Source organism: Pavona decussata, unplaced genomic scaffold (assembly GCF_977016875.1).
Source record: "Pavona decussata unplaced genomic scaffold, jaPavDecu1.1 SCAFFOLD_244, whole genome shotgun sequence".
In the NCBI taxonomy this organism is placed as follows: Eukaryota; Metazoa; Cnidaria; class Anthozoa; order Scleractinia; family Agariciidae; genus Pavona; species Pavona decussata.
Genome location: NW_028145649.1, coordinates 1,972,501 through 2,258,477, shown reverse-complemented (window position 1 = coordinate 2,258,477; position 285,977 = coordinate 1,972,501). Strand labels below are relative to the sequence as shown.

The window sequence follows — 285,977 nt, the reverse complement described above, 5'->3', positions numbered from 1 at the left end:
TCCCTGAAGACTTGAGACATTTGGAGGCCATTCTTGCTGGTCACTAAAGTGGTCTTTGACTGATTGCCGCACCTTTGTAATGAACGGAGTAACTTCTTTCTCCAGGTTAAAGCAAATCAGGGCAAACCACTACCTTGTTGGATTCTGTTTGAATCATGTGTAATGTGTCTTTAAGTTCGTTTTCTAACTTTCGTGGGAGGTGTTTGCTAGTAGATGGCTCTCATTCCTTGATTCCGCTATCTAACATGAATGCCTTAATTAAGTTTTGAAAGCTCCATGATACTCTAATTAAGAAACATATCATTTCTGATATAATTGAACAATTTGACCAAGGCCGCTGCCTCAGCATTACCATAGGGTTCATCAATTGTATTTTCATTTTGTTTGGAAACTTCAGCACTGGTGCTTCTGACATTCGTAATGAACCTCAGCCGCTGTTAGTTCAAGGGACAGAAGAGCTAATACACGTGAATCCATCTTGAGCTCTGCTGAATTTCTTACTGATATATCTGTTCTATGCTGTCTACCTTGTGTTAAGTTCTCTCTGGTCTTAGACCCCTTTTTGCATTTGTCTTTCTTTTCGCAAAACATGCAGATCTTTTCATAAACCCTCGAGGTACTCAGCTGACCTTTTGTGGATACCCTTCGCTGGCCTTCGCCATCGGTAGTCAGCTCCGTATCTTTCTTGCTCTCCCTTTTTTCATCAGAAACGATTTTTTCGAGATCTCTTTTCATAGTGAAAATGCTTCTACACTTTCTATGATAATAGACTTTAAGAATTTCATCTGGTGAATTAACCAGTATTCCAAGAATATCCTCGTGATGTCTCAATTCTGCAGCCCGTCTCTGTGTTCTCCATGATTCTACAGAATTCGCGCTTACGGGCGCTCCGTCACCGTCACTACAGCGAATCAAGCAATGCATTTCCCTTCTTGCATGCTTCTTTGGAATTTCTGAGTCCTCAGACATGCCTGACAGCCCGTTTAACTCTTTTGAAATGTAATAGAATCCACTTCTAGTCAAGCTGTAAACACCGTTTACGTGAAACAAGATGGCGGCTACCCTAGTAGCAGTCTTCCCGGCCATACCACTACGGGAGAAATAATTAAAACAAAAATGCCAACGCTCCTGGTGTGAAGGTATGCGTTGTTTTTATCATTTTTTCAAGACGCCAACTTACATACCTTTCCAGACTTTTACCGAAAAAAATAGGGTAAAGATATATAGTGAAAACGCTACGGAGCAATTTCCCACAGGATACTCAACTTGAACCAATCTCGTCCAGAAATTATTCTAGGCTTAAAATTCAATTAATGAAAGTAAACAGCTAAATAGTACATATTGTCAGCAAGTTTTTTTTATTTTATTTTTTATCTCTCTACATAAAATAGATCTTTTAGTTATATGTAATGGAAGAGTTTTACCACGGTAGCATGACACATGTCACGCTTCGTACCTGCAAAAACCTCACAATGTTTTCGCAAAGGAAAAACTCTAACGGGAAATAAACTTGCTTTATATCTTGATTTTCAATTTTATTTGACTTTCATTAAGAACAAACAAGTCTGCGGTGGTAAAAAAATCAGATTTCTCAGTGAGCAAAAAATAGGCCCTCGATTCTCATTATGCTACGTGCGTTACATTCAAGGTCACGTAACAGCTTTAAGCTACCAGTACAGACTTGCTATCATATATTTTTGGATTCTACTCATGATAAGCTTTAATTTGATATATGATAGCCTCTGCCACCTCAGGTGGTACCGATCCGCCCTTTTTAGCCACTTGGCTAGGGTCGAAAGTAATTTTACGTTTCCTTTGGTGTCGCTTTACTTCGCTCTGTCATTGGCCGGCAAAACACGTACTAATCAGCAGCAAAATCAACCCAAGTATGCCTTGCTCGCACGCTTCGCAAATTCGGATTGGTTCATTGCACTTTTTGCGTCAGTTGTGATTGGCCAGAGTAATAACTTTGGTTTTGGTTTTACGACACTCAAATGAAAACCACTCTAATTAAACACTACTTTGTGTCTAGAGAAGTGCTTTTATTAACGCCGTGAATTTAAAGGCTTTCTTTGGGTATTAAAGTTACCGTATACCTTCAGAGGTGTCTCGGACGCGCTACATCGCTTGGACTCGAGACACCTCTGAAGGTATGCGGTAACCTTGAGGGCCTAATGTGAACAGGGTAGGAAAAATTAAACACTTTGGTTTGAAGGAAGTTAACGGTTTAATGAAGTGCGCTACATACGCCAACCCAATTTCTGTGGATCCCCCTCCCCCCTTTTCCCCTCGCAGGATAGCATGCAATCAAAACGACAAACTGCACCGTGCAAAATCTGCATGCCCTCTATGGTTTAAAAGTAGACTCGTCTGGCCGAGATGCATCTAGCCTGAAGGAATTCACAGTTCCGTAAAGTGTGGATGGCTTTGGTGAATGGTGTTCAAAATTAATGTTAAGAGCGAGTCGTTTGAAAGGGGATGAACGAATTGAACTCGTGTTTGTTTTGAGATACCAATCTCTTAAAAATCTGGCTGACATTTCCAGGTCTATTACAGTCGACTTCAATCTTGACTTGCTCCGCTTCTAGCGCTCAAAACTGCACATGCCATCTTACTAGTGCTTCTCAACAAACTCTCAACAAAGTTCGACTATTCTCAACTAACTAGAATTTTGAATGCTTATCAGTTGTTGCGGCCACATTCCTTTTTTACGAACTCCTTTGTTTTCAAACATTTTTGGCGTCACGCTTGTATGTCATTTTTTTCAATTATTTTTCTGTTAGTTTTTTTCTGCATAGCTTTGTCTTTTGTTCCGTAGTTCATTAGTATAAATTCGCGTCTTTGCTTTTTCTTCATTCTCCTTTTGTGCTTTGGGGAATAGAGGTTTTTTTTTTGGGGGGGGGGGGGGGGGAGGTGGTGTGGGGTCTTCTACATCGTCTCGTTTGTCCGTTTTAAAGGACATATAACATTTTTAAGTATTACTTTAGCTTAGTCTTCGTTTCTGCTTATTCTGTTATTTCTATGTTCATATCTATTTTGTTTGTTCGCCCTCTTGCTGTAGTAACTTGTGTTTTCTTTGTTCAATTTTCTAGCAACCGTATCGATTATTGCATTCGCATCGATTATCGCAACGTTCACCGCATCGCTTGTTTTCTTTAATCTACGGATATTTGACATTAAAGAAGAAGTTAAGTAACGCGTTGGAGCAATGGTTTTTAGCCCCTTCATTTATAATGATTTAGAAATCTTTGGGTTAAACGATCGAACTAAACCTAAATATGCTTACACGGTCATACAATCCAATAACGGGTATCCGATGAAAACTCGAAAGAGCAACAATTTTAGAAAACAGAATGTTTAAATACAAGGATGCAAACCAATGTGTCGGCAAAGACCTAAATAACAAACCATGCAGACGACAACCTACAAAACGTTTATGTAGGATAACCTGTACTTTGAATTAAAGGGGAAGTATCATGGGATTTTTTTACCTCTTTTGTTAAAAATGGTAAAATAAGACCTTCACATAGCTACAAAATAATTCTAGAACAACGAGAGGAGAGAAATCAAGTCAATTCTTGAAAGGAACAACTCGTACTCTGCTCTAGCGCATTTTGGAAACAAAGATACGAAAACTTGAAAAACATTAGCCTAATATTTTTCAAGTTTTAATCCATTCCTACCTACTCTGTCTCTGGCCAGAGGCACTAATCGGCAGTTTTATTGCACTGGGGTAATAATTTTTTTTAACAAAACTAAACAATTATTTTTTTGTTTCTGTTGTCAGACAAACATTTTTGGGTTTTGAAATGACATCAAATTTTCGTGATACTTCCCCTTTAAGTCCACCCAATGGTTCATTTCGGTCGATATCTGTTCGAAAGCGGTCTTAATCGCTTTAGAAATTGAGATTTAGTCGTAAAGAAATGAAATACACGATTTTCGTATCGATGGTAAACTAATTCCTTTGGTTTTCCAAGGGGCAAATATGTCGTTAAAAATACGAAAAAAGGGTTTGCCTGGACATTTTCGTAAAACAAACAACAGCAAATAAATTTTAGGAATAAGATTGAGTTTCGTAAGTTACGCTCTTCAACTTAAATTTTCATCCTCGGAACAAATCAATCTCGATTCCAATTACACAAGTATGTCTTTAAAAGGCCAGAAAGCGACCTGGGAACACAGGAAAAATTAGACGTGTTTTTGTTGAATTAATGTCAGTTCTCGTTCGGCTCCCCTGCATGTTCGGATCACAAGATCAACATGACGGTCACAAGCTCTTACATCACACTACTAAAATAACTCAACGAAATAAGGGAATTGTTTTTCCTATCTATAGTTACAGTGGACATTGAGTTAATCTCGTACCCAGATCTTCTCATTCTTCGGTAAAGAGCATCTGGTAAATTCCGTTTTCATGTGTCGTCAGGAATGTGACACAGCACAACTGCATATGCTTAACATTTGAAGCTCAAACACTTCGCCAAAGAATTGCCTTAGATGGATTTTCAATATGAATTTATTGCTATTAATTTCGGTAATATTTCAACTACCGTATTAAAAAAAAGATCAACTATTTTAAGTTTCCGGGAAAGAACAAGGGCGCCGCTTCAATTTTGTTGACAATGGTGGACAAAGTGCGTGCGCTATATTGCCAAACAAGAATTTTCGTTAGACTTTTAACAGAGAGACAACACTCTCTGGCTTTCGGCAAATCTTTTTACTTAAGTTTGACCTCTTCTTCTGTCCGGGGAAATATCACCTAATTTTAGTGTCGCTTTGAACAGCCAAAAACACATATTTGTACAGACGTAAACGTCAAAACAATGTTTCTGTTTTGTTAACAATAACCTTACTAGCGCACAGAAACTGGTATAATTCGTCCTTGGCTGCAGATGGTTAGGATGGAAACGGATTGCAACCAGTCTTTTTACGTTCCTCCTACGTATCTTGGAAAAATGGCTAAAGCTTTTTCATATATAGTTTATTCTTTTCCAGATAATTTCAATCCATATTTTTTCCCCGCTGCTCCAAGAGCGACTTCGTTTCTGGGAAACGGTCCAAAGTCAAAATATTCGATAAAAGTGTCCCTTCTTGCCCAGACAATTCAATCCATATATTTTCCCTGCTGCTCCAAGAGCGACTTCGTTTCTGGGAAAGGGTCCAAAGTCAAAATATTCGACCAAAGTGTCCCTTTGAAGACGCTCTGGCAAATTAAGCTAGTGTTAGGTATTGTATATTTCCTTTACCTTTGTCCTCAGTTGATTCAGAATGCTCCTCCATCGCTTGGACTGGGGCGTTGTCCTGCGCAAAAGAAATATTGAAAATTTTATTAGAGGTAAATGCTTTGTAGCGAGAAGAGAACATGAAAGTTGTTTCTTTAAACAGAGGAGACTTAAATATTTAAACGTATTTACTTTGACAAAAAATATTTACCTCGCCTGTCATAGACATTGTAGTACAGCGCACGACTCTAGAGAAAACGGCAGTGTTGGTCAGTTAACTGTTTCAAGCTGTACACTACTGCCTAAACTTGAAATGAAGCAAGAAAATTTATTTACAAGTATCTGTACAGTAGTGAGATCAAATTTCGTGTTATTTTTCATGTCATGAGACAAACTGTATCACAATTGTTTTGCTTGTGGTGTTGTGATCAGTCCGGTCTATTTCACATGTCCAGAGCATGATCACAGTTTCTTTTAAATCGACCCAAATTAATTAAGTATTTAGCATTATGTGATCAATTACAAACAAACGTCTTTTACATTCAAACTAAAATGCATCAGGTGCAAATCTGATGAAATCGCCAAGAAATGTGTTGTAAGGATACAAGAAAATCTTGAAACTTTTTTTGAAAGGCACTTTTGCTCTTTTAAGGAAAAAAAGAACAGTTTGCAAGCTCCTACACCAGTTTTGAGGAAGGTTCTGTCTCTAAATTTCGTATTGTTTATCCCGTCATGAAACTTTCGCTGTCCATTTCACGTTAATCTTATGACTCAGGACAATCATAAAAATCTTATAAATAACAAAGGTTTGTAGCCGTCGTGAGGTCTAATATTTCGACTGATTTATATGTAAATCATTTCATTAAATTAGTTTTAATTTTGCAACGGAATAAATACAATGAAAAGTACATTATCCGGCTTCTGATGCAAGTTTTTATCGCCGCCTATCTAGATGAGACGTATTGTAAACATTTTGCATGTTGTTGACTGAGATTGGACTTGATTCAGCACTAGAAAACACTGCAAATTGATGTAGAATAGAGTGTTGGGTCGCAAATTCCTGTGATCATATCCCTGACCATAAATTATCACCAGATATTGCGTGTTAGTCGCCTTCCGGACCTAATTTGTAGTGTTGAGTTGATAAATCTTGAATTTCCAACGACTTGATGTCATTCCTATGAAAAGAAAAGGCCACGTGTGTTTCTCAAAAAATATTAAAGCCCGAGTAGTTTTGGGGAAATGGTGTCCAAACGGCACTCAAAGGGCAGGTTGTAGTCTAATCACAAACGCCGTATTTGAAAATTTCAAACCTGAAATTTCAAAAGTAGTCCCAGTTCTGCCTCTTAGAATAAGTAAATGGTTCAGTTTTCCCTGGATTTTTGGTAGAAACAACTAAATTTAAGAGTGTATAGGCTTTTTCAAAAACTCGGTTAGAAATCGTTGCAAATTAGGAGATTCAAGATGGCGGCTTCTCTTGCGCGGTCTCCCACTAATCAAGCGTATTGACAAGTTGTACTTAATCAGCCACTCACGTTGCACGGTTTAATGTAGCGGTTGTGTAAAAGAAATTTCTGAAAATTTCAACATCGCCATGATTACTGATAGCTAAGTGACTCGTGCATAATCGTATTTGATTGTGGCACGCAAGCCTGATAGCCAGCCACATAAATCAATCGAGAGTCTTTCATAGTGCGAAATGAGACTGTTGAATTGGGTGGAAAAAAAGTTCAAATCATTTTCATCAGCCAAGATGAATTTACAACAATTTAAAATATTTTCATTTCTGGGTTTGGCAGGTAAGTGGGTATTAGGTAGTCGAGGAATACGAGGTAGGCAAGATTGATTTCAACTGGAATGCTTACTATAGGGAAATTCAATGTATCGTCACAAATCTATTTTGAAAATCGCGCATAAAGGCTCGCCTAAAAGGTGAAGACCTTGCCAAACTAATAATAATAATATAATAATATATAATTAAGCATTACACTAAGTCTCAATGCTTTACAACTCTATAAAAAATGCCAATTACAAATGTGAGAAAAATACATATATATAAAAGAAACTTCATAGTCACATTAAAAAACCTACTCTAATTGATAAAATTTACGAAATAAATATGTCTTAACTGAAGATTTAAAAGAGTTCAATGTCTCAGACTTCTTTATTTGAAGCGGCAAGGAGTTCCAAGCATTGGCAGCATAGACAGAGAAGGCTCTCGCTCCATATGTCTTGGTGTTATAGCGAGGAGTAGCTAAGAGCCTTTGGTCAGCAGATCTTAATGGGCGTGATGGTAGATATGGGCAAAAGAGTTCAGATATGTAAATCTGGAGCCAGATTATTAAGCGCTTTGTATGTAAGAACTAGGATTTTGAAATCAATTCTGGCCTTGACTGGAAGCCAGTGCAGTCTTTGAAGAACCGGAGTTATATGTTCACATTTCTTAGACCTATTAACTAATCTAGCAGCAGTGTTCTGAACAGACTTTAATTTGGACAATTCGGAATCAGGGAGACCAGCAAGTAAGCTGTTACACGAGTCCAATTTAGATGTAATAAAAGCATGGACAAGTTTTTCCGTGGTAGACTGGTCAAGGTACTTTCGAAGTCGGCCAATATTTCGAATGGACAAAAAAGCGTTCTTGCATATGTTATTGACATGCTTAGTCATCTGCAGGTGCGAGTCAATGATAACTCCTAGGTCACGGGCATCAGGGGTAGGCTGGATGGTAAAACCATTGAAAAACATAGTAGTGAGGTCAAAAATTGTTCATCGTAGAAAGGCTGAGCGCGAATGATATAAAATTGGTCAAATTGAATCATAGCTCCTGACATACAAGAGAGGCACTGTATGTCAGAATGTGATCTTCTAACTGCGTTCATTCTATCGCGCTTCGGTTCCACAGCAGTTGACTTTTTAATTGTTTCTAAGTTGCGAGTTTTCTCTTTTTTTATTTTGGGTTGATTTATAATAATTAAATATTGATCTACCTCGAGCAATGAGTCTCTGGTTCCATTTCTGTTTTATCATCACTTCTTATGTAAGTCTTTCAAAATTTCTACTTAACTTCCAACACAATTTAAACGGAATCTGGATGATTCTAACTGGCTCAACTATAATTAATTGCGGGCTAAGTAAAGGGATACTTTCTATGTGCAACTTGAGTTCGAAAGCGGGTTCATCCATTTGCTGTCAGTAAAGTTCAAGCAAGAAATTAAAAACGTACGTTAAGTCTTCTTGTGGTGTTCTTTCTTTTATTACTAGTAAGGGTTATATCAGCCGGTACCTTATGTAAAAATTAACTTTCAGTAAATATGAACTACTACCAAGCTTTAAACACTTTTATTTTTACGCATGCAGGCAATGTAATGACAGAGATCCAAATAAAATAGTTGTACGATTATCCGATCAGCTTGTTTCCTAGATTCGCTTGTTTTCATGACATCACGACTTAAAAAAGAGTAATTTCGATGAGATATACTGACTTATTTTACTGGAAGATTCAATGGATTATAAATTCTTATAGGGCAGTCATAATTTTATGTTAATCAGCAGTGGCTTCTGTCATTTCCGTGTTATCCGTAAAACCAGTGAACGAATAGCATCTCAACTTATCGGGCACCTTCTCCAGCATCGCAAATGCAACAGGTAAATTTTCCTGGATGTTTGAAGGCATTGGCAGTGGGCCTGAAGAAAGCAAAAAGATGGAGAGTGATCATGAGTGTGCTGCATTAATTTTTCAATTTAAATGTCATGATGTTCAACTCCAGGTTCTAAGATTACCAAAAATGCATCTCAACAAACTTTCAGCTAACTCCGACCATGCTCAACTGACTAGAATCTTGAATGTTTACAATGGTTTAAAAATCTTTGATTTAAACGATCGAAGTGAGCCTAAATATGCTTACACGGTCGTACAATATAATAACGAGTATCTAATAAAAAACGCGGACAGAACAACAGTTTTTAAAAATGGGTCGGCAAAGAACCACATGATGCAGACGACAACCTACAAAACGTTTATGTAGGATAACCTAGACTTTGATTTAAGTGCACCCAATGGTTCATTTCGGTCGATATCTGTTCGGAAGCGGCCTTAATCGTCTCAGAAATTGGGATTAAGTCGTAAAGAAATAAAAAATACACAATTTTGTTCGGTAAAATGCTTGTTCGAAAATTCGTGTCGATGGTAAACTAATTTCTTTGGCTTTTGAAGGGGCAAATGTGTCGTTAAAAATGCGAAAAAGGGTTAGCCTAGACATTTTCGTAAAACAAACACCATTTAATAAATATGGGGAATGAAACTGAGTTGCGAAAGTTACTCTCGTCAACTTAAATTTTTAGCCTCGAAACTAATCAATCTCGATTTCAATTACACAAATATGTCTTTAAAAGACAAGGAGGCAACAAGAGAACAAACGACAAATTTGACGTATTTTCAGAATTAATTAATGTAACCCCTGCATGTCTGACTCACAAGATCATCATGACGATCAGAAGCTGTTACGTCACACCACTAAAATAACTCAACCAAATAAGGAAATTCTATTTCCTATCTATAGTTACAGTGGGCATTCAGTTAATCTCGTACCCAGATCTTCTCATTCTTCGGTAGAGAGCATCTGGTTAAATCCGTTTTCATGTGTCAGGAATGTGACAAAGCACAACTGCATATGCTCAACATTTGAAGCAAAAAAAACTTTGCCCAAGAATTGCCTTAGATAGATTTTCAAGATCAGTTTATTGCTATAAATTTCGGTAATATTTCACCTACCGTGTAAAAAAAAAAAACGATCAACTATTTTAAGTTTCCGGCTAAGAACAAAGGCGCCGCTTCAGTTTTGTTGACAATGGTGGCCAAAGTTCGTGTGCTATTATTTCATTAAACGTTTAACAGAGAGACAACACTCTTTGGCTTTCGGCAAATCTTTTTACTTTAAATTTGAATTCTTGCTCTGTCCGGGGCAGTGTCACCTAATTTTAGTGTCACTTTGAATAGCCAAAAACACATATTTGTACAGACGGAAACGTCAAAACAATGGTTCAGTTTTGTTCACAATAAACCCTACTAGTGCACAGAAACTAGTATCATTCGTCCTTGGCTGCAGATGGTTAGGATGGAAACGGATTGCAACCAGTCTTTTCATGGGTCAAGTTCCTCCTACGTATTTTGGAAAAATGGCTAAAGCTTTTTTATATATATTTTATTCTTGCCTAGACAGTTCAATCCATATTGTTTCCCGGTTGCTCCAAGAGCGTTTTCGCTTCTGGGAAACGGTCCAAAGTCAAAATATTCGATAAAAGTGTCCCTTTGAAGACGCTCTGGCAAATTAAGCTAGTGTTAGGTATTGTATATTTCCTTTACCTTTGTCCTCAGTTGATTCGGAATGCTCCTCCATCACTTGGACTTGGGAGTTGAACTGCGCAAAGAAATATTGAAAATGTTATTAGAGGTAAATGCTTTCTAACGAGAAAAGAACATGAAAGTTGTTTCTTAACAGAGGAGACTTAAATATTTAAACGTATTTACATTGACAAAAAATATGTACCTCGCCTGTCATAGACATTGTAGCACAGCGCACGACTCTAGAGAAAACGGCAGTGTTGGTCAGTTAACTGTTTCAAGCTGAACACTACTGCCTGAACTTTAAATGAAGCAAGAAAATTTATTTAGAAGTATCTGAACAGTATTGAGATCAAATTTCGTGTTATGTTATCTGTCATATCATGACACTCACTGCTGTGTCACAATTGCTTTGCTTGTGATGTTGTGATAAGTACGTCTATTTCAAATGTCCAGAGCATGATCACAGCTTCTTTTAAATCTACCTAAATTAATTAAGTATTTAGCATTATTGTGTTATCAATTACAAACAAACGTCTTTTACATTCAAACTAAACTGCATCAGGAAAACAAAAACACGAAATCGCCGAGAAATGTGTTGTAAGGATACAAGAAAATCTTGAAATGCACTTTTGCTCTCTTTTCTGAAAAAAAAAAAAGAAAAAAAGAACAGTTTGCAAGCTCCTACACCAGTTTTGAGGAAGGTTCTGTCTTTAAATTTCGTATTGTTTATCCCGTCATGAAACTTTCACTGTCCATTTCACGTTAATCTTATGACTCAGGATAGTCATAAAAATCTTATATATAACAACGGTTTGTAGCCGTCGTGAGGTCTAATATTTTGACTGATTTATATGTAAATCATTTTAGTAAATCAGTTTTAATTTTGCAACGGAACAAAAACAATGAAAAGTACATTATCCGGCTTCTGATGCAAGTTTTTTCACCGCCTATCTGGATGAGACGTATTGTGAACATTTTGCATGTTGTTGACTGAGATTGGACTTGATTCAGCACTAGAAAACACTGCAAATTGATGTAGAATAGAGTGTTGGGTCGCAAATTCCTGTGATCATATCCCTGACTATAAATTTTCACCAAATGTTGCGTGTTAGTCGCCTTCCGGACCTAATTTGTAGTGTTGAGTTGATGGATCTTGAATTTCCAACGACTTGATGTCATTTCTATGAAAAGAAAAGGGCACGTGTGTTTCTCAAAATATATATAAGTCCGAGTAGTTTTAAAATCGTATTTGAAAATTACGACCCTGAAATTTCAAAAGTAGTCCCAGTTCTCCCTCTTAGAATAAGTAAATGGTTCAGTTTTGCCTGGATTTTTGGCAGAAACAACAAAATTTTAGAGCGTATAGGCTTTTTCAAAAACTCGGTTAGAAATCGTTGAAAATTAGGAGATTCAAGATGGCGGCTTCTCTTGTGCGGTCTCCCACTAATCAAGCGTATTGACAAGTTGTACTTAATCAGCCACTCACGTTGCACGGTTTAATAGCGGTTGGGTAAAAGAAATTTCTGAAAATTTCAACATCGCCATGATTACTGAAAGCTTTGACTCGTGCATAATCGTATTTGATTGTGGCACGCAAGCCTGATAGCCAGCCACATAAATCAATCGAGAGTCTTTCATAGTGCGAAATGAGACTGCTGAATTAGGTGGAACAAGAGTTCAGATCATTTTCATCAGCTACGATGAATTTACAACAATTTGAAATTTTTTCATTACTGGGTTTGGCAGGTAAGTGGGTATTAGGTAGTCGAGGAATAGGAGCAGTTTAACTGAAGTTAAAAAAGCTCTGGGCAAGATTGATTTCAACTTGAATGCTAACTATAGAGAAATCAGTTCAATGTATCGTCACAAATCTATTTTAAACATCGCAAATCAGTTAAGGCTCGCCTAAAAAGTGAAGACCTTGCCAAACTGTACTTAGTAGTGAGGTCAAAAAATTATTCATCATAGAAAGCCGTTAAGGCTGAGCGCAAATGATATAAAATTGGTCATAAAATGGAGGCTACCGCGTTCATCCTATCGCGCTTTGGTTCTACAGCAGTTGACTTTTTAATTGTTTCTTAGTTGCGAGTTTCCTTTTTTTTATTTTGGGTTGATTGATAATAATTAAACATTGATCTACCTCGAGCAATGTATCCCTGATTCCAGGGCCTTCTTTGACGCCTCTTGGCAGCAAGCAAAGTTTTGTTAGAGGCGTTATAAGAAAGAAAACTTACCAGGGAAGCGAATGTGGTCAATTCTTTAGTGATATTTGTTATTTATCGACTGTTAACAATATCGACAATTTCAACTGTGTATGGTGAAGGCAATCGCCTTCTAAATATGGAAAATGTAGCACCAAAAAACAAACAAACAATAAACTACACAATTCCTCGATCTGTTCGTAATTTATAGTCAGTAGCTTTGTCTTCGTATAAAATGTCGGCCCGTTGAAAAATTATGCCGGTCTAGTAAGTTATATTCGCGAATACTGAAATGTTAAGCTTTTAAGCTCAAAAGGGTTTTGACAAAATCAATTTACATTTATTCCAAAATTATAATAGCAAAGTTTAGATTGATGTTAAGATAAGACAATGCCGGTGTAGTTATAGTTCGCGAATACTGATCTGAATTAAACTTAAAAATAAGCCTCTTGAAAAAATATAAATAAAGTAATTAAGCATTTTGAATTTGGTTTTTATTTCAAAATCCTCCATGATAGCAAATTTAGATGGGTGCTTATAAAACAATACTAAATTTGAAACGACATTATATCTAGACTTTTTATATGTATTTGACAAGAATTGTTTTTATTGACAATTTGAAGTATCTTTTCTTCGAGAAAAGGTAATATATGATAAGGATCGACTGGTTAATTATTTTCCAACCACCTTTTGCAATGAATCTAAGAATCAATTTTCTGAAATTGGATGTTTTGTCGGACTACAAATTACCAAGTCATTATTCTCGAGGGTGAAGCCGAATTAATTCCTTTTAAAGAAAGACAGTTTTCGATAAGCGGTTACTCCAGATTCAATTACCGTTCAGGAGTAAATTTTTGTCAAATAAAACAAATTTATATCACTGCCATAAAAACGTCATGTTCGACTCGAATATAAGTGAATCGAGCCTGAATAAATACTAATAGCTATTTTGTTTGAATTTTGCCTAAATTTTCAAATCATTCTTCGTCGGGAGGTGTTTCAAACATGCAAAAGCAATGCAGCTCTTAATCTGGGCATATTAATTAATTGACACTCAAAAATAAAGAGATAAAATTCTGTTTTTCGAAATTGGAAGATCTATATGTTCACAACGGGACGTTGTAGGTCAAGGGAGATAACAAATCTAGCATCGGTAAGAAATTCAAATAATTGGAGAGTCGACTTCTCAGTCAGTTCAGTTAGTGATCACTAATCAGACAAGATTACAATAAGGCCGAATGCATAAGGTAGCTTTTGAGACTTATAATTTCTAAGCTTCATTTTACAGAATAACCTCAGTGAGAACCAGCGGCAGAATTGACATGTATTCAGAAGTATCTAAAATACAATCCATTTTTGACAATTGTTACCGGTTTAAAAACACGGCCTGTCCACACTAAACGCCCATTTAAACGGTTTCAATATTTCCCTCAACATGCGTTCAACACAGTTGTTGAACCAAATGTCGGGGGCGTTTGAACAGGTCATTTAACATTGCTGAAAATGTTGAAAGCCTGTTGAATCAAACTTAAATTAGTTGAACTTTCATTCAACATCTTTTCAACCTTTCCTTTGTTCTTAAAAATGTTTAATGGCGTTGAAACCGTTTGATCACTCCGTTCATCCAACGTTTGCCCAACATCCGTTCAACTTTTGTTGAACAATATTGTTGGGCGAATGTGAAACCGTTTAAACGTGCCCGCTTTGGCCTTCAGTCCACACTTATAAACGCCGCACAAAAAAGCTCCGAAAACGGAAGTTCCAAAATCGCTGCCCGAGGGCGAATTTTTGAAAACGGGGATTTGTCGTTTCATCTAACATTCATATGCAAACAAAACTAATTTCCACATGAAAAGCTTTGCATCAAGCCTCGCTTTCATAACGAGGTTCACAAAACGAACACTCTTAAAATCGGGGTTTCTCTATTCCTTAGTTAATTTATTTTGAGCATTGCACAATCCCACTCATATTTTCTGCTGATGCACACGAAAAACAACTGAGGAATAGAAAAATCGCGAGACCAGCTTTTTGTATTGACGTCACAGTCATTCTCTCCCCAGACTTGCGCGATATTGCACCCAACCGCAAACAAGGGAAGAAAAATTGAGAGGCAGTTTTTTTTAATTTTCATGCAAGAACAACGTGAGGATTTGATCAAGCCAATAAAATAATAACCCTCCGTTATATGCACTTAAAAACATTCTTGTCTTATTTTGTTGTTTTGTAGCATTAATGGCGACTTTTCAAGAGGCCCTTTCCAGTATCGGGATGTGTAGTTTTCACATGTATTTATACAAGACGCGAGTGTCTTGTGAAATACCTTTCTATCAAGGACTCATGCTTGGTTACAGCAACTGCAGGTTCGTATAGCAAGTGAAGCAATTTCAGAATAGCTAACCCGCTTGCCACAGCACAAGTCAATAGAGCCTTCTACAAAATTGCGGCCGAAACTTCAAATAAGTTAAAATTAAAAACGTTTACCAGCACTAGAAAGAGCACTTTCACTTTAGTAACCCTGCAAAGTTTCAGCATATCAGGTGTAATGTCAGCTGAGAAAATGTAACTTGAAAAATGAAAAATTTACAGACGTTATGTGTGACTGGCAGGTATGACGTATACCCCCAGTCATACAAACGTCTGTAAATATGTCAAAAAAGTTCATCTTTCATTTCCTAACCTGACATAACAAGTACTATGCTGAAACTTTGCAAGGTTACTAAAGTAAAGGTGTTCTTTCCAGTGCTGGTATCAGTTTTTCTTTCAGTTTAATTTTAACACATTCAAATCTGTTCCCGCTATTTTGGAGAAGGGTCTATTGCTCCTGCAGTCCCGCTGTCGTGGAATATTTTATTTAGTACAAAAGCTAGCACCCCGCAGTCCTTAATTCCTGTAGTCAACGTAGGTACGCTCCCGCAGTAGTCCTGTAGATCTGTATAGTCAATGAATAATTAAGATTGAGTGTGTAGCCACTCGCGTTCCTGAAGTCGCGTTGTCCCAAAGCCCATTAAGTCGATAAATAAGTGTATTTTGTCTCCTTGGCCGGTCACACGCTTTAAGGGGCACTATCACGGAGATTTTGCTGAATGTTTGTCAAGAGTGCCCAAATATTTGACTAAGAACCTCTTTCCTAACGTGAAATTGCTCTTAGAGCCGGGAAGAAGATACGAAACAATTTCTCTAGCAAGAATAAACCAAAATTACGTTTTATTATTATATGGCAAGGTAGTCTTGAGGTAAATCCGCGCGTTCTGATTGGCTCTTTCTTGGTCGGGATTTTACCATACGGACCGTTTCCATGGAAATGGTCATAAGCCGTGTATTTTTATGACAAGCGGCAAATTTGAAAATTTGCAGCTAAAATTGCGAAAAGAAAACCTGAAAATACTTTTATTCTTCGCAAAGAAACTACCCAAAAGACTGATTCCAACATGGACGAAGAAGAATATCATTTACAAAGCAAATTTTACTATCCCGAAGATCTAGAAACCTCTGAAGCAGGCATCTGCGAAAGCCGAGGAAGCCATTGAGGATTTTATAAACAAACAGAAAAGTGAAAACACAAAAGGAAGAAGTCTACTGACATGAACACTCTACTCCGTTTTATTGAAGCTGAATGGCTTGAATAGTCAAACAATTGAAAGCCTACCTTCGTCCAAGCTTGATCACCTTTTGTCAATTTCTTTTTTTTTATGAACGTACGCAGTAAAAATGGTGAATACGAGCCAGCAACATTTTCCAGTTTTCAGCGCAATATATACAGCGATACTTCTCTGAGAAGAAATATCCATTCAACATACTCAAGGAGAATGATTTTAAAAATCGAGAAGAGTTCTAGCTGCGAAGCACAAGTCACTAGTTCGCGAGCACGACAGAAGAAACGAGCTGCAAGCCGCTCGGGCGATTGACGAAAACGAAGAAGATGCTCTTTTTGAGGCAGCAGAATTCGGCAACTCCAATCCAGTTGCACTCCAAAGAACTGTGTGGTGGTTTTTATCCCTACACTTGGGTTTCCGAGCCAGAGATGAGAGCGAGGAGGACAATTGACTTAATTCTGCTTCTTTTAAAGTTGAAAATGATTTTCACAGCAACCTTTTCTTGATCCGTACTTTGTGATGCGCTAGTAAATTTTCTGGGATCGAAGAAACCCTTTTGTGAGTTTCAAAAACAAACCGCAGCTGTTAAGATTTTCGTCAAATTCCGCTACAAATCGTTCTTGAAGTCTTTTCTATAAACATGTAAACGTTCAGTAAATTTGTTTTCATGTTATCCTCGTGGAACCGTAGCTTGTTCTTTTTGGGTTGCTCGCGTCATCAAAAACACGTCACGACGGAAACCCTTTGAATTCAAGTGACCGGAAGTGCGTTTTTTAAAATAAACAAGTTTGCTGCGGGTGCCATATAATAAACTACTTACTAACCTAGCTTGCTCGAGCCGTACAGGGGAATATTGGCCCTCGGTCGTTTTTGTACGGACCTCGCTGCGCTCGGTCCGTACTGCCACGACCTCGGGCCAATATTCCCCAGTACGGCCCTCGCGCTCGGTTAGTAAGAGGTTAATATTTTTCCAAAATTCGTTGGAGGAACTTGAAGAAGTTGGCCAATTTTTTCAAGTTGCAATCCTTTTCCATCCTAACCATCTACACCCAAGGATGAATGATACTAGTTTCTGTGCACTAGTAGGGGTATTGTTAACAAAACTGAAACATTATTTTGACGTTTGAATCCATTCAAATATGTTTTTTGGCTGCTCAAAACGACACTTAAGGTAAGTGACACTGCCCATTAAAACAACGAGGAATAGTCTTATTGACCAGTTAACAGTTTAATTTGTCTGCAAGTACCACTGAGCTGCCTCTTTATCGTTAAATTTGCCCTGAAACTTTGGTGACCGCCGGACTGCGGAAGCAGGTTTTTAAGGACGGTACCTACATTGTTGCTGCGCATACGTTCTCCTCATCTCGAGATACTCGGGTTTCCTATGGGTGGTACCTACTTATACAGAAATATTTATGCGAGGTTTTAAAACTATACGGAGAAAGCAGAACTTAGCAAAATTAGTGCTTTTGGTATCTCAAAAGAAAATTGGGGGTAACCATGCATTTTTCAGAAATAATTAAACTTCAATTTAGGAAAAAAATGCCATACATTGCTTTATATTTTGGCGCCTTTTAGAGATATTATTGCTTAGTTATCTCTGAACAAACACCTGGTTCCTTCCAATTTTCTTTTGGGATTCCAATAGGCCTTGCTAAGATCTGCTTTTCCCGCTGAGTCATAAACCACATAAAAATACTTCTGTATTGGTACGCACCGTCCTTAAGTTGAACAAACGTTGAACAAATGTTAAAATAATAGTTTAGTTTTGTTTACAATCACAATACCAGCGTACAGAAATCAGTATTAATTACCTTTGGCTTCGGATGGTTAGGATGGAACTGGACGGTGCAACTTGATAAAATTGGCCAATTTTTGAAGTTCTTCCCGAGTACTTTAGAGAATCAGCTAAAACCTGGTTATATTTTGTTCTTCCAAGGCCGATATTTTCCTTAACATTTTCCCCACGTGGTGCTCTAAGAGCAATTTTATGTAAGAATAGGTTCTATGTCACACATTTGAGCAGTTTTAACCACAATAAAGAGAAATGACCGTGACATTTCCCCTTTAAATGTAACCTGCATTCAGTGGAATAGCTTCTCATCTTGGGATGGAGAGGGCTGGGTGAAGTAGAAGTTCACGTACCAAGAATTAAGAAAACTTGGTTTCAGCCCAGACATCTGTGGAGACGTTTGATCAGTCAAAAAACTTTTTTACTTTTTAGGTAAGTGGACAAAACTGCTGTACTCAAACAGGACCCACCAAACCACAAAATAGATGGTGGTCTCTGCATGGAACCCCCCCCCCCCCCCCTTCACTCCCCGCCCCCCAACCTCAATAGATTATGTTTTTATTGCATTGCCACCCCTCCATCCAGCAGTAAAAAATGACAGTGAGATTCAAACCTCACTTTTCTTATTTATCTAGCAACGCTGACTCTTTTTAGCAGAATATTTATGTGTCAGCTCAGAATTTAAAGCCAATAAATTTTGGTAATTTTCATGAGATAGCTGGTATCTTCGATAACTCCCCTTACCCCATACAAGGGGGATCCTTTTCCAACAAAATTGTTATGACTAGTTCCTTTATATCCCTTTACCTTGCAGTGATCAATTTGAAACACTTATCAGCTGCATCAAGAACGTGACCCGTGTTTGTGAGCACAGCTGGCGAAGCGACGCTTGGATCGACTTGGATGTGAGGCTAAAGTTCAGGAAGCAGTTTTACTGCCAAAATGGCGCCTTGATTCTTCCCATGGCTCTTTGCGGCAAGAAGTACTACGAGAGAGGTCCGTGGTGCGTGCGAAGCTTTCGTAGGAAGTTTCGAAATAACATCACTGATCCGTCACTTTGCAAGTGAGTAGGCACCTTTCTTATTTAAGAAACTCCAGGGGCCAGCTTCAGGAAGCACTCCTGGGTTAAGATGAATCCTTACAAGTATTTGTTGACAAAAGCCTATTGATAGAATAATAATAGCTTATTGTAAAGGAACAATACTTTAAAATATAGACTAAGGGGGGGGGGGGGGGGGACTTAACCTCAATTTGAATGAAATTTGAAGAGGTTTTAAGAAGGGATAAAAGGAAGAAAATGATTTTTGGAACACCAACAGATCGTTGATACCCACGCAAGAGCATCCCAGGTTGCTAGTGGACTAACTTGATTTCCGTCTATTCATTGTTAACTACAAATTCTAATTTTAAAACTTTACTAAATCTTCAATATTTCTTATTTCTCTTAATTTTACCAATTCTTCTAGAAAAACTATCTCCTCCCAGATATAACCAGAAATCACCCCACAACATAGATTCACGGGATAAGCAGAGGGTTTTTGGATTGCTTGAAACATGAATGATATTCCCATTAAACCAATTTTAAGCGGCGTGTAAGTGGCTTTCAGGTTTTCCCCCACGCCTTAAGATGTATCCTTGTAAGTATTGTTTGTTGACGTCAAAAGCCTATTCTTGGAATAACAATAGCTTATTGTAAAGAACAATACTTTAAAAGATAGACCTCAAGAGGGCTTCCTTAATTTGGCCCCTTGGGAATAGGAACATTTCAGCTATTATGTTGTGTACAGCGAATAAAACATATCCTTTTTGAACAAATTTCTTTAGCCAAATTACCTCTGCAACTTGATGTATCGAAATCAAATCCAATGTGAGTAAGTCGATCCACCTTTTTCGAATCCTCCCTACCCTTGTCAGTCATAAATCGATTAAATTGTTGCTTCTTGTTCATGTCGACCGATCCGACTTGGTAGTACGTAGTATAGGCGCAATTTGCGTATGAAGAAAGTGATTGGACACCCATTTAGGACGATGTCTCCTTCAATAAGTCCACGTATTTTGAATGGTCCGGGAAATACGGGTTTTATATAACGACGGTACCTCATAACAAAGAGTTATTTTTCGGTTCTGTTTATAACTATGCGGGAAAGCCATGTTAGCACTGAACGTTACTGGAGTTCAAAAAGAAAATAAGGGGCCGGCGACCACGCATTTTTTGGAAACAATGAAGGCGTTCTATTCGGAATTAGTATAAATCTACTGGTGTTCTATCACGAATGCCGTTCTCGGATTGGCTACGCCACTCGCTATCTATTCTGTGATAGGTAGTGAGTAGCGGTTTTCAACAAAATGGCGGCCGCTTCGCTGCGAAGGATATAGATAATTTACTTGTTTAGTTTTGAACGACTAGTAGATTTATACTAAAACAATTAGATTATTCGCTCTCGAGCTCATAATCTGATTGTTAAATATGGCATACATTGTTTTGTATTGTAAACCTTTTAGAATTATTGTTGCTGAATTGTCTCTGAAAAATACACTGTAAGCCCCAATTTTCTTGTTGGGTTCTAATAGTCCTTGCTAAGATCTGCATATCTGCTTTTCTAAAATAGTTATAAACGGCCTAAAAATGCCATTTTATTTTTATATGTTCTTGACGACAAATTGTTTGCGGGTAACAAGGACGTTGCATACTAATACAAAAGTATTTTTGCACCGTTTAAAACTGTTCGGGGAAAGCAGAACTTAGCAATTGCTATTGGAATCCATAAAGAAATAACGCATAACCACGCATTTTTTTTTTTAGAGAAAATTAAGAAACAATTACTCTAAAAAGCAGTAAAATACAAAGCAATGTATGGCGTTTTTCTTTCCAAATTGCAGCTTCATTATCTCTAAAAAATGCATGGTTATCCCCAATTTTCTTTTTGGATACCAAAAGCACTTCCTACGTTCTGCTTTCCCCGAATAGTTTTAAACCGCGCAAAAATATCCCTGTATTAGTAAGCACAACCCACAGGAAACCCGAGTATCTCGAGATGCGCAGAAAGTATGCGCAGTAACAATTATAGTAGGCACCATCCTTAAGTCCGGATTGACCGGGCGCTGGTATGAGTGTTGCGTATTGTGTGCACTGGAAAGAATATGATGCCGTGAAAGCCCAGTGTTCTAAGCCCTAGGATTATGCAATTTCGTAAAGGGGTTTTAGCGGGGAATAAAAAAAAAATGGTTGGAAACAAGTTGATAACAAAACATACTTTATTTCACTTAGAGGACCAAATTCGAAAATCTAACTTTATCTCTAACCGGAACGTAACAAAACAAGATGAGACTTTGATCTTTGCTCTACTTCACAAAGTTAATAAAGGCTTTTCTCTTCATTTTCGTCTTGTTTATCCTCGTCAATGTCATGTACCTTTAAGCGTAACCGGGATTTTACGGTATTTTTGCATATCGCTTTTTTTATTATTTTCTTATTGCAGAGAGTTTTCAAAAGCAAAGACCTGCATTAAAGAACTTTTTGAAGAAGAGTGCCCAGCAAAGAAGAATTCACGCTCGCTTTATTTGAATGTTTTATTTGACGGCTATAACCCGTTCTGCGAAAATAATCACTACCAGCCTCCAACTACGGTGACCACGCTATCCGTGAGAAAAATTGGATCAACAGGAAGCAGTTTGCCAAGTGAATCAAGCAAAGCTACTGTCGGTACAGATTTTATTGCTATGAGAAGTACGTGTTGTGACAAACTCTCCCAAGGCGCAATGTTTAAACTTTTAATTGCTTTGCTGTGCTTACGGTTAATTTAAATTAAAAGCCTTGAAGAATAATCTGAACAATGGAGACGTTTGAAATAAAGGACACTTTTGTGGACAATATTTCGACTGGTAGAGGTACAGTCAACTCTTGTCTTGCAGACACCTCGCAATTACGGACACCCCGATAATACGAACAGCAACTAAATCCCCGGGAAAAAATTAATTACAGACGTTTGACTGAAACAAATTTCCGCTATAACGGACCCTCGCTATTAAGGACACTAATTGGAGGTCCTAGAGGTGTCCGCAATAAAGGGAGTTGACTGTAGCTCTTCCAGTTTCAGTTCGATTGAAGTTTCAACAGCTCAAATTTAGAGTACTTCTTTTACAATCCTTTTTATCTTTGTAAAGCGCAATTGATCATGTCCATGTAATTTGCGCTATATAAATTTTAACTATTATTAATTATGGTTATTATTATGTCTTATGCACATGTGTCACTTTTAGTTCAACTGTTGTTATCTGCGTGACTTTAAGGCACGGAATTAGTCACGCAAATCCCTTGCCGTATCACTTGACGCTTTCGTTTAGAGTCGCAAGAAAGCTTATTTGACAAGCAGTAGGATTATCTTTTGAATTCTCGGTTGGAATCTCACTCGACCTTGAAGACTGGAAGGAAAACTGGGCCTTTCTTATGGTCTATTTGGTAAGGTTACTTGCGTGACATTTAAGTCACGCAATCAGTGATGCAATCACTTGCCATATCACCGTTTTCGTTTAGAGTCGAAAGAATGCTAACTGGAGAAGCTGGAGAGGCAGGAGGAATATCTCTTGAATATTCGGTTGGAACCCCACTCGACCTTGAAATACTCAAACGGAAACTGGAGGGTCTTTTCCAAAGTCTTCTTGGCAATGCTAGTACTTCCGATCTGAAGTCTTTGAAAAAGGTGATAAAAATAAAAGGGTTGCATACACAGTTAGTGTATGTGAACAGCCAGCAGATGATCTTAATGGTGTTTAACTGAAAGTGCCTCTGTCCACCTCCAAAATCGATCCACAACCACACTATTTGATTAGGAAGCATGAAAATGGCGAAAATCACAACGATAGCGATGAACATTTTTGTCACGCGTACGTTGGACTCCAGTTCGCAACCGTGCCTCATGTTGTAAGCTACTCGTGAACTCAGACGACGAATCCGCGTTCCTCTGCTAGATCCCGAAGAGTCGTTGGTCGCCTCGACGGTAAATTGAGAACTCATAGAGATTTTCCGAAAAACCACCGAAGCATTCCGAGAGTTAGCGGAAATTGTACGAGAACTCGCGGAAACCTTCCGAGAGTGTTGGGATTCTACGATCCGCATTTGAGTCGCGTTGCTCGTGACCTTGTAAAGTTTAATCAAGGCGAGAGCGTACATGCTTGACATAAACAAAAGAGGTAGTGCATACTGCGCCATGAATAACACCAATGTGTAAGCTTGTCTGTATCCCAGCTTAGGCCATTTTTCCAGGCACTCGTGGTCCTGGAGTTTTAAGAAATTGACGTAAGGTACCATTATAGACAAAGAGGTCAGGTGTATGCTGATTATGATGAATTTGATTTGTGGTTTCGTGAGTCTTGGCGTGAACGGATGCATGAGTAGACGGAATCTGCAAAAAGAAACAATTGTGTAAAATGAAAAGTTTGCAAAAACGCATCAATTAAAAAAGACTTAATATAATGCACAAATGTCTGGACATTTAATAGAGTGGTTTTGAATTGAGTGTTGCTTTTCTACGCCTGTTTTGGCGGACAACATTCGCCCCACTTTGTCAACCAGTGACCATTAGTGACTTGCACCACTCGTTTTCCCGCGCTTTGCTTCGATTCTGATTGGCTCATTGCACTGTTTGTGTCTGTTGTGATTGGCCAGAGTGGTAACTTTGGATTTGGTTTTGCGACACTCAATTGAAAACTGTTCTACCACAGGAAAGTAGAGTTTAGTAGATCTCAGCTGGTTTCAGTTACACGATCGCGCTTTAGAGTTTCTAGCCATATTTCTTGATGCAAAATGAAATGTAAGTTAATTTGCGCCACTATGCGACTGGTAGAAGAGGAGAGGGTATTGCACCCAAAATCCCAGCTGTTTGACGTTTTCTTGCGCTTGCCGCCCGGGAAACTATCCCGGCACCCCGAGGGACGTGGTCTCCGCAGGGCAAAAGCCGAATTGTTTCCTTATACCTCTCAAATTCAGGAGAAATCCTACATGTATCTGAGAAGAGCTTTTTCATAAATTAAGTTAAGTTTAATTGTTTCAATTAATTAAGAAATTAAATTGGCACATTTAAAGTAGTTATTTAACACAAGGTCAAATAACTTAAGATAACATCTCAAGATTTGGAAGGCAGTGCGTAACTCAAATCCAGAGAAATCTCAACTGCGTGAAAACTGTTTCCATTAACTCAAAAAGATAACATTCACTTTGGGTAATGAGCTTTACGAAATAGGATCAAACCCTCTTAACCCGATGACCTAGCTGATCCGATTGAGGCGTTAAGAGACGTGTTCTTGATTGTGTTTGTTGCCTTGTTTGCTTGCTTGCGTTTTTGTGTTTTGTTTGTTTGTTGTAGTTGTTGTTTTTTCAGCTAAGCTCACCCCTCATACAATCTTTCACTCTGTGTAATGAGGTCACAATTCTTCTCGGGATGCTAGAGGGTTTTTCTTCTTCCGGGAGCGCGGCAGTAAAAAGAAAAATCCCCGGCACCCAGGGGGAGTATCACAATTCAGGATTTAATTCAATCAAAGACGTAAAGTCACAATTTGCAGGATAATAAACAGGGGCGAGAATATGAGGTAAATAAAGCTTTTTTCACGTGTATACTACATGTGCATTTTTTTATTGGAAGTCTGGTCACATCCAATTTTTACTCTCATTAAGATCAGTTCTCTGGAAAATCTTGTTAACTTACTTAACTTACTAAATGCTTCTATTAATTTGTAGATCGATGTTAAATGAGACGGTCCCGCAGTTGTACATTTCGTTTGAAATTTTAAAACTGTTTAGAAATCTCATTAGTTGAATGACAAATACAAACGAAAAACAAAAAACCAGTCCGCCATCAACCCTAATTATCAAACCCTGGTCAACGTATTGTTCTTGCGTGGTGCCAGAAAGTCTAGTTGTGCACGGCATGTGTGCTCAATTCTTATCCTTCGCATATCAGTTGCGTTTCTATATCACATCTTGTTTCTTGAAAATTCGCTCAGAATGCCCCCTTAACCAGGCCGTACATAGCGGGTGGCAAGGGGGCAGCTGCCCCCGCCAGGAAAACTGATCTTTTTTTCTGACATTGTGCTTGAGTTTGCTGAGCTATTGCTTGCAGCTATATTGGTTCGAACTCACAGGAAAATCGACTAATTGACTGGAAAAAAAAACCTCTCTTCAATGTGAATTCAGTGTGATTTGTTTTCTTTAAAGGTCTTAGAGGCAACTTTCAATGTATGGGTGAAAACAAAAACGTCCAACTAGAAACCCTGTCTGTATACGGGAAACCACTGTGAGGGGTGTGCGGGGTTTGCCCCCCTCCCCCGACATAAAATCCTAAGTACGGCCCCGCTTAACATATGGGTCATATGACTTTCGTGGCGTGCACACTTTTAGACCAAGGAGGTTAGGCGACAACGACGGCGACGGCAACGACAACGCCGCGAAACAATAGGTTTTACATTGTGGTACATTTTTTGCCGTCCTCCGCAAAACAACAACGTGGAATGACCACATTTAAGGTTTTGTGGAGACGGAACGTGAACGCACGACGGTGAATTTTTCATTTTCCTTCTCAACTTTTACGCCACTTCTACAAATTCGGTTCCTGGAAAGTTAGCTATTTTTGTAAAAGTTGAGCGAGTTGAAATAATCGCGAAGTAGCAGAAGTGAAATTCAGGTGACGTTTTCATTGCCTTTGCTGTCGTCGTTGCCAACAGTATTTCCTGCGCACTGCTCTAACGTTAGAGGACGCAAGAGCGAGCTGCATTAGACGTTTGTCCAGCTTCAGGTTGTATCAAGTGTAATTTTTAGGCGTAAAATAATAATAATAATAATAATAATAATAATAATAATAATAATAATAATAATAATAATAATAATAATAATAATAATAATAATAATAATAATAATAAGTTTAGCTGACTAACATGTTTTTACGTGCTAAAAATCCCACAAAAGAAAACTGGATTGTCTAATCCACAAGATGCTACTAATTTAACAAAGAAGCCTGACTGACTCTGACATACATTCGGACTCATGCGATCAATTCGCGCCTAAGTTTTCAGGTAATATTCTGCGCGGTCAATTCTTGACACCTTGAATGCTTTAATATATTACAGTGGAAAACAGATTTTTCGAACTTCCCAAGAAAACTGAATTTGAAACAAAGACCGGAAATATTTATACTTAGTGAAACAGTCATACTTTCACTTAGGATCACTGTAAGAACTTAGCTGTTATATATCAAAGAACAAAGTAGGTTTACGTGTAAAAGCAAGATAAACTGAATTTGGTTCGAAATATCGCCATTTCCAAACTTCGGGGCTAAAATGTAAGAGCAAATCCAAGGGAACAAGTTTTGGTGCCCGATTTTCGACAAATCGACGGTTCGAATACTTGAGAGTTCCACTATATTTCTTCCAGCAAAATTACTTCACCACCTCTCATTTTTTTTTAACGGGCCTTGAAAATGAAATCATGACGACTCCAAAACGTCGGTTTACTCGCTTATTTTCATTATTAATTGTGTTTCCGTGAATGAATGGAAAATCTCTCAAATGCGCGTGATTGTAATAATACACTTGAAAGTAAAAATTTAATTAATCTTAACAAATTGCCTTTAAAGACTTCCGGATTAGTTTCGAGAATAACTGTCTGTCCGTCGACCGATCACGCGATTATACTAGTACATTTGCACTGGCACAGAAACGAGCTCAAGATTTGTCCAAAGTGAGGAAGTGATGTCTTCAACCATTTATCTGTAAAATTGTTTAGCATTTACGCAACTCCCCAAATCAGTGGAATTTCAGAGATCCAACCTCAATTCGCATCACAATCTTCATGAATGTTTAGCTACCGAAAAGGATACCGGTATACTCTGTACCGATACTGGTATTGAGAATAATGTATTATTCTAGAAAGTGACACAGGCATACTCGGCAAAAAGAAATCCGAGTGCCCCTATCAGGAGCACGCAGAGATCTTCGTAAAGACGCCAATTTCGGTAAACAGTGGAAGTTTGCAAGCTGCATTCGTTGTGATGCGAATTGAGGTTGGATCTCTGAAATTCCACTGATGTGGGGGGTTGCGAAAATGTTAAACAATTTTACAGATAAATGCTTGAAAACATCAAAATCCTCACTTTGGACAAATCTTGAGCTCGATTCTGTTCTAGTGCAAATGTACTAGTATAATCGCGACTCGGATTTCTTTTTTCCGAGTATGCCTGTGTCACTTTCCACTGAATCGTACATCATTCTCATTCATTCACCAGACTGGAAATAGACCATCACATTTATTTCAAATACTAGTATTTAATTTTCGCGCACTCAAAGTAACTGTTACATATTCAACCCAGTCTTGACAAATTTAGTAAAATCTAACGCGCACGAAACCACTTCCTCCACCTTTCAGATTTCCAATTTGCTTGAACTCGCCGAGGAAGAAAGCAAATATCTAAAAGTGCTAAATGAGCTATTCAACGCCGCTTAAAGCTATCATTTCTATGATTCTTGTAAACAAGTCATCAGTTCGGATACCACTGCTACAATACTAGAAACTGATATAATTCATCGGTCGTCGAGGGTCATCAGCTCAAAAAATTTAAGGTGTATCAGGTGTGCATGGATTGAAAGAGTCTGGTGCGGATTTGAACTCTTGCGTAGGTAAACTAAACTTGAAAAACAAATTTTTAGTTAACTTTCGTTTAGATACTGAACGAAAAACAAAAACAAACAGCATCACTTATTAAAAAGTGACTATCTACTAGATTTCTTATTATAACACTTTTTTGCCGGAATTCATCCGCAAGGGTTTGAACTACCTTGTTGAACTACCTTGTACATGACAGCAAAGTATTGATCAGTATCACTGATCCATTTATTGCGAACTAACACTCACAGACATAAAGGTTAGTGGAAACCACTTATAGCCGACAACCTAATTGTCGGTGCAAAGTTCAGGGGAATCATCTGAGAAATGAATACATGATACTGGCGGTTTTGTGGAGAACTGATAGCTGGGGAAGATTGGCCCTATTCACTGATTGAAGGGAACATCCGGCAAAAGTTTGCTTGCTGCACTTAGCTTATACGAGAAAACAGAGATTCCTGTAAAAACGAACTACACGTTCGTTTTTCAGTCACAAACACGATCTGAGGTCCGATTTTACTAGCTCTTAAGGGACACGTTTTTTCAACCATAAATTCCTCATTGGAGTATGTTTCAGTATACCGGATGTTCAGTTTGTCTACTGTTTTATTGCCTGAGGCAAATGTTGAAATATGTATCACTGTTTTATTAATTGATAGTTGACTCTGTTTAAAACTGCTTGTTTTTTGACAGTTTGTGGGTGAGGCCAGTCGTGGAAGCTAAATTCCAGTAGATACTTTATTGCCGATCTGAAACGGCAGTAGTTTTATAAAGGCTTACTAGATGTAGTGAGTCATTTTAATGGAATTAAAGGTGACTGTAAAACTTATACTACTTATCTACGCCGCTTGCTTTTGTGCCTTTTTTTCTTCTTGGTGTTTTGCATGAATGCAATGTCACTCTGTTCAACGTTCATGGTAAATTTACAAAACGAAATTTTGACCTTTTTCTTATTCAAACCAATCTGGGACATGTACAGGGATTCAGTTAATTAAGATATATCCCGAATTCGCCCGAATTCTATCATTTAGTTACGTAAGAGCCAAATGCTCCTACACACCTAATATGCGTGGGTGTTTACGTGTGTTTATCTCTCACCGCCCCAACCAAACCTTAGAAACCGTACAACGGTGACCATTCACTGAGAACCATTGAGAACTTCTTTGTAATAAGTGTTTTATGTTCTTCATTACACTAGGAGTAGCTACACTCTCTTAAAAGGAATTTCCATCACGATAAAAAATGCAATCATTAGGGGCTCAACTAACCGACTCACCTGTCCAAGGAGATGGCTGCCAAAGTTAGCGCTGAAGCCGTTGCAGTTAGCGTAGACACAGGCCACAGAACGCGACACATAAACGCACCGTACGGCCAAACGTATCCTCGTTCCTCAAGAACCAGATCGAATGGTATGCTAAGGAGAGGGGTTAGTAGATCACAGGCGCTTAGATTTAGCAACAGCGTGTTTGAGGACACTTGCCGGAGACGACGATTGCAAGAGATCAAGTAGAATACCAAGCCATTACCAACCGAGCTGAACGTTAAGATAACAAAATAAAGAATCAGCTTTATGGTTTTGAATTCCGTCGACTCGCTGGATAAAGTGTCCGAGGATGGGTTTGAATCGATGAGAGATGTTCCACGAGTTGATGAAGATGAATTAGTTTCAAGAGAAAGTCCCTCCTGGGTTAAGCTTGTGTTGAAGTCCATTTTTGAGCTTGCCGGTTACCCACTTACTGCAGCTCTAGGCAGGGTCACGTACCAAAGAGGACACAAGTGTGAAAATTTGTGAAATGTTTCGTAGGTCTGGTTCAATGGCATTTACATGTTAATGCTTCATATTGATTTGACTGATAAGCCGAAGAAAGAATGATTTCTTCTTTTGATTGCCCGAGGTCAGAAATCACAGTCACATATGCAAACAATTAAATGATAGTCGGCTATGTACTGAAGCAAACATGTTCTTATCCAAGCTTTATATCCAGGGTAGGGTGGGTGGGGAAATTAGCTTGGCTTCCAGCATGTAAGTTAGTTCCCCTCCGTGGATGCAAACTAATTTCAGTCGTGCCTACAAAGCAAACTTTTAGCCCGACGTTTAGAAGTTCCTTTTAAGGGGGCAATACACCAATCCTAAGATTTTTCTCACCTTAAACCCTTAATACTTATTATCTTGTTAAGTTCTCTTCCGGCACAATTCAAAGTACCATCGTTGGCTTGTCAGTTAAAGGAATACGGTTTCAAAAATTAAGCATCACACAGAGTTTTCGGGTTATTTTTAGAGCGTTTGCAAAAAAGAAGAAAGGGGTGTAAAGATTAAGTATTTTTTAGAGAAATCGAGAAAACTGATTTTTATATTGAAAATGAAATTTGCATTTTGGACTGATGAAGGACAGCGCCTCGGTTAATGCCAGAAGTATTTTTGCACAGTACAATGATTATGACTTTGCGGGTAAAGCAGATCACATCTTAGCAAGAGCTATTGAAATCCGTAAAGAAAATTAAGGGTAACCCCGCATACTTCTCAGATAATATAATTAGACGCTTTCAAGTATGTAACCATACAATGCGTGGCAACTCGCTCGGGTTCTGATAAAAGGGTAATAGAATTAAGAATCTTTCAGTTCCTTGTTACCAAACTGTTCTTTATTGCTATCTCTTTCTTATGTCTGAATTACCACCTCTTCAACAAGCTCTTGACAAGCTTACTATTTTGTTTGTTTTTTGTTTTTTTTGTTTTTTTTCGTTCTGCAGACTATCTCAACAACAATTTAATACCTCTCCAAGCCGGAAACGGCGAAGTAATTAATTAAGCATTGTTATTTTGTCAGGACAATCTAAATGCCATATCGTTTAGACTGCCTTTAATTAAAATTTAGTGAAAAAAATGCTGTTGACCTTCGGCTAAAAAGAATATTCAATACACATAAGTGATTTTCAAGGGCAAAAGGTTGTGAAAATAAAATGTTGTTAAACAGATATCAAGTGAATTCCGACATGATTCGATTTCAAGGTTAATTTAGCTCACTCATTTATCTGATATAGAAAATATTAATTCAGGTCCATATAACTAGTTAAGCTATAATCTTGAACAGATCAAATGAAAAATTAAGACCACTCCTTTCCCCCCCCCCCCCCCCCCCATTTCACTGATGGAAAAATGGCGCATTTTGCTTTGCGCGCGAATTCATCATTGATTTTCTTTTTTGCGGGGGGGAGGGATTAATTTCTCATTTTAATCTGTCCAAGATTGTAGTTTTAACGCTTTTCATTTATTCGACTGTCACAATTTTGAATTTCATCCTCAGACGGTAAGTACTCAGTAGAATCAACTACTCTACTAGCAGTCATTTAATTTTACTCTGATCGGGCAAAATTAACCGGGTCACGTGGTACGTGCAAAATCGGGCGCCGAACTGTTGTATATAATCCAATCACAGTGTAATAAAATCTAGACTACTAGTTAGGTTACGTGCATTCATTTGCTTGCAAACATGTCGTGGCCATCGCTTCCTTACTGTCTTTTCTACAGTGATTTAATAAAGCGCCTATGTTTTTCAGAAATTTACTCGGAGGGTTATAAGAAAAATAAACCACTTTGCGGTTTATTGGTAAATTTGGTTATATGTCGAGTGATGATGCCCTCTTCAAAATTTCACAGTTTCCTCCAAAACTTCGCTTCTCGGTCATATGTTCATTTCCCTGACAAGCTTTCAGCCTTGGGCATTATCTTCCAAAAGATCAAAACCATTCGCCTGAAGGGATACAGTTTATTAATTTATTTACTAAATATCAATTTTATTATTTTTAACTTGCGCAAATTTTAGATATTTCCCCTAACTAGTAAACCGTCTTTATGGTGTTGGCTCTAAATTTTAAATCTGCGGATACGAATTTGCGCTGAGTGTTATCATTTAAGGGGGTACTGCAACAGAGATTTTGCGGTATGTTGGCCAGAACAGGTCAAATATTCATACAAGGAACCCCTTTTTTAACGTGAAATTGCTCTTAGAAAGGGAAATATGAAATGATTTCTCCGGGGAAGAATAAACTAGAATCAGTTTTTAGCAATTTCTCGCAAATTCACAGCCGGAGGAACTTGAAAAAATTGGCCAAGTCATCCGCAGACAAACATGTTTTTTCTAGTTTCTGCATGTGCCCTGGTAGGGTTATTTTTAACAAAATTGAACCATTATTTTAATGTCCCCATTGATACAATTATAACAGAATGAGGAGAGCCATATTGAACGCCCAGTTGAAATGTGCAATGGATTGGAAGATTGACATTCCAAAGGCGGAATGTCAATTTACAATGAATTGACATATTTTCTGTAAGTTTCTGTTGAAAAAAAAAATATTGAACTGAGAACAACAACTGCAGCATAGAATATGTATGTTATTTAAGAACATTTATGTCATTTTTAAAAAACGGGTACTGCCACCTATTTTCAGTGTGGATAGCCCCGAGGGTATCAGTAGGGTACAAGGTTATTTTTTGTGTTTCTTATTGCCGTCTCTCTCAGCACTTTAAATAGTTAATTTAACAAATAATTCACTAGTCTCAGCAAGTTTGTCAACATGGTATTATCATCTTTCACCCGCAGCGAATTCCGCAGTATTCTTATCTGATTATACAGCCGTTTTTCTTTAGGTCGAATGCCAAGATAGCACAAACAACAAATTCGACAAATTTTCTACGTTTTTGTTTTAGCAAATTATGTAAAGTTCTTGATCCACTGACTTCAAGCTAAATTCTATTTAAAAGGCGATTCTTTCTCAGAAATACCCCAGGACACATCCCATAGTCTCAAAAAGTAAACGCTATATAGTCCATATACTCTTGTCCCTTGTGCAGCTGTCAGTTTCTGTCTTCTCGTCACGCAATGCTTCCCAGAGGAGCGTTGCGTGACGACACAAAGAACGGCTCCGCGGTTTTATGCTGCATCTTTCTGGGCCCAAGTTATAATGATATTACATGTCATATAATTACCCTGATAACGGAAATAGTTTATGCCGACAATTTAGCCATATCAATGACTACAGCACGAAAACATTTATTGTCTCCCACATGCATTCAGTACTGATTGGTAAAAACAACCTTCCTCCTCACAGGGAGGGTATCCCTCACGGGGGAGAAGACAATTATTAAACTAGTTTGTTATATAATGCTGCCGTTCAATTCGAACCTTCAACATTCCTCCGGCCCAGGCATACGTGCATACTCGGAAATTTGGCCATTTTCAATGCCCAGGGAGTAGGGCATTCATTAACGTCGCGAAATTTAAAATCCTGAAACACGCTTATTATCAAATATAAAAATAAAATAAAATAAAATAAAACAAGAATAATAAAAAAACCCCGCAAGATCGCAGGTTACTCCGCGGCCCGTGACACGGACCGTGACATGTCTGTGGGGATTGCGTTATCTCAAGAACATGATCAGCGCATGTTTCTTGAAGTTTTTCCGCATTCTCGAAAGCTTCGCAGCAAAATGGCGAGCCTTGTTGTTTTGGCTTTGGCAGCTGTGGTTTTGCTTTTATTTCTTCGTATCCTAAATCTGACAGATTCTTCCCGTGTTCCAAAGATTTTCACATCCAAGAGTCCATTAACAAACGCAGTCTTAAAGTCATGTCCCATACTTTTCGAAAAGTAAGTTGACGTAATTACGACTTTAATTTAGCTACAGGACGCAATTTTAATTACGTTTACAGAATTTTATCATGTAATGTTCTTTGTCTCCTTTCGATGTTTAAAAATTTGTTTTAGTTTCCTGGAGAAATCTCAATACAGCATTTTCGGGACTTCGTAGATGGCATAGCCTTTTGCTGTCCAGACTATTTTCGATTGTAATTTGACAAATATATGCTTTTAAAACCGGGTCAAGATGTTTGAGGCATTTAAAAATTAATGTGAGCTTAGTTAAGCAGCTAATATTCTTTGCCAGAACTAAAAACGTACCTCGTTTTCAAGGATAGGGCTTACAGAAAAACAGAGTAGTTTCGTACTACAGCCCCGCTGCGCAGTACCTAACACCACTAAAAAATTTTTAAATATTTTTAAATGCGTTTACGAAAAGAATCATTATTATATATTCTTCTGTTTTGGAATCAAATTAAAATAATTAACAGGGGTTTCTTGTTGCATTGTGGGGACTTTTAAAAATATCTTTATCTTTGTCCCCAGTGAGATAATTTCTAAACAAATTTAAAGGTAGCTCAATTGGGTTTTTCATCTTCATTTACGGAAAAATTAACACAATTTTTTGATATCTCTCTGGCATAATTATTCAAGGACTTTTTGATGGCATCTGCTCCAGGTGGCTAATAAAAATACTAGAATTTTAAAATGTGCAGAGAGTAGTGGTGACTTTTAACTCAGGGCTCTTCTTACAATATAATTATTTAATCAAAAGCGCAGTCCATAAAATTAAAGGAAATGATCATGCAGTGTTCAGTCAAAAAGTCTCAAGTGATGTTTAAACAAATTCTCCCAGATAGTGCCATAAAAACTAAGTAGGGAATAGTTAGGAGAAGATGAATGATAATGTTGAAGCTTAAAGGGATTTACATTTAGATTATGGGAATTTCACATTGAACTTCAGCAGGTGTCACAAAGTCGCCAGACACTAATAGAAAAAAAATAATGGATGTTTATGCTGCTACATACAGCACTAGTGACACAAGTGATGCATAAGAGAATTAACTCTACAGTGTATGCTGAAGTGCTAAAATGAACCCATAAATTTCCCACTGTTCATTGTCCCTAGTGAGGAAATGGGAAATAACACAAGGCAAAGAAAAAAGTGTAACCTTTAAGTGGGAAATTGGAACCCACAACTGGATTTGATCAACCATTGCTCTACCAACTAAGCTATGAAGCCAGATGGAGCAAGTCGTGGGTAGTATGGTGGTACAGTACACTGTAATTGCAGCAATGTGCAGTGACCATATAAGGGAGGGCGACCTCAGGTAAAAAAAAAAAAAAAATGAGAAGAAGGCTTCTTGACCCAACAAAATGAATAGTAAACGTAGGAAGATTTGGAGAGAACTACTCCAATTGACCCCTTAAAATTCTTCATTGGCACTTGAAGCTTTGAAAGTTATCTGGAACAGTAGTGTAAATGTGAAGAGTACAAATAAATGCTGGGCCTTTAGCACTAATGACAGAAATCATGGATCAGAGAATTAACTCTGCATGCATTAATTGCATGTTAAAGTGCTAAAATGAATAAAAGCCTGATAGAAAACATTTTCTCAGGTAGCAGGTCAGCCTTGTAGTAAAAATACTGTTTACTGATTCACAGATATTATCCACCATTGATTTGGGGTAAAAGTGGTCATTTTCAGACTCTTGTAGCAGCCTGCTTTGGTCGCAGATCATGCCCAATATTGAAGGGAACTTTACACAGCACTCAACTGGCTGATGGTACCGTAGTCACCTATGAAATTTTTGAACCTGCCAAGAGTTCCTTGTCAGTTGAAAATCAGGTATGGAACATTTGATTATGCTTGCTTCCAGCTAGCCTTAATTCTCCTCTCTAGCAGTCTTGTACCCACCGCCAGCGGTTAGTTGCCTGGAGTCAGTCTCTGAGGTGGTGGAATTTTTTACATGGGATTTTTGCATTAAAACAGTACAAGTGAAAGATATCGAGCTGTCACAGGGCAGCCAATCAACCCAGAATATCTCTAATGGTGACTGCCTGCTGGGTACAACATTTTTCATCTCTGCAGTTGCTTGTAGGACTCTAGCAGCTGGCTCTTCAGAATTGGAGGGGCTTCTGCTTGAAACTGTGCAAAGTGGAAATTTTTTCCTTAAAATTCAAATCGCTGCAAATAAGTTATGGTTTGAGAATCATGTAAGAATCATTATTCAGTATTGATTTTTTTTATCAGGGATGGGGTGCTAGTCCATCACAGGATACCCAGCATAAAGTGACTTAGAGTTCTGTACTACCACTACCCCCTCGATGGGATACCAGATCATCTCTTAAATTAAAAGCTTACCTTTTGAAAAATAAAACTCTCTAGCATTTTGTTACTAGGTTTCCCCAGTCTGGTTGGGCGACCTGCACCATTTGCAATGTCTTAAATGTGCATGTGGTTGGTCAAGAGAACAAAAGAATGAACAACAGAACCATGCTCCCAACCCTAAAAACAGTGTCTGCAGGTTATCAGGTTCCAGTGAAAATAGAGCTTTTGAAAGCCGGGTGCAGGTCTGGTGAACTTGCCAGTACCAATTTTTTTTTTTTGAATAATGTAAAATATTGCTTTGTTTATAATGGGGTGTATTTAGCTAATAATCGAAATTCAGCAGAGCAGATTTAAAAATCCCAAATGGCAGGAGGCAGACCAGTTGGCTATTTACAAGTTCAGCTGAGGAGTTGAACTCGTGGCTACTGAGAAACAACTCCGACCAGTAAGTGGCTAGAGCAGGAGTTGAACCTGAAACCTCCAGTTAACAAGTCTTGCGCCCTTAAGCAGTCGGCCACTCCACCTCCCCTTAAAATGTGGTACAAATTTACTGTATGCATTGATAGAGGAGGGCAATGTGTGGTCTTAGGAATTATAACATGACAATTAATGAAGAGACCAAGCTACAGCCTTGAAACAACCAGCTGATCAGAATAATATCCAATGCACCATATGCAATCAAAATAATTATTAGTCTAACATCTGTCATCTCACACAAATTTAACCCAAGACACGGTTCATTAGCATTGCAGAATTTACTTTTGCCACAATTTAATTTGGAGTGGTGCTAACAACTGAATATCCAGGTTTATAAGATCTAGAGTCAAGGATCCATCTCTGCTGTTGTTAATGAGAAAGTTTCTCTTTTTTCAAAGTATGAAGATTTTATTTTGTTATTCATGCCAATTCCATATTGCTTTAAGCTAACTTTGAGGAAATTCTTTATTCAGGAGCTGCTCACGATTGTCATTGTTCCTGGCATTGCCAACTGCACAGAGACAAAGTATGTCCGTACATTTTCTGATTATGCCATGCATCAAGGTTTTAGAGTTGCTGTTCTTAATCACCTGGGCGCAAAGAAAAAGGAAGGCTTGTCTACACCTAGGATATTTATATATGGTAAGTTAAACTGAATTACATTTGATCTCATTGAATTATTTCACATTACAGAGGAAAAATACATGTAGACGTATTGGTCAATATAAATGCCTATTTCATTTTACTCTTTCAATGACTTACACGTACTTGACTTATTTCTGAGACCCCATTGGGAGAAATGGACCGGGAATTCTTCTTTGCCATGCTACACAGTCACATGTAACCACTTCTGCTTCACTCCAAGATTTAAAACCCAAGGATGTCCTTTCTTTCTCTGCAGTTCTTTGCCAGGTCTCTCTTGGTCTGCCTCGACTTCTCTTTCCCTCTGGAGCCCAGGTTAATGCTCTCTTGGGGTATTGGTTGGCATCCATTCTGAGAATGTGGCCAATGAACCTCCAGCGCCGCCGGTAGATTTGCTCACAGATGACGCTGATGTTAGCCCACTTATGGATCTCCTCAGTGGTTACTATCAGTGGCCAATAGATCTTTATTAGCCTTCCAGCTTGGTCGCGTCGTTCTTAGTCATTACGCCACGTTTCACACTCATGTAGTAGAACATCAATAACATTTGACATAAAGATCTTCAGCTTAGTAGTCAGTTTCAGTTGGCTGCTCTTCCATACATGTATGTTTCCAGGCTTATTGAATGCTGTTCTGGCTTTTCCAAGTTGGCTTTTGATGTCTTCTTCTGAATCTCCTTTCTGAACCTCTCTCAATAATCTAATACAATTGTGTTGCATGAAGTATGTGATTCCTGGTGGCTTGGCCAGACAAAGTTTCTTTAGGATACATGTAGGTAGTGCCAGTCCATGTTTACTACCAGGCGCGTAGCTAAGGTTTCGGTAGGGGTGTTCGTTGAGCCCCAAATCTTGCTGAGCCCCAGAGGTGCTCTTACTAGGGAATCCGCCGGCGGGCATGCTCCCCCGGAAATTTTTGAAAATCTAGGTTCCCAGAAACCTCATTTCCTGCATTTTGAGACCCATTTTAGGGAAAGCACAACTTTGTTTTACAGCAAGCAGCTTTTTAAGCTATATACGTCATTTCGACAGCATAATTGTTTCAACTTACTGTAAATAAGAAAGTTCAATGTACATTCCGCGCCCTGTCAAGTTCTGATAGCTATTCAATCTGCTGATAGTCATACACCAAGCTGGTAAACTGCATCGTTCTCGGGTGTAGGCCTTCGAACAAATTGACTATCTCGTCAAGATTGACAGGCATATCATATTTGATATGCATTAGAGCCAGGGCGGACAGCCTACTCTCTCCCATGGTACACCTCATGTAGTTGTTCAACCTCCTCTTTGCGCTCATGGAACGTTCATATTCACAAGTGAATGTTCTCAGGCGAACTTGTACGTAATTGCGCATGAAACGCACTAAGGTTTGAACTATTAAGTTTGAAGTGAATCTCCTTCCAGAACAATGCCGCATTCAGAGAACAAAATGTATCACAAAGCATGCTTTTCTATGGCTTTTTCGGGCGGATGCGGTTTTACTGCAAAAATGAAACGTCATTAAAATTAATCTCGAAGGGTTCTTGACAATTTTTATTTTTACTAAGGATAAGACATAAAGCTAAAGAACGGGTTTATATCTATTTTCTTTGGTTGATGTATTTCGACCACAGGAACTTTATTTAAAAGCCGGTTTTCTTCCGCCATTATTGATCTTCAAAGAAGGTCCGTTCGAACCCCTCGAACCCCCCCTCCTACGCACCTGACTACCCATATGTCTATTTGTAAGGGAACTGGTCATAACAAGTTTGTTGGGTTATCGAAGACACCACCTATCTAGTGGCATTGCAGACAAAATTTTATTGGCTTTAAAATTTGAGTTGACACAGAAATATTCAGCTAGCAAGAGTCAGCATTGCTAGATACACAAGAAAAGTGAGGTTTGAATCTCACTGTCATTTTTAACTCGTGAATGCGCGCATGCGCAATGAACGAGTTATAGCGATAGCTGACTCTCGACTTGGTCGATCAGTCGATCAGTCGATCAGTCGATCAGTCGATCAGTCGGTTTTGTCGTTAACTTTCGGGCGTGCGCAGTGATTGAGTTTTAAATTCAATTAGTGGAAAAAAACACGCGAACATTTGTTGTTCATGGCGCATCAGGAAATTCTTATTCAATATGTAGAGAATAATTTGACGATCATTTAGTGCAAGAATGGCGATTTTTCGTTCAATCTGAGCAAAGTTTCAAGTTTTTTCAGTTTTTCAGAAAGTCCAGGGTCGTAAACTCAATTAGTGAAAAAAAAAAAAAACGTGAAAATTTGTTTCACGACGCGTCAGAATTCTCTCATTCATTATGTAGAGAATAATTTGACAATCATTTTAGTGTAAGTATGGGGATTTTTCGTTGAATCTGAGCAAAGTTATAGGATTTTTTCGTTTTTTTCTACGAAGTGCGGTTTCTTTCAAGAATTAAAAATAATTTAATTTAAAAATAATTTAATTAAAAAATAATTTAATTTGTCAGTTTTCACGCGAAAGCGGAACGTGCCATGTCACGCATCATTGACGTCGTAAACAAAATTATGCAAATTTCTGGTGAAATGAACACTTTTAAGATCTTGTCAGCTTTCATAGAGGTTTCAAAGGGAAAAAATGTTTCATTTTCGAAATTTACAACTGGTAATTTATGGGAAAGCAAAAGGACGCGGTCGATAAATAATTCTTATTTAGCAAGAGCTTGTCATAGTTCATTATTTTTACTTGATGATTGCGTGGACTGAACTCCAAAGGAAAAATTTCATGCATTTATGTCGGGCATGAATCGTAATGCGATACTTTGTTGAACATATTTCCCTTTGTGAGATCGGCTTGCCCTACAGTAATTTTGTAATTTTAATTCCCAAAAAAACTTCACTTGCCCATCGGGCAAGTGATGGTTAGAATCCACTAGCCCGATCGCGAAATCCAGTAGCCGCGGACTATCACACGAATTTGCATGACGTAGCTGCACATGGCGTGCTCCTATAAACTTTGAATAAAAAAAACACGTGATATTTTTTAATCGGCGCATCAGAATAATCGGCTTATTCAATCTGTACAGAATAATTTGACAATCATTTTAATAGTACAAGAATGGTCATTTTTCGTTACATAATCGGGCAAAGATATAATTTCTTTTAGCTTTTGAGGAAGTTTCCGTAGCCGTCTAAATTGCAATTACTATGTGTCATCTGCATTCACGAGTTGGCTCACAGGAGCCTTTGATTTACTGCTGGATTAAAAGGGGTGGCTATGCAAAAAAGACACCATCTTTTGAGGTTGAGGAAGGTGGGAGTGGGGTGTGCGCAGGCAGAGGCCACCATCTATTTCATGGTTTGGTGGGTCCTGTTCGAGTATAGTAGTTTTGACCACTTCCTTAAGTGAAACTTGGATTTTACTCAGTGTTGTAATAGACCAATTTAGATAATTATATTAAAATCCTAGCTTGGCTGCAAGGCTTAGGGGAATAAAACAACAGAAATCACATTGAGGTTCAAAGATGAATAATTAATTTCTATTGTTTTATTCCCCTGTGGTTGCGTCCGATTGACCGTATTCCAGAGTAAGAATAAGTGGAATACTGTACAGTACCTGCTGGATTTCCCTTTTTCAGTAAATTTGAGAAGACATTTCTGCAACATTTCGCTGACATGGCGACTTTGTACTCCAGTAACTACAAAACCTTCCATAAGGGATTTCTTGTCATCATTGTATGTATTCCTATTCCAGAATAGGGTCAATCGAACGCACCCTAAGCCTCATGGCAAAGCTAGAATTTAAATATATCGAAATTGGTCTATGCCCATGTGTTAAGTCTGGTAACCTAAATAAATGCAATCTTAAGGTCCTGAATGTACAGTAAGTTGTTAAATTTCCCTCTGCAGGTGGAACAGAAGAGCTTGCAGCTGTAGTGAACCATCTTACCTCTGTTCTAAACCACAAGCGTCTTATTGGCCTTGGGTTTTCAATGGGAGCAAACATTCTGATGAAATACCTCGGTGAAGAGCCATCCAGACAAGAATTGTTTGAGTGTGGGATTTCTGTTTGCCAGGGTTATGACATTTTAAGGTAACAGATTGCCAGCATCGATAAATTTTCTAGTCTTGTACATGACCATTTGAAAATAATTTATAAATGGTATTTATAATAACCTGCTGTAAGAGCTCACCTGGCTTCATCTCAACCTCGATGTCATAACCAATAAGGAACTCAATCTTAGCCACCACATCACTTTGACGTGCAAGAGAGGTACATTGTCACTATGATCAATTGCTCTCCTGAGGTACCTGTCTAGAGACCACCTGAAAATGCTGATTAATGCATGTGTTGTGTCACGTTTGAATTACATGTACTGTAATCTATACTGTGCCTTACCAAGGCGTGTGACTGGCCCGGTTGGTTAAAAGCCGATTAACGCTAATCCCCGATTAAAAACTAACCGAGGTTTTCATCTCGCTTATTGAAAAGTTTTCAAAAGCTAACTTCAAGCTAATAGTAAAGAAAAGTCTTAAGTCAAAACTAAAGGATAAAAATCTTTTAGAAGAATCTTATTGATTAGCCATTAAACTTGAATCAAAGTTTATGTTAACCCAGGATTAGCTTAATCGGGCTTTAACAACTGGGTCCAGAATTCGACAGCACGCCTGTTGTTGGGGATAAGCACGATCTGATCATATGACTCCTGTCTTGAGAGATCTTCAGTGGCTTCCGGTTAAAGCACGCATTATTTCTAAAGTACCGCTCTTAAATTATAAAATTCGTTATCAACAAGCTCTCTCTCTTATTCTCTGACTACATACACGTATTAACCAACCCGTATGCTGCGCTAATCCCGTCTTTCTCTGCTTCAATCGTGGTTCAAGGAAAATGACTCTGCACAGTAAGTGCATTTTAAAGTGAACCCATGGACTTCTCACTGAGTGTTAGGCCTAGTAACGAAATGGAAGATCGCACGAGGCGGGGAAAAATCTTTAACCTAAGCGGGAATCTAACCCACGACCTTCGGATTTGATCGTCCGTTGCTGTACCGACTGAGTTACAAGCCCAGATGGGATCAAATCGTGGGTGATTATGGTCGTAATTGCAGCAATGTGAATGTGAAGGGTACAAATGAATGTTATGCCTCTAGCAGCCTCTAGCATTAAGGACACAAATTATTGATAAGAGAATCAACTCTGCACTGTATGTTTAAGTGCTATAGAGTGAACGCATGAAATTCTTACAAGGCACTGTTCAGCCCAAGTAATGAAATGGGAGACACACACAAGGAAAGGAAAAAAAATCTCGGCCACCTCGTTAACGTTTTTTTTTTTTTTACCTGCACAGGGCAAAAACGCTTCTTCATCAGTGGGACGGCCTTCGGCGCTTTTACAACTGGGGCATCACACAGACTATGAAGGGCGTCATTGATCGCCATGTGCGGGTGTTATTTCAAGGCCCAAACTTTACCTCGCCCTGGCACAAATCATCCATTCATCACGTGCGTTCGTCTTCCTCACTTGTAGAACTTGATGAAGTTTATACCAAGTAAGTCGAGATATGACAATGTCTCAGTCAGTTCCAGGTGCGATCACCCCACCCCACCCCACTCCCCCTCAGGCAACTCCCGCGCATTTTACTTACGTTGAGCGCCACATAGCGGGGCACTTCAGCCCTCCCCCTCCCCCCATAGGCTGAAGTGAATATGCTTTCTAGGAGAACTTCCCCAACTAGTAACCTTAAGCAATCTCAGGGTCAGTTATTAAAAGAGAGTTCAGACGGTGTTTAACAAAACCACGTTCTAAGTCATTTTCAATTTTGCCAACAATCGTATTTAAATATTGTCTACTGCCGACGGTAACAAGAAGGCTTGCATCCCAGACTAGTAAACTATTTATCTACTTAAAATAAACCACTTATAAACAGAGTTGGAGGCCCACTGATTGTCTTAAGCTGTGGCCTAGGCCTAAGTTAGACTCTGTTGAAATAACTGGCTCCAATTATCTTTTTCCTCATTATTACAATTTTTAGAAAAATGGCAGGATTTCATCATTTGGATGAATTTTATGCAGTCAACAGTTCTTGTAATTACATTAACCAGGTAAGTGATCAATTCAGGTCCGCTGAAGAAGATGCATTTTTCAGTCCCTGCGAGACAATAGTCCACTTCCGAGTTGCTGTGAACCTCTTTATGAAAACAAGGATCATATCAAAGCAACTTAGGAATTGTAGATCCGGATGTTTGCTGTTAACGAAATCGAGTTGTCTAACGTAGGGCAGAATTCACTTCGCCATGAAATTTAGAAAATGTACACTTTTTTCCTTTTGTAAGAACGTCCAACTTTTTCGGACGAGGCTGAACAAAAACTGAATGTTTTTTTGTTGGTTTGTTTGTTTGTTTTGAACCTGAAATGTTCTTTTTTAGTATTTTTGGTATATTTTAAGTTACGTGGTATAGAATTTTTCAAAACCGATATGAGCGTGACCAGGAAATTTCTTTGACATACACCTGTACGTGCATGCCGTTACTACGTGTTCTTACAATCTGGGTCAATTTCTGCCTCATCTTCTTATTAAAGGGTTCTGAAACCCAAGGAGCATCAGTGGACAAAGGACGTGTTCCACAACTGTTCCAGCACCCTGTTAAATTGAGAACTTTACTTTGTTTTGTTGATGTTTATTTAGGTTAGAATTCCCGTTCTTCTCTTAAATACCTTGGACGACCCACTTGTCCCCGAAGAGTTGTATGGCCAAATTCCAGCACCTAATACCTATTCTAGCACCCTGTTCAATCGAGAACTTTACTTTTTTGTTTTGTTCATGTTTATGTAGGTTAAAATCCCCGTTCTTCTCTTAAATGCCTTGGACGACCCGCTTGTCCCTGAAGAGTTGTTTGAGACTCCACATAACCATGTCAGTAAGTATCGACTCTACTTCAATGTTTGCAAGCTACACACTCACGGGTTACCGGTTCGCCCACAGCATCCTCGCCCAGCTGCACACTTAAGGGTTACCGGTCAATTCGCCCACAACATCCTCGCCCAGCTACACACTTATGGGTTTCCGGTTAATTCGCCCACAACATCCTTGCCCAGCTACACACTTAAGGGTTACCGGGTAATTCGCCCACAACATCCTTGCCCAGCGACACACTTAAGGGTTACCGGGTAATTCGCCCACAACATCTTCACCCAGCTACACACTTAAGGGTTCCGGGTAATTCGCCCACAACATCCTTGCCCAGCTACTCACTCTAGTGTTACCAGTTAATTCGCTCAGCTACACAGTTAAGGGTTGCCGGTTAATTCACCCACAACATCCTCGCCCAGCTACACAGTTAAAGGTTACCGGTTAATTTGCCCACGACAGCCTCGCCCAAATCACAGTAACCGGAAAATTAACCACGTGATAAAGAGACAACATAACATAAAACTTTCATTCAATTTATTACCCTGCGAGCAGAGGCCCCTTCGATCTTCCTAGATAAGTCAGGAAGAGGAAGGGACCTCTGCGAGCCGCCTCGACTTTCTTTGACTTATCAAGGAAGATCGAAGGGCCTCTGCTCGCAGGGTATCAATTTATCAGAATCTTGCCAAAAAAAAAAAAAAAAAAAAAATCTGAGCCCATATTTGTTCAGAGGGTGCTTTGAACAGCAAGGCCCAGGTTAGTATTTTGGCCTCACTCAAACCCGTGATGTCCCGCTACGCAGTTCTATCAACTCACCTACATAGTCTCTCGTTTAGGGCTAGTCACACAGCCACCTATACAAACGTGGAGGCAGAAATTCAAGAGGTTGTGTACAATGATACATTAACTGAATTCTCTGATCCTTTCCAATTGTCCGTGGTTAAATACTTTCCAATTTGAATTTATTTGTCAGAATGCAACGAATCAGCAATATTTGTCGTTACTCATCACGGCGGCCATCTTGGATTTTTCGAAGGCGGACTTCTCACCGTTGCCCCTCTGACTTGGCTGGACAAAGCTTTAATGCAGTACGTTATAGCAGTTACAAAAGCAAATCATGGTAAGGATGATTCATCCTTATGAAACTGTCCTTTACATGTAAATCTCATTAACTACCAGCATCTAAGTTCTCCATTTTTATAATTTTTTTAATAATGACAATGCTCACTCCTCACTGGTCTCAAACTGGTGAAGAAAGCTAGCAATGAGTTCGCTCCTTTCCAATCTCAAATTCGTCAAAATACCCAGATATCGAGGAATAACTTCACTCCATAAGTTCTGGTCTCAAATTCGTGAAAATAGCCAAAACTCAAGCAGGTTAAGGCCTGGGTTTAGGGCGAGATAACTTTAACAAATTGAATGACACTGAACTGAAATTTGGCAGGTGAAAATGTCTTATCATCCTTAACATTTCTAAGTACTACATAAAATATGAGCGGGAGATCTGTAATGGCGTTTACGTTGTAAAGCCCATACAGATCGGACACGAATATTTTATCGTACTTGTGAAATGAAACAGTAAATTAAACGTATTGTGTTTTGCATTTTAATCAGTAGAAATCTGTATCAAAAGTCAATGTTTCTACTGTTTAATAATTCATTGATTTGCATTGGGGTTTACAGAGGTGTACACCTGACTTAATTCTACCTATTGATTGGTCAGAACTTTGATGAATAATTAATGAACAATACTTGCAATACTCACAATGGAGTAAGGTTATTGACAGAAAATGTAAAATAGAAAAAAACAAATAATAATACTAATACAGTCGAGGGAAGAATAATTTAAAGAGGAGCACATTTTGCCATTCGCAAATGTAATAATATTTTTTTCTGAAATTCCAAAATGTTCACGTGGAGTTCACAAGAGTGAAGAAAGTGATCAGTGTTATAAAGATGAAATGTCTTGATGCTGAAAGAAATTCTCCGAACTAGAACCCTAAGAAATATATAGAGCTAAAGTAGGAGAATATCGATGTTGATCGGCACTCTGTTCGGCTCGCAGGTCATTCGTCTCTCAAAGTAAAGCTTATTACTCATTTGTCCTTTGGAGCTGTTTTCAATTGAGTGTCGAAAGTAATTGCTTTGGCTTTACTTTACCACACTCTGTGATTGGTTAGCAAAACTCGTGCCTCTTTCTCAACTTATGAGAAACAATGCTACCCTTTCGCACGCGTTTTCCCGCGCAACAACCGTAATTCTGTTTTAATCTGCCGAAGCCTCATGGTATATATTAACAAAACTCACATCGAGGTTGACAGCATGATTTCGAGGCTTCATGACTAATTAATATCATTACTGTAAACAACAACTGGGCCGGGTTGTTCGAAAGCCGAATTAACGCTAATCCACGATTAGAAGTTAATCGAGGTTTTCATTTCGCTGGTTAAAAATGGTTTTAAAGGTTAATTTCGAGCTAAAGGTAAGGGAAAGTCGAAGTGAAAACTGAGGGCCAAAAATCTTTTGAAAGAATTTTTATTGATTAGCATTTTAACTCTAGTCAAAGTTTGCGTTAATCCAGGATTAGCTTAATCAGGCTTTGAACAACTGGGCCCTGGGCCCAGTTGCTCGAAGCATGGTTAGCGCTAACCCGGGTTAAATATCATGACAACCTATAGGTTTTAATACCTCTTAACCAATGGTTAGCGCTAACCATGCTTCGAGCAACTCAGCCCTGATCTACATAGAATTTGAATCATACTGGACGCGAATAACAGGCCATGCATAAGCTGGGCCTCACCAAAATATATCGTTGTAAAAGTGGGCGATAACAATTTGAATTGCAATGTAGTTTTGAAATATTGTGAGCCTTAACTTCTTTATTCTACATAAAATTTGTACATTCTAAATCAATAGATATTTTAAATCATCAGCCAGTATTTTCAATATACTTTCATATGCTAATTGAACTAATTCAATATTAATAGATTTTCAAAGTAACTATTTTTGTAACTATTTACAGTATCTTTGGCAAATTAAAGGTAAAAATAAATAATATGAAATTTAGATAAGAATGCCATCGCTTTCAGACAATCTTGCCTACACGAATTTATTAGATCTCAGTTTAAATTTATAACCTGATAAAAAAGAGAATTCAATGAACTGATATTTACGTCTGAAGAAATTTGACCCTTTGAATTAGAGTAATGTAGTTTGCTACAGTTTACGCAAAGAGTTGTGAATCCCCGGCCAAGGCGAACACGAATTCACGAGGCATAGAGTTCACATGTAGCAACGAGAGAAATCGCGTGTTGTACATACTGCAGGAATTTGGAGCAAGGCGAAAATCATGGCGTCTGCACACGAGAAAGTGTTCGGGGACATTTCCCAAGGGTATCCTTTATACGCTTTGCATCACGAATTTTGGGGGAAAATTGCTACCCGTGACATGTTGCACGAAGTTCAACTTGAACTTCATGGGACATGCCGCGGGAGAAAACTTTGCAGATATACCATGCTACTTGACACAAGAACACGTGAGAGAGTTTCAGATCAAGGCTTTTATGGGAGAGAAGGGGTTTGAAATCTTGCCTCGGAAACCCTTGTTCTCGCTTGGCCCAGAGGAAGATTTGTGATTTGCCAATGCATCGCTCACGGGATGTGTTAACTTTTTTTAATATCTTCCTTGTATTTGTAATGTTTTCTTGTGTATTGCACCAGCTTAAATTGTGAATTGTAAGTATCGACACTGAATTTTTCTTTATTCATCATCTTTACAACATTGTTACTGTACATTTATTTAATTATTTTCCTTTTATTTGAACTTGCGGTTTATTTAACATAGCAACGAATAGTGAAAATGTAAAATTGGCTATTGCATACATGGAAGGGATTAATTTACAATGTAAGGGTAGTTCTTCTAGCTATACGTGATTACATTAAAAAGTATTTTTGCAATAATCTTCGCAGTCGTTTTAATGTTAGTGATAGGCTCTGTTCGATATGTCAACTTGACAAATTTTTGAAAAAAATTCTGGCCTGATTACGAGGTGTACATCAACACGAAAAACCATGTGTTGGCAAATTCCCGATTTATTGACGTCTAAAAACCCAACAATAGGAAATATTCGCCCTGGCGCTTTCTTGAGCAAATATTGGTCCACATAGCCGGCGTGGTTAGTATGATAGGGAAGAGGACAGGGAAACAATAAAAGTCAGAGAATGTACGTCTGAAAATCGGTGGGCTGGAAACAGTGGCGGCCTCCCTCTCCCTTCTTCCCAGTGAACCATTTTTTTCCCCATTTTCTCGCTCCCATACCCCATCTTCAATTACGTTCGCTACCCAGGTTATTTTCAAAGCCATCAGTGAATTAGGAGATAAGCTGTTGCAAAAACTGGTTTCTGAGGCCAAGTTAGTTGTCCTCGGGCAACAGATAACCCACATTGATAGATGTTAAACCGTTTTTTGTGTTATCCACATGTTTACTTCATTGAACAAACTAAAACATTTAGTGGCAGTTGCGAGAGGTTCGTTTTCTAAAAAAGTGAAACGATTGCACCGTTACTAGACGGATAAACTGGAAGGAAACTCATGCCCGGCCACAGCCTTGTTTCCAGTGCTTTTCCGTTGTAAATTGGGAGCGAAAGCCCTGGGAACGAGGTTGCATCGTCACACATTAACACGTGAGCATATATCTTGAGAAAAGTGCACATTATCACAACCTTAACAAAACCTTTTTTGTTTTCTTAATCTTAAGTCGGTTTTTTTAAGAAAAATTTCGAGTTTCGCCTGGTGTAAGAGCCCTTCTGCTTTCAGTCGTTTCAGTCAGCAGAAAGCCCAATATTTATTCCAGCTTTGGTAGAGGTGAAATTACCGCTGTGGATTTCCGATGCAATCCCCATCGTTCGCGAGTAAAAACTGTAAAGAAAGAAGGGAATAAAGGTATAGTAATCTTGTAAACCTTGAGAAAGAAAGAAAGAAAGAAAGAAAGAAAGAAAGAAAGAAAGAAAGAAAGAAAGAAAGAAAGAAAGAAAGAGAGAAAGACAGAAAGACAGACAGACAGACAGACAGACAGACAGACAGACAGACAGACAGAAAGAAAGAAAGAAAGAAAGAAAGAAAGAAAGAAAGAAAGAAAGAAAGAAAGAAAGAAAGAAAGAAAGAAAGAAAGAAAGAAAGAAAGAAAGAAAGAAAGAAAGGAAGAAAGAAAGAAAGAAAGAAAGAAAGAAAAAGAAAGAAAAAAAGAAAGAAGGAGAAAAAATACCATACAATGCCCGTAGAGTGTTCCAGGTAACATTTAAAGTCAGGCTGTCAGTGTCACTAAAGAATTTGAGAGGTCAATATATAGCTCTGGGTCTCTCCAAATCTCCAAAGTGTACCACATTCAATTTGTCGGGTCACTAGCGAAAGAAGCTTTCTCGGGTTCTTGACCTGAGACTCCTCTGTTACTTGGAACACTGCTATGTCGGCAGGATTTTTCTAACATATTGTGATGTTTTTTTTTGCTGTTGTTGTTTATGTTTTGCTTTTTGTTTGTTCGTTGTTGTTGTTGTTGTTGTTTTGTTTTTTCGTTTGGTGAACTCCATCCGCCTCCTCGGAGACCCAGGGTTAGCTAGTCGCGTGGAAGGGATTTTCTTCGCCCATGAAAATCCCTTCCACCCGACTACCTGCCCCTGGGTCTCCGAGGATAGGTGAACTCTTTGGGGTTGGGTGTGGGAGGGGGAGGTGGGGGGAGTTGGGTAAAAGGAAATGGCGGGAATGACTACAGCATAGAGGAAACTAGAAGGCTTGGGAGCGTGATGTCCAAAGTGGCCGAGGGTGCGGAGAATTGGAAATAGAAAACGTGTATAAGAGGGAGGGTACACAATCTTCGTTCCAACTTTTAAAATGGCGCACAGTGCACTCCCGCGATCTTGGTTTTCACCGCCCGAAAGAGGGTACGAAGTTAGCGGTAACCATAGAAAAAGTGGATTAAACTGCAAATAGAAAGTATGGCACGGGGGAAAGGCAGGAAATCATTATGAGGGGAGGGGTTACTTTCGTAAATTAACTGATAGTTGTGTTGAAAAAATAAAACCCTAGTCGAAATGAGATCCAAAATTGTCTTTGCACTTTTGCACTTCACAGTTTTTCACAATTTTTTCGGTATCCCAGTGAAGGTATAGGGAGAGCAGGAGCCTATTACGCGATCGACACGTGAGCAAGAAATTACCTTTCTCATGAACGCCCGAGTAAAAAGGCTTTTCTGCCTATCATGTTCAGATGGAATTTCACGTAAGATATCACATTTTCGATTGTAATAATTGAATCCTTCGCACCGCGGATTCCTCAAGCACAGGTCCTCGCAATGGAGCTTGGATACCACGGGCCACGTGACCAAAACATCACCTGTCAGTTGTTCTTCCAGGTAAGGAATATCGATTGTAGACGTGATCTCAGTACATCCGGTGTCGCTTCTTTTTCCTAAATAATAGAAGGTTTATTCGGTACTATCGCAAAGTGAATTAGAGTATTTTGCAATCATGCATAAAATAGATCTATATATATATAACATTATAATGCTAAAGGATGAGTGTTAGGTTTGTGGGTACAACATTTGCCAGTAAGGGCCAGTTAAATAGTTAAGGTAAAAGAACTTAGATTAAAGGAAATAGGGCTATATCAGCTATTATATATATCTGAGCACATTGCTGGGAATGTGCTATTAATTTTTGAACTGTATTCCAATAGACCTAAAGTGGCTTGCGCTACGCAGCATTATGTTGTAAGTTTTACACTTTTTTTTTGTAAGAATATTGTTTTTCGGCCCAGACTGAATATTCTTATTTTTCTGCTGATGTTAGGCTGAAAATAATCTTGGGGATATTCTTAAGTTATAGGGTATGACTTTTTTTATTTAGAATATATTGGAGTATCAATTACAAATGTTTGGTGTCCAGATCTGTATCGGGTTGCGTTGTACACGTGCTCCATCGCTGTAACCATAGAGATGAATGACATATACCGTTTATCAAGCTGTCATTAGCATCGAGCATTTGGTTAGTGCAAGTTTTTATCTTTTTATTGGCTAGTTTTGCCGTTTAGAGAATGGAAGAATTTTATGCGGTTTAGTTAAAAACATATAATTGTACTGTATTTACAAAGTCAACACACAAAATTATATTCTTTTCAAAATCTCAGCCTTGGGTTTATTCTTAAAATATTGTTTAAATTTCGCAGACTTCAGCCTCGATAGTCTTATAAAATGATATCTTATATAAAAAAGAGTGTTTGCGTAAGACCACTTTTAGTGTTTCTTATTATCTTTTATCTCCTGTTTCTGCTCTTAATTTTTTATTTCGTAATCATCGATCAACGATCTTTCGGAAAAACACTTCGGTGAGAGCGTCTCCTGGTTTCATTTTTATTATTATTATTATTATTATTATTATTATTAGTATTATTGGTATTATTGGTATTATTATTATTATTATTATTATTATTATTATTATTATTATTATTATTATTATTATTATCAGTTATTATTATTATTTATTGCTCAACCCTCCGACCAAACATTGAGCACTCGTGCCATATTCCTTTCTTGGGCATTATTAACCGTATGTCTCGTTGTATAATTTGATGTAATACAATGAGTAAGACCCTGTATTTTTCGAAGTTAGCCTCAACAGGTTCTTATATAAATAGTGCTTAACAGAAATGTAGGCTATATAGGTTCATAAACAGTTTCTTATTTTCTAGATAACAAAATAAATGTTTTCTCCAGTACAGTGAGAGAACAACATATGGCAATTTGAATAGTCCAGCCTCAACTGACGCAGTATTGTTATACAGTATAGTATTTAATTGTTTCACCTAATTATAAATAAGTCAGATATTTTTGGATTTACCATAACTAATTAGAGGATATGAAATGTTGGCCTTTTCCTATACCTGAGAGCTTCTTTTATTTTAATTATAAATCCTAAGTCTTAGAACCTGATTTAGATTTAAGGCTCAACAGATTCTTATTAATAAGCGCTCGGCTTCTTCAAGATTTCCCCGCCTCAAGATATTTTCCAAACTGACTTGTTACTTCTCGTTTAATTGTATTTATCACTTTTTTGTGTAAATTGTAATAAGTGACAAATGAATAAAATAAAAAATGAAACTGTGAATACAGTAAAAACCCGCGAGTACGGCCCTGTATTTTTCCAAGTTAGCCTCAACAGATTCTTGATAACAAAATAATCTAGTGACTGGGAGAATCTAGTGGTACTCTCTAATGTGTATAGTACTGCCATCGAGTGTGCACTGTAAATTGCCTTCTTTATTGCCATCAAAACAAAGAGATGTATTTATAAAATGTTGGTCTTTTCCTATGCCTGAGTCTTAAAAGTCAATTTTATATAATAAGAACCTTATTTAGATTTAAGGCTTAACAGGTTCTAATTTAAAGGGTACCTAACTCAGAAATTTTAGCCTAACAGGTTCTTAAATTTAAGGTTCTTCAGTACTCGCGGGTTTTTTCAGGTTATTTAGCTCTTCCTCATTGATTATTTTGAAGCTGAGAAGATAAAAGATTAAAACTCAGACGAGCTCACCTGTTCCCACTACGAAGGCAATTACAAGGACCAAAGCCAATTGATGCATTGTCAACGTCGTTACAAGCATCGCTGAAACAAATCAAGTATTACAAATGGCTGGTTATTCTCAGCTGAAAGGAATGAAATAACACAAAGGGCCGGTCGAATGAGTCATAAATGGCCGGTCATCAATTTATTTAGTTATAGGTTTTGAAGTCGTTATACTTAGACAGAACAAGTGATCAGTCGTTGATAGCTTGATGTTTTCGTTTGTAACAAGCCGCCGTTACCATGGTTATAACGAAAACATTTTCCCAGTTGCCTAGCGCTTTTTGTTCCAGTGTTCCATTGTATACAGCTATTTCAATTAACATTGTCGGGTCAAAGCTCAAAGCTTAAAGCTTAAATACATCTTCAAAGAGGCTGCCACCTCACCCATTTGATATCCTAACATTTCTTTCATCCAAATGGCTCGCCATAGTATAAGATATACGATGGACGGACGAGGCAAAGCTCCACAGAATCTTGAGGTCTTGTCTTATAGCTTTAAACTTTCATGCGTCAACGTTTATCGAAATAGCTGTATGCAAAATGAGCAACGCACAGAGTAAAATTAGTCTTTTGATTGGTCTACAGGAGCTTGCGATTAACGTATCGAGGCACAAATGACGGCATGAGCCCCAGAAAAGTTTAGGAGTTCTCCTTCGTAATTTCTTTTTTTTTTTTTTTTTTTTGTCGAGACGACATTGAGGTTTCTGAGCAAAATAAATAAATAAAATGGATGAAAGTTACGAAACGCATTTCCGGACTGGTCCAATGTGCGGCTAAATCTACACTGTGCTGAAGCATCAAACGGAATTTGAAAGTGAATGAAAAGTCGTTTTGCCCGTTTAAGAAAAGTTGTCAGTGGACAAACAAAAGAAATTGTCCAGATATGAATAGATGGATGAACCGATCCAGACAATTCAATGCATATGTGTAAAAAATTGTATAAAAAGTTGGCCTCTTCTCGTCAGCCGCCCTCCATGTTAGGAGGCCTGCCTAGCTAACTGTATGGCACTGATAAATTTTAGAAAAGGGTTTTTTTCTGTCGCACTTTGTAATAATCATTGCACTTTGTCATAAGACTGTCACACTTTGTAATACCTGTCACACTTTGTAATAAAACTGTCACACTTTGTAATACCTGTCACACTTTCTAATAACACTTGTCGCACTTTGTAATAAAATAGCTGTCACACTTTGTAATAACAGGTTGTCGCACTTTGTAATAAATTAAGCTGTCGCACTTTGTAATATGTAATGTAATCAGGTTTTAGCGTTTTCTCTACAATACACAGGAAGAACTTGAAAAACATGGCGAATTTTTTCAAGTTGCTATCCATTTCCATGCAAGATAACTAATAGAAGTCTCGGTGCACAAATAGGGTTGTTGTTAACAAAACTGAAACATTATTTTGACCATTCCGTCGATTCAAATATGTATTTTGGCTATTCAAAGTGACACAAAAATAGGTGAGAGGGCCCCTTTAATTTCACCATTTTAGACTCCGTCGCCTCCCGGTTTCACGAAATAAAGCCGGACCGAGCCACTTGAACAAGTAAATCTATATATTTCTTTCCTAGTAAGTTATTGTTATTGCCTTTCGTCTCCGCCTTAAATTATCGTTTCTTCTTGCAGGTTGCTCTAAGAATATAGTAACCACTGCAATCGAAACATGTTTTATTCTTTCCTTGTACATAGTTTGAAAATTCAAATTGTAACGAATGAATATTTGCAGCTGAAAATAACATAACTATGTCGGAACACGTCTTCTAACCGTTAAAAAGGCTAATATATCTTTGTATTGCTATTTCTCTGCAGTGTTTTCACGACTGTTTGGAACACACGACTAAAATCTGTATTGGTCGAACAACGGTAATTAGGAACTGAAAGGACGCAAGGCCCAATTCAGTATTCAATCGCTCATCACGTGCATAAAGGGAAAAATACAAATTTATACCAACCTTGTAGTCGACTGGATGGTCCAAAAATAGAAAGGCCTTATTATTAACACTCGCGCGAATATACTCTGTACGCCGTCTCTGTAGAAACGTTGTTGGCCTATACCCAAGTACTTGCAGATGGCAAATGCTAATTACATATTAAGCGACACTATGATTACCACAGCTGTGAAAATAACTTGACGGGTTTAAGATTTATTGGCAAATAATCGGCAGTTTTGATGTCGAAATTAGCTGAAATGTTTTGTACAAAATGGAACATTATTATTAAGCATAAAACTAGAGCTGAGCGATACTGGAAATGAAACAATTGCTGGAAAGCTCAGAAGATCATTACGCAGAAGATAGAATATTCACTGGTGATTAAAAGTTAACACCTGGTAAAAACCAGCATTATAATTTTAAATCACACAGAGAAGATTAAATTTTTGTTGCGTTTTTTACCTTAATAATAATATCAACACATACGTGTGTTACTTGTTTGTTCTCTGGTAACAGAACAAATGTTTAGTTTGGCGTGAATTGGACTTTATTAATTTAGCCTTTTCCAGTCCTCCAATCCATCAATGTTGAGAAGCCAAATTCGTGCACCTTGCATTGTGCTTCAGGGGCGTAGCCAGGATTTCTAGGAGGGGGGGTTCCAAACTTGGTTCCAACGGAAACGGTACGTACAAGACTTTGGCGTTTACGCTACGCAAAAAGAAGACGCCTTGGTTGCCGTTGAGCGATCGTGTTTATCACTTTCTCGATATTTATGTCGCGGTGATAATTGATGTTCATCAACGCCAGCTCAGACTCTCGCTCGCTTGACATGGTCGACCTCAGGTATGTTTTTAACCTTCTTAGTGTACTGAATGAGCGCTCACATTCAGCTGACGTTATCGGCAACGTGCACAAAATGCGGACCAGGTGTGGATGTTAGGAAAGAACTCTCGATCGCATGCTGTGAGTGTCTGAACTGCACTGGTGGGAAGGTCGGCATCCTCAGTGCTGCACCACTTTCTCTTCCATCGCAGGAGCTCAACATCAACCACATGAGGAGAAAGAAGGTCGTTCTCATAAAACTCCAGCGCTGCTTCAATGTCAGGATTTCTGTCTCCGACGGCTACCAGCTAAGGAAGAAGATTAAAGAGGCTTCACAAGACAGCACCATTAGTAGGAAAACCACCAGCTCGAACAACACCAATGGATCGTCTACTAATTTCGCGGGCATTTCTGTTATGCACACGTGCATCTTGTTACACAGGAATCCCAGCTCTGCTCATGTCTCCGAAAATGCAAGTGAAACGCAAATAGATACCACAATGACGTTCACTGTACTTACTGCCCCCGCTTCTGGACCAAAACCCGTGGAGGCACCCTAGGACTCCCCGCGTTTATACATATAAGGAATTTAAAAATGTAAGAAAGTAAGTACTGTAAGTAAATTTGTTAGTATGCGAAAAAAATCTCGATTTGATCAAACTAGGCGCGCACGGTGGTCTCGGGTAATATTTCAGCAAGCGGGCAAGGTGCTGTCGGGTAGCTGTCATTCTGCAACCACGAGGTCTTTGAGCAGCGTTTGACGGTCTTGCGAGCAAGAGTTTGCGTTTCGTCGTCTTCTAGAAGCATTTCGAGTTCTCTCTAGCAGTGTTTCAAGGTCTTGCAACCTTGAGTTCGCATTTCGCCATCATTTAGCTGCATTTCAACCACGAGTTTGCGTTTTGCCATCTTCTAGCAGAGTGACTGTCAAGGTCTTGCAACCACGAAGTCACGTTTCGCCATCTTCTGCATCTTCAGCAGTCTTTCAAACCACATAATTATACATACAATACGTTGTTGTTTCACAAAACAAAACTGTATGACTGTAATAGATTTCAATGTGAAATTTACAGAGAAATATGCTAACCAGCTACTTGGATGTTAACTTCAATAAATATTCAATCGTTTCTTTTTTAACATTCGTATGCACAGTATTTATATCCAGTAAAAACCATATACAGGGGTTAAACAGATCTTCAAAAGCGGGGCCAGCAGTGAAAACTATTACCAGTTGTAAGGATAGAACAAAACGAGGAATTTCAGGAATCGCGAGTCCATTGCACTCTTGCTGGGATAAAATCGCTGTACAAATAGGAGAGGGGGGTTTCCTTGACGCGAGAGGGGGGGTTCCGGAACCCCTGGAACCCTCCCCTGGCTACGCCCCTGTGCTTTTCAAAAGTGTGTTCGCTAATCTTCCTCTATTTCCGCCATATTAAAAGTGTTAGTTCCCAGGGCCTCTTCTCTTAGCTGACTTTCGGTCACTTCTATTTCCGCTTTGTTATCTTTTAGTTTTATCAGAACATCTTTTAGTTGCATACGGTCACGCATTAATGATTCAGGAAAGCGATGTAAGCTCCACAACATCGATGTATGACATCCAAAATCGATGTATCCCAGACGAAATTGATTTATTTTATTTTACAACTTGTATTATAACGCATAACAATAACGTAATTGAACAAAACATTGATGTATCCATGTTCGCAAAAAAAAAAAAAAACCCAAATACGTCCTTAAATATTTGAGTTGATTGTCCTGTTAAACTAGTTTTACATTTCGTTTTCCTTTATTTATACAACTCACAAAAAACAAACAAACAAACAAATGACCACACTAAAGACTCTCAGCCTGGGCATATTCTTAGTGTGTACTTCTTCTTTAGTTCTGGTTAATCTCAGCCTGAACGTCCTTATAAAAAAGGTTCTTATAAAAAGGGTGTATATACCATCGGCCTTTGATCGAAAACAATGCAAGGTTTGTAAAGACCTTTTCTGGTGAGCCAAACTCACACAAAAGCGACATCACCCACTTTATTTCTCTTGTGTATGTCTTGCCTGCTATGTGGTTTTTCGGGCGATTTAGCGCGATTCCAGTGAGTTTTAGTTCCATCGCTCTCTCTCTATTACTAAAACTCACTGGAATCGCGCTAAATCGCCCGAAAAACCACATATCAGGCAAGACATACACAAGAGAAATAAAGTGGGTGATTTTTATTTAAAAATTCGTTCATATTTTTAGCCTCTAAAATAAACCGTTTTTCTCCCATACAAATCCTTATATTTTTCAACCGTTGCGTAACTAGCGCTCATATTTCGAGCTTGGGCTACCTGTGCGCGCACGCGACGCGAGAACAACTAAAGCGACTGTTGCGTGACATTATAGTGTAGATTATTTAAACGTTACTTAAAACTATTGTCATGTCGAAATTTGCATCGGGAGGCCGTTTATCGTCCACGTCGTTTCACAGAGTAAATGAATACGAGTTTCTTGTGGAAAGCAAGTTTATTAGAAAGCTTCGTTTCTCAGGTAAGAATTTGAACTGCTTAATTATAAAGCAGTGTTTTATTTTAACAATGAGAACGTGTCCACATATACGCGTTGTTGTCGTGTAACCTCTAGCATGTTTCACTGTTTCTGTTTTGGGATTTTAGTCTTGCAACGCCCAATGAATCTATCTTCCATTTGTGTTAGAAGCTAAGAATGTGTTTTTCATCGATTCACTTTAGAGCATGGCTATTTAGCTGCAACAACGACAACAGCGACAACGAAATAAATTTTACTACATAAACATTAACATTTAATATAAAACCACATGGAAGCCACACGCGACTACACATGCAAATTTATTTAATGTCTTGAATGGTTCCCTGATATCTATACACTAATACAGAGTTCGTTTTCGATTTAATTCGTTCAACAGATAACCTGCAATTTAAAATCAAATGAATGAATGCACTGTAGTTTGAGAAAACTCGCGCTTTCTTTCGGCATACCGGCCTTGACCTATACATTTCAGCCGCTGTAGTTGCTTTGAACTCCGCAAAAGGTATCGTGTACTGTCTCAGACGCTTCAGGAATTGGCGTTGGTTTTTTTGTGAATTTACCACGCTCCTTGGCTTTAAAAATATACCCTAAAGTGAGTAGCTGAAGTACCGTAAGTAGCACCCTTGTAAAAGTAGCGAGACATCGAGGGAAAATTTTGATGTTTCAACATTTTGATGCTTTGTCTCAACAGGCAATAATTTAATCCGCGAATTGTCATAGTTGTCATAGAAATTCTTCCGTTAATGCTGTATTTGTATATTCATACCTTGCCCTGCCTTGCTCAAACATGAATTGTTTCTAGAGATAAAATGATGGACCTTTCTTGGAAAGAAACAACGCCTCAATAGTTCAATAGTTACGGGTGTTACTTTTCAGAGTAACATAGTGACGAGTAACGTAGTTATGAGTAAGTGCAAAAAAATCCACAAGTTAAAAAAAATAAAATAAAGAGAAAACGAGTAACGAGAACTAAAATTAAGAAAAAAAATGAGTGACACACTCGGACACCAACCTAAGGCCTGGTCAGTACCTAACGCATGCGCACAGCCATATCACCCAGGCAGTGGCAGCCATGGACAGCTGTTTCGTCCTTATTAGGCCTCATCAGCATGGAAAACCCGTCGGGTCAAAGAGTGGGGTTATCCCGCGTATCAGAGCCCCTTTACTACCGAGGCGGGTGTAAAACTCTCCTTTAAGCGACAGCTCCACAGCACACATGTGGTGACTGTTGGCTGGGAACCGCACGGCAGTTCTCTCAAAGAGCGGGGGTTAACCCGCGTATCAGAGCCCCTTTACTACCGAGGCGGGTGTAAAACACCCCTTTAAGCGACAGCTCCACAGCACACATGTGGTGACTGTTGGCTGGGAACCGCACGGCAGTTCTCTCAAAGAACGGGGGTTAACCCGCGTATCAGAGACCCTTTACTGCCGAGGCGGGTGTAAAACACCCCTTTAAGCGACAGCTCCACAGCACACATGTGGTAGCTGTTGGCAGGGAACCGCACGGCAGTTCTCCCACGGCATGCGCTGATGAGGCCTAACAAGGCCGAAACAGCTGTCCATGGCTGCCACTGCCCAGGTGATATGGCTGTGCGCATGCGTTAGGTACTGGCCAGGCCGTGGGTTGGTGTCCGTGTTTGTCACTTGCTTAAATTGATTGTCTTAAACATTGTTATGCATTTTACAGCGGTTACCAACAACACGCGACCTACGGCATTCAAAAGAGTCGGATAAAGTTGCGTTTTGGTGGACGTCAATCAAAGAAAAGCCCGTTGAAATTATTTTGAATTTTAACAAGATTTCCTAGGTAACCCGGAGAGAGACTAAGAATTTTACCTCGCTAAGATCTCTGATACGCGGGTTAAATTTATTCTCGAGCCAGATCAAGCGCAAATAAAAGGTATTTTTGAATTAAAAATTTCAATTTTTACTGCATGTGATAATTTACTCACTTGCACGCATCGCTGATTTTTTATCAGGTGTAGCGATTTCAAATGTTTTATAAAAAAATACGGCTTCGTCTAAACAATGCCCATTTTTTTTAGATAATCTGGCTTGGAAATTAACTTTCATAAAGTTTACCATCCGTCAGCAGATAAAACTGTCAATTTCTTGGTTCTGTTGGGTCTCAGAATTCAAAATAATTTCAACGGCTTTTCTATGATTGACGTCCACCGAAACGCAACTTTATCGGAGTCTTTTGAAGGCGATAGGTCGCGTGTCATTGGTAACCGCTGTTAAGTCTTTTAGAAGTGTTGCTGCTTAGTTATTTCTGAAAAATACGTGGTTGCCTCCAATTTTCTTTTTGGATAACTATAGTCCTAAGGTGCTAAGATCTGCTTGTACCCCATTGTCATAAACTACGCAAAAATATCTCTGTATTAGGAAGTACATTGAAATTTGTAAATGTAAGTATTGTAAGAAGTGTAGTAATTGTAGTGTAGCATACGTCTTCGCTTTCTGTGTGGTAGTAGTAGTAATAATGATAATAATAATAATAATAATAATAATAATAATAATAATAATAATAATAATAAGAATAATAACTTAATCAAAATGGGTTTTCTCATACAAATTACAATAAAATCTAATATAAACAATTGAAATCTAAAATTCAACACTTAAAAGTGATAAAACATTACCATATTGTTTAAAAGCTTAAAATACGTATAATCACACCTATTAAGGTGAGGCTTTACCTGAATTTGAGTGAAATTTGAAGAGGTTTTAAGAATGGATAGAAGAAAGAAATGATTTTTGGAACACTAACAGATAGTCGATAACCACGCAAGAGCACCCCAGGTTGCCAGTGGACTAACTTGGTATCCGTCTATTAATTATTAACCACAAATTCTAATTTTAAAACTTCACTAAATCTTCAACATTTTTTATTTCTTTTAATTTTACCAACCCTTCAAGAAAAATTATTTCCTTCCAAATATACCTAAAAATCACCCAAAAATTCATAAAACACCCCAAATCATTGATTTGTGTTATGATTGGAGGGTTTTTGTGTTGCTTGAAATGCAAACAAGATATTTCCATTTGACCGATTTTAAGCGGCGTGAAAACGGCTTTCAGGTGTACCCCCACCTTAAGTGTCAATGGCTTACGAATTCGTCTCGGGCACGTCCTTTAATTGCGTTCTTAAAAACATCAAATGATTCTATGTTTGCTAAACTCTCTGGAAGGTCATTCCAGAGCTGAGCAGCCCTGTATGAAAAAGATCGCTGACCTGTTGCTTATCTAAAATATTGTATATTAAGGCGGGGGCACACCTGAAAGCCGTTTTCACGCCGCCTAAAATCGGTTCAACGGAAATATCTCGTTCACGTTTCAAGCAATACAAAAACCCTATGCTCATTACACAAATCAATGTTTTGGGGTGTTTTGTAAATTTTTGGGTGATTTTTAGGTATATTTGAGAGGAGATAGTTTTTCTCAAAAGAGTAGTAAAATTAAGGGAAATAAGAAATATTGAAGATTTAGTGAAGTTTTAAAATTAGAATTTGTGGTTAATAATTAATAGACGGATACCAAGTTAGTCCACTAGAAACCCGGGGTGCTCTTGCGTGGGTATCAACTGTCTGTTAGTGTTCAAAAATCATTTTCTTTCTTCTATCCATTCTTAAAACCTCTTCAAATTTCACTCAAATTCGGGTGTACCCCCGCCTTAAGCTTACCTTTATTCCTAGTATTTCTTGTATGCACCTGGCTTCTTGTCGTGAACTTATTACACAAGGATGGTGATGGTGGGGCTAATCCCTTGATGCATGTAAAAGCCTTTTGTATGTGTTGGAATGATTACTTCGCAGATTTTATTAATTTCATTTATGTTTTAGAGTGTTAGACATAGCCGGGCTTCTGTTTTAACTCGTTCTTTTCACTTTCTTTAAACTCTTAGGTACACCGTATAAAATGTACCACGGTTATGTTGGATAGCACAAATCAAGACGTAGCTGAACGGAGTTTAAAAATTAATTCAGCTATATCACACAATGAAAAGAACTGTCGTTGCAGTTTTTACAACGGTAGTGTTTGTTGAAGTAATTGTGGTGTTGATCTTTTACATGCATTCAAGCAACATCAAAAGGAACTTTACTTTGAAAAGAACACAGCGAAGCCAAGGAAATTTGACAGGTAATATCACTTCAATACCGCACATAGACAGGACGGTTACTCTGAAAGAAAATTCATCCGAACTTGCATCGTTAAAGAATATTCGCACCCAGTGCTCTCAGCTTACGTTTACTTTTGTTTCTCACATCACTCAACCACGCTTTGAAGAAACAGGCACGAATCCACTACTATTAGTATTAATTCCATCGGGAGTTGATAGATGGTACTGGACACGAAGAAACGCTATTCGGAATACTTGGGGCAGTGGTCATCGCACGTCGACAGTTTGGACGCAAGTATTCGTCTTGGGTAAAACAGTCGATTCTCAACTTGAAGGTGAAATAAGGAACGAAGTAACCGAGTTTAATGATATCCTTGTGCTCGACATTGAAGATAATTATGACAATTTAGTTATCAAGACTTTCTCTGGGTTTCTATGGGGATTAGTTCAGGTAAATCCCCGTTATATTCTAAAAGCAGACGATGATGTTTACGTGCGCGTTCCTTATCTGATGACATGGTTGGAGCATTACGCACCTGGTCTACTTTATGGAGGTAGTGTGGTACCAGATGGAGCTGATGTGAGGCGGGCAGCTAACATGAAGAACCGTGTTTCACGCGATTGCCTGGCTCAAGATCATTACCCCCCATACTGCTCCGGACCTTTTTACGTCGTGTCTTCAAGTGCTCTTTCTTTGATATTCCAGAGCATGCGTAAATGGAAGGCTATTCTAGCAGAAGATGCATACATTGGATTACTGGCCCACGAAAGCGGCTTAAAACCCGTTAAGATACCTGGTTTTGAGTTTAGAAGCCTTCAAGATTACGGAAGGTGCAACTGGGCTTCCGCAGTAGCTCTAGGGCATAATTATGATTTTTTAGAATACACTTATATACGAAACAAATTAGAAGAACACAGTGATCTTCCCAGGTATTACTTCCAGTGTTTAGTCATAGAATGGGCATTCTTTATATTGCTTTTTGTCATCCCAACTTTTGTGCTTGTTTTTCTATACTTTGTTAGAAAAGTTAGATCCTTGCAAAGAAACCGTTCGCGATGAAGCTTGCGTTTAACATTTTACGAACACAGTTATAGTCTAGGCATAGGATTGGGAATGAAGGAAAGAATTCGAAAACGGGACGTTCTATTTCACAATATTTTCTTTTTTTTTTTTTTTTTCCATCACCACACACGTTACCAAAAAAATTGAGCGGAGGAAGGAATATCACAGACAGTGGTGAGGAAGCCTTAGGAGAAACTGTAGGGCTTATATAATGTTTAAAGACTGTGAGCAGTTGATACAATTACAGTTGAGACAATCACAAAGCGAATAGACGGAAAAGTATCAAAAAACGTTTGAGAAAAAAGTAAAATGAATAAAATAATAATAATAATAATAATAATAATAATAATAACAATTTTTTTTATATTTAAAAATACTGTAATTAAAAATACTGTATTAGTAGAAAAACAAACAACAAATACAGAAAGGCGATAAAAGTATCAGTATCGGAAGAAAAAGAAAAACGCTTCTTAATTCTGCAGTTCATGCTAAGAATATCCGTACAAAAACTTTTCGAAGACGTTGTTCGATCAATAATAATCTTAATTATCTCAATAATAATAATAATAATAATAATAATAACAATGATAATACTTTATTAGTAGAAAAACAAACAACAAAAGAAAGAAAGGTGATTTATAATAATAATAATAATAATAATAATAATAATAATAATAATAAACAAGAGACTATGAGGTAAGAGAGCGAATCCCTGTGCCCCATGATAATTATTTTCAATCTTTTTTTTTTTTTCGCGCCATGCTATTTTGGGAAATTATAATCTGCCATTGAGTTTAAAAATAAATGACGTCACTCTAACTGACCAATAAGACGTCGACATTAAAATAGCAACGCAAACAAAAATAGATTGAAAAAAATTTTTATAGGAAGAGGGGCATGTATGGGGGATTCGCTCTCTTACCTCATCGTCTCTTGTAATAATTAACAATTATTCCATGAGCGCGCGTTGGATATGAGATGGTAAATAGCCAACGAGTCGCGAAGCGCCGAGTTGGCTATAACTAATCTCATATCCAACAAGCGCGAATGGAACAATTGTTTTATTAAATTCTCCGCGTTTGGATATTGCTGTTGAAGTTTACTGAATTTTATTTTAAGTACAAATTTCTTTCAAATTAAAACGACAGGATGTTGAGGCAACTTCCGACCAAAGCGCGCGAAACCTAATGATCACATGACACGCGCAGCTCTTTGCAAACGGAGTTGATGAAAAATCGAAATCGAAGAAGATCGGACACAGTCGGACATCTCAAATTCAAGAAACGTTTTGTTTTAAATGTACGAGTTACCAAACTCGTCAATAGGTAGTCTGGATTGTCAGCCATGTCCTTCCCCTAACCCACAAGGAGGAGACGGCTGACATTTCAGACTGGTCAATAGGATAATTGCACGTGACGTCATGGCGGCCATGTTGGTGGTATGGAACAATAAGATTTTTCTCCTCTGGGAGTTAACTTCTATTTTTAAACAAACTATGTGAATAAATTTGGGCACAAAATGGAAGTACTGCTAATTGAGGTAATAGCTAAGGCAACAAGTCAAAACCACCGAAGGAGGATGACGGTTATCCTTTCCACGTTGACGAGTTGAATGAAAACTCCGCAGTTGTCCACAAAAGGGAGTGAAGGCATACAAGCAAAACATGCAGCATTTATGCAGCAGAGACTTCCTAGATTTAATGTCAATACTTTGCAACTCTCTTTCAACCTAGAGATCGACAACTTCAAACTGGAAGAGCCTGTTTAGACCTCAAAAAGAACTAACAACGGGCTTGGTTCCAACAGTAGTTTATTTCTTCGAGATGTGATCAAATTGCTCTTACAACTTTCAGCACCTGACTTCGCTTGGCTTGCATGTATAACGTTTACTCAACTCAACTCAAGTTATGTTAACAAGTTATGTAATTAAAATATATAACTGGATCATATAATACCAGCAAACTTTGGTATGTAAATGACGCAGCCTCTTTTTTCTGAAGTTCCCCTTTACTTTTTAGGCCACTTCTCTATGTCAGGTTAAGGTAGCTATTGTTGTTGGAAAGTTACAGTGTTTGTACATCACTCAATTCCAGCACGATGCGCCCCATTCCCGGGGGTTAAGAGCTTATTTTTCCATTTTCCGCCCTCGGGGTCGAGAATTAACCGTACTCCGGCCGTATTTGAGTGACGGCCTCACGATTCTGACCTCATTATATATTTCGCTGTCATTTCATTTCAACGATACGTTGTTCGACAAAATACGATAATTTTGGGATTTTCTATGTCTAACGTGACTGGACGAAAATGAAATACTTGGTCCTCAGAATGAACGTTTACTGGAGCACTTACAGGCCAGAATTAATCCCAAAGAGTATAGAATGTACGCTCTGAAACAAAGAAATCAGCTGTACCGTGGGGTAGCCTTATCGAAACAGCTTGTTTGTTCCAGCCGTGGGGCATTGGCCGGTTCGTTTTTAAAACCTCCTGATGCTTGGTGGTCAGCCGGGAGGATGAGAGGGAGAAATGGGAAATACTGGAAATGAATGATGCATTGGAATGAAGCAAAGTGAGCAATAGGTATAGCTCCGTTGTTAAGGAAGAAGACCATACTGTTGGCTTTTGAGGAAGTTAAAATTCTTAATGTTATTTTACTAATACGGGTAATAATAAAAGTCGCCAAAAATGAATAAATACTCTCGCAACATTTAACTTAACATTCAGTCAGTTCGTTTTGATGATCAATATTCTCATTATTTGAACAAAGTTCGGGTGTCCGTGGTCAAATAGCTTTATAACCTTACTGTTACGCCATGTCTTTATATAGTCAATAATTGAAGTGTAGCTGATATATCCATGTTCCAATGGTAAAATAGCTTCATAATAGGAACTTGCAAGCGATAGTGACCATAAACGGAGTCTCGAAGACCTACGCAAACGAATACATCCCCTCCCCCCGCCCACGAATGGAGACTTCCAATGACATTGAAGAATCCCTCGACCTCCAACGATGAAGAAACACTAGGGAACGTCCGGGCAGGGCTGTTTACTTACTTTTATGGAGAAGAGACGGGGTATGGATTTCAATTTCAAGTTCACGCTCAACTCATGCCATCCGAGAAAAAACTTTCGATAACCTTCTATGCGCTGGAAGTGAGTGTTAAATCGATTTATCAATCAAATATTCTTGGAAACCTAGACATGCCTCTTACCTTGCCTTATTGTTGCTGTCGTGGAAATGAAATAATTTGAATGGAAAAGAATAATAAAGCCGTTACAGAAATACAGAGGCAATTTAACAGCACTCGATGTTGGGAGACAAATTTTGGCCCCCCGGCAAACGAAATGAAATGGAGTATAGCTAGAGGCCAAAACAAACACGCAAAACACACACGCACAACAATGTCCTTATAGTGTAGTGGAGCTTAGAGAATTGTTTCAGGCTTGTCTTATGCCCCATTCACACCAAGGCTTAAACACGTTTAAAAGTTGTTTAGTTCAGTAAGCACAGTTTAAAATTGTTTCCTTCATAAAAGCCGCTTTCGGTTTTTTGTCGACTACAGATTTAACACAAATGAAAGCATAACTTAAAGTTTACTCGAATCCTATGTCAAAGCCGATGATTCAGCTTTCTGCTACCAATTTTCATTTTAATAAACCTGGTTTAATTAAAAATGTTTTGTTGGTGTGAATGGGCTTTATAGTCTCGAGGGTAACTCACCGTTGTCTGAGCAGTTCGCACAGTTGATGATTTGCCATTTACACCTATACTGGCAATCAAGACCTACTCCTCGCTTCCAGAGCCTTTTTGTATATTTTGTTCAAAATAACAAATTATTTTCGTCCCATTTGTTTGCAAAAGATCTAGATATCCAACAAGCAGCCCTGTCTCTTTCTGGTCCCTTCCATGCTTTCCTCTCTTTAGGAAATATCGTTTTAACTTCACATTTTCCTTGTGGGAGCCTTCATTTTCGTAGGGGATATCGCTTTTTAGAGGTCGTCGTTTCCCCAGGTCCTCGAGACTTCGTTTTCGTCACTTCAAGCCAGCGACACACCTGGTGATTTATATGCCGTTTGCGGCGAATTTGACCGCCAGCGAAAATCGTCAGCGATTTTCGCCACTGATTGATGCGGATACACTCGGCGATTTTTTTAACCGATAGCAGCGTTGTGGCAGTTTTGAAAAGTGATGTGATAAAATCGCTCAACCTGATGGGTTAGCTTCACTGGCGATTCGCAGCAATGACCGTAGAAAATCGCGGGAACGGGCACACTCGGGCGAATGCCGGCGATTTTATACTTTTATACGCCGGCCGATCGCAGCGATCGGCGAAACTCGCAATCGCTGCACCGGGCACACCAGGCACTTTTTTTTATAAAATAGCCAAGCTACTCGTATTGAAGTTGGGCGTATAGGGAATAGCGTCTTTTATTTCAAAAAGAAATACAACTCATGAGGAGAAACACTGATGATATACATATGTGTATATATATGGGTAATTAGTTAAACACACGTTGTTACATGTTTTTTGGGTTGATTTCCATCTTATCCATTAGAATTGCCCATTTTCACTTGCGGAGAAGCTTGCCTGGGTTCTGGCTAAAAAGAGTAGCCAGCTTCACATTGTAGGCGTTGACTTTGGCATTCAACTTTTCTAAACAGCTCTGAGAGAATGTGAATCTCCTCAAATTTGGAAACATGGCTTCATGGCACCCGAACTCTTTCAAAAAGTCCCGAACATTCTCCATCTCGTCGTTCGTAAAGACGGTCTTCCCTTCTTTTTTGTATCGCAGCCACATCTTCATTATGAATTGAGGGTCACAGGGTCTTAAGCTCACCGTATCAAGTTCCCTTGGAAGACGAAATCGGAGTAATGTCATCGCGTCTAGCACCCTCCACATGTACTTACTCATCTTCATGAGGCACTCCACAAGATAGTCACCTTCGCAGTGTTTGTACTCTTTGTTTGCCTCTCCCCAGTTTTCAATCATGGATACCCAGAGGTCATTAGTTGAAAGTGACGTCTTAAGATTTTCGTCTATCCATTTTATTTGAATGGCGCCCACCACATGTCTGATGGCACCACGAGTGTGATACGCCTCCGCTGCGTATATCAGGGCCTTAGAGAGAGAATCTGGGGAACAAAATAATAACGTTTACCTGGCTTAAAGGAAGTGTATACCTCTATCTGAAACACGGCCACGTCAAATTCAAGAGTGCTAATGCGCACTCTGATAACACACAGATGCACAGATGACGTCAAAACGTGGTAAGAACAAAGAAGTAGGCTACGAGCCGCAGGCGGCTTCTGCGACTAATATTACAACATTTTTGACGTCCCCGGTGCGTTGCACAACCACCACCAAATTAGAATTTGTTGTTTTATGGATTGATTCAGGCTATGTATTTTCTGACACAAAATTACAAATGGTTTCAAGCATTTTGTTGGAGTTCGAAAATTATTACGCAAATTATGATATATTGAACGAAAAAAAAAACGCGCCTATTAAATGAGGGGTATCGTATGGTCCCATTTAATTTAAAAGTGCTTGCAAAATTTGGCCGTTGCTCGAATTGCTCCCAAAAATTACACGGGTGCTCGCTTGCTCGGGCTCGTAAAATTTTTGCAACTGCTCGCATGCTCGCATTGTCGTCAACATGTGCTCGATTGCTCGAAATTTCGTTAATCCTCCTTTGTAGTTATTTTTTATACGTATATAAACGATAAATCAGTTATGACAGGGTTAAAACAAAAAGGTTCAAACATCCTTACCTCTGGTTCAGTCTTTCTTCAACAGTTCAGCTTGTAACTGTTGTTCTGTTTTGGAGGTGTCAGCCAGATTATTAGCTATTACTTGGCGCAAAACATTTATCCTATTAATAAAAGAGAGATTTCGGCTAGCGGAAAATTTACGAAGTACTCAAAGTGCTCGCTGCTCGTCATCTGCACGTATTTTCCTTATGTGCTCGCTGCTCGCCATCTGTATTTTTCTCAAGTGCTCGCTTCTCGCAAGAAAAATTTCACAACTGCTGGTGCTCGCAAAAATAAACACACTGCTCGCAAAGACCATTCGATACCCCTTAAATGCAGACCAACAAGAATCGTGATTGGTTAATAATCTGTCACCCTAACTTGTGTAAGTTCGAATTCACGAGGGAGTATTACGAGACCTTTCTGTAGCTCATGGCACTTCGTATGTCGGTAGTTGAACTGCAAACTCCAGTCCAGTTTAATGAAAACAAGGTTTTTATACAGTCCTTTGTATAAATATCCGTAATTACCTAGAAATTGTGGCTGATATGGCGTTGGCTTTGTCTCTGACATTGCTTCCACGATCCCTTGGTACACCTCATTATGGACTTTCCTCAGTGATTGTGGTCTATTGAGGTAGTACGCAGATCTTATCGGCACATCGTGATCCAGTTTTTCGTAGACGCCCATCCAATGACGCAGCAGCTCCCTCTTTCGTGGGTCCACCTTCATTGCGTCGCTAGCTCCTTTCTCCAACTTTCTAAAGAATCCGTCGTTGTACTTGAAGACTTTGTAGTAAGCGCTGGCTAATTCCTGCATTTTGTAATTGTCCGTTTTCTCATCGTCTGTTACCTGGGGTTGGAAATTCCATGGAAGGTTTCTAAACATTGATGGTATAGCGAATTCCAGTGTGAAGGCGTAGACATTTGTGTCAAAGACAAGCTCTGAGGGTTTCGTAAACGTACTTTGGAAATATATGTTAAAGCGCTTTGTAAGAGACCCAGATTCCGGTCCAATGAGCCCGACATCGTAGTCCGACTTATAAGAGGCCGACCCGTAAGGCGCTGGATAGCACACTCCATTCAGAGGGATCACGTATTTTCCGTCCTGTCTCAAACAAGGAATCAGTTTCGGAGAGCTGCTTTCTGTGTAAAGAATGCTAGTTACTAGTAGATATCTAGCAGCCGTGATCATCAGGAGTTTAGATTTGAAATCTTGTTTGAAAATACGTTTGAACTCCTCTTTTGTGCTTTCCCAATCGTCGTAAGCCCGAAAGAACTTCTGGACTTCCCCTGCCCTTCTTTTGAAGTCAAGCGTTCTCAGGACATCTTTAAAATCGGGTTGACTGGTCCACTCATTTTCATTCTCGTTCGCCTTAAACTTGTATTCGTCCACAATGCATTTTGTTATCCAGTCGACAGCACCGGCTTGGGAAATGGATCTAGAGCAGTCTATGTTCGAAACTCTGTAGAGAAGCGAGATAACGACCGTAAGTTGTTTTAAAGCCAACTGCTCTTTATATAGGTAACGTTCTTTCGTAAGCAAAGCTCTAATCACCTTAATTTATTATATGGCTGGCTCCGCGAGCGGGCAAGATGAGTCAAATTCTGCGCTGTGATTGGCTACCCGAGCGGGCAAGATGGAGCTATCTTGCCCGCTTGGGATTACCCGTTGCCCGTCCGCTTGGCATCGAAAGTTTAATCCCAACAACAATGCGGGTTTTCTTCGATTTTCTCGTTGTTTTGGGGGAAAACTCTCACTAAAAAGTTCGGTAAACTTTCTCAACATTTACCTAAAGGAAAGGAAAGAGAATGGAATCGTCCTGGTGTAGTGAAAACTTCGTTTCAGCTGCAATGAATGTGAGTTGAACCGGTGAGTTGCTCTGCGTGTAGTATTTTAGATAAAATTGATTTTGAAAAACTTATCGTCTCAAGTCGAGTGCCAAATTGATAAGTTCTCTAGGTTTGCAATGACTGTATTTAAATCATGGCGTAGTGGAAGTTGCGGTTAGTGTTTAGAGCAGTTCAGAAAAGTATTTTTTTAAGTTCGCCGAAGACGCTCACGTTTTTAATTCAGCCGCGTCTTGCTTGTTGTAAACAACAAAATCTTGTCAAAGTTTCGCCCAGTTTTCTGATTTACCTGCTCTTTTTTTCGGCTTATGTTTGCATATAATCTCAAAATCTATTGTTTCATTCAAGAATTAATGATTGGAAGCCGAGAACTGTGTAAAAAAAATTTATTATTTACGCCACAGCGCGATCGCCTGAAAATGGCGAGTTTGCCGGATTCTATTCAAATCTTCCCGCTCTTGCGAAAATCTAAATTTTTCGTTCTCGATAATTGTGCACTTCCTTTAAGCCATTATAAAGTTAGAGCCCTAAGATAATTTAGGATTCCTTGTTTTCCACGATTACATTCTAATCCAAAGGTGCACTGAAATAAAATCTTGCACCGGCCGGCTATGAAGAATTTCTTTCCGAGTAGAGCAGTTTCATGTCGTGTTTTGTTTTGTTATTGTAGTTTTAACTTGATGGTGAAGCCATATAATAAATCCTTTATTGACCAAGCTTGTTCGGTCAAGATGGCTGGATATTGGCCTCGTTCTTTTTTTGCGTTTTTATGGACCTCGACTTATAATCTGTTTTCATGTATGATCTAAGGGAACTGGTAATAAGAAGTTCGTTTTAAGAGAGCGCACCTTGTCAGGGGTGTGTGTGAGGGGGGGAAGGGGAGAATTCGAAGACACCACCTATCTCATGAAAAGTAACAACAAAAAATTTTACTGGCTTAAAAATCTTAGTTGACACGAAATATTCAGTTAGCAAGAGTCAGCGTTGCTTGATAAACAAGAAAAGTGAGTTTGAATCTCACTGTAATTTTTACTGCTGGATAGAGGGGTGGCTATGCAAAAAGACACCATCTTTTGAGGTTGAGGGAAGGGGGGGAGGAGGGGTCAGGCAGGGACCAACGTAGTGTTTTCCAGGGCCGGGTTGTTGGAATGCCGATTAACGCTAATCCATGATTAAAAGTTAACCGAGGTTTTCAACTTGCTCATTAAAGATGATTTGAAAGGCTCATTTTAATCTAATGGTAAAGAAAAGTCTAAGGCAAAACTGAAGGACAAAAATATTTTGGAGAAATCCTACCGGATTAATAAATATACTCCAATTAAAGTTTACGTTAACCCAAGAATTAGGTTAATCGGGCTTTGAACAACTCGGCCTAGGAGTGTATTCTAGACGGCAGACTCTGCTTTCCGTTAAAGTCAAGGGCGGCTAGAAGAAAACAGAAAAAAGTAAAAAAAGAGGATTTCAGCTTGGGAGTGATATCTTGAAAAAAATGATCCCACTAATGATACTGGTAACACAATACAATAACTAATGCCTCAGCGTTAAAAAATTATACTACAGTCGAACCTGTATATAATTTTTTATATTTTTATATAAAGGCCCTGTATTAAGCGGCCACCCTCTATTAAGCGGCCAGTTTTTAAAGTCCCGATTTGTCGCTCATACAAAAGCTGTATTTGTTACCTGTAGTAGGCGGCCACCTCTACTAAGCGGCCGCGGCCACCCTGTAGCAGTCTTATGTTTGTCTTTCTTTGTTATTTTTACCTGTATTAAGCGGTCACCCTTGAATGGAAACTAGCCATATGTTATTCTATGCGGTATTTTATTGTGTTTAAAATGCGATTCAGCATCACTATAAAGAAATAACATGTACAAAGCTACTGTAAGCTGATACTCGGCCGTTTAATATAGTTAACGCTTTTCAGATGTCCGCAATGTGCTGAAGTACAGTACCATATCACGAACGCTAAAAAGAAGTTTGTTTTGAATATGCTTCACTCTTTAGCAAAAAATTCCTTTTTAATTAACTTGTTCTTCAGCCATGTGACATTGAACATTGAGCGTAACAACTATGAAATGACGGAATGAGATATTTTGTTGTGAACTGTAAGTCATAGAAATAGAGCACTGTATACAGTAGGAGAGTAGAGGACAATTTATTGCATAGTACTTTTACACAACGTTACCGTTAAGTTAAAAGTTGGCACTGAACTTTGTTTAAAGCATTGATCACTTGAAAGATTGTTGATTGTCCTATTGTTTCCTTGCATGAGGTGTTTTTGTATGATACGCCATTAAAATTGACATTAGACCACGCCCAGTGAGTATTTTTACTGATCCTGTATTGAGCGGCCACGTGTATTAAGCGGCCAGTTACTCAAGTCCCGAGGGTGGCCGTTATATACAGGTTCAACTGTAAAAGCTTGGAGAATTTGTGCATTCGTGGCGCTACCATATATAGTAAACGTTTGCTCTTAATTGGCTTTAGTTAATAATACTGATAGATCTGCTTTAACGAATTATAATATTTAAATGAAAAAACGTTTAGCCGGGCTAGAGTGTCCTATATGTACAAAATTATCAGATCCCGTTGCAACATTTGGAAACCGGTCCCATTGTGATAAAAAAGGCTCTCTTTACCAGGAGCCCATTAATGGGTTTCTGTCTTTACCTATAATCTATAGGCTATCAGGTAACTTAGTTCATCGCCTGTTTCGCAATATTTCGATTTGTGAGAAAGAAAGCCGAAGAACCGTAAAATTGATAAGAGAACGTGCACTGAAGAAAACAAGTCAACATCTAGACGAAGGTAAAATGCAGACATGCTTTCCCATAAAATCACCAATGCCGCCAGCCAGTGCTTATTTACCCCTAGAAGTAACCCCAGACTGGCCCCGCAGGACAAGCTTTATTTTTTTTTATGTATTTTACTGGAAAGCACGAGATGAACACACACTACGAGACACCCGCGACAGGATGGTGTGAGAAAAAAGGATATATAGACCTCTAGCCGGCTCCATCATATTAAAGCTGCTATGTTTCAAGAAACTGGTTAGGGTGGGACACCTGACAGTCTTGTGGAAGAAATATTTCCATGTTATTTTAGACCGCATATGGTGAGTGCATTCTGATCGATACAAATTAAGCGCTGACAAATTGCATTGGTGATTTTATGTCCGAGCAGACCGAATAAGGTGGATTTCCACCATTCTATCTAATAGTTAAACATAAGTGTTGTGTTGCTGCTTAAGCGTTTTGATATTATTTCTATGTTACATGCACCAGACCATGTCTAGGTGTGTCAAATTTTGGAAATACACGCATTGTGTTCGAGTAATGAGAGACAAGAGGTTACCTAATCAGATCAGTGTTCACGAGATATTCATCCCGCGTGACAGAGGGATAGCCGTATCAGTCGTTAAGATGTTGAAATAAATACATTCAAAAGAACCCCTCACAAGCATCTCCTCGGAAATACTTGATAGCTTGGAAACGTCTGCAGTCCCCAGAAATACTCCGTTGAATTTTAGATTGGTCTAGATTCTGGAAACTTGCTTTCGACCGCTGCATTCTCACACTGATCGAGCACCAAAACCATGAGAAAAAAACCTTATGTCTCGCACATGGAGGGAAACCAACTGACTCAGGAATAGTTAACACCGGCGACTTTTAGAAAACGAACTGAAAAGATTCTGGGTTTGCAGGTAGGGCGAGAGCGAAAATTAATTTATTCTGGCGCGTGCAAGCGGATAGAAAATGATCCTTGAAGCATGAGCGATGACAAGATACCGGGCTCTCTGTTGACATCTTAACACCTATACGGAAACCGCAACTTTTAATTATCTCCTTAGGAAATTAGGTACCTACTGTTGTGGCCGTGGTCTTCTGGATTTCACTTGAGGTTCAGTGTGGTCTCTTGCATGCCACTCAGATTGATTGACGAAAAAGCCTTTGAGTAGTGATATTGGGTAGACTTCGTCACATACCTAAAATGTAGCAAAAATAATGACTGTTTTAGAACTCACCATCGTCTTAAACAACTCTTGAAAAAAAAAATGGATGGAGCGGGGCTGAATTCCGGAATATTCATTACTTCATTAATATATATAAAAACAAATTCCACTTTTGAAAATGTATGTTGACTGGTATACGAAACGTCAAGTTTATATAAAATGCGCAAGTTTATAATGTTTATATCCGATGTTTGTGTTTATTTCTGATCAAGATACGATGACCCAAGGACAAACTTGGTTAACTTACTAATTCTTGCGCTGTTGGAGTTCATTTTTTCATACGACACAATTTGAGCAATGTGTAAACCAGGGCCCAGTCCCTTTGAACTTCGGAGCGGGCAATTTTGGAAAGTGTTTGGTACATATTATACACCTTTTGCTGTCGAAACCTCAGCGGCCTTAAAGCTACGAATTCGAAAGGGAAGGGGTCACAAAGAGCCACCCTCTAACTCCCTTAGGCTAAACCACTAAATCAATACCAGGCTGAATATAAACCTTACAGCCATACTGCAAAGTAAAACAACGCCTTATTTGACCGCCCGAACAATGGCTGACAGTTGCCTTTACTGAAGGTTGAGGTGCATTCTCACGCGATGTTCCTGAGCCAGGACCATTTTGGTCTTATGTTCATTCTTTTACTGTGAAACTAGAGAAAACCCTGAACGCTAGGAATGATTCCTGGAATGTTTATTGTTCTGTGGCCAATCCAAGGCGAAATCAAACCACGAGAAAAATACGCAAACCACTAAACTGGTCACTGTTAAAGCTTGAAGCTTTTTTATCGCTAGAATTCTATTCAGTGTTTAAGAATCATTTAATGAATCCGCAAATTGCACAATTAGGCCGCGTGGATTGTTTTCAAATTCAACGGTTCCACAACTCGAGAACAATTTTACTTAATAAATATAAGAACCTAAGATTCTGACTCACTTACCGCACGTCCTTGGACTAACATGAACACCAAGACACTGATAATGGTCATCATCTTGGAAGCACCTGTAAAAATTTACACCCGAAATATAGGAGTAAACAATTGATAAAGGTTATGGTGAGAAATTAAATTAATTTTCTTCACTTAAAAAGGGGGTATTCCTTCTTTTCAACCGTTCGTAGAACGGGGGATTTTTCCCGCGGCGAATTTGAACTTAAATAACGTTCTTAAAATTTGAGCAAACGCCCTAAATATTTTTTCAGAAATTTATCTGGAAAAAATTTGGTGTGGTCGGTTAATGCTGATTGGCGTTGATGTTGCGATGGCAACCAATTTTTTGACAGGCATTTTTCATTTTTTTTTTTCAGAAAATAGAAAATGCCCTTTTCAAACGAAGAAAAATTACTTTTCTTCCTGTAACTTTGGGTTCTTAGCTCAAATTAGTGTTCCTGTATTGGTTTTCATTACTTTTCGCTTAATTCGGTGCCTTCCTGGACTTTTGAAAACACAGAAATCCAAGATGACGGATCCAAGATGGCCGCCATTTTGGCAATCATGACGTTAATAACACGTCATATGACGCCATCACTTCCCGTTGCGGACATCAAAGGATACATCTTTGGACGTACTATCTATCTTACAAACCCCATTGGCGTAGCGCTTATAGCTGTTAGGTTATGGAGGGGGGAGGGGCGGAATCCCCTTTCCCGGTCCGAAAAGACAAAACTGAAGCCCCTTCTAGATAGGGTTGAAGACACCCATGTCAAGATTTGTTTGCAATGGCAACATTGAGTGACATGAAATTTGACCTGCCACACCACATCGTTCCCAGGTAGATGTCCCAAAAAGTGACGAAGTTTTTGAAGGGGTCTGTTCAAATATTATGTGTTGATAATTAAAACTGAAGGTTCTCGATCAAGTTCCACATTATTAACTCGTGAATGCGCGCATGCGCAAAGAACGATTTATCTTTGTGTGGGCAAATTGTTACTCGCTCGCTCGCTCGAACAGTCGTAAACTTGTAAACTTAAGATTAAATAGAACAAAGATCCTCGCATTTAGTACACAACTTAAGCAGCTGCGAAAAAAAAAACCTTAAAAAATTCAGGCTTGAACGGGATTCGAACCAATGACCTCTGCGATGCCAGTGCAGTGCTCCACCAACTGAGCTATCAAACCAACAGGGAGCAGGGAGCCAACTTTACTTCCCGGGATAATATTTCATTCCCAGAATTGACAATTGGTTATTGGCGAATTCTTGCCAACCTTACTTCGTATTTAATTCAGTTAACAACATACTTGACCATCCCAAAAACGAACGGATTTAGTTTTATAGAGGGTGACTAAATTTTGAGTGGAAATTATGCCCAAGAAAACTTCAGCTGTTTTTACAACTAAATCCGAATTTCCGAGGCGATAAAGCCCTTTTGGACAGATGAATGAAAAAATGAAAAAAATGAAGCTCTGGGTTGCTATGACGAATAGACATGACACACGTAAAAGGTGGACTGTTGCAAAACAATCTTAAATCTATCTTGACGAAGAAACTTTTTAAAGAAACGGAAAAGCTCCCTCGTCAGGCAACAGCCTTACTTCAGATAAACCTTAGCACCGGATGTTTCTAAACGTAGATTTTCCTTTATAACTAATTTTAAAGAGCCCACGTGCCTCCTAAAGCCGACTTGTTTAAGAACCAAGTTCAATTTAAGTTCGGTCACGATGTTAGTTCTTTGTCTGACAGTTAAATGAACTTCCAACTAAACAAAAAGTTAATTTGCGGGTTTTTGAGGGCTAAGACAGACCGGCCACAAGTTGGGTGGTGTTTAAATTATGATCTAATTGATATGCCATCCATTAGTGCAACAACCCCCTTAAAAGAAATATATTATATATATAATTGTCATGAGTTAATGCAAACGAGACAGTTTATGGCAAACTAAGGTAGATTTGCCCATAGATGACAATTAACAAATTATCAGATGCCACTACGACCTCTGTAACTCATGCAAGAGAACATTCTACAAAATATTAAAATATTGCCTCCTGTGCCTCCAGATAGTTTTTATGGCCTTTTAAAGGCGTATTTATAAAATCTAATACAGTTTGATCTATCCAGATGCCTTGGCTGAAAATTCAAGTTGCAAAAAGTTTTAGGGAATGATATCTTACTCCCGGAATTTACAAGGCAGCTTTATATTGGTGAATTCTTGCCGACCTTATTTCAGAGTTAATTCAGTTAACCACATATTTGTCCCTTCGAAAACGAAAGGAGTTAGTTTTAGAGGGTGACCAAATTTTGAGCGGACATTTTTCCTAAGAAATTTTAAGATGATTTTACAACTCAATCCGAAAATTCCGTGGCGATTTAGCCTTCCGAACAGATATCCAACAAAATGTACCACGTTGTTCCACTTGGCGAATAGGCATGACACGCCTGGTAGGCAGACTGTTGTAAAGCATGAAACGTTTCAAAGTAAAAACTCACCCACTGGCATTAGCTAACAGCCCCACTTCAGAAAAACCCCAGCACGCGATATTTGTCAAAGCATATATTACCTTATAAAGAGCCCACGCACCTTCTGAAGCGAACCCGTTTAAGCTGGAACAAGATCAAGTCGAGTGCGATCACGATCTTAATTCTTCGTCTGACAGTTCCAACTCGACAGTTAGAGTTAATTTGCTGGTTTTTGAGGACTAAGACAGACCGGCCACAAGTTGAGTGGTGTTTAAATAATATGATCTAATAGATATGTCATGCATTAGTGCGATAGCCCTCTTACAAGAGAATCTTAACTGTGCAAATATCCTTCTACTCGCAGAATGTAGAAATGATTATACTACTACTAATAATAATATTAAGAATAGTAGAAGAAAAACAAGTAGTAAAAGCATTGTTCAGTTTTTTTGCCTTTGTCTGATGTTTTTACTAAGACGGAAAACTCAGGTAAAAGTTTTAGACACTGGCATTACGTTACGGTGATAATCATTGTTTTAATTTATGATGACCTGACAAATAATTGAGTCCACGGTTTAAGCAACCGAGCGTCAGACGAAACATCTTTAAAATTCAGACTTAAAGGGGAAGTATCACGAAAATCTGATTTCGTTTCAAAACCCAAAAACGTTTGTCTGACAAGAGAAACAAAAAAGAATTGTCTAGTTTTGTTATAAATTATCACCCCAGCACAATAAAACTGTCGATTAGTGCCTCTGGCCAGAGACAGAGTAGGCCGGTATGGATTGAAACTTGAAAAATGTTAGGCTAATATTTTTCAAGTTCTCGCATTTTTGTTTCCAAAATGCGCTAGAACAGAGTACGAGTTGTTCCTGCCAAGAATTGAGTTGATTTCTCTCCTCTCGTTGTTCCAGAATTATTTTGTAGCAAAGTGAAGGTCTTATTTCACCATTTTTAACAAAAAAGGTCAAAAACCCCATGATACTGCCCCTTTAAATTGTTTACGCTCTCAGAACAAAGCAAAAACGTTAAATTCGAGCTCAGCAGAATTAAATCCACTTTTCTTGTTTATAGTAATTTTGTTGCTTTTTTGTTTGTGATTTACAGTCGAGTCTGGTTAGGATTTCAGCCCAAGATAGAGGCCGTAGTTAGTTTCCCCCAAAAAGGTAAACTTGCCGTTGATGACTTAAAGCAAATTGTCAGACCACCACAAAGACCTCACGCAAGTTTAAAAACTTAAAAAGCTAACATATAGTGGCCACAAGTTGAGTGACAATTTTCATGATGGCCTAATAAATAATTGCCCTGGGTTAATGAAACCAGGCGCTTTACACCTTATCTCAAAAAAGACCCAAATTCTCTACGTGATCCACAAAAAGCCAAATTACTCTCCTCCCTTTAGTAATTTTGTAGCTGACTTTTCACTGTGATTCATAGTTGAGATAGTTCCATCTTGCCAGACTTTCTACTCAACAAAGAGTTGGTAGTTTTCCCAAACAAAGGTGAACTTAACACATGCGAGCCGGACATTTCGCAAATTATCAGACTCCACTAAGACCTCCACGAAATTCAAAGTTTCAACACTCACAAAACTAAGCTGATCACAAGTCGAGTGATTTTTCTATGTAGGCCCGATAAATAATTGTTATGAGTTAATGCAGCCGAGCATTTTACGAGGTACCTTTAAAAGGCCCAGATTATTTACAAGTTCCATAAAAAAGTCACTTTACTCGTGTAAAGCAATTTTGTTTCTGTTTTGTCTGTGATTTATAGTTCGTTTTCAGATGACGTTTGTCCCAGCAAACAAAGGTAGATTTGTCCACAGATGACTCAGTTCAGCAAATTATCAGACGCCACTAAGACGTGAGAGACATTGAGCCACATATCCTGGAATCATGGGAAGCCATGCAAGAAACCATTTTCCCCAAAATATTTAAGCTGACGTCTTCCGTGTTCCCAGATAGTTTACTGGCCTTTTTAAAGACGTCTTTGAAAAAGCTAATACAGTTTGGTCTGTTCAGATGCCTTAGCTGAAAATTCAAGTTGCAGAAATTTTTAGGGAATGGCATCTTTCTCTTACATCTTACATGATGGCCCGATGAATAATTGTCATGGGTTGATGAAAACGAGCATTTTACGAGATACCTTTAAAACGCCCAGATTGTGTAAAAGTTTCATAAAAAACACATTTCTCGTGTATAGAATTTTGTTTCTGTTTTGTCTGTGATTTATAGTTCGTTTTGTTAAGAATTTCCCCCTTACAAACAAAGGAAGATTGGCCCACAGATGACAGTTAACAAATTATCAGACGCCACTACGACCTCAGTCACCCATGCCATGCAAGAGAACATATCCGCATAATGTTAAATTCAAGTCTCCTGTGCTTCCAGATAGTTTTCTGGCCATTTAAAGGCGTACTTGCAAAAGCTAATGAAGTTTTTTGATCTGTTGATGATTTAGCTGAAAATTGAAGTTGCAGAATGTCTCAGGGAATGGTATCTTCAACCCTGAACGGGAGTGACAAGCGGCTATTGGCGAATTCTTGCCAACCTTTTTCTACTTTTTACCCAGTTAACAACATATTTGACCCTTTAAAAACGAAAGGAGTTAGTTTAGAGCGTCACGAAATTTTGAGTTTAAATTATGCCCAAGAAAACATAAGGGTTTTTTTTTAACTAAATCCGAATTTCCGAGATGATTAAGACCTTCCGGAAAGATATCCAGCAAAATGAAGCTCTTGGTACCTATGGTGAATAGGGATGACACATAAAAAGCGGACTAAAAAAACAAAACAAAACAAAATCTTAAATCCATTTTGACGAGGAAACTTTTCAGTGGAAAAGCTCACCCTTCAAGGAACAGCCCCACTTCAGAAAAATCATAGCACAGGATATTTCTGAAAGCAGATTTTCCTTTATAACTGACTAGAAAGAGCCCACGTACCTTCTAAAGCCGACTTGTTTAAGGAGCAAGTCTAGTTCGAGTGCAGTCACGATGTTTGTTCTCTGTCCGGACAGTTAAATGAACTTCCAACTCGACAAAGAGTTAATTTGCCGGTATCCGAGCGAAGACAGACCGGCCACAAGTTGAGTGGTGTTTAAATTATGATCTAATTGATATATCATCCATCAGTGCAAGGACCCACTTGAAAATTCTTAACTGAGCAAATAATCTTCTAAACGCAGAATGCAATAGAGAAAAAACACACAAGTAATAAAAGCATAATTAATTTTTTTGCCTTTTTCTGATGTTTTTTACTAAGACGAAAAAACTCACGTAAACGTTGTAGACACTGGCACCACGTTAAGTGATTATTTGAATTTATGATGACCAGATAAATATTTGCGTCAAGGTTTTGATCAACCGAGCGTTAGACACAACATCTTTAATATTCAGACTAAAATTCTTTGCGCTCAGCCGTAATCACAGAACAAAGCAAAAATGTCAATTTCGCGCTCTGTAAAATCCCACTGTTATCGTGTTAAGTAATATTGTTGCTGTTTTCAGCGACTATTTTATGATGTCCCGAGAAATAATTGTTCTGGGTAAATGCAACCAAGTACTTTATGAATTATCTCGAAAAAAAAAAAAACCAAACTCTTGACGTGATCCTCAAAAACACATTTTACTCGTTAGCAATTTTGTTGCTGCCTTTTGTCTGTGATTTACAGTTCCATCTAGTCAGACTTTCAGCCCAACAAAGGGCTTGGTGGTTTTTTCAAACAAAGGTAGACCACTTCAAAGACCTCACGCGAACTTTGAAATCTCACTGTAGACTCTATGGAAATGTGGCTGACATTTGTTTGACATTAAAATTAGCCCTGCTAATCTCGTGCTTGAGTTCAAAAAATCAAAAGAATACTTTTCCTTGAGCGAGGCAGACGAAAGAATATCAAAATGTCAGATATTTTTGCATAAGGTCTATGAAAGTGAATAATTTTCTTGATTCAAGACTTTGATTCTGTTTCTTTAATTCATTTCCATTTGGTGGTTTTTGTTTATGGCTTTTAAAGTTTAGGTTATTTGTCTGTTGAAAACTATGCTGTTGTCACAAGAAATAGCGGCGCTATCATTTTTCTGAGAGATTTTTCGCACACAAACTATAGAGCACAACGGGGCGAGCAGCGTACAGGCCAGACAAATGAGTCTGAAACGCGGGAAAGGAATTTTTTTTGGAAAAAATTCGTTTAAGTTGTTGTCTGACGAAGAAATTTTAAAAGACAGGTTCACCCATCAAACAATTGCTCTTCTTAAGTAAAGTCTCACCAAATATAGATTTTCACTATACAAATCCCCAGGCCTTTAAAAGCAAACCTAGTTTGCCTTAACATTGCTGTGATATATACGTGCATTTAGAAAGAGTTCATTGACGTACCTTCTGAAGCCGACTTGTATAAGGAATACGAATAATTCCCGATCAGTTCGATCACGACGTTCTGTTCTTTGTCTGAAAGTTAAATGAATTTCCCACTCGAGAAAGATCTAGACTTAATTTGATGCTTTTTCAACTTTAAGATTAGTCCGGCCACAAGTTGAGGCGGTGGTGTTCGAATTGTGATCTAATCAAAATTAGGTCATCCATTAGTGCAAGAGTTCTCTTACAAGATATGCGTAAGTGGTCAAAGAACTTCTAAACGTAGGATGCAATGACCATAAACAAGTTGAGTGGTGTTTTTTGTCATCAATAACTTTAAGAGCGCTCGTACAAGGTATTCGTAAGAGGGCAAATAACTTTTAAACGCAGTTCTTATGCAATTAAAAAACTCCTTTAATTTCAGTTTGTTTGCCTGCTTCTGATTTCCTCAATAGTTTACTAAGACTGGTCACTCAAATCATAGACGAAGGTGGCCCTTCAAAGCTAAAATACACTGTCCACAAGTGATTACTTTAATAGGGTGACCCTGCACTTTACAAGTTATCTTCAAAAGACAGAAATTCTTTACAATAATAATAGTAGAAAACTAGTTTACTCGATAGCTCGTGCATAGTAATTTTTGTTTCTGTTATCTCTGCGATTTCGGTTCCGTCAACGTGTAGTAATACTTTCTGCCCAACAAATTAAGAGTAGGTGGTTTTTCCAAACAAAGGTAGACTTAAGGCAAGTGACATTTCGCAAATTATCAGACGCCACCAAGACCTCACGCGAACTTCAAAGATTCAACACTAACAAAACTAACACATAGTAATCACAAGTGAATTGATTTTTCTATGATGGCCCGATGAATAATTCTCATGCGTTAATGCAAACGAGCATTTTACGAGATACCTTTAACAGACCCAGATTCTTTAAAAGTTTCATAAAAAAAAAACACTTTTCTCGTGTATAGCAATTCCGTTTCTGTTTTGTCTGTGATGTATAGTTCGTTTTGTTAAGACATTCGGCCTTACAAACAAAGGTGGATTTGCCCACAGATGACAGTTAACAAATTATGAGACGCCGCTACGGCCTCAGACACCAAAACAAGAGAACATTTACTCAAAATATTAAAATGACCTCTCCTGTGCTTCCAGGTAGTTTTTCTGCCCTTTTAAAGGCGTAATTATTAAAACTAATAATATTGTTTTATGTGTTCAGATGCCTTAGCTGAAAATTCAAGTTGCAGAAAGTTTTAGGGAATGGCATCTTACACCCGTAATTTACAAGGCAGCTTTATATTGGCGAATTCTTGCCGATCTTATTTCGGATTTACTTCAGTTAACCACATATTTGTCCCTTCGAAAACGAAAGGAGTTAGTTTTAGAGGGTGATCAAACTTGAGCTGACATTTTGCCTAAGAAAACGTAGGATGATTTTACAACTGAATCCGAATTTCTGTGGCGATTAAGCCTTCCGAACAGATATCCAACAAAATGAACCACTTTGTTCCACTTGGCGAATAGACATGACACGCGTGAAAGGCAGACTGTTGCAAATCATGAAACTTTTGAAATGAAAGGCTTACCCGTTGGCTGACAGCCCCACTTCAGAAAAATCCCAGCACAGGATGTTTGTCAAAGCATATGTTACTTTATAAAGAGCCCACGTACCTTTTGAAGCCGAGTTGTTTAAGCTGGAACAAGCCGGTTTAAGTCGAGTTTGATTGCGATGTTAGATTTTTGTCTAACAGTTCCAACTCGACAGTCAGAGTTAATTTGCTGGTTTTTCAGGGTAAAGACAGACCGGCCACAAGTTGAGTGCTGTTTCAATTATATCTAATTGATACATCATCCATCAGTGCAAGGACCCACTTAAAAAATTCTTAACTGGGCAATCAATCTTCTAAACCGGCAGAATGCAATACCAAAAAAAAAACACAAATATTAAAAACTTAATTCAGTCTTTTTGCCTTTGTCTGATGTTTTTTACTAAGACGGAAAACTCGTGTAAAAGATGTAGACACTGTCACCACGTAAGTCATTATTTAAATTTATGATGACCTGATAAATATTTGCGTCAAGGTTTTGATCAACCGAGCGTTAGACGCAACATCTTTAATATTCAGACTCAAATTCTTTGCGCTAAGCCGTGATCACAAAACAAAGCAATAATATGTCAATTTCGTGCTCTGTAAAATCTCACTTTTCTCGTATAAAGTAACTTTGTTGCTGTTTTCAGCTACTATTTTATGATGTCCCGATAAATAATTGTTCCGGGTAAATGCAACCAAGTACTTTATGAATTATCTCGAGAAAAAAAACCCCAAACTCTTGAGCACACATGATCCACAAAAACACATTTTACTCGTCAGCAATTTTGTTGCTGCCTTTTGTCTGTGATTTATAGTTCCATCTAGTCAGACTTTCAGCCCAACAAAGGGCTTGGTGGTTTTTCCAAACAAAGGTAGACCACTTCAAAGACCTCACGCGAACTTTGAAATCTCACTGTAGACTCTATGGAAATATGGCTGACATTTGTTTGACATCGAAATTAGCCCTGCTAATCTCGTGCTTGAGTTCAAAAATAAAAAGAATACTTTTCCTTGAGCGAGGCAGACAAAAGAAAATCAAAATGTCAGATATTTTTGCATAAGGTCTATTAAAGTGAATAATTTTCTTGATTCAAGACTTTGATTCTGTTTCTATAATTCATTTCCATTTGGCGGTTTTTGTTTATGGCTTTTAAAGTTTAGGTTCTTTGTCTGTTGAAAACTATGCTGTTGTCACAAGAAATAGCGGCCTATCATTTTTCTGAAAAGATTTTTCACACACAAACTAAGGAGCAAAACGGGACAAGCAACTTACAGGCCAGACAAATGGGTCTGAAACGCTTGAAAGGAAATATTTTAGAAAAGGTTCGTTTAAATTGTTGTCTGACGAAGAATTTTTAAAAACTTTCACACATCAATCAATAGATCAACTTCAATAAAATCTCAGCAAAGATAGATTTCCACCACAAAAACACCCAGGCCTGAATAAGCAAATCTAGTTTGTCTTAACATTGCTATGATATACACGTGCATTTAGAAAGAGTTTATTGACGTACCTTCTGAAGCCGACTTGTATAAGGCATACGCTTAATTCCCGACCAGTTCGATCCCGACGTTCTGTTCTTTGTCTGAAAGTGAGATGAACTTCCCACTCGACAAATATCTAGACTTAATTTGATGGTTTTTCAACTTTAAGATTAGTCCGGCCACAAGTTGAGGCAGTGGTGTTCGAATTGTGATCTAATCAATAGGTCATCCATTAGAACAAGACTTCTCTTAAAAGATATTCGTAAGTGGCCAAAGAACTCCTAAACGTAGAATGCAATGACCATAAACAAGTTGAGTGGTGTTTGGTGTCATCAATAACTTTATTTAAGGGCGCTCGTACAAGGTATTCGTAAGAGGGCAAATAACTTTTAAACGCAGTTCTTATGCGATTAAAAAATTCCTTTAATTTGCAGTTTGTTTGCCTGCTTCTGATTTCCTCAATAGTTTACTAAGACTGATCACTCAAATCATAGATGTAGCTGGCCCTTCAAAGTTAAAATACACTGTTCACAAGTGATTACTTTAATAGGGTGACCCAGCGCTTTACAAGTTATCTTCAAAAGACGGAAATTCTTTACGATAATAGTAGAAAACTACTATTAATTGGTAGTTCGTGCATAGTAATTTTTGTTTCTGTTATCTCTGCGATTTCGGTTCCGTCAACGTGTAGTAAGACGTGTAGTAATTTTGTTGCTGCCTTTTGTCTGTGATTTATAGTTCCATCTAGTTAGAGTTTCAGCCCAACAAAGGGGTTGGTGGTTTTTCCAGACAAAGGTAGACCACTTCAAAGACCTCACGCGAACTTTGAAATCTCACTGTAGACTCTATGGAAATATGGCTGACATTTGTTTGACATCGAAATTAGCTCTGCTAACCACGTGCTTGAGTTCAAAAATCAAAAGAATACTTTTCCTTGAGCGAGGCAGACAAAAGAATATCAAGATGTCAGACATTTTTCCATAAGGTATATTAAAGCGAATAATTTTCTTGATTCAAAACTTTGTTTCTGTTTCTTTAATTCATCTGCATTTGGTGGTTTTTGTTTATGACTTTAAAAGTTTAGGTTGTGTCTGTTGCAAACTATGTTGTTGTCACAAGAAATAGTGGCGCTATCATTTTTCTGAGAGATGTTTCGCACACAAACTATAGAGCACAACGAGGCAAGCAGCGTACAGGCCAGACAAATGAGTCTGAAAAGCTTGAAAGGAATTTTTTTTGGAAAAGATTCTTTTAAGACGTTGTCTGACAAAGAAATTTTAAAAGACAGGTTCACCCATAAGACAATAGCTCTACTTCAGTAAAATCTCAGCAAAGATAGATTGTCACTGTACAAACCCCCAGGCCTCAATAAGCAAATCTAGTTTTCCAATTCCTGTGATATATACGTGCATTTAGAAAGAGTTCATTGACGTACCTTCTGAAGCCGACTTGTATAAGGAACACGCTTAAGTCCCGACCAGTTCGAGCACAACGTTTTGTTCTTTGTCTGAAAGTGAGATGAACTTCCCACTCGAGAGTCATCTAGACTTAATTTGATGGTTTTTCAACTCAAAGATTAGACTGGCCACAAGTTAATTGAGGCGCTGGTGTTGGTATTGTGATCTAATCAATAGGTCATCCATTAGTGCAAGAGTTCTCTTACAAGATATTCGTAAGTGGCCAAAGAACTTCTAAACGTAGAATGCAATGACCATAAACAAGTTGAGTGGTGTTTGGTGTCATCAATAACTTTAAGAGCGCTCGTACAAGGTATTCGTAAGAGGGCAAATAACTTTTAAACGTAGTTCTTATGCAATTAAAAAATTCCTTTAATTTGCAGTTTGTTTGCCTGCTTCTGATTTCCTCAATAGTTTACTAAGACTGGTCACTCAAATCATAGACGTAGCTGGCCCTTTAAAGTTAAAATATACTGTCCACAAGTGATTACTTTAATAGGGTGACCCAGCGCTTAACAAGTTATCTTCAAAAGACCGAAATTCTTTACGATAATAGTAGAAAACTAGTTTACTCGATAGCTCGTGCATAGTAATTTTTGTTTCTGTTATCTCTGCGATTTCGGTTCCGTCAACGTGTAGTAAGACTTTCTGCCCAACAAATTAACAGTTGGTGGTTTTCCCAAACAAAGGTAGACTTAACGCAAGTGACATTTCGCAAATTATCAGACGCCACCAAGACCTCACGCGAACTTCAAAGATTCAACACTAGCAAAACTAACATATAGTGATCACAAGTGGATTGATTTTTCTATGAAGGCCCGATGAATAATTCTCATGCGCTAATGCAAACGAGCATTTTACGAGATACCTCAAAAAGACGCAGATTCTTTAAAAGTTTCTTTAAAAAAAACACTTTTTTCGTGTATACCAACTCCGTTTCTGTTTTGTCTGTGATTTATAGTTCGTTTTGTTAAGACATTCGGCCTTACAAACAAAGGTGGATTTGCCCACAGATGACAGTTAACAGATTATCAGACGCCACTACGACCTCAGACACCAAAACAATTGAACATTTACTCAAAATATTAAAATGACGTCTCCTGTGCTTCCAGATAGTTTTTCTGCCCTTTTAAAGGCGTAATTATTAAAACTAATAATACAGTTTCATGTGTTCAGATGCCTTAGCTGAAAATTCAAGTTGCAGAAAGTTTTAGGGAATGGCATCTTACACCCGTAATTTACAAGGCAGCTTTATATTGGCGAATTCTTGCCGATCTTATTTCGGATTTACTTCAGTTAACCACATATTTGTCCCTTCGAAAACGAAAAAAGTTAGTTTTAGAGGGTGATCAAACTTGAGCTGACATTTTGCCTAAGAAAACGTAGGATGATTTTACAACTGAATCCGAATTTCTGTGGCGATTAAGCCTTCCAAACAGATATCCAAAAAAATGAACCACTTTGTTCCACTTAGCGAAAAGGCATGACACGCGTGAAAGGCAGACTTGCAAAACATGAAACTTTTGAAAGGAAAGGCTTATCCGTTAGCCAACAGCCCCGCTTAAGAAAAACCCCAGCAAAGGATATTTCCTGTCAAAGCATATGTTAATTTATAAAGAGCCCACGTACCTTCTGAAGCCGACTCGTTTAAGCTGGAACAAGCCGGTTTAAGTCGAGTTTGATCGCGATGTTAGATCTTTGTCTGACAGTTCCAACTCGACAGTCAGAGTTAATTTGCTGGTTTTTCAGGGTAAAGACAGACCGGCCACAAGTTGAGTGGTATTTAAATTAATATATCTAATTGATATAGCATCCATCAGTGCAAGGACCCACTTAAAAAAATTCTTAACTGGGCAAACAATCTTCTAAACCGGCAGAATACAATAGCGAAAAAAAAAACCACAAATATTAAAAACTTAATTCAGTCTTTTTGCCTTTGTTTGATGTTTTTTACTAAGACGGAAAACTTGTGTAAAAGATGTAGACAATGTCACCACGTAAGTGATTATTTGAATTTATGATGACCTGATAAATATTTGCGTCAAGGTTTTGATCAACCGAGCGTTAGACGCAACATTTTTAATATTCAAACTAAAATTCTTAGCGCTCAGCCGTGATCACAAAACAAAGCAATAATGTCAATTTCGTGCTCTGTAAAATCCCACTTTTTTCGAATAAAGTAATTTTGTTGCTGTTTTCAGCAAACCAAGTACTTTATGAATTATTTCGAAAAAAGACCCAAACTCTTGACGTGATCCACAAAAACACATTTGCTCGTTTGTAATTTTGTTGCTGCCTTTTGTATGTGATTTATAGTACCATCTAGTTAGACTTTCAGCCCAACAAAGGAATTGGTGGTTTTTCCGGACAAACGTAGACCGCTGCAAAGACCTCACGCAAACTTTGAATTCTCACTGTAGACTCTATGGAAATATGACTGACATTTGTTTGCATCGAAATTAGCCCTGCTAATCTCGTGCTTGAGTTCAAAAATCAAAAGAATACTTTTCCTTGAGCAAGGCAGACAAATGACTATCAAAATGTCAGACATTTTTGCATAAGGTATATTAAACTGAATAATTTTCTTGATTCAAAACTTTGATTCTGTTTCCTCAATTCATCTGCACTTGCTGTTTTTTGTTTCTGACTTTAAAAGTTTAGGTTATGATCTGTTGCAAACGATGCTGTTGTCACAAGAAATAGCGGCCCTATCATTTTTCTAAAAAGATTTTTCACACACAAATTATTTGCAGTTTTTTCAACTGTTTTGTAAAGTAGCGGACATACCTCTGAAAGCACCGGACGTGAATGTTTTCTTGGCGCCATAAGTCGCCTCGCGAGCGCCAAAGGTGCAAGCACCTAGGGGGTCTGGGGGCATGCTCCCTCAGGACATTTTTAAAATAAAACACTCAGAAACGCCATTTCCAGCGTTTCTGGAACCAAGGAAACAATATCCTAGGCAATGCTGAAGAGAAGATGAAGAGGGGAAGCCACTAAAATATCTCGCCGCTCAATAAGCAAAGAAAAAAGAGTTATATGGCCGTTTTGAAGAATGTAATTGATTTTTCTGTTATCCTCTAGTCAGTATGTTCATGAGATGCCTTAGTAAGAAAAATATATAATACAGTAGTAAAAAAATCTCCAATATTGATCTAAAAGTGTCGGACGTGGAATGGCAAACGACCGGACGAAACGTCCGGCCTCCGGCCTCAAATGAAAACCCTGCACAAACTACTGATAGAGCACAACGGGACAAGCAACGTACAGGCCAGACAAATTGGTCTGAAACGCGGGAAAGGAAATTTTTTGGAAAAAATTCTTTTAAGTTGTTGTCTGACTAAGAAATTTTAAAAGACTGGTTCACCCATAAGACAATAGGTCTACTTCACTAAAATCTCACCAAATATAGATTTTCACTATACAAACCCCCAGGCTTCAATAAGCAAATCTAGTTTGCCTTAACATTGCTGTGATATATACGTGCATTTAGAAAGAGTTTATTGACGTACCTTCTGAAGCCGACTTGTATATGGAATACGCTTAATTCCCGACCAGTTCGATCACGACGTTCTGTTCTTTGTCTGAACGTGAGATGAACTTCCCACTCGACAAACATCTAGACTTAATTTGATGGTTTTTCAACTTTAAGATTAGTCCGGCCACAAGTTGAGGCGGTGGTGTTCGAATTGTGATCTAATCAATAGGTTATCCATTAGTGCAAGAGTTCTCTTACAAGATATTCGTAAGTGGCTAAAGAACTTCTAAACGTAGAAAGCAATGACAATAAACAAGTAACTTTTTAACGCAGTTTCTATGCGATTAAAAATTCCCTTATTTTTCAGTTTGTTTTCCTGCGTCTGATTTCCTCAATATTTTTCTAAGACTTGTCTCTCAAATCATAGATGTAGCTGACCTTTCAAAGTTAAAATACACTGCTTTGGGCCAGCAGTTTACAAGTTATCTAAGACCCAAATTCTTTACGATAATAGTAGAAAGCTTGTTTATTCGTGCTAGTAATTTTGTTTCTGTTATCTCTGCGATTTACAGTTCCGTCACCGTGTAGTAAGACTTTCGGCCCAACAAAGATTTGGTGATTTTCCCAAGCAAAGGTAGACTTAATGCAGGTGAAATTTCGCTAATTATCAGATGCCATCATTAGACCACTCACGCGAAGTGTGAGGTTTCAGAACTTTCAACGGTAAGATATACTTGCCGCGAGTTGAGTGATTATTTTCTCTTGTATAGTAATTTTGTTTCTGTTTTGTCTTCGATTTATAGTTCGGCCTCGGAAGTTTTATGGCCCAACAGTGTTAGTGTTTTCCTCAAACAATGAAAAGTAGATTTACCACAGGTTATACTAAGAGGTAATTATCAGACGCCACAGAGACCTCACGCGATCTTAAAAGTTTCAAAACTTGCAAGTAGCTTTTGCACTTTACGCTTCTTTTACCAGTTCTTTGCTGTAAGACAAAAATATATAACACCAAAGCAAATAAAAAGAAAAAACACAAAGCTGTAATGAAATATATAGCTGTCTAAGAACTCCACACTCTCTTGTGTCATCGCCCCATTATCACTTCGTTTTTTTATCGTGTTCTACTGGTTTTAATTCGCTGTTATGTTGTCTGGCTCGTTAGAAAATAACAAAACGTTGAATGAAACGTTTGATCGATGAGATTTCACAACACTCGTGTAAAGCGATTTTTGTTGTTTTCTGTGTGCAGTACCCGAAAAAGAGTGATGGGGTTTTTTTATCCGGGGTCACAATAAGATAGGCAAGCCACAAGCCAGCCTGTTTTAACAAACGCATGACCAACGAAATTTTCACGGGAACTTTGTGTGTTATGCTTCTATGGATTTCATTGGTAGCAAAACTGTTTCTGGCTTTATAAAATAGAAAACAAGATATTATGTAATGAAAGGAAAACTAGAGAAAATAAATGACAATTGCAAGTTGTCATTTGATTCCAGTGAAGCCAAGTCGTACGAATGTAAAGGTCGGGAAAAAATGAATCGAGAAAATGGGTTTTGAAACAGGGGAATTAAAAATCACAAAATCACTAAATAAATTTTTCGTTATTGTGAGAAGAACTCATGATCATTTGCCGGATCAGTTTTTCTATGTTAAGCTGTATCTTTGCCATAACGTTCACGCCTGCATACCCGTTTGTAACCAAACAAACTAGTTTCGAATGATCACAGTTTTGATGCAGTTTACGCTATCGATCGAGACCGGAGGACCACATTCTTTCCGTAGGGAGTTTGAACCTTAACGACTTTCTTAATATTTGAGCAATCGCCACGAAACTTCGTGACTTCTTCAAAACTATATCTGGAAATATTTTGATCTGGTTGGTAAGTATTCATTGAATTTGATGCTATCATGGCAACCATGTTTTGGCAGGTGGTTGTTTCAGATATGGAATATTTCTCTTTTAAATCATGAGAAATTTTTACTTTTCTTACAGTAACTTGTCATTTTAGCTCATATTACTGTTCCTCTGTTAATTTTGATGTTTCGTTCAATTTTGGTGGTTTACAGAAGTTAGGGGAAAATCCAGAAATCCAAGATGGCTACCGTGTGGCAGTCTTGACGTAATTACCATGTTGTATTACGTAGCTCAGTCGGCAGAGCATCCGTGTTCACAATCTGGAGGAGTGGGTTCGAATCAAACCGAGGTCCCCGCAATAGCATCGCGAAACGACGATATATACACATACAGATTATTTTTAGCAAAATTCATTCATCATTCTTATTTATTCACCAGGCTTAACATATTCCATCACATTATTTCTATTGCGCATATGCCACACGTTGACATTCCAATACTAGCATTATGCAGGATGTTTGTCCCATGAACCTAGTTTAATGGCCTAATCTCCCACGAGACTCCTGTAGCTCAGTGGTAGAGCATCCGAACTAGCAATCGGAAGGTCTTAGGTTCGACTCCTGATAGGAGAACTTGGATCTTTTTCCTAGTATGCCTGTGTCATTTACTGTAAAACATCGTTCTCAAAAGTGAAATTGAACTGTTATTTTTATTACATTAACCGATATTATAGCGGAACTCCATGTTTAAAGCTAATAAATAAATAGTTCGGTTTAAAATATTCATCTTTTGTCAGTCTCCAAAATGTTAATCGCCATTTCAAAAATAACAAATCAAATCAACAAGAAGTAAACATGTAAAGCAGCGACAGGAAAACGATGTTGGAAAAACGTTTTGAAATTCAATCAAGTGTTTTACACCGTGCATTCTTTGTGCAAAATTTTTAATGATGTTTTGAAATCCGTTTGAAGTTCTGCTTTCTGCCACGAAAAGCGTTTGCAGAGTGAATTGAAATAATTATTGCTTTTAGCTTCTTATTTTCGTTGCCACTGTTAACCCTATTTATTTAAAAATAATTAGCCTGTGGGGTTAGATGGGGGGACGGGGGTGGGGAGAGGGGGAGGGGCACGAAGTGTGGTTAATTTTTGTAATGTAAAAGTAACCACCACCAAATTTTGTGGCTTTTCCCTAACCTTATTTGGCAATAACTCTGGTATAACATTTGACTGCTCACGTGACCTGATGTTTCCGTGGCAACAAGATTTTGACAGCCTTTCTTTTCTTACCTTATTTGATTTTTCTCTTCTTATCACAAACCTTATGCTTATTGTTGTACGTTTTAAATTTTGCACTATTTTTTTCTTAACATCTTGATAAACCTTGAACAAACTTGGACGGTTTTCTGAGATTTGGGAGATATCGAGAAATCCAAGATTGCGGATCCAAGATGGCGGCTGTGAAGAACAAATGACGTTACATTTACGTCATGTGGCGTCATCGGGTCCACTTTCCGAACCTCAAGGGAAATAGTTTAGGACATACTGTACACCTTAACTATAAAGTCAAATAGGCCATTTCCGAGTTGCTTTGAACCTTGTTATGAAAGCGAGGCTAAGTGCAAAGTTTTGTTATGAAAATTAGTTTTCATCCATATGCAAACAAAACTCATTTTCATACGAAAAGTTTTGCACTTAGCCTCGCTTTCATAGTGAGGTTCACAGCAACTCGGAAATGGCCTATTGCCGTGACGTCAATAGCTCAGCATCAGGAGCGAGGCTGAATAGGGATAATGAAAAAAAAAATTGAAAATTAGATTCAAGTGGTGACACTATGATATTCTTAAAAGAAAGCCTTTAATATACTATTCATTAATTAGATTGGTTGTGTAACGTTCAGTTTTTCCTTGACATAGAATCTCACGTTTCACCAAGGCAAGATCCAAGAAGAACCTGCAAAAAATTATTGCGAATTTTATTAACATAAAATAATCAAAGATTAAGGAAATACATAAATTTGCAAATACCACTTCAATGAAACGTAAATTACATTGTTAGTTAGCGTTGGCACAACGCGGGGCTGGTTACTAATGACAGCGATCTCAAATTTTTCCCTTGAAAGGGGAGAAGTACGCGTAAACAAGAGTCAACAACATTCTTCAGATCAATCCGGATGAGCACTGCCATTTTAAGTGAGCCTCTCTTTCCAACCACACCACGCACTAAGGTTTCTTTTGAAATAAAGCAAAACTTCCTGCAACCTCGTTCCCAGGGGGAATTTTCTTTCAGAGACCCTAGGAACGAGGTTGACCTTCCCGTGGATAATTTTTTGTATCATATTTTAAACTAGAGCTGAGCTTGACACTACCAAATAATTGGATTTCCCTTCATATACTCTGTAATATTTGACTTTCAATTCTCTACCAACCTGCTGCTTATTAGAACTTGCATTCTAAAAAAAAGCGGTTTACAAAGATGGTAAAGGCTGATTCAATTTCGATCGATAATAGTATTCCCAATGTTGATCCAGGATTCATGAGAAGACTGGATGGTTTACGTGTCGCACAAAAACACAAATAACACAAAAAGAGTAACCACTCTAATAATTATACCGATTTGATTCATGTAAATTAAATGGAAATTATTTTAATTTAAGTACGCGTTAATCCGAATTTTGATTCACATTTTTAGAGATCTTTTACATATATGTATGTTGACAGTACAGCTATTCAATTAACGTTGCTGGAAAGAGGGTGCTGGAAAGCCTACGCGACACGACCGCAACATGACATTGGTAATAGGCCATTTTACAGTTGTGTGGTTAGTGCCCTGGAGCGAGGCTGGAGGTGACCTTGTTTTGATACAGACCTCACTGCTTTTCATATGTAGATCATACTGTTCTTATGCTAACTACAATCCTGGCCAAAAATAATGGGACGATTTGCAAAATTAATCACGAACTGTTCCCCCCCCCCCCCCCCACCCCCAAGCAATGTTGTTACGATGCTGCGTTTATCTACAGTCCGAATGATTCCAGTTGCGCTCAACATTGTTTGGGGGGAGGGGGGCTTTCCAAAAATTGCAAAGACAGCTTAATAAAAATGTTGAAGACGGGCTTAAGATATAGAGAATGAAAATGTTCACTGACAATGCTATTTTGTGTTCCTGTCCCGGGAATTTTTGGCCAGGATTGTAGTTCGCGTTTACATATGAAAAGCAGTGAGGTTTTTATCAAAACAAGGTCACACCAGCCTCGCTTCAAATCCAAGGCCAGTTTACTAGGCACACAACTGTAAAATGGCTTATTTATCAAACTCAGCTGCAGTTCACCCTTACGTAAAATAGATCACAAAGGCAAATGTTTACGGTATTTTTTCCCGTCCTATCCGCACCGAAAACCGTGAGCTGAATTACCTCATGAGTTGAATGACAAATACTAGTGACATCTACCCATACTAACTTTCGGTCTTGTTAAATTGCGTAAGATCGAGTCTAGAAAAACCAACAACGTTAATTAAAATAGCTGCATATAACCCATGCCCTGAGATCTCATGTATTTACCTGGGTTGGCATGAAGGGCAGAGGAGATGAGTGGGGGGGGGGGGGGGGGAGGGGAGGGGTTAAAGCAGTAAGTACCCGCGATGGCTTTGAATATTTCTGCAATATGCCTGTGGAATTAACGTATACGTTTTCTGCTATTTAGCTAAATATGAGCCTCCAACCTCTCTTTATTTCGATTCATTTGAAGGTTTTACCTCCTTTTCCCCGTTAGTTTCCTTTATTTGAAACTAAATTTTCCTTTTGATTCGTGTTAAAAACACCTCAATAATACGCTTCTTTCGAACTATTAAAATTCAACTTGATATCAAGGTCCAGAGGACACAAAAACAACAGAAATGAACAAATGTGATTACATGTATTCAGTTTCCTTTCAGTTGTGTACTCTTGGTCTCATTTTAAAGCTGAATTTTAAAATATCGAAAAGGGAGTATTAAACACAAGCTTTTAACTTCCATAACAAGGCAGACAATATCATGGTCGTTCCGAACTCAGCATTCAATCAGACAAACAAAATGGTTAGCTGTTACTCACACTAAGGGCTCTCTGTCTTTCAAACAATCGAAAACAATATCCTGGCGTGTTCTTAATGTCTACCACTTCGTTCATTAGCTCACAAGTCTTCTGTTCCTTTTCCGCTGAATAGTGATAATTGTAAGCCAAACATCCGGGAACTCGAAGGCACAAATCCTCGCACTGAAGTTCGGAGAGAGCGAACTGTTTCCAAATCACATGACCCAGCAGCTTTTGGTCCTGGAATTTTTCTTGGCTTATTGGTAAATTCAAACTCTGGCCGAAGCACTTTGGTTTTGGAGGCGTTGTGGGAAGGGTTATCTGGGATAATCCAGTTGTCGCTGGAATCACTGAAAGCAGACAAGCAATTGCAGCTAAGAAACACTGTATTGCAGCCTTTGCAAAGCCTTGCAGCTTTTTATAAGCTGCAGGGTGAACCCCCCTTGAACCCCCCCCCCCCCTCCCCTCCTTTAATTTGCCTTGCAGGGTGAGATGCATGAAGCCCTTTTAAGGGTAATTGGGTATAAAATGCTTAAAACTATTGCTTTTTTAATCTGGATTATCTCTGAACCCTTTTGTTATTTCATATCCTTATTAACTCTTATTTCTGAAACCATTTTTTGACTTACCGTGTAGCATGAAACTTTTATTTCCCACAGAAAAAAAAAACGCAAAGTATAACGCCGTAAAAATTAACTCCCTTCAGTCAAATTAAAAACTCCGCTTGTACACCGACTTGTGCCACTGGGGCGATATACATTGGCCCATTAACATTATTTTCTATTGGAAAAAGCAGCCTAGCTTAGATGCATACGGTGGTCTGTATCGCAAACAAAACAGTGTGTAACTGAAGCACAGAAAATGTCAAGTGTACGGCAATTCAGTACATTAGATTGGCACGAATGGGTCATCTGAAGGAACACCATAGACCTCTTTCATAATGGAGGGCATAATTAGTATTCTTTTATGTGCATGCAAATAAGCCTTCTTGACCTCGCTTTTGAGTGAAAATACTTTTGTTTTTACACATGCTAGCGAGGCCAGGAAGGCTAATTTAAATGCATACAAAAGAATAACAATTAAGCCCTCGATCCATTTATGAAAGAGGTCTATTTGCTAGGCCGTAGTTTTAGTTTGCATTTTAGCAGTTAGCGGTTGGTTAGGTCTCAAAATTGTATACTACATCTTTCCTTTCGGCAAAAGCCCCTCTGTATGCCTAGAAAGATTTTAGCTACGGTAATTCAAACATTCATACTGCTTTCTTGTAAAATAATATACGGTAATACCGGTCGTGATAAACCATATTAATGAAATAGTGTTTTGTTGTGCATGGTATTGGGTAGGCTTTTTGTTTTGTTCTTGTTCAGTCCCTTTGCGCAGTGAGGTATTACAGAATGTCTCTAATATGTAAGTAGAGTGAATTTTGACTCAACACACCGTACAATAAAAGTTTCGTCCACTTAAACGTTCTGCTGCTTGAATAGAGAATCTCAAAAATTAGTTCCCAGCAGAAATTTCAGTCATCTCGAAAAGCAAAAATTTGTTTCCACAAACCACAAAAAATCGTCAATCCGCAAAATTTCGTGCTGCACGCTATTCCTGATCGTTAAAACCCCTTAGGTAAGCTCCAACAGCAATTAGAGGACACAAAAGGTCTGTACGTTGGAGAGGCAAGGGGGATCCTTTCTCGAGCCCCAAACATTACACTCTTAAGCCAATTGCTCCTGTAGTTACTCAGGAAATCAAACTCTACTATCAAACTTACGGAGAAATGGGAGACTGACTATGCTTTCCCACTGTCTGTATATTTTTTGGTGGTTTTGATGTAATATATCAAACACGTGCAATAAGAGCAAAGTTCATCCGATTTGAAACACCGAGAAGTAGGTTGAAAAAACTAGGTGCAGCCAAGATTTTTTTAACCAACTTCGCCGGAGTTTTGGAAATCCGACGAAGTACTCTTTCGTATAATTGATATAGCTTCTCAAACCTTGCCAATAACTATTGTAGAAACTCAAAGCAAAATTTCTCCAAATTTTATAATAACTAAGATCACATTTGCAAACCTCCTTCATGGTAGTGATTTTCTTTCTTTTGTCCTGACGAATTATTTATGAGTTCGAGATCGTATTTTCCACTGTTTACCTGTGGGTACGGGGCAAAAGTTGCAGGTCTTCTTGCACTTGTTTACCGCATAATCTGAACTTTCTACGCATCTTCCGGTATTTTTATGAATCCAGCAAAACCAACCTGCATCCTGGCAGGACGCTGCTAAAAATGACAAGCAAACAGCGTTACAGGTTCATACGTCGGGAAAATCTCGGACGATCAGGGATTTTACTTTTTCAGTCCGACCGTCCCAGATTTTGCCAAGATATCGGGAAATCGCCAGACGTCTGTCCCAGATTTGAGGTGTCCATCGATGACAGACGTCAATTTTATTTGTCGGGGTGGGATTGGGGGGGGGGGGGGGGTGAGTGGGAAACTGAACAGGAAAGAAGCAATTTAGAGGAAGACCCCGACGTCCCCGACAGTACAAATTTGAGTTTTCATATGTCGGGAATGATCGCCAACCATAGCAGAAATCTGGGACGCGTCTTGAAAATGGAGACACTCCTTATTTTCCCAATTTGTCTGCGACCATCCCAGACAATCGGGGATGTCTACGATTTCCAGTTTTCATTAGTCGGGAAAGTCAGAGGCGGTGGGAAAACAGAGAAATCCTTGGTCGTCCGGGATTTTCCCGATATATAAAACGGAACTTAAGCAGCGACGACGGAAGGTGAAAACACCTATTTTCATTCAATAATGGTGTCATATCTCGTAACCTTAGCAACTGGCTCTCACCAATCTTTGACAAAATGTGTGCTGGCACTAACAAAAAAATCATCTAGAAAAATTCTACCGGAGAAAAATTTTAGAGTGAAAATTAACCTTTTCTCACCTTCCCCCAAACCAAACCCCACCCCAAGGGCTTAAAGCTTTAATAAAGAATGATTTATTTTTATAGAGATCTGCTTATGATAGTCAGAGATCCGCATTATCGCATGAACAAACAGAATCTAATCTTTGATTTCTGACAGGAATTTTGTTAAACAAGCTTGCTGTTTAGAAGAAGGGATACTTGTTCATTCGTACCTGCTAATGACACACTGGTGAACCATAGATTCAAACAAAGAACTGAAACAAAACAGCAAACCATTACTGAAAGCAGTGAATTGAGTCCTGTGAGTTCGTGCAACTCAACTGATTGACTTACTGACTGTCTGTCTGTCTGTCTGTCTGTCTGTCTGATTGACTAAATAACGGTACGAGTGACTGACTGACTGACTGACTGACTGACTAACTGACTGATTGGCTGCCGGCTAACTGACTGATTGATTGACTGACTGACTGACTGACTGACTGACTGACTGACTGACTGACTGACTGACTGACTGACTGACTGACGGCTGGCTGACAGACTGACTGACTGACTGACTGAATGAATGAATGAATGAATGAATGAATGAATGAATGAATGAATGAATGAATGAATGAATGAATGAATGAATGAATGAATGAAGGAATGAATGAATGACGGTTAACTGACTGATTGACTGGCTGACTGACTGACTGACTGACTGACTGACTGACTGACTGACTGACTGACTGACTGACTGACTGACTGAGAGTGTGGCTCTTACCAAACAGTGACTAACGGTGACAGATGAACTCAAAGAGGTCGCCGATGGGATTAAGATAGATTCGACAAAAGGACATTACCTAGCTCGAGGAGCAAGTGGAGAAACTACGGTTGTGACAAAAATTTAACAATGCAATTTAACAATAACTAGATTTTTTTCGATCAGAAATCGATGGAACTAAAAATAATGGTGATAACCTAAGCCTAAGCTAACAAATCTCTTGGTGTCCGGCTGCCTGCTCATTTGTGATACTGTTATTGAACATGAAATGTTTTTGCAGCTGTTGTGTTTGATGCTGCTGGTAAAACTAAGCTTTTGTAGTTATATCGAAAGGCCAACAGCCTTTAATAGGTGTTGTTTGTCTACCCATTTGCGGCAGGATCGCTTGATTAAAAATGATAAAATCTCCAGACGTTTTTGAAGCCGTTTGTTCGAAAAATGAGGAATAAATTATCTAAGTGGAAGGATTATATGCATTTCAACTATGCGTGGGATCGTTATCCAATTTTCATAGAAATTTTCAAATTCGAAAATTTAATATTGCAAACTAATTTAACCAAAAGCGAACGGCACCATATTAACAAAGTCCGACTGCGCAGTAGCTTTCATCTGAAACGAATGGTCGTTTCGTTCCGCACACAGACTCAAAAGTTTGAACCTTAAGCTCGTGTCCAACAGCTCAACGTTGTCATTAATGGCACACGGCAAAGTGATAAATTCAACTCTGAAGCTTTCTTTTGAATTTTCGTACTTGAGAATTTCGTTCACAGGCTAAAATGTTTACCCAACTACCTTTGACGGCATAATAACCAACACCACCGAAAATTTAATCGCTTAGAAGCTTTTGACGGAATGGTCAAACTTGAAGATTTCATCCATCTTGTTCAGCATAATATTTAAACAGCACCGTAACTTTCACTGGAATTAATGCCCAGACTGCGTCAATGAAGATTTCGTCCCCAAGCGACAATGTTAAAACCACCTTGAATATTACAATAAACTCCAGCGCAATGACGCGCATTGCTCAGTAGCTTTCATTTGAATTGTTACAACTACAAAAAAAACCTTTATCTACAATTTTGTATAGCTATTAATTCAATGCTTGAATATGAATTCTCAATTGACTCCAAGAGCTAGAAGTTGGAAGATATCTTATTTTTATCGTCTCCAGCCGTCTTTCCGAGATATTTCTTGAAAGGTCTCGAGTCTTCCACAGAGATTTCTCAAATTCGACACAAATTAATGTGTTTTAATGTGTTTTTATCACATAGCGTTAAATGCATGCAACTTGAAGAGCGAAAAAATATTTTAATTTCTAAGCACAAGACCTCAGTCTTAAATCCTGACTATGCGCGATACGAGATATATTCTTTATTTTAGTGTGACACCCTTAAGAAGCGCGATTTTCAACATATTGCTTTGGCTTAAGCTTGTGATTACCAAAATCTCGAAAAGTTGATTTTTGTTTTTTCAGTAACTCGGATACGATGAATCGACGTTGTTGCTATATCCCTGTCATTTGTTGAAGCAAAACATTGCCATCTTATACATACAATACATTCTCTTACCTGCACGGTTTAGCCATGTCATTTTCCTTAACTACGTCGTTCCGTGCAAACGCTTTTAAAAGCGCTTAAGTGCGTTGTAAGTGTGTATTGCCTGTCCGTGAGCTGAATTTGAATGAATTAACTGCAAAAATAGTGTCATTTAATGTAGCCATTATTTAAGTAAGCAGACAACCTTAATAGTGTAGTAGAACAAAACACAGCCTTCAGATTTGAAAGCAAATAGTACCTGTCAAACTTTTCATTAATTTTTCATGCAATTTTTACAAATACAGTCAACTCTCGCCTTGCGGACACCTCGCTGTATTATCGGACGCCCCGATAATACGGACAGCAGCTAAATCCCCGGCCAAAAAAATTACACACGTTTGACTGAAATAAATTCTCGCTATTACGGACTCTCGCTATTAAGGATACTAACTCACGATCCCGAGGGTGCAGTCGCAATTAAAGGGAGTTGACTGGATATATTGATGTGTCGATTTTCTTGAATTAATAAACCATTATTATATTAGGTTAGGTCTGCGCAATAAATCGGAAATTGAATTGCTTATCTAATTTAAAAGCTGTCTTCTTATCGTAAACCAGTAAGAAAAAAAATATATTAATAACGCTTTCGGTGTACAAAACCTTCTAGTCCTGACAATGGCAAAATGAGATTTTAAAACATAGCAGTAACTCAATTGTCTAAAATATTAAAACAAAAAAAACAAAAACAAAACGCCATCGAAAAGTACTGCTCAGTCAACTTTGATTGGAACGACACTTCGTGTTTCCGTCTAAAGTTTTCATTCAAGCTATAATCAAAGAAATGTCGGCTGAGATATTTAATGCTGGTGAACTGGCCGAATTTCAGTAACATTTCGTCTTTATAATGACAGTTAATTTATAAATTTTATGGTGAAACACATCAGTTAATTTTTACGCCGTCACAATTAAGAACCGCGTATCCGTGGCAACAGATATCAACTGCACCCCTTTTTTGTTCGTTTTGCATTAACAACTTTCTTCCATTACTAAAATTACTAAAGAATTAACGACCGAATTTCAGTAAAATTTTGTCTTCATAATGACTCATTTAATAAATTTTATGGTGAAAGACATCTTTAATTTTTCCGCCATCGCAATTAACACCCAATTAAGAACCGTGCATCAATGATGACACATATAAACAGACCCGTTTTCAGTGTTCGTTTTGCACTAATAGTATTGTGCTGTTATTAGAATTACTAAAGGTTCGGGAAAAGGATTAACGACTTAAGATGATTCCGCTGAAAAAGAAAGAGTATTTAAAATTGTCTAAGACTTGGTCCAGTTCATGACTATGTTATAAGCATTACAAAAATGCAATAAAAAATGGGGGTCACCGTGCTCGTTTTTGTGCAACCTGGATGGCTATTATAGTAAATAGATGACCCACGGGGTTTATATTGGGAACGCTAGTAATCAGAAATAGGGAACTATCTTTCTAGAAAAATTAATTTCTTGCATTAAAATATCGAAGCAGTTCAACAAAATTTACTTTAGTCTTACACAACAAACTATTTTCATTGAACAGGAATTAAGATTATGAAAGAAATTAAAGATTTTGCTGCGTGTCCACGTAAGCAGCACTACCTAAATACGTGATTTTTAAAGCATTCAAATAAAAATATCTCAAAGTAGAGTATTAAACTTTTCTTTAAATCGCGATATGTAGTGGTCAACCGTATGACATTTAAATTGATGCATTAAAAAATGGGGGTCACCGTGCTCGTTTAGAAGAAAAAGACCATTTATTTTCCTGCCGAGCTTAACCTCAAGGAAATCCCGTAATGTTGTGCGCGCGCGCTAAATGACGCAAAAAACTATGCGCAGCAAGGATGCGCAATGCAATTCGATGGAATCACCTTAAACAACAACAACAACAACAACAACAACAAAAATGCAATTTAATAGTTCATGATATTTTTGAGCTGTACTGTCATTCTCAGAGACCCAGGCCAGGGGCAATCAGTCGGGGGATGGCGAATGGCGCGAAGTAAAGTTTTCAAAACTTTTTTCGCGCCATTTTATTTTCTTCCTTTTACATTCAATCCCTAATATATCAGACTCGTACCCAGTCGCTATTGGATGCGAGGATGGATTGAGGCGCGTGGGGTGTCATGGGAAGAGGCGAAGGAAAAATAGCGACTGGCAGATTTTGATTCAATATGGCGTTCGTCCGAAGAGTGATTTCTTTTTTGTTGGCTTGTAATGTCGTGCTGTCGTAATGGCTTTATCGCGGGAATATTCGCGGGAAGACGAAATATGACTGTGATACTAACCCTCGATCCACAATTCACTGAAAGAACTGTCTAAATCACCCACATCGTCTTCCCGCGAATGTTCCCGCGAAGAAGCCATTACGGTTGCGGGACATTACAAGTCAACAAAAAAGAAATCAGTCATCCGACGAACACTTTAGCTCGTTAAATACCAAAATAAAACCCGCAGTGAATTTTGACTGCAAGAAATGTCTAAAATTACTCCGTTTTCTTGAAAAAGAGCACTGCACGGCGCGGTTCCACGCACGATTGCACGAGCTGTCAAACGAAATCTGCCAGTCGCTATTTTGCCTTCGCCTCTTCCCATTACACCCTGCGTGCCTCAATCCATCCTCGTATCCAATTTTCTCACCCCACAAAACACGAAAATAGCGACTGGGTACGAGTCTGCTAATATATAATGACGAATAATTAAAAGTTCTTCCATGAGCGCGCGTTGAATCTGGGTGGCCCGATGACAAGCTTTGCCACAAGAAAAAATGCCTTTATTCTCTTCATCAATTTTAAATTCTTAGCACATCAAAATGAAACAACTTTAATTCATGAAGGTTCTAAATCAGGGATCAACTATTTGTATGTGCAATGAAACTACAGTGCTTGTATTTTGTAAAGTTTTCCAATACGTAATTTACAATACTCCGTAAAATGAACTAGAAAAGATTGATGACGTTCATGTTGTCGATGGAGCCATTTTGAACAACTGCTCGTATCACTAAGAAGTTTCTTGGCTTTGCACACTAAAGGAAAACAGCCTGAATCATTTTCCTTGCTGGACGCACGTCATTCTTGACATGAAGACACGCGTGTATATAAAGCACAGTAAAATACATCAAATAGATAAGTATTTCAACCGCTAGCTAAGTCTCTGACATCCCTTTAAAGCGTCAGGCACACATCTCCGTCATTTACAAACGGTGTCCATTGATTTAGGCGTAAGGGTTATAAGGAACAGACGGAGCCCAGCCATATTTCTGCATCATCTGGTCTTCCAGTTTTCTCATCTCCATGATGGAGTTGTGTTTGGACGTGAATATCCCGTGAATTGATACTCCCAGCAACCCCAGAGAGGTGGCCAAAAACGCCAACACCAATACTTCTCCAAAAATCATGTTTTCTTCACAGACCTAGAGAGAAGTGAGTACTTTAATTTAGCGAGACTCGATTATCAGCCGCTCTTCCGGGAACTGACCAGCGCACTCCCTCTCAGAACGTACTCTTTTGTCGGGGAGGAGGCCCCGGACACACTGAGAGAGCGGCGGAAAATCGAAATTGCAATAGCCAAATTTCGATATATTAAAATTCAACCTGAAACAATAACCATTGCTGCAAGGCTCCGGGGATAAACCCATATAAACTCTACAATTAATTTATTTCCCGGCGCCTCGAAGTGATGTTATAGTTTCAGACTGAATTTTAATAGATCGAAATTAGGCTGTTTAGTAGGAAAGTGAAAAATGGAACCTCGTTTTCAATTTACAAAGGAAAAGCCCTAGGAACGAGGCTGTGAAGAACGTTTTATCGACGCACACCTAGGGTGGGCCGATACCAGTTTCTCAAATCGATCCGTTACGGGTACGATATTAACCGATACTTGGCATTTTGTCGATATCGATAATCGATACCAATACTGTGACGTCATCATCCAAGACTTTTCTGTGAAAACACTCTTTGTGGTCCGTAAACATTGAACAAACCGCCCTAGTAACAGTGTTTCAACTTTAATTTTGTGATACTTCCTTCAAGCTCGGGCACTAAAACAGCTTCAAATAGTCAAGTAAGTGGTCACGTGAACAGTATCGAAAGGGATCGAAAAAGTCGATATTTCTCACAGGTATCGATATTTTGCAAGAAATCTGAATATTGATGTCATCGAGTATTTAGTATCGACCCACGCTCAAAGCACACTCAAATTGTCTCGGAGTTGTCAAAATAAAACTGTAAACCCTTTGCTTAATGCAAGGGCTCCCAACGAGAACATTTAAACAAAGTATTTAAAATGTTGTTCTAGAGAGCTCCCAGATCATTTTGTGCTCTTTTGGAGGCAAATTATGTAAGCGAATACATACCTCTTAAACCGGCGACACACCTGCCGATTTTATACGCTGATCCCCTTGATCGGGGAAAATCGTCAGGTGTGCTCGGTGCAGCGATTGCGATTTTCGACGGTCGCCGCGATCGGCGTATAAAATCGCCGATATCTGGCATGTCAGAAATCGGCGATTAAATTCGCCAAGTGGGCCCGTTCCCGCGTTTTCTACGCTCATCGCTGCGAATCGCCAGTAAAGTCAACTAATCAGGTTGGGCGATTTTATCACATGGCTTTTCAAAACTTGCTCCTCGATGGAGCCCGGGAACAAGATTAAAGTGCCACATCGTCGCGATCGGCGAAAAAAATCGCCAGGTGTGTTGGCGATGAAATTCGCCGCGAAATTCACCGAGTTCGAGGCCCGTACTGTAAGTTACGGACAAAGATTTTTCCCGTTAATTTATGGGCCGTATACCTCTGAGGTTAATCGGGCGCGCAGGAAAAGTTTTCAAATTTAGCAGGCCGTACAGTGACTGAAAACGGATCGTAAAATTGACCAATCACACCTTGCGTACTTACTGGGAGAGTGCGAAATTTCCACGTTACCGTTAATAATTTCACATGTTAAATTGCAAAATTCAAAAACTCAAATCAAAAACTCACGATTGTGAGCGGAATTTGCCACCCGCAGAGTCACCCGTGTTATTAACTAAAAGGTAATCATATGGTATACTCGTGAAATTAGAAAATAATTTCACTTGCAATTTGTCAAAAGTCTAATAATTTAGAATTTTGCTGACAAAATGCGTCAGTGTGAAATTATTTCCTAATTTCACTCGTCACCATTTGAGGTTCCCACACAAATAAACCATTGGATGCACCCATTCAGTTGGTACCTCTGTGATTTAATTAAATGCAGAGAACAAACAAATTATCTAAAATAGTTTTTAAAAAAGCAGCTTAAGCAAATCCCACAAGACGTCGATATTTGAAATTAAAAGTATCTCAAACCGCGCAAATGAAAACCTTTGGCAATTACTATACCGAGAAACGAATTGAACTTCGCACTTCCAAAGGAGCAGTTACACAGCACTTAGATGCGTTTGGTTTTAAATGCAGAACTTAATTGATCTTTTCGCGCTCTCGCGAGTTCGCGGATGTGTGCATGTTTACGTACATGAAGCACGGAGTGGAGCACTGGTTTTGAAAGGTGAAAAAAAAAAACGCTGGTTAAACACACCGACTTGTAAATAATTAGATCAGTCGGATGTTCTTGTGATAAGCAGACAAATCGGTAAAGTGCTGCGACAACGATCTTTGATGTGTCAACAGCGTAAACAACACGCATGGGCTATTTTCATGCAAGTAATATGGAAATTATCTGGGAAATTTCAAAACGAACGAATTCACGATACTGCTCGAAGACTTTTTATCCCATGAGATGCTTGTGCTCGAGTCAAGACGGACAGTCAAATAAGGCTTGCCTTAGTATGCCCACACAACCGAAAAATGATTGACCAATATCAGGTACTACGCACAAAGCTAGCCTTCAATGTTCACAGTGCAGAAAAAAATACGCTAGCGTTAGCCGAATTTAGTGAGCCTAGCAATAACACAACAGTTACAGAGACAGTGTACAAGAACAAGCAACGAAAAAGTTTCGTTCTTTGATCATACCTTCCTTTCTTTGTTGCATGTAAAACCACGATGCGCACCTCGTCTGCCGAACAACCTTTGTTTTGATCAGTATTTGTCTCTTCAAATTTGCATATTTATTGACAGTACTCTAAAAAAACACGAACAGCCTGCTAAATATTCATGCCACGAAAAAGACGTGCTCAAATGTAGGCAAACAAATTTCCCATGCCCAGCCCAGAACAAAATACGTCATTTTCCTATATTTCAGCCTCGGAAATAACACGGTCTGAATGACACGTGCAGTTATTTTTAAATTAAAACAACCATTTTAGCCGTTTTTACGGGTGAATGCAATGAAACAAGTATACTAACTTGGTCGGTTGGCTGTCAACCCCCAGGAGACTTGAACCGCTTACCGAATTGTGTTATTGATAAATGAAAGAGGTGGGCGACTTATGCTCGATAGTGCCCTAAGAGCTCACACTATTCGTTGGTCGGAAAATGGACTCGTATCGTTTGTTTTGAGGGACTTCGGTGGTTCAAGCTTCTCACCTGGGCTTTGCAACCTACACACAGCCAAGCTTAAGGTGGCTTACTACAGTTTATGGGGTCACCAGATGCTTTCAATGATGCGATCACTGGTGCTTATTGTAAGGGAACAAACATCAAATGCAAAGTAAAAACCATCATACAAGACAATGGATGTTTGTTATTTTACAATGCTCTTGCTAAAAGTGGCTCAAAACAAGTGTGTGTCTCAGTGCTGATGAGTGTTGTTTACAATTTATTTTGAGCACACAGGTCTGTAAGTGATCCCATCCCCATACGCATTGCCGTGGGAGAACTGTTTTGCGGTTCCCAACCAACAGCTACCACTTGCCTACGGTGGAGCTGGCGCTTAAAGGAGTGCTATGCACTCACCTTGGCACTAAAGGGTCTCGATGCGCGGGTTTACTCCCGCTTCTTGACCCGGCGGCTATGTCATGCTGATGAGCCCCAACAAGGGCGAAACAGCTGTCCATGGCTGCCACTGCCCGGGTGATATGGTTGTGCGCATGCGTACGGTATTGGCCATACCACAGGGATGGTACGTGTGTCTCAGTGCTGATAAGTGTTGTTTTCAAAACAAGTGGCCGTCAGAGTACTGGGCTATAATTCTTTGAAAACGTTTTACTCAAAATCTACCATTACGACCCTTCCTCAAACTCTTAACTCAAAATCATTTGATCAAAATAAACGCTCTTACAAGTTACAAACTCTGTAAGAAAATGAAACGAAAATGTCAAAAATGGGAATTTTGAAAAAAAAAAAAGTCTGAATATTGATGTATATAAAATAAAAATATCAAAAATTGAGCTTAAGTCGCACGGCTAGATTTCGAGAAATTTACGATAAAAAAAACCGTTTCGTACGGCCTCCATTTTGAGCATGCGCACTTCTGCACACACTTCGTGGAAAACCCATCCTCGTCCCCAGAGCCTACGATCTTTTGGTCAGCGGTTGGACAATTTTAAAATCCATGGGGGCTCTGGGTACGAAAATGGGGAAAACCCACTCACTTGTGCGCTGTAAGAACTGCTTGCTTGTTCACATTTTCGACCCCAGAGCCGCTCGGCTTTGACTACGTCATATGCGCAAAAGGGAAGAGCTCTGGAGTCGTGAATGGCTTGTTCATAAATACTTTTGTTCTTGGGCCATCGTAGCTTGATCTGAAATAAAATACAAACATTGGTGATAAACGTAAGAAACTTGAGCATTTTATATAACTTGTATGACGTTTCGTATGCTAGTCTAATCACCTACAACGTTAACGATGTTCTTAACAAAAACAGAAACAAGCCAAACAGCCCTGGCTGTCTCCACGGTTCCTAAAAAAGAAATCACTATCCTGTTACCTTATTTAGATCTACAGAGCGACCAAATCTCTAAAGCCTGAAATCCTGTGCATATAAGTTCTACTCTTTTGTCAATGAGCCTTAAGACAATTTTTCAAAACCCTCACTGGATCATGAATCTTTCTTTCCTTAAAAGGACAGCTTGAATCGTTCTCAACAATCTAGTATCATTTACAAAGCCGGTTGCTGGGACTGCAATTATTTTTACATCGGAAAAACAAAGCGACGACTTCATGACAGCCGGAAAACTGAACACTTTAAGGCCCTCGCTAAAAATGACAGGGCGTCAACCATAATGCTGACACATCCACCGGACACAATATCAAGTGGGATCATTTTGATATTTTAGCGTCGGGCAAAAGTGATTCAAAATCAAAGAAACTTTGTTTACTACGTACTGTACTACTTTAATCATAGATTCATTGTTAAGATTGTTCCAGACACCTTATCACCATTTTATATATAGTTGTATGCTGACCAGCACACGAAACGTCCTTATATAAAATGCACAAGTTTTTTGATGTTTATCACCGCTGCTTGCTTGTTTTCCTTGATCATTTAGATGTGTTTGCTCGCGCGTAATTGCTTCGGCGTTACACCCGCGCGTAAAGAAATTTATTGTTACTCAAATCTGAAGTAAGTTAAGTACTCGTTCAAAAGCGAAGGGTCTGTCAGGGTGAGCCAGGTTCCAGATGGTTTGATTGTGGGGACCTAATGGGTGAGGTGTGGTAGGAGGGGGGGGGGGGGAGTTAGGGTGGGGGAACGAAAGAACCCTCAAGGAGCCCTCTCTCCTTAAAGATAGTTGTCCCTCGGTTGCCTGTGATCATAAAGGAGTCGGACGACCTCAGTGACGGCCCAGTTTGCTGCGCTTTCCCATTACGCTTGCCTTATTTCCCACTAAAGAGCAGGTTAACAAGCTATCTGCTGATCGCCATCCTTCCTTCCATCGTTTCGGCTCCCCATACACAGTGTCAATGCTTAGAACATGTTTCATACCCAACCTGTAAAATGTCTAAGGACGGTGCCTACTAATAGGGAAGTATTTTCGTGTGGTTTATGACTATACGGGGAAAGCAGATCTTAGCAAGGGCTATTGAAATCCAAAAAGAAAATTGGGGGTAACCACGCAATTTTTTTTTTTAGAAATAATGAAGCAACAGTTCTTCTAGAAAACAGTAAAATACAAAGCAATGTATGGCGTCCCCCCCCCCCCCCCCCCCAATTGAAGCCTTCGTATCTCTAAAAAATGCATGGTTACCCCAAATTTCTTTTTGGATACCAAGAGCACTTGCTAAGTTCTGCTTTCTCCGCATAGAAAATAAAAATATCCCTGTATTAGTAGGCACCATCCATAGGAAACCCAAGTATCTCGAGATGCGCAGTAACAAAACTAAGCACCATCCTTAAGTCGACTGAAGGCGACAGAATTGTATCCAACCTCGTTCCCAGTGTCCTTTGGAACGAGGTCGAACAGGCCATGCATTTTACAGTTCTGTGCCTAGTGACCTGGCCTTGCATTAAAAGCGAGGCCTGGGGTGACCTTGTTTTGATATAACCTCACTGTTTTTCACATGTAAATGCTAACTAGTTAGCATAAGGACAGCATGGTCTACCTATGAAAAGCAGCGAGGTTTGCATCAAAACAAGGTAACCCCCAGCCTCGCTTCCAATCCAACGCCAGGTCACTTAGGACAGAACTGCAAAATAGGCTATTGCCGTAAAAAGAGGAAAATAAGCGCTAGGGTGAGAGCTTATGAGCGCCCAGAATTTGCGTCTCAAATGGGTTTGGCCTAGCCTGCGTAGCAGTCGTTTCCATTTCCTTTTAGCCAGGCGGGGCAAGCGCGCGAGGGCATTGGGCAAAATTTTTGCTCTCTTTTGCCCAATGCCCTCGCGCGTCTTTTCGTGCTCAAAGGAAACGGAAACGACTGCTACGCAGGCTAGGTTTGGCCTAACATTAACATCAGTCAGAGTCTGTATATTGAAGTTTTTGTATGTGACGTCATGGCGGTCATGTTGGTGGGCAGGAACAATTAGATTTTTCTCCCCAGGGAGTTACCTGCCATTTTTATGCAAACTTAGTGAACAAATTAATTTTCTTTTGTTTTGTCCACCAACATGGCGGTAATGCAAACCATCTATTGGCACACCAAAGGAAAACGCAAAAAAACCAAGGCTCTTGATCATGATACCGCATTTACTGTCTCGCGACGCCGTATTGCATTGACCAGCTGGTGATACAGCATTTATTAACTGTTGATGCCTTGCTTATTATGGACTTGTGATATCTATTGTGCTTCATAAGTGGTCATTTGTAAATTAAATTAAAGAATTATGATACATATCGCGAAGAAGACTGATTCCACCTACAACAAGTACGGAGTAAAATGAATAAAATTAATTACAAATCTCTTTGAAAACGTGTTTAGCCTAACTACCACTCTACAATCTTTTCACTGCTATATCGAACATGATAAACAATCTATCACTTAAAAAGAATTTCCAAAACAAAACTTTGTACAATTCTACAATTTGTCATTTCTACAATTGATTCGAGCATCGGGTACCTTAGCCTCCAACGCAGGGGTTCTTAGGCTCGTCACGTCACACAGGCGTGCGTGACGTGACAGGAGTGCGTGACGCGACAAGGCAAACAATCTCTGAGTAGGAGACTACGGATACCTCAATACTTTTATACTCCTGACAGCAGAGAAGAAAATCTTCAAACTGTCTTTTATACATTTGATAGTCTTAGCCCAATCAAATAACTGGCAAAGTAAAGAAATTGAAAAGGAAAAAAATACATATAAAATTATAAAGCTCGCGGATTCTGGACGTTTCGGTCTGTGTCAAGAACAATTGTGAATAGGCCATTTCCGAGTTGCTTTGAACCTCATTATGAAAGCGAGGCTAAGTTTTTTTTTTCATATGCTCACAAAACTAATTTTCATATGAAAAGCCTTGCACCTAGCCTCGCTTTCATAATAAGATTCACATGAACTCAAAAACGGCCTATTAAATTATGTCGTGAATTTCCCATCATTCCCAAAAACATTTATAAAAAACAGTTTTTCTGTCTACTAAAACCGTAACCTTGCACAGTATAAATTGACTCTTAGGTTGCTTTTCTGAAAAATCATTCACACGGCGAGCTGAGGTAAGTTTGCAAACTCTTGTTAGCAAATACTGGAACGTTTGGCAATTGTCCCCCCCCCCCCCCCCCCCACCCTTGTAAACTTTAGCTCTCCTTGTGAAGGCCTCCTTAAACTACAAACGTGAAGGACGAACATAAAAGCTCAAGACGGCCTAGCCTGTCTAGAGAGCAAACATGTACACCAAAAACTGTCAAAATTGTCTAAGACCCTGTTGAGACTAGGGGTGCTTACCATTTACATGGAAAACCCGGAAATTCCAGTTGGAAAATCAAATAGTACGCATCATTCCATTTGGAGTACTTCTGAAATTATGGTCTTCAGGTCAAAGTGATGCCTTTTTATTACTCCTTTTGGGATTTACAGCTGATGTTCATACATTTTGCATGTTATCCATCTTCTGTTAAGACAAGCTAAATCATTCCGTATTCATGCCGAAAATTTCCATCCGGGTGGTTTGCGTAAATGGTAAGCACCCTTGGTGCACGTGCCAAGGCCCTGTCTCACTGACAAGGAAGTTGTTCAGACTCCTTCATGCCAAAGGAGCAATCGTGTTCTCGGTCGTCAATTTAGCGCCAGTCATTTTGTTTACTGTCTCGCAGGGAGGCTTTAGAAAAAGCGCGGGAACTGACAACATCCTGTTCACACCAGTATCCGAACGGTGCCCGAGTACAGTAGTACAGTACTACCCTTGGAGGTACTGCATGTGCGCTGCACGTGCACGGGCACAGTCAACCTCGTTCCCAGGGAGCGAGTGGGACGTGAAGAGGAGAGACACTGGGAACGAGGTTAGGGTACTGTGCCCAGATTTTTGCTCAAGCACCGACAAAAAGCTTTGTTCAGACAAATGGCCGTGTCCAAGAACCGGGCACGAGCACCTAGTCTGAACGATGCTGAATCTAACCAACACCTTCATGCACTCTCGCGTCTGAAAATCGTGCTTCCAATTAACAATAAATTAAAATGCCTGCCTCTTAGTCAGTGACTACAGTCAACTCTCGCCTTGCAGATACCTCGCTATTACGGATATCCCGATAATATGACCAGCAGTTAAATCCCCGTTTGACTGATATAGATTCTCGCTTTTATGAAATGTCGCTATTAAGGACACTAGGGAGCTTAACCAACGACGACGGCAACGGCAATGAAAACGTCACCTGAAAATATATCTTTATTTCATGTGTGCTTCTTCGCGATTATTTCAACTTGCTCAACTTTTACAAAAATGGCGAACTATCCAGGAACCAAATTGGTAGGAGTAGCATACAAGTTAAAAAAGAAAATGTAAAATTCACCGTCGTGTGTTCACGTTCTCCAAAAACACCTTAAATGTGGTCATTTCTCATTGTTGTTTTGCAGAGGACGGCTTTTTGCGGCGTTGTCGTTGCCGTTGCTGCCGTCCTTACTTAAGCTCCCTACTAACGCGCGGTCCCCAGTGTGTCCGCAATAAAGGGAGATGACTGTAAAAATATTAAAAGTAGAGGATATGTTCTTGGTAAGAATTTTCTTTTTCATATAAAACTAATCAAACGCAGCTTCTACGAGTAACTACGACAAATGCCATTGCACAGCTTTCCACGTCCGTTGTCATGGGTAACCAGCCCCAAGACACACTGACAGTACCAGACTCCGCGCGAAAACGTCTATGCACGTCTTCTTGTGGACGAAGTACAGTAGCGACTAGAATAACATACTTTGCCGCCGTCGAGTAGGACCTGCTGAAAAGAAAACAAGTTTACTGTTAATGACATCCCAAAGTCTGCAAATTCAAATGAAAGGTAAAACTCTCCTGCGGTGATGTTTATCACAGTGCACACAAGCTGTTCAAAATACTTTACATCGTTACTCTTAGTTGTATTATATATACATCTTGTAAATTAATTCTGAAAACCCCTCAGGGAGAATTAATAATAAAGTATTGTATCGTATTCTATCTTTCAAAAACTCATTTATAATTCATAAGCCCATTGACCAATCAAATGGTCAATAAAACATCACGTGCAGTGGTTTTACAACCCGTTAAAACCTCCTCCTTATTAGTATGCGGTGTTTAATGTTTTTCTCGTATGCTAATTTCCAACGTTAACAAAAGCGTCATTGTTATGAACTCTCTTGACACACGCTTTTCCAGGAATGTTTTTGAAGCCGTTCAAAAAATTCGCAGCACGTGTTTTATCGGGTCTAAAACCACTCGGCGCGATAAAACACTGCTGCTCGTATTCTAAACATTACTTAAAAATGTGTTCATTCAAATGAAAGCTACTGAGTACTTCTTTGATGTGGTGCTGTTTGCTGTTCGTGAGCCCGTGGATGGAATGCCGAACTTTTCAAGGTAGTGAAAGTGCTTGATGTTGAACACTAGCAACAATAACAATTTCTTTACTTTAAAGAAAGTCATTTTTTTTTCTTTTCAAGTTTTTCATTCGAGTGGACAACAACACCAATCACAAAAAACAACAACAACAACTGACTCACCCAAATTCGATCTTCCAACATGTCTATACCCGGGATCTTTTGTCAACCTTATGTCATCTATACCAAAGACTGACTCGACTAAAACAACAAACAAAACAGATGACTCGTTAGTTCCCCTTAGAGCAAAGCCAGTCAACATAACATGTAACAACGAGAGTGAACTCACCATTTTTTAATTCTCGAACAGATTTGCCCAGGGAGAAGAAATAGTCATGCTTCATGGCGTCAGTGGCTGATATTCTGTCCTTAACAACAAACTAAAATGGATGGACATAAAAAGGATGACAACAGTTAGCATCTTAATTCTCCTCACAGCAGTCAATTCCAGCAGTGTTCAGCCCTCCCCTCCCCTCCCCCCCCTCCCGTCTCACCCATCCCTACCTAAGTTGGCCCCTGTGAATGGGCAATTCCAGAAAATATCCATACCCAACCACGGACGGCTTCCATGTTTTAACCCCCCCTTGCCTTCGGAAATTCCAAAATGAGTTACCCCCCCCCATGCCCTCAGAATTCCATAATCGTGAACCCCCCCTCCCCTTCAGAATTTCCGGTTTTTCTGGGAAGTACATTTTCGATTTTAGCAACGCCTATATGAACAAACGAACATGAATTTATGCCTCCTCAGGGCTGCGATCTAGCGGCGCTAGGCGACAAGCTTTACTCTTCAGCAACAAGAAAAACCTACCGCTAGTGGCCAGGCCGTGAAATGTTCTTTTCAAGTCCGAATTTGGCTATAATAATAAACACCATTTACGGCAGTTTTACTCCTCTTTGTTTTCTTGTGCCATTCAACTCCTTTAGGAAAAGTAGGAGACTAGAACAACGCATTGGATGAAAACAAAAATTATTTCTTTTCACCCCTTGTTTTATACCCGCACAAAATCCATGCTTCAGTCGGCTTCAGTTTCTGAACCAAAAATTCAATTAAATAAAATTGTATCTGTGATTCCAGGCGCTATCAAGAGAAAACTTGTGGTTTCAATTACCACATTACGAATACCTAGTATTAACTATTTCAAACGCTTTTAGCGAGGAAGAAGAAAATTACCGATTGTCAACTACATTGAAAACAACTTTATGCAAATTTATCAGTGATATGTGATGCGCGTCTTGAATGTTCGATTCCACGTGCCCGAGTCCCTCACGAGTAACATACATCGTTGCTGTTTTCTAATTATCTACTTTATTTACAAAATGTTACTGAAAAAAGTAGCAGTCATTAACCCTCATACAAGAGCAGCCTTCCAATCGATCGACTCTTACGCCGGAGCACGTGGACAAGATTGCGGCTTTTTCGCGGAATGTAACACGATCGCTTCTGAAATATCTTCGCTGCGCAAGCAGTACGCTGTGCAAGATTATACTTGATTGTACTTGAATCTTTCGAATGAAAACTTCGGAAAAAGCATTTCCTTTTTTAAAAACGTACAACGTCTACGGTAAAATTCGGCAAGGAACCGGGGAAACTTCAACGTGGCCGCTCGCTTGCCTTTGAGCAGACTTTGTTTACATCTTTGGCGTAGCGTTACAAATTTGCATAAATATTTAATATCGAGATCATCGAATCTCAAAAGGCGATGTCACGTTTTCTTCATTTCAAATCGTAACCGTGTCTTCCTCTCAAAGATGACTACCTGTCCACTTAACCCAGTAATAAACAGTGAAGGAAGCGATATTAAAGGATTGCACCTTTTTCGGCCGCTGTTTCGCAAGCTGAGAATGGAAACACGCGCGATCGCTACCAGTACGCTGCACATAATTATGCTTGATTGTACTTTAATCTTTCGAATCAAAACTTCGAAAACAGCATTTCCTTGATTAAAAAACGAGCAAAGGCCCCCCCATGCCCTCAGAATTCCATAATCGTGAACTCCCCCTCCCCTTCGGAATTCCATAATCGTGAACCCCCCCTCCCCTTCGGAAATCCTAAAAGCCGTCCGTGGTATGGTATGGATATTTTCTGGAATCGCCCAATAAGTGTTTTGGGGAAACAAACTGACAGTCAGAGCGGTTTTCAATTGAGTGTCAAAAGTAATGGTTGTGCATTACTAAGGTCTGTGATTGGTTAACAAAACTCACGCCACTTCATTAACCAATGGGAATCCAAACCAAAACCAATCGTGTTTTGGCTGCACGCGTTTTCCCGCGCTTGGCGCCAGTTACATGTATTTGCTTCGAATTCTGATTGGCTTGTTGTGTTGTTTACATCTGTTACGATTGGCCACACTTTCAATTGGTTTTATGCTATGTCGTTACACAGCATTTCCCGTACAACAAATTTACACTGTCTAAATCGAACCTTTGAATTAATAAATAGCTCACCTCAACAAATCTTTCAAGTAAGTCCAGTCCAGAATTATCAAGTCTACAAAAAAAATCAAGAAGTAACAAGCAGTTGGTTATTATGCCTCCCTCTTTAAATAAAGGTTATTGTATTGCATTGTATAATATTGTCAATCTTACGACAGAGAGTCAGCTCAAGGTTCAGACTCTTTGAATTTTAGTTTTAGTAGTTTTAATATCTGTACCTTGGACAGTGATTTATAATATGTTCCCTTGGGTAATAAGGGAATCTTCCTGTAAGGAAAACAAACAAAGAAATGAAGTCAGATGTGTTGCGATTTCTATGAAATCAAATGTAAAATGAAGAATTTTAAAAAATTACCTGAAAGAAACACTTCGTTGGTTGAGATCCCAGGCCACGTTTCCTCTGTTGGGGTGCCTAGAATCTGGAAAAAAGGGAAACAAGGAAGAAAGGAAGGAATTAACTATCAAATTAACAAACAAATGAATAATCAAATGACTGAATATCAAGGAAATGGTTGAATGAACGAACGAACGAACGAACGAACGAACGAACGAACGAACGAACGAACGAACGAACGAACGAATGATGAATGAGTGAGTGAGTGAGTGAGTGAGTGAGTGAGTGAGCGAGCGAGCGAACGAACGAACGAACGAACGAACGAACGAATCAACTAACCAACCAACAAACAAGGAAGTGAACAAGCAAGTGAATGATAAAAAATGAACTACGTGTAACGATTAAATGGATAAACAAATGGACGCATGAGTAAACGAATGATCAAAGACCAAAAAAAACAAATGTGTAAATTTGTATAGCTCATACATGTAATTCCATGAAGAGATGATCAAATGCGCTTTATACATGTAGTATGGGAACACTCTCCAGATCGAGTTGGAATTCGGAAATGTTGGTCTTTGAGAGTACCCGGAGAAAAACCTCTCAGAGCAAGGTCGAGAACAAACAAAAGACTCAACCCACTTATGGCACTGGTCAAGTAGGGGAATCAAACCTGGGCCACACTGGTGGGAGGTGAGTGCTCTCACCACTGCGCCATCCCTGCTCCCACGAAGGAGAAGGGTATACAACATTGTTTACATACCTGTAGCTAGGCCAAATTTCACTCACCTTAAAAATTAGATGGAGTTGATCTTCAACTGTGGATCCTGGGAAAAAAGGTCTGCCTGTTGCCATCTCAAAGAATATACATCCTACCCCCCTAAACACAAACACACCAGATCACAGATTTGCTAACTGCCAGATTTAGTTGTTCAACGCGTACATGAACATACATGTACAATTATTTTAACGAAAAGTTACGTGTACATAACTTTTACAGTGCAGTATAATTTATAACTAAGACTTTATTTGTAGTGCTACATTTGATGATCTTGTATGGGTAAGGCGGTTGCCTGTGAATAAGCTTACACTGTTAATGGAATTTATCCAAGTTGGCCAAAAACGTGTGCAATCAACTAGCTTTGGTGGGTAGATACCATAGGTACATACAGTACATGTAACCTGGCTAATTTTTATCAGTGGATGGTGGCCTAAAGGAACAGTCCGGCACATTATCAGCCCTCCAGGTGCACAATGGCAGGGTTTGGGCTGCTCATACCTTGCTTGTATTTCTGTGGTAATTTACAGGTACTTTTTTTCAAATGATGATCACTTTACTCCTACCAAGACTTAAATGTATTTTCAAGACATGTTTCTGATATAAGCATGATGTTGGGCATCTGAATCTAAATGGATACATCTACTAATGGAAGTCAAGCTTCCTTACCACATGTCGATTTGCGTTGAATACTCTGTTGAACCCAAGAGTACATCTGGTGGTCTATACCTACAAACCAAATGAAATCATGTGACTTCTTGCATGCAATAATGGAGTAGTGCACTGATACGTCATTACATCAGAATTAATGATTTGACTAAGAATCATTTTCTATCTGTTACTTCATGAAAAATATTCTAAAACAGAAAAATTATGCGCATAATGCAAGTCAGTCTACATCAAGCGTGACCAGTACTTTTGAAATTTGAATGGAGTTTTGAAGTTTGAACATTGCCAGTGAGATTTCAGAGCTCCTGTATAAATTTCTCTAGTTCATTTATGGTACATGTACAAAGCTACAAATTTTTCTTTACATTAGACAGCATTGAGTATTTAAAATCAAAATAACAATAATAATGGCAATGAATATTGTTTCACAGGTATACTTGTTTCTCAAGTATTTTGAATTTTCTTTTTCAGTTGATGTGTCTTTTTTGAAAAGATTTCCAGAGATTTCTTCAAGATTACATTCAAATGCCGGACGTTAAAAGAGGAATTTGAATGTTTATTTTGTTCTTGGAAATACTGGTCGTGCTTGACATAAACTGACTGTAAAGTTCTAATAACATACCATAACGTCACAACTTCATTAGAGTATGTCTTCGTGGGTACTGACTTTGCTCTGGCAAGGCCTTGATAAAGAGAGAAAAATTAAATTAAATTTTAATAGTCATGCAGTTTGACCAGTGTAAGACTACACCCACAAAATGAAGAAGAAAAATTTCATTTGATTAAATAAAATTATTTCTGAAACTTACCAAAGTCGGCCAATTTTAATTCTCCTTTATCATTTATTAACAGATTTTGAGGCTTGAGATCTCTGCAAGTTATAACAAAAAATAAACAAATAAATACTGTAAATAAATAAAATAAATAATAACAATAATAATAATAATCTGCTATGTATACATGTCTTAACTTCCTGTCTGTGTCTGATCTGTTTCAGCTAATCTGTTTTTGCATTAACCGTGGCCAAACATAAAAATTAAAAAAAAATCAAGAAAAGTTCATTGATGATAAGGTTCTCATTTTGAAACCTCAAAGATGATTTTTTTTGAGTCTTTCAGAAAGTAATCACTTCATTCTCTTAGTATATTCTACTCCCTTATTTCTTTTAGTCTTTAATTTATATTGTACATCTTCTTCTTGTCTCACTCTGCCCGCTTCGATAAGCTTTTGCTACCCACGGTCAAGTCTATTTAGTAAAAGAAGTTGCATTTCTCTGTATTTATACATTTAATATATTTGTAAATTTAATGTACAAGATTGAGTCTGTGAGTTTACTAATTTATTTATCATTTACTAAAAACAGTTTCAAGTTTTTTTGAGTGAAGCATGTCACATACATCTGCATTCGAACAATAAACACACTGAGACACAGTGCTGATTGGTCAGTCTCCACGTGCTTCACTTTAAAAAAAAAATTTGAAACTTTTTACCTAAATCATAATTAATTAACATGACTTAGTACACTCACAGACTTGCAAAAAACTTCTTAGCTTTGAGCTCTGAAAGTGGAAACTTTATCTTTAATGGACCATGGTTAAATGTTTGCATGTGTCTGTCTGCAGTAACTGTAACAGTAGTTCTTGATACAGTATCTATAATTTCTTGTACAGTTCCCTCAATTTCCCTGGTAATTACCTGTGGAGAACTTTTCTGCTGTGACAATAATGGAGACCTCTTAACAACTGGAACAGGAATAACTGCAACAAAGGAAAATATATAATAAATATTTCTTTACAGCTTAAAACATCATTCTCCTTAAACTCTTTTCTGTTTAGACCTACATGTATACATGTTTTCTGTTGACAAACAATGGACCTGACATGTAATGATATTACAACAAAAGATTATTATTATATATCATATATTTAGTAATAATATTATTTATATTAATAATAATTATATAAATAATAATTAAATATATTATATATATTTTTATTTTTGTTTCATGATCATATTGTAATGCGCAATTGAAAATTTATATTGATACTTGCGCAATATAAATTAATAAAATTATTATATAAATTAATAAAATTATTATTATTATTATTATTATTATTATTAATACCAAAAAGGATTACTCACTCTGACATTGTTCATACTCATAATTCCCCCACAGTCATCCATATACTGCTTGAGATCTTTTTCCTGTTGAAAAATAACCATATTGATTCGTCATTTCATTAAACCATAGCTACAACTCATAATTTTTAATTTTCATTGTCTACTCTTTCTTGATTTCCACTTTAATGCCTCGGAACAAAATAATTACATTTGTCACTCTTAGAGTGGTTTTCAATTGAGTGTCGAAAGTAATTTCACATTTGCTTTGGTTTTGTTTTACTAGGTTCTATCATTGGTTGGCAAAGTTCACGCCATTTACTTTGCCAAACCAAAACCAATCGTGCCTTGGGTGCACGCGTTTTCCCGCGGTTGACGCAGGTTACAATTCATGGTTTTGCTTTGAGTTCTGATTGACTTAATGCTGTTTACAGCTGTTGTGATTGGCCAGAGATTTTACTTTAGTTTTGGTTTTGCAACACTCGATCAATTGAAAACCGCTCTAATCTAAAGATAGTTTCTTTATAGCACTGTTAAAAATTTCTTAGCTCTAACCCCTATATTTAGAAGCTTATGAAACAACCTACATGTATGTGCAAAGCGGAGATAAAAATGTAACTCTGAGTATTTATGTGTTAAGTAAAATAGCCGAGAGAAGACCCCCTATTAATAGGGGACACCTAAACTTAACCTCTACTAATATAACTATACAGTCGAACCTCTATTAAGCGGCCACCTATTAAGCGGCCACCCTCCATTAAGCGGCCACTTTCCAAAGTCCCGAATTATTATTTTGTCAGTAAAGGGCTGTATTCGATACCTCTATTCAACGGCCAACCTCTATTAAGCGGCCAGTTTTCAAAGTCCCCAGGGTGGCCGCTTAATAGAGGTCCGACTGTATAGTTTACAATATACAAATATATAATTAAAATAACTAAACATTAAACCTAGCTACAGTATTGCAAAGGAAGCATCCATTACATGTACATTGTTGTTGTCTAAAACATTGCTCAAATCATGCTTTCTAATACTGTCATGACTTAAAACTTTTTAAATTCACACGTCAAGATCTCTCCTGGACATGTATGATTATCTAAAGCCCAATGTGGCAGTGTTACACATTGTATATGGGTGGCATACTCCCACTGTTGCCTACTCACCAAATATTCAAACACTAGTGTCAGAGACTTTGGCGTGTGTACAATGTCATGAAGAGTAACAATATTTGCGTGCTTTAGATCCTTCAGCAAGGAAACTGTAAAGCAAATAAAAGAACACAATTTGTTATGCTACTCCCCCTGAAAGGCACGCTAGTCAATCAAAGGATTACCCCATCCCCCAACTAGCCATGGATTGAACCCTTTCCCATCCGAGGGAAATGGCGAATTTTTCTATTTATCGCTAACTATGAACTGGGAGACCACATGTGATATACCATTTAAAAGGTATTTTCTGGAGTGTGCTATAAATCACACCAACAGAGATGGAGGAGGTCACATATCAGAGTGAGAAAAGTCCAAAACGAAAGAAGAAAAACATTGAAAATTTTCTTATTCGTTGTACATACTGGGTATCCCCCCAAACTATAGCTTAATGTACAGCTCTCAGTGCATTGCTTGTTGTAAGATATCAACTGGACCCTTAACGTACAAAGGAAAAAAAATCCAAAAGTTTGAGGGGCGGTAAATCAAGTCTCATATAGGAGGGGGGCATGATTTTATGCCTTCAATTTATAGATCTTTCAAAGATCTTTTGGTTGTGCAAGTTTCCCACAAATTGACCAAATACTGAGCTCATAATTGCGTCTTGTGCCATATGGCACTCTTGGTTGGGAAAGGGATAATTATACACAGGTATGGACAAAGAGAGATAAAGTTCAGCAAAGATTCTTGTTTAAGGACTAGGAAATACCTTGATAGCAACAAATGGGTTAGGCTTTGAATCAAACTACCGTAGTTACTTAGCATCAGATCAGACATCTATGTGTTAACCACTACGTAACCACACTTCAGTCGCTTACCTTCCCTAATGGCCGTACAGGGAGCTCCTTCCTCATGTTCTAGTCTTATTTCTTTTAATGCCACTAAGTTATCTGTCAGTCTGCAACAAATTAAAACAGTTTCCGTTAACACTAAAGGATGTTGAGGCACAATAACAATCAAACAACTGTTTTTGTTCAAACATAAGAAATTTCTAATCTAGATTAAGAGATATAAGACTAGAGGCACTCATTAGAAATTTCATTATTAAAAACATCTTAACATTTGAAAAAGCTTTTGTCCTATGCTACTTACTTGCTTTTTCCCTTGAATACTGTTGCATATGTACCCTAGTGAAAAAAAAAATCAACTCACAAATTATTACAACTGTTAGTAATTAATCTACAGTATGTATATGTACATGTACATTGTGTACATTGTAAAGTATGTACACTCTTTCAGGAGATAGTTAGAGCTAACTAGTAATTCATGCGAGTAACAAAAGGGGTTTTTAACTTCTAAAGTGAAATCCTACTGGTCAACTTAATTCACACAGTAAGACATTTTACTTTTATATATCTTATACTGCATATTCACAAAGAAGAGCAGAGCTCTAGATAGGCGATCTCCATCTTAAAAGGATCAGGCTTTGTGTTTGAAACATTTCAAGTCTAAATGTACAGATCTGTGCAATGCAAGATTACTCTTAAACAAATCCAATAAAATTAATTACAAAAATCATTTGACAAAGCTGAACTTGAAGAGATTCCACCAACCTCTTATTAAACAAATTCATATATAAAAAATTATGCACAAATCTACCAACAAAAGTGTGCATTGTTGTCTCACCTCTCCCAGTTTGTCCAACTTGATGTAAGTTTCCATTTTCCCATAACCAAGTTCAGACTGTCAAAAGAGTTATCATGTACATGTAGATTGTTAATAATAAAGTTTTAAACCATCTGACAATGAAGTACTTAACGGAGAAACAACAACAACAGGATATTAAATGTGAATAGGGAGAAACGAAGACTCGGAAAAAAAAAATTCCGAGTCCCAGATGCAATTTGAGCCCATGACCCTCCGTGATCTAGTCGGATGCTCTAATCACTGAGCTACTGGAGACTCTATGGTGAGCAAGGGTCAAATTGTGGGTATCGACTGGAACCGCATCGTGCGGCTACACAATTTGAGTCTCATAGTAGTTCAGTGGTTAGAGCATCCGACTAGATCACGGAGGGTCACGGGTTTGCATCCCATCTGGGACTCGGATTTTTTTTCGAGTCTTTGTTTCGACAATGAAATTAATGTACAATGTAGCAGTCTTGAAAAAATTAATATCCTAAGAAATTTAAGCACTTACAAGTGACATTCGTCTACTCCGCCGACTAAGATGCTGTTCACTGCCAAACGGAGGACTCTTGGATGACACGAAATCTGTGGAACTTCTTGTTCTGTGGGCAGGGCTTTTTCTCATTGAAATGTCATTCAGCGACATCCCATAATGAAGGGCTGGCAAGGAGAGCCTTTTGTTGGAGTTGCCAGGAGCAGAGATAGTCTGAAAAATAGTCACATATACATTCATTTTGTATTTGAATTCAATTATTGTTCAGTCTTCCTTAGTTTCTCTTCCCTTGTTAGAAAATGTCTTGTTGAAATGCTTCATGCTCTTTTATCTAAGTCAAACAGAGGTAATTTTACAAGAAATAAGAAAAGACTTAAACTAGTCTTGCAAGTTATGGGGCTGCTGCTACATGTAGTATCTGAGAAGGCGAAGATGTGCACCATGCACGTGTACATTTAATGCATGTATTCTGAAAATTACAGCTAGTAACTAACAAATATACCTTTGGTCAACAAGTGCTTTCAAAAACTACCTGCCTGGGAAAATGACAAATTAAAATATTGCACTCAGACAAAACCCGCAGTACCAGGAAAAGTGCTAGTTCAAGCCTCATCCCCAACCCCCCCCCCCCCACCTCCATCCCCCTCCCACCCCTGCCTCCAACCAGCAGTAGAAGGTATGTAGCTTCCTTGTACTCTAGATCAGAAGTACATGATCAAAGTGAAAAGTTCCAACTCCCTGTTTTGTCTTACTAGCCAAGCACACTTCACAGAGAACATCAATGTCTGATTGCAAATTAATTTTCTTTCAAGGAGAGCAAATTTTGTTTTTGAGATTGACCAAACTGGTGAGCAAAGGTTTGGTAATACATAAGAAGGTAAAAACCAATAAAAAAATCAATTGAAGCAATGTTTCAGAGTCATCATGACACTATTTTCAAGTTCAAAATGATACAATAAACTGTCAGACAAATAGTTCACTGATCAAGATTAACAAAAAAGTAAGAGGATTGACATCATCTCTTAATATCCGATCTGACTCAATTAGAGCAAAACTATTTTTATGACATTACGTTATTATTTATTATGTCAATCTTCAGTAAACTACGTACTTCCGACAGCTAATTCTTAATAATTTTGACTTAAAAATGGCATCATGATAATGTTGAAATGTCATTCGATTTTATCACTGATTTTTACTTACTTATTTAATATCAAACTGGTGACTAGTGTAGATGTTGTGATTCAAAAGTTTTTTGGTTGAAAATTTTTCAAACCAGTTTGACTTTGATCCCCCTTTGTCTCAGATTTATGGTAAAGAATACTGCACCAAGGAAAATAAAAATTAAACAAGTTTGAAAAATTTTAAACCAAAAGAAAAATTAAACCACAAGTGAACATAATTATATAAAATTGCATGCACTGTAACACCCCAAATCATAACAATAATGGATTACCCTCAACAAAATTGATCAGTTATTGTTAATTTTCTACCCCCGGAATGACTACACTTGAAGTTCAAGGGGCACTGTCACAGCGATTTTGCTATATTTTCATCAAAATGGCTCAAATATTTGACAAAGAACCTTTTTTCTGACATAAAATTGCTGTTACAGCACTGGGAAGGAAATATCCAGGAATTATCCTGGGAAGAACAAGCTATAAGCAGTTTTTGACAACTACTCTACAATACACCCCAGGGCCGGGTTGTTCGAAAGCCGATTAACGCTAATCCCCGATTAAAAGTTAACCGAGGTTTTCACCTCGCTCATTAAAAATGATTTTAAAGGCTCATTTTAAGCTAATGGTAAAGGAAAGTCTAAGGCAAAACTAAGGAACAAAAATCTTTTGGACGAAGCCTTACAGATTAGTAAATATACTCGAATCAAAGTTCACGTTAACCCAGGATTAGCGTAATCAGGCTTTGAACAACTCGGCCCTGAGGAGCTCGAAAAAAATGGCCAATTTGCAATTTGCCAATCCATTTCCATCCAAGCCATCCCCAGCCAAAGATAATTAATACTAGTTTCTGTGCATTATTAAGGTTACCGTTAACAAAACAGAACCATTATTTTGATGATCCCATTGACTCAAATAAGGTTTTTTGGCTATTCAAAGTAATACAAAAAATCGCTGACACTGCCCCTTTAAGAAACATGCACTTTACCGATTTTGATCTTGGTTTTCTCATGGGGACTTGATGAAAATCAGCTTGAGCTGACTCTATTCCATTGCCGTCTTCAAACTCATCTTTCACTGGTCCATTATGGTGATCATAACCTAAAGAACAATGCAAAACAAAATTATTATCAAGTGAAATGCATTAATCATGACAACTAACTTCCAAAACATATGTTAGCGAAACTTGTCATTTATTAGAAACTTGAGCTAGGGAACATCCATAGAGGAATTTGTCACCTATTCATAAACATTGCCATTCCTATTGTGCACATGTCCCAATTTATTGTTGCCAAATGTCAAAAGTATGGCCATTAAATATTGAAAGAGACAACAGAAAGCTAAAAGTGCATGGCTCTTTTCTGTGTATACTTACATGTAATATGCAATGATCAGAAATGAGTAAGGCAAAAAAGGTGTAATATTTCATAAAAGGTTATAAATGTACATGTATGTTATAACTAGATACAGTCGACTCCCGATAACTCTCGCCCTTCAAGGGAAATTGAAAATGGTTCGAGCTATCGGGAGTTCGAGTTATCGAGGGTAAAATTACATGTATATGAAATGACCTGAAAGGAAAGAAAAATTGGTTTGGGTTAGCGGGAGGTTCGAGTTAGCGAGGGTTGGAGTTATCAGGAGTCGACTGTATACATTTCAAATACAGTCAACTCTCTCATAGTGACCACTTCTCGTAAGCAACCACCTCCCGTAAGTGACCACTTCGTAAACAACCATTTTGTTTGTCAGTTAAATACTGTTCCAAGAGCTCTCTCATAACCGACCACCACTCAAATTCTTTAAGGGACCGCGACCACTTTTTACGCCAAAAATTTGACATATTCTTTTGTTTTCTGTTTCCAGTAAGCGACCAGGTTTAGTGAAACAACTGTTTGACAATTGATGTAATTTTATTTGTCAACCGCAAGCAGTGCCTTTCAGTGCACGAGTCAACGTACGATGGTTCTAGCAAGTGGTGAGGCTGCGAGAAACGCGGGCACGAAGGGAAGCAAGAACAAAGTACTTTTTCCTCCCTCTCCCGAATCCCTTCTCGTTCACTTTTCTAATTTGCATAATTTTACTGTCACTTTGCACTCAAGATCTGAGGAAAAAAGTATGACTGCTCGCAGTCTATTTTATTTGCGGTAGTTTAGGTAAATAGCAGCTTGAAAATAGACCCTGCATAATAGATGCTTGATGTCTCTGAATGTTGAAAAAACACACTAAGAGATAGACAAACTACAGTTAAGCAACAGAAATAATGTAAATGTAAGAAAATAATATTAGACATGCAAATACAGGATCAACAAAATTAAATCAAGTGTTTTACAAGTACATGAAATACAAACTGTTGATAAAAATATATTCGCATTTCCAAGCTCTGGTAGTTGTATTGTAGGAACATGTTTAAAAATTATCATATTATTCATGATTGTGTACTGTTAAATGTTGTGGGTAATTTGTCATTGATAACTGCACAGAAGTATCAACCCTTTACAGTCAATCTACATCACACACAAAGAGTATTTAATTTGTAAAATTTGAATGGAGTTTTGAAATTAGTTTTGAACATCGCCAGCGAGATTTCAGAGTTCCCATGGAAATTTCCCTTTTTTATTGATGGTATAAAACTCTGAATTTTCCTTACATTTTATTGTTTCCCAACTATATTAATTTTCTTTTTCCGAAAGATTTCCAGAGAAATCTTCAAGATTCCATTCAAATGGCGGACATTACAAAGAGGAATTTGAATGTTAGTAATTTCATTCTTGGAAATACCTGTCATGCACGACGTAGACTGACTGTAAGCCACAGTATCAACATGTATATTCTCTCGTTGTTCTCCATCTACGGTTGAACCTCCCGTAAGCGACCACCCATAATGTCAAGGATATTTGGTGACTTATGGGAGGTGGTCGCTTACTAGAGGTCAGACCACAGGGGGTCTAAATTTTGGATAATGTATGTATATGTAATGTAATGTATGTATGTATATGGACCCTTTATATGGTAATTGCGGAGAGCTAACCCTTTTGCCAGTGCTTATCGAAACGCAAAGTAATAACTTTTCTTTAGACTACCTGATTTAGGAGCAAACAGTAAACAGCATTTTTGCAGTATTACATTTCAAGCGTAAAACATCTACTAACAACTTTTTGCGTTTGTTTGTTTGTTACATACAGTAATCCAGTTGACGTTCTTTATCGCCACAATTTTTTTGTTGAATAATACAAGTTTGAGAGAGTCATTACCAGTCATGCATAAACACGATAAGAGAGTTTCTTTCCTACAAGGGATTCAACCTGATTAAAGTTTATTTCAGTGTACACTATAGTGCATGTGTATGTTATCAATTGTTTCAATGCTAAGCTATTTCAGGAGACACTTCCGGTAGCGCTGGTTGCGAGATTTTAATATGACGTCCGCTGTAATGATGTGGGCCAATATGTTACACATTTTGCAATTTCCGCCGGAGAGAGAAACAGCAGATTGTATGTCAAGTGGTCGCCTACGGGAGGTTAAAAACAATTAAAAATTTTAAACAATCATCTCTAAAAGTGGTCGCTTACGAGAGGTGGTCGCCAACGCGACGTTCCATCTATAGTTATTTGACTTGACAACTTTTGGTATTTTGGAGTAGTGGTCGCTAATGAGAGGTAGTCGTTTACAAGAGGTGGTCATAAAGGGAGGTTCAACTGTATTTCTTATGGTAAATTACTTGGGAAAATTTGTTTCAACATCATGTTTTCTTTTAATCTTTGCTGATCATTTCATATCATTTCATTGCCTACACCTGTACGTGTACATGTTTGACTAAGTGGCGAAATTGTAACTAAAGAACAAATATCAGTCACTGTTGGAGATAAGAGGGTAAAAACATCCAACCGGAGTTCTATGCCTTGACTTTAATTGATAATTAACAAGGAAGTGCACTTTAAATGCTGAATGAACATGTTCAAACAATTTGATGCTAATGGCTCTCTTCTCTTAACACAAACTGTATTCTACCAAACAGATTTTTATTAACGAAAGTGTATATACATGTATGCATGTATCATTCAATCAATCCATATATGTACGTATATCGTTTTTTTTAGATATATTTAAAAATTTAAAACACTTAATAAATTCTTTTTGTGTCTTACTTTCTGGCAAAGACATAGCACTTTGTCTGAAACAATAACATGTTTATTTATTTTTCCAGTAATCTTCTCAATGCAATTTCAAATAATTGAACCATTTTTACAAAGAAAAGTGATAGCAAAAACTTGTTAAATAAACATGAAAAATACGAAACAAACCGACATCTCATAGCTCATCTCCCAAATTTGAAGTTAGAATGGGGAAGATTTCAGCCATAATGAGCATTTATACAAAAAAAAGCCCTTCCAACAATAAATTATTCATTTAACTGCACTAGTAGACTTACGGTCATCATGAAACTGGATGAAAAAAGATGCCCATTACACGCACATCAAAGAAGAGATTATTAAATGCTGTAAGTAGAGGAAAGTGTATACCATGTTGATGTGATCGTATTTATTTCCGCACAAACTCAGCTGTGTTACATTTCGCAGTGAGACAAATTTGGCAAGTATATTAAAATACGACTCGTCTGCAAACTTGTTAAATCGTTTGACATGGTACATATGTTCGTTCGAAGAGACCTTTAACCTTCCGAGAGCCGAATAGCAACTCCGATTTCGCAAGGAATGACAGCGTTTGACTTCATTACCTTTGCAACTTCAATGCCCAACAAATATTGACTGAAAATTATATATGCAAATGCTCAAAGAAGCCGGGGTAACCATTGAAAATTCTGATTGTCAAGGGTGTCTTTCTTTAGAGCAGGTAAATGGTGAGAAAATGCTTAACAACGCCGACACAGAATGAATGCCAACTACACTCCAAAGTAAATTCACAAAGGTTAAGCAACAATGGCCAAGATTAAGGGATAAGAGAAATTCAATTTTCTGTTTAATCAAGCGTAAAAGCCGTAAACATGATGTTGCCGCATTTCCAATTCTCTTGCATTTTGACATTGACTCGGAAAACACGAAGAACACAAATTTTACAAGCAATCGAAGCTTGAGAATAAAAAACATAAAAATAGAGCAAGCCCATATATATTGGCAAAGAGATCGAACTCTGTATGTTGTTTGTATACTTTAAAATGGGCTGCATCTGCTCTAAACTCTTCAAGAATTATAGGATACGGTTGAAGTTAACCCCTAATATATTGCTCGAAACATTTGATGTCTAGACGGGAGGATCGCTTGTTACACTACTGTGAAAGTTTTATTTTTGAAGTTTGCATACAGTTAAAGAAAAAATGTTCGGGCAGTGGAACGATAGCCAATGAAGGAAGACACTTTACTAGTTACATAAATATATTAAACATATGTGATATTAGACGAAATACAAACACGAAATTTAGCTTACCGCTGTCTTTCCCGTTAACTTCAAAGGACATTTGCTCGGCGAGCTCAGACAGAGTTTCGTCTGTTCCTTTGGTACCTTTTAATGAAAGAGCTCGTTTAATTTTCCTCATCCCTGGGCAAAACTACAGTTCCAAGTCATACATCGTTTAATTTCTCAGCTTCAGACGACAAGCTTCGTAGTGACGCCGCACAAGTCTACAAGAAAAAAATACAGTATGAACGGTGGATATTAAAAGTTCAATGTCACATGTCCTCTACGATTTAATAGGAAATTCCTTACACTACCGACTGCAATCTCGTCTGATTTCAACGCAACTTGCGTCCAAGTAAAAAAATTATACGGTACTCTAGTACATTAATTTCATGGTTGATATCTTGAGGCCGCTAAACGGTGCAAACTGCATCATTTATGTGTATTAAAAGCTAGCTAGCATCTACAAATTAAATTTTTCTTTTGCAAAATTTCCTTGGCATCGGTCTTTTCTGGTGTATAATTTGGCAAATTGTGCTTAGCGATTGACGTTAACTGTGGCTTTTTTCGCATCCTTTGGGTGTGTGCAAATGTTATTTCCTGTCCACGGACTTGGAGAAATCGATTAGGCAACAAAAAATATTCTTGCCACTCTTAGCTTGGTGCGAAATTCTAGAAGCCCGCCCCAAACTCAGCAATCAAGCAGAAATTCAAGGATCGCTGCTAAGCACCATCCTGATTTACATCGAAAGCGTTAGCTAAGGCATTTTCACGTACCTTTCGAGGACCAAAGCGAGTTATGATGTCTTTGTTTATAAGTCATGTTTGAAAACGCTTCGGATCTCGTCTGCCCCAGAAATCGCCATTTTGAATTACCCACAGAGCCTTGCAAGCGAACACTGTTGACAGCTGAATTTATGGCGATCGCATTCGATTTTGATTGGCTAAAGAACAAGTCCCTGTTATTTTCTTTTGTTCTCCAAATGACCGTGAAATAATTGAGGTACATTTCAAACCCAAGAACACAATTGAACTGGAATTTAAAAGTCTCAGAGAACAAGGGCATTGTTTATTCCTGCATATCGCCTGGGGTGCGCCGGAAACTTTATTTTGAAAAATTTCAAATCTTGTCACGTAAGAATATTTTATCACATGCAAGTGACGTGACCAAAAAAAAATATCACATGTTGTGTTTCTTGAATACAATTTGTAGGACCTTGGAGCACGGAAGCTATTTTTGCTTTCGTTTTCGTTTCTATTTTTACTGTCATCAGTATTTGCAGAGTTGCATTTGCGTTTTCGTACTTTACTGCAATTTAACTCGACCATTTCCGGCTCTACAAGTATTTGACAGGTTGAATACAACGATACAATGTAAAATTTGCATTAATCAGCGCTCTTGATTAATGGGCTCCTGGAGTGTGCCGCGAAGTTCCTTGAAACCTAACCCTATTTAAGGACTGCAAAGGCGAAAACTATACCCTTTTTAAGGCCCCCCAAAAAAATCCCGTTCGTTTAGGCGGGCATTTTCACACTCCATAATTAGATAATACAATTTAGCTACCCTATCTAAGGACCACACCAGGAATACCGTTTCAAAAGGGTAAAAAAAGGTACCCTTTGTTAGGACCGAGAACCTCAAAGATCATACCCTATTCCGCGGCACGTACCTATACAGCCCATATATGGGAGTACCCCCAGGGGGTACACCTGAAAGCCGTTTTCACGACGGAAATATCTCGTTCGCGTTTCAAGCAATACAAAAACCCTTTGTTCATAACACAAATCAATGTTTTGGGGTATTTTGTAAATTTTTGGGGGATTTTTAGATATATTTGGGATGAGATAGTTTTTTCTCAAAAGAGTAGTAAAATTTGGAGAAATAAGAAACAGGTAAGATTTGATGTAGTTTAAAAATTAGAATTTGAAGTTAAAAATTGATATATAGTATATATGGGCACCCAGCGGACATGTGAAGACGAGGTTCACTGGCGAGGACTTCTGTCTGTTTCATTAAAAGGATTAACACTCAAGACCTGGATTGGGCTAGCAAAATCCGGCTAAACGAGATGCGACGCCTTTCCCAATCACGGCGGGTGAACCGCGCTTGCTCACCCCAGTATCCACTGAATACCCCAAACCACCACCCCCGGGTCTCAATTAAGGAAGGGAAATGTTCTGACATCTGTTCACTTGTCATTCAGAAAGGGCGCTTTTTTTTGGAGGAATGAAATTCCTTTTTTCCACTAAACTGATCTCCCCACGGGTCGAGTGCTGGGTTGTTTGTTTATGAAATTTAAAATTACCGTATTTACTCGAATAAGCGCCGCGGCGCTTATTTAATTTTTCGTGTCTCCTGTGCGGCGCTTATTTGAGGGCGGCGCTTATTAAAAGGCTCATACCACATAGCCAAAACATTTTGATTGTACAAGCAAACGCTGACAATCTCCTTACTGCAACAGTTACAGGGAAGAGAAAGAGGGAGGTTGGGCTTCTCTTACCGGCAAAGTTTACAGCCTTCACGCAAGAACTGAAGAACGCGAACATTTTGAAGAGAGAACTAAATGAAAGAGCATCAAGATATACTCACTTCGAACTGAAAACATCACTATTGATGAAAATAAATTCCCATTGTTGGCTTAGAACCGTATTGCAGCGATTACAGTGTATTTTTATCATCTTATGGAAATACTCAAATAATCGCCGCACCGGTGCTGCGGCGCTTATTCGAGGGCGGCGCTTACTAACCATTCCGCTCCATGTGCGGCGCTTAATCGAGGGCGGCGCTTGTTCGGGGGCGGCGCTTATTCGAGTAAATACGGTAATTAAATTTATTTTTCTCCCTACCGGGGGAGAAGGCGGGGACACCTATCGAGTACTGTCAGGGTGGGGGAGACATGTATGAAGTGAGAGACGGAAGAGTACTGGAGAGTAACCTTTCCTAATTTTCAGAAACAAACATGGCTGCCTGTTCTGCGGTGAAGCGATCCGTATTAGATGTAGACGGAAAGTCCTTCGATGTCATTCTTTCGCACACATCCCTGTCTTGGGGCCATGTTGGTATTGAGGATAATGGATTAGGTAAGAAAATCAAATATTTCTGCTATGTTTTTAACATGTATGAACGCGCTTACTTGAAAGCAAGACAAGTATTTCCTGTTTCAAATGTTGCTACGTACATAGAGAACTACAAATCTTGCGTGCAAACTGTGACTACAACGTTAAATTTGTGAAATGAAATCTTAACAGAAGCTGAAATCGAAACAAACTAAGCTTAGCTTCAGCTTAAGTATACGTACTCAATTAACTTTCAGTCTTTCGAGATGTTTTAGGCATATAGCTCGCTTCAAGTCAATAGTTTTATTGTGTACTGATTCTGGTTATTAATTTCACACTTGGCTTTATTCGTTGATTTATTCATTTTCTTGACAAACTGCAGCCATTCAAAATGTTTCTTGTGATACATGGAATTCAAAATTTATAAGAATGAATGTTTGGTTTATCAACAGGGTTGATAAGTAAAGGTAAATTAGCCACCATAAAGAGATTGAAGTGCTGACGTTTTCAGCATACATGTAAGCCCTAATTGTCAGAGAAGATTCGCTCTGACATTAAGGGCTAACACTCGAAAGGTCAGCACTAAAATCAGTGGCCAGTTTACATGTAGTTATCCACTATGATAAAGAATGATAAACCAAACATTTGTTTCTACTCCCCACCAATGCAGCACCATTAGTTTCTTTAGAAACTGGCTCCCTCAATCATCCAAAATTTGTAAGTATTGACTTTGTGCTTATTTATATGTATACCAATTAATTGGGCCAATTTGGCGGAGAAAATGATTCATTCGACGAAAGTCAGCCTGATTATAAAGCTATTTGGCAGTGCTACAGATTTTTAGAATCAGGCCATTTTTCAACCCATGCTACAAAACAGGAAAAGAAATTGGCTGATAAATAGTAGGTAACACGTAAATTAGCCCATTTGACTGAACCTGTTATCAGGCCAATAAATGGGTGTACAAATTAGCCTTTAGCTGCCAAATTGAATAAGTACACTGACCATCTGGGTTCATAGTAGCCTCCCACGCAGTCGTTTTTAGGGGACTCGAATTACCTCCTCCCCACAAACGCCTGCTTACCCAAGCGCCACATTCCTTTCCGCCGCTCAGCCAATCACAGTGAACCTTCTAAAATCTGGAAGGTTGACCTTGACCTCAGAACGTCTATCGCGAGAACAGTGAAAAACATCACAATGGAGACAGAACTTGACCGAACTTACGTGAGCTTTGAGCACCGTGTGCCCCACGTTCAAAATTTCTTGTGTAAATGCCTATCAACCAACTGCAATCCGGCAAAGAATTCGTCACGGGAAATAGCAGTATTTTCGTCAATTTGCAGACTGGTTATGCAAAGTCGCTTCAATAATATTTATCAAGCTTTGCCTTCAATCTTGTCGACCTTGTCGGTGTGGAGGAAACTGATATATTAACCGATATGTCGGTAAAGTTTAAAGATTTTGCAGTTGAAACTCGCTTTGTTGTTGCAATTCGTTCGGGGGCATATACGTCATTTTCCACAAGGACCACAAGTTGATCGGCTCTTTGTCGTTTAACATTGCATTTAATAGTCTTTAATGGACTGATAAATACTGCAGATCTCCCCTTGATACCTTCTGCATTCCTGTTTGCTCTCTCGAATCGAGTATTTTAAAGTCTCTCGTAGCACTTCGTACAAACAAACAAATCTGCTCCAGAGTTTCCGCACCCGAATGTCAACTCGATCAGGCGGGGAAGATCGGTTACACTTTCCCGAAGATTTAAATTGACTCTCTCGGCAGATTACGTTGTCAAAACGATGCAGAAGAAGCGCTTGTATTCACATTCGAAATTTGTTTTGGCGTTTCAGCCATGACCAGCCATTCCAGAAATGAAAAAATATCTATATTCGAACTTAACTCCCGCATCTCTCAAGACTGTACCAGAGACTGTACAAAGCTCGCGGGAAACGGAAGCGACCATTGTAAACAGCAATTTGATTTGATATCATTAGACAATGCCTCAATGATGATTGGCTAGGGTGCTGGGGATTAAAACAATGGGAAAGGAATGTGGCGCTTGGGTAAGCAGGCGTTTGTGGGGAGGAGGTAATTCAAGTCCCCTAAAAACGACTGCGTGGGAGGCTAGGTTCATAGGAATTGTGAAATAATTATTATTTATCTTTGCTCTGTTTGAAACTGTACAAACTAGAATATTGTGTATGTACATGTACAATTTTGTGTATTTGTGTGGCCATCCCCGTCGGCCCCCAGTCCTGACCAATCTAATTTTCCACAAAAGTAAAAGTAAATTCTGTGGCTGCTCCTTTTTCTTGCTTTGTGTATGCCTTCAAATGACTTTGTACACTAATTAAACTACAGGTAGAACTCATTTGGAGCAGATACAATGTACAGGCTGTAGATCTTAGAGGACTGGTTTGTAAAGGAACTGTTGTAGTAACTACATCTGTGAGGGAGTGAACAAATGTTTGGTTAAATTATCAACATACAGTAGTTGATTTAAGGTAACTTAGCCACCATAAAGAAATTCCGGTGCTGATGTTAGTCCTTCATCGTAGCTCATTTGGAGCAGTTTGTTTCAATTTTACAGAGTAACAAATTTTGACATAACATAGCTTTTAACCATGCCCTCCATTATATTTCAATCATGTTTTTAGGAAATGCTTCTTTCAAGAAGTCATTGCCACTGTGTGAGGTATTCGCTGTTGTTCCTCACTATCCAGTAATAGCACAGCCCACAGAAGGAGACATTGAGTTGGTGTCACTGAAAAGCTCTTCATTCTGTGTCTATGCTATAAAGAGATCGAAAAAGCACAAATGGCGGGAGAAAACATTTGTGTTTGATTGTGAAGATGCATCTTTATGCCAAGAATGGATAGATTGTATACAGAGCATTTTATCAGGTAGGTTTCTGCTCCAGTGTCTCAAGACCGCTACCACAGACTTCTAATTTTTGGAAAATAATAATTTCCAAAAATTTATCAACCCCATTAACAAAAAGATTAATGAGGTCTTTGTAAATCCTTTTTCAGTTTTGAACGATGGTATACCAAGTTAATCCTAGTGGTTCAGTTGGTGGAGTATGGTTGATCAAATTTTGAGGTTGTGGGTTTGATTTTCACCAAGGTCAAAGATTTTTTCTTTCCCTCATGTGGTCTCATCTCCCATTGCCTTAATTGGCTAACACTCAGTAAAAAATTTCATGTGTTTACTAGCACTCCAACATGCACACTGCAGAATTAATTCTCTAATGCATCATTTAATATTTTATTTATACATGTTAGTTGCTAATTAATAATTATTGGTGATCCTTTTGTGATAAATAGGTTGCCAGATTGCCAGATTTTTTCAGATTTTTTTATTTAAAGTACAACTATTTCTCCAATCAATAGTTTACTACAAAAGGAAATTATGATACGTCACAAATTAAAGTAACATAAAGACAATATTAAATTACATAAATCATCAAGGGTAAAATGTGTAGTGACCAAAGGAGCAACTAACTACATGTAAGTAGCAAAAAGCAAAAGACAAGAAAATTAAGAGTGCATAAAATCATGTAGTTACAATTTTTACATAAAAACAATAGAAATAATTTAAAATAAAATATAATAATTTACAGATATAAAATTGTGGTGGTTGAAAAATCTTGTTCTCAAGTGTGCTTTAATTAGAACCATTGTCAAAATGAGCTTCCCTTCTTTAGCAAAACACTTGCTCCTTCAATTTGGTGGCCTTGATGCACCTACACTGTATTTAAGGGTGCTTTCCATTTGACAGAACTGGCCCGCCAGACCATTCAGTTTGTAAGTGGAATGTACTAATTTGAAGGATGAGTTTTATTTGAGGCTCCTTTTGAATTTCTTCAAAAGAGCATGTACTATTTTCGGATTGATCAGTCTTCAAGATTTTGAAGACAGTACTTACCATCCCGTCAAAAGGATGTATTCGATTTACAGTACAGACGGGCTGGTCAGTTCTAGCAAATAGAAACCACTATAAGTCACTATTACTTTTCTATTGACCATGACAACCAAACTGGTTGCAGCTGTAAGACCCCACCTTACCCCCCCCCCCCCCCCTTCACATTGTATTGTATTTCAAGGCAATTATTTCATCAGAAAATAAATGATAAAACCGAACAATGTTTCAGAGTGGTCATAACGCCATTATCAAGTTGGGAGTAGGGGTAATAGAAATAAATAAAGTCAATGTCAGAAATAGTTCACCAAAAATTAACATGAATATGTATAATGTCACGCAAATAGTTTTGCTTGAATTGAGTCCAATTGGACATTGAGAGATGGTGTTAACTCTCTGATTAGCAACATTTTATAAACATTGAGTTTATTTATTTCTATTACCTCGAACTTGATAATGGCATCATGGCGACTCCGAAACTTTGTTCAGTTTTATCGTTTATTTTCACTTGCCTATGTATATCTAAACCTTTACTTATAATAATATATTATTTCATCAGTTAGAGTATCAACTACAGAACAGATTGAAATAGGTTTGATTCATAGAACTTAAGTAACCATATCAAGATGACACTCTAGCTTTCAGATGACCATAATAATTTATGTACTTATGACATGACTCCTGGGTTCAAACCATTCATAGTATACCAGTGTATGATGTCAGTTTTCAGTGTTCATTTTAATACTGTTTTGTTTAACTTCAATATTTTATAATTAAAGTAATGCTGCAATGCATGTTAATTTTACTAAAGATACATGTAATCATGGTTTTTTAATTTTTAATTAGGTTTCAATCGACCAAAAAGACTGCTAGTATTTATCAATCCTGTTGGAGGAAGAAAACTTGCCCGTAAAATATACACAGAGCAAGTGCAGCCATTGTTTGAGCTGGCAAATATAAAAGTTGAAATCATTGGTGAGTATTGACTTTCACTTCAAGGCAGAAATATCACTAATAGAGACATTTAGCACCAGGGTTTTTGCGTTAACGGCAAACCGGAAACGGCATTTTCAGGTTAGGCGTTTGGCGTTTGACATTTATGGCCTCTACCGCTTTAGCTACACCTCTCACTTGAATTGGCCGCCATATTGAATTTGCGAACAGCAGTAGTGCTGTTTTTCATACAGCAACATAAAGATCCATCTTCGCTCTTTCGCATTAGTTTACACCTAAACATCAACATAAAGGCTTGCAACATACAAATCTGACATTTTTACGTTTCAAAAAATTGAAAAGTACGACTCAAATCGCTGAGGTAACAAAAAATGACTTACGTGAAAACCTACCTCTCCACATTGAAAACGCACGTCAAAACCGCAAACGTAACATCAGAGCCTTGTCATGTGATCTCTAGCCGTTTGCCGTCTGAGGTTTTTGCCAAAAAGCCTGCTGCTAAATGTCTCTACTGTCCAGAAATGCACCTAAGCCTGAATTTGGGTACTCCATATAAAACAGTAACGTTTTCATATAACTTCATGTTTGACAGAAAATTTTGTTTGTGTTTTAGTAAGAATTAGGGTTAGGGGACACCTTGTGATGTCTATCATACAGTTCATGAATCTTATAAGCGCACATTTCTGGACATATCTCAGATCAAATATAGGTCTATTGGATCTCCAGTAGGATGCATACCCATTAAAAGCCAGCAACATACACTTACAGTGTAGGTAGTGTACCTGTACATACTAGTGAATTTTATGCTGCACTGATCGTGGCAAATTTGATCGCCAGCAAAAATTGCAAGTGAATTACACTTGTCTGCTGCTTTCTCCCAGTTCCTACACAAACTGTACATGTATGTGTATGTGGTGAATGATTAAAATGACTTCACACTGGATATCTTTTTTTGTTGACTCAGTTACTCAAAGGGCTAACCACGCCAGGGACTATCTGCTAGAAGAAGGATTGGAGAAAATTGATGGGTATGTTGTATTAAATATACCTTTACTCAGTTGCCAAAAAGGTGACGGTACTGAATGGGGAAGGGAGAAGTTTACAGGAAATATTAATACAAGTCAATGTAATTGCAGCCTTGCATTGTGACTTGGGCCAATATTTAGGGTTGGGATTAATTGGCGATAGCGTCATCCCGACCAGTGGAGAGTATGTTGTAGGTTAAAATGAATTCAGGTTAAAATGATTTCAACCTAGGTTGATTTGTATTTTCCTTTGTTTAAGGCTGGGTAATTTACATCTGAAACAAAGGAAAATACAAATCAGCCTAGGTTGAAATCATTTTAACCTGAGATTCATTTTAACCTACAACAAGTATATTATGTAGTTACTCCTATTTACATTATTTCCAGTATCCTACATTACAGATCAGCATTTTATCCAGTGGGGAGTAGTAACACTCAAAGTACATGCGTCATTCTACAGTGTATGTTTATCCCATCCGTTGGGGAGTAGTAATACTGGCTGGGTAGCCTTCCCTTGGATTAGCATTCATCCAGTTGGGAGAAGTGACACTCTTAGTTGTTTTACTCTGGGTATTCTGTGATAGACTAGCATCCCATCCAGTGAGGAGTGGTAAATAACACTCCTATTTTCTCCATACTGGGGTGGGAGTTGTGACATTCTTAGTAAGTGCTTCATTCTGTGTATCCTATGATACAATAGGGAACTTAAGCACAGGCATTTTTGAGCCACAGACGGCAACGGGAAATTGAATAGTCCCTTTTTGGAGCGTTTTTACGCCTTCGCGTTTGTAACATCAAGCCACAGTCATCAACAAGAGCTTTTTCTGTCCATGGTAAGGAGTAAAACCACACCAAAAAAGGAAACATTTGACTTCCGGTTACTCTCTGTGGCTCACGAATGTCTGTGCTTAAGCTCCCTAATATCATTACTCAGGACTGTTTTCTTCTTACCGGGGTATCCTTTACTGGATTAGTATCCATCCAGTGGTGAGTAGTTGCTTTATTCTGGGTATCCTGTGACAGATTAGCATCCATCCAAGGGGAAGTACAGTAGCATTGCTTCATGTTGGGAATCCTGTGGTCAATATTTGGGAGCAGTATTACTTCTATAGATTTGCTTTATGCTGATTAGTTCCTACTGTAAGCTGGGCTGAAGTACTTACCTGAAGCTTGTGGCTCAATGTTTTCTGTTTGTTACCTCAATGCAACTTTACTGTACCTGAAGAGTATTAATATAAGTTTGATTGGATATTTAGGGTGATCTCTGTTGGTGGAGATGGTATGTTTCATGAAGTGTTAAATGGTCTTCTCGTAAGAGCACAGCAGGATGCCATGTTGGATTCAACATCACATGACTTTCAGCCTGTTCCCCTGGATATCCCCATAGGAATCATCCCAGCAGGATCAACTGATGCTGTAGCTTTCTGCACAACAGGGAACAATGATCCAGTGACTGCAGCTCTTCACATTATATTAGGTCAGAAAATACTTTAGTTAGCGACCTTTTAAAGTCAGGAAAATGCTTGTTTTCACAATCTTTTTGTTCTCTTCATTTTTGCTTGGAAACCCATTTGATGGCTTACTTTACCATTTGTTCGCCAAACCAACTGTTTTCAAGACATGTACACCCTTTCTTCCTTCTTTTCTTCTTTCCTTCTTCCACCCCTACCTCCCTTATCCCTCCCTGCCTCATCCCTCCCTCCCTTCCTTCCTTCCTCATCCCTCACTCCCTTCCTACTTTTCTTTGTCTACCAAATTTCCTTTGTTCCCTTTTCTCCATCCCTCTGTCTATCACGTCCATAGCTTGTTTGCTTTCTTTATTGACAATTATTGTCTGTAATTAAATACATGTTTGGTCTTAGGTTATATTTAGGGACCTAACGCTAAGCTCCTTTCACCTTTTATGGGGTACCAGTGGGTGTACAAAGACAAATATACAAAAACAGCGTAACGTAGCATACTGTAGTGTAAAAATGCAATGTTCATAATTCTTAGACTTTGTTTGTCTTAGACCTTCCTAGCAAACTGTTTAAGTCATTCTTCACTTTCCTATCGTATCCTCCTAGGACATCCACGACAATGTTCATCTGTTGGACTCTGAAACCCTCATTTCTTCACATCAGTTCTCTCCTCACCATTCTGTATTTCTCTGTTTTTCTCTTTCTTTCTTTCTTTCTTTCTTTCTTTCTTTCTTTCTTTCTTTCTTTCTTTCTTTCTTTCTTTCTTTCTTTCTTTCTTTATTCCTTCCTTCCTTCCTTCTTCACTTCATCCATTAATTCAGCAGCCTACCTTCTGTACCATGCTTCCCTCAGTCACTCATTAATTTTTTACCTACATGATTTTTCAGGTGACATGCAGCCACTGGATGTCTGCTGCATCAAAAGAAAGAATGAAGTGTTGCGCTATAGTGTTGTCATGGCAGCTTACGGATTTTTTGGTGATGTCATGCAAGACAGTGAGAAGCTTCGCTGGATGGGACCCAAACGATATGATGTGGCTGGTTTCAAAAAATTCATGTCAAACAGGTATTTAAAAAATCCATGGCAGTTTTCTATGGTTTATTCTCTTATAGGTCTACCATAAAATGATGTCATAAAATGTTCAAAACTCAAGTGGAACCATGAGCTGCGGGCGAGTGGTTTCACTGCCAAGTTTTGGCTCGTTTTGGCCCATAAGAGTATACACAATAGCATGGAAAGAGTGCGATCGGAATTGGCTTAATTTTCCGTTGACAAAGCGCGCGTGTTACATCTGACATCATTGTTTATTATCTGTACTCTTATACCTGTAGACAATAGTTGTAACAAGCTAATCAGCGCGCAGGATGTTTGGCAGTTATTGTAAAAATACATATGGAATATCTCTTATTTGAGCGCATTGCAGCAACAGCAACAACAACCACCTTTATTTTTGGCATTCTGTTGGTACAAAAATTTCACAGCCTGCTGTTGGCAAAGGCTTGTCAAGGTGGGAGGGAAATGAAAGGAAAGAGGAAGAAATCCTTTATATATACACATAAACATACATGGCTTACATGTTTTATCCTGTAACAGGGGATATGAAGGAGTGGTAACTTATCTACCTGCACAGCCTGGAGAGACAAGTCCACAAGACAAGATCAGATGCCGCTCGGGGTGAGTTCTCTAATGTTACTTCTTCCCTAACAGTGAACCAGAGAGCCCACCCCTCCCCTTCCCCTCTGGAAAAGAGAACAGCTCCGAGCCGCCTAGAAAATTAACGCCACTGACATTTCCTTTCCTCGCAAAAATCGCAAAGGTAACAAGACTTTTTCTTGCCATGTGAAAAGATTGAGTAACAAATATGGCGAAAATAGCAAGAATGATAAATTTAACGAAAATCTAAACTTAGAAAGGGAAATGGTCAAGTAGGGCTTCGAGAAGTCCGCAAATTTCGCAAATGCCACTTTCTCAGCCATTAAGAAGAAAAGCCAAAACCAATAGTGCCTCGCTCGTACGTGTTTTCCCGCGCTTGGCGCCTGTTGCATGTTTTTGCTGCTAATTACGATTGGTTCATTGTGTTGTTTACGTCTGTTGTGATTGGCCAATGTAATGGCTTTGATTTTGGTTTTACGACAATCAGTTGAAAACCGCGCTAAGAAAGATATAATGTTCAACATGTTATTATACTCTGTAAACATAAATTCTTTCTTATTTCATTTTAAGCCTTTCCACGTTCTTTCTTTATCACCACATGGAATGAATACCTTATTATCTCACATTTATGTGTCGTTTTAGGTGCAATATTTGTAACGATGTTTTTGACTCAGGACTACAGCGAAGTTCTCAGCAAAATACTACAGGTTAGTAAATGATCATATTCCTGTCACCCAATCGATCATTCAATTTCTAACAAGTTAGGATAAATGTTTAATTGTTAAAAGCTTATTTAAATTCCCTGAAAAATTTAATTTGGCGTGGGCCGTTTTAGTTTTTCTGGCAAGGAGGCCCAATTGTTCATAGCCCTCAAAAATGTGGCGCGTCTCTCCCACCCTAACACTCTAACGTGTAAAGAACGTGGTACATGGTAACTCACTTTAATGGTGTCGATCTTGAGGTGTAAGTTCTAAGAAAACCGTCATTGTTTATAGCAGTTGGATAAGGGGTTTAGTTTCTAAAGAAACTGCGGTGCTGCATTTGCAAGGAGTGGAAACAAATGTTTGGTTTATCAATAGAGTTGGTAACTGAGTTTCATTGGCCAGATTCGAGTGCTGACGTTTCCTTTGTCAGAGCGAATCAGGGAATAGACCCTTCTCCAAAATGGCGGCCGAAAATTCAAATAAGTTAAAATTAAAAACGTATACCAGCACTAGAAAGAGCACTTTTACTCTAGTAACCCTGCTTATCATATCAGGTGTAATATCAGCTGAGAAAATGTAAGTTGAAAAATAAAAACTTTACAGACGTTTGTATGACTGGGGGTATGACGCATACCCCCAGTCATACAAACGTCTGTAAATTTGTCAAATTTCATCTTACATTTCCTAACCTGATATAACGCTTAATATGCTGAAACTTTGCAAGGTTACTAAAGTAAATGTGCTCTTTCCAGTGCTGGTATCAGTTTTTCATTCAGTTCAATTTCAGTTAACTCGTTCAAATCTGTTGGCGCCATTTTGGAGAAGGGTCTATTGTGGATTGATCGTGTTTATATCGTGAGCACAATTCCCTCATTCGCTTTGACGAAGGACTAACGCTCGAAACGTTAGCAATCGAATCTCTTCACGGTGGCTAATTTACCTTCAGTTATCAACGCTGTTGATTAGCGAAATATTCGTTTATAGAAGTTGCCTGTCTTTTATTACAGGTCCCAGCTGGCAGTCCATTGGAGGTCGATTTATCAGTGTCATTGGCGCGAACATCTCGTGCGCATGTGCTAAAAGCCCTGAAGGTCTGTCACCCAGCGCGCATCTGGCGGATGGCTGTTTGGACCTTATTCTTGTGAAACACACCTCACGACTACAGTACCTCAGGCACATGATTAGAATGACGTCAAAAGCCGATCAGGTAACATCATAGTCTGTTCTTTAGAGCGGTTTTCAATTGAGTGACCAAAGCAATTTCTCTGGCCAATCACAACAGACGTAGACAACACAATCAGCCAATCAGAACTCGAAGCAAATACATGTAATCTGCGTCAAGCGCGGGAAAACGCGTGCGACCATAACACGATTAGTTTTGGTTTGGCTTCTGATTGGTTGAGAAAATGGCGCGAACTTTGCCAACCCAATCATAGAGTATTTCGTACAGCCTAGTAAAGCAAAACAGAAGCAAACGCGAAGTTACTTTCGACACTCAATTAAAAAGCCACTCTAAATACAATTAGTGTAAGCCCGAGATTGTTTTCTCAAGGGCACTCAGTGGTTCATTTCGATGGATATCTGTTTGTTAGGCCTTCTTCGCCTGAGAAATTCCGATGTAGTCGTTACAAAAGTCTACATATTTCTTCGGCAAAATGTCACCTCAAAATTTGGAAGCACTGGAAAACCGATTCCTTCCGTTTTCGGAGGGGTAAAGGTGTCGTTTAAAGTGCGAAAAAAATCAGCTACCATTTTCGTAAATTCTGGAAATAAGCTAGCACGGACATTTAACAATTATCCTGCGAAATCGCGTGGAATATCGTCTGATACTTAACCGACGAGACTGTAGGCCGAGTTGGCTAAAATCCCGCTGCTTCTGTTTTCAATTCCCATGATGTAATATTGTTCTCTTTATTATATATTTTGTCCTTTTTGTTTAAAGTCTTGATTTATAGTTTTTTAGGTTAGTATTGTGGTTCATTCTTATGTTTTTTTGTAAATCAGACGTGATTCAGCCTGTGGCTGCAAGGTCTTTGATTAATAAACTATCTATCTATCTAGTTCAACTTTGATTTTGTGGAAGTTCACCGCGTGCGAGAGTTTTACTTCCGGCCGCTGGCTGAAGAGAATGAGACTGGGGACGAGACTGACGGCGGAGAGGAGTTGGGCACGAGAGAAGATGACGAGGAGCGGCTGGCCGCCAAAACGTCATCATCGAGGACACGACCCCGCGCGAAGAGCATTTGGAACGTGGACGGGGAACTAATAACTCATCCCGCCTTACATATCAAGTACGAACGTTTTCTAAACTATATATATACAGATAAGATATCTCCTTTAGTTTAATAATTTACTTAATTTGTTTTTCCGAGATCAACACTAGGTACTTGGGTAAACTTTCAATTAGCTCTCGGCTGTCTTTTGACAAGAAGTTAACATGTGTAGAGTTACATGTTTGCCGCTCTTGGAAAAGGTTACACATTTTTCAACACACGTGTCTGGTTTTCCCGCGCTTTGCACGCTTGCATGTGCTTCCGCTCTTGGCAATGGTTTTACGTTTTCTTGCATCTGGCACCTGTTGCATATTTTCCCGCGCTTGCCACTGGTTCCATGTTCTCCGGCTCTTGGCACTGATTCCATGTTTTCCCGCGCCTGGCACCGCGGTTACTTATATTTTCACGCCTGGCGCCAGTTTGCATGTATCAGTTCGCGCGCTTTACCGGCGCACAGTTCTGATTTCATGTTTTCCCGCGCCTGGCACCTCGGTTACTTATATTTTCGCGCCTGGCACCAGTCACCAGTTTGCATGTATTCCCGATCTCTTCCCGCGCTTAGTTCTAGGTTCATGTCTTCCCGCCCTTGGCATCAGCTTTGTATTTCCCGCGCTTAGCTCCAGTTGCATGTGTTTTCTTTTGGGTCCTGATTGGCTAATTTCGTTAATTACCTTTGTTGTGATTAGCCAGATGTGGCAAATTTGCCCTTAGTTTGGTGCAGTCATAAGAACAGCGCTTTCGGCTTGAATTGCTATTTTTGTTGTCTATTTATATTATTTTTGCATTTATTTTTCAGAGTACATCGTCAACTTATCCGTCTTTTTGCCCGAGGAATTGAAGAATGCGAAGACACTCCTTCTTGCACGGTTTGCAGAAGACGATAACGTTAATCCCAATTTTAGTTTCCGGTAAAGTTGGTCATATGATAGAAAATTAGAGCCTGTTTATAAATGGTGAGCCTTAATTATCTCAAACGTATATAAGCAGACTGAAATTCTGAGGGCGCACAAGAAGTGCCAAGAGTGTTGGATAGTTTTAGTTAATTTTGAACTCTTCTAGGTTTCCAATAAAATATTAAGGTCCCGTCCACATTTATACGTTTACGTTCATAAACGTGTATTTTTTGTGCGTTTAGGCCTCCCATCCACACGTAAACAACGTGAACGATCTCAGTAAACGGATATTTTCGAAAACACCCGCCAGAGTGGATAAATTTGTAAGCGCACAACAATGCACGTTTATCTACTCTGGTGTGGACAACACAACTTGTGAACGCTTACGTCACAGAGCATCTACGCATGCTCAGTCAAGATTTCATGGCAATTCTGGTTCCCAGGCGGCCTCGTTGTATTCTTCAGTTATGCATTTGCGACTTTCCTATCGTTTACGTGTGGATAGACGTAAACGATATGTTGGGGGATCATCGTTTGTTTACGTGTGGACAGAAAACTTTGTATACGTTTACGAACGTAAACGTACACTTGTGGACAGGGCCTTAAATCTATCAGCACGTGCTAAAATGACGGAGAGTGCGTGAGAAACGTAACGAAAGCGACAATTTGAACTCTCCTCAGCGCGTGCTTAAGGCCCCATTTTGGCGTTGAACTAACTCACTGCTCCTTCCTCACCCCACTGGGGTGGGTAGGATTTTTAACTCTTTCTAAGAGCAGGGATGGCGCAGTGCTGAGAGCACTCACCTCCCACCAAAGTGGCCCAGGTTTGATTCCTAGACTTGGCGTCATATGTGGGTTGAGTTTGTTGTTGGTTCTCGTCTTTGCTCCGAGAGGTTTTTCTCTACGGGTATTCCGGTTTTCCCCTCTCCTCAAAAAACCAACATTTCTAAATTCCAATTCGATCTGGAAAGTGTCCCCAATTAGTGCTCTGCGCTAAATACATTGACACTTAAATAAAGTGACTTTTTTTTCTTTATTATTATTATTTATTCGGTCTGAAATTGGGCCGCGTGTTTCTCGTTTTGGTCTAAAATTGAGTGTGGTTTAAAAGGAAACAGTGAGACCGTATCAACGCGGTAATCTCGTTTCATCTTCAAACGAGGAGGGGTCAAAGAGAGTGACAACGAGATCTTTCGACTGAAAAAGCGCAGCTTGACGCTTCGGTTTTGCAAACCGCAGCTTGACGCTTCGGTTATGCAAACATTAGACTAGGTCTTAAAACGGGTGTAGATTTTAGAGGCTTGAAAATGGTTATTGAAAGTAACATATTTTTTTCTGAGTTAGGCTCAGGATTTGTAGAACCGAGCGGCCCACTTTTTCCAACCATTTCGAGGAGTATTAACCTCCTACCTCCTTAAAGTTACAAAAAGAATTCAATATATTTCACATGCCGAATACGCGATTCCGCTGGTCGAAGCGCGTACGGCTCAATCAAAGACACCCGATAATTTTTAGCTTGGGCCCAGATCCTCTCCCCCTGAATAGTACACTAGGTTCTCGTGCCAGAGCCGCAATTCTTTTGGCCCGCGCCAGGAATCGAGGGCCTCGCAGGTACGTAGTGTAAACATCATATAGTGGTTTGACAGCTGTGTAGCATTGTGCTGTGCTATGTACAGCATGGTGCATTGTGTAGTGATGTGTAGACTTTATGTAGGCTTGTGTGGGGCTGTGGACTGCTGTGCAGGGCTGCATACAGCGTGTAGGATTGTGTAGTGCTATGTTCAGCTGTGAAGCATTGTGTTGTGCTTTGTACAGCATGGGGCATTGTGTAGTGCTATGCTCAGCTGTGAAGCATTGTGTTGCGCTTTGTACAGGATGGGGCATTGTGTAGTACTATATTCAGCTGTGTAGGCGTGTGTACAGCTGTATAGCATTGTGTTGCGTTGTGTACGCCTGTGCCGAACCATTTTGGGCAATAATATATATTAATCTTATTTCAAACCACTCTATGATTGTTACATCCCGTACATACCGAGCGCCTTGATTCGTGGCGTTGGCCAAAAGGATCGCGAGTTCTGGACGAGAATGCGCAGAATAACAACATATTCAACCAAGGGCAACATTTTCAATTATTTCGAGCCCTGCGAGGAAACAAAACAAGGGTTTAGCCATTATATTCGATATCCACCAGGAGTATTTTATATTTAATTTTATTGTGGAAAGCAGAATGCGGGAAAGCTAAATAAATTATTACGTTTTAAAGCGAAATATACCCACTAGGGTCGGGAGGGTGTTTTCGAAGGCACTTCCGATTGGTGAAAGTGTGGGTGCTGGTAAAATAAGTTTTTTCAAGGTTTATTATCGTTTTAACCCTTTAAGCCCTAACAGTGATCAGCATCAAATTTCTTCTTGTAATATCAATGCTTATTCAACCCTGAGGTCATGAGAATTAAGGATAATTACAAGCTAAAAAAATTGCGCTAAAAATAGGAACTATGTACAGTGGAACCTCTCCTTACGGACACCTCTATAATACGGACACCTCTCTATTACGTACAGTTCACTTGGTCCATGAGAGACCGAAATCCATATAAAGCCTACCTCTCAAAAACAGACACCTCAAAAATGCGGACACTTATCCCTGTCCCTTGCTGTCCGTAATAAAGAGGTTCGACTGTATTAAAATTTGGTATTAGACAAGCCACGCTTAAATGCTGGTAAGGAGAGTGTTTGTCTTAGGGAAATGTCCAAAGAGTTCCAAACATCAGTAGCAAAGTTTAGTGTAGTCCAGTGTCAACACCTTCTAGAGGCAATTGATTTACGGATATGTTATGCTTCGATCTGGTATTGCAATGATGAAAACTGCTATTGAATGAACAGTGACACGAGTGCATAAAAAGGTTATTAACATACTTGAGGGAGTCTGCATTGCTAGATAAACAAGAGAACTGAGGTTTGAATCTCATTGTAATTTTTTACTGCTGGCTAGAGGGGTGGCTATGCAAAGAGACACCATCTTTTGAGATTGAGAAAGGGGGGGGGGGGGTACCATCTATTTTGAGCTTTGGTGGGTCCTGTTCCAGTGTACTAGTTTTGACCAGTTCACAAACAGTGCGGTTTTTATAATTCATTTTCTGTCAGTATGTAATAGTGTGGGCTCAGATTGTTCGCTACAAGTGTAAATGTGTTTTATTTTATTAGCTCCAGGTTGTGTTTTTCAAAAACAAGTTTTGGTTGTTTTGTTTGTTTGTTTGTTTGTTTGTTTGTTTGTTTGTTTGTTTATTTAGCCGAAAACGGAAAGTCGTAGCATCCCTTGTAGATGCTCTTTTGGCTCGCGATCTCTCCTCCCCAAGGGAAGATTGCCTGACGAGCCAAAAGAGCGTCTGCGAGGGGGTGGGGGAGGGGGCTAGGAAAATCAATGCACTTTTGAAAAATTTCCACTGTGCTTACTTTCATACACTGTTCCTTTAAATCTAAATACAAACGACATACAATTAAGTTATTTAGGTACCTTAAGGTTAAAAAATAATAAAGTTTACTTCGAGTCTCGGGTGTAAATTTGAGATAACTGTTCTATAATTTTTTAAATTTAATTTGGGGGTGTTGTCATAAAAACTATTTTGAACATTTGATTCCTACATAATACAGAATATTTAATAAGTTGGTAGTAAATGAGTCGTGCAATAAACAGAACTACACTATCTTGTTTCCTTTTTTTTTAATTAAAATGGTTTTAGCGGTAAATTTAATAGCGGTGCTCAATTTTACCACCTTCTTTTATTCCTCTACCCCCCCCCCTTCCCCCCCCCCCCCTACACCAAAAAAAAAAATAATTCTCAATACGATATGACACGAGCTTTGAAAGAACGTCTTGTAAGATTTTTTTTTTTTTTAATCAGGCGAAGGATCAACTTTCCACTTCCCGTTTGTGACTCTTTTTTTATCTTTTTATCTTTTTTTCTTTGTTGGAAGGGCATACAAATGCATAGAAATTGCGCTTGCCAATTATTGACACTTCACGAAGACGTCTTCGAAGTTTCTTGTGTAGATTCCGCCATTAATTCAAACAAAAATTCCGTATCTCTTCGTCCTTGTATAGATTTTGCGCCCCTCTCTGGGATGACACAAAATTCTCTTTAGCTTATTCACAGTCAATATCTTCAGTAAAAGAAAAAATATAATGTACTTCACACTTGTCGTCCAGCCAGGGAGGTAATAATGCGAAATGTAAATCGAGGGGGCGGTGAATTACAGCCTAAATTATTCATATTCTCTCAAGCTTAATTTCCTTTCTATACAAGATAGGAATATATCACCTGTGCTCAAAAAGATAGCTTGAAAATAAGGATTTAGATAAACTCGGGAGAGAATATTGTCGACTGTGTATTTCTAAATTTAACAACCTCTTGACGTGGCCTTGAAGGTTACTATGGCAACTTAAGTAGCACTTGATACGTTTTTAAAATACTCATAATTTTTTCTCCTTTAGTGTACATTTTTTTTTTCAGGACATCAGGTATTCATAACTTTTATTTGTTATTTGGTGCTTTTCTTCAACTTAATTCACGTCTTAAACGACAACAAACTGTCACTTTTCTCCACACTTTGATATCTTATTTTCAATTTAAAATTAAAACAACCTTTGTTTTGCGGCTCACCATTGTTGTCTCTTTCCTGTGGCATATCGCAATAAATCTGCAATGCTAATTTTCGTCATTTTCATCGGAACCGGAAAAAAAAAGCACAAAACAATATTGTCTGTGATGTTTTATTTGATCGCGAGGCAGTTCGCGTTCATCCTAAGATCATGATGCGAACGGCCCCTTAAGAACTCCAAAATCGCGATCACATTATCTAAAGTTGAATTATCGTGGTCTTGATTTCTAACTTGAACCATGTGGGACCGAATCAAGGAGGTATTCTGTAAATTCAGTCCCGAGAGAGGCAAGAAGCCGCCTTCCTCGGACACAAAAACAAACTGGTTAAATGTATTATGCTTCTACATCTTTGGGACGCTGTCCTTTTTCAATCAAGAAATGCTATACACAGCTTCGGAGGACATTCTAAGCGGCCGAAAACTTCCAACGGCTACCGTGTTGGTTAGTTTCGTGACACCGTTGGCGATCACGAAAATAATTGCGCCTTGGTTTATCCAAAGAATCTCTTATGCCGTGAAGGTATGTTTTTTCGCGCTTTGCATGGTTCTGGGACTAATTCTGATCGCGTTCGTCGAAGATATACGAGTGAGGTTGGTCGGAATCGCTCTAAATGCGCTGGCTACAGGGACAGCCGAAGTTGTGTTTCTGGGATTAACGTCTTTTTATCCGCAAGTCTGCATCAGTTCGTTCGTTGCCGGCACCGGAATGGCTTCGCTCGTCTCGCCTCTATATTACACAGGTAAGTGGAGAAATAATCTTTTGAATCAGTTGTTTTTAATCCTAAGGGGTAAAGATTAGCATTAGGGGAAAATCGGGAAGCGAACATCACAAGCGAAAGCTTTTCACTGAGTGGTCACACGCTTTCATCAACATGGCCGGAGACTAGACTCAAAAGGAAGATGAACAATGCAGTTGGTGACAGTGTTAACCTATTGAAAAGGAGAGAGAAAAAAGGGGTTGGCATATATCGGCAGTTTTAGGTTAAAGAGTCGAAAATTTCATACTTAAATACCTTTGTATTAATGTTCAACCACCGAAATCGCATAGTTTATTGAAAGTCAGCGATCGATGGCCATTTTGTTTCGGCGGTATAAAATTGTAATAAGTTTTATTTCAAAGAACCTTGTATTTCGAATTATAGTTTTCATGTTTCCATTTTTTTAATGTGGAGGAAAAAAAGCAAAAGATTTTGCGTCGGAAATGTGAAAATCGGCTTACGGAAGCACCTGTTCTCAATTCTACCCACGCGGCTTACGACAAAATTTTCTGTCCACTGGCCGTTGATTGACAAATATTATGCAATAGACTGGTCGGTTTTGTATGTCACAACACCTTTAGCTATATAGCATAGCTAGTCGCCGAATACAGTTCAAATTACTCGCCAATAATTGGGCTTTACGTTGGTGCCAGAACCTGTACTTAGCACGGATGGAGTAAAAACAAAAGATTTTTTTTTAAAACAATAGCGACGAAGACAGCTATAACCTACAAAACAAAGAAAATGTTGCGATGTTCTTCCACCGACGCAGACCTAAAATATGGATTCTTCACTGACCTGTTAATATTCTCCATTATCACTGTAATTTTAAATCCTGATGTAGCAGATGTAGCCGGCTATACAAGGCAACAAAAATACATTAACACTGCCGGAAAGGGCCTTGTTTTGTAAAATAGAGAATATATTGTTTCAGGTTGAAAAACTCATAGTCGTTTGTATACTCAGGTATACTGTAGAGACGGGAAAGTGCGCCGTTCTTCATACAAACGTAATAATTCCTGAATTTAAGGAACTATGATTATCCAGGGTGTTGTCCCACCTCCCTTATTTTTTAGACCTAAACTGAGGCCCATACGTACATGTAGCGCCAAGGTGCCGAAATATTTCAGTCGTTCCACGACTGAGCAGCAAGTCAGCGTTCGAGAGAGGGACCCCGGCACCGCACCTGAAGGCTTTACATCTTTGCTATTTTAAAAGACTAGACTCTCAAATTGTACTTGGCCAATTTTTTCTTATTTTAATTAAGATGCTCTCTCCAGCAATATCAATGGTTTTTCGCCGGCTACTTCACCTACATCAAAATTTCAAACTACTGTGATATAACTGAAATTGTATTAATTCTTGTTTGCGTGGCTGTTGGGCTAATTTACTTCAATTTTTGGAATTTTGCCAGTTTCTCTGGCTGGAGTTTGAATAATTTTAAAGAGCGAAAATTCATTTAAACTGAGGCTTTCTAAATTTGGATATTTGGAACTTATGTGGAAACGAAGAAGAAATTCGTCTAGCGCGCGTACAAATGAACCATTATATATTTACCCCAGTAACGTTGGAATATAAATTGTTCATTAAATTTTTAACGAAATGTGATGATTTTTTACGTACATCAAAATATACGGACCAAAACAATCATATCACCGTTCGTGAATAATTTGTGGCTTTTTTAAATACGTTATTGTGTTTTTTAAAGAATTATCCCGCTGATGATTGGTTGTTCTGTGAAATTGAAACCATAAGTTTGGTCTGTTTTTCTTCCGGCTCAAATTAGCTGGTGCTTGTTGCCGGTTTTAGCTGGTTTTTCCCTCATTTTGTCATTTGATTTTCTTTCGCAAAAATTCGTAATCGAAAGACGAATCACTATTTTTTCCCCTCAGATCTCGAAGAAGTAATCTAATTGCATGATTCCTTTGAAACAAAAAGGAAGACTTGTTGCGAATGCCAAAAGTCGCAGGGCGTTCCTCGCAAACTTCAACAATTTTATTTTTCACAGGTTCTAGATTTTTTTCTCTATCGTCTCTCGCGTCTCGATCTAGGTGAGCTTTGTACCGACGCGCGGCACTCCCTATAAACCTAGACAACGCTACTTGATTCTATTGTTTGAAAATATTACTATTGTCTTCTTCGGTGAGCTATAAATTAATTGAAACTGTCAATTCTATACCGGAATCAAGAAACCTAAATTACCAGTGTTACACAATACAACTGAAACTATCACGACACTATTGCGGTGGCAAATCCTAATTAAAAGGGTAGTCCAGCATAGGGCCAGCATTACACGGTCTCGTGGAGGTTTATAGCTTATGTTAATTCTTGTGTAATTTTATGCAATTTAATAGCTGTAGAATAGTTGCTTTTAGTATTTGCTATCAAGGATCATGTTGTTATAGCTTTAAGCATCATAGTTTTGTAATTTGTTATGTAAACGACTCCCTGGAAGAGCATTTTTTAAATAAAATGATATCGTCCATAAAGCTTTTTTTTTTTTACTACTCAATAAACCAAATATGCTCAAATATATATCCATCTTGTAAGGCGAAATAAAATGTTGATCAAATCTCTCTCGTTTGTAGGCCTCACAACATGGAGTTGCGTATCACCCAAGATCACTATTATGATCACAATTCCTCTCCCGGCGTTATTGTTGGTGTTTTACGCCATTCTGGATAAGGATTACCTAACAGACAACTCCCATGGCCCTCAAGAGCACAAGCAAGTCGAATACTCGATCGTAGGAACGTCCCCTGACAGTGCAGACCAGACCAGCACAGTGGCTGAAAAACCTTCATGCGGAGAGAAACTTTACATCGGTGTGAAGATTTTACCGTTTATTATTCCTCTGTTTCTGAGCTTCTTCGCGGAGTACATGTCGAATTCCTCGGTGGTTACTACTATTGCGTTTCCCGAATCACATGTGCCACCTCGTGATCACTTTCTGTTCTACTCGCTCTCGTATAGAATTGGCAAGTTCGTGGGGAGGAGTTATCTGTTCATATTTGCCTGTCTCCCGCCTGATGCGATGGAGTTCCTGAAATGTGATAGAACATGGGTGTTTGCGGGTAAGTAAGCGAGATGGAGTGGTGTAATGCTTAACGCGACAGACGTTCGGTCGGAAGGCCGGAGGCCGGGGGGAGGGGGGGTACTTCCATATATAAGCTGTATGGGTATGTGCCGCTGTGAAGAGTGTGCTGTTAAAAACAGTTTAGTCTGGGATAGGGTTTAAAAATCAGAGGGTTTTGGTCTAGAATAGGGTATCCATGTTTTTCCAGGAAACTTATAAACTGCTTGAAGAATTTCGTCTGGACCAGGTTTCCCTGGAATTGACAGCTAAAAACGTGTTTTAGTTGTTGTTGTGCACGTAGAAGATTTTGTTTTGGCTGGACTGTGATAGTGACCAAGTTTCTAGAAAATAACAAGTCCGGGGTAGGGTAGGGATTTTTAGTCATTAACGGGGGATTACACCTAAACGCCATTTTTCCGCCACTTGACATGGCTTTAATGGAAATATCTCGCTCACGTTTCAAGCAATCCAAAAACCCTATCATCATTCCGTGAATCTGTGTTGTGGGCTATTTTGTGAATTTTTGGATGATTTTTGGGTATATTTAGGAGGGGTAGTTTTTCTAGAAGGATTGGTAAAATTAAGAAAAATAAGAAATATTGAAGATTTAGTGAAGTTTTAAAATCAGAATTTGTAGTAAATAATTAATAGACGGACACCAAGTTAGTCCACTAGCAACCTGGGGTGCTCTTACGTGGGTATCAACTGTCTGTTAGTGTTCCAAAAATCATTTTATTTCTTCTATCTCTTCTTACAACCTCTTCAAATTTCATTCAGATTTAGTTGTTATGCCCCCTTAAGTCTAAAGTTGCAAAATGTAGCTGAACTTGGTCTAGTTTAGAGTAAGGGTTTCAGAGTCCCAGCGGCACACCCCCATGCGCCCAACATTGTTTAGAGACTGTCTCTCTCTCCCCCCCCCCCCCACCCGTTGGACGGAGGGTCGCTGGCTCTAGGTTAGGTTTGGTCTCTGCATTGCCGTGATGTTTCCTTAGACAAAGTTACTTTGCTCCACATTATCTCTGTTCACCCAGGTGTCTACATGGGTATCGCGGATATACTGCTTGGGGTAACCCTGCGGTGGACTAGCGTCCCATCCACGGGGAGAAGGAGTATTCGTAGTTGCTCCATGCTACAGAAAGTATTTACATGTACCTGGTTCAGCTCCATTTAGGCTCGTAGTGCAACTTTACCTGACCTAACAGGGATCTACAAAGAAGGCCCATTTATGCTGAATCCATGCTTCTAGATAGGCATTATTTGTCCGACTAACAGGCTCTCTTTCGCCAGTAATCGTACTTAGAGAGTAAGCCTAGCAGGTACAGGCGTTTGAAAATTCTTTTGGACACGATATCTAACGAAGTACGCTCGAGACAACCGGGGGTGGGGGAGGGAGGTACGCCCCTATACAAGTTATATAGGTATGTGCGGCGCGCAAGGGCGTGGTTTTTGAGACGTTTTGATCAGGAATAGGGTTTGCATTTTAACCATTTTGGTATGAAAGTCTTAAAACGGCTATGGATTCTAGAATCCGGGTCTGAAATGCGTATTAATTTTAGAGGCCAAGTTTGAAAAAGGGTGCTGGAAAATTACATAATGTAGTCTGAAATAGGGTCAGTGTTCCACCAAAAATTTCGTGGAGTACCTCTCGGGGAGACAGCGTCCTCTACCGAACAGTACCTTAGATCTACATCTCGCTGGATCGCGTTTTAAGGATTGTTTTGACCTTTATTTTGAGCTCTATAGATGTTACCTTTTTTAACGAAATATTGTTCTTGATTTTAATCGTTTCAGTACTGGAAATGGCGCATCTGATCTTTTTTCTGTTCGAATCTTGGTACCATTTTGTCTGGTACATTTGGATCATTATCGCTCTCTGCTCCACTCTCGGTCTCGTCGCAGGGATGATAGTCTTGCACTCGCCCCATGCCGTCTCACGGTACGTCACACCCGAGGAGAGAGAATTTGCCCTGGGACTGTTGACGGTTGGTAATGCTCTGGGAGCGCTAGTGGCCGGGTTTGTTGGTCTTGCTGTGGAGCCATTCCTAAGCAAGAAGTGCACTGAACATTTCTCAGCCACTCAAGAATTCTGTTTCACAAGACATCGCAACATGACAGGCTGGTCAAATAATATCCATTGTTAGTTAATTGCTTTTGAAGTAGTTGCCGTGAAAATCGGAAAACCGTGAGCGAACAAACTTAAGTTATTTTCTCGAATATTTTGAAAGGTGTTAGGTGAAGGCATGGATGTCTAAATCACTTAAATGCTATAAGACACTGCAATGAAATTAATAGGGTATATATGAAAGAGGAGGAATAAGATCACAAACCAGGGAAGCAGAACCAAAAGCCATTTTACAAATGGATAAGGGGGTTAGTTTCTAAAGAAACTGCGGTCCTGTGTCGGTGGGGAGTAGAAATGAATGTTTGGTTTATCAACAGAGTTGATAACTAAAGGTAAATTGGCCACCATGAAGAGATTCGAGTGCTGACGTTTCGAGCGTTAGCCGTTCGTCAGAGCGAATCCATTTTACACTTGTGTACTTACTACTTATTAATCTGGCCCGAGTTGTTCAAAGCTCGATCAGCGCTTAATCCCTGGTCCACCGTTCACAAAACCAATAAGTTGTCATGGTAACTGACCTGGATTAGCACTGACCGTGCTTCCAACAACCTGGGCCTGGCCTTTCAGCGGAAGCGAGGTTGGAGTTCACTCTCCCTTTCCCCTCCCCTTCCTCCTGCGGAGTGAGGGTTCTTAAAAAACAACCACCCTATGCCAACTGCCTATATAACGTAAAATAAGAGGGTGGGACGTAACTAGAAAGAGAACGTCAGTAATAATTCTATGCGCGACATGGTTTTCCGGTTTTCATGAACTGTTGTATTTATTTTATAAGTACCAAGACCTGGCAATGAGTGTTCGTAGAACGAATCATATAAAATGTTATTTCTGAGTCGCTTGAATCTCGTTACGAAAGCGAGGCTAAGTGCAAAGCTTTTCATGCGAACATTAAAAATAAATTTTCATGACAAAAACACTTTGCACTAAGCCTCGCTTTCATAATGAGGTTCAAAGCAACTCGAAAATTGCCAAATCAAAATTATATAGATTATTATAGATTAGCGTATTAGTCAAACTAGTCAGAACGTAATGAATGGATGTAATGTAATGGATGTAAAAAAAAAAAAAAAAGGAATTCGATTTTAGTTATTTAAAGTGGGATTTTCAACAAATTAATTTCAATAAATTAACGATTTCGTTTATGTAAATAACCATGACAAAACCACTGGATATTTTTTTAAAGTCTAAACCAGATAAAAAATGGGTACCCCTTATTTTTTCTTGGTCTAAATGATAAGTTTTGTTTTCCTTTAGCAAACAGACAACGACAGAATATAATACAATACAATACAATACAATACAATAATATGAGTGTTACAATAGGCAAATGTGACAACAAATTAGAAGCCTCAGTAAGAGTACGATTCAATACGACTACGGGTTTTTCCAGTAGAGAACGAGCGTACGCGAGTTAACCAGTGTCATTTTGGCGGGAAAAGAGATAGCCGTCGCCATTTTACAGCGGTCGCGAGTTTCTTGTGAGAATGGCGTAGTTGGGAAAATTAAGGAGAAACACAAAGGAGTTTTAAAGCTATCATCGTTCAAACCAACTTCGCCCTGAGTTTGTCACTTACAAAGAGTAAAATTGGTAGTCGTACACTTTTTAAGTAAGCTATCAGGAATGTAGATGTGCTAGATATTATTGTTTCCTATTTTTAGCTGGTATTTTTTTTCTCCTGTAACTAATTAGCTTTGTTATATTAATATTTTAAAATACTATCATTATGCAGGGCCTCGTTGAATAACACATGGTGACATGAGCTCCTTGGTTAAATATATTTATTTATCTAAAAGCGATATTTATACATACAAGTCCAGTTCAGCTTATGCTGGTTTAAATGGAGGTCTGTGCCCGGAGCTCTGTGTGACTAATTAATTAAAGTTAGTTGTATATTAGTTGCATTCTACGTAAAAAGAACGCACTCCTAATACAGGTTGGAGTCGAGATTGTATGGGACAGTCGATATCAATCAACGAATGGATCTGGTATCCCCCGCAGATTTTGCAGGGGCGGATGACATCATCACCAACTTGGCATAGAGCCTGGGATCGAGATCATGGAACGCACTCACTAATCTTTGATTAAAACTAGTTAAATAAGTAATTTTAAAGACTTGTTTTGTCCGTTACAACATAACAGCCCTTTGTCAGTTACGATATAAGTTACGATTTATAGATTACGACATGAATTACGATATAAATAAGTTAATACAGGATTAAATTTGAAATAAATATATTACATTACCCTAATTGGAAATGCAAATGACAGTACGTAATAAGAACAATAAAGGAATGTGCGACAACGTGAGAGTTATACAGAGAGTTTTAAATTTACGTGGTTCAGCTGTTCGCTTAAGGAGAGCTTTTCTCGTACCCAGAATGAATCTGGTAGTAGCATTATAGTCATGATGCTTTTGAAGGCGAAAAATAACCTACACACTTACACGACGAGAATATTTGAGTAAAATGATTAAAATATTGCCTCTTGTGGCTGTGAGGTCCCTTCAAAGGCATATTTCGGATTCTTTAGCTGAAAATTGAAGTTGCAGAAAATTTTAGGAAGCGGGATTTGTTCTTACGAAAATGCTAGGTAATCTTTCTTTGAATTTATAATAACTTATTTGCCTTTTCCAAAGCGCAGCCAATTTACAATGTTACAAAATATTTTGAGCAGACATTTTGCCAAAGAAAAATTTAGTTTTTTTTTCTTTTTTTACTTACTTACTTCGAGATCTGAGGCGATTGCGGTCATCCGAACACATGTCCAACGAAATGAATCGTTATGTGTCCCTGGCCATACAGTGGTAAAATTAGCTGATAATTGATCAAAGATATAAATAAAACTACAAGAGAACTACAACAATTAGCATTCGGGTATTGCACATATTCTCTCCATCCCTCCCCACTTAGTGTCTATAAAAAATGTATGCAATTAGTGATGACTTGGCACATGAGGTTTCCGTTTGGCCATTTCAGAGTAACTGGATTTGTTTGTTTGCATATGAATGAAAACTAATTTTCGTGAGAAAAACTATGCACAAAGCCTCGCTTTCATAACGAGGCTCAACGCATATTAGCTTGGATGAGCTAATGCATTTGAACTTAATTAATGTAAGGGGTAGAGCATTAGCCAATCTCGGCCTCGGGGCATTTGAAGGCCTCGTGGTTTTGCGTCATGACAGTCTCACTTCCTTTCAATGTCACTGAAACGATAATGACAATGAGACCAACTTATTCTTTTAGGTACTACGGGGCATTTGCCGGTTTCTTTTAAAAAAAAAAATCCCCATGCTGTGGGGTCGGCTTGGTTGGTGGGGAGGTAGGGGGGGGGGGGGGGTTCGATGGGCAATGCTGGATATAAATGACACATACATTGGTACCTCGTCGTGTCTGTTGGCACACAAAATTCCTTCCTTCCTTCCTTCCTTCCATCTATTCCTCCCTCCCTCCCTCCTTCCTTTCCTTCCCTTCCTTCCTTCCTTCCTTCCGTCTATTCCTCCCTCCCTCCCTCCCTCCCTCCCTTCCTTCCCCCCAGAATTAAATCACGGCGAGTGACACGCAACATGGTACGTAGCAGGGTCATACAACAGGGGCACGTAGCAAGTAAAAAAAAAAAAAGGAACGTTGACCTGCTGACACACACAAGTAAATGTTGCGAGGACACTGTGTCGCAGGGACATGTTTGCCATTGTGCTGCTTAATGGCGACGCAATTACTTTTCCTAAGTCTGAATTAATACCAATGGAGAAAGAGGAGCCAAACAATAAAAGATATAATATTTGCATAAAAATAAAATCTATTTCCCAAAGTAAAACCATTCTGTTGTTTCGCTCCTCCAACATGGCCGCCGTGAACACACAGTATACAGAGATCAGTTATAGATCACGCTCCTCTATGTCTGAAGAAGAATAACAACTGTTCGTTGTCTAGATAATTTGTAATGCATACATATATGGCATCCCACAATAGATTAGGATTTGGATTGATCGAGTGAATGAAGCCAACAGGCAGGAAAGGAGGAAGGGGAATAGGGGGAAGGAAGGAAGGAAGGAAGGAAGGAAGGAAGGAAGGAAGGAAGGAAGGAAGGAAGGAAGGAAGGAAGAAAGGAAGGAAGGCAGGCAGGGAGGGAGGGAAGGAGGGAGGAAGGGAGAATAGAAAGGAAGGAAGGAAGGCAGGGAGGGAGGGAAGGAGGGAGGAAGGGAGAATAGGGGAAAGGAAGGAAGGAAGGAAGGAAGGCAGGGTTGGAAGGAAAGGAGGGAGGGAGGGAGGAATAGAAGGAAGGAAGGAAGGAAGGAAGGAAGGAAGGAAGGAAGGAAGGAAGGAAGGAAGGAAGGAAGGAAGGCAGGCAGGCAGGGAGGGAAGGAAAGGAGGGAGGGAGGGAGGAATAGAAGGAAGGAAGGAAGGCAGGGAGGGAAGGAAGGGAGGGAGGGAGGAATAGAAAGAAGGAAGGAAGGAAGGAAGGAAGGAAGGAAGGAAGGAAGGCAGGGAGGGAAGGAAGGCAGGGAGGAATAGAAGGAAGAAAGGAAGGAAGGAAGGAAGGAAGGAAGGAAGGAAGGAAGGAAGGAAGGAAGGAAGGAAGGAAGGAAGGAAGGCAGGGAGGGAAGGAAGGGAGGGAGGAAGGCAGGGAGGAATAGAAGGAAGTGTGGAAGGAAGGAAGGAAGGAAGGAAGGAAGGAAGGAAGGAAGGAAGGAAGGAAGGAAGGAAGGAAAGGAAAAAGGGAGAGGTGTAGGAAAGGAGGGAGGAACGACAGGAAGGGCTTGAGGTATAGACGAATAGACGGAAGGGTGGACGGAAGAATGCATGGATGAATGGATGGATAAGGGGACAAACGGACGAATGAAACGGAAAGGAAGGATGGCAATAACTTTATTTATGCATACTGGCCCCTTCAACTTACATGTAAGCTAATTTCCAGAGGCCCGTATCTCGAAAGACCCGGTAACTTATAAATTTATCGGGCCCGATAAATGTCTTTGGTGATAAATGTTTCTTAACAGAAGTCAATTTTTGTTAGCTTTGAATACTAAATTTTAAAATCTTATAATTCTATGAAAACATTGGCCAAGTACCATCTCTGTAATCACTGTATAATTGGCGAAAAAGCATTTAAAAAGATACTTATTGGGCCCGGTAAGTTACCGGGACTTTCGAGAAAAGGGCCCAAGCCCGCTTCCAAACTAAGGTGTCCCCGTCCGGTTACGCGGGTACGGGGTGGGTAGTACTCGGCTCGAGAACTGGTCTTAATGGAATTTGTCAGTTCCCGCGCTTATTTTTCCCCGTGCCTCCCTGCGATACGGTAAACGAATTGGCGGGTGCTTGTGTACGAACGAGGAAACCATCACTTTTAGGGCACCGGGCATAGGGACCTGGCGCGAGCACCTAACTCGCAGCGGGAGGTGAGAAACCGTTCCCCTGTTTCAGAAATCAATAAAAATGTTTAGTTGAATGAAGCACGTATCACTGACTAGTGAATACGAATCCCAATATCAAGGCCTACTTTCTCTTTGGGGGAGCAGAGATGGCGCAATGGTGATAGCATTCTCCTTCCACCAATGTGGCGCGGGTTTGATTCCCGGACTCGGCATCTTATGTGGATTGAGTTTATTGTTGGTTCTCGTCCTTTCTCCGAGAGGTTTTTCTCCGAGTACTCCGGTTTTCCTCTCTCCTCATACTTCTAACTTCCAATTCGATCTGGAAAGTGTCCCAAATTAGGGCCCTGCGCTTAATACATTGACACTTAAATAAAGTGATTTTTTTTTTCAACTTCATCTAAATCCCTGTAAGATTGTATTTGAAACCTTGGACAAGATGTTCACTTTTTGCGCAAGAGTTCGGTTCTAAACAACGGACTTCCCTCGCATATCTCTTCCCTACTACTGGCTATAGCTGTTACTGACAATAGCTTCGTATGCCAATTGCAAGCTCTCGCGTTGTTTTTTTCTGTAAAACATTTTCGCCTTTCTCGGACTCGTGGCAGCCTAGCTAGTTTTACAAACGTTAACAATGAATATTATTTTCCCAGCCCGTTGAGTTCACATGTCTTGTAACGCAGAATTCTTTGGTTGCGGAGAAATGTTCAGCGCATTTCTCTGCAAGATAAGGCTCCACAGCAAGACCAACAAAACCACCAAGGAAGGCGCCGACACCGTTACCAATCGTCAACAGTCCCAGGGCAAACTCTCTCTCCTCGGCCGAAACGTGCTGCGAAACGGCATGGGGCGATTGCACGACTATCATTCCCGCCACAAGGCCAAGTGTGGAACAGAGAGCGATGATAACCCAGATGTACGGCACGAAATGGTACCAAGACTCAAACAGTAAGAAGATCAGATGCGCCGTCTCCAATACTGTAAGGACAAAAACAAACAATTTTTTTTTAACGTAAATAGTAGTCACTCTCACTTAAGTTAATCACGAACGTGAGAAGGAAACACAAATTAAAGTCTCCGGCCGAGGGAAATACAACTTACGACTTGGCTTCCAGCACCCTGGCTTCGAGGGGACTTGCGGCCAGCTACCATCTAACCTACAAACCTTGAAACATTTTTTTTTTCGGTTTATTCCCTTTTCAGTGTGCTTTCACATTTTTCGTTGAAGTCGTTCATCATTCGTCCGTCTGCCCATAAATCCGACCTTTCGATTGTTTTATCCGCCTGCCCATCCCTTCCTTTATTCCTTCTTTCGTCCGTCTACCGGCCCTTCATTCGTTTTTTCCTTCTTCTGTTGGTTTGTTCTGTGCGTCCTTCCTTTCCGGCGTACGCAATCGATGATCAATCCATTGGCTTTCCGAGATTGCGTATGCCGCGCTTCCTTCCTTCCTTCCTTTCTTCCCGTTAAGTATGCATGTACCGATCGAATGCTCCATCCATCTATCCAGCCATTCGTCCGTCCGTCTATCCCCCGAGGAAGCCAGGGGGAGGTACTCAACAAAGTCTTATTCGGGGTCGCTCTGTCCCGAGGTCCAAACCCTTCCCCTTGAAAGGTACCCCTGTCACAGTAGAAACAGTAGAAACTGTCCTTTCTTGTAGAAACACTCTACCTTTTTTCGTTGGGTCTGCTCGAGATATTTTGAAAGGCCCTTTTTAAAAATCTAATTTACACTTTACCCTACCCTTTTCTATACTTCAGCAAGTAAAATCCCTACCCATTTATAGACCTCTATCCTGAAAAAGCTTCCTCTTTCCGGCGGAGCTTCCTTGTATAGGCCATGATAGGGAGTACCCCCTCCCACGGGGTCCATCCGTTAATCCATTTAGTTCATCCGTCCAAACTAATTTAACTTCGAATTCCTTCCATCCAGTCCGTCCGACTCTACGTCTGCCTGTCCATTCGTTCGGTTTGTTCATGCATTTAATCTCAGCACTATACCTAGGAGTATACATTCCGAAAATCGTGATCCCAACACCTACCTGTGAAAATCCAGGTTTTGGAACATTTCAGGAACTCCATCGCATCAGGTGGAAGAAACGCAAACAGGAACAAATAACCCCTGCCTACAAACTTGCCGATTCCGTAAGACAGCGTGTAGAACACATAGTGATCTCGAGGCAGCACACGAGAGTTGGGAAAAGCGATGGTAGTCACCACCGAACTAATAGACAGGTATTCGGAAAAGAAGCTAAGAAATAGTGCGATCATGAATGGAAGAATCTTGAAACCGATCCGGAGCTTCTCGCTGCATGAAAGCTTCTCACATGAGGCAGAGGTTTCCTCCTCGTCCGCGCTGTCTGACGTGGAACCAACGATCGTGTATTCGATTTCTTTGCGTTCTGAGCCGTTCACTATGTAATCCTTTTTTAGTAGAGCGTAGAAGACCAGCATAAGGAAAGGTAAAGGAATTGTGATCGCGATGGCGGTCTTCGGTGAGATGCAACTCCTTGTCGTGATAACTAAAATTGATAAAAATTTAATTTCTCGTTAGTTACATAGTACAACGCCTCCAAACAGTCAAGTGAGTAATGTTTAGGTGACGCGTCTCTGAGATTTTCCGAATATATGAAATTGTACAATTTCACCGTTAAAGCTTCAATTCACCGTACGAAAAAGGATGGTGGCTGTTACCACAATACCCGTTGCGAACCTAAAGCCGGCGACACACCTGGCGATTTTATATGCCGATCGCGGCGAATTTGATCGCTAGCGAAAATCGCAAGCGTTTTTTCGCCACCGATTGACGCGTACACACCTGGCGATTTTTTTCGCCGATCGCGACGATGTGGCACTTCAACCTTGTTCCCGGGCTCCATCGAGGAGCGTTTTGAAAAGTCATGTGATAAAATCGCCCAACCTGATTAGTTGGCTGTTTACTGGCGATTCGCAGCGATGAGCGTAGAAAATCGCGGGAACGGGCACACTTGGAGAAGGCCGGCGAATTTAATCGCCGATATCTGACTTGCTAGATGCAGATATCGGCGATTTTATACGCCGATAGCGGCGACCAGCGAAAATGGTAATCACTGCACCGGGCACACGCACCGGTGTGTCGCCTGCTTAACGCAGCCAATGGCCACCTGGAAAGCCATATTTTTGTGTGAAATTCGCCCCTGTACTAACAATATCATGTGTATGCTAGGTTCAGGCCAAAATGGTTAAAATCTATACCCTATTTCAGAGCAAAACGACTCTAAAACCATACAATAAAATCTGCAATTCCACAGCGACAAACCGATGAGTGGTGCCGGATCACTTATAAACCTGGATCAGCAAATTATTTCAAATACAAAATACCGATGGCAGACTGATCCTAGCGGCGGAGGTGACGAGCTTGATACAATAAACAACAAAGGCGGCTAGAATTTTTGCCAACCCTACTCTTGTCTCGCTACAATCCCTCTTGAAGTTATATGCAGCAAACGTGATTAAAAAGGCTCGTGAAGCTCATTTAATCAATGCAACAAAGCTAAAGGCATTGCACCATCTTGGTATAAATAGACGTGACAAAACACGCCAATGACATATCTTACACTTGTAACTTAGTCCTAAACAACCAATCATTGTCACGCATTTTATATTTTAAATCTTCATTTGTAACGATCCTTTTATGTTTCTCACTTTTCTTTATCGTTCAGCCCCCGAGGAAGGTTTGTATTGCAAACAGAAATATCGGGCAAAAATTTGTCTTTTCAAAACAAATAAATTTCAGTTATTCTAGCCTTTGTTGTTTTTTCTATCAAGCTCGTCACCTCCGCCGTTAGCATCAGTCTGCCGTCAGTATTTTGTAAAAAAATACCATACCCTTTGGGGCCTCACATACCTATATAACTAATCCAGGGAAGTATTCCCTTCATTCGTATTCTAAGAACGACATAAATACAAATTATATGCACTAGTTCCACCAGGATTCCACCTGAAATCCACCCGGAATCGCAGACTTTGTAGACTGTATCATTGGATCACTGTTTTTTGTTTTTGTTTTTTTTGTAAAAAGTATTTTGAATTTATATTGTTACATACTTGTACAGCATTTTATCACTGATTTTCTTAACAGAAGTACCTTCTCTATAGTGTCCCCAATTAGTTCATATAGCTAAATAACCCAGACACTTTAACTGAAAGTCATTCATTAAGCTCATTCCTTCATTCATTCGTTCATACATTTTTTCATTAATTAATTCATTCATTCATAACCAGCCCTTCTGATACACGTAATTATAAACTCGAACCAAATTCATTTTTCAGTTACTTTAGATCAGATTTCCCTTATATCTTACCTGTATAATAATTTGGCGATATTAACGAAGCCATCCCAGTGCCGGCCACAAAGGAGCTTATACAAATTGCGGGGTAAAACGATGTCAGGGCGAGGAACACCATCTCGGCCGCGCTTGTAGCCATTGCGTTAAGCGCGATCCCAAACAACTTCGCTCTGAAATCCTCGAAAAACGCGACTAGAGAGAGTCCCATGGACATACACAGGGCAATGGAGCCTGTCTTCACGACGTAAGAAATCTTTTGCATAAACCATGGCGCTGCCAGTTTGGTAATCATCACCGGAGTCACGAAACATACGAAAACAGTAGCTGTAGGTAGTTGCCTACCGCTCAGAATATCCTCAGCCGCGGGGAATAACATCTCTTGATTAAAGAATGCCAGCGTTCCAAAGACGTAAAAACACAGAACATTTAACCATCTCGCTTTGTCCGTCGCCAAAGGTGGCTCCGTTCTGTTTTTAGGGCTGAATTCACAGAAAACCTTCCAGATTCGAACACACATGCCTGAAAATTAAAATAGAAAAAATTCACTCGAAGTTTCACTAATAACTCGATTGCGTGTCAAAACAAAGGTTTTCGCGTAAAGGCTGGTCCATTTCACTGTCAAATAAACGTGAATCGATCAGCCATGATATATTTCGTGCCCCTCAATGAAGCGAGGGATGAGAACTGATTTAACTATAATATTTTTCGTCCGCCTACTCCATTTGTAGCTCATTTATGACAAAGTCCTTCTAGCGAGCAAGGTGTCATCTCCGCCAAAATCTTGTTTCAAATTCTGTTATGGAGAACCTACATATTTTATTACTTTTCATCAAATTCTTTTCTCAAGACATTAGATCTGAAATTGAACCAAAGGAATCGAATTTAGTAAACCAGAATTGAAAATTAATTAACCAACAGCACGGAATTTAAAAGAACGGAGCAAAAATTGGAGCCAAAGAACTGACGCCGTACATGTTTCAGTTTCTGCTCTGTTGATGAAAGAGACACGGTCAGCTTGTGCACATGCGCATTAGATACCATTTCTTAGCCGATTTGCATATCACACTTCATCACAAGTCTCAGTTCTCAGAACCAGTTGCATTAGTAAATTCATGAGGATTACCATAATTCGATTTATATTCTTCCACACAAAGAAAATTTATTTCATTTTCTGCATGGCTGCTTGGATTGAAATGGCTTCCGATGTTTTACAGTCGAACCAGGTCAAGCGTACCCCCCTAGATTCTATTAATGAATCTATTATTTGAAAATTGAACCCGTTAGTCGTTTCAAGTATTCAAATCAAAATTAGATTTCTGATTGGATTATACGAACCAGGGTACAAATAATGCATGAAACCAGAAAACCAGAAAGCCAGCGGGAAAAACCCCTCTCAACATATTCAGAGCGGCAATTCTTGATTTATATAACAGTGGATTTTCCAAAAAAACAGATTTCTCGTGATTTACAGCAGTCAACGCGTACTATCAGAAAGAAAATTCGCCATTTTAAACCGGGCTGTCGCGTAAATTTAAACTCACTAATGATCACTAAATGAACATTTTACGTTTGTACACTTGCGTTTTTTCCGTTAGTTTTTCAAAAATAAAAATGAAAAAGGACTGGAAGCGTTTTTTTATAACAAACGGTTCTCTTTTTGAGGTATATGCAATTAATTTAGCGAAAAGTATGCGAACATGTTCTTTCGACAATGGCAGCACATGTGTTGCGCTATTCGTCGACGTATAATGGACAGTCTGGTGAAATAATAATATATACCAAACTTTTTCATGCTACAAGGTAGGTAATGCTATACATGAAAGATAAATTGGAACTGTTTTTCAGCCCGACTCATTTGCAAGCGCTTGACTTCGTGCTCTTGCCATGACCAAATTTGCATAACGAATTATATGAATGTGTCAACAACATGCAGGAACAGTTTGAACGAACGAGCTGTTTCAAATGTACTGTAGTTTGAATTTTACAGGCTATTGCTTTTACTGTTAGCGCGGATCTATGTTCTGCGAATTTTAATTTGATCATTGATCCGCGTTAACAATGAATAAATGAATGCATTCTTTGAAACGACTAATGGGTTCAATTTTCAAATAATCGATCCATTAATAGAGTCTAGGGGGGTACGCTTGACCTGGTTCGACTGTAAATGTTAATCCCGTTCTGTTGACTAATAGCAGTTTATCCGGCATAGGGACCGGGGGGAGGGGGAGGGGTACTCCCATAAATTTGGGATAGGTGTGTGCCGCCCAGGTTCTTAAACCCTGACGCTATTTGAGGATGAGAGAAACGAAAATTGATACCCTATTTCAGGCCCAAACGAGAACAATGGCACCCTATTCAAGGGAAAACAATAACTAAGAATTTAATATCGTGAACGGCTTTATTTCGTTCCTGTAACATCGGAAGTTAAGCATCAAGCGTAGAATACTAGAGTAAGCCTAGTTTAATAATATGCCATCATAACCATATAATATCTTTCAGAGAAGTTTGTTCACTACTGTGACAGCGTTATGCTGATATAACTTAGGTACCCTACCTAAGGATCACACCAGGAACACAATGCCAACACGTGCAAAAATGATACCCTATTTTTAAAAGGATCAAGACTCTCAAAAACCACACCCTATCGGGCGGCACATACCTATCTAGCTCATATACGGGAGGACCCCCCCCCCCCCCCCCTCAGGCACAGGGTAAAATATGGATCATTCTCGTCCCCAGATCCTCCCATTCCTCTTAGCTGGCGGGGATCGCCGCGCCCAGCCTCCGGCAGGTGACATGGCTCTGGGTAGGAGAATGATCGAGTATGGATTGGACTATTCAGATCCTTCAACCAGGTCTTGAACCAATTGTTTGGACGAACATTTTAGACCTATTTTTTTTTCGTTAGTTTCAACTCGATCAGTTGATACATGGAGGGTTGCTAGCTATTTTTCTTTGCCTGAGCGGGGTGGGGAGGGGTAATAACACATCTTTTTATTCACAGCCAGTGAATAGGGAGAGTGGTTACTTAGATTTGTATCAAATCATGGTTTCAATACTTGCACTCTAAAAGCATGCAATGCGAATAGTGGCTTCCGAAATTCCGACCTCTTTCTAACCACTAATGCATCGGAATTCCTTTGATTTCATAATACAGTAAACAAGTTCGCATTCATCATTACAGATTCAAAGGAATTCTATCCATTTAGTCAGTTAAACAAGGGACAGAAATTCAAAAGCCACTCTTAAAGCCTGATAAGGAATCATTTATCTGACACCCACGAAATTGAGACAAAAAACTTTTCATTTGAATTTTTTCAAGATTGTAGCGAGTCGATGAGGAAAGCACGATGTAAGCTCCGTCCAGACTGCATGGGGGTGATGGACTCTTAGCTATGAGCTAAAGTTTCTTCCATTACAACTCTTGAGATAGAAACTTTTACAGATTTTATAGGTCTGCCTTCTTGTGTATTTACATTAGGCCAGACACCTCAGATCAAGATGGCGGAAATCGCTTGCCAGAGAGGCTGAGAACTCTGGGCACAAGTTTGGTTCAGTGCCATTAAAGGTCATCACGTGATAACAATACATACAGGGAACCCAAGGAAAATTTAGCATGCCTAATGTGCGAACCACCGAACCTTTAGAGTTAGGAACAACTGATCCATGATATTGGCCAAGATAACGCTGTTGAATGCTTATGGTTCTAAATGTTTGCGTGGAAGAAAAGTAAGTGGGCGACTTAACATTAGATGCTAAGTCAACCGTGAGGAAAGGGTCAAGTAATTAAGTAATATTCTTATTGCTTACTTAACCAATCAGTACGAAGACATGCGCTGAAATCGATATGACAAAGCCACGTGGGCAACTCAAGTAGGACGAAAACAACCTAACACCAGCCTTGGGTACGTTGGACAAAAGTCTCGCAAGCAATTAACTGAACGCTTTGGTTACATATATTCAAGTGAACAACTTGCAAAAGGCAGAAAATTAGGATTGAGACCAGCAACAGACTAGTAAGTGAATCATTTAGTAACGTAAATTGCTGAGTAGCTGCAGGTGATAGATTTCTTCTTGATGTGACACGGAGCAAAAGCAAAATAAAACTTCTTTGTTTTTTCAACCTGGAAAATATCACAGCGTCAAAATTTTTAAGTGTTTATGTAGGCAGTCTTATGGCAAAACGATTGTCAGAAATGTTTAAACATTTACTCATTCACCTTGTGTAGTACAGTAAGCGGAAAAAAACTGTCGATTCTGAATCGAAATTTGGCGTTTGGAAGAGGAGAACTTGAGTTATATTTAGCTTTGGCAGTCAAAAAAAAAATGAAGCATATGCCTCTTTATAAGTGTTCTTTTGTGCAAAATTTTTCACAAAATGCCCGGTTCTTTCTTGTTCTAAGTGTAACTCTAAGTATTGTAATCATATCTCTGTTTTCCAAGGACATTCATATTATGTACAATGACATAAGCTTGAGCATTTTCGAGGAATCTTCTTAACAACAAAACAGACGAAACTTTAAGTACTTTCCAAAAGCGGTAGTGGAAATGTTACGTGATGGATTTCATGAACAGATAAATTTCAGGAGCAATTTTCAACGCCCATCCACTTAAAGAACTAACTGAAAATATAGGTTTAAAGTACTGAATGCTCGTGTTCAGCACGCAAAGGAAATGGTTCGACCTGTTTTGCCGCTTAATTTAAAGTTGATAGTATAACAGAAGATAACAAAGCACAGAATATTTAACTATTCATAAATGTTTAACTGGATAAAATATCACTTCACGGGGAGTATGAATAAGTGCAGTTTGTCACGCAAACCAGAAGTTTTGATTTTTGTTCAGCCAGAAAATGACGTAAAAGTAGCACAAATACCAGTGAGGTTTCGAAAATAATGAAATTCCATGAAGATTGCTATACCTGATTACATTCTTTCAGCCAGCTCCATGTCAGCCTGTGGAATGCCTCGGTTGGGTACCCCTGTTTAATGGAATATTCACATTCATTCATGCTAAACAGCGGTTGTAGATATATCGAGAAAGAACTCAAAATTTGCAAAGATTTAGCCGCTGATCGCGATGAATCGATTTTGCAAAGTTTGCGATATTATTGTTGCTGGGATACAAAACCATGCAACCATTCGAACACATTTAACTCGTAAAATCAGAAAGATTATCAAGCGCCTTCAAGCATTGCGGACCATTTCTGGTTATTCCCGTTAGCGGCACGTTCAGTCAACCATGCCATGAATAAAAGCCTGCCTCATACTAATGGCATAATGACATATAACTTCATGGGCATAGGCATCAGTCATTATTTTATGTCCTACACACTAGTGGCCTAAAACATTGAAAGAAGGTGAAGTGAATTTGTGTGCCTGTCACTGGCGTAAACCATGATTAACGTGAGAAAACTATGCCAAATTACAAAACTGTATACATTTTTGTTTTACTAATTCAGTAGATAACATTGATATCACTGAAAATGTACTCCTTGTTTGAATGGACAAAGAGAATATTAGATAGCTGGTGCCCGTATACTTTCTTGTTGTTACGTTAAAAGGTGCCATTGATCTGATCATTAATATGCTGAAAAGATCCATGAGATTCTTCACGTGGAAAGTCAATATTCGAGTTAATGTCTTTCTCTTGTTAACGCAACAGGACCTATCTGCAATTTACCTTTACTCAAAATGTTCTTCTAACCCTTCGTCAACCTATACCTTAGAGACTCCATGTTTGAAACCTGAAATCATGGTCAAGTGGTAGTTGATGCTTGTCAGTAAGCAGGATTACCGACTGGAAAAGTTCGGTTGCGTGATCACTTTCAGAGGCTTCTCTTATTTTTCATCACGCTCCGACTGATCTACAATCATTGTTATTAAGTCCCCAACATCTTCACGATTTTCATTTATAATACAAAAGCAAGAAAACTCCTTACCTTCGGGACGGATCTCGGCACGAGAAGCAAATTATTGGGAACAGATCTACATAGGCACTCTTCCTCCGTTCAATTTGCGAGAGAAATTTGCTTTTAATATAACAGGATCATAGCATAGTCTGATCCTGTTGTTCTATTTCAGTGACTAATTAATGACCATTGTACCCCTTGGGACAAGTTGAGTAAAACAAGCAACCGAATCTAATTTAAGTATTGACTGAGATATCCCTCCACAGCACATAAGATGTAGTTGCAGTTCCTCGATCTTTTCTAAGGTAATTCAAGCACTTATAGCCCGCTACACCGCTGATTTTGTCAAACTAAATATAATTTATACAATAAAGAATTGAAAAATTGTCAAATACTTGTAAATTGTTCGTGGCTAGTCTAACGCGGCGTTTCGTCTCTGCCCATGAAGAGACTCTTCGGAGAGACCTTTAGAATTTATAGGCAAACGGCTCGTTGAGCATCACGTCCAAAGCCCCGTTCGCAAATTCAAGATGTTAGCAGTCTGACCCTCTATCGCAGATGGACTCCCAACCGCAAGTAAACGAGTTGAAATTTATACGATAAAGAATTAAAAAAATGTCAAATACTTGTGAATTGTTCGTGGCTAGTCTGACGCGGCGTTTTGTCTCGGCCAAGAGACTCTTCAGAGACTGACTGGCTCACGATTGACTGGCTAATATTGCGGTGCACTTCCCCAAGACAAAAGTTCTCATTTAAACAATGGAGGACTGGCTTAATGATGTATTTTACTCGCCTTCCTTTCTCTGTCTCTCTCTCTCTGCGCCAATAAAGGGGAAACTCTGCGTTTAACTCGAAGGTTTATTATACGACAACTCGGATCAATGGCGAGCACATGGAACAGATAACGTCAGACGCGCGTGCGCAGCGCTGACAACCAGTGGGTACAATGTAAATAACGTAGTGGCGTGGTTGCCTTCTAACTCTCTCTCTAGCACTAAGACACAGAAGTAAACTGAATATGCATGCAATATAAACGACTAAATACAACTAGAACAACAACGCAGAAAGCGGACCTGAAACTATACTGATACAAGCACAACGGGTGCAGTCTCTGGTCCCTTAGTTTGGTCCTTCTAAGTCTAATGAGTAGTAGAAAATTACTAATGTAAGGTGAAAGGACGCGGAATAGTGCTACCAGGAAGAACGCAGAAGCCTAGCACGCTAGTTTAAGTCCCAGTCCTGATTTTGCCAAAAGGGGGCGCCAGACCTCCTGGGAGGAACGACAGCAGCCGACTATGAAAGAACCGAGCAGTCTAGAGAAGAGGCTGGAGTGCAGGGTGGTGGAACAATGGCTGCAGGTACTGGAGGAAGTTCCTGAACAGGGACAACATCATGCGCAGGTTGCGGAACCGTGGGTTGTCCATAGGCGGGAGGCTGAGTAGCCACCAGAGAAGGTGCAGGGACAGTGGAGTGTCTTGGTGGTAGAATAACAGGGTCGGCATCATCATCAGAGTCAAATGGGGAGGCTTTGTGAAGGCCACGAATGGGGCCCTGCGGAGACTGAGCCAAAACTGTCGGGGCCACTGTATAACATTCAGACATACGCACCACGTAAAGTTTGCTGCGAAACTGGGAGGTGGTGAACTTCCGGAGCTCACAAGAATGGTCCTCACGAATGTTGACCACAAGGTACTTCTCGCGGGCTTTCAATTTGTCTCTGTCACCTTTCAAGAAGACTAAGTCGCCAACAGAGACGGCAGCTGTGGGTAGGTTGGTACGGCCACGAGCGTTAGACTTTGCATTGGGTGTGTGATTCTGCTGGCGGGAGAAGTTCTGACTAATGATGAGTTGTCTGTCAACTATAGGTAGCTGTTCACCAGTTAGCTGGTCGCGTTGAGTCCAGACCTCCCGCGCCGAAAGGCCATCACGCCGGATGCGGGAGTTTGTATTTGCCGTAGCGAGCGCCAGAGTGACGACAGACACAGGTCCTCCCTCAGGGGACAAGTTTAGGAGCTCTAAACCGAGCTCCTCAATGGAGCGTCCCGCGACAGGATTCTTGTTTGGATTCTTGACCCTGCCGATCTCCATGTGATGCCATGGGAATGAAGGATTGGGTCGGTGGCAAGTGCACAAAAACCAGGGGCAGGATCAACACGGACTGTGGCGCCGCCATCGTGTAAGGAACGCAGCTGGGAACATAAGACTATGAGGGCGTTGCGGAGATCCTCATGTTTCTCACTCTGGATAAGGGCGGTTAAAGTGTACGAGGAGACAGTCTCTCTTAGTACGAGGATTAATTGTCGGTGGCGTCGGACAACATTAGCAGCAAATGAATGCCAATGGAACGAGGTGCTTCCACGCTTGACTGGGGCTGGAAGTGTTTAGGGATTGATTTCACTGACTCACAGGTGTAACAGGAGGAAGATGCAAGGTCGATGGCTTTGTCTACGTCCAGAGCGAAGAAGTATCGGACGCTGGTTTGAGTCACCAGTCTCTTCGGAGACGTGGGTTCTCTCTGTCTCTCTGTCTCTGTCGCTGTCTCTGTCTCTGTCTCTGTCTCTCACTGTCTCTCTCTGTCTCTGTCTGTCTGTCTGTCTGTCTGTCTGTCTGTCTGTCTGTCTGTCTGTCTCTCTCTCTCTCTCTCTCTCTCTCTCTCTCTCTCTCTCTCTCTCTCTCTCTCTCTCTCTCCTCTCTCCCCTTAACTTTTATTTCTCACGTATTTTTGTAGTTTTGTATCATATATCAACATAGTGGTTTTTGCACTCAGGGGCACTTTGAGCCTGGCCGAATTTACAGCTTACCAATTTGACTTTTAACCAGTAAGCAAAAGTCTAGAATAAACAAATAAATAAATAATAAATAAATAAATAAATTAATTAATTAATTAATAAAATACAAATGAACAGGACAGAAATCATGAAATAAAAACAATCAGTTGTTTGGTTATGCACAATTTCGTCACCTCATCATCGAGGCACAAGTATAAAACTACGTTGGCCGCTATATCATGTACAGTTTGTATTCCTTCTGCGAGAACAAATTATGGCAAATTTAATATTCGCTTTAAGGGAGCTGTTCTGTGGAATAATATTGAAGAATCCTTCATGCCTTAGTCTCTACAATTTCAAGCATACCTTATAAAAAGGCTATACTGCTACATCGTATTAAATCTTTAAACATTTCCTCCTTCTTTTTCCTCACCATTTAACTTAATTTAAAGGAAACCTCCACTCTCGAAACATGTTAACGTTACATTACTGAAAATACAATTTTCTTTGAAATTTCATTGGAAAACAATAAAATAATATTTCAGTGTCGGAAAAAACATAATTTGATTATCGGCTATTTTCGCTTTTAAATTTCCCGCGCGCCACCATCTTGGATTTCATGACGTAATAAGGTTGTTCAATTGTTTTACACAAAAGAACTTCTGCTGAATAACAATAGCGGCAACCATTACACGTCATAAAATTCAAAATTGCTGCCCCCAGGAAATTTGAAAACGAAAGTCGTCGATAATCATATCTAATTTTTAACACACTTGAATGTCATTTCTACGTTTTAGACAAAAATTTAGAATTTAGACACTATTTCCAACGCTTACCCGTCAATTTGTTGTGAGAGTGGAGGTTAATCCCCTTTAACTGTGCTTTATTTTACAGTCGATCCATCACGCGTGACCAGTATTTCCGAGAATGAAATGAACATTCGAATCCTCTTTCTAATATCCGACATGTGAGTAAAATGTTGAGCATTTCTCTGGAAATCTTTCCGAAAAAGACGCTATAACAGGGAAAAAAAATCAAAATACTTGGGAAACAATTGTTATTCTTAAAATACTTAATGCTGTAATGTAAACAAAAAAGAAATAGCTACTGTCACATTTAAACGGCCGTCGATAACGGCCAGGAACATTCCGGAACATCCCAGAACACGAAAAAAAAAAAAAAACAAAAAAAAACTTAAGATACAATAAAATGAATAAATAAATAAATAAATAAATAAATAAATAAATAAATAAATAAATAGATAAATAAATAAATAGGTAAAAAAATGAAAAAAAAAACAAACAAACAAACAAACAACAACAACAAAAAACCCAAACAAAAATGAACAAATGGGTGTGTTTATATTTATACATTTATATCGAAAATGAAGTTACATTGTATTCGAAAAAAAATTCATAAATAAATTCTTTCGGATGCAATGTAACTTCATTTTATATAAATATATAATTATACACACACTTATTCATTTTTTTTTTCATTTTTTTCTTCATTTTTATTTTCTTTATTTCTTTCTTTATTTTTTTCTATCTTAATTTTTTATTTATTTATTTTTTCGTGTTCCCGAATGTTCCGGAATGTTCCATGTTCCTGGTTTTATATCGACGGCCACTTTAAACTAGGGAAATTTCTATGGGAACTCTGAAGTCTTGTTGGCGATGTTCAAAACTGACATGTAAATTTGAAAACTCCATTCAAATTTCAAAAATACCGGTCACGCGTGTCGTGGATTGACTGTAATTCTTGTGCTTCCCTGTTACGACTACTTTTAACATTTATACATAGTTTTTGTTGTATATGCATCCTTGCTAGATTAGCTTATTAGTTATTTTCTAGGTGGCGTTATACCTTACATAAGAAGTGTATACAGTCGACTCCCGATAACTCGAACCCTCGCTAACTCGAACCTCGCGCTAACTCGAACCAATTCTCCTTTCCTTTCAGGTCATTTTCTACATAATTTTACCCTCGATAACTCGAACTGAACTCGAACCTTTCACAATTTCCCTTGAAGGTTCGAATTATCGGGAGTCTATGGAAGGCGGAATGGTGCAAAATTCAAGGAATCAAAATCGCTTCCAACATCAACAGGCCAATCTGCAGTTCAACATTTTCTTTCTAGATCAACAATAAAATTCGTCCAACTTCAACGGCAAATACAATAACCAACAACGAAAGTAAGTCAACACCAACAACAATTCCTCTCGTCTTCAACAACGAATCACCTTCAAAACCAACATCGAACAGAGCCTCAACTTCAACAACACAAAATTCGTTCAACAATTTGAATTGGGGACGAGCGACTGGCTATGGTCGGGGGAGGTTGGGACCGAAAAAATCCATCGCTGGGAAATAGAAGATGGCGGTCGGTGGAGCTGCTAGCCATAGTATCGGATGGGACTTGTTTTTTATAGATTTGGAACAGCTAGTCTTAGATTATGAGCAATTGAAAGCGTCAAACTTTACTACAAACTATTCCTTAGACGAAACTCTTCTGGAAAGGTTTGAAAATGCTGTCCAAGCTTTACGAAACGTGCTTCCTCATGTCCATCATTCACATTCAGTTGCTGCTATATTGTCAGAAATTGCACACAATCTCAAGCTAATGTACTGGGACTGTATTCGTCATGGTGATTTTCCTTGTCGCTTGAGATGCTCTCAAGTAGCAGTTTTATCATTTAATTTACCAGAAAGTGTTAAAACCGGGCATCCAGGAAGACCCAAGTTTGATATACATGAGGAAACTCTATCATTGCATGTATTACAGCAGTTGACATGTTCTGTGTACTTAACTCGTAATGTAGCTTTGAACATTTAGTAATCTTCTGGCATTTCCTCATTTTAAAAAAAATGCTCTCGAGGATGTATTCTGCGTAATAACTGTTGAACTTTTGCTAATCATTCTTTACACTTTAAATAGAATGACTGCAGTATATGCAAGAATCCCCAAGTAAAGTTCTTTTCACCATTCACATTTCAAGTAACCCTTTGACATATCCATTTTCAGGGTCATGGTGGACCTTCCCCCGAAAGGGGTACACCAGGTTTGAAACCACAGGAGGTGTGATACATTGGGGGATTTGGAATCTGCCATGTTTTTTAAGGGTGTGGGGTAGGAAATTTTTGCTGTGAATTCTCTGGAGTAGTTATATTTTACAACGAAATTTGTTTTTTTATTGAAAACAATGGAGAATTGGCAGTAAACGAGTGCTTCAATACGTAAAGAAATAGATATTTGACAGGGGCATTGTGTAAGAAAAGAGGCATTTATTATAATAACTATTATTTTCTGATTTATTTGCATCGCACTGTTTGCAATCACTGATGACTCAATGACCACTCAAACATATAGGCTACACAAAAGTCCAGGGGAAAGTTCTACAGTAAAAATATCCCTGCCGCTTTCCACTTGAATTCTCTTTTGCACAAGGAACACTTAATACCTTTCACTTGGGTCATCTTTGTTTCCCCCTTAATCTACCATTGACTTTTTGCAGATCCAATTTTGATTCTGATATTTTTTTTCATCTAAATCTTTTGGTAACGAGATTTTTCAGGTTTTCCTTCAAGCCTGGGGGAGTTTGGGGGATTATAATTTATTTACCACAAATTTGCACCTCCCAATCATTTTGGAGTGCAACCATGGGGACCTTCCCCTGTAATTCAATAGTTGAAATTAAAATCAGAGCAACATTTATTTAACAAGACAAAGGTTGAAATTTTAAACTAAGAAACAGAATAAGATACATTCGAAGATACATTTGCTAAATTGACATTATGAAAATTGTAAGTTCTTGGAGGGTACACAAATACAATAGGTTTAAGGAATGTAAAATGTGGGATTTTACTTAATTCCTACTCCACTTTACAACATATAAGCCTCTGGTGAGACAAGATTCAGGATGTTAAAATCCAACTTTAGATATTCAGGAATTCTTAGCTATTTTAGAATTCAGGAGTCCAAGAAAAACTTAAGTGGGAATCAGAGTTTGTGGGCATATTGTGGACCCTATTGTACAATTTTCATGTTGAGTTGAATACAACTGTTTAGTATAAAACAAACAATGTGATTTTAGTTAAAGCCTATTTGTAAACACAACAGAACACTCAGGAAAGCATTAGAAGCTAGAGGGCAGACATTAGACACATGAAATACTCTTAAATATTTACAGCTAACAAAAGCACAGAATAGAAATAGTGCTATTTTGATTTAGTAGAGTTTCATGGTTCTGATACCTGCACTCCAATCCAGAGAGTTTAAGTAAAATAATATTTTCATATTCAAGCATTATGCATTTGTTCAAATTCTGTTAGCATGCCTACAATGCTTTGGAAACCCAAAGCAATCTGTTTACTGTTGGTCTGTAGTCCATGAACAGCTGTAACAAGTAGGTAATAAACATGTGAGAAATTTACCAACATGTACTGTTCAATTAGTAGCTTCCTTTCTATGGTCCATTATTCTCTGAATCCAAGCACAATGAAGGCAGTATGGGCGAGGAGGGGCAAATGAGAGGGGGGCTGTTGTACACAGATTGCCAAGATACAACCCCACTGGCCAACATCTCTGAGAGAAGGGGACGACGTCCTGTACTAGTACTGTACTGTATATTGCCAAAAAGGCATTAAAACCCGCAGATAACAACCTAGATATCAGAACCTTTTTAGGCTAAAATTGTTGATTTTGATCCCTCATTTCCCTGTAAAAACCAATACTATAAGAACCTTTCTAGGCTAAAATTCTAGATTCTTGTTGGCAGGTTTTTACTGTAGTGGTTAACCACAGGATAAGCTTTGTTTTGTCATGTACCTAAGATTAAATATAAACCCTGCCAATTGAGAATGGACCTAATTACAGAAATTCATTATTCCGACCAAATCGTGTAAAAGTCCTTCACAAAATTTGATTATTCAGATGAACAAATCTCCAGGATGTCATGCAAAATTTTGATAAATAATGTTGCTGAAAGTTTACATACAGTGAAAGGTCCCTTTTGCTTGGCAGGGCCCATATTGGAATTTTCTGACCCCCAAATGTTCAGTTTTTCTCTGTGTACATTACTCATTAGTAACTAGACCTTGAAGAGTAGTAAGGCAATGTGTGCATATATCAATTCCATAACGATTTGATTCTTGTAGTGGATTAACCATAGTACATAGCTGGTCTAAGATACGATCTGAAAGTAGAGTGGCATCATCAACTTCCACTGTGGGTAATTCTTCATCCATTGGTGTAGGTGCAGCTGCATCAAATCCATACCACTCTAAATCATCAACAGCTGGCTCCGCCTCAGCGATTTCTGCTACCGCAGTCAAAGTACGGTTTCTGATATCAACCATACCATTGGGCCAGATTCTCTGTGGGCTCCAGTTGTGCTCAGTTCTAAGAGGATGGTTATTCCATGCTGTTTTAAAACTTGTAATAGCTCTGTTTATACGGGGTAGAAACACATAATGCAGAGCAGATTTATGAATTGGGTTATCCATATTCAATAAACCATTCTCTTCCATTACCTGGAATGTGTAGTAAAAAATGTGGGCCACACAACGAAAGACATCCCGCCAGAGCCGTTCGATTCTCTGGTTGTGGGTTGATGTGCCTGCCAAGTAGCTTCCCCTGTTTGGGCCTCTTCTTTGTTCCATTTCTTGCCAGACGCCAACATTTTCCCCACCTTGATCTGTCCGGACCCTTGAAGGCAATCCAAATGACTGGATGGCATCTAAGAACAATTCTTTTACTGTCTCACTGCGATTATTGCTTGAGCAGTGAAGATAAGTGATTAAACGTGAATAGCCATGAATAGCTCCATGTATAACAAATCCCCAAGATACCAGAGAATGATGGCCATCTAGGTGCCATAAGCTGTTTGGGCCAGGCACACAGTATGCACGTCGAGAGATGATAATGGCCCATCAAATTCTTGCATTTCTTGGATCAATTCTTGCTAGACTCTTACGAATGCGAGCTCGCTGGATTCTGATTCCCTGAGAGCGAAAATATCCACGAATCATGGATGATCCAACAAAGCAACCATGTTCTTGCATAAAGTTCCTAACTTTTTGGTCCACCTCATCATCACTAATTTAGTCAAATTTTGACAATGCTCTAGTCCAGACTCAGCCACTCTCCGCTGAATTGTCCAGCGTGATACCAATAACATTCGAGCAATTTCATTCCAGTTAAAGCCCAGTGACCTCAGCTCAATTAGAGTTTCCTCATGTATATCAAACTTGGGTCTTCCTGGATGCCCGGTTTTAACACTTTCTGGTAAATTAAATGATAAAACTGCTACTTGAGAGCATCTCAAGCGACAAGGAAAATCACCATGACGAATACAGTCCCAGTACATTAGCTTGAGACTGTGTGCAATTTCTGACAATATAGCAGCAACTGAATGTGAATGATGGACATGAGGAAGCACGTTTCGTAAAGCTTGGACAGCATTTTCAAACCTTTCCAGATGAGTTTCGTCTAAGGAATAGTTTGTAGTAAAGTTTGACGCTTTCAATTGCTCATAATCTAAGACTAGCTGTTCCAAATCTATAAAAAACAAGTCCCATCCGATACTATGGCTAGCAGCTCCACCGACCGCCATCTTCTATTTCCCAGCGATGGATTTTTTCGGTCCCAACCTCCCCCGACCATAGCCAGTCGCTCGTCCCCAAATTGTTGAACGAATTTTGTGTTGTTGAAGTTGAGGCTCTGTTCGATGTTGGTTTTGAAGGTGATTCGTTGTTGAAGACGAGAGGAATTGTTGTTGGTGTTGACTTACTTTCGTTGTTGGTTATTGTATTTGCCGTTGAAGTTGGACGAATTTTATTGTTGATCTAGAAAGAAAATGTTGAACTGCAGATTGGTTGTTGATGTTGGAAGCGATTTTGATTCCTTGAATTTTGCACCATTCCGCCTTCCATAGGAGTCGACTGTACATTCATTTCTTCTGTATTTCAATGTGGTATAAAAATAATATTTGTTGTTGTTATTGGTTATGAATAATTTGGAAGAATAGCATAAGCAAGTAGAGTATCCTTCCGGCTATTTTTCGGGAAACATTTCACCGGAAGTTTGGATGAATGGAGTTTCGCGTAGGCTCGATTTTCGCGCTGACACGCGTGAAGCTTCCGGTTGAGTCAAATCGATACGTAATATAAGACGTCATGAAAATCACGTTATATTGTCTAAAGCTGACACAGTATTCACAAATCACTTCCTCTCAACATTTTAACTGGACTCATCCTCCTACGAGGTGAAACACGACCAAGGTTTCTCGGATATCATTTCGATACAAGCGAGGTGAGTGAGTCATTTAAAAATGTAATGTTTTCTTAGGAAATGTACCCACAACAACGAGTGTAACATTATCGCGCGCGCTGCATTTAAACGTGCTTGATCCATCTTGTTCTTCCGTTGAGCAATGCGTAGTTTTAGACTGCGAAAACTACATGGCGTAACAAGAATATAAAGGATAATGCGATTCGCCGATGAAGTAATTAGTAATCTAATTCAGAATAGAATCTATTCAGACATAGCTTATAGGCTGTTGGCATTATTTATGACTACACATAGAAGTATTGTGCAACTCAGGTATGCAAGTATGCTAGTATGATAAAACAGTGAGACTTGATTGGACCCGATGAAAATGTTCACTGACTGTTATTACCCAAGATTCACTACAAAATAATCTTTCAGGTAACCCCTGTTCTTTTTGTAATAATTTTCAGCGACAAACCCGCTGAGGCGTTTAGTAAACAGAAGCGCATGGAACACAACAACCAATTTGCGCCGCGCTGACTCGTTCATTTGCATGCTTTTGTCGAACTCCTTCCTGAACTGAATTAGAAATACCAAGTTTATTAACAGCTTTCTTATTAAACGATCTCAACAATGGTGCGGCAAAAATTCAGATAACGTAGGTGCGAAGTCTCTATTTAATAACCCCGGTGCCATTTGCGTCACAATTTTAATTTGCTGCGACACAAAGTTCAGAAGTTCACACTGCCATTACTTAATAATTATTTCCTCACATGTTTTGAAGCATACAGGAACACATTTTGCGAATAACTTTTGGGAAAAAAACCGAAAAGGAAGAAGAAGAAGAGGAAACACAATGCACGCTACTCGGAGATCACAAGATGTGTTTCACGCGATGTTTGCAGCGCGCTACGAACAATTAGAGACACTCGAACGTTTCCGGTGCGTTTAGATTGTTCCATACTGCAAAACTTTCCTTATTGTTTTTGTCACGAGATTCTGTGTAGAAATGCCACCGATTTGATCGAGTAGATATCTGTGACTGATAAGCTAAGCAGGGTTCAAGTAGGGCGCATTTGGGCTCTCGAATTTCATTGTTTTGTCAGTTTTGTTATAAGGATTTTAATAGTGGTATCATGATAAAGCTTAAATTTATATTAAATTTAACCTCTACAATCGAAACATCTTCTGCAAGGGCTCACACATGACTTGTCCAAACTGGAAATTGTCCAAAATGCTTCAACTCACAGGACAATGAAAAAAAAAAAAAAAAAAAAAAAAAAACACTTGGCAAATTCTCAACCGCAATGATAATCCAACATAAAGCCACATGGTGTTAGATCCTGCTTTTTCATCTTCTGCCAAATGATGTTGTGTTCACTTCTCTTCTCTTCTGGAACGCAACCAAGTATTATATTTTTGATTTTATTATCCTGGGTCGCGATGTTGAAAGGATTCAAAGTTTGTAATTTTTGGAATGAAAACATTTTCTTTTTAGATTCGTTTATAAAGTAAATGAACCAGGTCACATGATGTTGTTTTTAAACACGATGAAGGCATGTGATTGTTGACGTCGAAAGTAAAAGTTATGGAGAAAAGTTGTTTGTTACACCTTGCACTCGAAAGTAAAAGTTACGGAGAAAAGTTGTTTGTTACACCTTGCGTTGTAACTGGATCGCGATAGAAACCGAAAGCTAACACAGGCCAGAGCTGACGTAGCCTGTGAACAGGCTCCCGTAGCCGCGAAGGAAATGGCGGCCAGCTCCCCTCTCGGCACAGTTTCCCCCCGACGTTTTCTTTCGTCCTATCCCCTACCGTAACCTGTTCACAGGCTAGAGCTGACGGGCGTGCAACTACGAAAGGGTGTATACAGTAGTTGGGGTTGTAGAAACTCTGTTATTTCTTAGCAGTTCTTAGCTAGCGGTGAAAATAATTTCACTTTTAGTTGTCAGTTGAAAACGCGGATTTCCCAGTAGGTAGCCTGAGTTTAAATTCTGGCCAATTTTAAGGAAAGAATTTAAATTTAAAATCCCTTCAGAGCCTCCTACTTTGATGACTCTTGTGCGAAAACTAAGAAAAATAAAGAAGTCTCCAGTCCAAAAGGAATTGTTTGGTCTCGCAAGGTACTAAAATCTCGCCAAGATCGAGGCGGTCTTGAGGAGGTCGTGGTATCTTGTCAACTTGGCAATAAATCCCGCGAGATTGCGCCAGGATTTCGGCCGCCGAATATCCTGGCCAAGATTTTTCTTACCAAGATGTCGGTTGGGATTCTTGCCGGAACCCGGTGGTCATTTTGCAAGGGTGCAAGGTACATAAGTGTTAATGGCGTAGTTGTCAGCGTGTTGGATGAATGAACGAAAGAACGAACGAACGGACGGATGATAGAACGAACAAACGAAAGAGCGCACGAATGGACGAACGAATGAATGAGGTTGGAGGTAACCCTTTGGTGAACTAGCATCCGATCCAGGGGATAGGGGAAGGGGGTGGGGGGAGGGGTTAAGCCAGCAGATTCGTGGGGAGGTAACTTTTCCCTAGGCATGGGCGGATTGGCTGGCGCAGTGCATGTCTGTTGTCAGTATAGTGGCTGGCAGAAACGTGTTTCATTGTAGCGCGTTCGTCTTTTGTGACTCAGTTTGGAATGAAATCGACTTGAGGTAATTCTGTCTTGATGTGACAAAATCCAAGCTCGTGCGAAAAGGGGATTGCATCTCCAATCGCCATCAGAGCTTGCATGGACCTAAACTGCACCAGTACAAACGATTTGCGTCGTCAACTCTTTTTCATAAGAAGCCTTAGATATGGAAAGAACAAACGAAGAGGAAAAAGTGACCTGTATAATATATCTATAAGGATGGTGCCCACTAATACAGAGGTATTTTTGTACAGTTTATGACTATGCAGGAAAAGCAGATCTTAGCAAGGGCTATTGAAATCCAAAAAGAAAATTGGGGATAACCTTGCATTTTCAGAGATAATTAAGCGACTAGGCTGGTTTCCGCCACTCCCTCGGTCCCCGAACAGCGGCTGGTCTGATCGAGCCTATAAAGCGACAAGAATTCTAAAAAGGTTCAAAATATCTCAGAATGTATTGACATTGTTTTTCCAAATTGAAGCTTTAATAGTAATCTATGAAAACTGTGTGTCTTGTTAGAGCATCGTTTAGCGTCTAACCGGTGATTCTTCTCAGGTGCACGCAGTTAGTGGGACAACACTCAGTTGGTAGTTCAATAGTTCTTTACTTCAGGTGGACTTCAAATCTATTCTCCAAATCTATGTCTTCAAATCGATTCACATAATTCTCCACCGAAGAACTTCTGGCGTTGCTTTTATGTTGGTTGGAGTATGATTGACAATCTTCTGTCAAACACTCGTCAACTACTAATGTAGGCTAACGTAAGCCTTTTTGATGATTGGTTAGCAACCTAATGTATGTTCCTTCCCTTTATTTAACAAGGAAAATGTACCTTTTTATTAGGATTTTCTTTAATTTCTTCGAAACGTCCAACCAAAATAAAGCAACGGCAGAAACATAAAAACTGCAATGAACAATCGTAGCGATAAAAAATTGTCATTAAGTATGGAAGTATGCTTTTAATGTTAAGTTGAAAGTAAAAAGCAGCATCAAGCGGAGTGGTTGTAAAACAACAACTTTCCAAGGAGAAAGGCGGTACTACAAGTTCACGCCTATTTCCATAAATTACAGAGTACGTGTTTACAAGTTTTAGTTTCCTAATTTAAAATACAGTGCTTAGTCATAGAACAAAAGTGTTTACACTGACAAACACCTTCAAACGAAAAGGGTTGAAGGATAATTATTATTCAAACTAGTTCGGTTAAGACTAACTTTAATTAGAAAAATATTGGCTGGTTAAAACAATTTCATGCGTAGTTGACGAAAAAGACTAGTATCCCGGGATACAGTCCAAAACAGAACACCACTCGTACCAAATTTATACCAGGAGAAAACAACGTTTGATCAGCGATAGATCAAAACTATACTAAAACATAAATGGGAAGGTAAACCATTAAACTTTTTAATATTTTTATCCCATTGATTAGAATGTTCACCATAAATAAAACACTTATTGCATCGCTTCCCAACACCAACGATAAATAAACCCAAGAAAACCAAAGGCGAAACAACTGAACACAAGCGTGGGTCTTCACAATGTTCGTATTTTTATTGTTCAACAGGTTACCCTCAATTTTCTCTTTGGATTTCACTAGTCCTTGCTAAGATCTCTTACAGAGTCAAAAACCGAGCAAAAATACCTTTGAATAAGCGCAGTGCTTAAGAAATCAGTTCTTGGGTCATTCTGGGATGCGCAGAACTATGCGTAGTAGCAGAAGGAGCACCTTTTTTAATTGCCATTTCTGAACTCACAATATGACCAGCTCCCAGTTGGCTTGATCATAGTTAATCTAGGGACTAGTTAGGAAACCTTACCATGAAAACAATAGTGCTGCAGTTTATGTTGGAAGGGCCGCGCCCCTGCACAATCCTTTGTTTTAACATTCACACTACAGTTGAATATCTTAACAAAAAACGTTTCTATTGGTCAGCTGCTCCAACACATTTCAAATTATATTGTGGTTTGTGCAGGGTCAAGGCTAAAAAAGCAAACAAAAACATATAACAAAGAAGTTTGTCAGGTTTCATAACCATTGCCTTTAATTAGCTATGGCTTGATAACTTAAGGCTAACTTAGTTGGTAGAGCACTGTGCCGGTATCGTAGAGGTCATGGCCTGAATTTGTTTCAGGCTTTCTTTTCGTAACTGCTTTTAAAAGTTGCGTATATAACTGCAATTCATTCTTTCTTCCGCAGTTCAAATGTGTGAAATTTCATATATTCATTTTCATCAGGATCATTTCCCTACTGTTACGCGTTCCCAAGGTTACGGCGTATAAGTGTCAGTTAGTCATCAGGTTATTTTTATTATTTTTTTTATGAAAAAGTAGTTTTATGTTTTATTCTAAACAAGTAACAACGAGGTCAGTGAAGAACTTCTCGGTTTTCCTTTTCCAAGGTAAGCTCTGGTACATTTCTGGTTCACCTTTCTCGATTTAATGCTGGTTTTCTCATATTTTGGACCACGTTTAGACACCGTACTTCAATCTTTCGTGGGCTGTTCCTAATGTTGTGGTCTTCTTCTCTAGATTATCAAAACGTTTCTGTTAAAAATTGTTATGGTCTCCGAGCTGAGGTGGAGCGCTGGTAAAAGGGTTCACCTTTCTCGATTAAACACAGGTTTTTTCGCTTTTCTTTTTTAGCCCTGACGCTGCCCTTTAGTGTTCTATGAGACGTATATTTCTGTAGATTATTGAATACTTCCTTTTACATTTTTATTACTATTTGTTCTATTGAAACGCAGTGTTTATTACATGTAAAAATGCTTCAAATTGAGATATAGGCTTCGATGAAAAGAAGTGTGATGTTATGGTAATCTTCTGTAGGTTGTTTGAAAATATTCTATAAAAATTCCCTTTGAGAAGTACGCTTCGGTAGATTATTGAACGTAGATGCCCCTAAAATGCTAGCATATTCGTTAATTAATGTTTGGCAGTTTTCATTGTAAACTCTTGTGGACTATCATTAATTGCCCTTTCGGTACTGGTACGCGCTCCAGGATTAGCGTATAAGCGTCAGTCATCAATCTATGTTTAATTTTTTTTCATGAAAAATAAGCTTCATATTTTATTCAAATCGAGCAGCAACGAGGAGAAGAACATTCTCACTGTGTATCTTTTTCCAAGGTAAGCGCTTGTACATTTATGGTTCACCTTTCTCGATTTAACTCTAGTTTTCCAATTTTTTGGACCACGTTTAGACACCGTACATCAATCTTTCGTTGGCCGTGCCTAATGCTGTGGTATTCTTCTCAAGATTATTAAAACATTTGTGTTAAAAATTGTTATGGTCTCCGAAGTGGAGCGCTGGTAAAAAGTGTTTACCTTTCTCGGCTACCCACAGCTTTTTTTTGTCCAGGTCTTCAGTGTTCCTTGATCGACATACAAATCTGTAGATTATTCAAAAATTTCTTTTACATTTTTTGTTCTATTAAATTTTTTTTATAAAGGTGTCTTTAATTGAGTAGTTACGATGAAAAAGAAATGTAATATTATGGTCCTCTTCTGTAGGTTATTTAAAAAATTTCTTCTTAAAATTCTCTTTGATTAAAAGTGCTAAAATTTGACACGTACGCTTCAGTAGATTATTGAACGCAGATGCCCCTAAAATGCTAGCATTTTTGTAAATTAATATTTTGCGATTTTCACTGCATACTCTCGCGCAACAAAAGTGCGACAAAAAGCGCATCAAAAGAGTGTTAAATTAAGATCCAAATTGATCTACAGGACAAAACTTTCCCGGATAAGCGTTGCGAAATTCCTCTAGATGCTGAGCAGCTGCTGTGTGAACAAAAGGCCTGGATCGATACAGAGCAAACACAGCCGCTTAATTAAGATTCGTAAAAGGCGTCTCAAGTCCACCGCACTTTACTTTAGAGAGAGTGGCTCTCTAAAGGAACTGCAAGCTTTACTCCATTGCATTCTCGACTCCAGAGCACTTCCCTTTTGCGCGTGACTGACGGCGGGTCCCTTGGTGTATGACGTAGTCAAAACCGAGCGGCTCTGGGGCCGAGATTGTACTCCATTGTTGTCGAGTTAAAATGAGTTTGCGTCATCGGCAAGAGAGGTTAAAGGCATAAAGAGTGTCATTTGTCAGAAAGTTATCCCCGAATCAACTAGCTCTTCTATTTCAAATCTTGCTTAAAGGGGAAGTATCACGCAAATTTGCGGTCATTTCAGAAACCCAAAAATGTTTGTCTGTCAGTAGAAACAACGAAATAATTGTCAAGTTTGTTATAAATTATTACCCCTGTGCAATAAAACTGTCGATTAGTGCCTCTGGCCAGAGACAGAGTAGGCCGTTATGGATTGAAACTTGAAAAATGTTAGGCTAATGTTTTTTAAGTTCTCGCATGGAACAGATCACGAGTTGTTCCTTTCAGGAATTGAGATGATTTCTTTCCTCTTGTCATTATTTGGCAGCTCATTGAAGGTCTTATTTCATCATTTTTAACAAAAGATATCAAAAACCCCGTGAAACTTCCCCTTTAAGGAAACCATCACTTTTTCCTCTTCCTTAAATAAGTTTGCGTCATCCGCATAATTGTGTGAAGACTGTCATTTGTCAGAACTGAGTTATCCACGAATCAACTAGCTCTTTTCTTTTAAACCTTGTTTGAGGAAACCGTCACTTTTTCCTCTTCCTTAATACAATTTGGCCTAAATAATTCATCTCTAATTAATTACCTCTTTACTGCTGATACGTGCTCTCATGCAAGGTTACCGTATTTCCTGATTCTTCTGTTCAAGCATCAGAGTTAGTCATCAATCTATTTATAAACTTTTCATTAAGAAGTAGTTTTATGCTTGCTAAATAATTAGAACTTTCACAAATCGAGCAGCTACGATTGAGGAAACGAAAATCACTCTGTTGTTTTTTCTCTAAGGTAAGCGCCGATAGAAATGGATTTTTTAGACTTTTTCACTAAGACGTAGTCTTATGCTTGTTATATATTTAAAATTTCGCAAATTGAGTAGTTACAATCGAGGAAGCGAATATCACTAACCGCGTTGTTCCTTTTTCAAGGTAAGCGCTGAAACAACTGGTTCGCCTTTCTCGATTGAACGCAGGATTTACATTTTTTGGACCAGGATGTCCAACCTAGCGATGACTTGTCGTGTCCAAAACCTATTTGCGTGCACAACGTTTCTGAACAGAAATTCGGTATTTCATTTGATTTTTAGAGATCAATTCGTTTAAGCTCAGATCATTTCAAGGAACATACTTGCCAAGTTTGTACAAGGAATTACCTCCACTCACCGATTTCAAATAATGGAGTTGTAAAATGCTTATGGATCGGGTCCAATACGTTATCAAAACCTTTCGAGCCGTTTCCAATAATATCTTACCCATCTGTAGGCCAGTTATTGAAAATCTCCTTTTCTTTTAAAAGTTTTGTTTTATTAAAAAAAAATCTCATGCCTCCCTTTAATTAAAATTTTCTCAAATTGAACAGCTACTAGGACGAAAATCCGATGTTTTGTGACTCTTAATTCTGTAAGTTATGGGAAATTTTCTTTCAAAAATGTTAGTAACACATTTTCCCTTAAAAACTGCGGTTATTTCCAAGGTGAGCGTTTTGCAAATGGTTCATGTTTGGACGCTGTTAACAAAGTGTTCAAAACAGTGGCCTCGTGTTCGTGGCAGAAATGACCATGTGACCATGTTTATCCTTCATTTGCCGCTCGCTGTTTTCAGTTTCTCAGTAAAATTGAGAAGTTTTGCCTTTGTATCAAATGCCAGAATTGTTTTGTTCTATTATCATCTATGTGCTACTTTTTCAAGAAAACCAAACGCGAATCTCACGTTTACCTTTCGCCGTAAGCGCGATTATCAGTCTCTCTAACGTTATGGTACTCTACTTTAGAATAGTTATGGCTCTTTGTCGCCGCTTAATTCTGTTTGACGGAGGAGAAAGAACTAAAAACTCGTTGGCTTTTGATACTCTAAAACACTCGGAAAATATTAATATGCTACAGAATCAGCTGTATCCGAACTGCTCTTCATGTCTCGACTTCTGACGCTTGGAGGGAAAAGACTACGCTGATTAAATTTTGTTTGATTGGTAATAATGATTAAATTTTAGTGTGATTAAACCGCGGGAAAAAACTGTTATTGAATAATTATTAAGAAATCTATTTTTTGAAACGTACAGTATATTTAACAATTAGATTATAAGCTCGAGATTTCTCTCGCGTGGTAGTTGATGAGGGTGAAGCCCGAATCAGCTACCCAGTATTACGCATGGAAATCGAGAGCGAATAATCTAATTGTTTTAGTATAAATCTACCATTCGTTCAAAACTTAACAACAAGACAAGTTCGCGTTTTTATTAAATAATGATATAAATAGGTCGAATTGCATTGGCTTCTGTGTGCGCGCCTTTGCATTTCATTCAAGATTATATATTAAATAAAAAACGTTCATTCGCTCGAAACTGAAACGAGGAGCCCAGTTTTTTTTAATCGTAAAATGACAATCAAAGATATACTGAAGTAACAACAACAACAACAACAACAACAATTTATTTACAGATTCAGATTATATAGATGGCTTGTCCCGCAAATAGCCACAAAGCTAGTCGAGGCGGGACAAGACAAAAAAATTACAGTAAATTACAAACATACTGGAAAGCGGAAAACTTAACTTTACATAATAACGCAGATTTAGATAAGGCTATACATCAAAAAGTGCCCTTTGGAAGCCAAGTTCTCTAAGAAATGAGTCTGTGAATGAAATGTGAATGTTTTCAAAATTATAAAATTGCTGACTTTTAAAAGTGTAAATGAAGAATAAAATCACTCAGTCTCTAGTTTCGACTCCTTTTCTTACCGTGAAAAATCTTCACTCCATATTTCGTTGCAATTTTTGTCTTCTCTGGAATCACCTCGACAAGTAATTATCCGAAAATCCTCTTCACAGACTCTTCAAAAACGAGACGAAGCCGCCACAATTTTGTTGACAACTGCACGCTGTTAGGCTATTTACTCTACTTACTATCTACTTAATAATTAGATGATTCGCTCTCGATTTCTATCGCGTGATAGTTGATGAGGGCGAAGCCCGAATCAACTATCACGCATAGAAATCGAGAGCGAATAATTTAATTGTTTTAGTATAAATCTACTAGTTGTTCAAAACTAAACAAGTAAATTATCTATTTCCTCATCGAGGACACTTCGAAAACGCGAAGAAGCGGGCGCCATTTTGTTGAAAATCGCTCCTCACTATCTATCACAGAATAGATAGCGAGTAGCGTAGCCAATCAGAGAACGGCATTCGTGATAGAACACCAGTAGATTTATACTAAAGCAGAATAGATAGTAAGTAGCGTAGCCAATTAGAGAGCAGCATTCGTGATAGAACGCTAGTAGATTTATACTAAATCATAATGGATTGCATTCTCAACAAAAACGGTCATTTGTATCACAGAGAGCGTCAGTTACTGCATTAATTGCTTTGAAGTGAGGGTAGTGTCGAAAACGAAGACCCAAGACCCAAGACCCACGACCCAAGACATACTCAAAAACGAGGACCCACTCGAAAAAAAAAAAAAAAAGGAGAAGAAGAAGAAGAAGAAGAAAAAGATGCAAATACGTGAATTCCCCTTTCTTGTCTACGTTTGTGTCTTAATTTTCGTAACTAAAACCCTACACCAACGATTGAAAAAAAAAAAAAAGAAGAAGAAGCAGAAGCAGAAGCAGAAGCAGAAGACTGAAGAAGAAGAAGAAGAAGAAGAAGCAGCAGCAGCAGCAGCAAAAATGTGATTTCCGTTGTACGTAAGATTCGCTGCCTAGTTCTTTGATTTCTAACGGCGAGTGAGTTCCAGGATACTACTGAATGTTTTTAAATGACGTTCACGTTACCTTTGCCGTCCTCGTTTCTTAAACTCCCTACATAAAGCTGGAAATGCAATGAACAAATAAACTCAAAACACCGGTATTGTGCTAGTCACTAGCAATCGCCCAATTTAGGGATGGGATAAGCCGCATAAATGCTTACAATCTTAATTTAAAAATAAAAAATCTCAGAAATTTCTGACGTTTTATTTTGCACAAATAATGTTTGGGTCTATACAACCGTTGCTTGTTTTTGCGGGTCTTCGTTTTTGAGCGGGTCTTCGCTTTCGAGCGGGTCTTCGTTTTCGAGCCGATCTTCGTTTTCGAGCGGGTCTTCGTTTTCGAGTGGGTCTTCGTTTTCGAGCGGATCTTCCTTTTCGAGCGGGTCTTCGTTTTCGAGCTGATCTTCGTTTTCGAGCGGATCCTCGTTTTCGAGCGGATCTTCGTTTTCGAGCGGGTCTTCGGTCTTCGTTTTAGACACTACCTTGAAATGAGGTGGGTTTCAACGTCTTGTTTGATTTCTCGCTGCGTTTACACAGTGCCACACGAGTAATAACTTTTTGTTTATGTTTTTTGTGTCTTTGGAGGCGTTCATTCCTCGCTAGCTATGTACACACGGTGTGTAATGTTTGCTCTGCTTTGTGCCAAGCCATGCTTACGTTCAGTTGTGGGCGAGAGAACGCCACAAAACAATGAATTAACGAGAAGCACAAGTGGAACTTTACAAACGTTGACATTTTCGGGATTCCGATCGTTAGGCCATCAAAATCGTGAAGACGACGAACGTGATGTTTAAAATTCTGTATTCTGTATTAAATAAACAGAAAGTATGACTTTGAATTTTCTCCTTTTAGTGTTTTATCTGCAGAGACAAACCTTACCACAACTTTGTACAATGCAATAAAATGCACCAAAGGAAAATGTGCTCTGTGGTTTTGATTTGAAGGTGGCTCACAAGTTAGGATTATATCCACTACAGACTTAAAAGTTAGAACCACCAAGTCTGCTATATAGCATAATAAACACTGAGCACCACAGAAAAGTACTGCTCAGTAGCTTTCATTTGAATGGTCGCACTTTAGGATTTCATCCACAGACTCAAAAGTTAGAATCATCTTGTACAGCATAATAAACAGCACCACAGGAAAGTAATAATAAATTATAATAAATTTTAAATTAATAATAATAATAATAATAATAATAATAATAATAAATTTAAATTTATACCGCGCAGTTTCTATAAAAATATTCAACTGCGCCTTACAATAAATATTAAATTAAAAATGAAATAGAAGTTCAAAATTACAATTTTAAAATTCCATAAATAAATAAAATAATTCATCAATAATGCAAATTAATTATAATAGCTATAGTAACTAATTAAATGCCCTATTAAATAAAAAACGTTTTAAGTCGAATTTTAAAAATATCTAAACTGGAAATAGATCTTATTGTGGTAGGAAGGAGATTCCAAAGTCTAGGGGCAGCACAACTAAACGATCTATCCGCCAGGGTCTTCTTGGTTCTTATTTCGGGAAAGCTAATAAAGTTGCAGAGTCGTCGTTTCGCCTTAAATTATACCTAGACGGCGGCAAGACATATTAAATGACATAAGTAATCAGGCGCCATACCATGCAATGCCTTAAATGTAAGAAGAATTATTTTATATTCGATACGATAACAAACAGGCAGCCAATGTAACTCGCGAAGTAGAGGAGTGATGTGGCACGACTTCGGAGCTCAGTAACTTTTATTTGAATGGTCACACTTTAGGATTTCATTCCCAGACACAAAAACTAGAACCACTCTTTACAGCATAATAAGCGACACCACAGGAAAGTACTGCTCAGTAGCTTTCATTTGAATAGTCACACTTGAGGATCTCATTTCCAGACACAAAAACTAGAACCGCCCTTTACAGCATAATAAACAGCACCACAGGAGAGTACTCAGGCTCCGTAGCTTTCATTTGAATGGTCACACTTAAGGATTTCATCCCCAGACACAAAAATTAGAACCACTCTTAACAGAATAATAAACAGCACCACACTTTAGGATTTCATCCACAGACTCAAAAGTTAGAACCCTTCGGCCTTGTGTAACACAATAAACGGCACTATCAGAAAGTACTGCCCAATGGGTATAGTTTTCATTTCAATAGATTGTAAGATTTTATCCACAGACTCGAAACTGAGAACCATGTTGAATAATGCAAGCCTTAATTCCTTGAGCGATGGGGTTAAACAAATTTGCCGATTAATCCCACATTTTGCTTGTCATTATCTGAATAAAAACGTGTGCCATTGAACTTGTACTTGTCAGTTTTTTAATCTATCCAGTTATTAGAAACAAATATCTACTCAATCGAATTTGCTTAGCTGCGAAAGACCGACATGTGAGTAAGTTATGCTCGGCGCGCGGAGAAGGCCACAAAAGCTAAGAAAAACGTATACCAAGGGACAGATCTCCGTATTTTCAAGGGTTCGGGGTAATAACAAAACAGCAATTAAAAGAACTGCAAGCTTTTGTAACAGCATTACAGAAACAAGTTCCTTGTACACACAGCGAAACAGAGGAAAGACGTGCCAAACCTCTGCCACTTCCCGTTTAAAAATTAATTAATTAATTAATTTTGGTGCCCCTTATCGGGCTCAATATTCAGTGCTTTTATTAAATGTAAACTTCTTCCTCAACTATTGCGCTAAAGCCAAAAAAAGGCCATTTCGCTAATAAGAAAGCCAACATGTCAGTTCGCCTTTGTTTCTAGCCAATGAACCGTGAAAAAAATCGTCTGATTGACAGCAAAGGATAAAAGCCCTGTAAATGTAAATTGATTAAATGGAGGTGAAATTGAAATTTATACTCCTCAAGTTGCTACGACTGCAGCAGCAACGGCAGTTTACGGGCAACTTTTATCTAATCCGTTGTTTTTCCTTGATCGAAGTCCTCATTAAGGTTTGGATATAGGGACTATCTTCAGGTAAACCCCCGTTCGTATTAGCACGTCTTAGGAGATATGAAATCATATCACTCGCGGGTCAATAATAATCAATTTAGCGCGCTTTCAGTTAGGCCTCTTATCTTGATATTTCCTGCTGTTTTTAATATCTAAACGCTATTATTTCGTGATAGTTAGGTTGTCAGGTCCGTGTAAATAGCGCCGAAAAACTGCGTTATCATTAATATTACAAATATAAGAGACCGAAGAAGCTTCATCAGTCCTTTGAGATTTGTGTTTCTTCTTCGTTTCAGATGGCGCAGTCGTTGCTACTAATCATAGCGCTGATTATCCGAGCGTCATCCCTCGCACAAGCTGGTGTAAGTAATTGTACTGGTGGATGTGAATGTGAGGAGAAAGCAGACGGACTCCATGCAAAGTGCAGATTATCAGACTTGAAAGAGCTGTCGACATTTATCCAGCGACCCCTCGATGTGAAATCGCTGTAAGTAGTTCTTCGTGGTTGCGGTGCCTTTTGTGGAGATATAAATTCGATTATTTCAAAGAGCGATAGAAGCGGAACCCGCTAAGGAAAACTAAGTTGTCTACATTGCCAAGCAACCCCGGCCCCTCTAACCTTCCTCCACTAACAAAAAGCACAAACGGACAAATTAAAGTGAAGGCTCCGAGTACCCTTAACATTGGGGAATTAGGTTATGTACAAATTTCGACGAATTCTGATTTCGCTCCAATAAAAATACACCCTTGGTTACGACAACGATTCAGAGACGTTTGTGCACCAAGACACTTCTCTTTAATTTTTGTTCCATATTGAATATCTATTTTTCTCGTTTTAAAATGCGAATTAATTAAATTCATGTCTGTGAAGCCGAATCGACGGGACAAGTTAACTTGGGGATAATATGTTTCAGCATTTGATCTGAAAAGATCTCAGCTCGAATCTTTAGAGTGCTAATCATTCTCAAGTCACTTGAAAAGTGGTTAGATTTTCTAACTCCTACCGTTTGTCGTAATCATTTTTCAGAGAAGTATTGCCCAAGGATGTCCAAGCTGTTCCTAAAGGATCGTTCAGGAACTTCACCAACCTTGTGAAGTTGTGAGTAATTGCTTTTTTGATCGTAGTTACGTCAGTTCCACATGAGTTGTAAAGCAGTAAACGGGACTGTTCCGTTTTGCTAGCTTCAAGGGGAAGTGCTATAAGATTTTTGACCTCTTTTGTTAAAAATGATGAAATAAGACCTTTACTTGGCTACAAAATAATTCCACAACATCGAGAGGAAAGACATCAATACTATTCTTGAAAGAAACAACTCGTGATCTGTTCTAGAGCATTTTGGAAACAAAAATGCGAGAACATGAGAAACGTCGACCTAACGTTTTTCAAGTTTCAATCCATTTGGACCAACTCTATCTCTGGTCAGAGGCACTAATCGACAGTTTTAATGCACTGGGTGAGGTGATAATTTATAGCAAAACTAGACAATTATTCTTTTTGGTGCTGTTGACAGACAAACATTTTTGGGTTTTGAAGTAACATCAAATTCACGTGATACTTCCCCTTTAAAACGCGATAGAGAAATGCCACTTTCAAACAATTTCAAAGTGCACGCTTCCGCCGATGACTTTCCCTTATTGAAATCGTTGCCGTATATACAGGTGGTACTTTCAAAAAGACAAACAATGCAGATTAATGTTTACCTGGGTAATAAAATTGAATCGCACTTAGTTTATCACGTGATCGTGAGATTGCAAACAAAACAAGTGCAGTTCTTGACGGGAGTACATCTTATGATCCACTTCGTGCTTTTTTTATGAAGTCTAACTCGGGGCGCATGGCATTATAGCACTATTTTAGAGAAGAAAGGCGATTTAAACCAAGCTCAGCCTCATCCTTAGAATAATCCGCGTTTACCTGGGGACGAGGTTGAAGACGATTCAACTTCCCAGGATCCTGGAAACAAGGTTTTCAACTTCCTGTCCTTCCCGTGATCATTCGCGCCCCAATTTCCCACCTTTTTGCTCGCCGTCTTCTGCGCTTGCTGAAGAGGCAGGTCTGGGTGCTCAAGATCTTGCATTCTACGTTGGTTTATTCCAGGCGTTCAGTATTGGAGTTGGCGCACAGATTTAATAATTTTACCATAATTCTCCATGCCGCTTTCATTATCATAATACCAGATCAAGCTTTTTCTACACCCGTTGAGGATTCAAAAATCTTTTGCCCTCTCACGGCCACTGAGAAAATGAATACGATTTTCTTACTCAGCATAGAGTTTACAGGGTGTTTTAAGTTCTACTTTCCAGATTGTGTCACATAGTTGACTTGATTAGAATAATAAAATCAATCTTTTCTTTGAAAATTTATAGGAATCTTTCGAATGGTAGCCTTGCGGTTATCAAAGATGGAGCCTTCTCAAATCTCAACTATTTACAGTGCTTGTAAGTATGATCAAGAACAACGCTACTTTATTTGATTTCGTTTGGTTTCCAACACGTGTTGTTATGATTTGCTGGGCCCTGCGTTTCCTTAGCCGAGCGTAGCAGATATCTACTGGTTTCAAATCATTTCCTGTACAGACTTGCATTTGTTGAGCTTGCCTGAAGGTTACTTGTTTTGCTTCGAGTGGTTTATTTATTGATAAATTTCTTAAGGGAAAACAAAACTCGGTCTCTCACTCTTCAGTTATTCCCTAACACAGTGTCTTAGTTTGGGTAATATCGCAAAAGGTTTCAATAAACAATACTGCTACACCTCTCCCCCTCCCCCTCCCCTTAGTGGCTTTATGCCAAACCCATATCTCGGTTCCAATAGAGCAGAAAGGGAACTAAACCGAATTTTCACGCTAACCATACTCTCCCTTGAAACCACCGATATGAATAATAATTGTAACAAATATTATATTATAATATTATGCGTATTTCGCAGTATTTGTTGATCCAGTTTTGTTCAGCCTCGAAACCCACTTAATTACTGGTAATATTGAGCTACTTTTACGTGTTAGTTTGGAGCGGTTTTAATTGATTGACGCAAAACCAAAACCGTAATTATTGTGGCCAGTCATGGCGAACGTACGTAAACAGCGCGATGAACCAATCGGAGTTCAAAGCAAATACATAAAACCGGCGTCAAGCGCGGGAAAACGCGTGCAAGCGACGCACGATTGGTTTGGGGTTTTCTTTCTCATTGGTCAAGAAAGTAACGCGATCTTTTCTAACCAATCATAGAGCGTAATAAGAAAAAACATAGCAAACGTAGATTACTTTCGACACTCAATTGAAAACCGCTCTATTCTTGCAGAAATAATATCGATTAGTGTACGAGCTCTGACTGAAGCTCTGGCCATATTTTTCTTTTTTCTTAACTACAGAGATCTATCCGCGAATAACCTCACAAATTGGGAGGGGAACTTTACCAATGAGCTATCATCGTTAACGTATTTGGATATTTCAAGCAACCCGGAGTTAACACTTAACTTAACAGCTTTGCTAAGATTGCAAAGGCTGAAAGAGATAAGGGGAGTGACCTGGAACGAGCCATGCTCCAACTGCATCCTAGTCAGAAACTACACTTTGGAAAATGAAGAATTCAACAACGAGGACATTAATATTACTGTACCAAAACTTAAAAAAGGAGATCGTGGGTATATTGTTGGAAAAAGGGAAAATTGTCGGGTGAACAGACTCGAAGTAAGTCAAAATGTGGTCGAATTTGCCAAGCGTGGATTCTTCCCGCGATGTTTAGAAACGGATTCAGTATGTTTCGAAAGCGAGATTCGCGTCACCCCAACACATCGTTGCTGGGATCTCGATAATGAGATCCTAAACGCGGTATATGTCATTTCACCGATCGCTATGGTGCTGAATCTTACAGTTATCCTGATAACGCTAACTACTGGAGTTCTGCGGAAAAATGTCACGATGCTGTTGGCCTCCAATATGGCGGTTAGCGACTTCATTCTCAGTCTATATACAGTAATCTTGGTCACTACAAGAAAAATGGCGTATGTAGACTTTTTAGTGATCTTAAATGACCTCTGTAATGTCCTTGGGTTTATGTGGCTGACCGGTCAGATCGTGAGCATTAAAACGTCTTTACTTCTCACGATTGAACGTTTTCTGGCCATCGTCTACTGTATGAAGCCATCGATCCGAATGACTCGTCAACTCGCGGTCATCTTCGCCGTGTTAACATGGTGTTTGGCCGTGGCCGTTGGCATTTTACCTTTGGCAAAGATCTCTGTTTACACCAGCAACACGTACTGCATTCCTCTTCGCCCGATCAAGGACATACGACACCTCTATGAGATGAGTATTGCTTTGTCGCTGTGGGGTATGCTCGCGTATTTCATAACAGTACCCTTCTACGTGAAGATCTTTTTTGCGGTGAAGAAAACAAGCCAGAGAGCTGGGGTTAAGAGAGACGGACGTTTAGCGAGGAGGATTGCGACGATGGTGCTGAGTAACATGTTATTTTTCTTTTTTCCCATTGTAATCGCGTTCCTCTGGCTGACAACGAACTTAAAGGAAACAATGTCACCGCAGAGTCGAGAAATTCTCACTGGTGTGCTTCCAACACTGCTGTTTAGCTTCAATGCTTTTATTAACCCTCTGCTTTATGTCTTCAGAGCGGAGAAGTTCCAGAAGGCGATCAAGATGAGGATAAATACCATTTGCTTGAGGAAGGCCAAGTCCGGCTCTTTTACAAGTTCTATCTCGCATCAAGTTAATTCCACAAGAAAACGAAATTCCACTTTGACATCGACTCCGCCTTTGTCAGCAACGAAATTAGAGGACAACGCAATTAATCTAACACGGATCTGAACGCTTTAGTGGCCTGTTATGAGAAGAAGACTTTGTTGACAAACTTCCTCATATTGCCGAAGGCTCGGTGGAAATTATTCGACCGTGGCTTTTCCGTTTGAGAGGTATCAAAGATTCTACTCGAAAACGTCCCTTCACTGTTCACTTCTGTCAATTAGTGTGTCAGGCGAGGAGTCCATTACTAAGAGACCCTGTCTGCATGAATTCTTTGAGTCAACCCCTTCCCAAGTAGATCTATTTTTAGACATGCTTTTCCCGCGAAAAAGTATGACGTCTAACAATCCACCGTACGAAAAAAGATGGCGGCTGTACATATTACCACAATACCTTGCGCGCCTAACACAACCAATAGGCATATGGAAAGCCATATTTTTTGAGCAATTTTTCCCTGTATTAACAACATTGTGTATGCTTGGTTTGAAGTTTTTAGAACTTTTCTGTTCCTTTTTGAGCGTTTTTAGGGTTTTCGTACGCTGAGAATTGTGGGTAAATGTAGCCAGTCGCCATCTTTTTCAATATGGTGGATTTGATTGTCATTGGTCTTCTTTCATTGGGTATTTGAACTTTGGGTGTTCCAAAGGTCCCCTGGGACTCGTTCTAAAAATAAATCTCCTCGGGCAAGGGTGACACCAAGGCTTAGAGTGAGAGAAAGAGGCGGCAACCAAAGTTTTTGACACAAGTTCAATTTGTTCGCTTTTGCCGACTTCTACAAACCGGTGACAATCGTTTAAGATTAATTTATAGGCCACTGACATTAAACATGCATACATACTTTATTTGTCCCAAGTGAGAAAGAAAATTAAAAACTCTAGTATTTCCTTACTGGATTGGATTAGTCGATCAACATACTGCAAATTTTTTGAGCGAGTGCGGAGGGGGATGGGGAGGGGGATTTAGTCGAAGCTACTGAAATGTATTAGTAAGGCCTTGGTTATTTCTTGATTATGGTAACACAAAGTAACACAAGTTTTCAATGGAGGATGCAAGCTCATTATGATACGATGGTTTAAAAGTGCGGACTTCCCAAATGTTATCAAGTAATTATTTATACGTTAATTCATTTTTTCGACATGAATAAATATACAGGCCATACAGTCTGGACATGTTGTTGTTATGGTTGTGCAGTGTGCGTGTGTGTGCGACATGATTGTAAATAACGTAAAAGAAGACTTGCGCCACAGCCTTCCCATAGCCGCCTATGGTGATGCCGTGTGGGCGATGAAGTTGCCACTCTTGAGAAAAAAAAAATACACTGGAAAAACAGAAAATTAGTATTAGTTATAAAGGAATAGATATTTATAATAGTTTACCAAGTGATCTCAAACAACTTCAGTGTAAATCAACGTTTAAGCGCAGACTTAGAATTTTATTCTTACAAATTCAACATACATCGATTAAATGTTTTTATTTTCGTACGATTACTATTGTTCTTACTGAGCATGGCTAGTTATCCTGGTTAAATGCTCCGTTCCTAGACTAAATATAAATTTGTCAAATGGTATAATTTTACTCATCGCAGTAAGTAATGGCGGGGGGGTCTCCTAGATAAGCCTAGAAAGGGTTCTGAGAGTTCCTGCTAAATATTGCATTTCTACTGATATGTTATCCACGATATGTAACAATACCTGATTTTGGGCTGAAAAATAAATAAACTAGTAATAATCAAAGATTAGGGAGTACGATCGATGTCACCAGGCTCTCTCTCCTTTGCCAGGTTTGTGATGATGTCATCCGCCCCTGCAAAATCTGCGGTTGATACCAGATACGCGTCCCAAGATCCATTCATTCAATCAACGTTGCCCCATACAATCTCGACTCCAATCTGTATAAGCTAAGGAGTGCGTTCTATCTACGTTGAATGCAATAACGAGATGCAATTTATAGATGGTCAGTGGATTGATTACCAAAAGGTACAACATCGTTTCGAAGTTCCTCTCTCTTCTTACGACCGAGGCGTACCTTTCTCAGAACTGCCAAAAACATTTCAGGCCCGAAAAAGCGTTTTACGTGCACAGTGTTAATACCTAGAAAATTGAATTTTTAGTCATTTTGGAAGCTAAAACGCTGAAAACTTTACAATAGTAGGAAATACATTGGGATAATTTGCACGAAAAACTATATGCATCTGTTGCAACCATTGCGTGACGATTGTTTTTTTTTGGCGTGACCTTTTGGAATCGCCGAGGAGACTGGGAATGATTACCCATAACCCTTCAGGAGAATGTAGCAACTTCCGCCTTTTCCGAAAAATGGAGATTTTGTGAAGGTCAGCTGGTTTTTTTCGCACATTTTGCTGCAAGCTATCTTCAATTTCCTTCAGTCGATAAACAAATTGACCATGGAGGCTCGTCAGGAAAAATCGTCGGACTCCGACGAGAAAGGAAACGAATTTTCCAATGTTGACAAGATGGAAGGTTCGTCACAAAAGCCCACACCAGAAGTAGATGAAACAACGAGTGACAGCCAAGCCACCGTAAGTGAGCTTTTTTCCTAATCAAAATGAAGTTTGTATGTTTGCATATTTAGAATTTATTTACGCGTTTGCGCCCTCTGTTCGCGTTGCACGACCGCAATTTCTGTGATTTCTCTTGTTTATGAAATGATGTCTGCACTTTACAGCAAAGTGAAACCTCAACCCCTAGATATGATATGTATAGGGGTTATCGTTGAGGTTTCACTTTACTGTTTATGCTCCAGTCTGCAGAGTGTGGCATAACTCCTCGAGTTCTCGCGCGTGCAAATGCATTTCACTGGCACACACCCCGTGCAGTGTGATAATTTCGAAGTTACCCGCGTGTACTGACGAATGCAGGTTACTACACTTCAGTATAAAACCTCTCCATGGTCCCAGGCTTAATTGGAGGTTGGAGATCTTTTTATTCAATCTGCATGTTCGCACATCCTAATTAGGACTGTTAATGAAAAAGTCGTCTGAATGATACTCCTTCTGTATCGTCTGTTGGTGTTGCCATTTTGAATTTCTATCCTTAAAACATTTGTCAATGTAGGACTGTATATCTTGTGGTTCAAATTTATCATTGGTTTAAATTTTATCTTCCTATTGTTCTTGGGCATGGTAATGTGTGATAATGAATTTGAAACAATGGAAAATAAAATTTAAACCAACGGCAAAATTAAACCACAACATATATACTGGTGTACAGTGCCTATACTATTGTTGCTGCGCATACCTTCTGCACATCTCATGATACTCGGGTCTCCTATGGGTGGTCCCTACTAATACAGGGATATTTTTGTGCGGTTTAAAACTATGTGGAGAAAGCAGAACTTAGCAAGTGTGTTGGGTATTCAAGGAGAAAATTGCCGGGCTAACAATGCATTTTGAAGAGATAATTGCAGGATCCTCAAGGATCTTTGCAGGGACCTGAAGGATCTTTGCAGGGACTTCAAGGTTCTTACAAGATCCTGCAAGATCTTTGAGGATATGAATCAAGATCCTTAAAGATCCTCAAAAAGATCCACAAAAGATCCTCATGTGGATCTTTAAAGATCTTTAAAGATCCTCAAGGGTCTTAAAAAGATTTTCACCAGGGTAAAGCTGCAATTTGAAAAAAAAAAGCAAAAAAAAAACAACAACAACAACAACAAAAAAAAAACGCCATACATTGCTTTGTATTTTACTGCTTTTTTAGAGACAATTATCTCTAAAAAATGTCCCGCTACCCCCAATTTTCTTTCTGGATTTCAGTAGCCCATACTAAGATCTACTTGTTTCCTGCATACTCATAAACTGTGTAAATTAAGATACTTCTGTATTAGGAGGCACCATCCTTAAGTCAGACAGAAAACTTAACACTCTGGGAAACAGTATTAGTAACGGCTGTTTTCAGTAGACTAAATTTTGGCGTGCACACAAAATGTACGTGAATGATACAATTAAGTGCGTGCATCAGTGTGCCATGCCCTGCAGGCTGGTATATGTATTGCTGGCTAACTTACATACACATGAGTTGATGTATCATCCAATTCTAATTAATTAATTAACTTATTAATTGAGCTTAATTAGCATTAAGGTCTTACCTTCCATATTAAATTACAGTAAGCAGCCGCCATTGCATAATTACAGTCAATCCAGGTCACGCGTGAACAGTAATTCCAAGAATGAAATGAACATTCAAATTTCTCTTTGTAATGTCCGACGTGTGAATGAAATGTTGGACATCTCTCTGAAAGTCGTTCCGAAAAAGACGCATTAACTGAAAAAAAGATTCAAAATACTTGGGAAACAATTGTTATTCTTGAAATATTCAATTTTGCAATGTAAAGAAAAATTCATAGCTTTATACTGTCAATAAGCTAGGGAAATTTATACGGGAACTCTGAAATCTCGTTGGCGATTTTGAAAACTGACATGCAAATTTCAAAACTCCGTTCAAATTTCAAAAATATCGTTCACGCGTGACCTGGGTTGACTGTAATATATCAGTTTGGATTCTTGTTTACCGAAGGAAATAGAATTGATTGTCCACATTGGCGATGTATTCATATTTTAACTAGGCTTGATTTCTGCTAATCGAGCCTTTATTTTAACCCTTTAAGTCCCAGCGTCAAAAAGCATATTCTCCTCACTGTTGTCCATACACTTCTTATAATATTAGTTGGGAGAATTTGTTTGATCGTCAAGATATTTATTTTTGTTGATCAATTCCTCCATTCTCATGGCCTAAATGTTGGATGAAGCATGATAATCTAAGGAGATATTACATGTAGAAGTTGGTCACGATAGACCCTTCTCCAAAATGGCGGCAACAGATTTGAATGAGTTAAAATTGAACTGAATGAAAGACTGATACCAGCACTGGAAAGAGCACCTTTACTTTAGTAACCTTGCAAAGTTTCAGCATATTAGGTGTTATATCAGCTTAGGAAACATACAGTAAGATAAAATTTAACAAATTTGTGTCAACTCCCCAGTCATACAAACGTCTGTAAATTTTTCATTTTTCAACTTACATTTTCTCAGCTGATGTTACACCTGATATGCTGAAACTTTGCAGGGTTACTAAATAAAAGTAAAAGTGCTCTTTTTAGTGCTGGTATAATTTTGTTTTTAATTTTAACTTCTTTGAATTTTCGGCCACCATTTTGGAGAAGGGTCTGTTGGGTCTCAAAGGGTAAAATGAGATACAATCTCGCACCCAGAGTCCTGAGGCTCTTTGGCCAGTGGCTATAGTTGCCAGGAGAAACTTTGGCGTACTGGAAGTTTTTCGCTGCGGGATTTCTTCAGGGTGCACAATGCAGAGCCATTACAGGGCAGCCAATAAAAAAATTCAATTTCCTCAGTCTCTCATGGTGACCTGAACTGCTGGCTAAAGAGCCTGAGGAATAAATAAATGAATAATTTGGAAATTTTGGTTTTTGATGAGAGGGGAAACAGGAGCACCCGGAGAAAACCTCTTGGGACACGTAAGAGAACCAACAACTCAACATAGCACATATGACACATGACGCTGAGTCTGGAATCGAACCTAGGCCACATTGGTGGGAGGCAAGTGCTCTCACCGCTGCATGAATCCTGCTCCCCTGGATATGAGATTGAATGATATTTAAACTAAGTGAGTGTATAATGTCAAATGGGTTTGGTCTCTAATCAGTGGTGTAATTTATAAGGATTTAGATGCCTGCAAGGAATGGGAATTATGTATGATTAAAAACACTATAGACAGAGTTTAATCATGAGAATAAGTATATGACTGTTGAATTTCAAACTGATTTGTTCCTTCTCAACCACAAACCATAAACCAGATAACCACAAACCACCAGTGCATATCATATACGTATACATGTATTTATTTATTTATTTATTTATTTATTTATTTCATAAAGTAATCACTTCATTCTCTTAGTATATTCTACTCCCTTATTTCTTTTATCACCTCTTTAATATATTGTATATATCTTCTTCTTGTCTTTATACTATGCCCACTTCAATAGCGTTCAGTCTACCCACGGTCCGGTAGTATTTACTAAAAGAAGTTGCGTTTCTCTGTATTTATACATAAATTTAATGTACACTTAATGATGAAAATAAATAACGTTTTTTTCCTCCCACATGGAGGGGGTGGGGGGAGGGGGGGCAACAGACTTCATATAATATTGACCGGTGTTCTTTGGTATTCAATGTTTCATGGTTTGATACCACTTTATTAGTAAGGGTGCCTCAATCTGAAATGACTACTGATAGAGTCATTTACATTCTTTATTATGTTTAAGGGGGAAATTAAGCCACAAATACTTATGACAGGAAATAAATTAATATAACTTCTTGCCAGAGCAATATAAATGGTACCTTGTTAACTTGACACATGCATGCTCACATTAAACAGGACTTTTAGGAAGTGAATTTGCCAGGCTTACATGGTATTAAATTATAAGAATTCTGATAAGCTCCCCAGTTAGTTTTGTTTTCAAAAGAGAGTCCTGTGGGGTTTCCCAAACCCTTGTTCTACCAAGAGAAAGAAAATTACATTGTTTGGACACCTGGCAACATTGAAAAAATATTTAACAGAACAAAGGCCCTCACAGTTATTTATAATATATATACTCATAATATATATTCATATTCATTTATTCATCCTCCACGGGTATATTACAAACTCACAATATGATCAGCTCCCAGTTGGCTTGATAGCTCAGTTGGTAGAGGACTGCACCAGCATCGCAGGGGTCATGGGTTCGAATCCTGTTCAAGCTTGAATTTTTTTCAGGCTTTCTTTTCGGAACTACTTAAGTTGCGTAAATAACTGCGAGGGTCTTTCTTCTTATTAAATCATTCACGCGCAGTTCAAATATATGTTTCATATATTCATATTCATTCATAAAATAATCATGCATGCACAAATACCAAGTTTTTATCACATCTGAAGTACTCATACTCCAGATGATGCAAAGATTGAATCATATTATTGCAGCCTGGTGATGTTACTGAGTGCCCTTGTTTCAACACAAAATCTTCCCTGAGTAAGGAGGTCCTGCTGGATCGCATACGAGGTACCATTTATGGAAACTGCATTGGAGATGCCATTGGCCTGTTGACTGAGTTTATGACTAAAAGAGAAGCCATATATGTAAGTTGAACACTTTTAATTGAATAAAACGGAACTTTACACATCTGTCATCTGTTTATACAGTCACCTAAAGTGCCATATGGGAACCTTAATTAACCCTTTCCCATTAACCAACTTGAATTGCAAGTGTGCTTTAAAATACAGTGTTGAAAATAATCCAAATATATAATTGCTGCTCGGTCAACTCAGTTGGTAGAGATCCGTACTGCTGAGCCAGAGGACACAGCTGGACCAACACTCAGGTCTTAAAGTAACAGAGAAGAAGGTGCTGCCTCTGCTTTGACATCTGCAAATGGTTAGATCTTCAGGTGGCTTGGATTCATGACCATGCATATAGAAATGGCGGTACCATCTCCAATTTGGGAACGACTTAAAGAACTACCGACGACATGACGAATGGCTGTGTCTAAAATTGGGACGGGGATGCAAAGAGGCGAGTTTAGGGACATGGGACTTGGGAACATGAGATATGGGATGTGGGGATGCAAATTATGGCCATTTACAATTGGTTCAGTGAATTCCCATGTAAAAAAAGTGTACTACAGTGTAATTTTTTTTTGTCAAATTTATTTTTTCCTACATCGGTGGGTTTTGTTTACGTCCCCCATGTCCCCGATATCACGTCCCTGTGTCCCACATCTCACGTCCCCAAGTCCAATGTCCCCGAACTCGTGTCCCGCCCCCCATCCCACTTTTCGACACAGCCGTAATGAGCCCTGGCAGTGACCACCCTCAGTGCCAACATGTTGTCAGCTTCAGTGATATGATTCTCTGAAAGGCCTCTGAGTGCAACAAAAATGTCTAGTTTTGTTCTGAATTATCAACCCAGAGCAATAAAACTGTCGATTAGTGCCTCAGTGACCAGAGACAGAGTAGGTCGGAATGGATGAAACTTGAAGAAAGGTTAGGTTAATGTTTTTCAATTTCTCCAAAATGCGCAAGAACTGATCACATGTTGTTCCTTTTAAGAACTTAGTTGATTTCTTTCCTCTCATTGTTCTAGAATTACTTTTGTAGCTAAGTGAAGGTCTTATTTCACCATTATTAACAATAAAAGGTCAAAACTCCATGACACTTCTCCTTTAAGCTTAAAACCCTCATGATCAAGACTACATGTACAGCTTACTGATGGGAGGATTTACTAATTAATTAGTTACGTGATATGTTTATGCAGCAGCGGGAGGCAGTGTGGTCGAGTGGTTAGGGCACCAGACTTGAAATCCAGAGGTCCTGGATTCAAGTCCCACTCTGACCACTAGCTGGAGTTGTTTCTCGGTAGCCCCAAGTTCAACTCCTCAGCGTTGGTTGCAAGACTAACCAGCTGGTTTGCTTCCTGCCAGTTGGGATTTTTAACCATGTTATTTTGAATTTAAATTACAGTGGAACCCTGTAAATACGACCAACTTCGGGCCGCGAAAATGTGGTTGTAATAATGGATTAACGAGGTTGTAAAACTAAGGAAATGACTGGACTTTCAATTCATTTGGGGCACAAAAAAGTGGTCGTAATAACGAGGTGGTCGTAAGGCGGGGTTCCACTCTATTTCTTTGTGAAGTTTAATGCTCGGCCCCACTGGCACTTGTGCTATAAACACTGCCGAGGGTAAATAAAAAGGTTATTATTATTATTATTATTATTATTATTATTATTCGAACAAGAAGTGATTTAGAAAAGCATTTAACTATAAAAAATTGCGATAAAATATTTCTTAAAATCATTTTAAGATTAAAAAACTTTGCTAAAAAACGTTTCGATGTTAGCTATACGTCATTATCAAGTCAAAATATGTTCGTTAGTTGCAGTCTATAAATACTAAAAAACAACAATAGCTGATTTAAAGCTGTAACGTGAGAAAAAATTAATTATTTAATTAATTTTTTCTCACGTTACAGCTCTTAATCAGCTGTTGTTGTTTCCTAGTATTTTTAGACTGCAACTAACGAACATATTTTGACTTGATAATTATTATTACTATTATTATTATTATTATTATTATTATTATTATTATCATTATCATTACATGTATTTTTAGCCTTTGACTTCTGAATATTTCTTTTATCTCTAGATTTATAGCAATTATTTTGAAAAAAGCACAAGTCAAAAAATTTTGGAAAAAGTGACAGGCCCCAAGATGCCTAATTTAGAATACTCCATGAAGTACAGGGACTTTCATCGTGAGAGATTTGAAACTGGAGACTGGACGGATGATTCTGATCAAATGATTCTGATTATGCGGTCTCTGCTAGACAACAATGGAAAGGTAGGTAACAGATCAGTTTGCGACTTGGATAATAACAATAACAATAACAATAATAATAACAACAACATTAAAAATAATAATAATAATAGCAACAATAACAATAACAATAACAATAGCAACAACAACAACTTAAGCAGAAAAACTAACGCGGAGAGATTTCGATGTTTCGATGACATCCTGTCATCATTATCAAGAAAATGAAGAAAATTTACATAAGTAAGGAGACAAAACTAAACTGAAAACAATAGCCTATTGTTCTAAGCCAGTGAATCATCAAGTGACCTCACACAAAGGAAAACCAAAGTCAAGTGAATAATTTGGCACGTATTGATTAAGAAGTACAGACCAAGTCTTAAGTCCAATCAGACTCGATACGTGCCAAATTATTCACTTGACTTTGGTTTTCCTTTGTGTGAGGTCACTTGATGATTCACTGGCTTAGAACAATAGACTATTGTTTTCAGTTTAGTTTTGTTTACTTACTTATGTAAATTTTCTTCATTTTCTTGATAATGATGACAGGATGTCATCGAAACGGCAAAATCTCTCCGCGTTAGTTTTTCTGCTTAATTTAATAACAAAAGTCAATCTTATAACAACAACAACAATAACAATAACAATAACAACAACAAGAACAACAACAACAACAACAATAACAATAACAAGGACAACGATAACGATAACAATAACAATAACAATAATAATAATAATAATAATAATAATACATTCGGACCTCTATTAAGCGGCCACCCTGGGGACTTTGAAAACTGGCCGCTTGATAGAGGTTGGCCGTTGAATAGAGGTATCGAATACAGCACTTTACTGACAAAATAATAATTCAGGACTTTGGAAAGTGGCCGCTTAATGGAGGGTGGCCGCTTAATAGGTGGCCGCTTAATAGAGGTCCGACTGTAATAGGTAATAGACTAACTCTAGTCTTTAGTGTGCTGGGCCCAGTTGTTCAAAGCCCGATTAAGCTAATCCTGGATAAACGTGAACTTTGATTCAAGCTTAATTGTTAATCGATAAATACTCTTCCAAAGAGTCTGTGGGCCAAAAGATTTTTGGCCCGCAGTTTTTACTTAGACTTTTCTTTACCTTTAGCTCGAAATTAGCCTTTAAAACCATTTTTAACAAGCGAACTGGAAGCCTCAATTAAATTCTAATCGTGGGTTAGCGTTGAATCGGCTTTCGAACAACCCGGACCTGGTCTTGATGGTTTCCTTTTCAATTGTAGGGGGTTGGGTTATAGACCTTATTCCCTCTCTATGCTTAAAATTGTCCATTACAAACCACATGATATTCTCAGGAGAATCGATCATTTGTCTTTTTGGAAGTAAAGAATGCATGTCAGTGTGAATATGACCAATACTATTAAAAGCGACTACTCCCTAGAATACCGTGACATGATCTGTAATGGGGCAACAAAACGATGAATCGAATAAGATCTATTGACCAATCAAATCCAAGCAGAAGGTTCTAGGAGCGGGGATCATGAGCGTAAATTCAGAACTACTATACTGAGAGTAACTCTGCCTTACTCAATTATTTTATTTTCCCTTACATAATTATTCTAATGTTAAAATTTTTCCATCCAATTTACAGATGAATGCTAAGTTTTATGAACTGAGCTGACTTTTCGAATGATGCTTTTAGCAGTTAAAGCCCTTCAATTGAAATATTCATATTCACTCCTCCACCACTGCACCCCAGTTTCTTTGGAAAATACCGCATTATCAGTGACTTTTTCAGTGACTTTTGAACCAAAGGAAAGTAACCGCATTCGGGCTAACCATTCTTTCAAACTGTATATAAAAAGCGTGAAGTGTAATTCTTACAAATACTTGTGTTTTCTACGCATAGTTCTAGAATGGAATAACCTATAGACTGCAAGCAGTCCCTTTCTGGATAGTCGAGAGGTCGCGCGAAATAGCCGAGCGCGAAAAAACTGGAGCAAACGAGCGGAGGGGGACTTGGGGAGAGGCGTGAAAAGGCGTGAAAAGTCTCTTCTCGTTTATTTCTCCTCGCCCCAGTCTCGCTGCGCTGTGAGCGCACCATCTCGACTGACCAGAAAGGGACTGTTTGCAGTCAAAATAACCTACCGCAGCAGGTGGTAGAGGTGTGATCTTTTTAGCTTTTTAAAGCAAGATTGAAATCTTTTCTTTTCTTAAAAGACTTTAACTTTTACTGACTTTTACTTTTTGCGTTATGGTTTTAATCAAAATTGTAAATAGTTAATTATTGTCACCATGCTTAGTTAATTATGGTCACATACATTATATCGATATGTTTTTTTCTTCATTTTTATTTGAGGGCACGTTATATGGGTTAACCTTGTGTTTCCTTTATTTATTTACTTTATCAATTTACAGATGGTTCGTTTAGATTTTGCTAAAAAGATGAAAACTTGGTGCAAGCACGGATTTAAAGAACTGGGTGATTTTGGTGGAATGGGTATTGGTAGAACTACATCTAATGTACTGCATCATGCTCAGTTTCATGTGGACCCCCATCAGGTGCATAATTTTCGTTATTAAACTAGGAAATCTCAATTCGGGTTCAAGGTCCTACGTTTTTCAACTCGCTAAGTCGTGAAATTTAAAACAGTGAAAGCATCAGTTTGTTTGGCAAAAGACTTAAAAAAATTCCTTCTTTCTTTGTTAAATTGACTCTTTGTTGAGCTACACACCTTTTCTTTACCTTTTCTTTTTTTTTTTCTTTCTTTCTTTTTTTCTTCTTTAAAAAAAATAATAAATTGGAATTTTCATTCAGTACCCTTAACTTCTATAGTTTATCCTGTAGTTCTAGGAAGCCTATAGTTAATAAGCCCCCGGCTTCTATATAGGCTTCCTAGCCTTTAACCCATTTAATCTTGTAAATAGTTTAGTAGGAATACTGAAATAGTAGGAATATTGTGTATCATCTTTAATGTATTTATATTGTAATTTTCGGTTAATGGCAAAGTAAATGAATTGAACGAGTTTCAATGTGAAAGTAAGTGTTAGCAGAAAATACTGACAATACATACATGTATCCGTTACTAGCCGAGTTCGTGGTCCATACTGTAAGTTACGGAACGAGTTTTTTCTCGTTGATTTATGGCCCAAGCACGAAGCGCGCGGGTCAAGCGAACGAGGCGCGATAACTTACAGTTTGGACCGAGAAAACGAGGTTAGTAAGATAGGATATCTCTGAGGTTAATTGGGTGTGCAGGAAAGGAACAACTTTCAAATTTGGCGGGTCATACAGTTAAATACTGCCCGAAAAATTGACCAATCACACCGCGCGTACTAACTGAGAGAAATAATAATTATCGTTACTAACTTACTCACTCACTCACTCACTCACTCACTCACTCACTCACTCACTCACTCACTCACTCACTCACTCACTCACTCACTCACTCACTCACTCACTCACTCACTCACTCACTCACTCACTCTCACTCACTCACTCACTCACTCACTCACTCACTCACTCTCACTCACTCACTCACTCACTCACTCACTCACTCACTCACTCACTCACTCACTCTCACTCACTCACTCACTCACTCACTCACTCACTCACCCACTCTCACTCACTCACTCACTCACTCACTCACTCACTCTCAATCACTCACTCACTCACTCACTCACTCACTCTCACTCACTCACTCACTCACTCACTCACTCACTCACTCTCACTCACTCACTCACTCACTCAATCACTCACTCACTCACTCACTCACTCACTCTCACTCACTCACTCACTCACTTACTCACTCACTCACTCACTCACTCACTCACTCACTCACTCACTCACTCACTCACTTACTTACTTACTTAAATTAGAAGTTCCAATGTGAAAGTAATTACTGGCATTAGAGCTGGAAGAAAATACTGATAATGCAATATGAAATGAGATAAAGTAGAGTAAAAGCCCACGAGAAATGAAAGATAACGGTGTCATCCGTATTCATGAAACTCTGTCGGCGTTTGCCTGTGACAGTTTGCCATCTGTGTTGTCTTCCTCTCAGCCTCTCCATTCTCCACTAAAGTACTATACCATCATTGTTTCTGCAGGCAGCCAGAGAAATCTGGGAATTATCTGGCCGCGTTGTTGCTCCAAATGGAGGTGTCATGCGCACTTCAATTCTTGGGGTTCATGACTTTGGTGACATTGACAAAGTGATAGCCAACACTAAGGAAGCCTGCCAGGTCACACATGCAGACCCAAGGTGCATTGCATCATGCGTTGCCGTGACGACAGCAGTTGCATTGATGTTACAGGGAAAGCATTTAAAGGAATCAGGAGATTACGACATTGACGCAGTCATCGAGGAAGCATTCAATCATGCGCGTGGCACTCTTGAAACTACAGAAGAGGTAATCCATCATAAGCCTTTTCCTGTAGCCATGTGTGACTGTGATAAGTGTTTAAACTCATCAATCAATCAATCAAAACCTTTATTTAGACACGATAAGGATTAAAGCTGGGTAGCTTGTTGGGTCGTGTATAAACGAAACTAGCTGTTTAAAAAAAAAAGATACGTAATTACACGAATCGTCAGAGATGAGCCTTGGAATTAGGTGCTGCAAGGTGAGAGGATATGCAACCATGGCAACTCAGTCTGAACCCTGTCACGCTGAGAGGCTCGGTGGAAAACCTATCATTTTTACCACCAAGACACTGGAGCAACGTTTCCTGAAGGAATTCAAGGCCAGCTGCAAAAACTCCGGTGAATCTGAGCTAAAACAAAAGCAATCTGAAATGCGACATACACTGTAGATCGGTTATGCTCTGGACCCTTTAACTGTAATTATTATAATGACAACTACTGAACACATTCTGATAGACAGCAAACAACGATGTATGTGGGTACTAACAACTGAAATCTGATCCGCAAACGCTGTCAGGAATTAAAGATAACCTTAGCTTTCCCGTTACTCTCTCTACTTCTCTACAGGAGGAAGAACTAAAGAAGTACATGTTTGCAAAGTCCTTAGCCGATCTAGAGCTGGATGAAGATGGTAAAATAGGATATACTTACAAATGTATGGGGGCAGGATTTTGGTCGCTGAGACAACAGGACTTCCGAGCTTCCTTAGAAGCAATCACTTTCGAGGTAATCAGGGTTCCCTAAGTTCTCAAAACTCCCTAAGAACTTTCGGGCCTGGGAAGTAGTTTTCAAATCCCGTTTTTCGATTGCTTGTACTACTCCCCCCTGGATAGGAATCCAGTCCATCGCAGGGCTACCCCCAGCAGTATGTCGCCGGTACCCATTTATACACCTGGGTGAAGAGAGACAATGTGGAGCACGAAAGTTTCTTGTCTAAGGAAACAACACAGCAATGAAGAGACCAACGTAGCCTCGAACCAACGACCCTCCGATCGAAAGTCCGGCGCACTAAATAAACACTACACTACCGCTCCTCCACATTGTGACGAAACTATAGTGAAAATTTCACCATGACTATTAGCCAATTTTGGAAGTACAAATCCCACAAAGTTGGGACTGACTCCGTTCTTTGCGAAGAACAGCTTACAGGATCACCCGGAAGATGATGTATGTACTGTACATCGGAAAGGGCAACCGTAGTATATAATTCTTCCAGGGTTTATTCTAGTGCGTGGCTTTGCGAGATTTCCGCAATTCGAAAAAAAATACCGCATAAAATTACGATGACGCTGCAAATTGGCCGCACAAAATTTGTGCCCAAGGAAAAGTACCTATTTTCTAAAATAAAGTATTCGAAAACATCACTGACGATAAGATTGATATGACCGCTGTTCTATAGTTTGAAATTTATAGCCTGGTACTGTCTCAATTGCTTTTCTCTTCTTCGTTTGTTTCTGTGCTCATATTCTGCACTCTCATGAGTTGCTTTTTAATAGACTGTACAAAGAAGTTCAAATATCTTTTTTGAAGCCCCTTTTCTTGAAAAAGGGCCCCCTACATTTCAGAGGGGCTCCCACTGGGCCCTCATTGGCCAATTTCTAGAATACACCCTGTTCTACTCTAGCAGCATTGTAACAAAACACAGCGGACCACTTGACAACAACAACTGCCAAATGTCTTTATTGCAAACACGGGGCCTCAAAATGTACACTGTATGGCAACTTTTTGTAGATCTGTCGTTCAACCCGTGAGATCGGTTATAGAAATTTCACGCGGTTATACTTGAAAATCTCGTTCCATTTTACATGAATTGCTCTAAAATGGTCTTCCTGATGAAATAACATCGCCCGCGTGCAAATTCGCCCACAATAAAGTTAACTCACCCACAAAGTTAAGGTATAACCCACAACTGATTTGAAAGAGTAACCCTCCATATAACTGCAGCTGTTTAACTGGAATGTCTTCTCTTTCCCGGTAAGACGAGTTTTAAGGTGTGCGTTAGTTAGCTTTAGTATGGATAAGAACTATAACCACTGGTTATGTTTGCTATCAGGAAGGGGATGTTGTTTAGGTGGAAGAAATGTCTTTTTTTTTTTCTCAGTCAAAGCGAGTCTTGAGAGGAGCACAAGTTAGCTTCACTATGGGCGAATTGACGGATACTGAGCTTAAACCACCTTCTAATGTTTGTTATGAGGGAGGGGATACTGTGTAGGTGGAAGAGATGTATTTCTTTTCTCAGCCAAAGCGTCAGTCTTGAAAGGTGCACAAGTTAGCTTTACTATGGGCGAATTGACTGGTACTGAGCATTTCCCACTTTCTGATGTTTGTTATGAGGCAGGGGATACTGTTTAGGTGGAAGAAATGTCTTTCTTTTCTCAGCCAAAACGTCCGTTTTGAGAGGTACACAAGTTAGCTTTACCATGGGCGAATTGACTGGTACTGAGCGTTAACTGCTTTGTGATGTTTGTTTCTAGGCAGGGGATGCTGATACTAATGGTGCAGTAGCGGGAGCCTTGCTTGGCTGTAAACTTGGCGCCAGTGCTTTGCCTCCATCTTGGCTTAATGAACTGAAGCACAAAGACTGGTTAGATGAACATATTACGAGGTAAGTTGGGAAAAACTCACTCGTGAAAGTTGGTTTACAAACTTAGTATAGAAGCGATTTCAGCAGTGTAGTAACTTGCACCTCACAAAGATATCAGTAGAATAGACAGACAATAGACCAACGAGCATTAGAGTAACGATAAAAACAATCGACCAACGGAGATTTCCAGATAACGTTCAAACGCACGGTGTCGGTGAAGAATTTTATCGTGTCAATAGGTGTACTGATAGGTCAGTCCAAATGTTTTTAAGTGTCTCATTTACTTTGTTGAATCAGGAAGCCAGTAGTCTCTGTTTTTTGACCCGACACCTCTATTTTATGTGGAATACGCCGATTACAAAAAGACCGATTGACAAAAGAGAACTAGACTAGCAGTAGAAAGATGTAAACCACGAAAATTGACCGATCACTCTTTTGAGTTTTCACAGCCAATAACAGGAATTCTTGACTTAATTGACCAATAGACTCTTCTCCAAAATGGCGGCAACAGATTTCAATGAGTTAAAATTGAACTGAATGAAAAACTGATACCAGCACTAGAAAGAGCACCTTTACTTTAGTAAACTTGCAAAGTTTCAGCTTATTAGGTGTTATATCAGCTTTGGAAATGTAAGATGAGATTTGACAAATTTAAAGTCATACAAACGTCTGTAAATTTTTCATTTTTCAACTTACATTTTCTCAGCTGATATTACACCTGATATGCTGAGACTTTGCAGGGTTACTAAAGTAAAAGTGCTCTTTCTAATGCTGGTATACGTTTTTAATTTTAACTCATTTGAATTTTGGGCCGCCATTTTGGAGAAGAGTCTATTGGAAGCAGTTATTACAGACAGAATTACTACACTGTATCATCTGACGACACAAGATCCACCTGCTGTTATGACAAATTCCACTCATGTTGCTGAATTGTGTACAATGTAGCCAACTACAGACCTTTCCAGGAGAATTCTGAACGATCACACTTAACATACTTCTGAGACTTTGGCTACTTAAACCATTCTGAACAATAGCCTTTTTAAGGACGTTCGTGCCATACCTGTTTTTTGCGTCTTTACTGCGCATGTAGTTCATGTCACATCATGCAGACGCACTCATATAAAATTTGGCAAAGAAAGTTGTATTCCAGCGATTCCTTTGCTAAATATTTAGTAGTTACCCCTGAAGAGAAATAACAGGTCTGTCTCTCTGCGCTAGGTTTTTAATAACAATTGCTCATTTTCTTTCCTCAGTTTCCTAACTCTCCTTGGCTTAAATGAACAAACGGAAGAGAAGAAGAAGCCAGAGTCTTAATTCCAAAAAGTTACTTATCCCATAGTCACATTAATTGTCTGATGTTCAAAACATAGGCACGTGATGCATGCAGACGCGATACGAGTTTGGTCGCAAATTTGTTATGGAGCAGATTTCTCCCAATGTTTGTTGCTAGATGGTAGTAACTCGTCCATTATGCATCCGAGTAGCTATTCTATGTAATGGATAGTATCAAGGAGTTTTACAACTGAAAAGAAAACAAGAATTTCCTAGGTGTATTACAAGTGGGCTGTTATAGATTGTGTTCAAAACATAGGCACGCGATGCGTGCAGACGAGATGCGAGTTTGGTAGCAAATTAGTTATGGGACAGATTTCTCCCAATGTTTGTTGCCAGATGGTAGTAACTCGCTCATTATGCACCGGAGTAGCTATTCTATGTAATGGACAGCATCAAAGAGTGTTAACCAGGAGAGGGGCTCCTGTTTTAACTGAATACATACATCTTATTCGATGGTTTTACGTATAATACGCGGGGATATTTTGCGAGTTGTGGAGTATTTTTTCCGAGCCCTGAAGGGGCGAGGAAAAATACAAGCCTTGAGCAAAATGTCCACGTGTATTATATGTAAGACCATCGAATAAAAGATGTATTATTCCACTACGAAAAGATTTTGTTATTTTGGTTTCTTTTTTCTGGTAAGATCACAGCCGACATTATCTGTCCATCCAGCTATCTATCAGTATGGAGCGTTTTTATTCACGTGACTACCGGCCATATTGGTTTACTGAAACAAAAGAAAGTATTTGCATAAAAGTAGAGTTCAATTCCAGAGGTTTAGTTTGGGACACCAACATGGCCGCCATTATTTTCTTTGTTTTGGAACACCAACATGGCCGCCGTGACGTCATGTGAAAACACTCTATATGTCGTTTGCGAATGACGTAAACAACACACAACGCTAGTGGAATGTCGTTGGCCGTATTCGCTCTGTTGTAAACCGGTCAAACCGGGGCACTAAGTGTATTACGGTCTTGTATTTTGCTCGTTCTCTTTACCTTTTTTGGTGAAATGACATAACAGTGGAATAATAAATAACAAGAATCCTTTAGGTGTATCACAACCGGCCGTTATAGACTGTTTACGATCCCTTTTCTTGGATGGCGAGGAATTGATGGAAAAAGGCAAAAACTGACCCTCGAACGAGTGTTTTCGCCGGATAAATCTATCGTCCGATGATGTCTCCGAAACGCTTTACTTCACACCGAAACACACTGAACCTAAAGCAGGTCCAATGAAAATGTAACTTAATAATTAAATTCGCTTTCTCTTAATAACTACACGATGACTCCAAATCATTAAGACAGTGTAATGTGACCGAACTATCCAGGATCCAATATTTTTAGGTCGTCTATATAAAAAAGAGTGCAATAGAATTATACTTTGAAGGACATCTTATAGGTCTTTGTTACAAATCTTTTTATTTTTATTAGGAGAAGCTCCATCCTCTTTGCAATTGAGTTCACCTTGTGAAACAGTCTCTTCCGAGAGCAGAAGAATATAAATTTAGCACATGTAATGTCAAATCGTTGCTAAAACGGTGGTAAAAACTAATACCTTCAAAAGAATGGAATATGCTTTGTTTGTATTTAGTATAATTTTCAAATATTGATAGTCCATATGTGTTAAAAATTTGAATATTCCCGTTCTTTTCCTTTCTCTTGTCAATTTATACAAGACCCGTCAAGCTTTACACACTTTTGGCGTATGATAAAGACCATAATCCACTGTATCGAAAAAATGTGGCGACTGGCTACTGACTTAGCCATAATTCGTAGTGTACGAAAACCCAAAAACGGGATATAATTTATGGTAAGGCAAGGGTGATTATACGGAGGGTTGGGGTTATGTGGGTGACCATATGGTACCTTAACATGAATTACTTGCAAACACATAAAAAACGCCTAGAAAAGTTCTAAAAACTTGAAACCTAGCATACACAATGTTATAGCACAGGGAAGAATTTCGCCAAAAATATGGCTTTGTGTGTTCCTGTTTGCTGTCTTAGGTTTGAGAAACTGTCTAGCCAAAACACAGATAGACTAGCAACTCACGTCCAAGTGGAACATGAAATTACTAAACAATTGAGTCGAAGTTCGAATAGCTCACCCTTCATTTAAAATGTACAGTAGTACTAGTTCTCAATGTTCAAACAATACACTGTAATCGTAAATGGTACAGTGTAGCATGAAATAGGTTAGAGATGCGTAAAAAAGCTGAATATGATGTCGAATCAGTGACACAGCATAACAACCGGTCGAGCATAACATCATATGGTACAGCTCACTGAAGAACTTGCTTAGCGATGCATCAAATGTTTCACACTAAACGACAAAGCGGTTTAGTCTACCGTGAAATAGTTGACAATAGAAACCTTCAGATTTGAGTACGAGTATGACTTTTCAAATCTAGTTTGCGTGATTAAGATAACCGCTTGTCACACCAATCTTGTTTCTAGAGTCTACTTACTTGCTGGTAAACAACGGGAAGGAGCGAAAGTTTTGGGGATGTGACTGATTTGAAATTTGGAAGTCGTCCTCGTACTCGTACTCTGATCCCAACGTCCTTAATGGTGAATGTCTGAGAATGACGTCGAAACCACCAAATAAAGCAACAGCCAAACGTGAAATAGAACAGCGGTCTGCTGGGGGTATGACGTCACATATTGATAAAATAGCGGCTGTAAACGGAGAGTATGGCATCACACTTGATCGTAAAATTTGGCGCGAAATTTCAGAGTAAACTTGCAGTCGTGTAGGTTGCGTTTCGCACTATGGCTATGTTCGCCTAACTTTACTCTTTAAAAGTACTCAAAGCAATATAACTTCCCTGTTTTACTCTAAATATTGCTAAGTGATCGGCTAAGTATCTTCTTATCGTAAATCTCGTTTCTTTAACTGTACCCATCTAGTCCTAGTTTTTTGTCATTGTATTTTCCTTTCTCTTGTTTTACCCGCTACTGTATTGTAAGTTACTTTTTTGATTCTGTAAGGTTGAACTGCTGTTATTTGTTATGCGTCAAAACCACTGCTCGCCTCGAATAGCTGTAGCTGAACTGCGAGCAGTGCTTATCTTCTATTTGTATGTGTTTAAATCTTTAAACTTGAACTTGAACAAATACTGCCAACGTGATCGGACTTTGGAACCGTCGCTTATCAGTCCCGACTTGTATATCATATTCAACAGAAGTCGCTTCTGAAGCACTTGATGTGAACATTGGTCTCGAAGAGAATGATTGTACGGTATTCGATGCCATCTTGGTTGGGGGGTAACTAAAAACGGTTACAGTAACGGTAAATGCCTGTGTTCTTAAAAAAATTATCATGAGACAAATGACTTGTTACCAATATGTTCAGGGCACCCTACACTTTTTTCTTGAAACGTAAATGAGACCATTTACTTTTCCGTGAATCATGATTCGAGCCTTTAGTTATTCGTGGTTTGTTATTATCAATGATATGATCTATTCACGTCCACGTGAATGTAACTTTCTAATTTAGGGTGAGCCGTAAAAGAAGCGTGGTATTAAACTTGATTCGTGAATTGCCTTGTTTTACGTGAATTACTTTCTGGTTATGGTAAATGTACGGTTGAAAAGTTGTGATAAACTTCTATGCTACATAATCGTGCGACAAACGATTTTCGTGAAGTGCTCAGTGTATGCGATTAGTAAGTTGAATAGTAATTGATGGCGTGTCTACAATCTGCAATGACAGAAGAAGCCTGTCAGGTCTGTGGGTAGATTGAAAAGCAAACCAGTTGAAGAATTAACTTTTTTTTGTAAATAGTCTAAACCGTTTACAGAATAAAAAACATTCTGTGAATTTGTTTTTAATTATTTATACGTGAAAAGATGAACGCCTCGAATTTTGCGTGAATGTGATATAATTTTTTATATTATTCGCGACGCGTGAATGGTATATGGGACCTTGTGTGTTCCTTGTCAAAATATGACAAATACGAGAAGAGTTGGAGAGGTTTAAAGCCTGCCAGAATCCTACACATCTACTGTAAAATATCTTTGCTTGCTACCCATCTCGACCTAACCCCCTCATAAGGCAACATCGCGTCCGAAAACGTGAAAAGATCTATTGTTATTAACAAATAAGACACTCGCTATTCGCCGTTATAGTTACCGTACTCCAAACCAAGGCCGGATTGTTCGAAGCACAATTAGCGCTAAATTCCATATTTAAAACATTTTATGATATTTGAAATTCAAAAAAACGATTATGGTGAGTATGCACCGCTATCTCTTGGTGGGGAAAATTAGGTATTGTAATTCATTGATACGACGACTACGTACTAACGTGTCCATAATTCTCTCATTTTTCTGCCCCTAAACCCTATGATTTTGTCAACAGAGACTACTTATTCTAACATCTAACAACTGTAACATAGTAAGAGCTGACAAATCGGAATAATACATTTAAAAAGGAACATCAGGCGTCAGTTGCTAGATTCCATTTTCAATAAAAAACGAGAACAGACAGTTAAGGCTTAGCTTAGAATAGATGGTTAGGCTTAACTGGGAAAATTCGATACGAATCATCAAAAAGCTGATATCTTTTTTTTTAACAAGTAAAACTTTATTGAAATCAAATCACCCTATAGCTTCTAAAAAGAAACATTACGCATGTCGTGAAAACTGTTAATTGCTTTTGCTACAGGGCTTAAACTAGTCCCTGCCAGTGTGGCTTTCATCTCTTTTTGTCAGCGGGAGATGAAGTGCTGTGAGCAGATGCTCTGGCAGTGTAGTGGGGACTCAGGTTTTCTTTGTCTGACTCAGGAGACACTCAAAACGAACGTGTCATGCTTGTTATGCTAATTAAAAGTTCAAGGACATCTTTTAGCCAATGACATCCTTCCACTATTTCTGCCCTGTCATATCATGTGCTACTTATATACTCACAAGCATATTCAAGCTCCGCGATTTAGTCCTCTCTGGTTCGTGTGCTAGCAATTGTTTTTCCCCTTCGGCATTCACCGAAAAAGATATGCTTATCTCAGGTTTAGTGGCCTCGGGCCTCCTATCAACCGTTCTTGGTGCAGACCTGACGTCCCCAGTTAGTCCAAAAGCTTATCGAAAGCTAATCAAACAAGGATTTGCCACTAACTGGTTCAAAACACCAGAACCGTTGTCGAAGTACCACGCCCAGAATATCGACGACATCTACTCGAAGGGCTTCAGAAATGTTAGGCTTCGATCGAGGGCAGACTTGTACACCGCTCCGTATGACTCTACTGATTTCGCTTGGTTTCTCGCAAATCTGACGGCGGTAGTTGACAAATGTCTCGACAAAAGAGTGATGCCGATCATCTCTTGGATCCACCATAAAGCTGAGGCATCTGCAACCGAGGAAGATCAGCAGAATTATGTAGCTTGGTGGACTGCGGTAGCGCGCCATCTGCGAGACAAAAGTTATGGTCTCAGCTTTAATCTGTTTACAGAACTGGGAATCGATGAGTGTAACAAAACGGTGTACTCTTGCAACGAGAGCCTCCGCATGAGGCCCGACAAATACAACAGTTGGACTTCCCAAGTGGTCAAGGCGATTCGTGGAACTGGAGGTAACAACGCTCAACGTATTCTCATTCTCGGCTCACCAGGGAAAACAGGAAGCTCTCTCGAAAGAATCGACGAAACCATTTATAAAAATGACTCGTACATGCTAGCTGAGTGGCACAGCTACGCGTCTGGACCAAACAAGAAAGTCGAAGGAGCGAAGGAGTGGAGTGGAGACGGAAAAACAGTGGGCCGCAACAACGTTAAAAAAGCCATCAAGGACGCAAGAGAATTCACCAGACGCCATGGTCTCCTAACCTACCTTGGAGCATGGATGCCTGCCGACAACAAAGATGGGACTTTGACGCAGGACGAAGTCATCAACTTCGGCCGCTTTTTGCCAGAAAGCTGAAAGAGAACAAGATTCCATGGTCTTTGAATGTGCTTGACCGATATTACGACACCAGTGCCAGTGAGTGGATAACCCGGAACCAAGATATCAAAGGAAGAATTCTAAATATGAGCCAGGTGCTAGATAACATTCTGGAGGTGATGTAACTGGAACATCCAGCTTCTCATGTGCTCCATCATTCGGCTGGTTCAGTTATCTTGGTCCCACACATTGAAATGATAAGGTGGATTTTGCTAACGTAAGCTAAAGACACTACATCATATTGTCTTTAATATTTTATGTTAAGTCAGTTAGTACATTTATAATGTTCTTGAAAATAAAGTAATAGCTTAATCAGTGAGGTACGTAAATGACGAAGATCATATTAAGCGAAAGTCAGTTAAGGCTGGGGAAATTAAAAACGGTTTACGAAAACACCATGATCATTTTTAAAGCTGAAATAAGGCTTAATTTGCAGGTACAAATCATTGTTCGTTTTTTTGCTTTGTAAGGGCTAGTAACAAACGTTATGCTTTCAAAATTACGCTAAAAGTTAAGGATCCGCACCAGTCGGAAATATTAACGAAAGCAATGACTTAAATAAAGTTTTTTATTTGGACCTTAACGATTTTGTTGTTCAAGTGTTTGTCTGGCATATCATATTAAGGAGATTCTGACTGTCCATTTGCTTATCAATAATAGTTTTGCACGTGTAAATGCTTATATTTTCGTTGTCTGTAATTTATGAGCACGTGAATGTTTAATCATACCTTGGTCGGATCTCCAAGATGTTTATCGCTTACATTGTTAAAGCTTTATAACGTTACATAGTAACATGAATGGCTCGATCAATACCTTTTGTTCTCACGCTACCGGAACCGCACTCTCTCGAAGTCAAAGAGCTCGTCAGCTGTAAGAACGCAATACCTGTTGAAGCCAGAGAGCAGGAGCGCTGAACGCAACTTTAAGAAACTACAGCTCTTGAAACCGAGCGACAAATGATGAACAGCTTTGTAAAAGACGTGGATCTATCAGACTTCCATAACTGTGATAAACAAACGTCCTGTGATCTCAGCTCTCTGCAGATAACTTAAACATGAAATTATGAGAAAAAACTGAAATTTACGAACCCTATGTCTTTACAGATAACATTTACCTAACATTACCTGAAATCGTGCAGTTAATCTGAGCCGATAGACCTAAACAAATGCCATAGAACTAGCGTACAGCATAAAGAAACTACTCCAAACGGCTCCGAATGATAAAAAAAACCTCCATCCAGTAAATTTGAGTGTTTCTCATCACGATCAAGATCAAAAGAACACCAGCGTTCAGCAGAGCGATCTCACAACTTTTTATACTGATCAAAAGGCGGGAAAAGTCTCTCAGACGCGTACTCGGGAGAGCACTATCCCGAGCAGTCTAAGGTACATTTAGCGACCAGCAGGAGTCGTGTTTGGCCTGTCACGATCTAAATATCGAAATCAATGATTGCAACGTCGCTGAAAAAGGAAGCGAGTGGAAGGAGATGTGAGAACAAAAGTGTCGTTTCAAAAATGGACAATTTATGTATTTATTCTCCAGCTTCAATCTTCCTTCAAAATTTGATATTCTATTTTCCTTGAATAATCGTACCCAAACACAGGCATGCATTTTCTTTTGGATTACCATATTGTCCGCAGAACAAATATCAGACATTTTTTTTGTTTTCTTTCAAAGCCAAAATGTTTTAATGCTCTTAGTTCTGAGATCACTAGCACTACATCTATCGCGTCCTCCCAAAACAAGTTAAATGATTTCTTTATTGAGAACTGTGTTAATTTTTTAACATACAATTTCTTCTCTGATCTTCTGCCTTGTGCTCATCCATGATTAAAGTGCCTGCTCCGGCATTCGCTCTTGTATTTTGTGTGCAAACTTAATTTCATATAAGCCTCGTGGTTTCGTTTAGGTTTCCCCCTTTTTTTTTTTTTTTTTTTTTTTTTTTTGTACTTTAGACTCGAAAACCTGTAATTTGTATTGTATTTTGTAATGCGTGCAGTATGGCAAAATAAAATAAAAAATCAGGTAGATGAAACAAAGAATTTAAGACGTTTAAGTAGCTGTGCTTCTAACTCTCATTGGACCTGAAGCCAATAAGAAGAGTCTTCAAAAGGTGGAATCTATTGGCTACCGAGAAAAAGGTGCTAAGAATGTCATCGAGGATGCGACAATTGCTATAATCCGAGAAAGAATATTCCGTGCGAGCGCTATCGTTTCAATTCACGACAGCAATATCCTTGTGAATCATTTGATCGCTATGCAACTGCACTTTGCCAAATCGCTGATAAGTCCGTTTTTGATGCTATCACGCCTGACGTCATAAAATGTTCAAAACTTGTTAGTGAAACATTAATGGTCTATAAGAGTATAGACCATAGAAAACTACCATGGAGTTTTTTTCAATAACATAAAATAAGTACGAACGGATTTGGCTCTATTTTCCATTGAGAAAGCGTGCGCGTTACATCTGACGTCATTTTTATTGTCTGTACTCTTATAGACGATAGCTACGAGCCAATCAGCGCGCAGGAATTTGGACAGTTATTGTACAATAAGTATACGTTATTTAACGGTTCTGTCAATATCAGTTTTATGATCTTGGAGTGACATCGACGTCCACGTTGGGGACCAAACTGAGCCCAAACATTATTTTTGCGTTGTTATATGGGCTCTTCATTCTGTGGTGTAGTTAAATAGACAACGTGCCTTCAATGGTAGAGGAAACGCCAATGAGATTACTTTTTGGTACCCTAATCTTCCATAAGAAAGAAGCTAAAAGAAAACATGTCCTGGGTTTAAAATGCTTGTTTTATTTGTCCCCATGCTTGCTACAGAATTTTTGTCGCTAATGTTCAAACTACGTTTGCTTCAACTTCGTAACTGGCTCTGGGCTTGGGTACATTAGACCGCTCATGGCCTCACGCACTGTAGAAGAGGAAGCTTGATTCCTACGATCGGGATGGTGATAGAAGTTGTCTGTCGACATTCAAGTCCGTTCTGGCAACCACAGTTGTGTAATATCTAGAGAGATTAAAATAAACCTGAAATAGCCGTCACGTTAAGAGGTATTTTACCGGCAATATTGCACTGGATGACGACAAATCTGAAAACGTTGCGTTTCATCAAGCCTGCGTTACCATTGCATGTAGGCTGTTGTCAGCTTTATACCAAGGTTGTTACTGGCAGTGCTATTTCTAATACAACAAGGTTTTTCGACGATGATGTCTAATAGCAAGTTTCGTTGCTAACAGTATACCAAACTTGGTGTAATGTTCGTTATGAGACCAGGGCTGTTCTAAACGTTGCTTCAAGGCTATTCCTAACAACAACGCTGTTTCTAACATTACTCCGAGGCTGTTCCTAACATTGCACCAAAGCTGTTCTTAACAGTACATCAAGGCTGTTCCTTACATTACACCAACTTTGTTTCTAACATTGCGCCAAGGCTGTTAGTAACATTACACCGACACTCGGTTACTAACATTGCACGCCGGAACGCTGCTCCTAACATTGCACCGAGGCTGGCACTTACATTACACCAAGGCTGGCACGAACATTGCATTGAAGCTGTAACTAACCTGCAAGGTACACGTGCCCATTTCCGGGAGTTTAGGAAGGCAGCGCTGGACTAGACGTGGACAGCAGAAGTTCGGAAGGCAGGTAAGTTCATTGGCGCAAGGCTGAATTAAGAGAAAACGTTAGGTTAATGATTCCATTCAGTTAAATTGTGGTAAACAAAAACGGTTATTAAATTTTGGAATTATCTACATACGGACAGAGTTCAGTGTCAATGTCGTCGCCTATAATAGGGACCGGCGTGGTGAAATTCCAAAGTGTGACCTTTGAAATGAAAACTATGGGCAGCTCCTTCCGCTTATGCTATTTATTATGTTCTGCGATGTGCCTAATCTACCTTTCAATCTTTCGATGAAATCATAATGCCAAAGTGTGACCATTGACTGAAAGCTACAGAGAGGTACTTTGCTGTGGTGCTGTTTATTAGGATGTACAAGGTGGTTCTAACTTTAATTTGATATTGTGGATGAAATACGGCTAAAGTTTGACCGTTTAACTGGACAGTACTCTCCCGTGGTGATGTTTATTATGCTGTACAAGACAAGGCGATCTATCTCTTGAGTCTGTGGATGAAATCCTAAAGTGTGACCATTCATGCAGTACTTCCCTGTGGTTCTGTTTATTATGCTTTTCAAGGTGATTCTAACTTTTGAGTCTGTGGATGAAATCCTCAAGTGTGACCACTCAAATAAAAGCTACTGAACAGTACTTTCCTGTGGTACTGTTTATTCTGCTGCACAAGGTGATCTATCTCTTGAGTCTGTAGATAAAATCCTAAAATGTGGCCATTCAAATGAAAGCCAGCTGAGCAGTACTTTCCTCTGGTGCTGTTTATTATGCTGTACAAGGTGATCTATCTCTTGAGTCTGTGGATGCAATCCTTTAGTGTAACCATTCAAATGAAAGCTACTTAACAGTACTTTCCTATTGTCTTGCTTATTTCGCTGTATTGCAAGGTGGCTCTCCCTTTTTAAGTCAAGCTTATTAAAGATGTCCAGTTTTCTTACAGCTAAAGGGATAAAACGCTTCATCCTGGCCAAAGCAGTTTGTTTATCTTCCTCCATGTCAACCGTTTCCACTCTAATCGCCATGTCCTTTGGCATGCATTGTTTGACTGGGGTTATCTCTCCCAGTACTTTGAACTTCTTAGTCAGCACGCAGGTCAACCCAGCTTGGCAGCTGAAATTCTTCCCGTCCTGCAAAAAGAGATTCAAACTAAAGAAAAAAGAGCATATGTGCATGGCTTTGTTCATTGGTATTTCTCCTCTGGTTAAAACCCGAGTTCAGTGATACTCGACAAAATTAAGCTAAGAAGTCTTTATGAATGTACTATTCATGCAGTACATGACTTCAGAACTCAGGACGTCCTATTTAAGAAATAAGGAGTTGATATCTGAACATAGGTCAGGAGGTCTTCAAGCATGGAGAATACCCGAGTTATCTCATGAAATATCTATCTTTGGAAGCTGTATAGCTTGGTATACTTTCTTGAATACGACCTTTGGTATTTTGAGTTTTCAGGTAAGGTATGTTTTCGGAGAAGGGGACGGGGGGGGGGGGGGGGATGGGGGAAATGGCTATTATCGCAGGAAGGAATTTTGCATCTTAAAATGTCGTAGTTTGGTATTACACCTCTAAAATAACATCCTCTTTATCTGAAAACCGTTTCAGTTTCGCTTATATTCCAGGAGAGCTGGAGGGCTTATTTTACGTGTCCACATACATTACGTACTCGATACAACGTAAACGACATGCTTGCACTAGCGAGATTTTCCTGTATTCGTTTAAAGCGCATTATTGTACATGATTTAATACAGTAACATATGGTCAACATTCCTTGCGCTACCTTGGACCAAAATTATGGGGAAAACTGCCTAAAAACATTAGATCCGCAAAAACTTTGAACAACTTTAAAATCGCTATAAGAAAGTTTGACGCCAGCTCTCTGTTGGACGATGGATGTATGCGTTGCTCTTGCTGTTCATCTATCTAGTTAATTGTCAAATAAATAATTTTTTAGGTGTTAATTAATGATAATTAATTATTAGGTTTTCTTAACTTTACTTAATCTTAGTTGAATAGATTTTACTTTACATTTTTTGTTAGTCTCCCAAATTAGTAGGGCACTTGTGCTCGGCTATCCAGATTTGAGACTTAAATAAAGTTGTTATTATTATTTGCATTTCGTGGATATAAAGTTCGCAGATTTTGCTTATATTGTTGTCAGTTATTCAGTATCGCCTCGAAATTGCAAGGCGGGAAATTCAGGTCAGGTGACAAGATTTTCAAATAACAGTTAGACTTGTAACGACAGCGCGTCACTCTTGTTTTAATCGCGAAGCGAGAAGTTTGAGACGAAAGGGATTTCAAGGATTAATGATTGAACACAAATTGTAAGTATTTTATGATCAGCTGTTTCGAATCCCGTCACAGTAGCGAACTGATGTAAATGATAACTTGATTTGTAACTGTAATTTCAGTTGACTACGATTGTGCGGCAGACGCTTCTCGAAAAACAAATAATCTAAAAAAGGGGTAAGGCTGATTTCACGGTCAGGGAAGTATCTTTTCCAATGTTTCGAAAGGCACGGCTTTCCTTTTCGGCTTCTCGAAAACAACGTTGAAGGAAGAAAGCTGCAAATCTAGTTCATGCAAATAAATCTAAAATTCTACAAATCTAACGCCTTCACGCATAGGCGCGAATCAAACCTCTAAGGACTGGGTTTACACCATTACAAATCATGTCTTGTCGTGGTTGAGTGAACTCACCGGTCGGTTACAGGCTGCAAACTTGGGAAGATTTGAGCTTTGATCCGCTCCCTAGAGAAACAAGAAAGTATGGAGTCATCATTAACAAGAAAAACTCGATTGAATTGCGAATGAGTCACCAGCTTCAAATGATTGACAAGTAACATAATTTAAAACCAAATGGAGGTAAGACTGACATTTTTTATGCTTATGCTTATGTTTTGTCCTTATATGTGGGGTGTTTCGGTCAAATGGTCTCTTAACGAAACCTTTCCAATCAGATTCCTTTGCAGAAAGATTTATTGGAAGATTTGCATTATGCAAATTTCCCACCAGAATTTGCTGAATATTTTCTTTTCCGATCACGCATTTTTTTTTCCAGACCTTTTCTACCACGTTATTAAACAAGAAAGAGAAACAGGCAAATGCAATGTGGGGTAAAATAACCATTTGAAGATAGCCTGGGTCAATGTTTTCACCGAGTCGCCACAACCTAGCATTTTCTCAACAGTTGCGAATTATGCAAATTTGTTAACGAAGCCTCGCTAACTTTGGTTTTCGTCATTGCGCCATTGATTGCCCAGATTTTTTAGTTCATATTATTAAAGACGAAGACCCAAGCCTTATGACAATGTTCCTCTCAAGTCGATACCTGACATACCAAAATGCATTTTAAACCTTCAAACTTACTCAATTTTCGCCTCATCGCGAAGTCCTAAAATGTCAATTTTTCAAAGAGCCATAAAACCCTCCAAAGTTCTACAAAAGTTTACATAGGTCCCATTGATAGAAAGTAGGTGAGTTATGCTCTTATTCAAAAGCGACCTCGCTTTCTAGCGTTGCGTACTGTTTCAACACAAGCATATTGAACTTGGCTAATTTTGAGTGAGATTTTTGCATAATTAATGAGGCAAAACCCGTTATTTCGTTTTCTCCAAAATTCTCGAAAACTAAAAATTTCCAGAACATTCAAATAATATTTTCGAAGATAGTTCCCCAAAAGTAAACTTCAGGCAAATTATCAGGAGTTTCGATTTTTCAAGCTTGGCCAGCGATTCTCGAAAGTTACGGTCAGGCACTCTTAAAAACGGATAGAGTTTAGCTGAGTGTTAGCTGAGAATCAATTGGCCAAATTTCAACTGTTATGTGAGAAATACTGCCATTTTTGACTGGACAACTGAGAACAAAATTGACTATAAGATGAGAAATAGCCGAAAATTTAGCAGAACTGAGATACATTCCAGTTCCCCCATCTACAACAGACCTCGGAAACCTCTCCCCTCACTTAAGAGGATCCTTCCTTCCGCGAAAACTCAGAAGCTCCCATGGGTCTCCTCAAGCTCAGTGGTAGTGCATCCGAACTAGTATTCGGAAAGGTTCGACTCCTGAAAGGAGCACTCATCTTCCTTTTTCCGAGTATGCTGTGTCACTCACTGAATGATACCGTCATTCTCGATCGGTTATAGAAGATTTACAGTGGCGCAGAGGACGACGGGAAATCCCCGCGCGCCTTAATTTTTCGATTGGACATTTTAACCAATAAAAACGTAAAATGAAAATGATCGCCACCCAAAACTGCGGTGTGAACGTCTATTTAAAGAAATGACGAAAACGGATGCTTTTGGCTGAATATGTTTCTATTAGTCGCAGAAAAATTTAAGGAAAAGTCCGTTATATTAATCACAGAATTCTGGGACGTTTCTACCTTTCTCAGGCATTATTTTGTTCTTTTTTTTTTGTGCCTCCGAAAACAAAACGATTTTATTTTGCCATGTTGCAAAAGTTTGAAGTGTCATCATGTAGAAAAGAAATCAACTCTAGTTTTTCGCAATTTAATGCGACTATCTAAGGCGATTTTAAAAGGCTTTCTACAAAGGTATTCAACCGCGTTAGTCATTATATTAGTGCCTCTGCTAAAACTTAACATATGTTAGCAGGCGTTAATTGTTACTGGCAGGGGCCCTTACCAACATTTTCCAATCTTAAGAGTTCTTTTTTGAATGGCTATTAAACTGCGGAAAGGCAAATTGGTAGAAAAAAAAAGAAGGTCTAAAAATTGAAAATCGTCGTCCGCAAACTTACCAGAGCAAGAGTGACGCAAAGACTAAAAAAGAGATCAACCTTCATGTCTTGGACTTGACAAAGTGAAACGACTCACAACTCTAGCTATACAACGAACTCCAAAACAGTGGATTGCACTGTATATGGTCTTTTTTTTTAATAACGCTTTACCTTTGTAAAGCTGTGTCTACATATTCTATGGTGAAAATTAAACTGCATCAACTATTTTCTGTGTACCAAGATAGGACCGTACTGGCTAATTTAATAGCGTGAGTACCTTTAAATAAAAAATTCAAACGAAAAGGAATGTTTATAAAATACGTTTATTCACCTGTTATTTCAAATATATGAAACATGACTTTCATTTGAAATATCATTAAAAAATATATATTTTCCGGTACACACAAAAATACCGCCTATTCTCTTTTACACAAGGAACGAGTCGGTAAATTTAAGATAATAGAATAATTCAAATAGTAATTAAACGAAAAAGGATTTCCGAAAAAGTTTAGTTTGTTCAACTGCTTTGCCGGCTGGTTTAGATATGTCAAAAGAGACACTGGACAACTTTAGCCGTTTAACCGCTTTCTCGTCACTAATTTTATGATTGGGTTCAAACCTACTGGGCTTGCCGGCATTGGATTCAGTCGCAATGAGCAGTTCACGTCGCTTGCCTTAGCTTGAACTTTTACAGATACTGTACGTTTTTATTCTATTATTATAAAACGAGCCGAATGTCTAGGCAACTTAGAATTTTAAATATTGTAGTAGTTGAATTGAGGTTTTGTTGTTGCTGTTTTTTGCTTTTGTTTTGTTTTGTTTCAATCAGGGCTAGTTCCAAATCTGTATAAGACACTGCAGTTGATACAGTTGTGAAATAAAGATTCGATTTACCGATGAATGCATATAAACAACTACGTCGATAAAATATGAGCGATAAAGAAAACTATGACAGTAACAGGTTGTAAGAAAATATACAATGAAGCCTCCGTTTCCTGCTATGAGACGAATTTACATAAATACCAACAAACATAATATTTTTCTTGTTGTTCTCAAGATATGTTTCTCGTGGATCAACTTGGGCCTTTTGTTTAACGGCATCACGAATATCTTTGGTGATCAATTCATGCATTCTCATGACCTTTTTATTTGATTAAATAGTCAACAGTAAGGAGAAATTGGACGCTGATCTCAATTGCTTCAAAAAAGGTTAAGAATACATGTACAATTGCTTATCAATACTGTGTTAGCACTTTGCTTTGACTCCAATCCATCACAAACTCTCAGGACAAAGAAAGAAGATTTAAGCTAATCCTTGGATTGGTTCGAGTCTAATAAATACTCAATAAAGATTCTTTCAAAATAGTTTTGGCCCTCAGTTTTGAGTTAGACTTTTCTTTACCTTTAGCTTGAAATTAGGCTTTGAAATCACTTTTAAAGAGCGATATCAAAACCCCGATTAACTTTTAATCGTAGATTAGCGTTAATCGGCTTTCGAACAACCGCCCCAGAATGCTAACTTTAATCACTCCAGTAAATGCCTGTAAAAATGTCCACGAGAAGTAGGTGTTCAGTGGTCGAACGTATTAGCTAATTCCGGGTGTTCAGTGGGCGGTGAGTGAAGAAGAAAGATCGATCATGCGCGAGAAGAAGTTATTTTGAGAGGCGAAACGAAAGAAATTTCTCAGTTTGTATTAGTAAATAAACACTTTCAGGCGGCTGGTATATCGGAGAGTAATGTTCGCGGCTGAAAGATTGCCCAAAAAGTGAACGTTGACCGAGAAGCTATGCTTCTAGGACAACTGTGAAATTTTGAGGACATTCTTTATGCCGAGAGCGTTATCATCTGATCAACCAGCAATTAAGGACGGTGCCTACCATTGTTACTGCGCATACGTTCTGCGCATCTCGAGACACTCGGGTTTCCTATGGGTAGTGCTCACTAATACAGGAATATTTTTCGCGGTTTAAAACTATGCGGAGAAAGCAGAACTTAGAAAGTACTCTTGGTATCCTAAAAGAAAATTGAGGGTAACCATGCATTTTTCAGAGATAATTAGGCTTCAATTCAGAAAAAAAACTGCCATATACATTGCTTTATATTTTGGCGCTTTTTAGAAATATTGTTGCTTAATTATCTCTGAAAAATGCGCAGTTACCCCTAATTTTCTTTTTGGATTCCAATAGCCCTTGCTAAGATCTGCTTTTCCCGCATAGTCAAAAATACTTCGGTATTAGTAGGCACCGTTCTAAAGCAAGAAAAGCTTTATTTATTTTATAACATTCTGATTGATTTCTGAAGCGTACGCGCTTTATTGTGGTTAATAATATACGGCCAGTGATGGCTACGGCAGCAGTGTCGGTAAATTTATACAAACCGACTGGTTTATCTGATTTATCATACCGTAAAATCAGTAAAGGCCTGAAAATCTGGCTTTGTTTATTCGGTTCTTCTTTCATTAAAAAAAAAAATGGAAACGGATAGCAAATTAAATCGGAGGACTGTTATCTTCTAACAACAACTGTTCGATTTGTAACACGTGACATGATTCTTCAAGTGAGAACGCGCGGAAATTACTCGTTGGGCTATATATAACCCAGTAAGAAGCATTGGTTATTTTGAGTGGCCGTACATCCCCTCTAATTTCCATTATTATATTTTTTACCACAACTGTTTCTAATCTCGCAATCTGACTGGCTTATTTTCCGTTGTCGATAAGAGTCTAGACAACGCTGCTCGCGTCAATCAGCGCGCGGAAATTTTGACAGTTATTGTAAAAATTTTCTTTGATGTTGATATTGTGGTAAAAAACAAATCGAATGTGGTTTAGCGTTGTCTGCACTCTTATCGACAACGATATTCGTCATCACAGTGATCAAAATTTGTTGTGGACTCACTCAGCTGCGCCTCGTGAGTCCACAACATTTTGACCACTGTGATGACGAATATCGTTGTCGATAAGAGTACAGACAACGCCAAACCACACTCGATTTGTTAATCAGCTTAGGTGAAATCTAGTTGTGCTTTACTGATAAAAAAAAACAAAAAATTAACAACTTATTTGAATTTTAAAATATCATGAGATTTTATTTCGCCCTTTTCTTGTTACAGTCTTTCAATTACTTTTTCTAACTGTTGTCAAACTACACTGACTGTAATTCGTATTTAGCTGTTTTCGTCGATGGGCGCATTCAGGTCACATTCCCCCGGGGGGTGGGAGACCGCCTTCACCTCCTCCTCCTCCCCCTCCAAGTCCCGAAACACACTGCAGAAGGGGAATCTTGATTCCTATGATAGGAACAGTGATGAAGCCATTCGGTTTGCAATCCAAACCATCCTGGCAACCACACCCATGAATGATCTATACAAACACACAAAAACAAGAAGAATAAGAAATAACAATCAACACTCATCTGTTGGTAACATTGCTCCTTAGCCATTACTCCTAAGAACAAAAACTGTTATTAAAATTACAAGTGGTTTTTACTGACATTACACTAAGGCTGTTACTAACATTACACCAATGTTTTTACTAACGTTGTGCCAGTTCTTAACATCACCCTAAGGTTGCTTCTAGCTAACATTACCCCAAGCCTGCTACTGAAGCATACAGCATGTCAGCAACATTGCACCAAGGCTGTTCTTTAACATTACACCAACTTGTTACCTGCTAATATTACTTCAACGCTGTTACCTTACATTGCAAAAAGGCCTTTTGTAACGTAACACCAACGCTTTTAACACATGTACACCAGCCGCTAGCTGTTACTAACATTTCCCAAAGGCGGAACGTTACTAACAATCGCCTTAGGGTGCTATTAACAATACACCAATAGTGTTAATTTGACCATGGCCTTTTGAAACATTGCACTAAGACAGTTATAGCACTACTCCGAGGCTGTTACTCACCCCTGTGCCACACTCGGCTAATTCCGGGAGCTTTGGAAGACACTTGTTAATAAAACGTACGCAGCAAGAATTCCCGCCACAGTCAGCTTCGGAGCGGCACCCCTTTAAAGGTTAAAATGGAGAGGTTTTCAATGGAATGTTGTAAAACCGAAACTCTGGCCAAACAGCTTAATCATCCAATCAGAATGCGAAGCAAATACGTGTTACCAGCACGAAGTGCGGGTTAACACGTGCGAGCGAGGCACGATTGGTTTTGGTCTTGTTTCTCACTGGTTGAAAAATTGGCGCGTGTTTGCTAACCAATTACAGAGCGTCGTAAAAGCAAAACCAAAGCAAACGAGAAATTACTTCAGACACTCATCTTTGAAAGCCCCTGTGTTGTCCCCTCGATTGCTAGTTTTGCAAAACACCTCGTTATTCGTTCAGTTAACAAGTCTAATTACATCGCTCTTGGTCATACTCCGAGTACAGCGTTTAATTTGCACTGTTGATAGCCAAGGCCGGACCGGATCACTGACTTTTCTAAAGGCGGACTGCACGAAAGGATCTCATTTATGTGTAAAAAGAATTCCAATAAAAAAGTTATAAATGAGCAAGAGACTTTCCTGTGAGGATACTTATAGGACTGTACGAGGGAGTTCTATGAACGTTGAACTGATGTACAGAAACTTTTAAGCAATACTTTTCTGTCAGGCTTTTTATAGTGCCGAACAAGGCACTATTCTACCTTAAAGTCTGTGGATGAACTCCTGAAGTGTGGCCATTCAAATAAAAGCTACTGAGCAGTACTTCCTGGTGGTGCTGTTTATTATGCTTTACAAGCAAACCTGGTTTTAACTTTCTGTGGATGAACTATAGTGTGTTACCATACAAATTAAGGTACTTCCTTACTCGTAAACCAGGTATAAAGCGTTTCATCCTGTCCATGGCACTCTCTTTTTCTGCGTCCATGTTCACTGTCTCCACCTCAATCACCTTGTCTTTCTTCAAGCACTGTCTGATGGGGTAGGTCTCTCCTCGTATGACATACGTTTTCGTCAGCCTGCAGGCCAGTCCAGCTTGGCAGCTGCAGTCATGCCCAACGTCCTGTATGAAAATAAAAAATCAAATGGCAAGTAGCAACGTTAGGTGCTATGAAGCCTTTGGACAACAGTTACTGAATTAGCATTGACTAATGAACCTCTGAAATAGAGCCGAGCCGAGTCTGACCTGTTTGGCTTTTCTAGTACATTTACTTTTTGTTGTTTCTTTGTGAAATTTGATATCATTCAGTATATATCAGCTTTAGCTATAGTGCTGCGGTAGCTTGGTAGAACTTGCCCTCAGATTTGCACGATTTGCGGCAGACAGAATCGCTTAAAATTAACATTTGTCATCAGCTATATTCATGCGCGCAGCCTCTTCCAGTAATTGTATTCTTAGGAACAGCATTCATGTGAAGCATTTTTTCCTTGCATCCTATCCTATCCTATCCTATCCTATCCTATCCTATCCGATCCCATCCTATCCTATCCTATCCTATCCTATCCTATCCTATCCTATCCTATCCTATCCTATCCTATCCTATCCTATCCTATCCTATCCTATCCTGTCCTGTCCTGTCCTGTTCTGATATTTATGTACAATGCAGGTTTTTGTAAGGTTTGATGTCGATAAAGACTCAGTTCATAGACTTACTGGACTTTCGCAAATACCAAGCTCGGGAAGATTTGAGCATCCCTATAAGTAAAAAAGGCAGTTGCAGTGAAAGTGAATCATTAAAATCTCGATTCTATGACACACACACAAAAAATGGGCGACTTAGAAGTAACTGGAAAGAGCGATCTCTACAATAGTTCCTGATAAAAATCTGTCTAAAACAAGTATAATTCGCAAACTCACCAAAGCAAGAGTGATGGAAAGACTTAGGAAGATAAAGAACTTCATGGCCTCTTGACACGATGAAATGATTCGTAATGACCTTGCGGTAACGATGAAATTTATATATCGTGTTCTATAAAGCTGTGTTTGTCAAGGTTCGTGGCAAATATCTCAATTGTCAAATTGTTTTCTGTGACCGGGATTGTAAATTTAATAACGTTTCGCCGTCTTCAGGCAGAACGTTCAAACAGTTTTGTGTCTCTGCAAAATGAAGTTTATTCAACTGTTTGCGCCGCAAACTAAAGAAAAATTAAATAAATGCTGAGTTGCTTGCAAATGTTATAGATCAGGCCCCGGTTGTCCAAAGAACAAACCACTTTATACATCTTTCAAAAAAACTCACAGCACGTGTTTTATGGGGTCTAAAACCACTCGGCTGCGCCTCGTGGTTTTAAATCCCTATAAAACACTGCTTCTTGTGTTTTAAACATTACATAGTGGATAAATCGCTATCCAGCGGCTAAAATGTATTGGTTGGAGTACATTTTATCCTCTGAATGGCAATTTATCCACTGGATTGAGTCAACTGCTCTTTCAACAACCTGGGCCAGCGCTATGCTCCACATGTATATAAAAATGGTTTTTGCAAGTGGCGTTTAACATTAGTGGGATCTGTGGTATTTGTAAGTTCTTCAAAGAGAAATTCCTTTATTCAAAGTCAGGGGTAAATGTACGTTTACGAAAAAGGGTGTGACAAATGACACATCGTCGCAGAATCGAAGCGCCACTTCACGCGTTTTTATAGGTCTTGCTACTGACCATGTATATATACCGGCTTGTTAAACTTTCTGTAGATTGTAGTCAGGGGCACAATTCAAGAACTTTTAAGCAAAATACTGAAAATGTTGTCTGTTGTGTTCCCATAAAGTTTTCTGCCTTTATAAAGACATATTTGTGTAAGATAATAGAGACGCATCTGTTCGGACTCTTTAGAACATTTCAGGAAATGGAATTCTATTGAAGGTTTTCATGTGACGTCATGGCGCCCAATGTTGGTGGACAGGAACAATAAGATTTTTCTCCTCTGGGAGTTCACTTCCATTTTTATGCAAACTTTGTGAAATTTTCTTTTGTTTTGTCCACCAACATGGCGGCAATGCAAGCCACCTATTCCTGGAATTTACTAGTTATTGTTAGTTATACGAAAATACTAGCTGTCCTTTTTTGCATTTTAAAAGACATATTTTCCCCTTGGAAAAAGAAAGGAATTAGTTTTTCGGTGTTACAAAATTTTGAGGTGATCTTTTTCTGGAAGAAAATTCCTAGTTTTTTACCACTATTAAAATCCGAATTTCTGAAGTCGGATGAAGGTCATCCAAACAGATATACACTGAACTAAAGTGTTGCTTTTTGAAAGCCTGTAGTGGTCTCGATTGGAATTTTACTGTAGCACATAAAAAAGAATCTGGATGTAACCAGTAGTTTGTGCTGATAACATTTAATGATTTAATGATGTTCTTGTCACACACCTTTTCCAGTTAAGTTTATAAATAATAATTTGAAAGTGAAAATGTCTCGGTAGTGGTCAACATTATTGACGTCCACCGTGTGGAAATTTCATTCAAGTATGTGTGGGTGACTGTATTGAAACCTTGTAAATATGTATATGTCTTTGTAAATAAAATAAATTTAAGAAAAAAATTAGAAAAAAAGTATTTCTCAGCTGTACATGTGTAAATGCTTCAATCCTTTGTTCTTACTGACAGCAGAATGTTTTCGAGGAAAATTATAATTTTACGCTCGTCTTTTGACCAGAGCCGCCATAATGTTTCAAGCCTGTTTCAAATTGTTTCAGCTGCAGAAGAAGAAAATTTATTTTAAAGATATTAAATAACATGAACTGACATATTTAAAATAATATCTCTCTCGAGATTTCCTATAGTGGCTGCAGTTTAACAAATCACGTTTACTTAAATCGATGTAATACCGCTAGTAAACAAATTCAATTTATCCAAATATTACTTGGAAAACATTTTCTGCTGAATATAGCTGCTTGCTTATCCAAACAGGCGTTTCCGGCTGTACAGAAAGAACAATATAACATTTATACAATTAGATTTGAAAGCGATCCTTTTGTAACTACCACTAAAATGCTTTATAATGTCTTTATGGGATCTACAAACTTAGCCGGCTTCAGTGGTATTTATGAAATCCTTTATTACAAACGAATGTTAAAAGAAAATACGATAAATAAATTGTCCTTTTATTACTGTTTGCATTTCGAATGAAACCTGTATATTGCAAAACAGCACCGTCATGTTAAAAGCAGTATAGCCTTGTGTTAGGCGAATTTCCAAGTTAGATCAGCTGCCTCATCAGTCAAAATTAAAAAACATAATTTCCTTTCAATTCGTATTAATCTGGAAGTCAGGTTTCTCTAAAATATTTCTCAAACATGAACTCAGTAAACTAACCGCATTATGAAATTTTAGTGATCTGAACGTCTGTACTGCCCTCTTCTAAATTTAGGATAACGTTTTCCCTCTCCCAGCGGATAAAATGTACTCCAACCAATACCTTTTATCCGCTGGATAAAGATATCGTCCGCTCTTTGAACAACTGCGGCCAGGTTTATACATCAGCGTGCTTCAGCATTGTACATCCTCCCTCCCCTCCCTTCCCTTCCCTTCCCTCCCCTCCCCTCCCCTCCCCTGGCCCTTCCCCCATTTCCTACTACAGGCCAACACAAGTCCTAGAGAGGAGACGCTCCAGCTATCTTCGCACAGACCCTTTCACTCCTGGTAGAGTGCCATATGGAGCATATTTTGTTTTCGTTTTTTGTTTCTCTTATGAATTATTGCGACGACTAAAACGGTCTTCTCAAGTTCTACACATCAAAGGTCTAAAATAATTAATCTCCATACATATCCATTCCTGTCGGCCTGATGTTACCCCAAAAAGGCATCTTTCGATCCATACATTTGGACTAATTCTGTCCATTTGAACTGTGGCTGGTTTTCAAGGAGCTAGACCACAAAATACATCCTTTTAGACGTAAGCTTTTAAACATGAGCCTTTCAAGGGAAATTTACTGAGGGTCAATCATGACCAATGATGAATTTACGATAGCATCAAATAGTGCATAGAACATGAGCGATGGACTCCTTGTCTCTTATTGGTATACCACATAGCTTTAGTTTTATTTAATATCATTGTTTTTGTTCGCCTTGTGAGTGATTCAAAAGGGGTCATAACACTCCTGTACTCTCACTGAATAAACCATTTACTCATGAACTTTCTTAATACACTTTTTATTTGACCTCATTCTAACTCAGAAGTTACTTTCAGCAGTAAACAAGGCTTGTTATGAAATAACTAAGCTGCATTTGCGTTACTCATCCTCTGGCATGCACTGCCTGACGGAAAGCTTGGTGCCCACTATCGGAATAGTAATCTCAGCGGTCTTCTTGCACACCAGTCCATCGCGGCAGCCACACTTGTGCAAGCTCTATGACAGAAACAACATGTAAACTTCGGTGCACCAAAATTAAAAAAGAATTTTCCACGTTGTTTAAATCTTCAGGCTCGATTTCTCTGATATGCCAAATTCTGGCTGTCGTCTCGTATTCAGACTAAAATTCGATTCGTAGCTGTAACATGAAAGGGTGGATTATGGCTTTGGCTATGCCTGGCCAAGATGGAAATGGGGAATAATTTAGAAACAGAGAATGATGTATTATTCAGTGAATGGGACAGACATACTCGGAAAAAGGGAATCCGAGTGCTCCTATCAGGAGTCGAACCTAAGACCTTCCGGTTACTAGTTCGGATGCTCTACCACTGAGCTACAGGAGACTCGTAGGAGCAAAGGCCATTAAACTAGGTTCATGGGACAAACATCCTGCATACTGCTAGGATTGGAATGTTAATGTGTGGCATATGCGTAATGGAAGAAATATGATGGAAATTTTAAGTTCGGTGAATAAATGAGAATGATGTATTATTCAGTGAATGACACAGGCATACTCGGAAAAAGGGAATCCAAGTGCTCCTAGCAGGATTTCTCTTTAAACTATCACAACTTGATCAAGCACCCTGGTCATGGAAACGATGAAACGAAGAAATGTCTTGATCCTTAGGCAACATTCCCTTTTAGATAAGAGGGACTCATGAGATGTTTAATTTTAGTACAGGCTTAATTCCAAAATGTAAGAATCCCTTCAACGTAGTCCTGTTGAAAAATTTGCCTAAACTGGAATTGTTTCTTACCGTCAAGCTGCATGTCACGTATTTAAAGAGCTTTGGAGCACAGCGTTTGTTGAAAGCACAGCAGTTATTCTTTCCGCAGTCGGTTTCATTTTTGCATCTCTAAAACAATAAAAATCAAAGAAAAACAAAGAACAAGTAATGAGAAATAAGCCGTGCACGTACAGTGGTTTTCTGTTTAATGCTCTAACCAATCAAAACGCAGACAACCAAACTAGTTCCCATAGCTTTCCCCTTGTACATCGGAAGGAACGGGAAAGCCCTCAGAACGAGGCTGACAGACAGCACAAATGAACCAATCACCTCTCGAAGCAAGTGCATGTAAATGGCATGCTCATGTGAGCACGGGAAAACGGAAAGCACGTGCGAGCTAGTCACCATTCGTTTTGGTTTTATTTCTAGTTATGTGACGGAGAAAGTGGCGCGAGTTTTATGACCAATTCGCCGAGAGCAAAGCAAATGAAAGGAGACTTTGTTCCCACGGTCTCTCCTCGTGAACAGGAGAGAATCTAGGAACAAGTTTATGTTGGGGTCACACAACAGAGCTAGCTTACGGCTCTTAAGTAATTGTGCCTCGTGAGGCATGCGATACTGACAACAGTTGTAAATTCTTAAATGAAATCACGATTAAAAAGGAAACAACAAATCAAACTATGATATCACTAATACTACAAACCATAATAGAACTAAGAGGTTGACTGAGCTGGAGGCTTAAGATTGGAGTAGAGGGTTGTTTACGAAATACTCAGCGCTGTCCTAACCACACCCCTAATCACAAGAGAAAATCCAATAATAATCACTTGGTACCGAGCAGTAAGTCAGTCAGTCAGTGGATAGGCTAATAAATTCTCCTTACTTTGAACCAGTTGGTGAACCAGCGTTTGTGCCTGGGAGAATTTTCGAGTTCATCATCGGGTTCGTCTTCGGGTTCGTCCTCCATGTCGACTGTTTCAATGTCAATATCCATGCCTTCCTCCACGCATTGCTTGATGGGAATGATTTCTCCCATTTTCTCTATCTGTTTGGTCAGTTTGCAGGTAAGTCCTGCTTGGCAAGTGCAGTCTCCTTCCTGTCAATATGAAACATAATGACGAATAAACACTTTGCCTTCCATGAATGATGGCGGAGTGAACTGAAATCAGTATCGATGAGGGTGCAAGTTTATTGTCACAGTGTGGCTTTCTGATAAGGGCACAAAGTTAAAAAACGAAACAAAAGAAAGAGAAAAAAATCAAACCGTATTACAGAAACTGAGGAACTGTTTAATCAAAACTTGATTTGAACGTTCAAACTTTTAGCTTATGGGCAAAGTCAAAAGATAGGCCACTCTGTTCGGCTTAATAACCACAAAAGGGAAGAATTGCTTTAGAATTTTTGCTCGAACTTTAGGATTTAGGTTTCAAGGGTACTTCGACATGCATAGACGATTGACAAAACAAGTAAACAGCAAAGGGGCAAGACTGATCGCTGAATATTCTCCACGATGCAAAAGTTTCGAGGTGATTGCTCTCTGCCGGCATACTGAAAAGGAATTTTAGGATATCAGGGCCCGGTTGTTCGAAAGCCGATTAACGTTAATCCTCGATTGAAAATTAACCGAGGTTTTGTTGTCGCTCGTTACAAATTTTTTTCAATGCTGATTTTAAACTTAAGGTGAAGAAAAGTTTAAGTCAAACACGAAGAGCAAATTGTCTTTTGGAACAATGCTTATTGATTAGCAATTAAACTCGAATCAAAGTTCACATTAACCCAGGATTAGCTTAATCGGGCTTTAAACAGCTGGGCCCTGGAGGTATGCTGTAATATTAAAAAGTAGGAATCAATAGTTCCCTTTCAAAAAAAAACGGGCAGATGCATTAAGAATTGAGACACAGAGCGGCCATTAATTACATCAACTTACCGGTCTGTTGCAAGCTGCAAGCTTGGGAAGATCTGAGCATCCCTGTAGGGAAGAATTTACAATGAAATCGTTATGCAGAATTATACGGGAAGAGCTTTATTCCTATTGAGAATCAAAAATGTTAATACTAGTTCGTAAGTAGCTCAAGTCGCCAATATTTTTTTCTTGTTTTGTTTTTGCAGGCCTAATAGTTCGCGGTCAACAGAAGAGTGTTTCTTGTTTTGTTTCTAGGCCTCTCCAGCATGAACTTTGTTTAATTATGGAATTAAGTTTCCGTTCCTTGTGAAATTTTATTCTGATAGGCTAAAATTTAAAATGATAGTTAAATTCACTCCATAATTTAATCTGGTTGGCAAATTTATTGTAAAGTACTCAAAAGATCAATGGTCTGCGTAAGTTGTGTTCTAGTTTGGCAATTTTTTCATTTTTATTATAATTTATTTTCAGACTCAAAAGATTAGCCAGTTTTACAATACAGTAGATCGGGACAACCGAAAAACGTATGTTGATAGCATTTAATTTGAATTTGACTCAAAACTCAATCTCAAAATCATAATGCATGTTAATATTCTCGACTCAACTCGATCAAGCTTTAAAAAACGTTTGCCCCTGGAACTGATGAAAGCCAGTCACTGATAGCAACTTTCATCTTGATCTCTTTTGGAAAACAAATTGCAACCTACTCAAAGATCAATGATTTACGCAAATTGTGTTCAATGAAGCTTACGTTAGAATTTTTCATCTCACCAATTAAATTGAGAAGTCAAAAACATCAGTAAAAGATCAAAGGATAATTAAAATAAAGGGATTATAAAATTAATCATCCTCCTAATGACTCACCAAAGCAAGAGTAAGGCAGACACTTAAGATTATGAAGATCTTCATGGCTTCAACTTGATGCAATGAAACGGTTTACAACGTTGTAAGAAGAGTGATGACTCAACTGCATCTACCAGCCTTTATATTGTCTGCACTAAAATTATAATTTAATATGTTCAGTCCGGCACTTTTCAGATAATCTTTGTTCAACTGTTGCCGCACTTTATTAAAAAGTTTGTGAAATTGTCGATTAATTATCTCGGTTTTCGCATGATATCGTGAATTGCAACGACAGTGAATTGTGTAATCAGCTTCAGTAACTCTGCTTGAAGAGATTGAACTATCCCTTATTCAGTATCCTTATAATGTGAAGAACCGAACAGTTACCCTTATGCCTTAACGCACTGCTTTTTTAAATCCATTATTACACTACCATACAGGTTATATTCCTTATTGCCAAAAAGGGGAGCACTGCATAATGCAATTCTAGGGATATGATTGGTTTAGCGGCCATGGTATATGAACCATGCCCGAGAAATGGCGACCATTAAATTGTTTTCTAATTGTTCTTGTAAAGCGAAATCGGCAAGATCTTGATAGCCTCGTTGGCTATCTATAATCTAATATCTAACGCGCGTGAATTGTTAATTGTAAAACGAGTCAACTTCAGCAAAAGAAATGAAAGAAAACATAACGAATTCAGATGCCAGATTGCCTTGTTCGTACACAAAATAAAAACGCTCAAAAATCGCCCCCTAAGCCTTAGAACTAAATTGATAAATTTTGTTATTCCTAATTCCCAAGATCATTTCTGGTGCAACTCCGTATCCTTAAATTATTTTGCTTGTTATCCCTTCCCCTAAACACAGAACCTCAAAAAGATAAAATATCCATTTTTGATTAAAACTCTGTTTGCTTAAAGGTTTGCCCAGCCTACTAATCTACAAAACAAGAGCGCAATTGGCTTTGTTTTCACATGAAAACGAGAATTACAGACATTTTTGCATCGACCTGGGAATATTGAAAATGAAGTGTTCTTCATTTGATGTTTGCTTATATTTGCTACACCTCAATGTTACATGATTGATAGACAAAAGGATCATATATACATGCATCGAATTATCCTTTGTGTGTTTTTCGCATGAAATCGAAAACAGCAAAAGTCATATCCTGATTAAGTTTACCTGGCTTTGAGTCGGTATTAACTTCAATTTCGGCTGGACTAGCGTTCCAGTGCAAACAGAGACATATGGACCGAACGCGTCTTTCGCACGGGATTGAACCTTATGTCCGAGGGGGGAGGGGAGGGAGAGAATGGTGGACAATTTAATATTGAACATAAACGACGTGTTGTACTGTATTTTTGTCCTTGTTTCCCTATCTGGGCGCACATGCAACAGAAAAAGGTCTTATTCGAGGTTTTAGGGAGAATGTTGACACACGATAGAAAATTTTACTGAAATTTGCTTCATCGCAACAACAGTTGTAAGTCTGGCCCTCCTAGATTAGCTCTCGCTAACTGCGGACCAGTCTCTCTGTTTTGCTAAATTTTGAATTTTTGCATAAACTTAAACTTAACTTAAGTAATAAACTTGTATGTAGTGGAAAGAAGACGAAGTTTTTGGAGTTGACACCTGATGATTAGGTTGTAAAATTTTTGCTGAATGTGCTCACTGATTTGCTGAGAAATCTGATAATCCTTCAGCTGCTATTGTTAAATTTTAGCGGAATCAATTCACTAACCAAAGCTGTCAAATAGTCGTAAAATAACGCTTGTTAATAAAGCTCTCGTCGGTAAAATCGCCGGTTAGTGTTGTCTTTGAATTTTATGTTAAACATTTTTTAATAACATCTACAAATTTAAGGTGGCCCTTTTCACACATAAAATTATTAACAATACTACTAATATTCCTAACATTTTCAAAGGAACCCTAACTCTTGCCTCTGAAGTTCATAGCTATAACACCAGATTTGTATCAAACCTTAATTTCATCGGCCGAGGATTATGAATAACTACGGAGCTGCCACTTTAGCATTTGCTGGGTCAAAAATTTGGGAAAAAATTCCCACTAAATTAAAAAAGCTCTCATATAATAGCTTCTACAAGCAGTGCAAATTGCACCTTTTAAATGCCCAATGAATATTGGGTATTTAAAAGGTATTGCCCTCACTATTAATTATCATTCCTATTGTTTTTTATGTAAAAATTGTAGTATGTTTCTATTCTTGCACTTTTATTATTCTTTAATTTTTTGCTGTTTAGTTGCACGTTATACGCCAGTTAGTTGCACCTGGCAGTGACCAACTCGAAAGCCTAAGCTCCTTTGGTCACTGCGCACATTTTACTTTTCACATTTATGTAATTTAATGCTATCTTTATATTACTTTTCTTATATATTGTAATTTCCTTTTGTTGTGAGCCATTGAAATAGTGCACAATAATAAAAACCTTAAAAAAAAAACGTTAATAAACTTGAAACTTGAACTAAACTAGAACTTTTGGGGGTGATGGGACAAACATAGGAAACAAACAGAGGATGGTTTTTTTTTGTGAAAGACCGATGACAAAAAAAACTGCTGTGAAATATATGAAAACAGAGTATAAAAAGGTGATTGATGTAAACTGATGTTTAACTGGTTAAACATTTTTACTTGCAGGTTTGAGGGAAACGGCTGGTAAAAGAAAATGAGATATACAGCGCGTTTATTTTGTCTTTTTAAAACCTTCCCCGCGCAAAATATTTCTTTTTAATTCCCATTGCCCGACCGACCCAATGTTTTTCAAAAAGTAAAAAACAAAATTTAGTTTAATTTCTTGTTTCATTTCCTATTCCCTAATTTTTGTCGAATCTTTTTCCAAGTTCCAAGCTCTGATATCGACAATATTAATCAGAGCGTTGGCGTCTTGACATAAAAAACGCAGAAAAAAGTCATAAAGAGAACAGTGGGCCTTCAGAGGAAGGCGTGATAGAGATCAACAATAAGTACATAGACGAGAATAGTGCAAAACAATTCTGGCCTTTCAGGATAACACCAAACTACTCAATTTTACTGGGAAACTAAAAACAGCGAGCACCAAATGAAGGATAATAACACTTGTGGTCACGTGGCCATTTCTGTCGTTAGCCGTTTACCGTTTGCCGTAAACTATTCTAAATCTCTCAAATGAGGAACTGGAGAGAGCAACTAAGGAACAACAACTTCCTTTTTCATCAATGCCACCTTAATGGCCAAATTTTGTCTAAGACGATTTTTACTATAAATTCTAATGATTTTCGCTACAGACGGCTAAGATACAAATGTATACCAACTTGAAAAACGAAGGGCCGAGTTCATTTCAGTTCATTGTAAAAACTATGTTTTGGATAAAATGAGTAAGAATTTATTGTCTCCTTTGTTTGTTGAAAGTTCACTTGATTTCATCTCATTGCTGATCAAGAAACAATGCATGTATGAGATTTGACAATTTGACAATTTCTTAAAGAGGCAGTGTCGTCATTTCTTATTGTCACTTTTGAATAGCGAAATAATATAGAGGTATGGATGTCAACGTTAAAATAATGTTTCACATTTTGTTAACAATAACCCTACTAGTGCACAGGCACTAGTATAATTTATCCTTGGGAAACGGATGAAAACCGTTTAAACGGGCCCATAGTGTGGAAAGGCCGTGTTTTCAAAGCGGTAACAATTATCAAAAACGATTGAGTGGATGTTTCATATAACAAGGAATTTTGCTAGCTACTTCTGAATACATGTCAATTCTGCCGCTGGTTAGAAATTATCTTTCTTAAAAAGCTACCTTATGCATTCGGCCTCATCGTAATCTTGTCTGATTAGTGATCACTAACTGAACTGACAGAGAAGTCGACTCTCCAATCATTTGAATTTCTTACCGATGCTAAATTTGTTATCTGTCTTGACTTACAACGTCCCGTTGTGAACATATAGATCTTCCGATTTCGAAAAACAGAATTTTGAGTGTCAATTAATTAATTAATTAATATGTGCAGATTAGAAACTGCATTGCTTCTGCATGTTTCAAACACCTCTCGACGAAAAGTGATTTGAAAATTTTGGAAAAATTCAAACAAAATAGCTATCAGTATTTATTCAGTGTTCGATTCACTTTTATCCAAGTAGAACATGACGTTTTCATGCTAGTGATAAAAATTTGTTTTATTTGACAAAAATTAATTCCTGAACGGTAATTGAATCGGGAGAAACCGTTTATCGAAAACTATCTTTCTTCAGAAGGAATCAATTCGGCTTCACCCTCGAGAATAATGACTTGGTAATTTGTAGTCCGACAAAACATCTAATTTCAGCAAATTGGTTCTTAGATTCATTGAAAAAGGTAGTTGGAAAATAATTAACCAGTCGATCCTTAACATATATTACCTTTTCTCGAAGAAAAGATACTTCAAGTTGACAATAAGAACAATTCTTGTCAAATACATATAAAAAGTACTTTATTCTTAACGTTCTCTCTCTCACGCTATGTTGAGATTGGGCACCGACAGTCTCGTCCTGTTGATGAATGTTCTGAAGAGGAAAGGGGAGGGTTTGGGTAGGGAAAATCAAACGCAGGACGAAACTTGATGGCTGGTGAAAGAGAGAACGTCAGGGCAAGGGATACCGTGTGCTGCATTTTATACTACAACACTTCGCTTGATCGACAGAATGGCATTGTTCACTTTGTCTCATCTCCTTTTATACGTGAGAGGTGAGACCGCTGAGAATAGTACTTTATTCTCAACGTTCTCTCTCTCACGCTATGTTGAGATTGGGCACCGACAGTCTCTAAGTTACAGAGTGTCCTAAAGTCCCAAACCACTGGGCCATAAGGAAATCCCGTTCTCAGAATCCCAAACTCAAGGTGCCCCATCCTAAAAATTCGTAAAGTGTTTTAAACGAGATGTAACAAGGTTAAGAATTAAACGTGCGGAAAAGCGGATATAAAGTTTTTTAGACGGTTAAGCTCCATGTAGTCCTCTGTTAGGGCGGCTGTCGCGGAAGAGTCCGCGGATAGCAAATGAGAGGGACTATCCAAACGAAGCACCTCCGCTAGTTTCATGTAGTAGAGAGCAGTTTCTTTGTTATTCCATCCTACATGAGACATTATGTCCGCCAACTGGGAGCCAGATAACGCTAACGTTATGCCTGAGCCCGAACGGAAGCTGTGTAGCGTTTCTCCCTCATCGATCTTAGCTTCTTTCAAATACAGCTTTAAACGAGCTTCTGCTCAAGAACTTGAAAATGGTTTGTTCACAATATGACCTTGGGGATTAGTTGGTCGAAACAAGTAACCATTTGTCACAGAAACGCGTAACTCGGAAGCCACGGCTACATATGTCTCAATAGCTTTAACTGGACACAACTCAGGGTTAGGGTGTCTCCGAATCCCGAAGACGTTAGAGACGCCATCCCTCAGGGTTTTTCCCCATACGTGGTTGAACAACAGCCCATTGTCCTGGGGGAAACGCAGGATCTCTTCTGTTTTCACCATGCCAAGATCTGAACCACGATCACCGCTAAAGAATAACGTTTTGAAAAACGCTTGGTCCCGCGTCAATACAAACAGACCAGAAGGACTAACCGAGCGCTCCGCAATTTTCCGATTTAAAAAACGGGCCAGAAGCAACAATTTGGACAAAAATAGGGGAACTGCTTGCTTTGGCGTGATGCGGGCTCGTAATTGTTCCTCAGTTGACGCCTTAAGATATTTTTGCACTTCGAGTGAAGCGGCGGGGTTACCCAGACCTAGCAGGGAGTTCCACTCTCCACAGCGCCCGGTTTCCTTAAAAATGACTCGCAGTTTTCCAATATAGGAGTCGATTGTCTTGAATGCCAGGCGTTTAGGACATTTACACTTAGCTGCGTTTTGAAGGTGGGAATCGGGACACCCATTACTATGTACTATGGTTTTGCCATGTCGGTCTTTCCAGACCAAGAACCGAGAGATGTCAGTGGGGCTTGCCGAAAGGATGGTTTTACTATTCGGAAGGGACGCCAAGAAAGTTTCAAACTCCGTACGAAGTGAGCACTTCTGTTTTGAGTATGACGATTGAAGGGAGGCATTATTTAGGAGTTCCAAACGGTTATCTATCGCTTGAAGGTCAACTGAGAGTTTAGGGCTCGGGACACTTGGGGAGACTGTTTTCCTCCTGTAGCCGCACATTTGGCAGAAAAAGAACAGCTTGTCGTTGGGGTGGCTGCACGAAGGACATGACACGGCTGGTACAAACGCTCGAACGGCTGGAGGTAAGTCCTAAAGGATATGAAAGTAAAACAAACAGTTCCTTCTTTATCCTTTAGATTTGTTTTGACATAAATGTATAAATGAAGCTATAAAACAACTGTCAACAGATGTATACTGGAAAACAATGATTTATTGACAACATTGATTTCACTGAAGTAATGGATGGAGCTAAATTAATGGGAGAATTGGCAAATTTAAAGATAGCTAAGTGTTCTTTGTTTGGCTCGTGCGCTAACCAAGAGCTACTACTTGCTTATCCGATGCGGAACACCCAGAGATCCCATGGGATAGGCCAATTGTTTGAAAACCCGTGTTTAGAGGGAGTGAGGAGCGCTCCAACGGTTCCGGCAACGGCCAGCAGGTATCGGGAAGAACATGTAGACGTTAACAAGGGCCACCAAAAATGCCTTGGGCATACGTCTGGTACTACGATAGTGTAGGATAATTGCAGGCTTCTCATATACTTGATAACATGAGGTATTAGGCAGATCGGGGGAAAGGCGTATGGGTTCTTGAATACAAACGGATCGTACAGATCGGGCGATTGCGCGAACACGTTCACTCCCAGGGATCCCGGCAGAGGGTTTTCAGAGAAGAAAGGTAACTTGGCACCTGACAAGTCGGATTGGGCGTTTGAAGGGCGTGCCATTAGATCGACAGAGTGCCCATTTTCGCCGCCATACCACTCTTGTACTACTGTCCATAGGGATGGGCACAATTTGGCATCCTGTAGGCTAAGGCGTCGCGAGGGGAAGTCGGCTTGGTTCTGAGAACTAGGCACAAAAGTAAGGTGCAAATCGATGTTGAGTTTCGTCATTGTGTTGAATAATTTCTTCAAGGCGCTAGAAAGCGATTGAGAACGAGAGCCCTGTCGATTCCATGAACGGACTAGAGCCATGCTGTCGACGAAGGCGTCGACCCACGAGTTTTTGATGGTATCAGCGAATGATTCAAGGACATTATTGAGCGCTAAGGTCTCCTTAGCGGCGATATCGGCTTGTATTGTTGAGGCGTCCCAGTAATCATAAACGTTCGCCTCAATGGCACCCGGACTCAGTGCACCTCCCCAAGCGAAGCGAGATGAGTCGGAGAACAGCCTGACATGTGTGTGTTTCTCAGACCGCCAGGGAAGAAAACCGTCCCAGGTCTCAAGGAATAGCCAGTGCTCAATTTCATTCTTTAGAGCGGCAGACATCTTTACAGGTCGAGCAGAACGCGTGGCGCGAGACACAGCTAGGATTATTTCATTAACATAAAGCCTTGCGCCCGGAACTGCCAAGCTCATGGACACGCATTTACCGCTGAGCCTTTGCAAGGTTAGTAGGTCCAGGTTATCGCGAGCCAACGTTTCTTTGATGAGACGAAGAAGCTTTTCTTTTTTATGGGGTAACAAGGTAAACGCCTGTAGTTCAGAATCGATACCGAAACCAAGGTATGGCACCTGTTTTTTCGGGGTAAGGTGAGACTTCGCCAGACCGATAAAGTAGCCGAGGGAAATTAAGATGTAGCACGTGAGAAAAATACCCGCGACGGCCAGAGCAAAATTCACTTCATCCCTTGAGGCGAGGGCTTGATAGGCGGCTGGTAAAATGCCACCTGGAAATGACAGTTGGCCATTATGGCGGTCGTCAATGTACAACGAAGAGGGAATGTTCCATGAACGAAGTCTGTGTGACGCAACTAGACCAGTCGTATGATATATATAGGCCGAGGATTTCCAGCCAAAAGGAATACATTCACTCACAAAATACCAACCTCCCCACTGGAAGCCAAAGTAAGTTCGACTGCTGGGGTGAAGTTTGATGTGGTCATATCCTGACTTGTCGTCGCACACTGTTTGGTAAAATCCTTTATTGACATACTTAGGCAAGTGTTGGACGCTATCCAAGGCAAACGGACGGTCTTCGATCCACAGATTAAGAAATCTATCGTCGTTGCAGAGACGCGGCTTGCTAGGCTCGACAGTGAGGGGCATAATAAGGTGGGGTGGGGTGCATTCTCCGACTTTGCCCCACAAAGAAATAGCACCGGAACGCAAACGGTCCAGGAGCGTATCAGAAATAAACGAGGCAAAAGGTTTGCACGACAGGTGGTTGGGGAAAACGCAAGGCGGTGGACTACCACACTCGTAATTCCTTCCCTTGTAACTACCCTTAAACGGTCTAAAGAACTTCGTTACGTCTACACCGTTAGTAATCCAATCACGGACTTCAGAGAAGCGCTCATCGTTCATATCATTTAATAAAGCATTCCATTGTGGTGCATGGCGATGGAGTTCCCCTGCTAGGAAGTGATCTGGATCGCGGAAAACAAGGCGAGACATATCCGCTAATGAATTTCCCTGTAACACGAGGGCGATATCCTCATCAGAGATGTGGGAATTGTTTGCCATCCCTTGGGCCTCATCAACAACAGAACCATCGATGCTTATCCACTGTAACTTATTCATACCAACTGTGTTAGGCTTGAAACCGGGATGCTTTTCCCAATCGTGAAAGCAAGGGTCTGACAGCTAAAAGGAAAATAAAAAAGAACTTGGAAATAAATTAGGGCCCAAGGAATGGCAAACTCAGCCCCGGTAATCCGAGAGGGAAAGTGAGCTTCCCTTTGAGAATGCCACCCGAGGGGGGAAGGGTGCGATCGAAAAGAGATAATTGGTTCCCACATCTATGAACAGCGTAGCGAGTCGTAAAATATGTAAGTAATAATATGTTAATAAAACCCTGGGGGGGGTGGGTATAATGTATATGAATAAACAAACATTGTGATGCAATAGTGTTCATTTGACTTTAATAGTACTAAAACGCATACAAAATGAGGATCGGGCAGATTCTGCTACTGAGATGTCGGTCGAGGCTGGTTGTGACCTGGACCGCCTGAAGAAAAATAGCGGGTCGTCGGAGACCGCTTAAAACATTGCGTAGACTTGTGTCCGGGCGTACCACATCTGTAGCAGGTCACTCGAGGGTGTGACGAGAACCTCTGACTGCCTCTGGCCTGAGGACGCGAGTAAGGCGAGGGACGTCTAAACGACTTGTCGACCTTGGAGATTGTGTCAAAGATTCTTGTAAATTCCTTGTCCGCGAGAAGAGCCAAAAAGTAAGCTTTAAACTGCTCTTTCGGCACGTGTATTTTCTCTCTTAGGGTGGCCGCTATGATGTCAAAGCTGGCGGCCTTATCATCACCAGTTGTCTTCGCTACGGAGACGAGCTCCTCCGCGAGGCGCAAGGCCTCGTATTTGTCGAAGTCCTCCAGGCGGCGACTACCATAATGGGTAATGCGATTCTTTAAAGCCTGAATGGAGGTCCCTTGGGCATTTTCCAAAAATTTAATTCTTTCTTGCAAAGCCTGAATGAGAAAATGAAATAGACAGATGTATTGCGAAGTGTAATTTCATACCGCTTAGCGGCGATACAAAACATTCGTAAATGAGTACAAGCATTGTGATAAGACCCGGTAAAGCGGCAGGGAATCTTTTGTTCCGACAAAGTCGGAGTGCAAATAAAACAATTAACAGAACAATACGAAAATAAACAATTCAAGTAGAACAATGTGGCAAACAAGCACTCAGAAATGGCAAATTAAGACAATTAAAAAATGAAGAGTGAGAATAATCGACAAAGATCGCACAAAGATAATAACTAGTTCTCTGCTGAAGTATGTTTTGAGGTCAACAAAATTGAAAAGCTTTTGAAGCTAACCGAGAATTAGAATGTACACATAATCGGCAAAAATAGCGTATATAAATAAAATTCAGAAAGTGGTAAGTCGACTTCAAGTAGCCCGCAAAACTACAAAACTATACGTGTTGAAGCAGGGCAAAAAATTAATTAGAAAGTCAATCTAAAGCCGCCCGCAAAGCTAAAAGCTACTCGTTTTGAAGCAGGGCGCAACATGAATTGTAAACACATTATCAGCAGGGCGTAACAATAATTACGAAGTCAATTTCAAATTGCCCGCAAAGCTAAAAGCTACATGTTATCAGCAGGGCGTAACAATAATTACGAAGTCAATTTCAAACTGCCCGCAAAGCTAAAAAACTACACGTTTGAAGCAGGGCGTAACAATAATTACGAAGTCAATTTCAAATTGCCCGCAAAGCTAAAAAGCTACACGTTTGAAGCAGGGCGTAACAATAATTACGAAGTCAATTTCAAATTGCCCGCAAAGCTAAAAAGCTACACGTTTGAAGCAAGGCGTAACAATAAATACGAAGTCAATTTAAAATTGCCCGCAAAGCTAAAAAGCTACACGTTTGAAGCAGGGCGCAACAATAATTACGAAGTCAGTTTCAAACGGCCCGCAAAGCTAAAAAGTTACACGTTTGAAGCAGGGCGGAACATGAATTGTAAACAGAGTTAAAACTGCCCGCAAAGCAACCAAGTACACGTTATCAGCAGGGCACAACATAATTGCGAAGTGAATTTTAAATTGCCCGCCAAGCCAGGGCGCAACATGAATTGTAAACATGCCCGCAAAGCAACGAAGGTCGCACGTTCAGAAGCAGGGCGTAAAATAAACTGGGGGGTAAAGAGAAAATTGCCCGCAGAGCTACAAAGCTACACGTTTAAAGCAGGGCATGACTTGAGCTGAAAACAGACTTAAAGCTGCCACGGGAATACGAAGTGCAAGAACACGTGTACGATACTGGAGTAAAACAAAAATTGAACAAACCTCCAAAGTGACTTGTTCTCCAGCGGCGTTTTGAGGAGGTTCTTCTGCGTTTGGTGGAGGCGGAGGCGGTGGTGGTGGTTGAACAACCGCGGCCGCTTGAGCTGCTGGAAGGTTTTCCTGTGCCGGGACTTGTACAGCAGGGTCCGCCATTTTGAACTATGCTCTTTCGCTTGATCGACAGAATGGCATTGTTCACTTTGTCTCATCTCCTTTTATACGTGAGAGGTGAGACCGCTGAGAATAGTCTAGATATAATGTCGTTTCAAATTTAGTATTGTTTTATAACAGCGTCCATCTAAATTGGCCGTCGATAAAACCCGGAACATGGAACATTCCGGAACATCCCGGAACATTCCGGAACACGAAAAACAATTAAGATACAAAAAAAATAATAATAATAAATTAAACAAAAATAAAGGAAAAAAATTAAAAAAAAGTGTGTATATTTATATAAAATGAAATTACATTGTATCCAAAAAAAATTCATATAAGAAGACGTACGGAGTAGGTGGGATGGTAGTATAATGGGGCGTTGTAACTGACCACACTGGATGAAGGTAAAAAACTTAAGGATGGTGCCTACTAATATCGAAGTATTTTTGTGCGGTTTACGACTATGCGGGAAAAGCAGATCTTAGCAAGGCCTATTGGAATCCAAAAAGAAAATTGGGGGTAGCCACGCATTTTTCAGATATAATTAAGCAATAATATCTCTAAAACGCGCCAAAATATGAAGCAATAGATGGGATTTTTTCCTAAATTGAAGCTTAATTATCTCTGAAAAATGCATGGTTACCCCCAATTTTCTTTCGAGATACCAAAACCGTTTGCTAAGTTCTGCTTTCTCCGCATAGTTTTAAACAGCGCAAAAATATTCCTGTATTAGTAGGCACCACCCATAGGAAACCCGAGTATCTTGAGATGCGCAGAACGTATGCGCAGTAACAATAGTTTCGTTCGAGAAACGGATCCAAGCCCCCGAATGACCAACAAAGGAGTACAAATACGGAACGTGAGGCCCTAGGCGAAGACGCGGGAAGCCCGGGAGGGTTTTGGTAAAAAGACTGCGCGAACGACTTTTAGTTCCACTCCGAACATCAGGAAATTGATTTTTTGGTCAGCCGAGCCGGAACTGTTCCTTTTCTGGCGTAGCGGACGATAAGCACGTGCTGCAAATGGCGGGAAAGTACTTGCGCCTTCATTCAGTGTGGTCAGTTACAACACCCCATTTATCGTAGGTACTTCATATATCCGCTATTATAATAAGGGATACATGAGGTACATACCATTGAAATACATACCCCATCTACCCATTTATACTACCGTCCCACCTACTCCGTACTTCTTCTTACATGAATTTTTTTTCGGATACAATGTAATTTCAATTTATATAAACAAACACACTTTCTTTTTCATTTTTCCTTTATTTTTATTAATTTTTTTTTTCGTGTTCCGGGATGTTCCGGAATGTTTCGGAATGTTCCATGTTCCGGGTTTTATCGACGGCCATCTAAATTTGCTATCATGGAGGATTTTGGAATAAAAGCAAATTCAAAATGCTTAATTACTTGATTTTTTTTTTCAAGAGGCTTATTATTGTTTAATTCAGTTCAGTATTCGCGAACTATAACGGCCGTCGATAAAACCCGGAACATGGAACATTCCGCAACATTCCGAAACATCCCGGAACATCCCGGAACACGAAAAAAAAATAATAATAATAATAAATTAATATACAAAAAAAAAATGAAATAAATTAAACATAAAGGAAAAAGCGTGTGTATATTTATATATAAAATGAAATTACTTTGTATTCGAAAGAAATTCATATAAGAAGAAGTACGCGGTAGGTGGGACGGTAGGATAAATGGGGTGTTGTAACTGACCACACTGAATGAAGGCGCAAGTGCTTTCCCGCCATTTGCAGCACGTGTTTATCGTCCGCTGCGCCAGAAATGGATCAGTTCCAGCTCGGCTGGAATACGCGAATGAGCAGGGAACACCCTCAGGCGTTTCTCTATCGTATTTTCTCCTTTTATTTTGCGCGAAATCCCTGTTTCAAAACCAATTATTCGGTAAAATGGAGAAGGGTTTTGTAGCTCCAAACCAGCCAAAGTAGCGTATAAATATTAGTTCGCTTATGGTTAAGACGCAGAGACGGTAAGGCGTCTTTTTCTGACTGATAATTATGGCTACACCTACGTCTTGCCACCGGAGGTAGCGCGCTTCTTGAAACTCTTGCCGAATTTCAGACCAAAATATGTGATTTTTCCTAACCTATTTCAGACACGACCTTTTTTTCGATTGCATACCATCCAAATTCTCCAAATAATCATGTTAACCCGCTAGAAACAAACAAGAAGCTAAATTTGTTCGAAGACCGATATAAATATGTCAAACATGTGAGTAGGACATCGTTAGGCCTTCCAACTCCATTTTACTCGTGAAAACTGTAACCAATTCCAGACCAGCCACACGCTATTCAGAAAAAAGTGGTCAAAATCTATGCATTACTTCACAATAAAAAGGCTTCCGCGGTCAAAAGCGCCCTTAAATTTAAACAAGACTTATCCTTGTAAATCACAAATTTATAGAAGACGTTGTTTTTATGTGCGTCATGCATGGAAAGTTGTAATATCTTCTTTTCAATTCACCATGAGGATCGTTTTTCATTACGAAGGTATTACGTATTAGGAATTAATTTAGATATAAAAGGGCTGACTCGGAGATATTAAGCTTAAAGTACTGTTAAACAATTTAAAACATGTCTTCTAATGAAGACCTTACCTGATAATATATATTGCGAAATTTCGCTCTGTATGCAAACGTCGTCTTTAAGTCAACATTTAATTTCAATCATTTAAGTTTAAGTGGGTGGCCAACTAAGTTCCTCATAACCCAAATTGCGCCTTCATTCAGTGCGGTCAGTTACAACACCCCATTTATCCTACCGTCCCTACTCCGTACTTCTTCTTATATGAATTTCTTTCGGATACAATGTAATTTCATTTTATATAAATATATACACACTTTTTTTTTTCATTTTTTCCTTTTATTTTTATTTTATTTCCTTCTTTTTTTGTATATTAATTTACTATTATTATAATTTTTTTTCGTGTTCCGGGATGTTCCAGGATGTTCCGGGATGTTCCGGAATGTTCCATGTTCCGGGTTTTATCGACGGCCTTATAATTTTGGAATAAATGCAAATTGATTTTTTCAAGACCCTTTTGAGCTTAAAAGCTTAACATTTCAGTATTCGCGAATATAACTTACTACACCGGCATAATTTTTCAACGGGCCGAAATTTTATACGAAGAGAAAGCAACTGATATAAATTACGAAAAGAGAAGAATTGTGTAGTTTTTGTTTGTTTGTTTGTTTGTTTGTTTGTTTTTTGGTGCTAAATTTTCCATTTTTGTGAAGGCGATTCTATCGCCATACACAGTTGAAATTGTTGATATTGTAAGCAGTCGATAAATACTACAACATCACTAAAGAATTTGCCACATTCGCTTCCCTGGTAACAGAATTAAGTTTTCTTTCTTATATATAACTCCTCTAACAAAACTTTGCTTGCCGCCAAGAGGCGTCAAAGAAAGCTGTGGAACCAGGGATACATTGCTCGAGGTAGATCAATATTTAATTATTATCAAACAACGCAAAATAAAAAAAAAGGGTTACTCGCAACTTCGAAACATCGTTAAAACGTCAACTGCTGTAGAACCGAATCGCGATAGTATGAGCGCAGTTAGAAGATCACATTCTGACATGCAGTGATCTGATCTTGCAGTAAATCCGAGCCGTTAAACCTAAACAAATGCCACAGAGCTAGCATACCCAATGGCATATGAAAAACTTATCCTAACGGCTCAGAATGATCATTAAGAAAACCGCAATTCAGTACATTTGAGTTTTGCCTTCAAGGCCAGTTATTGCTGCATTTATTTGCGAACTGCTGGAGTCGCGTTGGCCTGTCAACACTTTTTAACCTTCGTCAAAATTGGTGTAGGAGTTTGCAAGCTGTTCTTTCTTCACAAAAAGACAAACCACGCTTCAAAAAAGTTTCAAAAATTTCTTGTGTTTTTATCACACGTTTCTTGGCGGTTTGGTGTTTATTTCATGGTGCGATTTAAAGTTCCAATGAAAATGAGCATGCAACGTGGCGAGATTAACCCTTGAGAATCAACGCCTCGCAAAAATAGTTTGCACAGTTTTCAATGCACTTAATAATGAACATGCACCAAAATGCATTAAAGAACTGATCGGTCCTACAAATAATAAATACAATCTAAGAGGAAGTGACATTTTAAAGCGACCAAAGGCCAGCACTACAACTTATGGCCTTAAATCGTGGAGGTTTACGGCACCAAAACTCTGGAACTCATTACCTGACTCAAGCAGAACAGTTCAAACTTACAAGGCTTTTAAAAACAGTATCAGAACACTAGATCTGGCAGGTCTACTATGATCGAGAGGGCTTTTCACACAATACGAATTATTGTAGTTTTATACCCATTTATTTTTTTATTGTAAGTTTTGCTTCACGTATGATGGTTAGTTTGTATTAGAAATTTAAACTTTACCTAGTATGCCATTTGATGTTCTTTAATATGTGTTAGTTATTTTAATCATTTAGTGTGAAATACCTGTAAACTAGCTGGTGAGCCTAGCTTGCTGGTCTCACAAAAGCTAAGCGTATTTTCACAATAAACTGCTGTCATCTATGTATCTCTCTCTCTCTCTCTCTCTCTCTCTCTCTCTCTCTCTCTCTCTCTCTCTCTCTCTCTCTCTCTCTCTCTCTCTCTCTCTCTCTCTCTCTCTCTCTCTCTCTCTCTCTCTCTCTCTCTCTCTCTCTCTCGATCGATCGATCTATCTATCTATCTATCTATCTATCTATCTATCTATCTATCTATCTATCTATCTATCTATCTATCTATCTATCTATCTGTCTGTAACCCTCATGTTAAAGAACAAATTCTCCGATCTTGTTCTTATACTTCTCTTACGAAATTACTAGACAGAAGTTATTCAAATACCAAGGAAATCGCGTTCGGTGATCATATCCTTTATTCTTATGACCTCAGTGGTGGAGAAACCATTGATATTACAAGTAGAAATTTGATGCTGATCATTGTTACGGCATAACGGGTTACTTAATTTGGGCCGATCCGAAAACCTGCTAAAACAAACTGTGACCATGTTCTGAACGTGTGAAATAGACGTCCTGATCACAACATCACAAGCAAGAAAATTGCGACAGAGTGAGCCTCATGACATGACAAATAACACGAAATTTGATCTCTCAACTGCACACATAAAAACAAGCAAGCATACAACGGGGCGAGATTAACTCTTTAAACCTATCTTGTCCTTATTCTTTTCTTATGAAATTAATGGGCAGAAGTTATTCAAATATCAAGAAAATCACCTTCGGTGTTCATATCCTTAATTCGCATGACCTGAGAGGTTGAGAAACCATTGATATTACAAGGAGAAATTTGATACTGATCATTATTACGCACCCATTCTCAGCTAACAGGGACCATTAGCAGTTTGAAAAGTCGAAAAAAAAAAGTATCTCCGATCCACTTTTCACTAGAATTTTTGAATTGGTTATTATTTAAATTTTCGTTTCCTAAATTTGGACAAGAAACGTCCAAGCGGTTTTTGAATTATAGGAAAAAATGTTCGACCCCCCTTTGACAAAAAAATACATGTTTTTTTCTAGGACTGCTAAAAGAAAAGTTACGGAGACAGAGAACAGATGCCTTTAAAAATTTCGATGTTATCATTTTTAGATAACATAGATACAAGAAAAATAGTTTTATTTCGTCATTTGGGCTTAAGTGAAATATGACAGGTATAATTTCCCCACAATTCTACAACCAAATTCCTATTTTTATCCGTAAGAAGTTTAATTACTTTTATTTTGTTTTTTATTTCTTTACTTCTGCGAAGTTTGAGCCCACAGTCCCAGTAATATAAACGTTATAAAGTGACGATTTTAGTAACAGACTATTTGATTGGTAAGCTTTGCTCGAACAATACCGGAAAGTGCCTGAAACATGGTAACGTAATTTACATACCGAAAAGTAACGTAGTTTACACTGTTACAATATTGCTCGATTTTACTTTCTTGTAACATCTATCCATTGATTACCATGCAGGATCACAGTTTTAGCTCAATTTATGATCCGAGCTATCATCTTTTAATAAAATGTGAACTTTTGCTGTCCATTTTAGATCAAAACTATTAACTTGAACAAAACATTTAAGTTGTGAAGTTACTGATAACTTAAGCATAACAATTTTGCCAGACAAACGTGCTGTTTCGTTTTTATTGTCACAAATACTAATGTAATTTCTGAGAGATTAGTTTTTACCCCTTCTCGTCTATTTTCTAAATATTCAGTTCTCGAAAGTTCAGTTGTGCGCCGATAGTATTTTTGCATTTGTTTGACTTCTTAGTTCCAGATAAGTGCTACCTTCCTTGGACTTTTTTCGCTCTGTCTACGCTTTCTGGATTTTAGGTCTTGTTTATGCCACGTCCGTGAACAATAAATTTTGCATTTTACGTGCGTATAAAGTATTGGAGCGGATCTTGTTGTTGGACTGCCATGTTGGACAAGCTTGTGAATGCTAAGAGTGTACTGAGTGGGAAAAACCCTGTAACTATTTTTCAGAGGCAACATACTGAAAACGAGATCCAAAAGCCATAAAAATGCAAGAGAGATTAAAGAGTCTCAAATCATGCTTCTACATTCTCGATAAACTTAAAAATCAGTCAACTGGAAAGCTGTTTTCTCCAATTCGTTTGATATAATTGATATTCATTTTCATTGTAAATTACGTTACCGTCGCAATTATTGCCAAATTGGGCAATGTCTCTTGCTTGATTAATTCATACCGCTGTTTCTCGCATAAATAGTGCAGCAATAGCTTACATAGAAGAGAAAAACATTGATTTCCATTTGCGCTTACTTTAAATTTCAGTCAAAACAGTCACTGTCTCGATAGAACCTTTTTCTAGTTGGAGTGATTCCTAAGCGGTCTTAGCATGAGGTCAAAAAGGCTAGGAAAGCCGCTTTGGTTGCGTCATCTCAAGTAATATTACACCCCACGCCTAAACTCACGCTATTTGGTCAAGACATTCCTGTGTAACGCCGTCACACAGTCATCTTATGTCATTCGTGGTAAAATACGTTACCGTAACGTAATTTACATTGTCCTTTTTATCTTCTCTAAAGATTATAAAATGACAGTAATAGCAGAACTGCTATATCATTTCTTGAGTTCCTAGTAGGCAAGTTTCTTCCGAACACCAGTTACCGACTTGCTGTATTTTGTACGTAAGATATTACAATAAAACATAGTAACGTAACGTTACGGTCCAAAAAGAAAATAACCCAATCACTGACTAGTTTAATGTTTGTTTCGAAATATGTCGGGATAGTCAACTAGATGTGCCAGCTACATTGAAGTAAATATAAAAGAGGGGTAAAAATGCAAAAAGCATACGAGTATTATAAAATAAGCCAGCGAATAACATGCCCTGCAAACATAGTAACGTAATTTACCTAAAATCGTGGGACACCAACTCTTTATAAAATTTCCAGAAGACAAAAAGGCTGCAAAGCTTACAATTGTTATATTTACAAACTTATGAGTAAGAGTTTGAAATAGGCACGATCTTTAGTGCAATCTTCAAAGCGTGTATTGATAAAAAACTTACTCGAAGTTAAAATTTTTGCCGTGGGACACCCTATTTTTAACTACTTGGGGTAACATAAATATGCACAAAAAAATTTCTCGACAGGTTAATTCAACAAAATTTTTCCGGTTAACTTCTTTGATGTTGAGGATGAAAAGAAAATGCCTTTCTGTGTTAGAGAGGGCGAGGTTTGTTAAAAAAGAAGACATAAAGAGGCGTGACATCAATGGTCCCTGTTAGCTGAGAATGGGTGTACGACACAAAGGGTTACATTATTTGGGCCGATCCGAAAACCTGCTAAAACAAACTGTGATCATGTTCTGGACATGTTCCGAATAGACGTGCTGATCACAACATCACAAGCAAGAAAAATGCGACAGAGTGAGTCTCATGACATGACAAATAACACGAAATTTGATCTCACTACTGCACACATACTTCTAAATAAATTTTCTTGCTTGTTTTAATGTTGAGGCAGACAGTAGTTCTTAGCCTCAGCTTGAACAAAGAGGAACATAAATATTGTCTTTCAGTCACGAAGCAACAGAGCTGAAAACAACTTCAAGAGCCCAAAGCTCTCGAAAGCGAGAGACAACAATGATCAACTTTGTAAAGACTCTCATATACGTGATAAACGAACACCCTGCAATCTTACTGTAGATAAATAGCATCAGCATGCATATGGAATCACGAGTAACGAATTCTACGGATCCTATGTCTTTATCGGATGACATATTTAGCGCTGTCTCGTAAAGACCTGGATCAGTTTATTAGACTGTCATACATGATAAACGAACATCCTGCAATCTCACAGCATATAATCATGAAATCACGAGTTACGAAATCCACAGATCCCATGTCTTCATAGAAAGCATTTATTTAGCCCTGTCTGATGTCTTGCAGTAAATCCGAGCGGGTAAACCTAAACAAATGCCACAGAGCTAGCATACCCAATGGGGACCCAATGGCATATGAAAAACTTATCCTCAGAACGGCTCAGAATGATCACTAAGAAAACCTCCATTCAGTATATTTGAGTTTTGCCTTCATGATTAAGATAAACGTCATTAAGCGGCAGAGCTAAGGTATGAAGGCTTATTACAAATTTATTTGCGAACTGCTGGAGTCGCATTGCCCTGTCAACACTTTTTAACCTTCGTCAAAATTGGTGTAGGAGTTTGCAAGCTGTTCTTTTTTTACCAAAAGACAAATCACGCTTCAAAAAAAGTTTCCAAAATTTCTTGTGTCCTTATCACACGTTTCTTGGCGCGGTTTGGTGTTTATTTCATGGTGCGATCTAGTTCGAATGAAAATGAGCATGCAACGTGGCGAGATTAACCCTTAAAACCCTTATATAAAAGAACAAATTCTCCTATCTTGTCCCTATACTTTTCTTACGAAATTACGGCTAGGGAGAAGTTATTCAAATATCAAGAAAATCGCCTTCGGTGATCATATCCTTTATTCTTATGACATCAGTGGTTGAGAAACCATTGATATTACAAGGAGAAATTTGATGCTGATCATTGTTACGGCAAAAAGGGTTACTTAATTTGGGCCGATCCGAAAACCTGCTAAAACAAACTGTGATCATGTTCTGGACATGTTCCGAATAGACGTGCTGATCACAACATCTCAAGCAAGAAAATTGCGATAGAGTGAGCCTCATGACATGACAAATAACACGAAATTTGATCTCACTGCTGCACACATAAAAACAAGTAAGCATGCAAAGGGGCGAGATTAACTCTTTAAACCCTAATGTTACAGAACAGAATCTCCTATCTTGTCCCTATACTTTTCTTATGAAATTAATGGGCAGAAGTTATTCAAATATCAAGAAAATCACCTTCGGTGTTCACATCCTTAATTCGCATGACCTGAGGGGTTGAGAAACCATTGATCTTACAAGGAGAAATTTGATGCTGATCATTGTACGGCATAACGGGTTACTTAATTTGGGCCGATCCAAAAACCTGCTAAAACAAACTGTGATCATGTTCTGGACATGGTCCGGATAGACGTGCGAGATAATTGCTATAGAGTGAGCCTCATGACATGACAAATAACACGAAATTTGATCTCACTACTGCACACAAACTTCTAAATATTCTTGCTTGTTTTAACTGTTCAGGCAGTAGTGCTCAGCTTGAAACAGACAACCAACACTGACGTTTTCTCCAGAGTCGTGAGCTATTCTACAATGTCTATGACAGGCGAGGTACATATTGTTTGCTATTGTAAATCAAGAGAGGATGAATACATTCAACTGCTCTGATTAAAGAGATGACTTTCATCTTGTTACAAGGTATTCAGTTACCTCTAATAACATTTCCAATATTTCTTTTGCACAGGACAAGGACCCACTCCAAGCGATGGAGGAGCATTCCGAATCAACTGATGACAAAGGTAAAGGAAATATTATAGCTTCTTATCAGGAACGAATCACTTTGGAAATTTTGATTGTACAGTGAAGAAAAACTTTAGTGATGACTTCTTGGCTTCGGAGTTTTTGTACCTAAAAGGATAGTAGCATGGGAAAAAAACTCTTTTTCGTCATGGAACGGAAAACGTGGTTTAGAAAGCTATTATAAGCTCTAGGATGCTCGAAAAACCGATGGCAACTTCATTACTTCAGAGAGAACGGTTTCTGTTTCCTAAAAGTTTTCTGCGACCGGAAATGTCAACTAAAGAATCTAAAAGAGATTAACGTATGGTCCGAAAATCGTCTGGAGAAAAAATAAAATAAAAACATATTAGAAAATTTTATCGTTAATATTCTTGTCTGGTGTTCTCGAATGATTAGGTAAGGGGGAATAAAAAGAAAAAATAGAAATAGAAGAGTTCGTCAGATATGTCAGGGCAATAGCTAGCACTCGTCTAAGTTGTATCCCGAAATTAAAACCAAAAATACTTTTAGTTGAAAGCCGATAATTCTCAAATAGCATTTAATATACGCTTGCGTCCTGAAAGGTGGAAACACAAAATGGAGCCATGTCCCTAACATTATTTCAAATTATGAGTTCATATTTAAGACTGTCGATTTTTTCTCTACTGACCTTTCTGACGCTTTTTCTTTAGTTTGAATTCGCGACTATGCTTCTTATGCCGCAAGATACGCGACCTTGCCGGCCCTGAAGAGCAACTCACAAATTAAAGCCATTCCCGGTAACTAAACGTACCTTCAAAGGGCACTATCACAGACATATTGTTGTATGTTTGTCGGAACTGTTAAATTATTTGACTTTGGACTTCTTCTCAAACATGAAATTGCTCTTGGAGCAGCGTGGGCTAAAAAAATGTAATAAATTCTTTGCACAAGGATAAACTTCAAAAAGGTTTAAGCCATTTATAAAAGATACATAAGAGGGACTTGCAAGCACAGGTCAATTTTTTCAAGTTGCAATCCATTTCAACTCTAACCATCTGCAGCCAAGGATGAATGATTCTAGTTTTTGTGCACTAGTAGGGTTATTGTTCACAAAACTGAAACATTTTTTTGACGTTTAAAATATGTTTTTTGGCTGCTCGCTGAAGTGACACTGAAAATGGGTGACACCCTTTATGAAGCCAGCATAGCCGCAAAACAGAACTCAAGCAACGCAGGCATCTTTTCAGTCACTATCAAATCTATTCTCATGTCCGGATGTTTGTCTTCGGAGAAAACATCTGGTTTATTGGTTCTCCAATCTGACTGCGGTCTATGAAAATCGTCCGATTTAAGTCGCGTCAATCTTTTTCACCTTTGCTTTCCACACGCGTAGACGCATGACTTACAAAAAAATTATTTTGACACTTCAATCCTTCTGTGAAAGGTGTTTCTTGTATCGATTTAAACTGAAAGTTTCATTAAACTGACAATTAGTTCTTATAACATATATTTTTTTATAGTATCGTCTCTCTGTTATAAAGGTAGATGCTGGCATGTGAAAAATTTTCAACATTTTATTTCGACCTACAATCGATAGCCGAAGTAAGCTTATGCAATATTAAATCAGTGCATATCTAGTTTTCTTTTTCAAGTTTATCTTTGCGTTTAACTCTCATAAAGGTTGTTTGATTTACCGGAAGTTCAAAGAGACATTCTCATTTCCGTCTATAAGGAAAGTTACTGCAGGAGGCGGCAGGAGAGCAATTTGACTCTTATGTTCAGCGTGAACCCATTTAATTAATTACGAGGGTTCACTAACAAATAATCGCCGCTCAACTTCCAACTTAAAAATTTTTGTGAAAATTTTTGCTTGGTAAGAGAGCGCACGCACCTTGGCGAACATTGTCAACAAAACTTTTGCGGCGACTTTCTTCTTTCCCAGAAACTTAAAATCCTTGATCTTTTTTAATACGGTGGGTGAAATATTATATTCAGTTACTGAAATTTATAAAAAAAAATCAATTGACCTTGAAAATCCATCTTAGGGGGTGTTTACATGGTACCGGCGCGACTTTCATTCCGGTACGAGTTCACTCCAGTTCCCTCTTGTGGTTCTGTATTCGTTTACATGATACCAGCACAACATCTTGTACCAGAGCGAGTTATACCGGTGCGAGTTCACCCCGGTAACTGTAACGGGGCGAGATTTTCATTCCGGTACGAAAACTCATCCCGATGTCATGTAAACGCGATACGGCTGCTCGCTCCGGCATGAAATCACTCTCCTGGGAGTCTAGAACGGGTAGCACATGCGCAGTCTTCGATATCCAATCCAATATGGCGTCACCTGGGCGTCACAATCACGTCGATCGAAATGAAGTGTCCGTTCATGTAAACACGGTATGAAATCGCAATGTCATACCGGTATCAAACTTGCACCGGGGCGAGTTTTCACATGTAAACACCCCCTTAGGCAATTCTTGGGCAAAGTGTTTTTGCTACAAATGTTGAGCATATGCAGTTGTGCTGTGTGTCACATTCCTGACAAATTAAAAGGAATTTTGCCAGATGTTCTCTACTGAAGAATGATCTGAGATCTGATCATTTGATCTGAGTAAGAAATTAACAGAATGCCCGGCTCTGTCTATAGTTGAGAAATATAATTTCCTTATTTGTTTGAGTTATTTTAGTGGTTTGACGTAACAGCTTGTGACCGTCATGTTGATCTTGAGATCCAAACATGCAGGGGAATCGAACGAGAACTTACATTAGTGGTCTTAATGATTAACAAGATGCCTATACTGGCATTTACGTGTGCTGCTGTAGCTGATTCATTTATCAGTTGGACACAATTCATCAGAGTCATCCACACGTTCTGGAACTATGAATTCATTCATGCAGGGAGGATGCATTTCTGCCAGTTTAATTTCAAACTATATTGCACATGCAGATTTCGCACGGTGCAGTTTGTCGTTTTGGTGGCAAGCTTTCCTGCGAGGGGAAAGCGGGGGGGGGGGGGGGGAAGGGGGAGGAGGGATATCCGCAGAAATTGGGAAATTGGGTTGGTGTTTGTAGCGCGTTTCATTAAACCTTCATTTTCCCAACCTGTTCACATTAGGCCCTGAAGACCCAAGGAAAGGCTTCAAATTCACGATGTTAATCAATGCACTTCTCTAGGCACAAAGTAGTGTTTAATTAGAGCGGTTTTCATTTCAGGGTCTTAAAACCAAAACCAAAGTAATTACTCTGGCCAATCGCAACTGACGCAAAAAGCGCAATGGACCAATCAGAAATCGAAGCAAATATATGTAACCGACGCCAAACGAAGGCAAACGCGTGTGAGCAAGGCATGTTTGGTTTTGGTTTTGCTGCTCATTGATTAAGAAGGTGGCACGTGTTTTGCTGGCCAATTACAGAGCGAAGTAAAGCAGCACCAAAGTAAACGTAAAATTACTTTCGACACTCAATTGAAAACTGCGCTAAAAGGACAATAATTGGTAATCCTAGAAACTGGAGTTGAACATCATGACATTAAAATTGAAAAATCAATGCAGCACACTCATGATAACTCTCCATCTTTTTGCTTTCTTCAGGCCCACTGCCAGTGCCTTCAAACATCCAGGAAAATTTGCCTGTTGCATTTGCCATGTTGGAGAAGGTACCCGACAAGTTGAGATGTCGTTCTCACACTGCTTTTTCATTCGATCACACGGAAAACATACATCATAAGTAATAATGTAAAATTATGGCTGCCCTATAAGAATTTAAAATCCGTTGAATTTTTCAGTAAAATAAGTCAGTAAATGTCATCGAAATTACTTTTAAACAAGCGAATCTAGGAAACATGCTGATCGGGTAATCGTACAACTATTATATGTGGATCTCTGTCATTACATTGTCTTCATGCGTAAAAATAAAAGTGTTTAATACTTGGTAGTAGTTCATATTTACTAAAAGTTAATTTTTACATAAAGTAACTGATATAACCAACACAGTGACAAAATGAATGCGGATGTTCGTCACGCGTGAGCAATCTTACGCGGCGAAATGGCGGCATTTTTAAAATTCCCATTGCTTGTTCTCATTTCGCGTGGATAAGCCCAAATCAAAATAGATAAGGTTGTCGCTTTCAGGGAAGGTTCCTTCGAACTTCCTTCATCACATATTTTATTCAACAGGAAAAAACTATTGTGGTAACAGGTGTGAATTTGGCGATTGAAGTGGAGCATTCGTAATCGATTCACGCTTGAATCACAAATCTTCGTAGCATGCGCACTCGTTTTGCCGCTGTGTCGATATCACCTGATTGGTGATAAGAGAAATAAGACCGCAAGAAGACTTAACGTATGTTTTTAATTTCTTGCTATAACCCTACTGGCGGCGAATGGATTAACCCCCTTTTCGAACTGTTGCACACAAAAAGTATCCTTCTACTTTGCAATTACAGTGAACCAGTTAGAATCATCTAGATTCCGTTCTGAAATTGTGTTGGAAGTCTATTTGTCAAAGGGCAGCTACAGTGACATTGATGCTTTATCATTGACTAGACGGATTTTAACTTAGATGGCGTCAGAAATATCTTGATATCTGTTAGGAGGATAGTTTGATTTATTTGAAAGTAAATAATATATTAGTATTAAGAGTATACTTGCCGGATTCTTATACAACACGCGGCTGTAGTGAACATTCAATTTAAATCCTGTCTAAAATTTTAACTATCGGTAACAACAAAACCAAACGTTTATCCGGTTATTTGTTGAATAAATAAATAGTTTAGGGACTAAAATTGTTGTAAGTTTTGCTCTTCCATCGAATTCAATGTTTGGTTTGTAATTTTCGTTTACCAGAGTAAATATGGCTCCTTGTAATTAGCTCAGTTGGTAGAGCAATGCACCAGTATCGCAGAGGTCATAGATTATTTGAATTCAGTTCTAGCTAGAAATTGTTTTCAGGCTTTCTGTTCGCAGCTGGTTATCCAAAGTTGCGCACATAACCGAATGGTGTCTCACTTATTAATTCTTTTATTCGCTGTTCAAACTACGATTTTCATAACATATATGCAATTGGAACCAACACCCATTTACAGTTTATGAACAAAAGGGAACGTTATATTAACCCTTCAAATCTCTCACCGAGGTTTATTTTTTATTACTCAGTGGAACAGAGTATTCGGATTGGCTTACTTACCTTGGGTATTGAGATATCAAAGCTGCCATGTGGGATTGAAGGGGGGGTGGGGATGTACAATTGACTGTGTTAAATTTTTGCCGGTTTATCAACTAAGTTGATAACTTAAAGTAAATTGACGACTTTCGATTTACGGTGTTTTACAATTTGGAAATTTTATTCCCAGCAGTTAGCAATTTTTGATAAATCATTACTTAGAAGGTGAAGAAACTATTCTTCGTGGATTTAGTTTAGAAACATTTTAATTAAATGGGCTGTACCATAACTAAATTTTTAAATTCGCAGTGTTCCATTCCATCCGGATGTTCTGTGTTAATGGTTTAACTCTCCCCCCTCGCGTTACATATCACTTCCCACAAAAGAGGGCATTTGCCTCGCCTTGGGTAGTTGTACATGAAGTAAATTGCCACTGCGCCTGCTCCCTGTTCTCAACGTCACAGACCGACCCGAAAGCGGATGTCACGTCCTCCGAAACAGGTTTTGGACGATCAGTGACTGTGTACGAGATTGGCGCTGTGAATGTTTTGTGGCAACACGGCCAAAAATAGACAAGAATTTGTATGAAGTTGAGATTGTAGTCGTGAATAAGGAGCGAAAACAGATAAAAATTCATCTCGTGGATTACAGTCAGTTTGATGAGTGGCGTGACTCAATGACTGTGAAAGGGATTTACTTTCCCTTAAGCTTCGTTTGGAAAAGATGTTTCTTCACGACGGAGGATATTTAAAAGACAGGAGCAGTATTTTTTACGGTTAGTTGTATAACTGATCAAACTAAGTTTTGGTCTGGCCGCAGGGATTACCCTGAAGTGCGAGTAGAAATATATGTCCAGCCATCATTAGCTGATTTCCATTTATCAAGCAGTGTTCGGACACTCGCACAGGTCTCCCTTTTTTATTATTTTTTTTTTTCGCGGAATCCACTTTGCTCTTTAGCAAACACATTTTTTCCTGAAGGCAATTATTATACGGCTATCAACACAACAACAACAATTTATTTTACAGATTTAGATTATATAAAGGGCTTATCCCGCAAATAGCCACAAAGCTAGTCGAGGCGGGACAAGACGAGCACGAGAACATAATGGAAAAAAAAATTACAGTAAATTACAAACATGGTGGAAAACGGAAAACGAGAACATAATGGAAAAAAATTACAGTAAATTACAAACATGCTGGAAAACGGAAAACTTAACTTTACATAATAACGCAGATTTAGATAAGGCTATACATCAAAATTAAAGTAAATTGTAGGTAATTTTTTATTATCATTAATATTACAATAGAAAAGAGATGAAAAGGGAAAAGGAGAATCAGATTATACTGGCAAAGAGAAGGACATGGATGATCAGTTTTTCATTTGGTCAATTATCGTTTCCACTTCTTTCCACAACATCGACTCCTTTGATGCGCGATTACTTTAAAATTTTCTCAATAATTTCGGTGAGTGCACTGAGTGCAGAAAATGATATGAATGAAATAGATGCGAGAATAAATAGAAGAAATAATGAACATTTTTCATTTGGAACATTTTAACGAATGACTTCTCCCAAATAACTAAAACTTTTCAATTGAAATACCTACTTCTCGATCTTCGTGATCTCGGCTGATTCTTGCATTTGAAACACCATTTTCTCCTTCAAAATTATTTACTACCGCAGTCACTGTCACGCCGTAATCGAAGAGAAAACAGATTATAAGATGAAGGGGTTTTGAACTCATTTTGCCATGCCGAAATCGACGCAAACCCCAACAATTTACATGCAGGAAATTTATTCCCCTATTTGAATTTGGGTGTACATTTATTATTCCAAGCATGCGCTTTTGAGTAAACCCAGTTTTCCTTGGTACAGTGATTCCCGACCGGTCAAACTTTTAAATTTTTACTTCAAAACGACCCAAGAAAATATAAAAATGCCATGCCTTAATCGTGACAAAATCTCTCCAGTTTTCTGTCAATAGTAGATTAGGTATTGTGCAAGTTATTTCTGGTGGTACATTTGGGAACAAAACTCTACGTATACTTTAGGAAAGAGACTTTTTCAATATTTTGCCAAAATAGCGGGTTTTTAGAGCGATTTTCACCGGATTAGTCGGCGTCACCTTACATCACATAGGGCAAATGTCGCAATGAGTTTGATATGTGTACACGTGACCATGAACTAACCAATGAACGCGCGCACTGTGGAGGGAAAAACCTTCAGTTACGTAAAAAACGGACTAGCCGAACCGCTTTCATGGGGAAAAATTCGAATCATTCGCATTGTTCCCAGATGTTCAGTGTAAATGGTTTAAATCTAGTGAGTGAGTCAGCACTTTCGTTCGACTGAACACGTGACCATGAACAATCCAATTAATGCGCACGCTGTGGAGGGAAAAACCCTGCAGGTACTTAACAATCGGACTAGCGAAACCGGTTTCACGGGAAAAACCCGTATTATTGGCAGTGTCCCCGGATGTTCCGTGTAAATGGTTGGAGTCTCCACCCTAGTGCTACTGTTAAAGCGTTCAGTAGTATATCCAATCATTTCTGGACAACACATATATAGTGGTTGCGTTTTACAACTGCAATGTTCGAACGTTTTGCCGAGGCTTTCTGTTTAGTGTGGGTACTATTTAATTCCCAAAATCAACTCTGAAATATATTTTCTGAATATACTAAATACTATAGCCGAGAAGGCCGTTAGGCCAAGATGGCTAAAATTAGGGGATATTCTGCAACATTGAACAAGATAATTGTTTTATTATTCAATTCATCGTAACAAAGCACAGTTTTATAGAAGAAAAGCTGGAGGCGATCTTTATTTTGCCTTTTTTCTTCCCGACACACGAAATTACGTATATCGCAGGATATCTCAGCTGTTCTGACTACGGACGACGAATATTCAGTGCGGCACCATGACCATAGTTGGCAAGTGCTACAATGTGTTAAGTAATACACAATATTTGGTGATCATTTGAGGTCAGGGATCATTTACGTCGCAGCACTCTATTCAACATCAATTTGCAATGTTTTCTAGTGCTGAATCAAGTTCATTTTCTGTCATCAACATGCAAAATGTTCACATGGCGTCTCATCTAGATAGAATGCGAGCTAACCCACAAAACAATGGAAATACATGTCAGCTCTTAATTACAACATAAAAATTGTCTTTCAGTCACAAAGCAACAGAGCTGAAAACAACTGCAAAAGCCCAAAGCTCTCGAAAGCGAGAGACAACAATGATCGACTTTGAAATAGAAGAAAGATCCTCGCAGTTACTACTGCTGTATCGGATGACATATTTGGCGCTGTCTCGTACAGACGTAGATAATAATAATAATAATAATAATAATAATAATAATAATAATAATAATAATAATAATAATAATAATAATAATAATAATAATAATAATAATAATAATAATAATAATAATAATTCCTCGCGAAGCGAGGTTAATAAATTTGTCGGGCCGAGCCGGCTAAGCCGCGCGAATTCGAGCGAAAAATATATTTCCTCGCGAAGCGAGGGCCGAAGGCCCGAGCGTAGCGAGGTTAATAAATTTGTCGGGCCGAGCCGGCCCGAGCGGAGCTAAGCCGCGCGAATTCGAGCGAAAAATATATTTATTCCTCGCGAAGCGAGGGCCGAAGGCCCGAGCGTAGCGAGGTTAATAAATTTGTCGGGCCGAGCCGGCCCGAGTGGAGCTAAGCCGCGCGAATTCGAGCGAAAAATATATTTATATATATATATATATATATGTATGTTTATATATTTAGTTGAAGGTGTCCGCAATGACGTCAGACTGTCTGGCGTCGTCTGAAAAAAATTTGCATACATCGGAAAAAATATGCGTGCATGATCAAATTGTTCATCAATATTCACTGATGCAGAATTATCTCTCCAGAATCTTTTCCCTTTCTTCCAGAAATCTTTTTTTGTGAAAGATTGCATTGAAGAAATTACACGTTTTGTGGCCGCGGTAAAATAATTTTCCGTGGGAAATAAATTCATCGAACACGACAGCGCTTCACGCCCGTTGTGCATTTCATCGCGTCAGAAATAGATTTTTAACCGCAAACTAGCCCGTGGAACTACGAAAAGACCATGCTCATCAAAATAGTTGCTATGTTCAGAAACCTTTTAATCTCCTCATTTGATGCTACAACACGAAAGAGGGCTTTCCACCCAGCCCCAGCTTCGCGAGGTTTTGCGAGTCACGTATTTCTAGTATATATATATATGTGTATATGTTTATATCTTTGAAGGTGTCCGCACAATGACGTCAGACTGTCTGGCGTCGTCTGGAGCAAAATTTGCATACATCGAAAAAAATATGCGTGCATGATCAAATTTCAACTGCAATGTTTATCAATATTCACTGGATACAGAACTATCTCTCCAGAATCTTTTCTCTTTCTTTTAGAAATCTTTTTTGTGAAAGATTGCATTAAAGAAATTACACGTTCTGTGGCCGCGGTAAATAATTTTCCGTGGGAAATAAATTCATCGAACACGGCAGCGCTGCACGCCCGTTGTACATTACGTCGCGTCACAAATAGATTTTCAACCGCAAACTAGCCCGTGGAACTACGAAAACACCATGCTCATCAAAAAAAAATCTTATGCGCCTTTTAATCTCCTCGTTTGATGCTACAATACGAGTAAAGAGGGCTTTCCACCCAGCCCCAGCTTCGCGAGGTTTTGCGAGTCACGTATTTCTAGTTATATATATATATATATATGTTGATATATGTTTATATCTTTGAAGGTGTCCGCACAATGACGTCAGACTGTCTGGCGTTGTCTGGAGCAAAATTTGCATACATCGAAAAAAATATGCATGCATGATCAAATTTCAACTGCAATGTTCATCAATATTGACTGGATACAGAACTATCTCTCCAGAATCTTTTCCCTTTCTTTTAGAAATCTTTTTTTGTGAAATAGTGCATTAAAGAAATTACACGCTTTGTGGCCGCGGTAAATAATTTTCCGTGGGAAATAAATTCATCGAACACGGCAGCGCTGCACGCCCGTTGTACATTACGTCGCGACAGAAATAGATTTTCAACCGCAAACTAGCCCGTGGAACTACGAAAACACTATGCTCATAAAAAAAAATCTTATGGGCCTTTTAATCTCCTCGTTTGATGCTACAATACGTGTAAAGAGGGCTTTCCACCCAGCCCCAGCTTCGCGAGGTTTTGCGAGTCACGTATTTCTAGTAATAATAATAATGTTTCCTTCCAGACAAAACTCAATAACTTTTCTTTGTGTTACGTGTTTCAAGCTTTACGCATATACTTTAAACCTTTCGATAGCACCAATATTCGCAGAGAAATTATATTGAGAACATTTTGTTTTGGAGCCGTGTGCATGCTTGCATTACGGGATTTCATTGAGGTTAAGCTCGACAGGAAAATAAATGGTCCTTTTCTTCTAAAAGAGCACGGTGACCCCCATTTTTTTATGCATCAATTTAAATGTCATACGATTGACCACTATATATCGCGATTTAAAGAAAAGTTTAGTACTTTACTTTGAGATATTTTTATTTGAATGCTTTAAAAAGCACGTATTTAGGTAGTGCTGCTTACGTGCACACGCAGCAAAATCTTTAATTTCTTTCATAATCTTTATTCCAGTTCATTTAAAATAGTTTTTCGTGTAAGACTAAAGTAAATTTTGTTAAACTGCTTCGATATTTTAATGCAAGAAATTAATTTTTCTAGAAATGATGGTTCCCTTTTCTGATCACTAGCGTTCCTAATATAAACCTCGTGGGTCATCTATTTACTATAATAGCCATCCATGTTGCACAAAAACGAGCACGGTGACCCCCATTTTTTATTGCATTTTTGTATTGCTCATAACATAGTCATGAACTGGACCAAGTCTTTGACAATTTCAGTTAAATACTCCTTCTTTTTCGGTGGAATCACCTTAAACGCTCTAATATTTCGGGCCACAACCAAGCGTTAAAGTCTCAAAATTCTTGTAAGAGCAAGAATTATTTTAGTAAAAAAAATATTGACTGAGTTATGATTCTTCAAACATTTTTATCCGAGCCCCAAATATGTCTGGGAACCCTTTTAAGCAACAACGACGGCAGCCACAATATTTGAACAAAAACAATCGCTCCGCATGTGTATTTTAAATTTTGATTCATTTCTTTGCCGTCCTCCTAGCTAGCATAGCCAGTGGCATATGAAAACCTTATCCTAACGGCTCAAAATAATCATTAAGAAAACCTCCATTCAGTATATTTCAGTTTTGCCTTCATGATTACGACAAACATCATTAACCGGCAGAGCTGAAGGTATGGAGCCCTTATAACACTTTATTTCCAAACTGCTGGAGTCGCGTTGGCCAGTCAGCACCTTTTAACCTTCGTCAAAATTGGTGTAGGAGTTTGCAAGCTGTTCTTTCTTCACCAAAAGACAAATCACGCTTCAACAAAAGTTGCAAAAATTTCTTGTGTCCTTATCACACGTTTCTTGGCGCGGTTTGGTGTTTATTTCATGGTGCGATTTACTTCGAATGAAAATGAACATGCAACGGGGCGAGATTAACCCTTGAAATCCTAATATTAAAGAACAAATTCTCCTATCTTGTCCCTATACTTTTCTTATGAAATTATTACGGCTAGGGAGAAGTTATTCAAATATCAAGAAAATCGGCTGCAGTGGTTGAGAAACCACTGATATTACAAGGAGAAATTTGATGCTGATCATTGCTACGGCACAACGGGTTACTTAATTTCGGCCGATCTAAAACCTGCTAACACAAACTGTGATCATGTTCGGGACATGTTCAGAATAGACGTGCTGATCACAACATCACAAAAAAGCAAATTGCGACAAAGTGAGTCTCGTGACATGACAAATAACACGAAATTTGATCTCACTACTGCACACATACTTCTAAATAAATTTCCTTGCTTGTTTTAATGTTCAGGCAGACAGTAGTTCTCAGCCTCAGCTTGAACAAAGAGGAACATAAAAATTGTCTTTCAGTCACGAAGCTGAAAACAACTGCAAGAGCTTAAAGCTCTCGAAAGCGAGAGACAACAATGATCAACTTTGTAAAGACTCTCTCATATACGTGATAAACGAACACCCTGCAATCTTACTGTAGATAAATAGCATCAGCATGCATGATGGAATTAATCACGAGTAACGAATTCTACGGATCCTGTCTTTATCGGATGACATATTTAGCGCTGTCTCGTACAGACCTGGATCAGTTTATTAGACTGTCATATACATGATAAACGAACATCCTGCAATCTCACAGCATATAATCATAAAATCACGAGTTACGAAATCCACGGATCCCATGTCTTCATAGAAAGCATTTATTTAGCCCTGTCTGATGTCTTGCAGTAAATCCGAGCCGGTGATCCTAAACAAATGCCACAGAGCTAGCATACCCAATGGGGACCCAATGGCATATGAAAAACTTATCCTAATGGCTCAGAATGATCACTAAGAAACCTCCATTCAGTATATTTGAGTTTTGCCTTCATGATTAAGATAAACATCATTAAGCGGCAGAGCTAAGGTATGGAGGCCTTGTTACAAATTTATTTGCGGAAAGTTGGAGTCGCATTGCCCTGTCAACACTTTTTTACCTTCGTCAAAATTGGTGTAGGAGTTTGCAAGCTGTTCTTTCTTTGCCAAAAGACAAATCGCGCTTCAAAAAAAGTTTCCAAAATTTCTTGTGTCCTTATCACACGTTTCTTGGCGCGGTTTGGTGTTTATTTCATGGTGCGATCTAGTTCGAATGAAAATGAGCATGCAACGTGGCGAGATTAACCCTTAAAACCCTCATATAAAAGAACAAATTCTCCTATCTTGTCCCTATACTTTTCCTACGAAATTACGGCTAGGGAGAAGTTATTCAAATATCAAGAAAATCGCCTTCGGTGATCATATCCTTTATTCTTATGACATCAGTGGTTGAGAAACCATTGATAGTACAGGGAGAAATTTGATGCTGATCATTGTTACGGCACAACGGGTTACTTAATTTGGGCCGATCTAAAACCTGCTAAAACAAGCTGTGATCATGTTCGGGACATGTTCCGGATAGACGTGCTGATCACAACATCACAAGCAAGAAAATTGCGACAGAGTGAGAGTCTCATGACATGGCAAATAACACGAAATTTGATCTCACTACTGCACAGATGCTTCTAAATAAATTTTCTTGCTTGTTTTCACTGTTCAGGCAGTAGTGTTCAGCTTGAAACAGTCAACCAAAATTGACGCTTTCTCCAGAGTCGTGAGCTGTTCTACAATGTCTATGAAAGGCGAGGTACATACTGTTTGCTATTGTAAATCAAGAGAGGATGAATACATTCAACTGCTCTGATTAAAGAGATGACTTTCATCTTCTTTTCTTGTTACAAGGTATTTACCATTTTCAATATTTCTTTTGCAAAGGAGAAGGACCCACTCCAGGCGATGGAGGAGCATTCCGAATCAACTGATGACAAAGGTAAAGGAAATGTTATAGTTTCTTATCAGGAACGAATCACTTTGGAAATTTTGATTGTACAGTGAAGAAAAACTTCAGTGATGACTTCTTGGCTTCGGAGTTTTTGTACCTAAAAGGATAGTAGCATGGGAAAAAAACTCTTTTTCGTCATGGAACGGAAAACGTGGTTTAGAAAGCTATTATAAGCTCTAGGATGCTCGAAAAACCGATGGCAACCTCATTACTTCAGAGAGAACGGTTTCTGTTTCCTAAAAGTTTTCTGCGACCGGAAATGTCAACTAAAGAATCTAAAAGAGATTAACGTATGGTCCGAAAATCGTCTGGAGAAAAAATAAAATAAAAAAATATTAGAAAATTTTATCTTTAATATTCTTGTCTGGTGTTCTCGAATGATTAGGTAAGGGGGAATAAAAAGAAAAAATAGAAATAGAAGTGTTCGCCAGATATGCCAGGGCAATAGCTAGCACTCGTCTAAGTTGTATCCCGAAATTAAAACCAAAAATACTTTTAGTTGAAAGCCGATAATTCTCAAATAGCATTTAATATACGCTTGCGTCCTGAAAGGTGGATACACAAAATGGAGCCATGTCCCTAACATTATTTCAAATTATGAGTTCATATTTAAGACTGTCGATTTTTTCTCTACTGACCTTTCTGACGCTTTTTCTTTAGTTTGAATTCGCGACTATGCTTCTTATGCCGCAAGATACGCGACCTTGCCGGCCCTGAAGAGCAACTCACAAATTAAAGCCATTCCCGGTAACTAAACGTACCTTCAAAGGGCACTATCACGGAGATGTTGCTGTATGTTTGTCGGAACAGTTAAATTATTTGACTTTGGACTTCTTCTCAAACATGAAATTGCTCTTAGCGCAGCGTGGGCTAAAAAATATGTAATAAATTCTTTGCACAAGGATAAACTTCAAAAAGGTTTAAGCCATTTATAAAAGATACATAAGAGGGACTTGCAAGCACCGGTCAATTTTTTCAAGTTGCAATCCATTTCAACTCTAACCATCTGCAGCCAGGGATGAATGATTCTAGTTTCTGTGCACTAGTAGGGTTATTGTTCACAAAATTGAAACATTTTTTTGACGTTTAAAATATGTTTTTTGGCTGCTTGCTGAAGTGACACTGAAAATGGGTGACAGCCAGCATAGCCGCAAAACAGAACTCAAGCAACGCAGGCATCTTTTCAGTCACTATCAAATCTATTCTCATGTCCGGATGATTGTCTTCGGAGAAAACATCTGGTATATTGGTTCTCCAATCTGACTGCGGTCTATGAAAATCGTCCGATTTAAGTCGCGTCAATCTTTTTCACCTTTGCTTTCCACACGCGTAGACGCATGACTTACAAAAAAATTATTTTGACACTTCAATCCTTCTGTGAAAGGTGTTTCTTGTATCGATTTAAACTGAAAGTTTCATTAAACTGACAATTAGTTCTTATAACATATATTTTTTTTATAGTATCGTCTCTCTGTTTTAAAGGTAGATGCTGGCATGTGAAAAATTTTCAACATTTTATTTCGACCTACAATCGATAGCCGAAGTAAGCTTATGCAATATTAAATCAGTGCATATCTAGTTTTCTTTTTCAAGTTTATCTTTGCGTTAAACTCTCATAAAGGTTGTTTGATTTATCGGAAGTTCAAAGAGACATTTTCATTTCCGTCTATAAGGAAAGTTACTGCAGGAGGCGGCAGGAGAGCAATTTGACTCTTATGTTCAGCGTGAACCCATTTAATTAATTACGAGGGTTCACTAACAAATAATCGCCGCTCAACTTCCAACTTAAAAATTTTTGTGAAAATTTTTGCTTGGTAAGAGAGCGCACGCACCTTGGCGAACATTGTCAACAAAACTTTTGCGGCGACTTTCTTCTTTCCCAGAAACTTAAAATCCTTGATCTTTTTTAATACGGTGGGTGAAATATTATATTCAGTTACCGAAATTTATAAAAAAAATCAATTGACCTTGAAAATCCATCTTAGGCAATTCTTGGGCAAAGTGTTTTTGCTACAAATGTTGAGCATATGCAGTTGTGCTGTGTGTCACATTCCTGACAAATTAAAAGGAATTTTGCCAGATGTTCTCTACTGAAGAATGAGAAGATCTGAGTAAGAAATTAACAGAATGCCCAGCTCTGTCTATAGTTGAGAAATATAATTTCCTTATTTGTTTGAGTTATTTTAGTGGTTTGACGTAACAGCTTGTGCCCGTCATGTTGATCTTGAGATCCAAACATGCAGGGGAATCGAACGAGAACTTACATTAGTGGTCTTAATGATTAACAAGATGCCTATACTGGCATTTACACGTGATGCTGTGGCTGATTCATTTATTCCAATTGCATGCTTTGCAGATTGCCAATAGAATAGTTTGAGTTACGAAGATCGCGTTATGTTGTTTCCACTGTGTTACGCTATTTATGTTTGTACCGTAAGTTTCGAAAATTCCATTACGATAACGTAAGCTTATCAATGACCTCTTCTCAGTCTCCCATCGTGGTTCTAAAACTGTCAAACAAAGCACGATTCCTTCGCCAGGAACTCTCCAATTTCCACCGTTTTAAATGTCGAGTGCTTCTTAGAAGTTATTCTTTCGATTTACCGCTACAAAATGGTTAATTTTCCGTTTGAAAACGGCACACTTGAGTCCACAACATGTTAACAATATGGCCACCACAAATTTAATCCAGGTTTAATGAATAAATCAAATGATGCTTTGACGTCACACAGGTAGGGGTGAGTGGGTCCCTTCCCTCGCGATATACGCGACAAGAATGGATTTTAATTGGCCTGCTTTTGTTGAAGACAATCAGAACAATACATCCCTACTAGGAGAGGGCAGAGTTAAATGAATAAATAAATGTGCAGATTTGTGACTACGACGAAGAAATAAAAGAGATACCCGAGCCAAACCTAGACACTGCCTGCTCTGCTGGCATCCCGTGAAACAAAAAGAAATCTACCCGTTTTTAAACACGGTATGCCTTCCAGGGCATCCCGCGTCATGATAATGAAATTACTAAGTTAAGAACTTACTGATTAGCTGATCGCTTCCTGCCGGTCTTGTAAAGACATATTTGTGTAATTGGAATAGACATTGATTTCTTCCGATGCTGAAAATGTAAGTTGTAGAAAGTTTGAGATAGTCAAATTTTTTTTTTCTAATTTACTAGCTAGCTGTTGTTTGTTTTACGAAAAGTCCAGTATAACCCTTTTTCGCATTTTAAACGACACATTTTCCCCTTTGAAAACGAAAAGAATTAGTTTACCATCGATACCGGAAATTTCAAACAAACATTTTGCCGAACAAAAAAGGGGATTTCATTTCTTTACTACTAAATCCCAATTTCTGAGGCGATTAAGGCCGCTTCCGAACAAATATCGACCGAAATGAACCATTGGGTGCACTTAATTCAAATCTAGGGGGTTCTTGCTGACCCATTGGCTTGCATCATTGTATTTGAACATCGTTTTTTAAAACTGTTGTTTTGTCCGAGTTTTCATGGGATACCCGTTATTGGATTGTACGACCGTGTAAGCATATTTAGGTTTACTTCGATCGTTTAAATCAAAGATTTCTAAATCATTGTAAACATTCAAGATTCTAGTTAGTTGAGAATAGTCGGAGTTAGTTGAGAGTTGCTTGGAATGCATTTGTAAGATGGCATGTGCAGTTTTGACCGCTGGAAGCGAAGCAAGTCAAGATTGAAGTCGAGAAAACACAAAAATGTCATACAGAGTCTTTACAGCTTGGTACCTCAAAATAAAAGCGAGTTCGCTTTTCCCCTTTTAAACGATTCGCTCTCAACATCAATTGCCGCCTGTTTTGAACACAATTCACCAAAGCCATCTACACATTACGGAACTGTGAATATTCATTCAGGGAGGATGCATCTCTACCAGTTTAATTTCAAACCATATTGCGCATGCAGATTTCAAACGGTGCAGTTTGAAGTTTTGATTGCATGCTATCCTACGAGGGGGAAGAGGGGGGAGGGGAGGGCCCCCGGGGAATCCGCAGAAATTGGGTTGGTGTTTATAGCGCGCTTCATTAAACCGATAATTGGTTAACTTCCTTTAAACCAAAGTATTTAATTTTCCCACCCTGTTCACATTAGGCCTTTAAGACGCAACGAAAGGCTTCAAATTCACGACGTTAATCAATGCACTTCTCTAGACACAAAGTAGTGTTTAAGCGGATTTCATTTCAGCGTCGTAAAACCAAAGTAATTACTCTGGACAATCACAACTGACGCAAAAAGCGTGATACACCAATCAGAAATCGAAGCAAAATATTTAACCGACGCCAAACAAGGGAAATAGCGTGCAAGCAAGGCATGTTTGGTTTTGGTTTTGCTGCTGATTGGTTGAGAAGGTGGCACGTGTTTTGCTGGCCAATTACAGAGCGAAGTAGAGCAACACCAAAGCAAAAGTGAAATTACTTTCGACACTCAATTGAAAACCGCGCTAAAAGGATAATAATTGATAATCTTAGAACCTGGAGTTGAACATCATGACATTGAAATTGAAAAATTAATGTAGCACACTCATGATCACTCTCCATGTTTTTGCTTTCATCAGGCCCACTGCCAATTCCTTCAAACATCCAGGAAAATTTGCCTGTTGCATTTGCGATGCTGGAGAAGGTGCCTGATAATTTGACATATCATTCTTGCACTCATTACCCAACGGAAGTCATGGAAGGATTGGAAGGCATTCCAATATAATCCATTGAATCTTCAAGTAAAATAAGTCAGTAAATCTCATCGGAATTGCTCTGTTTTAAATCGCAACTATGTAAACAAGCGTATCTAGGAAACAAGCTGATAGGATGATCGTACAACTATTTAATGTGGATCTCTGTCATTACATTGTCTGCATGCGTAAAAATAAAAGTGTTTAATGCTTGGTAGCAGTTCATATTTACTGAAAGTTAATTTTTACATAAAGTAACTGATATAAACCTGACTAGTGATGAAAAGGAATAACACCGCAAGAAGACTTTAAAAGACTTTCAAAGAAGACGTTTTAAATTTCTTGCTTGAACCTTACTGACGGCGAATGGATTAGCCCCTCTTCGAACTGTTGCACACAGAAAGTAT

The 285,977-nt window shown here is 38.8% G+C and overlaps 19 protein-coding genes, 4 long non-coding RNA genes and 2 pseudogenes across 43 annotated transcripts in view; 11 read left to right on the top strand and 14 right to left on the bottom strand.

The window, feature by feature from the left end:
• The window catches only part of LOC146457405 (uncharacterized), a 7,092-nt gene extending 4,209 nt beyond the window's left edge, over window positions 1–2,883 (bottom strand). The window contains exons 1-2 of one of the 2 annotated variants that reach the window (XM_085091990.1): window positions 2,163–2,883; window positions 466–2,096 (exon numbers count right to left, since the gene is read on the bottom strand). In XM_085091990.1, coding sequence (XP_084948116.1) covers window positions 466–1,086 — 621 coding nt within the window. In that variant the 5' untranslated portion in view covers window positions 1,087–2,096; window positions 2,163–2,883. Of the gene's footprint in view, window positions 1–465 lie in introns of both variants that reach the window. The other variant, XM_085091989.1, reaches the window with a different exon arrangement.
• The window catches only part of LOC146457403 (uncharacterized), a 28,568-nt gene extending 6,054 nt beyond the window's left edge, over window positions 1–22,514 (top strand). The window contains exons 1-4 of one of the 2 annotated variants that reach the window (XM_085091984.1): window positions 12,120–12,318; window positions 15,001–15,133; window positions 18,973–19,221; window positions 21,638–22,514. In XM_085091984.1, coding sequence (XP_084948110.1) covers window positions 12,273–12,318; window positions 15,001–15,133; window positions 18,973–19,221; window positions 21,638–21,962 — 753 coding nt within the window. In that variant the 5' untranslated portion in view covers window positions 12,120–12,272 and the 3' untranslated portion in view covers window positions 21,963–22,514. Of the gene's footprint in view, window positions 1–12,119; window positions 12,319–15,000; window positions 15,134–18,972; window positions 19,222–21,637 lie in introns of those variants that run through there. The other variant, XM_085091985.1, reaches the window with a different exon arrangement.
• LOC146457404 (uncharacterized) lies at window positions 8,553–10,925 on the bottom strand. Its single transcript, XR_014858480.1, has 3 exons — window positions 10,775–10,925; window positions 10,591–10,645; window positions 8,553–8,912 (listed from the first exon to the last, which is right to left on the bottom strand). It is a non-coding gene; the product is annotated as an uncharacterized LOC146457404 (long non-coding RNA).
• Window positions 21,916–29,828, bottom strand: LOC146457402 (galanin receptor 2a-like). 2 transcript variants are annotated; one of them, XM_085091978.1, is made up of 3 exons: window positions 29,084–29,828; window positions 22,628–23,560; window positions 21,916–22,433 (listed from the first exon to the last, which is right to left on the bottom strand). In XM_085091978.1, exons 1-2 carry the CDS (start codon window positions 29,515–29,517, stop codon window positions 22,639–22,641), a joined length of 1,356 nt encoding a protein of 451 aa, XP_084948104.1. In that variant the 5' UTR covers window positions 29,518–29,828; the 3' UTR covers window positions 21,916–22,433; window positions 22,628–22,638. The 2 variants fall into 2 exon arrangements, with proteins under 2 accessions (XP_084948104.1, XP_084948103.1); XM_085091977.1 differs by having other exon boundaries at window positions 21,916–23,560.
• Window positions 29,829–33,276: 3,448 nt separating this feature from the next.
• On the top strand, window positions 33,277–47,716 carry LOC146457401 (monoacylglycerol lipase ABHD2-like). Its single transcript, XM_085091982.1, has 8 exons — window positions 33,277–33,453; window positions 35,108–35,291; window positions 36,725–36,893; window positions 40,756–40,939; window positions 42,197–42,397; window positions 42,881–42,950; window positions 43,682–43,766; window positions 44,730–47,716. The coding sequence occupies exons 1-8, from the start codon at window positions 33,296–33,298 to the stop codon at window positions 44,897–44,899; spliced, it is 1,221 nt and encodes a 406-aa protein (XP_084948108.1). The 5' UTR covers window positions 33,277–33,295; the 3' UTR covers window positions 44,900–47,716.
• A 1,820-nt stretch (window positions 47,717–49,536) lies between these two features.
• LOC146457400 (uncharacterized) lies at window positions 49,537–54,396 on the bottom strand. The gene is made up of 3 exons (XR_014858494.1): window positions 54,329–54,396; window positions 52,340–52,411; window positions 49,537–50,219 (listed from the first exon to the last, which is right to left on the bottom strand). It is a non-coding gene; the product is annotated as an uncharacterized LOC146457400 (long non-coding RNA).
• A 3,110-nt stretch (window positions 54,397–57,506) lies between these two features.
• Window positions 57,507–63,488, top strand: LOC146457399 (beta-1,3-galactosyltransferase 1-like). The gene is made up of 2 exons (XM_085092099.1): window positions 57,507–57,652; window positions 61,575–63,488. Exon 2 carries the CDS (start codon window positions 61,669–61,671, stop codon window positions 62,848–62,850), a length of 1,182 nt encoding a protein of 393 aa, XP_084948225.1. The 5' UTR covers window positions 57,507–57,652; window positions 61,575–61,668; the 3' UTR covers window positions 62,851–63,488.
• Window positions 63,489–67,262: 3,774 nt separating this feature from the next.
• Window positions 67,263–90,395, bottom strand: LOC146457398 (uncharacterized). 7 transcript variants are annotated; one of them, XM_085092152.1, is made up of 5 exons: window positions 90,251–90,395; window positions 75,400–75,461; window positions 74,320–74,438; window positions 69,133–70,067; window positions 67,263–67,984 (listed from the first exon to the last, which is right to left on the bottom strand). In XM_085092152.1, exons 2-5 carry the CDS (start codon window positions 75,448–75,450, stop codon window positions 67,419–67,421), a joined length of 1,671 nt encoding a protein of 556 aa, XP_084948278.1. In that variant the 5' UTR covers window positions 75,451–75,461; window positions 90,251–90,395; the 3' UTR covers window positions 67,263–67,418. The 7 variants fall into 7 exon arrangements, with proteins under 7 accessions (XP_084948278.1, XP_084948280.1, XP_084948281.1 ...); XM_085092154.1 differs by lacking the exon at window positions 90,251–90,395 and adding an exon at window positions 88,371–88,648; XM_085092155.1 differs by lacking the exon at window positions 90,251–90,395 and adding an exon at window positions 86,720–86,825.
• Window positions 90,396–93,258: 2,863 nt separating this feature from the next.
• LOC146457397 (uncharacterized) lies at window positions 93,259–101,526 on the bottom strand. 2 transcript variants are annotated; one of them, XM_085092108.1, is made up of 5 exons: window positions 101,393–101,526; window positions 99,277–99,318; window positions 98,284–98,406; window positions 96,160–96,488; window positions 93,259–94,020 (listed from the first exon to the last, which is right to left on the bottom strand). In XM_085092108.1, exons 1-5 carry the CDS (start codon window positions 101,412–101,414, stop codon window positions 93,988–93,990), a joined length of 549 nt encoding a protein of 182 aa, XP_084948234.1. In that variant the 5' UTR covers window positions 101,415–101,526; the 3' UTR covers window positions 93,259–93,987. The 2 variants fall into 2 exon arrangements, with proteins under 2 accessions (XP_084948234.1, XP_084948233.1); XM_085092107.1 differs by having other exon boundaries at window positions 98,284–98,409; window positions 101,393–101,525.
• Window positions 101,527–104,154: 2,628 nt separating this feature from the next.
• On the bottom strand, window positions 104,155–107,622 carry LOC146457396 (uncharacterized). The gene is made up of 2 exons (XR_014858506.1): window positions 107,399–107,622; window positions 104,155–104,819 (listed from the first exon to the last, which is right to left on the bottom strand). It is a non-coding gene; the product is annotated as an uncharacterized LOC146457396 (long non-coding RNA).
• A 3,847-nt stretch (window positions 107,623–111,469) lies between these two features.
• Window positions 111,470–131,908, bottom strand: LOC146457395 (cyclin-dependent kinase 17-like). 2 transcript variants are annotated; one of them, XM_085091975.1, is made up of 21 exons: window positions 131,779–131,908; window positions 131,032–131,225; window positions 126,578–126,690; window positions 124,430–124,624; window positions 123,916–123,972; window positions 123,382–123,416; window positions 123,108–123,187; window positions 122,248–122,342; window positions 121,112–121,174; window positions 120,665–120,726; window positions 119,779–119,840; window positions 119,592–119,652; window positions 118,970–119,029; window positions 118,312–118,402; window positions 117,544–117,607; window positions 117,407–117,455; window positions 117,201–117,243; window positions 115,045–115,135; window positions 114,879–114,956; window positions 112,891–114,121; window positions 111,470–112,632 (listed from the first exon to the last, which is right to left on the bottom strand). In XM_085091975.1, exons 2-20 carry the CDS (start codon window positions 131,138–131,140, stop codon window positions 114,084–114,086), a joined length of 1,446 nt encoding a protein of 481 aa, XP_084948101.1. In that variant the 5' UTR covers window positions 131,141–131,225; window positions 131,779–131,908; the 3' UTR covers window positions 111,470–112,632; window positions 112,891–114,083. The 2 variants fall into 2 exon arrangements, with proteins under 2 accessions (XP_084948101.1, XP_084948102.1); XM_085091976.1 differs by having other exon boundaries at window positions 112,891–114,118.
• Window positions 131,909–133,942: 2,034 nt separating this feature from the next.
• On the top strand, window positions 133,943–150,642 carry LOC146457394 (ceramide kinase-like). 2 transcript variants are annotated; one of them, XR_014858479.1, is made up of 12 exons: window positions 133,943–134,082; window positions 136,716–136,961; window positions 138,826–138,954; window positions 139,898–139,961; window positions 141,215–141,435; window positions 142,306–142,483; window positions 143,012–143,092; window positions 143,714–143,778; window positions 144,783–144,982; window positions 145,837–146,066; window positions 146,845–149,862; window positions 149,895–150,642. XR_014858479.1 is itself a non-coding variant. In XM_085091974.1 (11 exons), the coding sequence occupies exons 1-11, from the start codon at window positions 133,962–133,964 to the stop codon at window positions 146,930–146,932; spliced, it is 1,623 nt and encodes a 540-aa protein (XP_084948100.1). In that variant the 5' UTR covers window positions 133,943–133,961; the 3' UTR covers window positions 146,933–150,642. The 2 variants fall into 2 exon arrangements, 1 of the variants encoding a protein (XP_084948100.1); XM_085091974.1 differs by having other exon boundaries at window positions 146,845–150,642.
• Window positions 150,643–151,682: 1,040 nt separating this feature from the next.
• Window positions 151,683–159,859, top strand: LOC146457393 (uncharacterized). Its single transcript, XM_085092096.1, has 3 exons — window positions 151,683–152,338; window positions 154,945–155,430; window positions 157,224–159,859. Exons 1-3 carry the CDS (start codon window positions 151,837–151,839, stop codon window positions 157,571–157,573), a joined length of 1,338 nt encoding a protein of 445 aa, XP_084948222.1. The 5' UTR covers window positions 151,683–151,836; the 3' UTR covers window positions 157,574–159,859.
• Window positions 159,860–162,399: 2,540 nt separating this feature from the next.
• Window positions 162,400–173,986, bottom strand: LOC146457392 (uncharacterized). 2 transcript variants are annotated; one of them, XM_085092142.1, is made up of 5 exons: window positions 173,188–173,986; window positions 172,168–172,227; window positions 167,262–167,765; window positions 164,961–165,440; window positions 162,400–163,898 (listed from the first exon to the last, which is right to left on the bottom strand). In XM_085092142.1, exons 3-5 carry the CDS (start codon window positions 167,761–167,763, stop codon window positions 163,549–163,551), a joined length of 1,332 nt encoding a protein of 443 aa, XP_084948268.1. In that variant the 5' UTR covers window positions 167,764–167,765; window positions 172,168–172,227; window positions 173,188–173,986; the 3' UTR covers window positions 162,400–163,548. The 2 variants fall into 2 exon arrangements, with proteins under 2 accessions (XP_084948268.1, XP_084948267.1); XM_085092141.1 differs by lacking the exon at window positions 172,168–172,227 and having other exon boundaries at window positions 173,188–173,271.
• Window positions 173,987–178,264: 4,278 nt separating this feature from the next.
• Window positions 178,265–182,770, bottom strand: LOC146457391 (uncharacterized; annotated as a pseudogene).
• A 337-nt stretch (window positions 182,771–183,107) lies between these two features.
• On the top strand, window positions 183,108–203,113 carry LOC146457390 (follicle-stimulating hormone receptor-like). 4 transcript variants are annotated; one of them, XM_085091970.1, is made up of 5 exons: window positions 183,108–183,237; window positions 196,920–197,110; window positions 197,651–197,722; window positions 198,991–199,062; window positions 199,992–203,113. In XM_085091970.1, exons 2-5 carry the CDS (start codon window positions 196,920–196,922, stop codon window positions 201,442–201,444), a joined length of 1,788 nt encoding a protein of 595 aa, XP_084948096.1. In that variant the 5' UTR covers window positions 183,108–183,237; the 3' UTR covers window positions 201,445–203,113. The 4 variants fall into 4 exon arrangements, with proteins under 4 accessions (XP_084948096.1, XP_084948099.1, XP_084948098.1 ...); XM_085091973.1 differs by lacking the exon at window positions 183,108–183,237 and adding an exon at window positions 190,682–190,714; XM_085091972.1 differs by lacking the exon at window positions 183,108–183,237 and adding an exon at window positions 196,347–196,647.
• A 563-nt stretch (window positions 203,114–203,676) lies between these two features.
• On the top strand, window positions 203,677–221,936 carry LOC146457389 (uncharacterized). 2 transcript variants are annotated; one of them, XM_085091979.1, is made up of 8 exons: window positions 203,677–203,917; window positions 208,377–208,532; window positions 210,598–210,792; window positions 213,165–213,308; window positions 214,857–215,159; window positions 215,741–215,899; window positions 217,648–217,778; window positions 219,011–221,936. In XM_085091979.1, the coding sequence occupies exons 1-8, from the start codon at window positions 203,783–203,785 to the stop codon at window positions 219,069–219,071; spliced, it is 1,284 nt and encodes a 427-aa protein (XP_084948105.1). In that variant the 5' UTR covers window positions 203,677–203,782; the 3' UTR covers window positions 219,072–221,936. The 2 variants fall into 2 exon arrangements, with proteins under 2 accessions (XP_084948105.1, XP_084948107.1); XM_085091981.1 differs by lacking the exon at window positions 213,165–213,308.
• Window positions 221,937–223,719: 1,783 nt separating this feature from the next.
• On the top strand, window positions 223,720–225,614 carry LOC146457388 (uncharacterized; annotated as a pseudogene). Its single transcript, XR_014858493.1, has 2 exons — window positions 223,720–225,316; window positions 225,348–225,614. The product of XR_014858493.1 is annotated as an uncharacterized LOC146457388 (transcript).
• A 2,207-nt stretch (window positions 225,615–227,821) lies between these two features.
• On the bottom strand, window positions 227,822–233,961 carry LOC146457387 (uncharacterized). Its single transcript, XM_085092056.1, has 5 exons — window positions 233,438–233,961; window positions 231,377–231,427; window positions 229,615–229,803; window positions 228,610–228,711; window positions 227,822–228,052 (listed from the first exon to the last, which is right to left on the bottom strand). The coding sequence occupies exons 1-5, from the start codon at window positions 233,480–233,482 to the stop codon at window positions 227,942–227,944; spliced, it is 498 nt and encodes a 165-aa protein (XP_084948182.1). The 5' UTR covers window positions 233,483–233,961; the 3' UTR covers window positions 227,822–227,941.
• Window positions 233,962–236,480: 2,519 nt separating this feature from the next.
• Window positions 236,481–239,302, bottom strand: LOC146457386 (uncharacterized). Its single transcript, XM_085092055.1, has 5 exons — window positions 239,208–239,302; window positions 239,004–239,045; window positions 238,218–238,412; window positions 237,327–237,428; window positions 236,481–236,778 (listed from the first exon to the last, which is right to left on the bottom strand). Exons 1-5 carry the CDS (start codon window positions 239,250–239,252, stop codon window positions 236,614–236,616), a joined length of 549 nt encoding a protein of 182 aa, XP_084948181.1. The 5' UTR covers window positions 239,253–239,302; the 3' UTR covers window positions 236,481–236,613.
• Window positions 239,303–242,481: 3,179 nt separating this feature from the next.
• On the bottom strand, window positions 242,482–246,298 carry LOC146457385 (uncharacterized). Its single transcript, XM_085091993.1, has 5 exons — window positions 246,193–246,298; window positions 245,353–245,394; window positions 244,309–244,521; window positions 243,456–243,554; window positions 242,482–242,694 (listed from the first exon to the last, which is right to left on the bottom strand). The coding sequence occupies exons 1-5, from the start codon at window positions 246,235–246,237 to the stop codon at window positions 242,578–242,580; spliced, it is 516 nt and encodes a 171-aa protein (XP_084948119.1). The 5' UTR covers window positions 246,238–246,298; the 3' UTR covers window positions 242,482–242,577.
• Window positions 246,299–255,206: 8,908 nt separating this feature from the next.
• On the bottom strand, window positions 255,207–257,351 carry LOC146457384 (uncharacterized). Its single transcript, XM_085092143.1, has 2 exons — window positions 257,108–257,351; window positions 255,207–255,781 (listed from the first exon to the last, which is right to left on the bottom strand). The coding sequence occupies exons 1-2, from the start codon at window positions 257,255–257,257 to the stop codon at window positions 255,269–255,271; spliced, it is 663 nt and encodes a 220-aa protein (XP_084948269.1). The 5' UTR covers window positions 257,258–257,351; the 3' UTR covers window positions 255,207–255,268.
• Window positions 257,352–266,536: 9,185 nt separating this feature from the next.
• Window positions 266,537–285,977, top strand: part of LOC146457383 (uncharacterized) — a 26,667-nt gene continuing 7,226 nt past the window's right edge. Inside the window, exons 1-4 of one of the 3 annotated variants that reach the window (XM_085092007.1) lie at window positions 266,815–266,865; window positions 266,956–267,042; window positions 267,176–267,230; window positions 285,457–285,783. In XM_085092007.1, the coding sequence (XP_084948133.1) occupies window positions 266,830–266,865; window positions 266,956–267,042; window positions 267,176–267,230; window positions 285,457–285,602 (324 nt within the window). In that variant the 5' untranslated portion in view covers window positions 266,815–266,829 and the 3' untranslated portion in view covers window positions 285,603–285,783. Of the gene's footprint in view, window positions 266,866–266,955; window positions 267,043–267,175; window positions 267,231–270,785; window positions 271,125–285,456; window positions 285,784–285,977 lie in introns of those variants that run through there. The other 2 variants (XM_085092008.1, XM_085092006.1) reach the window with 2 other exon arrangements.
• LOC146457382 (uncharacterized) overlaps window positions 267,238–285,977 on the top strand; it is a 35,863-nt gene continuing 17,123 nt past the window's right edge. Inside the window, exon 1 of the mRNA XM_085091983.1 lies at window positions 267,238–268,373. The gene's annotated coding sequence lies outside the window, so the exon portion shown is untranslated. The remainder of the gene's footprint in view (window positions 268,374–285,977) is intronic.
• The window catches only part of LOC146457381 (uncharacterized), a 35,119-nt gene continuing 29,672 nt past the window's right edge, over window positions 280,531–285,977 (top strand). The window contains exon 1 of the long non-coding RNA XR_014858488.1: window positions 280,531–280,679. This is a non-coding gene — a long non-coding RNA (uncharacterized LOC146457381). The remainder of the gene's footprint in view (window positions 280,680–285,977) is intronic.

Coding starts and splice junctions, on each gene's coding strand:
- LOC146457386 (XM_085092055.1), bottom strand. CDS start 239,252: ATGAAGTTCTTTATCTTCCTAAGTCTTTCCATCACTCTTGCTTTG. Junction 239,046..239,207: donor TTTCCATCACTCTTGCTTTG/GTGAGTTTGCGA, acceptor TTTTACTTATAG/GGATGCTCAAATCTTCCCGA. Junction 236,779..237,326: donor TAGCCGAGTGTGGCACAGGG/GTGAGTAACAGC, acceptor GTGTTTGTATAG/ATCATTCATGGGTGTGGTTG.
- LOC146457397 (XM_085092107.1), bottom strand. CDS start 101,414: ATGACATGGCTAAACCGTGCAG. Junction 98,410..99,276: donor CACCAGTGTGTCATTAGCAG/GTACGAATGAAC, acceptor TGTCATTTTTAG/CAGCGTCCTGCCAGGATGCA. Junction 94,021..96,159: donor AAAGACAGAGAGCCCTTAGT/GTGAGTAACAGC, acceptor AATTTTTTGCAG/GTTCTTCTTGGATCTTGCCT.
- LOC146457401 (XM_085091982.1), top strand. CDS start 33,296: ATGGCGAGCCTTGTTGTTTTGGCTTTGGCAGCTGTGGTTTTGCTTTTA. Junction 36,894..40,755: donor ACCTAGGATATTTATATATG/GTAAGTTAAACT, acceptor TTCCCTCTGCAG/GTGGAACAGAAGAGCTTGCA. Junction 42,398..42,880: donor CTTGATGAAGTTTATACCAA/GTAAGTCGAGAT, acceptor TACAATTTTTAG/AAAAATGGCAGGATTTCATC.
- LOC146457393 (XM_085092096.1), top strand. CDS start 151,837: ATGTGGGACCGAATCAAGGAGGTATTCTGTAAATTCAGTCCCGAGAGA. Junction 152,339..154,944: donor CTCGCCTCTATATTACACAG/GTAAGTGGAGAA, acceptor TCTCGTTTGTAG/GCCTCACAACATGGAGTTGC. Junction 155,431..157,223: donor TAGAACATGGGTGTTTGCGG/GTAAGTAAGCGA, acceptor TAATCGTTTCAG/TACTGGAAATGGCGCATCTG.
- LOC146457389 (XM_085091979.1), top strand. CDS start 203,783: ATGGAGGCTCGTCAGGAAAAATCGTCGGACTCCGACGAGAAAGGAAAC. Junction 208,533..210,597: donor CTAAAAGAGAAGCCATATAT/GTAAGTTGAACA, acceptor TTTTATCTCTAG/ATTTATAGCAATTATTTTGA. Junction 217,779..219,010: donor TTAGATGAACATATTACGAG/GTAAGTTGGGAA, acceptor TTCTTTCCTCAG/TTTCCTAACTCTCCTTGGCT.
- LOC146457384 (XM_085092143.1), bottom strand. CDS start 257,257: ATGGCGGACCCTGCTGTACAAGTCCCGGCACAGGAAAACCTTCCAGCA. Junction 255,782..257,107: donor GAGAACAAGTCACTTTGGAG/GTTTGTTCAATT, acceptor TTTCTCATTCAG/GCTTTGCAAGAAAGAATTAA.
- LOC146457398 (XM_085092152.1), bottom strand. CDS start 75,450: ATGATGACCATTATCAGTGTCTTGGTGTTCATGTTAGTCCAAGGACGT. Junction 70,068..74,319: donor AGAAGACCACGGCCACAACA/GTAGGTACCTAA, acceptor GCTTCTCTACAG/AGTTTCGAACATAGACTGCT. Junction 67,985..69,132: donor ATATCAGCCACAATTTCTAG/GTAATTACGGAT, acceptor TTTGTTCCCCAG/ATTCTCTCTCTAAGGCCCTG.
- LOC146457395 (XM_085091975.1), bottom strand. CDS start 131,140: ATGAGGAAAATTAAACGAGCTCTTTCATTAAAAGGTACCAAAGGAACA. Junction 114,957..115,044: donor TGTTCGAGAATTAAAAAATG/GTGAGTTCACTC, acceptor TTGTTGTTTTAG/TCGAGTCAGTCTTTGGTATA. Junction 114,122..114,878: donor TGTTGGAAGATCGAATTTGG/GTGAGTCAGTTG, acceptor TTTTCTTTTCAG/CAGGTCCTACTCGACGGCGG.
- LOC146457387 (XM_085092056.1), bottom strand. CDS start 233,482: ATGAAGGTTGATCTCTTTTTTAGTCTTTGCGTCACTCTTGCTCTG. Junction 229,804..231,376: donor TTGCAGCCTGTAACCGACCG/GTGAGTTCACTC, acceptor CTCTTTTTGCAG/GACGGGAAGAATTTCAGCTG. Junction 228,053..228,609: donor TGGGCACGTGTACCTTGCAG/GTTAGTTACAGC, acceptor TAATCTCTCTAG/ATATTACACAACTGTGGTTG.
- LOC146457385 (XM_085091993.1), bottom strand. CDS start 246,237: ATGAAGATCTTCATAATCTTAAGTGTCTGCCTTACTCTTGCTTTG. Junction 245,395..246,192: donor TCTGCCTTACTCTTGCTTTG/GTGAGTCATTAG, acceptor TCTTCCCTACAG/GGATGCTCAGATCTTCCCAA. Junction 244,522..245,352: donor TTGCAGCTTGCAACAGACCG/GTAAGTTGATGT, acceptor TCATATTGACAG/GAAGGAGACTGCACTTGCCA.
- LOC146457390 (XM_085091970.1), top strand. CDS start 196,920: ATGGCGCAGTCGTTGCTACTAATCATAGCGCTGATTATCCGAGCGTCA. Junction 197,111..197,650: donor CCCCTCGATGTGAAATCGCT/GTAAGTAGTTCT, acceptor ATCATTTTTCAG/AGAAGTATTGCCCAAGGATG. Junction 197,723..198,990: donor TTCACCAACCTTGTGAAGTT/GTGAGTAATTGC, acceptor GAAAATTTATAG/GAATCTTTCGAATGGTAGCC.
- LOC146457394 (XM_085091974.1), top strand. CDS start 133,962: ATGGCTGCCTGTTCTGCGGTGAAGCGATCCGTATTAGATGTAGACGGA. Junction 134,083..136,715: donor TATTGAGGATAATGGATTAG/GTAAGAAAATCA, acceptor TCATGTTTTTAG/GAAATGCTTCTTTCAAGAAG. Junction 138,955..139,897: donor TATAAAAGTTGAAATCATTG/GTGAGTATTGAC, acceptor TTGTTGACTCAG/TTACTCAAAGGGCTAACCAC.
- LOC146457392 (XM_085092142.1), bottom strand. CDS start 167,763: ATGTGTGTTCGAATCTGGAAGGTTTTCTGTGAATTCAGCCCTAAAAAC. Junction 165,441..167,261: donor ATCGCCAAATTATTATACAG/GTAAGATATAAG, acceptor TATCAATTTTAG/TTATCACGACAAGGAGTTGC. Junction 163,899..164,960: donor CAAAACCTGGATTTTCACAG/GTAGGTGTTGGG, acceptor TTGTCCTTACAG/TATTGGAGACGGCGCATCTG.
- LOC146457402 (XM_085091977.1), bottom strand. CDS start 29,517: ATGGACTTCAACACAAGCTTAACCCAGGAGGGACTTTCTCTTGAAACT. Junction 23,561..29,083: donor GCAGCCATCTCCTTGGACAG/GTGAGTCGGTTA, acceptor TTCTTTTTGCAG/ATTCCGTCTACTCATGCATC.
- LOC146457399 (XM_085092099.1), top strand. CDS start 61,669: ATGAAAAGAACTGTCGTTGCAGTTTTTACAACGGTAGTGTTTGTTGAA.